This window comes from Corella eumyota, chromosome 6 (assembly GCF_963082875.1).
Source record: "Corella eumyota chromosome 6, kaCorEumy4.1, whole genome shotgun sequence".
In the NCBI taxonomy this organism is placed as follows: Eukaryota; Metazoa; Chordata; class Ascidiacea; order Phlebobranchia; family Corellidae; genus Corella; species Corella eumyota.
The window spans coordinates 2798877-3021761 of NC_137495.1; the positions used below are offsets into that span (position 1 = coordinate 2798877).

The following is a 222885-nucleotide window of genomic DNA, read 5'->3' on the forward strand; positions in this document are numbered from 1 at the left end:
TTTTAAATGTTGGGCAAGAAATTGTAATAGTTCTTCGTTTAATTAAATTACAGTTTATAATTTAAATTTTATTAAACATTGTCACTTTTTATTCTTACGACAATGCAGTATCTTCCATCTTTGTCTTTCTTGCAACATCTTTCATGAACATTTTGTTGTCCCTTTATTTTTTCTTTTACTTCCCGCATCATCTGTAAGATTCAGAAAGCTTTTAAACTTGATCTATTTTTGAAAATAATTTTTTATTAATCTTGAAATTAACAATATTTTAACATAGTGTCACAGTATTAAGATATGACAAAATAAGTTATAAGGTATAAAAGTTTATTTATGTAGGGACAAATAATTATGGCAATATTGTAAAACTTATCTTGGGCATAGTTAGTTTAACTATAACTCAATAGTTTATAAATATGACCAATTATGTTTCTAAAAATGTTACGTAACGAGAAAAAAAATTTTCTATTAGTTTAAAGACATAATAATATGTTGTTGGACCAGTTGATTTTGTACCTAAATAAAAAATAAATTTGTTAGATTGGAATTTTAAAGATTATTTTAAATATTGCTGGGCAACAAACTATGATATGTCAAAAATTTAAATTTTTAGACAGTTTAAGATGATGGGCAAAAATTTCAATAGTTCTTCGTTTAATTAAATTACAGTTTATCGTTTAATTTTTATTAAACATTGTCATTTTTTATTCTTACGACAATGCAATGTCTTCCATCTTTGTCTTTCTTGCATCATCCTTCATGAACTTTTTTTGTCCCGCTGATTTCCTTCGTACGTCTTTCCATCCTCTGTAAGATTCAGAAAGCTTTTAAACTTGGTTTATTTTAAAAAACAATTTTTCATTAATCTTACATTTAACAATGTTTTAAAATAGGGTCGGGGAATTAAGATATGACAAAATAAGTTTTAAGGTATAAAAGTTTGATTAGGGACAAATAATTATGGCATTATTGTAAAACTTACTTGGGACATTATTTTAATTATATCTCAATAGTTTGTGAATATGACCAATTATGTTTCTAAAAATGTTACGTAATAAAGAAAAAAAACTTTCTAGTAGTTTAATGACATAATAATATGTTGTTGGACCAGTTGATTTTGTACCTAAATAAAAAATAAATTTATTAAATTGGAATTTTAAACATTATTTTAAATATTGCTAGGCAACAAACTATGATATGTCAAAAATTTAAATTTTCAGACAGTTTTAAGATGTTGGGCAAAAAATTTAATAAATCATTAGTTTACTTAAAATGCAGTTAATTTTTTTCAATTTTTATGAAACATTGTCACTTTACATTCTTTCCACAATGTCAGTGGGTTCCATCTTTGTCTTTCTTGCAACATCTTTTATGAACTTTTCATTGTCCCGTAGTTTTCCGCTTTACTTCTCCCATCTTCTGTAAGATTCAGAAAGCTTTTAAACTTGATCTAATTTTGAAAACAATTTTTTATTAATCTTAGATTTTACAATGTTTTAAAATAGGGTCACAGAATTAAGATATGACAAAAGTTTTAAGCTATAAAAGTTTGATTATTTAGGGACAAATAATTATGGCAATATTGTAAGACTTATTTGGGACATAATTAGTTTAATTATCACTCAATAGTTTATAAATATGACCAATTTTGATTCTAAAAATGTTACGTAATAAAGAAAAAAAACTTTCTAGTAGTTTAATGACATAATAATATGTTGTTGGACCAGTTGATTTTGTACCTAAATAAAAAAAGAATTTATTAAATTGGAATTTTAAACATTATTTTAAATATTGCTAGGCAACAAACTATGATATGTCAAAAATTTAAATTTTTAGACAGTTTAAGATGTTGGGCAAAAAATGTAATAAATCATTAGTTTAATTAAAATGCAGTTAATTTTTTTCAATTTTTATAAAACATTGTCACTTTACATTCTTTCCACAATGTCAGTGGGTTCCATCTTTGTGTTTCTTGCAACATCTTTTATGAACTTTTCGTTGTCCTGTTGTTTTCCCCTTTACTTCTCCCATCTTCTGTAAGATTCAGAAAGCTTTTAAACTTGATCTATTTTAAAAAACAATTTTTCATTAATCTTAGATTTATTTTACAATGTTTTAAAATAGGGTCAGAGAATTAAGATATGACAAAATAAGTTTTAGTGTATAAAAATTTGTTTAAGTAGGGACAAATAATTATGGCATTATTGTAAAACTTATTTGGGACATAGTTAGTTTAACAATGTTTTAAAATAGGGTTAGAAAATTAAGATATGACAAAATAAGTTTTAAGGTATAAAAATTTGTTTAAGTAGGGACAAATAATTATGGCATTATTGTAAAACTTATTTGGGACATAGTTATTTTAATTTTAACTCAATAGTTTATAAATATGACCAATCATGTTTCTAAAAATGTTAGGTAACGAGAAAAAAACTTTCTATTAGTTTAATGACATAATAATATGTTGTTGGAGCAGTTGATTTTGTACCTAAATAAAAAATAAATTTGTTAGATTGAAATTTTAAACATTTTTTAAATATTGCTAGGCAACAAACTATGATATGTCAAAAATTTAAATTTTTAGACAGTTTAAGATGTTGGACAAAACATTTTAATAGTTCTTCGTTTAATTGATTTACAGTTTATCATTTAATTTTTATTAAACACTTGTCACTTTTTATTCTAACGACAATGCAATGTCTTCCATCTTTGTCTTTCTTGCATCATCCTTCATGAATTTTTTTTGTCCCACTGATTTTTTCCTAACGTCTTTCCATCCTCTGTAAGATTCAGAAATCTTTTAAACTTGATCTATTTAAAAAAGCAATTTTTCATTAATCTTAGATTTTACAATGTTTTAAAATAGGGTCAAAGAATTAAGATATGACAAAATAAGTTTTAAGGTATAAAAGTTTGATTTATGTAAGGACAAATAATTATGGCACTATTGTTAGACTTGGATGGTTAAAGAGTTGTAGTTTAATAAGTTAAATATTTGGCAGCTTAATCTTGAAATTAACAGTATTTTAAAACTGGGTGAGAGAATTATGATATGACAAAATAAGTTGTAAGGTATAAAAGTTATGTAGGGACAAACAGTTATGACATTGTTGTAAGACTTAGCTAGGACATAAATAGTAAAAGAGTTACGATTTATTAAGTTTAATATTTGGCAGCTTAGAGCCATAAAGGGATTCTATGATGTTTATTCAATGTTTTAAACATTGAAATTGATGTTTATTTCATTAGTTGATTTTCTAAATAAAAAATATATATAATGTCAGATTTGTACAGATTATTTTTTTAAATATTATTTGCTTTAAAGAACATAATATGATAGGCTAAACAGTTTAAAATCTTTAAAAAAATTGGACAAAAAATTGTACAAAAACAAAATAAATTTAAATTAAATATAATAAATAGCAAAAGTGTTATGAATAACAATAACATTGTAAAATTAAAAACAATTCCAACTGCTAGTTATACTTAGTTTAATACCAACTTTACATCAATTGTTCTTGTTTGTCATTACTATTGGTATAACAATCATCATTGTGTTTCCATTGTTTCTCCCTATTTTTCTTCCATCAGGTTAAGTACCATAAAAAAATTAAAAAAATAGTTTAAGTGATATTTTATACATGACATTAAGTTGATAAATCTATTTACCTGTTTTTTTGCTTGGATTTTTATATATTGCAAAAATAATATATAATAAATTAAAAAGGTTTTTTCATTTAAAATTTCCAACAAAAAATCACCAATAACTACAACAATCAACAAAAAGACACCAGCAAAAACAACCATCAATAAAATTCATCACCAAAACATCTAACAAACAAGCAACCAGCAAAAACACCAACAATAAAAACCACCAGCAAAAACAACCAACAATAAAGCCAACCATCAAAAGACTAAACCATCAAAAACACCACCAGCAAAAACAACCAACAATAAAGCCAACCATCAAAAGACTAAACCATCAAAAAGACCACCAGCAAAAACAACCAACAATAAAGCCAACCATCAAAAGACTAAAAACCTTAATAACCAACAACAAAAGCAACCAGCAAAAACAACCAACCACAAAAAGACCAACAACCAACAAAAAAACACCAGCAAAAACAACCAACAAAAAAATAACTCCAGCAGAAACAACAAACAATAAAAAACACCAGCAAAAACAACCAACAGTAAAAGCCTTCAGCAGAAACAACCAACAATAAATGCAACCAGCAAAAACAACCAACAAAAAACAACCAGCACCAACAGAAAATCAAGAACGGCAAAGCCGGAACACACTTTAAATTTACAATATATTAAAAATTGCAATATGTCCAGAACTAATGGAATAAAAATGTAACAGAATCATTGTTTTAAGTAAAAAATTGGACGTGAGGCCTATAAATATATTAACAAAACTTACGTGATGACGTTTATAATCAGGAACTAGATAAGAGACGTCATCACTCGTTGCAATGCTCTCCACTTTTAACGTGATCACTCGTTGCAAGCCTTTCCACTTTTGACGTCATCACTCGTTGCAGGCTTTCCCGCCTTTTCCCTTTTTTGGTGCAAGTGCAAGTTGTGTTCAGATTTCTATTAATCAAACTTATCAGATTCTGTAAGAAAATTGTAATTTTCAATGCTTCTCTTACTTTTAAATTATTAAAACAACTCCTGTATTTACTTAACTTACTTACGAACAGGTTAAACTATTAACATTGTTTTTTTTATAAATTTGAAACCTTTTCTATTATCATTATTAGTAACTTACCTTTTCTAGACTTATCTGTGGCAATGGCTTAACAAAATCTAAAAAAGAAACTGTAACATTTTAATCTTATAATAATCACTCTTATGTTTAATAAAGTCTTTAGTAAAAATTTTAAACTATTACATAGCTTTATCAGCAACTGTTTATGACGTTATTATAAGTTATAATGCCTGAACTTTAAATTACCTTTCTAGTGCGGGGTGAACTTTTGACATCAAGATATATTTTATTTTAACCAAAAACAAGTTAGTTTACAATTTTCAATAGTATGTATATTTATTAGGACTTGATTGCTACCTAATCTTAAAAATAAAAAAAGATCGAGGCTCTAACTACAACTTCATCAGTTGAAAAAACATTGATAAAAAAGATTGTCTTTAGCCTAGTACTAAATAAAAACAGTACACTACCCAGCCTTAATAATGTTAATATACCCAAAATTAGTCGAATTCAGCCTAAAGTTAAGTTAAAAATTGTATTTTTAACGATGCAATCGCCATTTTGAGAATGCCGAAATTTAGCCTAACAAAAATTGTGTTTTATTGCAACCTACAGCCTAAGAAACTAATTACTTTTAAGAAGCTTTGTTACATTTTAGCTAATTATAAATTAAATAACATATTTCTTGCCTAAAACTAACCTTTAAGTCCTTTCAAACGATCTGTAAGACTTGTATAAATCTCCGCAGCAAAATTCCGACCGGTTCTCGACGAAAGTTTTAGCGAAAGGCAGGAATTTAGTCTCAAGCGCAGCCCGATGATTTGACGTCAATCAATCCTATTGGTCGAAAAGTGTCGTCTGATTTTCGCGGCGGGAATTTCCATAGAAATGTTATTTTAATTAATTTTTTATACAATTTTAGTTCTGGTATCTTTTTTTTATCCCATTTTAAGTATAATATATTAAATTATTTGAAAATAATGCTAAGTTTTTGAAATTGTTTCTAATTGCCTAGCAAAACAAGTAAAATATAACTAATTTATAATAAAATAGGAATGTTCTTTTAATGATTCTTATATTAAGATACGGTTATAACGTTCTTGATCATGTATTTGTGTCTTTTAACTCTGGTTCGTTAGTAATAAGCGTGCCATTGCACCACGTCAAGGTCAACAAAAAAGCAACAGGTTATTTTACCTAATAGAAAGGCAAATGATGGGATTTTAAAAGTATCTTGGAAAAGTAAGACACCTAAAAAATCCCAACCAAAAGCCCTTAATTTAGTTCTCAGCCTATTTTTTCTCCCCGAAATGTAAATAATCACAATAAATATAAATTTATATTTTTATAATGCATGCATCATGTCAAAAAATTGAAACGATTATTACTAAGCTATGCTTTTAAATAAAATAATTTTTTAAATTATGTGACCTTACAACAAAGAATTAAAGGTTTTAAAGAATTTGCATAATCCTGATTATTTTTACCAAAATAGATTTTTAAACAATGCAACAGGTTTTCATGTATTAACCAACATCCTAAATGTCCTTTAAATCATGACGTCACTATCATTAAATATTAATGACATCACTGCGGCGCGCAATTCGACAGAGTAGCACGGAATGATATTATGAAAGTTTATTAGAAAGAGAACATAAATATCTTAACAATTTTTTGGGCTTGTAAATAAGCATTAACTTATAATAAAGCATTCGACAAGGGATTGGAAATGCTTTAAACAGAAAATTGGACAATTTATCGACTAAGTTTTAAGAAATTTTTTAATTGACCTCTTTGCCAGTATGAGAAAAAGGGCAATCACTATTGTTGAGGTATTTAAAAGCCAGTCGTTACTAATAGTTGTAACATATAAACTAAATTTACTGAGACGATTTAAATTAGCAAAACCAGTCTAGGGTCCTCACGGTTTAAATATAATACTTTATATGTGATGGCAGAAGTTATAGCAGTGATATTTTGGATGTTATTTATAAGTAAAATTAAATAAATATATATAGATTACCTTACCTCAAATACATGCATTTATTGTTTTTTTTAAGTATTTTTATATACACTTAAAAATACATAAGATTAGTAAGCATTATGTCTTAAAGACTATGATATAAACTTGTGTCATTAAGGGTCGACAGTTTTTCTGCTTGAGATCGATATAAACTGCACATTAGGCTCGTTATTGACATTTAGTAAAGTTTTTTATTTATTAGTTTGCACTAGTAGACATTATATTGACAATAGTGGCAAATTTGAGTTTTAAAACTAACAGAAATATTGAGAATACCATTTAGAAGCTGTAGTAAAAGGTGCCAACTTTTATCTATGAAAATAGTGCAGCAATTTCAGCAGCAATTTTAGGTGAATAGGTTGTTATGTATTTAAATACTTTTTTTTTAGATTATGTTAAAACAAAATATAAGCTTTATGACTTTTTTAATTTTGTTTCAAATTTTCTGGTTAGCCACTACAATTAAAGGGGGAGGCTTGCAAATTTTAAAAGGCGGAAAAAATGCAGAAATCGGAGAATATAGTAAGTTTAAATAGTCCTTTAAATTAATGCTATGTCTAAATTGCATATATTTTTTAAAAGTTGCCCGTTAGACAAGACCATATATTCTTAATTATTTTAAATTCCCATAAAATAATATTTTTTTAAAGATCAAATTTAACTCAAAACTGTAACCCCGCAAAATAATTTTAAATTAAATTAAACAACCAAAGTTCGGGTTTACTAAACCATAAAAAGCAAAAAAATCCCCAAAATTAAATTAAGAAAATCTTCTCCCATTAACGACATTGATTTTTGGGACTGCTTCGAATTTTCGGCCGTGTTTTATGTTCTTAGTTTTCCGTCTTCGCCTTTTAGCGTCCCAACAGGCCTTAAGACCTCATGTATTATGTATATGGCTTAAGGTACCTGGTTTTACTTGTCAATCAACTGAAGACATAATTGAAACGACTCAAATTTCAGCGCTGAATTTTGTAAAAAAATTTCAAGACAAAAAAATTGTAAATAATTTCGAAATTCTAATTTTTAAGGCTACAAAATGTACAGGAGAAATATTTAATTCTCACTCTTTCCTACATAACATTCAACGTAACTTGTTAGATTAGTAACGTTAAAAAATTTGACCCCATTACAATTTGCTAATAGAATTTTAATGATTTTTGAACTAAAAATATCCAAAAACAGCAAACTCAAAATGAATTACATAAAAGAAAAAATTATTATTTTAGTGCCTTAAACTATGTAAATATATCCCAGTTTTTACATAATAAAATATTAATTCATTTTTAATTTTAAAATAAAAATGCCCTTGAACAGTTTCAAAGCAAACAAAATTTAAGATTTTTTTATATCAATCTAGAATCGCCAACAGCAAGAATCGAACCTGACGGCGTGGACAACATCTACGTTCGAGAATTTGACACACTGTCAATCAACTGTGTGGCAAACGGGCACCCTAAACCACAAATTAAATGGACATTAACCGGGGGAACACAGTCAAGGTAACACAGTAAAATAACAAAAGCCACAAACTTAAATAGTTAATCTAATGTATTTTACAATATAAAAATACCCATTTTTTAATTTTAAAAACCATTGAATCATAAACAAACTAAAAGTTGAATCGAATATAATTAATGGCACCAATTTGCTATACATCTTTCAATACCTATTTACTTCATTTTATATTACACTTATCTAATATTTAAATAATATTTAAACATACCAATACATTATTTAAGGCAAGACATTGATATTTACAACCCAACGTTGCGAATAAACTCAATAAGAAGAGACGAAGGGGGGAGAGTTACTTGTAGGGCTATTAATGGGATTGGAAATCCAGCTTTTACAACAAAGCGAATCAATGTTCTATGTAATCTATATAAATATTTAAATGTGGTTGAAATTGGTACAATAACTATGCAAATGTTATAATATATGACATAAAAAAAAGATTTTACATTTTTTTACATATTATATCATGACATTTCATTAAGGCCAAAATTTAAAAAAATCTAAACTTTTAAATTTGATTTTCAGCTTATACAGCTATAAAATTGGTTTATGATTTATTTTTTTGGAAAATACATTCAATAGATAAAAGTTTTTAATTAAAATCGACAAAATAATTGATTAATCATTGTAGTACATGGTCTTTAAATACTAATCATTATTTAAATTGAAATTTAAAGCCAGTCAATATTTATAGAGCTTAATTACCCATCTGATATAAACCGTGGTACATCGTTAACGGCCATTGATTTTTAATTATTTATCGAAATTCGTTGGCAGATGTTGACAAGCCGAGCTTAGAAACGCAAACGATAGATACCGGTACAACTCCAAGCACGAGTATCTGGTTCGAGAAAACAATGTTCTTGTATTGCGAAGTTTGGAGTAATCCGCTAGCTACATTTACCCTTACTTTAAATGGGTCGGAGATAAGACCAACAGCTATAAACGGTAACAGTAACATCGTTCACAAATACAAAACTTCATTATATCATATTTATAATTTGGGTTTTTGGTTAACAGGTTTGTTACAACGTAAAGTTGATCCATACCGTCCAGGTCTATCTTCAATAACTTATAGGATCAAAAATACAAAGGACTCAGATCTTGGAAACTACAACTGCAAAGCATTTATAGGTCGACTCGGAAGAGTTTATAATGTAAAGGATCAGTACGCAAACTTTACTTATACGAGAAACATCAGTAAGAGAAATATACTCACAATATTTTATATTAAAAATAATTATCCAATATTAAAAAGTTATTTAAATTGACAACAAATATTAAAACATTCATCAGGCTAAGATTCAATATTAAATAATTTCTAAAATAAAAAATTATTAAAAATTTTAAATTAAATTATATCGAAATTAGAACTTCCATATTGTAAAAAAAAATGTCACTACACAATTTAACTTTTGTTACGTCATTAGCTCCTCCACAGATCAGGTTAAAGCATAACAAGACAGTAGTTGTGCTTAATCGCGGGGAAAACCTTAAACTTGAATGTTCGGCTACCGGAGTCCCTCAACCAAAGATCACTTGGGTGCGGGAAAATGACGGATTTTCTGAAAGGGTTGTCATTCAAAAGAAAGGGTAAGCGATTGAAACTATACACTACAGTTTCGCTGGTCTGGTAAATGGGAAAGTAATTTAACATTTTTTACTTAAGATTAACTATCAGATCAACTATTTATTATTTAAAATTTAGATCCGGTTTATCAATCCGAAGAATCACTACAAAAGATACTGGAAATTATTATTGCATTGCAAGTAATAAAGTTGGTCTTCCTGTTAGGAAAATGACAACTGTTGTGGTTAGAGGTAAGAGCTAGAAAGCAAGGGAAATTAAAAGAAAAATTTAGATACAAAATTTTATATAAGTTTGAGAATTCGGAAATTTTTTTTCTCAACTGTTTTTTTGCGTTTAAATTATAGCATATCTTAAAGCACGTTACTTAAATTGCTTTTCTACATTCGATAAAGTATACCCAGCATATACTTATACTTGTAACGTATTACATACTGTAAAGTGCGTGGATGTTAGCTTGCTTGTTTATGTACAGTATTTAGTTTTATTATCCTTATCTTTCCGGCTTAACGCCCTTTCGTCTACGTCACTAACACCTTGAGTTTCGCCGCGATTTCTAAGCCAGTTTAACAAGTTCTAGCTTTAGATATAACGTTGGTTATTCTCAGTTTAATTATATTATTGTAATTCGTCGTTTTATGTTTATATTAATGTGTGATATTATTTAAATAAGATATTAAGTTGTATAATTGAATTGTATAAACTGTAAAAAGTGTGTTCAATAAAAGGAAAACAAGCAACAATACATTGGCGAAAGTAAAGCTTAAGAATCAGTATGTATGCTTCTTTTGGATCCCATTTCACATTAATTTATTACTTTATACATTATATTTCCTTTTAGACTTATCTCCTATGGTATATTGGATAACACCTGATCACTTACAAGATGATAGAAGATTAGCTGAAGGAACGCAAATCAAACTTACTTGCCATGCTGACGCAGCACCTTATAATGAGATTAGATATTCCTGGTTTAAACTCGTAAGTTTTGATATTTTAACATTGAATTTGATATATAAATTGCAAAGCTTATTTATTTATATGCATTATCTAATGCAGTGCTATATAAATCGTTATATAATACATGCTGTTTTGTATACGCCCTCATTAATGATTCATTACCAACAATAATTTTGAATAAATATAGAAACAGATAAGGTATATACAAAACATACAATTCTCCTATAAGATATGTAACGTCTTAGTATGTATATGTATATGTAATTTAAATGTTTAGAATAATCGAGGCGTGAGGGTGAAAATTACTGAAGGAAATTTGGCAAAAAATATGAAAATTAAAAGTTTGTCGAGGGAAGAATTAAAACGTGGATTCGTTTTTCCCGCATTTTCAAGGTAAATAGACTAAATTTATATCCATTAAAATAAAGAATACAAATTGAAAATAATATGTTACAAATTAGACAAATTTTAGCCACAATTTAAAGCCAAAAATGCTTGTTTAATAAACTATACTATAACAACAACCTTTCTTAACGTTATTTTCAATGTTCTTTAAAAAATAAACTAAATATTATTCCAACTTATACAAAACATACCAAATAACAACAAAATTTACATTTCAGTCGATTATCGATAAACAATCTTGCACCAGATGATTACGGTGTATATGTTTGTGCTGCAAGGTTAATGGGGGCACCAAGCAACACAACAGAGGTATCTGCAAAGATTGCCATCGGACGTTCATCAGGTTGATTTAATCTTAAATTGCAATAAACAAATGCCGATGTTTCTTTGTATGCATATAACACTTAGACATATCTATATGTAAATTTTAATGCCAAGGAAATTATCGCTTTACAGTTTTTTTTTATTTGAATTTAGATAACAACAAGGCTAAGCGTTTTGACATTAATAAAACGTTAATATGAAGTCCATTACAAATGAGGTTTAAATTTAACAGTAACTGTGATATTTTAACAGCGCCCGCTCGAATCCAATCTGTTGAGCCATATGTTGTTGTACGCGAGGGTGACCAAGCGACATTATCATGTAAAACATTTGGAAGACCAACACCATTAGTTGAGTGGTACCGCGATGAAAATACGACCATGCCGAGTGGAAATAGCGAAGATATCGTGGAGGTAAGCAGTTTGATAAATCCAACAATATGTAAAAATCCTTAGACAAAATCTTAAAAAATGACTACAAGCTAATAACAGAGATTTACACAAAAAATGTTGTTAAGTTGTATAAATTGTAACACTACTCAACAATATTGTAATAAATCCGCCATTTTCTTGTTCACGTCAAGTGTTATCTGTTCCTAGTCATGCGTTTACACCTCAAGTCACGTGTTTACACCGTTATCTCTTTTACACAAAAGACTATCAGGCAAATAAACGTTACAGTATGTAACTTACTTATTTTTAGGACGGAAATCTAGTTATACCAGGTGTAAGCAGAGATGCAGGTGGGATATATACATGCACTACTGCAAGATTTAACGGGTTTAGTAAACTATCAAGAACCCAACCAAGAGACCAAATTGTACTTGAAGTACAATGTAAGTATTTAACCAAAATTTTGGAAGTTTTTGTTTAGTCTATTTGTAAAGTTTTTAGACTTATTTTCCAACGTTTGAATGTGGTGTTGTATGATAATGTATTGGTTGGTAAATTTTTTTAAATTGTATCTAACTTTGTTAGCTAATTTACACTTTTATTCATCTTTAATTAATTCATGAATTTTAATTAAAAACTGTAACAAAGTTGCAATTTTGTTGGTTACTCTTAGATTGTTATCTATTACGCGCTTTGTAAATAGTAAATTTATCTTTACGCGGATCTTGCATAAACCTTTATTAAAAACTTTTTATTAAAAACTTAGATGCTCCAAGTGTGGAACCAGTATACGAAGAAAAACGACAACCCTTAGGATCAACCGTTGTTTTAGATTGCTACCTCAGAGATGCAAATCCATACGAGTAAGTTAATAACAAATTTTAACTTGATTACATTATGTTAAGGCAATTAGGGCTACAATATTTATCATCATTAAACAAATACAAATGTATTCAATAACTTTATCATTACAACTATCATCAATTCATTGTAGTTTATATTCCAACGCTTTGTTTTGTTTAGTTCGCTTACTTACACTTGGCGTAAAGACAACAAAATCGTGGCAACCACTTACGCCAACAAGAGGCTAGAACTTCAGCCAATCACTGAAGCCGATTACGGAGTATACGTTTGTAACGTTACGAACGAAATAGGATGGGACACTTGCGTGATAAACGTCACTGGGTTTGCTTTTGCACCAGAGTTTGTTTATAACGCAGTGTCCACGTTAAGAGTGGATGATGCAGATACCGGCAACTCGGAGTTGGCGACAAATTCTTTTGTTTATTTACTTTCATGGACGCAAAAATTGCCGAACAAAGTAGACGCTATCGACCAATACAGGTATACATATATTGTCAAGTTAAACGTATCTTAACTATTTATTTCACAAAATTCTAATCCATTTAACTAACATAAAGCAATGAGTAATTTTGTTTAAGTAAGATTTATAGTTACAATTTTTCAAATTACAAATATGTTTATTAAATAAACAAATCTTAAAGAAAACACATCAACGAACCCTTTCATACAACTATACATCTTTCAGACAGATATATATTAAACAACAATTAGTCCATACCACATTAAACAATAATATTTATTTAAGAATACGTTGGAGACCAAGTAACAGACGAACAAACGAGATATCTAGCCTAACAACCACTCCAATACCTTGGTTAGAAGATTTATGGGATATTAAAGGTAGAAAATTATTGTAAATCTTTAGCATTATATTTAGAAAAATTCATTTTGGGGTAAGCAACGTTTATATGATAAAAACTCGTAATTTTAATATTAGGTAACGTAGAGTACGGCAAGCTGTTAACTTACAGTATAAAGGATTTAACTGAAGGAACGTACGAGGTTGAAGTAACTCCTAAAACAAGGTTTGGGTATGGAGATTCGGGCGCAAGACTTATTGTCGCAAGATCAAGAAGTTAGTATACTGATTAAAGTATTTTATTTGTGAGAAAATTTTTTATAAATAATGTTAAATTGGGGTTATTTTTATAGGATCGGCAAGCGGAGTTACACCAACACTACGTAGCATAGGTAAGATTTGAATAATAAATAAATATAAAAGCATGAGCTTTGACTCTAGTTAAAAACAAAGTTTAAAATATCAATGATAGTTTTTGTCTGACTATATTTATGAAATAAGTTTGAACATTTTTATTTAATTTTAGCGAGTTCTTCATTTTTTTGCCGATTTCAAAAATCAAGTATATGCGACTACATTCAAGATACCTCACCCAAAGACGATTTTGATTGGACGTGGAATTATGAAGGCAACCAAGTGAAACGAACGCAGGGAACTGGACCTTATTTCGACCACACAAATTTAAGCAAAGAAGGTAATCAAGGGGCTACATTACTGTTTACCAAAATTTCCGCAAATTAAACATACATAATGCTAATATTTTGCATTTAAGTATAAGTATGCAACTGGCAAACCTTTGTAAAATGCTTGCTTAAATGTTATTTTACAATTTTTGTACAAGAAAATTTTTATCTCGGATAGCGACCATACTAAGGCAATTAACAAGCAGGCTATGTGATAGTAATCAAATAGTAACTTTAAATGCATCTAAGATGTCTATATACATCTTTATACACTATACCTAATAGTTGGTTAAATTTAAGTATTTATACATTCTAAATGAAAACATTACAAAGAATGACTTACATGTTTTTCCATTCAGGAGGTTATATGTTTATTGAAGCTTCTCCTACTGAGATTGGACAAAAAGCAAGGCTTATGACTCCAGTGTTTTACGATGAGTTATCCACCCAACAATGTTTAAAGTTTTTTTATCACATGAGAGGTCGACATATTGGTACGAGAAACTGAAATCAACTTTCACTATTTTAATTTTAAATTAAATTTGTGGTTTTAAATTAAAGCTGTGGCAAATTTTACGCTTGATATTTACCCTTTGAAAACATTAGGCAATATTCACATTTAATTTGAAGTAACAAAGTTTCTTTTTTAAAGAAAAAGTTTTAAATTTAATTACCATTTCAAAATTGAAGGTATATTGAGGGTGCTCACAAGGACATCTACCGGTAACGAAACTTTGATTTGGATCCGGATGGGGGAGCAAGGGAGAACGTGGATGACAGGGTTGTCGACGATCAAATTATCAGCTCCTTATCAGGTAAAAACAATAATTTAAAATTCGCTAGAAACTGTTGGAAAAAAAACAGATCGAAAGGAAACAAATAAAAAGGAAACAAATGGAAACGAAATAAATGGAAACGAAACAAATGGAAACGAAACAAATGGAACGGATTTTAATAAAGCGAATTTCTTTGACGGATAACTTTTGGCGGAAAAAAATTAACGAAACGAATGGAAAAAAACTAACGAACCTGAAACAAATGGAACGGATTTCAATCAAGCGGAATTTTTTAACAGATAACTTTTTGGCGGAAAAATATTAACGGAAACAAATGGAACAGATCTTATTTAAGCGGATTTTTTCGACGAATAGTAGTTTAACGGAAAAAAAGAAAGCAAATGGTAAAAAGCTAATGGAACGGATCCCAATTAACCAAAACAATTATAATTTAAGCTATAATTCTTATTACTTTAAATTATACCCTAATTTTATAATAAACTTTTTATATTATCCTACTTGTCTGTCAAACAACTTAACTGAAATACCTTTAGTTATTTATGTTCAGTTTAAATTCGCTTTATTTGTTTTCATTCTTTATTTAATTAACTTTCTTAAAATCATTTCACTTGTTTTCACTTTTAAAAAAATCCGCTTTAAATTCATTATTCGTTTAAAATCCGCTTTCAAAAATTCTTTCCATTTGTTTCCACTTTTTAAAAGTCCGCCTTAAAAGTTAATCCGTCAAAATTTGCTTTTATGAAATCCGTTCCAATTGTTTCCGTTCCATTTGTTTCCGTTCCATTTATTTCTTTTCCATTTGTTTTTGTTCCATTTTTTTCTTTTCCATTTGTTTCTTTTCCATTTGTTTATTTTTCCATTTGTTTATTTTTCCATTTGTTTCCGTTCCATTTATTTCCTTTCCATTTATATCCGTTCCAACAATTTTTTTCCAACAGATTCGGCGTCCCCAGTTTAGGCAATTATATTCCAAAAAAGTAACAATTTCAAAGCAAAATTTATTCAAATTTAAAAACCAATTTAGGACCCTCAACTTTTCAACCTCATCACGTTAACTAAAATATGCCCTCAACTTTACTTTTCTAATGTCTTTACTTTATTTATTAAGATAATATTCGAAGCGGAAATGACGCAGATGAATGGTTTCCAGAGCGATATTGCGATCGATGATGTTTTATTAGAGGATGGGCCTTGTAAGCTACCTCCAACTACCACTATTACACGTAAGTTAAAAATTATTATAAGTTTGATTTCTTAGAGATTTGCGTTCCTTAACTTGTATAACTGCTGCCACGAATCCGCCATTCCTCAGATCACGTGTTTACCCTTATCTCTATCACGTGTTTTTAATCACGTGATGTATTGGTTTAACTGTTTCAAATTTAATTGTAAATAGTATTCGTGATGCGAGATTTTAAACGGTTGTAAGTGTATCTTTTCGCAATAATAGACTCTAAGTTATAATACAGATTTTTTTACGAAAGACAATAAGATTCGATCGTTACACTGCTACTTGGCCTTGGGTTGTTATTGCTTAATTCGCATTTTGTTAAATTTTTGTTTTTAACCCATTAATTTAAAGTGGATTTTTTCCATTTATTTATTCTTGGCGTAAATGAACGTTCGTTAAGTGACATTTGTTACCCTGACCCTATTTACTTTTTTGTCAAACTTAAACGCGAGATTGGTTTTGACTTAAAATAAGCCGTTTTATAATTGGTTGTTTAAAAATGTTTTTGATTTATTTTACAGCTCCAAGTTTTTCTAAATCACAAGGTCGTGGTTCAGCTTCTACAATTAGATCAACAAATATAAAACTTTTCTCAACTTTCTTGTGCTCACTCAATCCATTTATGACGTCACTTAGTTCAAGTGCTTTTATAATCAGTGTTATTAATTTATTATTACTTAAATAAAATGTTTGTGAAAAATATGGAAGGGGTTAGATATGATTAAATGCAATGGAAATGGATTAGCATTTATTTTTGTTTTTTATTGTATCTTACACTAGATACAAGGTACGCTTTGGGCCTACTTAAACACTTCAAAAAAATTAAACACCAGTCTTACCATTACATAAATTATAATTTTAAAGTTGTTTTTATTTGTTTTATACCATAGCATTTAATTTTTCCAAATTGATTCCACAAGCATAAATTGATAGCTTACTAATTTTTTATATATCTTGAAGTGTTTTTTGACTTTTGTATATAGAATTGTAACTGTGATTTTTTTTTATTATTTTAAGTTATTTTGCAATCAGTTGCATAATAAAAACAAAATTTTAATACAAGATCGTTCACTGATAAAGGAATACCGAATACTTATGTAAAAAAGTAAGAGTTTTCAATAAAACACTGTATTTATTAACCGCCAGAGAACAGCAAAGAGCAGAATAATTATTACTAAAACAAACCTAAGTTTACCACGACGTCGCAAATAGATGTCGCAGGAGAGTAATTCTTATTAAATTACGCATAAGCCAAAATAAAACCTACCAAAACTTTTTTAATTATTACCATACCACGTAAAACATTTACAATTACAAAAAATTTGTAAGATTATGGAAGGATTTTCTGCGAACTTATACAAGGCCTTAAACCATTGCGTATTACTAACAACATATCGTTATTCTTTAGTCAACGAAAAATCGTTCTAACCTTGCGTTATTTCAACAAAGTCAGACATAAACAAACATTAATGCTGTTATGTCTATGTTCTACTTCCTACGAATTTCGGCCGCGAAAATTCACGGTACTCTAAACACTTTTGTTTTACAAGTAATTCACCTTCGCAGCTGGCAGCGTGGATTGAGTAAAGCCCTTAAAAGACTTCACAAACAAAACAGGTATCTTATATCATAAGACATTGCAGAGACCGTGGCAAGAGAAATACGATCTTGACCCTCGATACTTAATCTTGCGAGTTTAACCAGTTAATTGATTTGTTTTGTTACACTAGAGTTGCCGTAACACCCTTTTACGGTGGTTTTTAAACAAGTAAATGATACCCGGTAAGGTTGCGGCATTGAAATGTAAAATAAGGGTTTAAAATTTTAATAAATTCCTTATGATATGAATCATATTTGTTTTTTTTATGGTCTTAGCGCATTAGAGTCACATGATTTATCACCAAAGAAAATTAAACAAAAAATTCCATTAAAACCCCGCAAAAAATCCTAATATTTTAAATTCTAAAAATAAAGAAATAATTAATATTTTCGAATTAACAATCTGAAAATTTTAATAGTTGGTAATTAAACTCACGGAAATCCTACAGCACGCGTTCGCCTTACAACATAACTTTCAATTATGACGTTTCAGTTGTTCGAATGTGACGTCACCGATCTTGCACGTGACTAATAAGCCTGGGAAAATGGGTAGGTTTTAGTCAGATAGGTAAATTATGTGGTTAAGTCGGTTTTAATATTTAATAGCCTCCCACGATCGTTTAGCTTATGTTTAAACGCGGCAAGGTGGGGATTAAATTTTAATGTCTTTGTACGAGCCGTACTTTCACCATTAAGCAGCAGTTTATCAGGTTTAACTGTTAGGTGCATGAGACGATTACCTCATAAACTGTGACCTTTTTTCGGCTAACGCGTTTTAATTTTTAATGAACAAATATCTTTATATATTTATGTTGAAATTGCACGTGTAAGACTAACTCATTGGTTTAATTGAGTAAGAATTTTTAGAATCACTTAATGAATTAAATTGGTAAGAAATATATTTTTAAATCTATTCCGAAATTCAAATTTAAAAATTATTTACCATTTTTGGTGAAACTTTAAAGGCATTTTTGAGTACAAATTTTCACATAAATTTAAATTTACAACTTCAGAAATGTCACTCATCACACCTTTTTATTCGAAACCCATATTTGGTCAAACAAGAACAAGTAGCAATCCAAAATTACAACATAATCCCGAATTAAACGGATCAAGCACGCTTAAGTTAAAATGACGTAATAAGTTAATCTAGTACGCAGCCTCACCTTTGTAATAACCGCCTACCTGATCACGTGACCAGTACGACTTAACCAACACCTTAATATGACATGTACTCGAAACTTAACTAAATTTTGATTGTAATTAAAATCTAATTTTAAAAAAAGACGACTCGGGCAAAGATAAAAAAAGGGTTTAGCAAAAATAAAATGCTCTTCAGTAATTTAGGCTCTGTTCTTACGATATTAAAATAAGGTGAAGAATAAAAAACTAAATTTAGATATTGCAAAAATAATTAATCATAGCCAGTTAAGCGATTTTTTGTTTTTTTGTCATTTTTAATTTGACTTAACCCAAGTCAATTACGAATTTACACAAAAAACACAACAGGAATCAATCGCAAATTAGTTTTTAAGATAACAAGTTACAACCGGTTGGCGTTTGTCTAAAGTCCAGTTACCCGCCGACCTTTAAGACCCTGGGTTTGTACATTAAACAGAACTCATTATTTTTATTGTTTCAACAATATAAAGATCGATGAGAGATGTATGCCAAGCCTTTGCTGACAGAAAACAAGGAATTAAATCGAGCTTAAGTTGCAAGCCGAACGCTAGTTCATAGGTGTCAAGTGTTAACAAAAATAGGGGGGCAAAATTTAATTTAAAATCCTAACCCAACAATTTTTTAAAGTTTTTAATATTTGAAGATTTCGGACCACCAATGTTTTTTGGAAATTGCTGCCTGTGGTTTTCTAAAGCTTAGATCCCGGGCAAAAGCACAGGGAAAGCGGGCTAGATTGGTTACGCTCTACGTCTTTACTGACAGATGTTATGATAATAAAAACCAACAGGCATGCGCCTGCTTGTTGTGAACCGGTTAAGAGCCGCGTTCCCACGCTTCCCAGTCGACCACGCGTTCCAGGCGACGGAGTTTGCTTTTATTTAAGGCTCAGTAGGCCTTTTATGAAGATCGTCCTTTAGAACACACGAGCCCAGGCTTTATTATTGTAAAAGGGTAATTTCAGCAGCGGGTATTACTCGGACTTTGCGAAACAGCGCACTTCGCTCGTTTTACGCCTCTTTAACTTCATTCAAGGACTTTATTCTATTGTGTTTTGGCCTCGCAGGGTTGCAAGGCGCTCCGGTAATAAGGGTTTTTATGTTTTGTGAACACAGGAAAAGGCGGTCGAGATTACAGGGGATTTAATGTCAAAATTTTAACGAGATTTTTCGGGTAATGAACTAAACTAAAGTTCAGCGAAAACAACTCCAATTTAAATGTAACTCTGCTAAGTTTTCCTTTAAAACAACAAATTCATATTTAAATAAACATTTTATAACTTCCCTAAAATATTTTGTCCGAAATCGAATTTATGACGTCACTTGAAATGTCAACAAGGGTATAAACAAATCCCGAATACTAGTAATTTATTAACAAAAGAACCCAAATTCGCTAATATCCGGTGGCACTTGACAAAAACAAACAAATTTAACAACGAAACCTCGGCAGACATGTACCGAAAATCTGTTTACAAATTTCCTTTTCAGAAAATTGCCCTTTCTCCAAAAAAGTTTTATTTTTACCCCCCTGACACATAAATAAACAACCTCAAAACATAGAGATTGTGACGTCACAGTGACTCATTGATCACGCTTGAGTGGGCTTGTAAATAGCCGCGACAATGGACAACGCGGAAGTGAAATAATAGCGTCCACACGCGCCTGAGCAAGTGTATTCTTCCGCTTTCTTAATTATTCACGGCGGAAGGATAATCTTTTAATGGCATTGAGAAGTGCGGTTGCGTGAAATTAAATCCGGGAGCAGATAATACTGGGTTCGATTCCGGACACGGGTAATTTTGTGATTAGTTTTTGTTCGGGTTATTTTGCTTTCTGATTAAAAAGTTATTCTAGATGTCGATGTATAATAGATACAAGTATGTTGTATGAAGTTAATTTAAATTAAAAATTAATTTCTCGATGTTAATTTCAAACCAAAACAGAAACTTGTTTTAATCAATTTTATAGAAGTCTATTGAACATCCTGTTCTTACAAATAAAATGAAAATAAACTAATCAAATATATAAAATGGGGAATCTATTTTTGGGAGCAATAAAAATATTTTTGATTTAGATTGTTGGAAATCAATAATTTTTTGGAATATTTTATAAAATAACTGTAAACTTACCTATCTTTGTATACTATATCAATGCTTTAAACTTGCGTTCGCCATTATTTCTTTATTGAAAAGTCTATAAAATAAATTTTATTATAAAAAAATTTTAACATAAAAAGCATGAAGGGTTGCACAAAACATTACACAATTGTTTAGACCGCGTTGCTACGCACATATAGTTTATGACGTCATAATTGCACAACGCCATCGAGTCACGTGTCACATGTTGATGTCGCAAATCGGAGGACTTTAAAGGATCGTTCGTTTCAACAAAGAAGAGGTTTGATGTATTTGGTTTAATCGTCGCAATAATAACCGAGCCCCGCTCTCGATTGCACTTGAGCGATTCACCGCGTGTGACAAACGAAACAGAATACGTCACAATCCAAACACACTACGTCATAATTCATTAGAGCGACGCGGCGAGTTGGAAACGCGCTGCGACAACATGTTTGTTTCGTCACAATGGGGTAGCTTTGAAGTGCTTCGATCAGCTGCTAAGTCGAACACTTGATTTGGCAATGTCACGTGACCGAACATAATTTTTGGTTTTGGTGACATCAATTTTCAATTAACTTTTTTCTAAGCTTTTAATTTTCTTCGATTTTAATTTTTTTATAACTGGTTTTTAGTAAAATTAATAACTTCTATGAAAAGGATTTAAATAAAACCACGCCAAACCGTTTTTATTAGAGAAATGATAAATATAGTTATGATAATATACAAACAATAATAGCGGCATTTACATAGGCTAAAATAACTTGACACCATCGACTAACTTATATTTAGATTCAATTCGGGTTCTAGTTTGAAAACGGGTCTAAAAATATATAACGCCCATCAGACTACAATACTTAATCCATTTATAAAGCTCTACACCCAACAAAGTAAATTCTCTGGTACGGATATAACAATAAACATATTACATCAAAGCAGTATAAGTTAACCTTCAGACTGCTAAATAACAAAACTCTATATAGAGGGGTGTGATAGGGTAAGGCTGTTGCCAAGCAACCAAGTTAAAAAAATGCCTTTTAATTTAACACAACGCCTTTTAATTTAACACGAAAATGTGAGTTTTATATTAAGATAATTTTTGTAAAGATCTCGTATATTTATAATTATGAAATAATTGACAAGGTATATTATAACGTAGCCTAGATACTGGTTGTTTTTATAAACTGAAATGTCGTAACTATAATCAAATAAAAACAAATTACGTAACGCATTCCTATAAAGGTACAACTAGCTATTTTGTTGAATATTAACTCTGTGAATATAAATGATAAGAATTCCTGTAAAATGGTAATTATATTAAAAAATTTATAAACAAAACCGTTTTAAATGTTTACCGAAACCTTAGAATATTTTTTCGAAATAGATCACGTGACAAAATGAAGTTAACCGACAATGATTTAAAATCCCTTTTAAATACTGTTTTTTATTGGTAAATTAAATTTATTTGTGGTTTTAAATCTTTAATAAAAAAGTAATAAAAGGGCGGCTTAATATAGAACTAATATAACCACTTATAAGTTAGATTGACGCATTATTCAACATTCGCTGTCTAGTTTACTACACCACCAGATCAAATATTTAATCAAAATTTCGGCAAGAAGCCGACTTGTGACGTCATTTCTTGTCGCATGGGTATCGACTTATGTGTTTTTGTCCATACGTAAGCTCCCATATGTATATAATATTACAACTATTAAGCCTACAGAAAAGTTTGCCGTATTCTGAGACCGTTTGTTCTGCCGCATTTTAATTACTTTAGGCGTCTATTGTCTTATTCTTCTGTGACGTCACGCCGACTAAAGACAATGGAAAGCGACATTAATTTCTCAGGCTTAAACAATGGCAACACGCGTTCGCGACACGTTATTTGACACTCTGCAAAAGACGGTCACACACCCCTGTGGCCTTCTGTGTCCTCATATTGTCGTTCTGGGTACATATGTTTCGACAATATGCCAAGATCCTTTTTTAAAACAAACTCTTATCCAACAAAAGCGCAATTTGACGGAAATGCAACTCTATACCTATCCGAGGCAACCGTCTTAACCAAAATTTCAGAAACTTTGGAGGTTGAAGGGTGAGTTTAGTCGGGGAAGTCGCCGTTCTGTTCTAGATTAAAAACGGATTGAGTTCTTAAAAAAATAACCACGTCGTAAAGATAAAATACTTAGTGTTTTCATGATGTAATCTAATAGCTTTTTCGATTGGCTTTTGGCACCTGGCTGCCTGGCTATTATCATGCCAATAAACAACTCACTTTGTCGTTTTATCCCTTTCCCTAATTGATAGGATCAAATATTTTACTAGTGCCAAGTGGCGACAAAAATCACTAATACTTGGCTAATGACATTTAAATTAAATTGATAACGAAATGTGAAATTAACCGGTTTGATAAAACAAGATTAAAAAACTAAAACCGACTTAATCTGACTAATTTTTTTACCTCCATTTTGCTATTTAATAATTTAAAAGTTTTTGTAATATTTATTTTTTTTATTAATATTAATAAATCAATTTTTTTTGAAACAAATGGCATGAACTGAAGCAAAAACAAAACAACAAACAAAATAAAATAGAACAAAAATATTTTTAAATATATTTATAATAATCGAAGGCACAAATGGCGGGTAGTGCCCGCAGTTAAAACAAATTATTAAAATTTCTAAGAAAAAACTTAAAAAAATCGCGAAAAAAGTAGAGTCAAAAACTGACGATGTACTTTGGTCAAAAGGTAAACAAAAGGAGTCAAAATGCTCCTGGTCAATTTCAAAATTGTAATTGTAAACGAAGACAGCAGCGTTGTGTATAATATAAAAAAAACAGAAGTAAAGTTGTTGGTTAAAATTTCGAACAACTTTCGTTGGGTTAAATGCAGCAAAATAAAAGTAAAACAATATATTTAAAATAATAAACGAATAACATAAAGGGGGCAGTAAATAACAAACGTTGAATCGTGGGGTCAAAATATCAAGAAATGAAGGAATTGGGTAAATTGCTCGGGCAAGAGAATTACCAAGGTCGCCAGACTGGATCGGAATCGCTACCACTTGGTGACGCTGGTGTTGCAATTGATGACGTCATCATAGGGGTGGGCGTAGAAACCGGGGTAACGGGCGACACGCTAGGCGTGGGATACGACCCAGAAGTGGGGATTTCTGTTTTCTTGGGTGACGTACTTGGGGAAAGGGAAAGTCCGGGTGACGCAAAACCCGATGACGTGTACGAAGATTCGCTGTTGCGCCTCATGTGGCAGGTTTTTCGCTCAAAATTGGTGTTAACTTGAGCGGCGGGGTGGGACGGCGAATGGGGGGGAGACGGGGTATGGTCACGTTGGGTATCCATAGCAACGTTAAACTGCGACATCCGTTGACGCATGCCACGGTTTTGTGCCATGGCAGCTGCCACCGCCATCGCTTGTTGAATTTGAGTGTTCGGGGACATTTGAATTTGGAGGGGAGATATCGTAGAAACGACGGGGACTGGGGGCCCACTTGTTAAAAGTTGGGCGTTTCTAGCTTGTTGGTTGATAATCTGATGGGGGGCAATAAGGGGTTGGTGGGGGACATTGTTGCCAAGGTGATTGATAAGCCTCGCTTTAACTTCTGGGTGAACGTTCTCGGTCGAGTTGTCGAAGAAATGCGAGACTTCGTTCTTACATTCAACATACCCGTTCCTGTACTTTCCAACCACGGTAGGATCCATTGTCATAGCTGCACTTAAACGTTGTCGTTGAATCCCACGTAAATAACGAACTGTCATCTCAAGGATGTCGGCTTTTTCAAGCTTGGAATGACAAGTACTCTGCTATAAAAGAAAATATTACTGTTTGAAAAATGTTATTTTGTGGAAAAATTTAAATTAAAGTTGACAAAAAGATTTAAATGTAGAAAAAAAGTTGTGAAATAATTATTTTTTTTAATGAATAAAAAGTGCGTTTGGTTTAAACTTACGTCTTTTCGAAGAGCGTTTAGCAGGATCGACTTCAATTCATTTAAACTTTTGTTAATTCTTTCACGACGACGTTTTTCCATCAATGGTTTAGAAGCCTAAAAAAAAATCAAAATTTAAAATATAAAACATAAAAAAAAATTTTTTGAAAATAAAAAAAAAATTACAAACAAATTAATTTTTAATTTTTAGATCGTGAAATTAATTCTTACCCGGCGGTCGTTTTTCATAACAGCGCCGGAAGAAACCATTTGAATTGATCCGGTATGTGGTGACATAATGGTCTTCATTGAGTTGAAATAATAAATTCCAAAATAAATCGATAAAAAAGTTGAAAGCAGCAAATAATCCGATTTTATTAGGAAGCAGTTGAATCTTGTTTCGCGGAAATACGCGATTTGTCAAAGTTTTTTAATGTTTAGATAAAAATATCTACGATAAAAAATAAAATAATTAAAATCTTGATTTATTTTTGTCTATATTTTTAGTAATAAATATTGCTAATGATCAAGTATTCTAAACAACTATGTATGTACAATCTAAATAATTTTTAGAATATTTCTGAAGCCTAAGAAACTTTTCAATAAATGCAACTAATATTTTATTTTTCATTATCTGCGCTGACTTTTTCTTGTTTTAAAATTTATTTTTCTAAAATATACGATTGAAAAAATTGAAGTCGACCTCTTCATAGCAGGACAATATGAAATGACTAAACATCCCGTCCTTGCTGATCGCTTTATACTCGCCTGTCGCGTGTACGACACAAGTCTATTTCTTTGTGCTTCCGCTAAGTCCAATATCTCGCCACTTTCGCCCTTTTTTCTCTGCTCGGCCGCCGAGACAATCTGTAGCTCGCGCCGCGGACAAAAGCGCCAATAATACGGACTGGCAATAAATAAACAACGGGCCGCGGTGCTTCTCGCTTTGGTGATTGAATGAGCGAACTGTGCGAACCCAGTAACAGGCCCGTTCCCACGCTCCTCGACCAGCGAACAAGTCGGGTGTAAACACGCTAGTACGTGTCGGCGCGTGCAGCTTAACTCCTCTCTCTTACTCTCTTCACTTTCTCTCACTCCTCCCACTCCCTCATCCTTTTCAGCCAGGGCTCTAAAGGCGGTTAATCCGAGGCCAGGCCGACTCGCCTTCCGAATTATTAACGTTCACGGCACTCTAAGCGCGTGTTATTGCTGAGCGCTCGTTTAGGCTCGACTGCTAATCAATGAAAAGCGCGCGGGAGGGGGCGTTTGTGACGTCACAAGGACGTGCGCGCGATGCTCCGCGACGAACCCTATTTGCTTAAAGTGGTTACGTCATGGTAGTTTCTAAGTGGGTATTTTGGGACGCGATAAAAACCACGTTTAGGGACATTTTGGTCACGTGGTTAATTTCAATAATATTTTAGTTTCGCTTTTAAAAATATTTTCGGTTTCAAAAACAAAAATAATTGCAAAAATATTACAATAGTCCAATCCTTACTGCAAATATTTAAACAGGCTATATATAGGCACTGATAAAAGTCAATTACCATGTTGTTGTGCTTTGTAACTTCACACACCTCAACTTATTTTCCATGTTCACATCGCATGCTTTTACTTTGCTTTTACGAAGTAAATGTGTGCAGGAAAACATCGCAAATGAAAAGATTTCGATTCATGTACGATCAAGTTTCAAGCATTTCTAAATTTAAAAAATAATTTAGTTAAACGATTTAAAAATATTAAATTTATTTTAAATTTGTTAAAAATTCGAAAAAAATAAGTTAGTTAAAAAAGTAACATTTTTGTTACGATTTATCAAACGAAAATCGTTCTTTGAGATTATCCGAAAATCGCGACATTTCTAACAAGGCCCATTGTTACGTCACACCGTGCCATTGTGACGTCATACAAGCATTCTTTGTTGACCTTTCGCACGTTCACGGCGGGTCCGAAATTTGTTTGTTCCTAGATTGATTAAATTCGAGATTTTTTCGCGATTTCAAGTGATTAGGTTTGAGTCTCGATTAATTGGCTTGAAATTATTTTTAATGCGATTAAAAACAATGAGAAAATAAAAGTTGATCGCATTAGAATAATTAAAGGACCAATAAAAAAATCAAAATATTTTTGAGCAACCATTAAAAAAGAATTGTCTGCAAATCAATTAAAATATTTATTTTAAAACATTTGAAAGTTCTTCTAAATAAATAAAAAATTTTAAACATTTGCCTTTATAAAAATATAAATTTAAAATAGTAATAAAAATCTAGCTTTTATATTTCTAATAATTTTATTATGCAAATTTATATTTAATTATAACGTATCCAAATACATTATTGCACCGTAAAAGCATTTAGATTATGTGTTGTTAGATTTTCTTGCCAATAAATTCATTAAAAGTCAATTCAAAATAAGCACAAGTGTTTTATAAGGTTATAAAATTAAGTTTAGTGTGTTTTACAAATTGTTTTATTATTTTATGAACTCAATAAATACGATGTTTTATAGAGTGTAGTTTTTTGATCGGGCAATTTGTAAAACTTACTCTATTTTATGATGCTTTTAATATTGGGTTTGGTGACCATGCCATAACATACTTAAAATCTTTGTGTAAACATTAATACTTTTGGCTTGTTTTAAATCATTAAATTGATTTTGTCATTTTTTTCCGTCGCATTGTTGTAATCTTAATTGGAGATCGTATTTATCATTTACTTTTATCAATGTGCGAAAAACCAAAAAACAAACAAAGATAAAAAATGAAATTACTTTCAAAACTTGGTATTTTTAAAAAAATTCTTGAAAAGTTACATAAAATAAATTTAAGATTTTTATTTTAAGACCTTGGTTTGTTAAATCTTTAAATATTTAAACTGTTAAAGACAAAAAATAGGTTTCTCAATCTAAAAATAGGATAGGTGTGGGAAGGTTTAAGCTGCCAAAACTTGGGTACTTGTCAGAACACTTTGGCACACAGACCTACATTTTGCGTCAACAATTTTACGTTTTAAATCACATTTAAGGCAAGTTAAACCACGAGCAACACACCGACGCCCAGGACACCTTAAAAACGTCGTCAGAAAGCGATCAAAACAAACTAATCAGAACAAGCATTAGTGAGTGCGCGACACACATTTCTTAAATGTTCACGTGACATTAAATATTAATATGTTGTTTTTTTCTCACGGTTTGGATCTTGTTATCGTTAAATATGGGCAGCCAATCCGCCTCCCTTCATATAGTATTGTTAGGCTGTTGTTATTGTAAAGCAAATTGAACAAATTTGATAAAAAATTAATGAGTAGGATTGCGGTATTCACACGCCTATACCTTGTTAACTGTCACTTTTTTTATTCTAAATGCTTGGCAGAAGGGGTTGGGTTGTTCTAGAAATGTTTGAAGTCTTTTTAAGGAAATAAAAGATTATAAATAATGCCGAGTAATAGTTTGTAAGTAGTGTCCAAAATAATACATAACAAATGTAATTTATTTTATTTATAAACTATTGTTACAAATAATGTGTTCAAATTGTATCTTACAGGGTTAATTTCAACAAATTTTGCAAATTATAAAATTTTAAAAATTATATAAATTTTCACACCCAAAATTTAAAAAATTAATTTTCAAAAACCTGTTTGTTTATTTATAAACAAGAAACTAAATTTTAACAAGTAATATTATAAACAAGTGGTTGGAATAAATATACAAACAAACGGCCTGCAATGTTTGACAAGACATAGTTTTTTACACGTGTAAGTATTATTTGTTTATAAATCTTTTTAAAGAATACTTAAGACCTATACTTTTTGCAAACCTATTGCCTTATATTTGCAGCAAGAAAAAATGTTAAATATTTATCAAGAATTCCAATTTTATCATCAACGTTTCATTTTTACACAACTCGTTTATCCAAATAATTAAAAACTACGTTCGAATATGTTTCGATAATTTTAACTCCCTAAACAAGATATTAAAGAGTTGTTTCCCATGATTGTGACGTCATAACTAAAATTCAACAAATTCCCGAATTCCGACAGGGTCATGTGACCTCGTAATTTTCTCAAGAATTTATGTGAAAGTTGCAATAAGCGATGACACCGTCGGGAATTGAACGCACGGCCACCCGCACGGAGATTCGGGTCGTTAAATTTTGTTAAATTTATTTGATTTTCCGTCTTTGTTAAGTATGAGAAACTTAATATCGATCGGTCATTAGTCTGCTTAACCCTTATTGTAACCCTTTAAAAGGAGTTTGTAAATTAAACTCAGTAACCCGCAGTCGCCATTTTTGTTTAAAAAGGTTATTTTTTTCTTAAATAAACCTTAATAACTGTAGTTGTGGAAATTAAACAATTTTAAATAAAATATTGACACCATAAAAATTTAAATCCCCTTTTTTCAAAGAAGTTTAGAAATAAATATCTTGCCACTCTGTTTGTTTAAAAATAAAAATCCTTTTTTTACTACCCAATAAAATATCGTAAACCTTCGTTCAAAATTACCCCAATCTTCAAACCATTTGTTTCTAATTTGTTTATACAATTATGACGTCACAAGACAAGTCATAAATTAACGAAAGTGGCAACTTTCGATACGTGTTTAAAACGTCACAGTTTTTTTACTGTGACATAATAATAGTTTTAGAAGAGTTAGGTCAATCGAATTCGAGTTTTATTGTTCATTTCGTGTCTATTGCCGAGCGCTGATTGGTACTTTGAAATGACGTAACGTCGTGCTCGCTATTCTTTGTTTATGACGTCATACAGTGAAATCGAAAAGAAAAGACTGTGACGTAACAAATGGGTTTGTTAATTGTCGACAAATTTTGCATCGTGAGAAGCTGCTAATCGAATTAAACTGTGACGTAATAACCAAGTGACGTCATAACTAGTTTGTTTCAACTTTCAGATTAAAAATAAAATTAATTTCACGCTGGACAATTAACGTTTTGACAAGTTAAGGTTAATTCGTGTAAATCAAAAAAAAATTAAAAATTAAATCAAAATAAAATTAAAAATTATAACGACTTATGATATTTTTATTTTTAACTGACTTTTTACAGATATCGTGATTTTTGTCAGTTAGTTGTATGACACATAAGGTTTTGGTATTTACAATAAATAACTGAAAGGGCTTACCTGTAAACGTTGAAAATTACACGATTTTTTGGGGTTATTTCCATTTTCTTTAAGTGTTGTGTAACTCTGTAACAAGAAAAAAAAGGGAAAAATTAAAATCATTTAATCACACTTTAAAAATACAAGAATAATTTAGATAAGCTAGTTCGAAATAATATTTAAAATGAGGTTGTAAAAATCAGAATTGTGATTCAAAATTTCACTGGGTCAATAAAAAATGTGTCAATTATAAAAACTGTGCATTGACTACTGACTCTAAGTCACGTAGAATCAAAAAATTCATGGAATTACTTTGACAATTTTTTACAATTTCAGGGTTTAAACCCATAAAAACCAACAAAAAAACAAACCATTTTAATTAAGCATCATGACAAGCATATCCCGAAACATGTAAGACCCTAAAATTGAAATTTATTTTACGAATTAAACTATAAAGAGAAACCGCTTCGTCTAACAAAAATAAATTTCCAAATTTAAAAACCAAAATTTTATTTAGCTGCCGTTTATTTTTCTTAGAAATTGGTTTAATTCAGTTTCCGGTTTTAGGTTGATTCTAAATCGTGTGCCAATGTTAATAAACAAGCCCGGTTGAATAAATAAATTTCCAAATGACGAAATAGTGAATAAAAAATAAATATTTGGGTTAAAAATAACAAAATCAAATTTAAATTCGAATTACGTAAAATGTAACGTAATAATTTGAACTCTCAAAGAAAAAGTATAAGTTCATAAAATATTATTTAAAAAAATATCTAAAATTTTATGATAAAATTTTATAAAAATAATACAAATTAGTTTCTTCGTAACAAAAAAAAGTCTTCAAATAAAGAATCTTTAAAAATTCAAAATTATTTTACAACATGACTCATAATATTTAAATTGACTAATTCAATAAATATTTTGAAGACAAAAAAGTCAAGTCTTACTTTGAGGACCTTATCCAAGTGATAATCCAATTGATTATTCACAAATTTTGGTAAAGGTCATGACATACAAAAAAGACTGGAGTACAGTCGAGGACATGCTTTCATTTCCTATGTCGCGATTTCAACAAAAACCGTTCAAAATCATGATCAAAATCCACCAAATAAGGCCTGATTTAAATTGAGAGGTGATCAGTTCAACCACACACTTTACATACCATTTCTCATAACTGTTTCAACGACAGTGTCCTCTTAAATAACCCATAAGTAATACAAATTAACACAACGATTTTTAAAGGGTTGATGAACTTAGAATGAGTAATATGCACCCTCTGCGCGCTTATATTGTTGTATATATGATTCATGAGCTAACTCAAGACTAAAATAAAACTTAAAAATCGTTATCGCAATTTCACCATCAAATCTCAAGCTATGTCTGGTAAATAAACCAATGGAAGTTTATCATAAATTTGTTACAATAACAGGGATAATAATCGTGGTCTAACCCACTTATTGTGTATATAAGTATCGACCAATATGACGTAACCACTATGATGGTAAATTCTGATAACCTTCCGATTTTAAATCTTGATAAATTTGCGACAGATTTGTTCACATGTGTTTTGTGATGCTTATCATATCTAAGACCAGCGTTAAATTTATCATTTTTTAGTTTTTAAAGCATTTGAACAAACAAAAATCTTAAGCAAGTTTTTTATTTAAAACATTATTTATTTTATTTTTATATATGTGAAAAATTGCATATCACGTGATGCAGGAAACTGAAAATAATCTTAGTTTAAAAATAAAAAACGTGTTTATTTTTGTCGCCAATTATTGAGCTTTCTATATTTGTAACCTTTTGATGCCGACACAATCACACTGTGACGTCACGGAGTCACTTTATTGATGTTGATCGCGTTTAATCGATCGCTAATTAGCATTTCCCCCTTTCCCACGGCGTTATCGAATCGCTGCAACCCTATTGTGAGGTAATAATAAAAAGAACAATAAGGACCAGACGCGCGTGTAATCGGGGAAAAATAGGAAATTTGCGAAATCTGATTGGTTTATGATTAAGAGAAAAACATCAAACGATAAAAACAAAATCTTACAGTGATGATTGAGCGCCCGAACGTCGCAGACTTTTGTGACCCAAATACCTCGTGTTCTATTCCCACTGCTGGCATGTGGTAGCACTATAGAGCATGTACTAACGATGTAAATATGTGTAAACTTTGGTTATGGACACGTAATATCGCAAAGTTTGTTATATACAATAAAGCTAAAGAGTAAATACGGGCATTCAGCCTTACCAATTCAGTGATAAATAAATACACAAGAAACTAAAATTAACTCAACTTTAAAGTTAAAAAAAAAGGTTAATTTTAGCTGACTGTTTAACTGTAAATTTCTTGCAAAGCATTTTTAATTTATAAATCATTTGAACACTGAAAAAATTTTAAAATTTTAGAATAACAAATTAAATTCTTTTATCTTTAATCAGATACATTTGTGGATTGATCCAATGCGGATGTATATTTAAAATATCCGATCGACCCACATTATATTGGATCTGGGAGAAATATATATTTTGTCAAATGACGTAATCTTATTAAGAATTGTGTTTATATAAAGCTTATATTTAGTAACAGATTGATACAATAATGTGTATTAGTTGTATACTAAATGGTTTATTGCTAATACTTGCTAATTCAACATGGCATATTTCGTAAAAATTTTCTACATTTCTTGAACATATATTCGAACCATTTCAAAGTGGAAAAAATATTAATGCCTTTGATTTTTTGATAATTTTTACTTAATTTTTTCCTGTGGGAAAACACAAGTTATTACATTTTATTAAGGCTGAAGTTATCCGTTATAATTATGTCAATAACAACCCATCGATCACTAATATAAATCTGTTTTTAACTAATTTTCGTTTCATGTTACATGCTTATAATTAGCTTTATTAATATTAATGATTTTCTAAAAGGAACAATTTTAACTAAAATAGGATATTAGTGTATTGATATTAATTACCATCTTTATTATGTAACTGCGCGACGGTATAATAAGTAAAATATTTATTTTTTTGATGTATATTCTGTAAAATGTATTTTATTTATCGCATTTATTATTAATATAATCTATACTGGGTTTGGTGACCATGCCATAAAATACTATAACATTTTTGTATAAACATTATTACTTTTGGCATGTTTTAAATCATTAAATTGATTTTGTCCTTTTTTCCGTCGCATTGTTGTAATATTAATTGTATATCGTATTTATTATTTACTTTTATCAATGCGCAAAAAAAACAAAATAAATAAAAAAAATTAAAAAAAAACATTTAAGTATTATATTCAATTTAATATACACTTTTTGCCAAAAATTTAGTATTCAAAAAAATTTAATTTAAGTAAAAATGAAGTCACTTTTTAATATTACTAATTTAAATTAAATCAAAAATAAACATATTTAAAAAAATTTCCAAGATTAATTCAAGTACTTATAACCATCGGATGTTATACAAATTCAACCATCAAACAATACTAAAAATCTTTCAAACTTTGTGTTTATTAATTTTTAAACAAATTTCGTCAAAAATAATTTTATTTAGGTCCGAAATAAACAAATCTTATTATCGGGTATACAAAACATGATGTAAAGTGGTTTGCTTACTTGTTCTATAAACAAATATAATTGCGGCAACTTTTGATCATTTTCCGTTAGTTAAAATATTTATTCGAAAAATTTTATGCATAATTGATGACAACTATTTAAAATAAATAAAAATAATTTAAATAACTTCTAATGGTTTCAAAAAAAAACTGAAAAAATTAAAGGCAAAAGCATTGAATAGGAAAATTAAAGCAAAAACACCTTTAAAAATTTTCCAATATTTGTTATTATTTTATCCACTTAAAAGATTTTCTATTTAGGTTTTGTATTAACCAACTTTAAATATTTTATTCCTGAATCATTACCGGCCACCATTGCTTATTAGTTTAACAGTTAGACCGGTATTTTAATGCTTTGTTCAATACAATATATCGGGTAAGGACTCTAAATAACTAAGCGTTACGTCATCTCAATTCACGACCAGCAAGCGAAGAGAGCGAGCGATATAATCAACTACAAAGTGCAGCCTACGTAATCCGATACCTGGTCGCGGCACGCGCACTCTTCGGAAAACCTCGTCGCGGACTGAAATTCGATCAGGCGTAAATACGCGGGCCACTTTCCCACACTACGTCACGCGCGTGCAAAATCACGCACGGCGTGCACGCGCTCATACACGCACCCCGCGTGAAACTAAACCCCGACGTGCGCGTGTTTGGCCGACAGTTTTAGCCCTTAAGCATAAACAAGGATGCTAGTTTTTCGTGCACTTGTTAAGGGGTATGTTGTGTTACGGTTGAACTTGGTTTTAAAAACAGAGCAACCGCGGCCCGAAAGTTGTTGCTCAAAACCTGTTAACACTCACAATTACAGCGTTTTAACGAACACGTTGTTGAACTTAGAAATCATTAGCGAAAATACAGGTCACGTGGATTTCAACTAAATGATGTATTTTCGAAGGTTTAAACCACTTGAAAAAGAGGGTGTAACAGCCTAAATTACACTCACTCACTCAGAGTAAAACCGCGACCAGACCGAAAATAAAGTTCACCTAAGAAGTGTGCAAGTTTTATCTCTCTGATGCTGATTTCAAACAATGATTTCTTTATATGTTGCGACATTGAGATCCACACCACTTAGCGTCTTAACTAACGCCTACATTTTAACAGAACTGTGATCACATGAAAGTATTTAAATCAACAACAATGTTTATATTTATAAATCTAAAACCCAAAAAAATTTAAATCCTAATTCCCCGAAAAATAATCTGTTGAAGAAAAAACAATTTTTAAAACTCTGGGTTTAAGATTTTAAGGCAAACGAAATTTGAAACCATGTTTATATATTACTCAAGTATTGTCAATTAAGTTTTGAGCACGTTTAAAAACAGGTGCAAGATCTCACTACCTAAATATTTAACCATTACCCCAACACGTTATGGATATAAGGTTACCCGATACCAATTTATCTTTAGTAAAAGTTCAAGATTTTAAACAAGCTTTAACCTTGTCTAACCAGCTTAAATTTTTAAAAAATAAATAAAAGAAAGAAAAACGTAAGCTACATCTAAAAGTTAACAACACCACAAAATATATTTTTCTTGGCTTTGTAAAATAATGGTAAAGACCGTCATATTTTAAAACGACTTATTATTAAAAAATTAATTTAATTTTTCGATATATATTTAGGTTATTTATTTATCGTATAAGGTATTTTTAGAAATTTTAACAAAAAACGAATAAATCATTGCCTTGATACAAATTCCTAAGCAGTAGTTATAGTGTTTATTTTTCTAAAACAAAACAATTTCCAGCGGGCAAGGGTCAAAACAAACTAATGCAAAACAATTTGAAGTCTAATCTTAAAAGAATGCGACCTGCAGACAATCGCTAAAGACAAGGATTAAGAGTTTTAAATCGTTCAAACAACAAGGGCTAAAAATAAGGCAGGTTTTCGATCTTTTCATGCAAACATTAGGCTAGTTTCAGCTGTCGTCACTTTACCAGGACACGGGAGAAAGCCACGCGGGCCGATTAGTGTCACGACCCCGCCTCTTCATTGCAACTTCCCATAACCGATTTGGCCAATCGGAGCCGTGGCACGAGGTTCGGTCATGCTTGGGTTACAAACGCTGTCATTACTCGGTTAAAACTCGCTTGCTTTTTGCTTAAAATTGAGGCCACCCATCTATAAGTAAGCACAACGAAAGGAAATTAACTATTAAGGGCTTCGGTCACGGACGGTTGGAACCGGATCGTTCCGGTGACAGACAGCCCTGCTATCATATTCAGTAATGTCGACGACCCCAAACGCTCAACGCCGTGTTAAACTTGGAACAATACCGATATCATAACACTATCGCAATACAGTTGGCTTTGAACTAGCGTAATATAGCCCAAACGAACACGTTTTCTCGGTAAAACGAAAGGCCTTGGTGCGATAACCTCATAAGGATAAGGTAAAAGTGATCGCGAGTTGTTGTGTTTTTGAAATCGAGCGCCAAATTAGACACTTCTTGTTGCGGGAAGGAACGTGTTTATTATTTAGACTAGCACAGCACATTTCCCACGCCGGCAAAGGCTCAAGTTTCATATTTTAATTAAAGAATATTAGCCTGTTCTCGACGCGGCTCGGATTAGATTTCATAAACTTATTTAACAGGACGAAGTGAAATGATTTTTGCGGCTTTTTCGTTCCCAGACTATTAGAGTTCTCAAGCATGTTTAGTCGCAGCTTAGAGTTTACAAAACAAGGCCCAATACCTTAGATGTATTTACCGATTACAATACACTAAAAAATGTTATATTTTAACCCACTTACATTTTTTTAACCCACTTACATTTCTTCAAAGATTTGTCAAAAATTTGTCACGTGACTTCTAGCGTTTTTACACGTGATCTGCCAGACAAAACTTACGTCACAAAGTTTATGTTCGAACAACGATCCGGACACATTGTTTAATGTTCGACGACAAAACAGCCTCGTTTGTGATGTCAAAGCGTCAGTTTATGACGTCATAGGGCATGTTAGAAGGCGTGGAGGCGTCAATGTCAGCAGAAAGAAGCGTGTGAATTGGAAAAGTATTCCAACCATAAGGAGGCCACAGTACTCCTTGTTTATGGTGCCTTGCTTGTTATCTCACACCTTTTAAAAACATCCAGGCACAAATTAAGGCCCAAACCAACGTTGTTGCTGTGATCAATAAGTGAAAAGGTTTTTAATGACTCTTTTCGCACGACCTTTCGCTTACACAACAATGAAAAGATATCAAGATGTGATGAGATATTTCTGGTGTATTAAATAAGAAAAACATGGAAATATTTCTAAGTTCTCACACTATATAATAAAACATTGACGCAGATTGTGGACTAGGTTTAACAAAACAAAGTTTTTTGAATTGTATAAACTACGTACGTTAGGAATTTTGGTAAAGTAACTAATAAAAGGCAAAAATAACTTTTTTGTCAACACATTGAAATTGTAATGGTTATAGCTTTAACATTGTTAAAATTAAAGGCTGATCTCTATCAGTAAATGCCGTCAAAAATTTTTTAAACGCAGGTGCATACCGCCCTCATGCGTTAATTTCGTTGTCTATTTTCAACATTGTAGAATACAAACTGCTCACAACAAAACGTCGTGTAGACAAATGCTGCAAACTGTAACTCTCTATTACCACCAAAAGGACAATAATTTAACACCATCATTTACAAACCCAACTCTCTATCATAACCTAGGGGACAATAGTTTGGAATCAGTATTCACCTAGATTGCAGTAAAGGTTCTATACACTTCTCAAAATTTTTACAGCTTTTTAAGACATGTTTTAGTTATTTGTAAACGCCGGTCTTAAGAGCGAATAATGTCTCAATAATGCACACTTTCTTAAATATATAAAACTTGTAATACAAATTAAAATTCCCCCTCTTAAACAACAATAAATTTTATTTTTATTTTTTGGGGATATATCTTTATCCTCGATGTGGGGAAGTCGAATGCGCGACTTAAACATAGAGTAATATCAGTTACTCCGACCCAGTCTCGAGTTGCCTGTGGCAGTTTGGGATATTATAGAGAGTATAATTGCCCGATAATTCTACTGCTGATTAAGTGCTGACTCAGCAGGAGTTCATACCGTTTATAGCGCCTTACTCAAGGGCGCTACAACATGAGATCAGTGGAGATTGAACCAAACACATCATGTGTGGTGTAGCAAGTGTTCTTACCACTACACCACGCTGCCGGTAAGTGTTTTAACTTGGTCCAATCAAAAAATAAATCTTGTGGTTTTAAATATTCTACACGATTTTATAGTAGATTTTGACACAGTTATCAATCTCTTATGTTTACACCAATATTACTGTTTACAATACAAGTAGTTGAGGTAATCCTACAAACACAAACAATAACACCAGTTCACGTCATTTGCTACAAAAAACACAAACTAAACAAAACAGTCGGCTCATGACGTCATATTATTTATTGAGAAAAGCAATGTAGCATAAACAGTCAGCTGTTACCCGAATGAGAATCGATTTAAATTTTCAATTACTTCCGCTTCTCAATTTTGACAAAGTGAAATTTTTGTTTGTTTATATTTCTCGACAAATGATTTGTTTAATTTTAAATAACATCAACAGTAGAACGTACAGTAAATAGAAGTTTGCAAATGTAGCTTTTATAAATTTGCAATTGTGTTTGAATGGCCAAATGGGAGAAACTTACATTAAAATAAAGTAAAAACTGTAACTATAATCAAGAAAATGTAAACTCTGTGAAAATGTGTATTGAATATAGGATTTATTTAAACTGCGCAAGTCAGAACAAAAGAACAACTAAAACATGCTGTTCGACACTCTCTCATTATTTAAACCTAAGAAACTTAATTGTTACGAGTAGAAGTAACTCTTAATTAGTAACTCAAAATAGGAGATATTTAACTTTGTTTATTCGTATGTGTATTAGGATTAACCACATACAAATTATTACATTCCTAAAGGTCGAAGGTCATTTGTTCATCACAATTACCATCTGATATTAATCTGTTTTTGCAAGTTTTCGCTCGCCGCTCTTACTAAACAAGTTAATATGTAATCCCAAGCAAGTTAAGGTTGGGCCAGAACAAAGAACTAGGGTGAGGCTGCAACGAGGCTATTGGGCTTGTTTTTGACAAACACAGAATTTTGCAATCGTCGCGATATTGCGAAACGTTGTATTGACTCGCCTACGTTGCAAAGCAATACGCAATCGGCATTCACACGTAGCTCAGTGTGTTAGGTTCACCGGTTTATGATTGAACAATTTCTATTCCGCTTACGACTGAGATAAAACACGTTGGTCTTGCGAAAATTGGTTGAATTTAGTGTCATCAGATCATTTTAAACTCAGCTTAGAAACTAAGAAATTAAAAAAAAAATTGCAAATTAAAGTATTTAGAAAACTGTTTAAATAAGGACGATTTTACAGAAATAAATAGATATCGCAAGTAGTCGTTTTTAGCAAATTTCTAGATACCATAAACATGATGATTTAATGGAAACAAACATAAAGCAAATAAGTTTTACTTGGGTTTTACAACATTGTTGTTGTTGTTACGGTTTTTACAGTTTGTCTGTAAACTGGTATTTTTAGTTTTGTTTTGTTTTTCGTAGGCAGAGCAGTTAGTGGTACTGGTTAAGGTTATTTTGTAAGATTTCAAAATCATCAAGAAAAATGGGACACGATTTAGAAATGGAAGGAGACAACGTCTTCGTTGAACCCAACAAGTAAGATTTAAGACCATAAATTAAATGTGGGATTTGCGTATAAAAGTAAAAGTAGGCTCATGCCAACTCATTTCAATATTTGTTACAATTTAAGTTTTTTTTACCAAGTTTTTAGGCCAGTATAAAGTTAAAACAACAATTTAAATTTTACAATAAAGATAGCACAAGTAAGATAATATGTTTAACCGATGTCTTAAGTTGTTGTTTTTTGAAATGTAATATTGACCACGTTTTTTTAGTAATTACAGCAAATTTCATGACCCTTGGACTCGAACTGGATCAAAAATGAAAGAAACCGATCTTTTTATTACTAATACTGATGGTTACAAAATAACAAGAAACTCCTCAACCGCGGTAAGCATAGTTACCATGACAATATTTCAAAATTATTCATTTTTTTAATATTAAAAGGGTTGCATAGCAAAAACCAACGAGTCTCTAAAAATTGGGCATTTTGTTTAATTTTTTATATTCCTGATATTAGGAAAATAATTTATTTAAAAAAAAATTGTCTTAAAAAATTTTTCGTCTCTTCGATTTAACTAACCCAAAAAAAAATCGATTGAGAGTCGGTCAAATTAAAATAACTATAATTTCAATCGATTGAAAATTAGATTAAGAAATCAACGTCAATACTATCTTGACATATGTCAATTTATTCTAATTTTGATTGGTTTACGACCAATAAACAAAAACAATACCCAATTTGGTCTTTTGATTGTCCAGCAATTGTTATTGTTTCGAAATAAAACAATAACATTACAATATTCAATTAATAAAATAATATTTTTAAAAAGGAAACTAATTGTTTACAATAATTCAAAATTAAACATACATTAAATAAATATCTTTATTAACATTAATATACACCCATTGCTTATTGATTTATTATATATACTATTTTAAACATACTATTTTACCGGCAGCGTGGTGTAGTGATAAGAACACTTGCTACACCACATGAGGTCGTGGGTTCAATCCCCACTGCTCTCATGCTGTAGCGCCCTTGAGTAAGGCGCTATAAACGGTATAAACTCCTGCTGAGCCAGCACTTAATCAGCAGCATAATACCGGGCAATTATAGTCTCTATAAGCATTCGACTTTCCCACATCGAGGATAAAGATATATCCAAAAAAAAAACGTAATACACTGTATATATAGTTGTAATATTGTTTCAGTCAGTACAGAGCTATAACTTTGGCCTAATTAACGTTAAGACAGCTTTTAATTACAACAAACCCAATTTAAAATTCACAATATGGTTAAATCCATCAATAATTTACAAGCCTGTCACATTTTAAGTAGCCTTTAAACAGTATAGGTAATTAGAATAACCACAACGCAGGATTTAACAACAAAACATAAAATTACGTCAGTTTTCCTTAACACACATTAAAGGTATATTACGTAACTTTAAAAAATAATTTACTACCTATGACGTCAGCTTTTTCAAAAAACAAACAAACTTTGTTTGACCTGTTAAAGTTAAGGTTATTACCGCATAGTTCTCGTGCAAGATTTTTACGATTTAATTTCAGGAACTCAAAATTCGGAACCGAAAATAATTAAACAGAACACACCTACTTTTACAATATTATATATTTCACCCTTTTAAAATTGCTTTAACAAATAGTAAGAACAAACAAACTTTAAAAGCTTACAATAAACACGCAAAAATTAATCAGAGTATCACGACCAAATTTAATACAAACTTATAAAATCTCTTTCTCTTAACAGCCATTGACCGACAGCCAACGTAAACTTAGTGTTTACCATCATGAACCACAGAGTGGATCCGCATCATTTTCCATCAGCGTTTTTAACCTTATGAACGCTATTCTGGGATCAGGGATTCTTGGTCTTGCTTATGCTATGGCCCAGCTTGGAATCGTACTTTTTTTGTAAGTATTTTGCAGGGTTAATATGATGTGAAAGTAAGTGTCCGATATACGATTTTTTTTTAACAAAAAAAATTTTAAACATCTTACTATAAAATATGAACTCAAGAAATACTTCTACAACTAGGAGCATTAATAAACAACCATAAAACCTACAAACTAACAATTAAACACGCTCTTAAATTTAAATTTAATCATTTTAATTTGTTTTTAGTGTAAGTGAAGTTATCGTTGCTTTCTTTGCGATCTATGCAATCCACTTACTCCTAATTTTGTGCGATCAAACCGGGGTTAAAGCTTACGAAAAACTTGGATTTCGAGCATTTGGGTTACCAGGACGAGTAAGTATCAATACATTTAGCTTGCATATTATTTAAACCCTTCTTGTTGCCGATCTTAACACACAAACAACGGTACAAAGTTCTTCTAAAAGCATTTTAATGCAGGCTCTTGTGGTAGTTATTTTCAAGGGCGGTTTTAAATTAATTTGATACTTTACCAAGGCAGTTTTGGACTTTATTTAACAATAAGCAATACCCAAATTTAACACGTGTTGATTACTCAAGTTTAAAAAATGAATCATTTCATAAATCGCTGGTCTTAAAAATTAGGAAACCAAAAAATGACGTCATCTCATTTCTGCACATTCAAGTCGTAAACGTTGACATAAAGTTAGCGACAACACGTGGTTTAAAAAGTCGGTTAAACATTAAACCTAATTGAATTAAAATGACAGTGACCTGAAGTAAAAACAACAACAAAAACAGCTTTAAAATTATCATAAAGTCACAAGATTTTTCAAGTAAAATCAACAGTCCGTATATATATCCAATGGCCATAAAGTTTTACGAGGCAGATAATTAAATTAAAAAAGCAAATATTTTTCGGTAAGGTGTTTGGATACCGGGCAATTAAAACAATTTCAACGAATTGCGTTCTGTTGTTCGCATTGTTATTTTCCTCGTTAGTATTTATCGCCAATCGGCACACGATAAACTTAGCAAATGTTAATGTTTATGCATGGCATCAAAAATTGGCAATTTTCATTAATACCAACTCGGGATAAGGTTGGGGTAATTTGATTGGGTAATCATATTGTGGCGCTTTTTAAGTTCAAACTTCATTATTAGGCGCTTACAACTAAACCCAATATACCTAAGAACATAAGGACAATTTCACAAGAAATTAGTTAAAAAAATAAATATTTTCTATCTAAGGTAAAAGTATTTCAAATTTGTGATTTGAAATAAAATAAAACCAAATGATGTGTTACAAAAACACATATTAAAATCTTATTAAATAAGGGGGCTTATACAAATTACTTAAAAAAGAAAATTTTTTTTGATAAATTCTTTGTTTTAAATTTAAATGTAACTCAATTGAAAAAAAGGAACCTTAACAGATGTTGACTACATTAAGACACACCAAAAGTACATGTTGATTTTGCATAAAATAACGACACGTTTTTTGCACTTTGCACCAAACAAAACAAACATAACACCTCGTTCTTGTTTGCACATCTTATTTCAAAGTTGTTTACTACATTTAACTGTAATTGCGTAAGAGTAAAACGGACTACAGCGTTATATAAGGTTATGGCGCTCATATTTGATTGACTGTTTAACCGATATTTTATCAGGCCATATAATATTATAAGAGGCAATAAAACCCTTATTTTAAGTTTTAATAACTTCTTGAAGGTGGTTTTGGTATTCACACTTGAATCAATATCAAAAACTTAAACTCACACCTTTCAAAAACATAAAAATATAAGTTTTTCAAATCGTATTAGTACAACTACCAACAGTTTATTAAAACTATATTTATTTATTTTTCAACAGATCACAGCGGCCATTTGTATTTTGTTGCAAAATATCGGTGCCATGAGCAGCTACCTCTTTATAGTTAAATACGAGCTTCCTAATGTTTTGATGACACTCCTAGGCATGAACGAAAGTGACGGGTAAGCATTAATAAATGATGACGTCACTACTGATGACGTCAACATGTCAAGCGACAATGTTTAAATTAAAAAACAAATTTGCCATTAGTTGGGTGTAATTTTGTTTTAAATTTTTTTCTAGGTCTTGGTACTTAAATGGAGACTACTTAGTATTATTGGTGACCTTCTGTATTATCATGCCGCTTGCAACGCTTAAAAACATCGGATTTCTTGGTTATACGAGCGGGTTTTCAATCTCATGCATGTTCTTTTTTACTGGAGTCGTAAGTTTTAGTTAAAACAAAAAAGTAAAAAAAAAAAATATTTCAGATTTAAAAACTATATGTATTTTCAAAAAAACAACTATTTTAATCTTTAGGTTATAGCCAAAAAATTCTCAGTTGAATGCCCATTATTTGACCAATCAATATTCGAACATCACGACAACAGCACTAACGTCACAATGGATCATGGCGACGACGATTCATACGTTACAAATTCGTTCAACGATACAATAAACTCTCTAGCGACCACTGCCGGCAACGCAATAGCTGACATAGCGAAAACGACCATGGTAGTGGTGCACCAAAATACAACAATCATGGAGATATCAAAGGAGGATTTGTACCAAAAATCTTTGGAGGAAAAAGCGTTTGAAATGTACGAGAACTTTGGCCCTCAAGTCTGCGAAGCAAAACCGTTTGCTTTGACCGATCGTGTAAGTTAATCAGTAATTGCTATTTACTTTGAACTATTTTAAACTTAATGTTAAGCGTACAAACATATCTAAACTCTTATCAGGTTATTTAAACATACTTACACATTCAGTATTACAGATGGCACGAACATATTTCAAAAAATATTTGAAAAACCCTAACAAAATATTCTTTAACAAATTTTGAACATCTACAAAGTATTTTAACCTATGTCTTCCAAATTAACCAACCCACAAACTTAAAATATAGCTAACTAACATTTTGACTATTTAAACAGTGGGCTTACAGCATTCCTACGATGACATTTTCGTTCGTATGCCACACAGCAGTTTTACCAATTTACGCCGAGTTAAAAAAGTAAGTAAACTCAAATTTTTATAACACGTTATATATTAACTAATTTTTATAAAACTACAGTCTTTGTATTACACACCAAATATGTGTTCATATACCTTAATATAACACAAGAAAGCCTAAAATTAAAAATTAAAATTACCTTACTTAAAATTTTGTAAAATAATCCATTTTCAATCATGCACATAATGTTGATAAGATGCTAATATCCAAGTATATTATATTACTTGACGATACAAATTTTTAAATATACTACATTAAACCTAAACAAATGCTTTATTATTAATTCAAGTGAAAGCCTTAGTACAGTTTCCACGCTTTTAATTTTCCGACACTTTCGCTGAAAAAAAAACGTTTAAAGAAATTCCGCAGGCAAACTACGAATTTTGCTATGCTTGGCTTGCACAAGCTTCACGTTACTAATACATTCTACTAATGTATTTCTTTTTTTTGTTTTTAGTCCTAGTGCGGCACATATGCAGAAAGTTGCAAATACTTCAATTTCTTTATGTTTCATCCTTTATTCATTGGCTGCCTTGTTTGGATATCTTACTTTCTACAGTAAGTTTATAACAGCCTTTTACAATGTACATATATAAGTACATCCTTCAAGATTTAATATAAAAACCTACCTACCAATTTTTACACCTAGACTTTCACCAAATTTTTAATTGCCTTTTTTGCCTAATGCTTTATTTTAAACTGAACTAACTCATGTACAATTGTTGTAGCCTTAACGTTGCCTAAATCTAATTTCTCTACTAAGATTGGATGGAGGCCGAAATGTTGCTGATGTACAGTTACACCAACGCTGCTGACATTCTTACTTTGATAGTGCGACTAACCGTCCTGTTTGCCGTAGTATTAACCGTTCCACTTACCCACTTTCCTGTAAGTTAAACAAGTCACAAGTTACACAACCCTTTTATCCGTATATAAACGACACCGTATAGTCTGTACTTATCTATATAAGATCATATAAACAGTATAAACCAATCAATTGCTCACTCTAAGAGCAGCAACTTTACCATAGTAATATAGTTTAACATCCCTCTATGTGATTTTTTCCGCACTGCAAACATATTTTTTTATTCCAAAGGCCTCTTAATTAGGCATATATATAACCTAGCAACATTTTAACTAAAAAGAAAACTTTGAGCAACTTGATTTCGAAAAATTTTAAAGCCTTTTATATTTTTCTTTCAGGCCCGTAAAGCGTTGACTTTCCTCCTTTTCCCGGACCGCGATTTCTCCTGGAAGATTCATCTTGGTATCATGGCCTTCCTTCTCTCCCTGATCAACGTCCTTGTCATCTTTGTTCCCAGCATTCGAGAAGTGTTCGGCATCATCGGTAAGATTATAGGAAGCGTTGATGACGTCATTTAATTATGACGTCATCAATTAATGCCATTTTTTTTACAAAGCATCGCATACTTTCCTTTTAAGTAAATTTTTAGCAGAAGTTTTTTAAATGAAATAAATTTATTAAATCTTTAGGAGCAACTGCATCTACCATGCTTGTGTTTATTCTTCCTTGTATTTTCTTCATCAAACTTGATCCACGTCCTTTTAAATCGTTCAAAAAGTTATCCGCGCTCGCGATGTGCATCTGTGGATTAGTTCTAATGATCGAAAGCTTGACCGTGATCGTAGTTGGATATTTCAACTAAAGCTCTTTCACGCCACCATGTGGCAAACTTTGAACTCGTGACGTCATCAACTTGAATATCATCGCCTATTGGCTGTCATTAAGTTTTTTCTTTTCCTGGATTATGATTTCGTTCAAGAGATTATTTGGAATTTTTCGAATATTAATTCAGTAACAATTTAGAAGTTTATTGACCTATACAAAAGAAATGCAATTGTTCCTAGATTTCTTATATTGTTTGTGTTGTATAAAAGTACTTGTGATCTAATTAAGCCAATTACCCAATTACCTCCGCACATTTTAATGTGTTTTAGTTTAATTCCCTTTTTATACTGTGCATAAATTTAATCGAATCCAAGTTTAATTCAAAATAAATTTGTTTAAAATAAAAAAAACTGCAAATTATTCGACATTAAGAATATAATCAAATATTAGTAACAAACTTTAGGTCTTAAATTCGAATTTTACAACACACTTTGTCATCTAAAGATTTTTATAACCGACAATATAACTTTATAAACAAAATCGAAACTTGCTAAATTAACATTTTTAATCAAAAACTGATTTTTTTTACAAATATTTTACCAAAAACATCCAAAATTTTATATTTATACAAAACATCTAATGATATTATTGCAATACCCTTATCTGACAATTAGAAGTTTTAATATATATAACAAATGTAGAAGAACATCACGTGATTAAGTTACGCAAAAAACAAAAATTTATACTCCATACAAACTTATAAAACAAATCAATACAAAAATTTAATTACATAAACTCCTTCTCGTGTTTAAAGGCACCAGTGAATTTATTAGTTCCCAACATATTAACAAAATCAAATAATAATTAATATCAGGTAGTAACATCATCATTCAAAATACCCTAATACAATAATAGTTAGACTTTCAAGCATGAGGACGACTCCACACACAATAGTTATAACTGCAAATATTTTCTTTGGTGTCTTGATTGGTGCTTCGTCGAGTTTAAGGTAGAAAACAGAAGGTAGAATAAATACAAGCATAGTGGAAGATGTAGCACCTTGAATAAAGCAAAAATGACTTTATTAAATATATTTTTTTACACCAACTAACGATATTGCGCAGTGGCTAAGATTTTAAAAAGTCACTACTACAGGAGGCCCTGGTTTAGTTCTCAATGTGGTGTTATTGTAACAAATCCGCCATTTAATTGTTTACTGTAACTTGTTATCTGTTCCTAGTAACGTGTTTACACCTTTAGTCACGTGGGCACATCTTATATCTGTTGTCTGTATCACGTTACTTACAAGTTAAAAGTGTAAGAAATGAATAGTATGAGGGTGTCGTAGTGAACAGCCTGATGAACGGTTGTAATTGGTTGCTTTATAGTGTTGATTATCGTTTTGTAAATACATTGTGTTTTATACTGAACTTGTACGAGATTTGAAATTAACGAATTAGGTAAACGTAGAACCGACAGGGAGACTTATTTACGTTGCAATATGTTAACAGCCCTATGTTAACTCCTATGTTAGAGCCCAGAATTTATTTGCCGTATTGTAATTTGCTAACTTAAGACTAAATTAAAGTCATAAAAACCCTACTATTAGGATGTGATACAGAAATGGAACTGTAGTTAATTGAAAAAAAGCAAGTATATTTGTATTAGGAAATCCAATACCTACGACACCGAAGACCTCTCTAATATCTGGAACAAACACGACAAATATGTTGATTAAAACCATAAAACACAACATGATCCCAAGATGGCTTATCCACGAAAATGGACGATTTCGAAACAATAGAAATGTAACAGCTTTTCGAGCCTAAACCAAGAAGAAAATGTAATAATTCTAACTCAATAATGTTAAAAACAATCTCTTTTATAAAAAAGTATTTTAACAAAACATTTAACCTACTTAATGGATTTTAAAAGGTAGTTGTTGCGATAATGAATATATTAACAAACAACTATGGAGCACTTACAGGAAAATGAATTAGAGGAACAGTTAGCACCACAGCGATAAGAACGGTAAGACGAACAATCAAAGTTAAGATATCTCCAGGATTGGTGTAGTTGTACATCAATAACATTTCAGAATTTACCCAATCTATCAAACAATAAACAGATATTTACTTGTTTTAAAATGTCAGGTATTAGTAACTATTTAATAAACATAGTTTACGAAATTTTATTTTATTTTTATTTATTTACAAAATTTCACATAAGTTTATTTTACTTTAATAAATTTAACCCCCCTTACAATAACCAACATATTTATAAACTGTTCTAATAACCTTTTTTTAGGTTTATCTTAATATACTTACTGTAAAAGGTAAGATATCCAAACAACGATGCGAGAGAATATAAAGTATAACATAAACCCAATGACGTATTCGCTACTTTTTGCATCCGATCCGCACTTGGTCTAAAAGGCAATTATATTTTAACACAATATTTGATACTAAAACGTATTTTAGAGCAAAAAATGTAAAAATTTACCTTTTTAACTCGGCGTAAATTGGCAATACTGCTGTATGACATACAAAGGAAAACATCATCATTGGAATACTGTAAGCCCACTACAATAAAGACAATCTCTAATTAAAAATATTTGAAATATTTTTTTGAAAGATTTATCTTATTTTAAGCAACACTTACTCTGTTTGTCAACGCAACTGCTTTAGCTTTGCACTGCTGAGGTCCATTCAAATGATAAAATTCCTCGAATTCGCCATATCCATGAGATAGATCTGTAATATTTGGACCGGTAGTGTTCGCTAAAGAGTCCATCGAGGAGTTTGTTGTTATATTTTCAAACGTTCTGGTATCCAACGGGCATGGTACTGTAAACTTTTTCGCTATAACCTAAATAAAAATCAGGAATTGTTCAGAATAAGTAACTACAAATAACATGATATTTAAGAATGCAATAATCAACTAATTTTTTACTCACAACTCCAGTAAAAAAGAACATGCAAAAGATTGAAAATCCACTGGTATATCCAAGAAACCCGATGTTTTTAAACGTTGCAAGTGGAATTATTACCAAAACAGTCACCAGCACTACTAAGTAATCTCCGTTTAAATACCAGGACCTAATAAAAATATAAAATATTGGTAAGCAAAAATAAATTGGACCTTTGAAAGCTGATAACAAAACCATGACAATTATGACGTAGTCATTTAATGCTAAATGAATAATTTAGGCATAATCTTCTGTAAAAACAGGATTAGTAAATAATATCGTTGCGGTATTGGGCACGTTATATTAAGTGGTTTTTAATTTATAAAAATAAAGTCATCAATATCAGATCAAAAAATATTTAAAAGGTCAGATGTTAATTAATTTGTAAAAACACTTTTACTTAATTTTAAATCTAGTCACTTAAGATAAAACCAACAAAAAACAATTTAAATGGCAAACACTTGAAAAATATTATTAGTTTTTTTTTATAAATCTAACAAAAAAGTTGTTACCCATCTGACTCGTGCATTCCCAATAATGTCATCAGAACATTTGGTAACTCATACTTAATAATAAACATGTACGAACACATGGCTCCTGTGTTTTGTAATACGATACAACATGCTGCAACGACCTTGAAATAATAACAAATTAATTATTAAATTAAAATAAAATAAAATCATCTTGCAGTGATATAAGAAAATGTAAATGCTAAAGAAATTGTTGTCTTTTATACTATGCCAAGCTTTATGACTTTTTCGAATTTCTTTAAATCAACTGATTTTTGGTACGTTTTACACTTAAATTTTTATTTGATTTCTTGGAGTTAGTATACTAACCATTCCAGGAAGACCATAAGCCTCTCTGCCAAGTTTTTCGTAAGCTTTAACTCCGGTTTTATCACACATTATAAGAAGAAGGTGGATTGCAAATAAAGCAAATGCAGCAACGAATGTCAAGAAAAAACTAAAAACAAAAAATAAAAATTGATTTATATCATATAAGAATGTCATAAATATGTTGTGCACAATATAACATAATTTATGGTGTCGGCGTATTGTGCTTAATTAATGAATGCTATGTTATACGAGTTCATATTCAAGGGTAATTAAAATACATTCAATATAGAGGAGTTTATTATCACATAGTTTACATACAAATACAAATATATACCAATTTTGGGTAAAACAAAACTCAATTAAATCCTAATTGAATGTGGTTATGTCAAAATGTTTTTTACGTAACATTTTACAATCTGTGCGCACAAGATGAGCAAATGTCATGGTTTAAATGTAAGGAATGTGAATCTACTACATCGAGTTAAAACATAACAAAAATTTTTTGAATTAAAAAAGTTGATTCAAGACTTCCATACATGACCAAATTGGTATAGAAAACCATACATGACCAATTGGTATATAAAGTTTAAGCAATTTAAATGCAAAAAATAAATATTTTTTAAATAGTTTTGTAGTTGTAAGCATTTATATTTTATATATATATAAAGATCACTAACTTATTACATTATTTTCATTTTAAATTATTTTTTTATTAATTTTTTTTGTTTAACTTAGTATGTCATTTAATTACTAATTCTTAAAAAAACGTATTCTAGTGATTGATAAACCGGTTAAACTTATCGACCTACAAAAAATACGTAAAATATGCCCACAATATTACCGCTATGGTGTTTGGGTTTTTGTGGGCGGGAACCTATTGTAGATTTCTATTGGTTTAAACTACTACGGTACGATGGTTAACACGTTAAACGCATATGTTCCCACTTAATTAAGTCATCCGTAGTAAAATTGATAAAAGCGACTTTGTAGTCAATGTGTTAAGCTTCAGTTAGGATGTAATACAAGAATTTTTACGGTATTGAAAAAGTCTATATTGATATTTGTAAAAAACAGTTATTTCATTGCATTCTATAGTTCCAAGCCTACATATTCTTTTAATCAAAACTTTTAAATATTTGTAATACTATTGTACAATACATATTGTAACTTTGTAGTATTTAGGAATTAAATGTAACATTTAAAAGTTAGTAATTAAGTTTTGTTAAACTTTTCAATACATTTTTAAGGACATTCACTTTTGTTTAAGGTAAAATACACAGAAGATCTTATATTCTATACCTATTATGACCATACCATTTCCACAGAGATATAATACATTAAATTAAACGTTTACTTACAAGAACAAAACATATCCAAGCTGGGCCATAGCATAAGCAAGCCCAAGAATTCCTGATCCCAAGACTGCGTTCATCAGATTAAAAACACTCAACGGAAATGAAGCTGTTCCTTTCTGTAGATCCTGATGGTAAACACTTGCTTTGCTGGGTTTGTGCTTAAGCATAGCCTAAAACAAATAAGTCATAATTAAAAAGTCATATAGTTTTTTACATTGTGCAAGAAGAGTTGTTTTTGTAAAGGCAAGTCACATATTTATTTAGTTTTTTTGTGAATGTTACATGCACATTTATTTTTAAACTTTTTAAAGAAAGTTTTGTTTTATACTATATTATTTTAGCCCAGATATTTAAACATTTATTCAAGGATTTATATTTCAGGGGACAACAAGCTTTATATTGACATTTCACCATATTTTTATGGAATATAACACAAAGCTTTTTGTGTGTATAAGCCAACTATTGTCCGAAACATCTAAAAATAACTTCATTGTTGTAGTCATATGCTACCGTATGTAAGATTTACGAAGCAACAGAATAATACTATAAGCAGGATAAGATGCGCAAACGTTAAACTAATTCAAAATATTCGCCAAATTGATAATAAGGTTTTAGGTTACAATATTATTATAAGGTTTTAAGTTACAATATTATCTCGTAGTAATTTCATATTGCTACGGAAGTTTTCATATGAAAATGTTGCAAATTTAAGTTTGCAATAGCCATACGTTTTTAATATTTTTCTTGCGAAAATGCGCTGTAATGTCCGACATATAATAAGAAGGAAATATGTAAATATGGACAATTAGCAATTAACTGCTCTAAAAAAAGTTTTTATAAAACAATTTTAATGTTTCAATTTTGATGATATTTCGCCAATAAAGCAACTCTTATTTTATAACTTGATTAACCGATAGCAAAGTGAAACTAGTTTATAAATGGTGTAATTTATAAATCAACATTTTTATATTAAGTCTAAATTTTTAATTACAAACCTTTGTTGAGTTTCCTCTAAAAATAGGAGAGTTATCATCCTCCAAAAACACATCATTTTCATTATTTCTTTTCCTCGATTCTCTTCTAGTGTATGGGTCAGCAGTTCTAGAACCATGCCGACTGTAAAGAATTTCATTTGATATCATAATTAATTCAATATTAAAAAGTTTAATTTTCTTGCAATATTTTTTTCAATGTCAGTTTAAAATGATTTTGGTACTAAATAATTTAAAAGATTGAAATTTTTCAGGTACTTTAATGTTTCTTGTATACATAACAAGTATGTTCGTTGTATGTGATTCATTGTTTTAAAATAATATAAACACAGAAGCGTTAAGTCATAGTATTGTGTTCATATGTTTATGGTGTTATTATATTTTTAGAGTGTTTAAACCGAATTAATTTTGAATGAAACTTACCCGTTTTCAACCAATTCAATTGAATCCATTTTCTTGCAAGAAATTAGACAGAAAATGATATTCCTAAACTGTTAAAATATTCTACTTAACTTCAAATAAAATAAAAAATTATTTTATAACTTTTTATTAGTCACTATTCAGAGAAAACTACTGATTTACTAACTCAACTGCCTGGTAAAAGGGTTAAATGTTTAAGTTTTCCGCATCAGGAACTAAGCATTTCTACTCAAACTTTCCTGAATTTATTCACAATAAAACGCCCCCACACTTTCCGTAACGTTGCTCAGCGAAATAAGAGAATGATTCGTGCAACGATTCGAAAAATGTGCGTCACTTACTATAGCAAAGGCGAGACTGTACGAGAGAGAGTGCATGAAGCGGAAATAGTTCGCTCTCAAGAATAAATCAGGTCGTGTCACATCTCTGGCGTTTCCGTTCATATTTTTCATTTATCTAAACATTCGCGGTCGATAATCTGGTATGATCAAACTCTAATTGTTGTTATGTTTAGAGCAAGGACATGATTGTAATGGCGATGGAATGTAACGTTTAGTTGCATGTTAAAATGTCTCTTCCTTACGGGACATAAAAAAATTATTATTTTCAAAATTAATTTAAAGAAAAAAAAATTTGATTTAAGAAAAAACTTAAATTACAGAATTTAAAACAATTTACGCTAAAACCAATGAATTTAAATATTTTATATTTATTTATTTTTTAAATATAAATGACTTACTAAACCCTTAAGCCCATGTAGGGGTTAAACGGTACGCTCTCTTTTTCTTATTCTTAATAAAATTGTATCTTGAGAAAAAAAGGGGCCTGTGAAAGTTTCTACTATCAGGTCATGAATGTAAACAAATCACATTTTTGCCAGGCCTAAATTTTATTTCAAACGAACCGAGACATTGCATACAAAATATAAGATTTCCTGTGTAAGTAAATGCAAGTAAAACCGGTTCTTCCAAGTGCCGTAGGTCGTTACACCAATTAAGCTGATCTAACTACGAATAAAATATCGTTTAAACATGTTTTAAAGATCACTTTAAGCCAACTAGGTGGTCTGCAGAGAGCTTTGTACATCGTGACATAGCTCATTTAACCACGCATACTTTACCATGTTAACATAAACAACAGGGTTGCATAAACAATTCTATCTAGCCTATTTCTAAATTAAAAAATAATTTAACATTTTCGGCTATCTGGGCTTGCAAAATAGCGACCTGCAAAAATAACTGGCCTTCAAAAAAGGGCAGTTACATAATTTTATTACCGACTTTTATAGTCTTAGCCTTAACAAATTAATTTTTAACTAGGTTTAGTATTATGATATGTTTATCAATAAACGTATATCCCATTTACGTAAATGCACGATCGATAGGTTATCAACATTCATTGAATTTGCCTGTCATATCATATATCCTATCTTGTCCAACTCGACATTTAAAACGCCTTTCTATTTAAAGCCTTGTCTGTATATATACATTAGCCTATCTATACGGAATCGCAATACCACGAGCTTTTAAGCCCAGATTTGAACCAGCCGAATAGTTTAAGAATAATCCAGCTTGCAATCGACAAGGGGTTGTTAAAATCTGTGCGAGTCAGTTCATTCAATTCGCCTTTATACGCGAAAACGTTTACAAAGCAATTTCGATATGTGGATTTTGCAATAAAGCAACGTCCATAGGAATTTCCACATTGATTTGCAAAAAATGTTTATATTTTGCTTTGTGGCTGAAAAATAAATTTTGCAATGTAATGACGTCAGAAATTGATTTCCCAACCTCTTTTATATTATTACTCAGTTATAACCTCGTTTGAACTGTTGAAATGTGTAATTTTATCTCAAAGTTGCATTTTAACACAACAAGAATTTTGCAACGAACGGTAATTTTTGAAGTGTATCTTATGCTTTATTGCGTAAATAAATGTGTTTTGTTGTAGAAATAGTGGAATCGAATATATTCACATTCTATTTGCCAAATATTTTTCATTCCTTTGGGTCAGGAAAATTAACCAAAGCTTAAACGGTGGTTCATGATTGAAACCCAAAAACCAAACATTTAAAAGGATTACACTGCGTTTAACCAGTAATTTTTCAAGTTAAAATGACGTAGATTTCAAGGTTTAGTTTCCAGTGGAGCTCACACTTTTAACTCTCTTTCTCTTGTGGTTAACATCTAATATTTTCTCGATGGTTATGCCAGGGTTGGATAGTGCGGTTGCTAGTATTGAAGCCCCTTCTTCGTTCGGAATTTTACCTTAAAAACACAAATATTTACTCTTGATATGATATTACTGATTCAAAAAAAAGAGAATTAACCGTTCTTAATATTATCAATTTAGTATTCATACAGTTAACAGTTATTCTAGATTAATTGTTTATTTAGAAACAATATTTATTGACTTGTCATTTTTTTGTCCTTGTGTAGAAAATTAATTCGATTTGACCGCAAAAATAAGTAAACAATTATTATTAATTGTTCGCCAAAACATATTTAAAAAACTCTACTTTATTAGAGCAACCAAAAATTTAAAAAAAAAATGTTTAAAGTTGTATTAAAACAGAAATTGTTTTAACAGAATTTATAGAAACAAAATATTCCTATTGTTTATGTTTCATTATTGTATCCTAAAAATTTGTTTTTCATAAACTTTGTGTTAGTAAATTTTTACCTTATTATTTAACGCACTATAAATAACACCCAAAAAACAGACAAAAAAATAAACCTGTTTTTCCTTTCAACACCACCTCACCCATCCATGCACTCTGTGGAAATTTATTTTCTCGAATTTCCAAAACAATCGACCGTGAGGTTAACTGTGAGGTGGCAAAACCACGAAATACGAACGTGTGGTTCCATCTAAACAAAACAAACCAAAAATATTTACGAGAAATTTTGGCAAGCCGAACAACAGGCACTTACATTTAGAAAAAATAAATAAAATTGTTTACGAGAAATGTCGGTAAAAACAAAACGAGGAAATGTCAATATTAATATTGGTTTGTGTATTGTGAATCACAATAAATGCTATCCTGTAACTGCTACATAATTAATATCGGTTTATGTATAATAAATTAACAATATTGACCTAAAGGTTAAAAAGGCATATTATATAATAAATATCTAAATAATATACATTTCCTTGTGTTTTTGTAATCATGTTGAATTATACCGGCAGCGTAGTGTAGTGGTAAGAACACTTGCTACACCATACATGAGGTCGTGGGTTTAATCCCCACTGATCTCATGCTGTAGCGCCCTTGAGTAAGGCGCTATAAACGGTATGAACTTTTGCTGAGCCAGCACTTAATCAGCAGCATAATTATTGGGCAATTATATTCCATACTATCCCAAACGAAAACAGGCAACTCGAGACTGGGTCGGAGTAACTGATGTTACTCTATGTTAAGCCGCGCATTCGACTTTCCCACATCGAGGATAAAGAAATATACAAAAAAAAGAAAATAAACACACAATTAAAGTACTGCTAAGCTGTTTTTAATTAAAATATGAAATAAATTTTAATCTTAAGTCATCTTTACATGCCTGTGTTTTTCGTATGCGTTTTGTATAATAAACGCAGTCTGCATGTTTCTCCCTCTTGGCTGTGTTTCCGGGGGTACTAAATTAACTCTCACGCAGCACTTTGTCGCCCTGTGGCGGGCAACATGCAATCCTTCGATGACGTCGACAACCAGTTCAGGTTTACAGCTGGTCTCGTTTACCAATTCCCTTACTGTTTCGTAGGCATTGTACTGATTCGCAGTGTATACGCTTTGCCTTGAATTAAAATAGAAGACTTTTATTCATTTAAAATTTAAAAAAAACGAAGGTTATTAAAATCATTCATTTTTTTTAATTTTACATACAATTAGATATTTGCAAAACTAGAATTTAATGTTTGTTTTTGTAATTTACTTTTTCTTTTTTCGACTTTCCCTTCTCTGCTTTTTAGTGAATAACACAACTGCTTCCAACGGGCTGTAAGTTACTCTAAGTTTAATCTGAGGATTGGTCTAAAAATACAATTTGTTTTTATAAAAAAAAATTGAAGTCTAAATTGTAATTAATATTTACATTTCAAACTAGAGCAAAAACATTAAAAAGAAATTTGGAATTTAATTTGTTTTACCTTTGTTTCCTCTTCAGATGAAATCTCTCCTGCTCTGATAGCATCCAACTTCTTGTAATATTCAACTAGAAACGGACTCGGCTGATATTTACCCAACGAGGCAAGAAAAGCTTGCCTCATTTCCCGCTTTCTTTTTTCCCATTTCTGCGGGTAACAACGACGATATCTCTCGGCTTTTTCCAGCAAAGTTTCGATAGATTGGTCACGTGGCAAAGATACTCGATATTGGTAACGATATATTTTGGACATTCCGAAGACTTTTCTTTGTTTTCTTACATTTTAAAACAAAAGGCTGACAGTAAACTTTATAAACTATTTGGCTAATCTTGGAAAACAAGTTTAATGAAAGTTTTTTGTTTAATTCATATTTCAACTTGATATAATTGTGCCTAAACTCGATCTACTTTAATGTTGAGTTATAATCAATTTCCTATGGTAAGTTTCTACTGTTAGTCTAAAGTCAAGGCTGTTAAGCATATTCAAACATAATCTATACACATTTACATACACTAAACTGATCAAAAACAATCTTTTGCTAATATCAAATTCACCTGAATTGTTAAGTGTTATCAAAATTGAAAAGGAACATAAATGTTAACATGTCAACTACACCGAAACTTCCTTTTTATTGAACGATATTTGACGAATGCATAAGGAGGGTTATATTTCTTATAAACTTATTCATTTGTTGTATAGATTTGGAATATAAATTTTGCACAAATATTAAATTTATTCATTCTGAATGTCGCCTTTAGAAAGGCTGGTATTTGACATACAAAACTAACCAGTAGGTTTCAAATGCGTAAAATTATTTGTGTTAGGTCCAAGATAGTAATAAAAAATACCAAAGTACAAAAATGCCATGTTTTATTTGCTGTATGTGTTAAACAACCTACTTTTACTTAAATTTCATTTTTTATTAAAGATTAAATATTTAAATAAAATTTTATTATGCTATGTGCGCATAATAAATAAAAACCAATTAATCCAACTTAATTACCCTAGGCTGTCAAAATCAATGAAAATTCTTCATTTTCTAAATTGATTTTGGTTGATATGCCAATTTTTTTTAACAATGTAATGGAAATTAAATGCCAATAATATTTTTTAAATGTCACTATACATAAGGCAAGGGTAAGTAAAAAGTTTTAATCCCAAAAACGTTACAACTTTCGACTAAAATAAACGCTTTCGCATTTAAAGCGGAAACGAATGCCACGAGAAATCGAAAAACTTTTCAATTCGTGATAAATGATCAGATGTTTTGGAAAATCCAGTTAATGTTATATTGCAGGCTTGACAAAAACGTAAACAAATCATTGAAATCTAAGTTTTTATTCAGGCTTTCAATGGCTATGTTACATTGTACTGATATCTATAATAGTTAAGAGCAGAATTAAGAATCCATAAATATTTACTATTTAAATCAGCATATTAAATATGGTTTAATTAAAAGAAAAAAAATATGCATAACTTGGTTAATTACTTTTATTTATAAAATGGCGATCTTTGTTTTTAAATTTTATAAATAAAACCGTTTTATTTAGAGCAAAATATGTAAGCATGTCTGTACTACGGGCCTCTGCTATTACTGAAGTAACAACTAAAAGTTAGTTTTAAACTTGAAAAAAACATTTCGATAAAATGAGTTTAATAACTGGTAAAAAGTCCAGAAAAAGTTCGAAAAAGGTTAGTTTTTCCGATAGTTTAACCGATTCTGAAGGTTTAAATTTAAACGAAAATAACTCTGGTTCCGAAACTGATCAGTTAATAACAAATAAAAACACAAAAATAACAAAGAGAAACCCAAGCCTAAGCGATGAAGCATTTGACGACATTTTTATCGAAGAAGAAGAAGAAAAGAAAAACGAATCAAGGCCAAGTTTTTCCGAGCGATTTTTCTCCAAAAAATCCAATTTTATCAAACGAATATCGAAAAAATTTCCCAAATCAAAGCAAGCAAAACAGCCGAAAACCTTGCTGGCAAAAGCAAAGTTATATCGCAAAACCTTCCCGAATGAATGGAAAGAAAGGCAAAACGAAATAAATGAAAAATACCAAGTTTCTTTGGGCCATGTTACACAAAGTGAATTTATGAAACAATATCACGATGAGTTGGATAAAATAAAAGATTTGCAAGATTCGAAAAAGCAAAAAGAAAGAAGAAGTGTAAGTTAAATGCCATTTATTAAAGAATTAATAGACAAATAATTTCAATATAATAAGGCTAATGAAAAGTTAACCAAATACCTTAAAATATAATTCACATTTACTTTAATTTAAAAAACGATCAATAAAAAACAAAATTCCCTTTTTTTAGCCTCCAACCTGCTCACTGTCAATTGAATTTATTCCAGTTCAACCAAAAATCAAAGGAAAAGAAAGAGATACTTATAAAAGGTGAAGTATTTCAGATATGCAAACTATATATTACTTAACGTAAATGTTAAAACATTGGACATTTAAAATACTTTATCACCAATGTACGATTAAGATCAAGTTATATATTGGTCTTTACCAAACACTTTTACACCACATTCTATCCCCGAATAAGGTCACAATATACATCGGTCTTTAACACAAACTTTTACACCACAGCCTTAGCCCGAATGAGGTCACGATATACCGACAAAAAGACGAGAACCTCCTAGACAAACTACAACCGGACTTGGACGAAGAACGAGGAGATTTACCTGAGCTAGTAATAACTATCGGGGAGACCAAGTTTCTGAAAAGCGGAGAAAATCAAAAAGTTCAGGTAAAGGCTTATATTTATCCTGATTACGACGAGAGAAAAAGATCGTTGAAAACTCATAAGAAAGCAACAACATGGAAAATGACTTGCAAGTATATATAAAAAAAACTTATAGTTTTAGGCATTGTTTTAAATTTACTCTAAAAACATAGCATAGAAATATTTATATGCTGTTCAATACTTTAATATTCTTATTACAAACCTTTAACTAAATAAAAATTAAATTTGTTTTTATTTTAGTTTTCAACAATGCTTCGTGTTAAAAGGATTTACAATTGAAGAGTTATCAATAAAATTTATTGAATTTCGCTTATTAAGAAAGAATGACAATACTAAAACTGTTGTGGGTTCATTTAACCTGGCTGGTCACAACGGTAAATAAATTCAAATTTTTAAGGTTTGCCAAAAAACATAAGTAATATTGTGGTAATAAATTAAAGAGATAGTGTGATCGCAGAGTTTCTTTTTAAATTATGTTAGAATTTTTCCAACTTGCACGACGATACCATTATTTTAAAAATTGGTCAAGTAGTTTTTGAGATATCGGGTTTTAAAGATAAATATTGTAAATAGGGAAAAGCCCTACGCTCGCGAGTCACGTGACGCACGACGTCATCGTCGAAGTTCATATGCTGCAGACATAGGAAAATAACCTTATTTTGCCCTTTCTGAGCCGTTTGTTGTACCTTTTTTTTTAATTTTTTGCAGAAAACAAACTTAGCATAAAAGGCAAAATTTAGCCATAATATATAAGACAGTTGTTACTTTTTAATTGGGTAGGCTGTATTTAACAAATTATGAGTACGCTGTTAATTTTTAAAATTTACAAGGCAGAAACCCTTTTTTTATTTTGATACTTCAAGAACAGAACTATCAGAAAAGTGTTTGCTTATATACATCAATACTAAAACCACATATCAATTTTTCTTAGCCCTTATACCATGGAATGATACTCGCAGAGAACCGAACGACAAAGAAAAAGGAGTTATGGAAGTTGCATTTGCGAGACCGAGGCAGAAAATTCAATTTGAAAGAGAGTTCATTTTATCAGAAGAATAAAATGATTTTAAAATTCACCAAATATGTATTCATCTTAATTATATTTATCTGCAATTAACAAAATTCATATAAAAATAATGTATACAAATAAAATTTACAAAGCTGTCAATTTAAATGTAACTATATCAATATGGTTTTAGTATGTAAAGGTTTATTGAAAACAGCTTTTAAAACAACCACTAGGTAATGCCAAAAAGCTATTTGAGTTACGCTCAAGGAGTCTAGTGTTCGAGCCTCCTTATCGGCAACTCAAAGTTTACAGTTAGATCACAAACGTATTTTTTTACAATTAAAAATGACCTTAAAAATTATCAAAAACACAGAACGAATAAATATAAACAAATCAAATATATAAACAATTACTTTAAGAATAAATATATCTTTAACACTTCTTTATACCTTTAACAACGTTATAACTTTCAAAGAAGCTTTTACATAAATTAACAACCACTGTACCACCTTTGGTTAACCCAGACTTAGACTTTAAACTCGCAAAGACAAACACCATCAACCTAAGATAATAATAATAAAAACAATAACCTTATATCGGGGTAACTTAAACATAGTACGGATGTAATTTTGTTTATTCATTCGCACCGATGTTTGCCAACAACCGATTATATGTCATTGTGGGTAGTGATTAATGTTAAATTTACCGCTAAATTGTGCTAGGTTGTAAGATTGTTTTACTATTCATTAAACGTGTTTAAGTTCAAGGAATAGTTAAATAATTAACCTAGGTTTTTACGCAATCATTTTTTTTCGAATGCAAAGGAACGAAAATTAAAAAAAGCCTAATATAGATTAGATCCTCTTTTACATAATGCCAGAAAATAATTAAAAAACTAATTAACAATAACCATATTTAAACGTAAAGAATATTTCTTTAAAACTTTTTGAAATGTAGTAAAAATTAGCGACAGAGTTTAGATCAGAAATTAATTTTATCTCAACTAGTTGGTGGTAAATAAGAAGTCAAGTGGAGAATATCGGAAGTTATTAGATGTGGTTTTCCAGCACTTAACTTACAATAGAGACAGTGTATGACTCATTCTATACTACAACAAGCAAGTCGTTATCCTTTTTTGATTAACTTTATATTAACAGATAAGAATATTTCTATTATCAGTAATACCATAAGATGATAGTAATACGTATTTTTTGTGACCTACATTATATTAACCATAAATCAATTGTGTGTAAAGAGGTTTATGAGGGAGATAACCTTGGCTCATAAACTTTACTCAAGTTCAGCCTCCCTTTGATTTAGCAGAACACGAGTATATAAAAGTAATAAAAAGTTTTAAACGACTATAACCAAGTTATTGTAGAATCACGGAAGTTAATTAATTTTATCTTTAAACCTAAAACATTTCAATTTTGTAATTCCAAAGAAATTTGAACAAGGATACTTTTTCAAAAATAAACCAAATTTTGTTAGTTCCGTAATGTTATTCAATTTAAGGAGAAATTTATTTTTCCACGCCGATTCTCACTTATTAAAGAACCCTTTACACAACCTAATCCATAAGTATTTATTAAGATCCTTTTCTTTACTTTTACCCAAACATTTAACCCAACTACATAAGCTGGTCTTAGCCGAAGGATGCCCCTTCAACCCTTAGTTCAAGTTTCATAGAATTTTAAAGGCTAGAGTATACGGAAAAATTGACATTCGTTGCTAAAGAGTCTCAAGTATAAATCCAAGTACGATTTGTAATGATTTTCTGAACGGCATTTTAAGAAGCGGTTAAATTTTCGTTTACACGTCATCACTCATGTATTGTCGAAAAATCAGACGTTTTGACAAGCATGTAGATTTTTAAAGCCGTCGCTCGTTCAAGCGTGACGTAATAATACAACATTTGTGACGTCACCACAGCAGGTGGAATGACTCAAACCGAGCGATTCGTGGGAAACTTTCGTCCAAAAAATCAAACTGTTTTTATGTCGATGCTTTACCGCAGCAAAATTACGTAAATTTTATATTTAAAAAAATTCGGTCAACGTTATCGGCGACCGCGTATTGCGAACAACAATAACCGCAGCGAACGTAGGAGTTAAATCCACTTGAAGTGAACTTACGATGTTGTAATGATTTAAAGGTTATGCAAACTAGAACGCCTTTAAAACAGTTATAGGCTGAACTTTGGGCTGTGACACTGCAGAAGTCGGTCAATCTATATACAAAACCTTTACTTAATGGGAAAACGTTCATATTGTTCTCTCATAGCGTAATAAATGAACTCTTGACCAGTAGTTATCGGTCTATAGAGTAGTGCAAATGTCAGTCTGTGGTTTTTTTCTGTTTTCAACTTTTCACTGGCAAGAATAAACAACAAAAATTCTAAAACAAACTTACGTGCGAACGAAGCGGCACACCTCCTTGCTCTACCGACAAACTTTGTTTTTTAAATATACACGAGAAGACATCAAATAAAAATTGTCTTTGGACCCTGTCCCAACGAACAATACCATTCTTTTGGGTTTAGTAAGCGCTTACAGTAGAGCGTAATCGACTTACAGTCAGTAGGGAAAGTTAACTAGAGGTTACACTTCAAAAATAAGTCTGTTTTAGTCAGAATTGAGAAGAAAATGAAAGGGATTTTTTTAATACTCTGTAGGTGTACTAGGCTGACTTTGGCAGAGTATTTAGCAAAATTTACTCTTACTTTATAGGTTTATATCTATATTAAATTTAGTGAAACATTATGTAATTCCTTCCTCACACTATCACAAACAGCGAAGCACGTGACCTTTCACCTTTGAACCCTGGGCGTCTGTGTGTAGATGTAAGCAAGCGTGACGCACTTTGATGTCACGTGACCATCGAATTATGGGTTGTTGTTGATTGACAGGAGGAGAGCAGAAAAAAGTTTGGTTATCGAAATACTCCCACTCAAAAAAATCATTTGATCAACGAGCCCAGAGGAAAAGTTAAAAAAATTTAAAAGTCTGAGTGAGAATTAAATTCACGAACAAATAAATGAGCAATAACTGGATTTGGAATAATTTTTAAAACTTTCCACTTAAGATAGATCGCGCCTGGACAAATAGACAACTTAAGAAAATAAGACAACATGAGATTTTATGTGTTTACTTTTCTGATTACAATGATCGAAGCATCAAAGACAAAAAGCGAAGGTAAGCACAAAGTTTATCAATCAGCAATGGTTAATATTCGTTTATACTAAGGCTGTAAACATAACTACAACAACAACAACAGGACAATTAACAAATATTTAAAAAACTACAAAGTTTAAAAAATTTTAGGATTATAATGTTAGTATTTATATACATATATCTTTAGACGTTACTAAGAATCTCAAAAAGTCGTGTTAAGTCCATGGTACAACGGTTAACAAAAGCATATTTTTAGGGAGATTATACTCTTTAAGCTCTTTTTGTTCGCAAGTCAGCCAAGTGAAATGCACATCAAAATAATCATTTTGTCTAAAGGAATAACTAGGCAAAATATTTAATCAAAAACGAAACATCAAAATACTAATTCTAAACATCATTACCAGAAAATTACAAATATTATTAAATCTGTTTCTAAAAATATTAATATATTAAAATAATGTTTGGTATTTATGAATCTAAGGTCTATAGACTATATTCTATATAAAGATAGGAATATAGAAATTAACTCGTGCGAAACTAAATCATTTTCTCTCCTAAAAATTGTTTAATTTCGGTATTAGAGTTAAGTTAAATAGGATAAGTGTTGAAACTTTATACGGTCCTAATCCGCCCCGTTTCCTTTTCATAAGAACCTGGACTTAAACTTAAATTTAGTCTAATTTTTGACCTAAAAAGGTACACAACTTACGACTGTTTATAACAAATAATAAATCTAACTACATGAACGCTTTGGTGGGACAAATTCTTTAAAAATGTATCATGAATATAAAATAAACATGTTTAAAAATAAAAAAATATTAAAATTAATTTTTAGACAAATTGTTTTGTTTTATTGTTAATACAACAATTAAACAAGTAACAATTACTGTAACAATAGAAATCAATAGACAATCGCATATTGTCTAATGTTTATATTGGAAGAATAATAAGTTAATTGTAAAATTCACAATGCTTAAAATTCCTTAAACAACTGTGATACTTATATGCTTTGCAGCGCAAGTGCGTCGCACGCGTTTTTCGTAAAAGCGCTTTCCTAAAAATGTACGTTTTGCGTAAGCTAGAAGCATAAGCTAAAAAGAAGCTGAGCAAAATTTTGAACAAGCCAATAAATTATAACTTTTTAAGTTAGGCTTATAACCACTCAACTACTTCAATGCCCATATTTTACACAAAACATATTTATATATATTTTTATATATAAGACGCTAATGTTGTATTTATACCAAATATATTTTATGCAATAAAAAACAGTGTCATACAACGTAATGTAAGTATTTCAGGACATTTATATCACTTACCTTATGTTAAACAATCCATAACTTTTGTTATTCTTTCTTAGACATTTCGCCGACAATACAGCAAACTTGTGGTTGGCAAAACGGGGGTTGTGCACAATTATGTAACAGTGAACAAAACGGGCAAATTCGTTGTTCTTGTTTTACTGGATTCCAAATTTCACATCGAACTAGAGAATGCCAAGGTTCGTATCCGGGTGCTTTTGGGCTCGATTAAACGGTGCCCGAGCCATTATTTGGGAACCACAAAATTTGACCATGAAATATTTTGTATTCGAATTATTCTATTAAGTATTTTTCAATGATTTTTTTTAAGAGTTTTTAACTAATAAATATATAATAGCAAGCCAAGCGACTTTACGTTTTAAACTTCCTTTTTTAACATAGATGTAAACGAATGTACCACACAAGAAGGTATTTGCGATCATGATTGTACCAATATTCAAGGCTCCTTTATTTGCTCTTGTAGATCTGGGTTTCAATTACAACCAGATGGAAGATCGTGTCAAAGAAAAGGTAATCTTGTTCTTTAAAATATTTATTTTTAAACCAATATATGGGTGAAGTTGGTGATATTTATTAGACGTAAAATGTAAAGTCAGTAATTTTACAATAGAAATAAAATACAAACGTATATGGGTGATCAGACGACTAGACTTGTAAAATAAAGTTAACCATCACATTTGTCATCACAGTCGCTTGCTTATAGGGTACAGAAAGGGCGAAACCAGACAAATTTGCAATGTATATTTAACATAACATATAAAAGATAAATAACTCACTATTAAATTTATATTACATGTTTACCCAATATGACTAATATACTTTCCATGTCACGCTATATTCGGATTAAGTCTTCCGTTAAGCGTTCTCCATTTAAACTTAATAATCCACATCAAACCGTGTTCATTTGTGTATTCAGTAATCCCAGCGGTCTAGACCTCGAACTATGACGTCAGAATTTATGACGTAGTTAGTATTCACCCTCAAAGCAAATTAGGTGGGGCTGTTAAATACACACAAAACTCTAATCACTGTGCACACTTGTAAGAATGCCAATGTAAATAACAGAAGTAGACGGCGGCAGGTAGGAAACTACTGCTTCTAAATCCACAATAAAACCACTTATCCCAGACTGACGTCATAAAGCACACTTTTATGACGCGTGGCTTTGGATTTGGACCTTGAGAAACTTTAATAAGTTTGTTTTGACCTATATTCCCATAACTTATGGCGCCTGCTTCAAGACTTTACATTAAACGTTGATTATTTTGTAATTATTTGTGTTGCAAAAACATAAGAAAACCATTAACAAAATCAAGGTAAATATGTGAACGTTGACTGACGTTTGTTTTACATTAAATCTCAATAAATTCTTATGTATAAAGGAGTTCTGATTTTACAGGCTTCTTAAAATTTTAAAACTTGTAACGATATTAAAATGTATTAAAAGTTTGTGGGAAAAAATTGGTAGGTTTACAAAAATTAAGTCAATGATTACGCTGATCCCTCTTTTAAAATAATTACCTTTACCACAAATATGCATAGAACTTAAATACCTAGAACTTTATGTTCCCCTATAGCCTTGAACAACCTGTCAGTCAAAAGTAAAAAAACACATTAAAAACGCCGTTGTTTTGGAACCAAACACGTTTTGGACACGCTTTTAAGCGAGGTTTTCTAATTATTTATAGCGTTAAAACACACAACACAAACTTCCTTTCAATTTTCGACATATTATCTTTAAAGGGTGAACTTTACGGCTTGACTTTGTGGACAAAATAAGTTAGCACATCGTGTTTTGCATGCTTACACATAAGCAGTGATTTTTAGAAACTCAGTGCTATTTTTAAATACAAAGACAATCGACAAAAAGTGGAAAAAAATATCTAATTTACAATGTCATGATTTGGCATTATCAAACAAGCTAAGTCATGTCAAAAGTGATATTAACATACTTAAAAATATTTTGATTAAATTTTGCATATAGATAGAAGTATTTATGTATAAATTTAAAATAATTTGGTTTTAAACAAATTACAAATTGGAACTTAAACAAATTAAGTTGATGTCAAAGTCCCAAGGTTCGTTATCAAGTTAAATCTGTTTCTTGTCAACATATTGAATTACCTCAACTTTATACTTTCAATCCGTTAATTGAATTAAGAAGTTGTTGATGCCTGGGGCTTAAATAAATCTTGTTGGGAAAATTATAAATTTGCATTTTCTTGTTTCTCCTGACTTTTTTAAATTGGAAAATTTCTGAGAATTAAACAGTTTTTTTGAATGTCATTGCGGTCTGATATTCTTTCAAAACATCTGTTACAAGTAAACGTCAAAACCAATCAATCCAAATAAAACCACAATATAAAAAAACTTTCCAAACAGAAAATAGAAATCCAATTTATAGTAATTTTAAACATTTATAAAACCTTATGTTTTGTTAATATTTTTAGATCCAAATCATGCCAGAATATGTTCATCAAACTGCCAACATTTTTGCAATTCTTCGACAAGGACATGTGAGTGCTTTAACGGATATAGATTACACTCTGACGGCCGAAGTTGCATAAGTAAGTTACTAATGATTTTAACAAATTTGACATTTTCATTTACAGTAAAGTTAGTTTTTATTTACCAAATTCTGCAAATTGTAACGAATAACTGTGTAGTGCAAACCATTTATAGAAAGGTATTAATTTCTAAGTTCTTGTGGTTATATTTTTGGCACATTTTATAAAGTAGTTTGAATTCATAATTGACAATATTGGTTATTGGGTTTACGGAATGCATAAACGCATTAAAAAAAGCGCAAATAAGAACACGTGCAGCGCTAATTGACCGCGGAGAGATCTTGACAGATGTACTTGAAAACGTCAAAATAGATCTCAACCCTTGTTCGCTCGTGTCAAATTAGTGCCGTGTTATGTTTCCTATAGCAAGCTAGCCAGCTACAATTACCCTTCTAATCGTTAAACCCGTTTACAAAAAACGATTTAAGGCGCTGTCATGCGGATAGGCTTAAAGTGTTGAAATGTTACGAGCCAAAATAAGGGTAAATTTTGCATCCGTTGACAGATATGTGTACAGATGATTGATATACTTGGTTAGATAATGTTTACATTCCTTACGCGGTGCTTAACCTTAAAATCCATCATAACTTTACAGTATTATCACTTAAAATAGAATTTTATTTGCAAAACAAATTTTGGATAGTTTACGAAACTATTTATACTTAATAACGCTTTTCTTTATATTAGTAGCTTTTAATTAGCGAGCAATCATAATCAAGGTAACTGGTGTTACTCTATGTTTTGGTCGTTAAGTCGATCTTCCTACATCAAGGATAAATAAATGGAATAAAAACATATTTTTTACCAATAATTTATCCTATAAATCAATTGCAGGATTGTGTTCAGACGGTAATGGAGGTTGTGATCACATTTGTCAAGAAACTTCAGAATTTTCGTTCTGTTCATGCAGAAGCAGCTACGTTCTACAGTCTGATATGACCAGCTGTGCAGGTAAAGCTAAAATATTTCATATATCTGCATCAGGCTAATAGAAATAACGATTAAGGCTTTTTAAATGCTTGCCTTGCTTTTAATAATTGCTGTTTTTAATGCATTAACTAGCAAGCAATATAATAAACAAGTTTTATTATAACAACTAAGCCTATAGTAGTGATATTGATGTATATTTCGTAATATAGGATATACGTATGACGTCATGAAAGTTGTGCAATTTTACAATAAATTTCGGCATCGAAGATCAGCAGGTAAAAACTATATACAGTAGATTAAAGTAAAGTGTTGAATTTTAACCAAAGCATGACTTGGCGCAAACTAACATAACATTTGCTTCTTACAAATTGTATATGGTAATTTTACCCACCCGAAACGTCTTGAATTTATTAGATTACATTCTTTTATACAACAAATCCTGTTTACCTAAACAATAGACAGAGTACTAACGAGTTTAATTGCTCTGCAGCGACATCTTGCGCTAACGCAAATACTGTTTAATATATATAATTATGTTTCAGTGTCGTGTGCAGTTAATAACGGTGGATGTATTGCGGATTGCGAGGATACTCCAATAGGCGGACAATGTTCATGTGCCCAAGGGTTTGTGCTACAAAGTGATCACCGATCTTGTGAAGGTAAAAATATAACAAAGACAAAAAAAGACCTTAAGTCTAACTCTAGTACAAGGGTCTGAAATAATACTTTTGCCATATTTTAATGCTTGAACATTACAGATATCGATGAATGTACGACAGATAATGGTGGTTGTGAGGTTGAATGTAGAAACAATCAGGGAAGCTTCATTTGCTCATGTCCAGAAGGTTACAAGGTTGCTTCTGACCGTACCTCATGTGTTGGTAAGAAATTTGCTTTAATTAAAATCATTGTTACCAAAAACAGCGAAAAATTAAGTCAACTGGTTAAGGGTTAGAGTAGAGCATTACAACATCGAAAAATGCACGAAAGTTTATACGAAATTAAACCAAAATTTTTATCGCAATAAATAAAAAAATAAAATAAAAAACTACAACTTGATGACGTTTCATACAGATATAAACGAGTGTTTATTAAACGACACTTGTCAAGGAAGTTGTACAAACACAATCGGTGGATTTACTTGCAGTTGTCCAAGTGGTTACCAACTATTCTCACAAGTAAGATGTGGAGGTAAGAATAAGAATATTCAAAATGGTTTTTAAGGGCTACTACTGTACTGTAACGAAACCGCCATTTTCTTGTTTACGCTAAGTGTTATCTGTTCCTAGTCACGTGTTTACACCACAAGTCACGTGTTTACACTGTTATCTATATCACGTGATTTATTAGTTAAACGTTGCAATGGATGATATTTAGTATTCGTGGTACAAGCTTGTGAACGGTTGTTTGTGAACCTTTCGCAATAAAATAATATAAGATTAAAAACGGCTTTCATACAAAAGACTATCAGGCAAATAAACGTTACAGTACTTATGAGAGGGGATTTACTCAATTATTATACATTGCCAAGTGTGAAAAATATTTGATATTTTATATAAGATTGTTCTACCCACAAGTATTAAACTATTAAATTCTTCTATGTATTTAGATATAAACGAATGTGCTGTTAATAATGGAGGTTGTGCTCATTACTGTAACAACTTGAAAGGCGATTATTTTTGCTCATGTAAAACTGGATTTAAACTCCTCTGGAATCAAAGAGATTGTATTCGTAAGTACAAGTTTGTTTCAAAAAAAACGCTGAAAACCTATTTTTTTAATATTAACCAAACTTTTTTTTCCAGCTAATACGAGATGCCACAATCGCTTTAAAAAGAAACTTTACGCGGGGTTTGCGGCGTGCAAGGGGAAAAAGTGCATCTTTAAATGCATGATCGGGCAGAAATTTCAAATACTAAGTCCCGCGATACCAACCTATGAGCTCACTTGCGGTACGTTATTAACACAGCCCCCGAAAAAGATGTCAAAAAAATCATCGAAAAAAAGAAAAAAGGGAAAAGTAGAAAAGGAAAGACGGTCAGAACCACCTGGTTTCCCATGGCAACCACCTACATTGAACAGAAACACAACACTACCTATATGCTACGGTACAACTTTTTTTTAAATCCAAATAACAAAAAAATAATTTTTTGCTTATTTATTTTAAGTTGTTTCAATTCGTTTCAGATAATAATTTAAAGCTCATCTCGTTTAAAATGTCTACGGATTCCTGTCGGTTACTCCCCGGCCGCATCGAACTAATTGGAGATGCAAGTAAGATTTTTTTTATGTATATCTTTATTTTCGATGTGGGAAAGTCGAATGCGCGTCTTAAACATATAGTAACATCAGTTACTCCGATCCAGTCTCGAGTTGCCTGTGGCAGTTTGGGATATTATAGAGATTATAATTGCCCGGTAATTATGCTGCTGTTTAAGAGCTGGCTATGCGTAGTTTATACCGTTTATATCGCCTTACTCAAGGGCGCTACAGCATGAGAGCAGTGGGGATTAAACCCACGACCTTATGGTGGTGTAGAAAGTGTTCTTACCACTACACCACGCTGCCGTTTGTTTTAAGATTTAAACTTAATTTACAAGGAAGAAAAATGCCAAATAACTTTTTTTGTTTAGGTCTTATAAATTTCACCTACTTCGCACTAAAATGCAGAGCTTTGAAGAAAAAAAAAAGATCGAAACCAAGATTGAAGTTGTTTGTCGAAATGCAAATCTACTTACCTAGTAAGAATATCTTAAAATAAAAAAGCTGAAACCATAAGAGTCTCACAAAATGGAGTTATTAAAAACATTAAAAATTAAACGACAGGCTTCTTTTGTAACGCCGTGATTTATAGAATGCTTTTAAAGTGTGGTGTAGTGGTAAGAACACTTGCTACACCACACATGAGGTCGTATGTTCAATCCCTACTGCTCTCATGCTGTAGCGCTCTTGAGTAAGGCGCTATAAACAGTATAAACTCCTGCTGAGCCAGCACTTAATCAGCAGCATAATTATCGGGCAATTATATTCTAAAATATCCCAAACTGCCACAGGTAACTCGAGACTGGGTCGGAGTAACTCATGTTACTCCATTTTTAAGTCGCGCATTCGACTTTCCCACATCGAGGATAAATTTATATACAAAAAAAAAAGGTTTATTTTTTGCATGTGTATATCTTTTTAATTTATAAAGTTATCTTTTTACTGCAGAAAACTGCAGAAAAAAATGCATTCGTAAAGTTGTGAAAGGCAGAATCAGGATGATTAAAAACTCGATACAAAGGCAACAATTTCAACTAAGAACACCAACCGGTAACCTTAGGGTACGCTCAAGATCACCACCTAGCGAACGAGCAAGACCTCTGGCCTCGGGGAATGGATGTATATTGGGGAGAACGCCTAACCCGGGCCACAGGATGTGCAGTAGGTGTATTTACTTAACATAAAATAATTTTAAACGCACTATTACATTACTTTACTGTCATTTTAAATCGCAAAATAGTATCCTATTTTACTAGTCTACCATTTGTGCTTTAGGTCCTTGTAACCGTGGACATTTCTTCAATATTTCGTCGTCAGGTTGCTCAATATGCCCTCCTAAAACTTATCAGGACAAACCCGGTCAATTCTCATGCGAAAACTGCCCGATGAAAATGGCCCACTTTCCTCCTGACCCCAATTTGGGGCCAAAAACGAGTGTGCAAGAATGTCAAGGTAGTTGCTTATGTAACGTATTGAGTTTTGGGTTCAATCTTTATTTATACAATAACAATCTTATGTAAGCTTATTCAAATAAAATTAAATAAATACACAAAAAATAAGAATATGCATTCAACACTTAAAAAGAACTAGTCCAAAAAAGCTTACATACAAAAAACACAACTCGCAAACAATAAAGATAACAGTAGGCGTAAACACGTGACTAGAAGAAATAGAAGGTGTACGAACATGACTAAAAAAAGTAGATAATGCCAGTCCAATATCGTTACACTTATAACAGAAATAGGATCACTTGTTGATAATAGCCTTTAAAAATAAGACTGTTAAAGTAATAATTTGCGCGTACCGTAAAAGTTACATAAAACAATTTGTGTTAAGTACTACCACTGCAAAACAGTATCATTGGAAACATGTTGATTATAAAGTAAAGGAGGCATTAAAAGAACTAAAGTATAGTCTTTAAAGTACTAAAAGTATTTAAGCTTTAGCGTTACAAAGCTTAGCACCATTTACTTACTACAAAGTTATAATTTTCAATATTTAGGACAATGTCTTCCTGGACATTACTCAGTAGACGGTCTACACCCTCCTAATGGTAACCCATGTACGTCTTGTCCTAGAGGAAGCTATCAACCCTATAAGGGCCGAATCAGCTGCTATTCCTGCCCTGAAACGTCGACAACTCGAAGAATTGGCTCAACGGATTTTACGGACTGTATTATCGGAGCTAGATGCACCAGAGGTAGACATCCTTGTACTAATATTTACAAAGGGCAACTTAAGCCCCGACAGACCAATCTAACAGCACCTTTTTGTTCATTAATTTTAGTTAATTAAACTCTTGAGCGATAATTTTTTAAGTTTAATTTCACCATCACAACGACGAAGATACGTAACCCCGCAAAACAAATATTAAAACTGCTATAAAATGTATTTTTAGGTCATTTTCAAAACGGAAATTCTTGTAGAAGATGCCCTAAAGGTTTTTACCAGCCCAGTCCTAGCAAAACCTATTGTTACTCGTGCCCTGGCGACACAAGTACGGATTACGATGCCTCATCCTTGCTATCAGATTGCAAACGTAAGTTAATAAACGTATTCCATTAACTAGTTTTAAATGTTATTGTTGGATCTACTACCCTTCAACTTTTTTAGAGCAAAAATGTGGAGGGGTGATCGGAGAAAAATCAGGTTTCATCGAGTCCCCAAACTACCCCGGGAATTACCCCATAAACTCCCGGTGTGAGTGGGAGCTTAGAGCCCCCAGCAAGAGGAAGTTTTTGTTTATTATCCCGGAGGTGTATCTTCCTTTCGGGGATAATTGTGGAGATATTTTTACAATGAGAAAAAGAAAAACATCAGGTTCATTTCGGTTTTTAAAAGTCTTTTTTTAAATTTATCTTTATTCGGGATATGAAAATCCCATTTCACGGATCAAACATGGTAAAACTTAATTTACCTCCAGTTCACAGATAGCTTATACTGTTATAAATAAACTACCTCTCAACAAAGTGTAAAGCTTTTTGTCTTTGGTAACATAAAACAATGACCTCACGTAGAAAACGTTTTTACCAATATATTCAAGCAAAATATTATTGATAATATTTAAATATGATTAATTATTCAGGATCACGTGGCACCGGTATCATATTTAACACTTGCCAAACCTTAACTAACCCTGACCCATTACCTGTAAGATCTAGACGGGTTTTTATCGAATTTAAATCAAATCAACAAAATTGTTCAAAAGGATTTCAGATACCTTACGTCACGTATGATGGTAAGTTGAATATACAAGTGTTTAGAACATTATTTGAAATAGCATCACCACCAAAATCATCAAGAGTCCTAAGATTACAACTTGGCCTTTTTTTAGAAAATTACGACGAAATAATTCAAAGTATTGTCAAAGATGGAAGACTTTCAGCACTTAATCATTTTCATGATATCTTAAAGGTAAATACTATTACAGTTACCAACCCAATCTAACCATATGTTAATTATATTTATACTTACCTTTATTAGAACAAGAGGTTACGGAGGACTCTGTTAACAGTTCTCGCAGAGCCAGAGGAATATTTTGAAGTGATCAATCAACATAAAGAAGAGCTTTTTCCCGAAGATTTTATGATATTTTTAAGGAGAAAAGTGTATGATGCTTTTAGTTATCCAAATCCGTGAACTTACCATTGAAAGTTTATATAGTATAACAGAAAGAGTGGTTTTCATATTTTTGATGTAGTTTTTATACATTTTATTTGTATTAAAAATGCCAAAATTTTGTATTTTTTAACTTTTTTCTGCCAAAGTACTTAACTGCTTGCCTTAACATAAAGTTCCCCTTTATTATTATATAAATATATCACCAAAATATAGATATATAAGTTTCAAAATACATCCAGGTTTCTTACACTATTAAAGATATTTTTTAAACTATGAAGATCAAACTTTTTATAGCTCCAAAAAAATTTTGTTCCTTTTTATATTAAAATTGCTTGTTTTTTTGCAAAACTATTTGCCATGTATTATTATTACTTCATTTTTTTCAATAAAACAAAAAAGATACTTAAATAAATATGTTTTAATTTGAATATATCAATTAATAAAAATAAATATTTCAGGTTTTGGCAGGGGGAGAACATGTGCAAATAATACACATCTATAATCTATTTTCATTTAATAGTCTATAAAGTATTACAAACAAATTTTAACAAATTAAAATTTAATGTATAGCCTATAGTTTAAATCCTATATCCTTGGAACAAAATGTAAATATGCTCTAAAAATTAGATATTATATTAAATAAATTATAAATTTTTGAATAATAAAAACAATAACAAGTTAAAAATGTAAACAAACCTGCGGACAGTGTCAAAAGCAAAAATACCCAAATTATGTTAAGTTATTAGAGTAAGCCAAGATACATTGGATCTTCCATATTTCTTTTAAACAAAGTTAGAAATTGTGAGGCTAATTGGTCATCAACAACTCTTGCATCACTGCTTAAAGTAACCGTCATCACATTCTCAAAATTATTGTCCATGGTCACTTCTGAATTAATGTCATCCAAATTTACTAGCTTCTGATTGGCTAACACTGATCGGGTTCCACCAATCGCCATGATGCAGACTTGTGGTGGGTTAATAACTGCTGTGAATTCTTTGATTCCAAACATCCCTAAATTGGAAATACTGCAAAAAAACTTAAAGTAGAATCAACATAGAAAAAGTAATAAATAAAAACAAAATTTTAATAGAGTTTTACGTAAATGTCCCGCCTTGAAATTCTTGCGGCTTCAACCTTCCTAATTTAGCTCTTTCAGCTAATTCCCTTACCTCTGTACCAATCGACATTAACCCTTTGTTGTTTGCGCTCTAAACAATACAAACAGTTAATAAATGTTGAACAGTCTATTTGCTCAAAATAAAACTATGGTTACCTTGATAATAGGGGTGATTAAACCCCCTTCTGTTGCTACGGCAACAGAAACATCAATATTTTCAACCTGTTTGGGGGAATTTTCATCCCAAATCATATTCACTTCAGGCATTTGTTTAAGAGTCATGGCAACAGCTTTTATTATAAAATCATTGACAGATAGTTTGATTCCATCTAAACAACAATATAAAATTAAGGAAGTAAAATTTAAATGATATGTCATTTGTTCTACTTAAAAAAAAACTTTAATAACTCAACTATACTCTATTAGTATAACATGTTAATAGTTGTATTATTTTGTTTTATATAAAACACGTAAATGAAATAACCTTGAAACAAAGTAAGTATTTATATTTAAAAAAAGATAGAATCTTAAACCTAATATAATAATTTTAGAATAATTATTGACAACATTATTGTTAATTACCTGTTTTTAACTGCCTTCTTAGATTTAATATTTTATCGATCGTACAATTAATTGATGAGTAAGCATGAGGAATGGTTTGTTTCGATTCTGTTAAACGCTTTGCTATCACCTTTCTTACTCCAGATAAAGGAACATCTTCAAAGTCACCTTGCTCAGTCTTTAAAGCAGGTTTTATATAAAAGTTTTTTTTATCATGAACAAAAAAAATTGAACAAACATGTGGTAAGTTTACATTTATACGAAAAAAACACTATCAAATACACTAAATAAACTAAATTAAACGCAGCGTATTCTTTTTTAAGTTAAGTTTAACATTTTTTAAAATGTTGAAAATATTTATTTATTTAAAGGTTGATAAAAAAATTCTCTGTCTCAGCTGACCTGGAAAGTTTTTTGATTTTTTTCCGGTTCAGAAACTTTCTTCTCAGGTGTCTTTGAAATAACAGTCGCAACCTTCAAGTTATTTTCATTCACATACTTAAGCACATCTCTAAAAAAAGGTTAACATTGGTGTTACAATTTAGTAGTTTATAAAATTAAAATAATTTGGCAGTATTATTTTATCAAACACAAAAGTAAATGTTCTAAATTTAACTTTTAAGGTAACACTCATAAAAATTTGTACGAGTACTTTGACGTCAAAGGTTAAAGAGATAGTCTCAGTAAATATTTAAACTGTTAGCAACATAAAAGAGAATTAAAAAGCAAACAGAGTTGGCTTTTGAGACATTTAACATAGTAAATAAACTTACAGTTTATACAAATACCTAAAGTTAATTTCATTATATCTTACAATATTGACAATATTAACGGCAATTATTACAAAACTGTAAAATTTTACAATAGTTAGATTGAAATCAAGTTTAGCAAACTTAAAATAAAGAAGTAATATAAAGTTTTTATTAATAAAGAATGGCAAATACACGCCTTCAAACATTTGAGGCAGCCAATTTGCTAACAAGTTGGAATAAAGATGATTACTTAGGAGCTGGTGGGTTTGGCAGTGTTAGAATTTGTACACATCCACAAAAAGGAGATGTAGCAGTCAAATGTTTTTATATAACTGGATCTGAAGAACATTATAAAAATGAAGAGAAAAGGTAACTTACATTAAATTATGTAACATTTTTTCTGTATTAAAAAAAGTAATAGTTTAAAGAAGAAAAGAAAATGTAACAGTTTAAAGGAATCTAACTGTTATTATTTATAGGAAAACATATTTGGGATTAACATAGTTCAAAGCTTGTTTAATAATCAAATGTGGACCTATTTTGCTAGAAAATTTGACCCTTTTTTATGCAACGTTTATTTTTATTGATACAGTGTTGCAAGAGAAGCAAATTTTATGTGCAGAATTAATGACCAAAACCTTGCAAAAATTTATGGTACAACAACGTGGTCAAATAACATTGGTCTGGTGATGGAATATATAAATGGTGGAGATTTACATGGGCACATCATGAACAAAAAGCTGCTGATTGGTTGGATGATACGTCTTGATTGGGCTGCTCAAATCGCAAGTGCTTTAGGCTACTTGCATAATTATGATCATAAAAGAAAAATAGTTCATGGCGACCTGAAACTTCAAAATATTCTAATCACAAACAAGATGGTTGTAAAAGTAATAGATTTTGGTGGAGCAAACATTAAGAAAATAACAGGTTCCATGAATTTGTCTTCCTTTGATCCAACAACAACGTATCAGCGCACATTATGGTATACTGCACCTGAATTACTTGTGAATATTAACGAACGTCACACAACAGCAAATGATGTTTATAGGTTAGATATTTTTTTAGTCTAGCTAGTAGTTTTACAAACTTTTTGTTAAAAATAAATTACAACAGGACTAAACTACAACCACTTAGTTTAATATAAAAAACAGTACTTCAAGTACAGACTTAACCAAATAAATTACAATTTAATGCAAAATTTATTGTTTAAGCTATGGGATGTGCTTATTCGAGATGACTTCTCGTGATGAGGTCTACAAAAAATATCATTACTTTCAACAAGATCTCGTTCTAGAGAAAATAAAGAGAGGGGAATTAAGACCAGATCTTAATGAAGTTAGTGAAATTAGAGATCAAACAAATGAAGATGATCAACAACTTGTGGACTTATTACAAGAGATGATGACTAAATGCTGGAGTCATAATAAGAGAGAGAGGCCAGATATACGAGAAAGTAAATAAATAATTTAAAGCTTCATGCATAACACTATTTACACACCTTTGGTATTCTAGAAATATACTTGCACCTTAAAAATAGCAAAAAATTTGTTGATTTTGATTGTGTTTTGTAAGATTGTTTTTAGCAAGTTAAAATTATCGATTTACATTACTTTTTAGTTAGAAACACTCTTGGTAGAAGACTTGCACACCAAAAAAATAGTTTTGGTGATGAAAAATATGAGGATGAAAAAAAAAGATTTTTAACAAAAGTCAAGAAGTCAAGAAAACGAGGAAAGCTGGTTCCACTAAGAAATTTCAAATCCCCGTTTGATGTAACGGACAAACCTTCCTTTTTTCCTCGAGGAACAAAAAGATCCCTATTAGTTATTTTTATAGTTATTCTGTTGATCTTTATTGCTGTTATTGTTCTTGAGGTACATTACAAAGGTAAAATTTTTTTTTGATTCAGTTAATTCACTTAAATAAAAGATAAAAGTCCTTAAACCATACTAAAATGTTAAACTATAAGTTAATTAATAAAAATTATTTTCCATTTTTTTAGAAAGAGAAGATCTACTGAATGAATTATATGACAAGGTTCAAGAAACAGCAGAAAATACCAAATCAATACTGGATCGCATAACAGAATTTTATAATGATTTCAAAAAAAACTGCTAATTTAGAATTTAAGAAATAGCATACTGCATGCTTAAAAATTCTCATACTTAATTTAACACAAGTAGGTTAAAAAATAACAACCTGAGGTTCATGGTGTACACTTGAAAACAACCTTTTCCAGGGTTACTCACTTATACACATTCAAACTAATTTTTTCTAGTAACTGATCAAATGTTCAAAAATATCTTTAACAAAATTTTGTATATTTTCTGCCTTAGTAGCTTATTGTAGTGCATATAAAATATTAATATTTGCAAAAACTTTTTGGTTGTCTAAATAGTGTTAACTTTTTTCCTCTTATGCTGGTACTAAATGAATTATATAAAAGTTCTGCTTACCCTTTTAGTAGAATTCCCTTAGGTCCAGTTGGTTTAACTAGTTCTGATTTCAAGTCATATAGGTTAAGGGCTTGCCTTACAGCAGGTGATATCATAGAACTAAGTTAAAAGCATAAATTTAATGACCTAATTTAACTAAAATGGCCAACATAATTTAAAAATAAAGTATAGAGTCAGTTTACAATTACTAAAACTTTTACACTTAACAGTAAATTGAGTGATCTTTATTTTTTATTATATTTTTTAAGTGTTATAAAAAATATAATCTTACTATATAAAACTGTCTTACTTGGTTTGAGTGACTTTTTTAATTGGACTTGAAGAAAAAGAAGAAGCAGAAACTTCCACACTAGAGGGTGGATGGGAAAGTGGTGTTATAGTTTCTGGTGCAGTTGGAGCAGGAGGTGGTGTTAAAGTTGAAATATCATCAATATTTTCACCTTCCTCAGCTAGTATCGCAATTGGAACATTGATCTTCACATTTGGGGTTCCCTCTTGTACCTTAATTTATACAAGCTTTAACTCTAGTTAAGGCTATATCAATGAGAACTTAATGTAGTAATTAAGATGCTGAGTATAGATACAAAATTACCAAAATTTTGGCCAGAATTCCATCCTCATTTGCTTCCATGGTAACCACTGCTTTGTCTGTTTCAACCTCACACAAAGCATCTCCTACTTCCACCTCATCTCCTGTAATAATTAAGTTGTTTGTGTATATATGTATATATTAAGATATCAATATTTGAATACAATCTTACAATAAATCTGAAAACCAACATTTTTGATAGGTTACCATTTATAAAAAAATTTGCACCCAATTAAACCACAGCTATTATTTAGCGACAAAAAATGTTATGTAAATCAACATTAAATTACAAGTAGTCTACAGATTAGTTTTTTACCTTCATTAACGAGCCATTTAACTAATTTTCCTTCTTCCATAGTAGGAGATAGAGCCGGCATTTGAACCTGAATTGGTGCTGAAAAATAAGAGAAATATTTAATAAAGTGAAAAACTAAAAGAAATATTTAATAAAGTGAAAATTTTTTTTAATAACTTACAGTAAGCAAAAATTAAAACTTATTTTTTATTTTAAGTATAAGAAATAATCCTTTTTACAACATACCTAACACTCTTGATCTCAAGTGGATAGTTCTTCGTAAAGTTGAACATTTTATACAAGTCTTTAAAAACCTTGAAGCTGACATTCTTTGTAACAACCATTAACCAATTTTACATAAATTATTAAATTAAATTTTGATTCTGTAACATAAATGGCAGTGAGTTAAATTTTTACTCGAGGTAGAATTGAAAAGATGGCAAGGCAATCTGGTTAAAAAAATTACTAATAACATTTTATACAAAAAGAAGCTACAAAAATTTGCAATAAAAAAATAGTAAATGAAAACATATTTGTGTGTAAACAGATACATGTAGAACTTTAAGCACACTTTATTAACAATATTTTGATATCATCACTTCTATATACTGGGTCCATATCATTTTCATCAACATAAGAGAGTTTTAGGCTAATGTTGGAGCCATTTAGTAGTTTTAAAAAAACTTTTAAAAGTTTAGGCTTGTTGCCAATGGTACGAAGTTCATAGCAACACAGTATTATGTTTAGTTCTTGCCAGGAAAGCTGCTATGCCAACAGCTCCAATACCAGAGGCTAGTTCCAAGACGTTTTCACCTTTAACATACTGACGTATTTTTTCGGTAAAGATGAACTGTAACAACACAACAAAACTTAATTTAAATATATTAGGTAAAGACAAACTTTAAATAAAAAATATAAACCTGCAATTACTGATGGGTTGATAGAGCTTTTATCTGGTTTCATACATTATAACCATACTTTTCTTTTACATGATTCAGTTATTCTCTAAAAAGCACAAAAGGTTTACATTTAGTTTTAAATTAATCAGTTTTAAAATAAAATATATATTAGGAAATATATTTGCACAAAAAATATTGAGTAAAAAAATTCTTTAACACAGTTTTGCTACAACCCTGAAACATTAAACAAAAATTTTGTACCAGGGACTTTTATACAAAAGGTTGGAAGTACAAATATGGTGTAAATACATGTTGGCAGTGAGAATCGTTTTGAAGTTAACAGAGCAGAACACTTTGATTAAAATAATACTAGCGCAACACAAAGCACACCAAATTGTAATAAAAAGTTGTGTTTATTTAAAAATTGTTTTTGTTAGTTCAATACATAGCCTAGCAAACTTTTTATATGTTTAGAGAAATCTAGGTGTGATACTTAATAAAAACTCGTTTTAGGTAAAAAATAGTTTTTAGGTTGATTTTAAGAGTAAAAATGACTACTACCCGTCTACATACATATGAGGCAGCAAATTTGCTAACAAGTTGGAATAAAGATGATTACTTAGGAGCTGGTGGGTTTGGCAGTGTTAGAGTTTGTACATATCTAAATAAGGGAGATGTTGCAGTCAAATGTTTTTACATAACTGGATCTGAAGAACAATATAGAAAAGAAGAAAAAAAGTAACTAAAATTATAAACTCTACTATACATTGGCATTTATACTAAAAGATTACCTTGTTACATTTTTTGATAACAGCAAATGTTTAATTTTTGCTTTTTTAAGTGTCACAAGGGAAGCAAACTTCATGTGCCGAATTAACGACAAAAACCTTGCAAAGATTTATGGTACAACAACATGGTCAAATAACATTGGTTTGGTGATGGAATATGTAAATGGTGGAGATTTACATGGCCACATCATAAACAAAAAGCTGCATATTGGGTGGATGATACGTCTTGATTGGGCTGCTCAAATTGCGAGTGCTTTGGGATATTTGCACAATTATGATCATAAAAGAAACATAGTTCATGGCGACCTGAAACTTCAAAATATTTTAATCACAAACCAATTAGTCGTAAAGGTGATAGATTTTGGTGGAGCTAACATAAGAAGAATAACTGGTTCCATGAATTTGTCCACCTTTGATCCAACAACAACGTATCAACGCACCATGTTGTATACTGCACCTGAGCTACTTGAAAATATCGAGCGGCACACGCCAGCAAACGACGTTTATAGGTAAGTTATATATCATTTTAAGGTTATAGACCAGAGTTTAGTTAGCAAACAAATGTGCCTACAATAAACAAATTTTGACTAGATGTTTAATTGGACATTAAACTTTCTAAGCACAGTTGGGTAAATTAAATTAATATGTTACTTTTTAGTTATGCGATGTGCTTATTTGAGATGACTTCACATAATGAGGTCTACAAGAATCATCATCATGTTCAACAAAGTCTTCTTTTAGAGAAAATAAAGAGGGGAGAGTTAAGACCAGATCTTAATGAAGTTAGTAAAGTTAGAGATCAAGCGAATGAAGATGATCAACAACTTGTGGACTTATTCCAAGAAATGATGACTAAATGCTGGAGACAAAACGAAAGAGAGAGACCAGACATAAGAGAAGGTAACTTCAACTTTTTCAATTTCTTAACAAAAATACTCTTTATATTTTTTTTACAACATTATTTAATATGTCTTATTATGTATGTTAACCACCAAGTTTAACTTTTAAGTCCTTTTGAACTTTTACATGCTTGAAATAATACAAATTTTGTTATTTGGCGTAGTGAAAAACATTCTGGATAGAAAACTTGCGCAACAAAAAAACAGTTTCGGAATAGAAAAATATGAGGAGGAAAAAATGAGCGTATCAACAAAACTAGTGAAGCCAAGAAAAAGAGAAAAACTGGTTTCCCTTAAAAACTTCAAATCCCCATTCGATATAGCAGATCAACCTCCTTTTTTTCCTAGATGGGTGAACCTTACATTTTTAGTTCTTTTTGTTGCTGTTTCTGTGGGTAGTCTTGTGTGGTACTTTCAAAAAGGTACGGGTATCAATTTTACTGAATCAAATACGCAATTAAAAAATTTGAATGAACAAACTTATAAACAATCTGCCACAATAAAACCTTCTGGGAAGAACAATTAAGAGTTATTTTTTAAAAACTATATTATTCTGTGAAGTTAAAAAAATAGACAAAAAAATATCTTTTGCATTATTCAGATAAATTACAAATAATACAAGATGGAGTGACAAGTGTTAACCAATTAATTCAGGCACCTAATGCAAATTTGGAACAAATTTTAAAGCTTACAAATTCTTTTTTACATGATCAGTTTACTTATGCGCCACCAGAAAAAACTGCTGATGAATTAAGAGCTTTAGCAATTAACTTGATAAGCAAAAACAAAATGCTGTTAGGATATTCTGTTTACAAAATTGGAGTATATTTGGCTTTACATTTTAAAAACTACACTAAAACTATGCAGTATTTTAAAAACATAGGTGTAGATGACCTTAATTTAAAAAAGGGAGGTTACCTTTCTATTGAAGAAATTGAAAAATATGCAATACCATTTATGACATATGTACTTCATCAAATTGACTTTTTAGAAATAAAGAATCACGCAAGTTATGCAGAAGCAAAAGTAAAATGCATTCTTTCTGCTGTATGTAGCTATGAATCTATTAATGACTGGCACAAAGTGGTTGAACTATCGCTAGAAGGTATAGAAGTTGTTAAAACAGGTGGACAGGAAATTATCCGATCCCCCGATAATGTTAAATTACATTTAGAAATTGCACTGGCATTCCGGTTTTATTTCACAAATGATAATTGGCAGTGGTATTTAGAAAAAGCAAGAAGATTAAATAAATTGGCAAACTGGAGTTCTATGGAAAAAACTGGGATAAATGATTTGTCTAAAGCTATTGAAGAAGGAGACTTGGATAAATTTATAAGAATATCTCAGAAAGCTCAAACCACATTTGAACAAATAATTCAAAAACTTTCCCTAAAAAATAACTAGAAAATTTTTACTTGTACATTTTCTTTTTTTGTTGTTTATTTTTGCAATATAATTATCTTTTGTGTTGTAGTATTTTCTATAGTCTATATATTTTTGATTTCAAATATTAGTAGTAAACAATTTAATAGTTGCTTACCCATTCAGTAAGATTTCCATTGATCCAGTGGGTTTATGTAGTTCTAATTTGGACTTGCCTTACAGCAGGTGATATCAAGTACTCTTTATTGTAAAATTTTTGTACATATTTTTTTGTGCTTATGTTATATAAATAAAAATTTACATAAATAAAAAACTGTCTTACTTGGTTTGAGTAGCTTTTTTAATGGGACTTGAAGAAAGAGAAGAAGCAGAAACTTCCACACTAGAGGGTGAAGGAGAATGTGGTGTTATAGTTTCCGATGCAGTTGGAGCAGGAGGTGGTGTTAAAGTTGAAATATCAGCAATATTTTCACCTTCCTCAGCTAGTATTGCAATTGGAACGTTGATCTTCACATTTGGGGTTCCCTCTTGTACCTTAATTTAAACAAACTTTTACTCTAGTTAGGCTTTAACAATAACAACCTGGTGTAAAAATTAAGATGTTGAGCATAAATAAAAAATTACCAAAATTTTGGCCAGAATTCCATCCTCATTTGCTTCCATGGTAACCACTGCTTTGTCTGTTTCAACTTCACACAAAGCATCTCCTACTTCCACCTCATCTCCTGTAATAATTAAGTTGTTTGTGTATATATTAAGACATTAATATTCGAATACAATCTTAGAATAAATCTGAAAACCAACATTTTTGATGGGTTACCATCTATAAAATAATTTGCACCCAATTAAACCACAGCTATTATAAGGTGACAAACAATGTCATGTAAATCAACATTAAATTACAAGTAGTCTACAGATTAGTTTTTTACCTTCATTAACGAGCCATTTAACTAATTTTCCTTTTTCCATAGTGGGAGATAGAGCCGGCATTTGAACCTAAATTGGAGCTGAAAAATATTTTAAAAAAATTAATAAAGTTTAAAATAAGGAATTCGATCACATTCTTTAATAAATTACAGTAAACAAAAATTAAAAACTTATTTTTTATTTTAAGTATATATAAGAAAATAATCCTTTTTACAACATACCTAACACTCTTGATCTCAAGTGGATAGTTCTTCGTAAAGTTGAACATTTTATACAAGTCTTTAAAAACCTTGAAGCTGACATTCTTTGTAACAACCATTAACCAATTTTACATAAATTATTAAATTAAATTTTGATTCTGTAACATAAATGGCAGTGAGTTAAATTTTTACTCGAGGTAGAATTGAAAAGATGGCAAGGCAATTTGGTTATAAAAAATTACTAATAAACATAACATTTTATACAAAAAGAAGCTACAAAAATTTGCAATAAAAAAATAGTAAATGAAAACATATTTGTGTGTAAACAGATACAGGTAGAACTTTAAGCACACTTTATTAACAATATTTTGATATCATCACTTCTATATACTGGGTCCATATCATTTTCATCAACATAAGAGAGTTTTAGGCTAATGTTGGAGCCATTTAGTAGTTTTAAAAAAACTTTTAAAAGTTTAGGCTTGTTGCCAATGGTACGAAGTTCATAGCAACACAGTATTATGTTTAGTTCTTGCCAGGAAAGTTGCTATGCCAACAGCTCCAATACCAGAGGCTAGTTCCAAGACGTTTTCACCTTTAACATACTGACGTATTTTTTCGGTAAAGATGAACTGTAACAACACAACAAAACTTAATTTAAATATATTAGGTAAAGACAAACTTTAAATAAAAAATATAAACCTGCAATTACTGATGGGTTGATAGAGCTTTTATCTGGTTTCATACATCATAACCATACTTTTCTTTTACATAATTCAGTTATTATCTAAAAAGCACAAAAGGTTTACATTTAGTTTTAAATTATTTAGTTTTAAAATATATATTAAGAAATATATTTGAACAAAAAATATTGAGTACAAAAATTCTTTAACACAGTTTTGCTACAACCCTGAAACATTAAACAAAAATTTTGAACTAGGGAATTTTATACAAAAGGTTGGAAGTACAAATATGGTGTAAATACATGTTGGCAGTGAGAATCGTTTTGAGGTTAACAGAGCAAAACACTTTGATTAAAATAATACTAGCGCAACACAAAGCACACGAAATTGTAATAAAAAGTTGTGTTTATTTAAAAATTGTTTTTGTTAGTTCAATACATAGCCTAGCAAAACTTTTTATATGTTTAGAGAAATCTGGGTGTGATACTTAATAAAGACTTGTTTAAGTTAAAAAATAGTTTTTAGGTTGATTTTAAGAGTAAAAATGACTACTACCCGTCTACATACATATGAGGCAGCAAATTTGCTAACAAGTTGGAATAAAGATGATTACTTAGGAGCTGGTGGGTTTGGCAGTGTTAGAGTTTGTACATATCTAAATAAGGGAGATGTTGCAGTCAAATGTTTTTACATAACTGGATCTGAAGAACAATATAGAAAAGAAGAAAAAAAGTAACTAAAATTATAAACTCTACTATACATTGGCATTTATACTAAAAGATTACCTTGTTACATTTTTTGATAACAGCAAATGTTTAATTTTTGCTTTTTTAAGTGTCACAAGGGAAGCAAACTTCATGTGCCGAATTAACGACAAAAACCTTGCAAAGATTTATGGTACAACAACATGGTCAAATAACATTGGTTTGGTGATGGAATATGTAAATGGTGGAGATTTACATGGCCACATCATAAACAAAAAGCTGCATATTGGGTGGATGATACGTCTTGATTGGGCTGCTCAAATTGCGAGTGCTTTGGGATATTTGCACAATTATGATCATAAAAGAAACATAGTTCATGGCGATCTGAAACTTCAAAATATTTTAATCACAAACCAATTAGTCGTAAAGGTGATAGATTTTGGTGGAGCTAACATTAAGAAAATAACTGGTTCCATGAATTTGTCCACCTTTGATCCAACAACAACGTATCAACGCACCATGTTGTATACTGCACCTGAGCTACTTGAAAATATCGAGCGGCACACACCAGCAAATGACGTTTATAGGTATGTTATATATCATTTTAAAGGTATAGGCCAGACAGTTTGGTTAGCACCCAAATGTGCCTATAATAAACAAATTTTGACTAGATGTTTAATTGGACATTAAACTTTCTAAGCACAGTTAGGTAAATTAAATTAATATGTTACTTTTTAGTTATGCGATGTGCTTATTTGAGATGACTTCACGTAATGAGGTCTACAAGAATTATGGTCATGTTCAACAAGGTCTTCTTTTAGAGAAAATAAAGAGAGGAGAGTTAAGACCAGATCTCAATGAAGTTAGTAAAGTTAGAGATCAAGCCAATGAAGATGATCAACAACTTGTGGACTTATTCCAAGAAATGATGACTAAATGTTGGAGACAAAACAAGAGAGAGAGACCAGACATAAGAGAAGGTAACTTCAACTTTTTCAATTTCTTAACAAAAATACTCTTTATATTTTTTTTACAACATTATTTAATATGTCTTATTATGTATGTTAACTACCAAGTTTAAATTTTATGTCCCTTTGAATTTTTACATGCTTAAAATAATACAAATCTTGTTATTTGGCGTAGTGAAAAACAATCTGGATAGAAAACTTGCGCAACAAAAAAACAGTTTCGGAATAGAAAAATATGAGGAGAAAAAAATGAAACTATCAACAAAACTAGTGAAGCCAAGAAAAAGAGGAAAACTGGTTTCCCTTAAAAACTTCAAATCCCCATTCGATATAGCAGATCAACCTCCTCTTTTTCCTAGATGGGTGAACCTTACATTTTTAGTTCTTTTTGTTGCTGTTTCTGTGGGTGGTCTTGTGTGGTACTTTCAAAAAGGTACGGCTATCAATTTTACTGAGCTAAGTACGCAATCAAAAAATTTGAAGAAACAAACTTATAAACAATCTGCCACAATAAAACCTTCTGGGAAGAACAATTAAGAGTTATTTTTTAAAAACTATATTATTCTGTGAAGTTAAAAAAATAGACAAAAAAATATCTTTTGCATTATTCAGATAAATTACAAATAATACAAGATGGAGTGACAAGTGTTAACCAAATAATTCAGGCACCTAATGCAAATTTGGAACAAATTTTAAAGCTTACAAACTCTTTTTTACATGATCAGTTTACTTATGCGCCACCAGAAAAAACTGCTGATGAATTAAGAGCTTTAGCAATTAACTTGATAAGCAAAAACGAAACGCTGTTAGGATATTCTGTTTACAAAATTGGAGTATATTTGGCTTTACATTTTAAAAACTACACTAAAACTATGCAGTATTTTAAAAACATAGGTGTAGATGACCTTAATTTAAAAAAAGGCGGTAACCTTACTATTAAAGAAATTGAAAAATATGGAATACCATTTATGACCTATGTACTTCATCAAATTGACTTTTTAGAAATAAAGAATCATGCAAGTTATGCAGAAGCAAAAGTAAAATGCATTCTTTCTGCTGTATGTAGCTATGAATCTATTAATGACTGGCACAAAGTGGTTGACATATCGCTAGAAGGTATAGAAGTTGTTAAAACAGGTGGACAGGAAATTATCCGATCCCCCGATAATGTAAAATTACATTTAGAAATTGCATTGGCATTCCGGTTTTATTTCACAATTGGTAATTGGCAGTGGTATTTAGATAAAGCAAGAAGATTAAATAAATTAGCAAACTGGAGTTCTATGGAAAAAACTGTGATAAATCATTTGTCTAAAGCTATTGAAGAAGGAGACTTCTATAAATTTATAAGAATATCTCAGAAAGCTCAAACCACATTTGAACAAATACTTTCCCCAAAAATTAACTAAAAAAATTTTACTTGTACATTTTCTTGTTTTTTTGTTGTTTATTTTTGCAATATAATTATCTTTTGTGTTGTAGTATTTTCTATAGCCTATATATTTTTGATTTCAAATATTAGTAGTCAACAATTTAATAGTTGCTTACCCATTCAGTAAGATTTCCATTGATCCAGTGGGTTTATGTAGTGCTGATTTCAAGTCATATGAGTTAAGGGCTTGCCTTACAGCAGGTGATATCATAGAACTAAGTAAAAATTAAAATGTTCAAGCTATATTTTTAACAAAAAGACCTCCGTAATTTAAACACAAAATTAAAAGGCTTTTTACAATCTATTAACAAAAACAATAACTTAAATTAAATTCAAGTATTCTTTATTGTAAAAAAATTGTACATATTTTTTTTGTGCTTATGTTATATAAATAAAAATTTACATAAATAAAAAAACTGTCTCACTTGGTTTGAGTGGCTTTTTTAATTGGACTTGAAGAAAAAGAAGAAGCAGAAACTTCCATAGTAGAGGGTGGATGGGAAAGTGGTGTTATAGTTTCTGATGCAGTTGGAGCAGGAGGTGGTGTTAAAGTTGAAATATCATCAATATTTTCACCTTCCTCAGCTAGTATCGCAATTGGAACATTGATCTTTACATTTGGGGTTCCCTCTTGTACCTTAATTTATACAAACTTTAACTCTAGTGAAGGCTATATCAATGAGAACTTAATGTAGTAATCAAAACGTTAAACATAAATTTAAATTTACCAAAATTTTGGCCAGAATTCCATCCTCATTTGCTTCCATGGTAACCACTGCTTTGTCTGTTTCAACCTCACACAAAGCATCTCCTACTTCCACTTCATCTCCTGTAATAATTAGGTTGTTCGTGTATATATGTATATATTAAGACATTAATATTTAAATATAAACTTACAATAAATCTGAAAACCAACATTTTTAATAGGTTACCATCTATAAAATAATTTGCACCCAATTAGCTATTATTTAGCGACAAAAAATGTTATGTAAATCAACATTAAATTACAAGTAGTCTACAGAATAGTTTTTTACCTTCATTAACAAGCCATTTAACTAATTTTCCTTCTTCCATAGTAGGAGATAAAGCTGGCATTTGAACTTGAATAGGAGCTGAAAAATATTTTAAAAAAATTAATAAAGTGAAAAAAAAGGAATTCGATCACATTCTTTAATAACTTACAGTAAACAAAAATTAAAACTTGTTTTTTATTTCAAGTATATATAAGAAAAAAAATCTTTTTTACAACATACCTGACACTCTTGATCTTAAGTGGATAGTTCTTCGTAAAGTTGAACATTTTATACAAGTCTTTAAAAACCTTGAAGCTGACATTCTTTGTAACAACCAATTTTACATAAATTATTAAAATAAATTTCGATTCTGTAACATAAATGGCAGTGAGTTAAATTTTTACTCGAGGTAGAATTGAAAATATGGCAAGGCAATTTGGTTAAAAAAAATTACTAATAAACATAACATTTTATACAAAAAGAAGCTACAAAAATTTGCAATAAAAAAATAGTAAATGAAAACATATTTGTGTGTAAACAGATACAGGTAGAACTTTAAGCACACTTTATTAACAATATTTTGATATCATCACTTCTATATACTGGGTCCATATCATTTTCATCAACATAAGAGAGTTTTAGGCTAATGTTGGAGCCATTTAGTAGTTTTAAAAAAACTTTTAAAAGTTTAGGCTTGTTGCCAATGGTACGAAGTTCATAGCAACATAGTATTATGTTTAGTTCTTGCCAGGAAAGCTGCTATGCCAACAGCTCCAATACCAGAGCCTAGTTCCAAGACGTTTTTACCTTTAACATACTGACGTCTTTTTTCGGTAAAGATGAACTGTAACAACACAACAAAACTTAATTTAAATATATTAGGTAAAGACAAACTTTAAATAAAAAATATAAACCTGCAATTACTGATGGGTTGATAGAGCTTTTATCTGGTTTCATACATCATAACCATATTTTTCTTTTACATAATTCAGTTATTATCTAAAAAGCACAAAAGATTTACATTTAGTTTTAAATTAATCAGTTTTAAAATAAACTATATATTAGGAAATATATAAGCCAAGATACATTGGATCTTCCATATTTCTTTTAAACAAAGTTAGAAATTGTAAAGCTAATTGGTCATCAACAACTCTTGCATCACTGCTTAAAGTAACCGTCATCACATTCTCGAAATTATTGTCCATGGTCACTTCTGAATTAATGTCATCCAAATTGACTGTCTTCTGATTGGCTAACACTGATCGGGTTCCACCAATCACCATGATGCAGACTTGAGGTGGGTTAATAACTGCTGTGAATTCTTTAATTCCAAACATTCCTAAATTGGAAATACTGCAAAAAAAATTAAAGTAGAATCAACATAGAAAAAGTAATAAACAAAAACAAAATTTTAATAGAGTTTTACGTGAATGTCCCCCCTTGAAATTCTTGTGGTTTTAACCTTCCTAATTTAGCTCTTTCAGCTAATTCCCTTACCTCTGTACCAATCGACATTAACCCTTTGTTGTTTGCCCTCTAAACAATACAAACAGTTAAAAAATGTTGAACAGTCTATTTACTCAAAATAAAACCATGCTTACCTTAATAATAGGGGTGATTAACCCCCCTTCTGTTGCTACGGCAACAGAAACATCAATATTTTCAACCTGTTTGGGGGAATTTTCATCCCAAATCATATTCACTTCAGGCATTTGTTTAAGAGTCATGGCAACAGCTTTTATTATAAAATCATTGACAGATAGTTTGATTCCATCTAAACAACAATATAAAATTAAGGAAGTAAAATTTAAATGATATGTCATTTGTTCTACTTAAAAAAAAACTTTAATAACTCAACTATACTCTATTAGTATAACATGTTAATAGTTGTATTGTTTTTTGTTTTATATAAAACGCGTAAATGAAAGAACCTTGAAAAACAAAGTAAGTATTTATATTTTAAAAAAGATATGACCTTAAACCTAATATAATAATTTTAGAATAATTATTGACAACATTATTGTTAATTATCTGTTTTTAACTGCCTTCTTAGATTTAATATTTTATCGATCGTACAATTAATTGATGAGTAAGCATGAGGAATGGTTTGTTTCGATTCTGTTAAACGCTTTGCTATCACCTTTCTTACTCCAGATAAAGGAACATCTTCAAAGTCACCTTGCTCAGTCTTTAAAGCAGGTTTTATATAAAAGTTTTTTTTATCATGAACAAAAAAAATTGAACAAACATGTGGTAAGTTTACATTTATACGAAAAAAACACTATCAAATACACTAAATAAACTAAATTAAACGCAGCGTATTCTTTTTTAAGTTAAGTTTAACATTTTTTAAAATGTTGAAAATATTTATTTATTTAAAGGTTGATAAAAAAATTCTCTGTCTCAGCTGACCTGGAAAGTTTTTTGATTTTTTTCCGGTTCAGAAACTTTCTTCTCAGGTGTCTTTGAAATAACAGTCGCAACCTTCAAGTTATTTTCATTCACATACTTAAGCACATCTCTAAAAAAAGGTTAACTTTGGTGTTACAATTTAGTAGTTTATAAAATTAAAATAATTTGGCAGTATTATTTTATCAAACACAAAAGTAAATGTTCTAAATTTAACTTTTAAGGTAACACTCATAAAAATTTGTACGAGTACTTTGACGTCAAAGGTTAAAGAGATGGTCTCAGTAAATATTTAAACTGTTAGCAACATAAAAGAGAATTAAAAAGCAAACAGAGTTGGCTTTTGAGACATTTAACATAGTAAATAAACTTACAGTTTATACAAATACCTAAAGTTAATTTCATTATATCTTACAATATTGACAATATTAACGGCAATTATTACAAAACTGTAAAATTTTACAATAGTTAGATTGAAATCAAGTTTAGCAAACTTAAAATAAAGAAGTAATATAAAGTTTTTATTAATAAAGAATGGCAAATACACGCCTTCAAACATTTGAGGCAGCCAATTTGCTAACAAGTTGGAATAAAGATGATTACTTAGGAGCTGGTGGGTTTGGCAGTGTTAGAATTTGTACACATCCACAAAAAGGAGATGTAGCAGTCAAATGTTTTTATATAACTGGATCTGAAGAACATTATAAAAATGAAGAGAAAAGGTAACTTACATTAAATTATGTAACATTTTTTCTGTATTAAAAAAAGTAATAGTTTAAAGAAGAAAAGAAAATGTAACAGTTTAAAGGAATCTAACTGTTATTATTTATAGGAAAACATATTTGGGATTAACATAGTTCAAAGCTTGTTTAATAATCAAATGTGGACCTATTTTGCTAGAAAATTTGACCCTTTTTTATGCAACGTTTATTTTTATTGATACAGTGTTGCAAGAGAAGCAAATTTTATGTGCAGAATTAATGACCAAAACCTTGCAAAAATTTATGGTACAACAACGTGGTCAAATAACATTGGTCTGGTGATGGAATATATAAATGGTGGAGATTTACATGGGCACATCATGAACAAAAAGCTGCTGATTGGTTGGATGATACGTCTTGATTGGGCTGCTCAAATCGCAAGTGCTTTAGGCTACTTGCATAATTATGATCATAAAAGAAAAATAGTTTATGGCGACCTGAAACTTCAAAATATTCTAATCACAAACAAGATGGTTGTAAAAGTAATAGATTTTGGTGGAGCAAACATTAAGAAAATAACAGGTTCCATGAATTTGTCTTCCTTTGATCCAACAACAACGTATCAGCGCACATTATGGTATACTGCACCTGAATTACTTGTGAATATTAACGAACGTCACACAACAGCAAATGATGTTTATAGGTTAGATATTTTTTTAGTCTAGCTAGTAGTTTTACAAACTTTTTGTTAAAAATAAATTACAACAGGACTAAACTACAACCACTTAGTTTAATATAAGAAACAGTACTTCAAGTACAGACTTAACCAAATAAATTACAATTTAATACAAAATTTATTGTTTAAGCTATGGGATGTGCTTATTCGAGATGACTTCTCGTAATGAGGTCTACAAAAAATATCATTACTTTCAACAAGATCTCGTTCTAGAGAAAATAAAGAGAGGGGAGTTAAGACCAGATCTTAATGAAGTTAGTGAAATTAGAGATCAAACAAATGAAGATGATCAACAACTTCTGGACTTATTACAAGAGATGATGACTAAATGCTGGAGTCATAATAAGAGAGAGGCCAGATATACGAGAAAGTAAATAAATAATTTAAAGCTTCATGCATAACACTATTTACACACCTTTGGTATTCTAGAAATATACTTGCACCTTAAAAATAGCAAAAAATTTGTTGATTTTGATTGTGTTTTGTAAGATTATTTTTAGCAAGTTAAAATTATCGATTTACATTACTTTTTAGTTAGAAACACTCTTGGTAGAAGACTTGCACACCAAAAAAATAGTTTTGGTGATGAAAAATATGAGGATGAAAAAAAAAGATTTTAAACAAAAGTCAAGAAGTCAAGAAAACGAGGAAAGCTGGTTCCACTAAGAAATTTCAAATCCCCGTTTGATGTAACGGACAAACCTTCCTTTTTTCCTCGAGGAACAAAAAGATCCCTATTAGTTATTTTTATAGTTATTCTGTTGATCTTTATTGCTGTTATTGTTCTTGAGGTACATTACAAAGGTAAAATTTTTTTTTGATTCAGTTAATTCACTTAAATAAAAGATAAAAGTCCTTAAACCATACTAAAATGTTAAACTATAAGTTAATTAATAAAAATTATTTTCCATTTTTTTAGAAAGAGAAGATCTACTGAATGAATTATATGACAAGGTTCAAGAAACAGCAGAAAATACCAAATCAATACTGGATCGCATAACAGAATTTTATAATGATTTCAAAAAAAACTGCTAATTTAGAATTTAAGAAATAGCATACTGCATGCTTAAAAATTCTCATACTTAATTTAACACAAGTAGGTTAAAAAATAACAACCTGAGGTTCATGGTGTACACTTGAAAACAACCTTTTCCAGGGTTACTCACTTATACACATTCAAACTAATTTTTTCTAGTAACTGATCAAATGTTCAAAAATATCTTTAACAAAATTTTGTATATTTTCTGCCTTAGTAGCTTATTGTAGTGCATATAAAATATTAATATTTGCAAAAACTTTTTGGTTGTCTAAATAGTGTTAACTTTTTTCCTCTTATGCTGGTACTAAATGAATTATATAAAAGTTCTGCTTACCCTTTTAGTAGAATTCCCTTAGGTCCAGTTGGTTTAACTAGTTCTGATTTCAAGTCATATAGGTTAAGGGCTTGCCTTACAGCAGGTGATATCATAGAACTAAGTTAAAAGCATAAATTTAATGACCTAATTTAACTAAAATGGCCAACATAATTTAAAAATAAAGTATAGAGTCAGTTTACAATTACTAAAACTTTTACACTTAACAGTAAATTGAGTGATCTTTATTTTTTATTATATTTTTTAAGTGTTATAAAAAATATAATCTTACTATATAAAACTGTCTTACTTGGTTTGAGTGACTTTTTTAATTGGACTTGAAGAAAAAGAAGAAGCAGAAACTTCCACACTAGAGGGTGGATGGGAAAGTGGTGTTATAGTTTCTGGTGCAGTTGGAGCAGGAGGTGGTGTTAAAGTTGAAATATCATCAATATTTTCACCTTCCTCAGCTAGTATCGCAATTGGAACATTGATCTTCACATTTGGGGTTCCCTCTTGTACCTTAATTTATACAAGCTTTAACTCTAGTTAAGGCTATATCAATGAGAACTTAATGTAGTAATTAAGATGCTGAGTATAGATACAAAATTACCAAAATTTTGGCCAGAATTCCATCCTCATTTGCTTCCATGGTAACCACTGCTTTGTCTGTTTCAACCTCACGCAAAGCATCTCCTACTTCCACCTCATCTCCTGTAATAATTAGGTTGTTCGTGTATATATGTATATATTAAGACATTAATATTCGAATACAATCTTACAATAAATCTGAAAACCAACATTTTTGATAGGTTACCATCTATAAAATAATTTGCACCCAATTAGCTATTATTTAGCGACAAAAAATGTTATGTAAATCAACAATAAATTACAAGTAGTCTACAGATTAGTTTTTTTACCTTCATTAACAAGCCATTTAACTAATTTTCCTTCTTCCATAGTAGGAGATAGAGCCGGCATTTGAACCTGAATTGGGGCTGAAAAATAAGAGAAATATTTAATAAAGTGAAAAACTAAAAGAAATATTTAATAAAGTGAAAACTTTTTTTAATAACTTACAGTAAGCAAAAATTAAAACTTATTTTTTATTTCAAGTATATACAAGAAAATAATCCTTTTTATAACATACCTAACACTCTTGATCTCAAGTGGATAGTTCTTCGTAAAGTTGAAGATTTTATACAAGTCTTTAAAAACCTTGAAGCTGACATTCTTTGTAACAACCAATTTTACATAAATTACTAAAAATAAATTTCGATTCTGTAACATAAATGGCAGTGTGTTAAAGTTTTTTCATGTAGGTAGAATTGAAAAGATGGCAATGCAATATGGATAAGAAAATTACTATAATACATAATACTTAAAAAGAAAGTAGCTACAAAAATTTGCACTAAAAATATTGCGATTGTAAATAAGATTGTGTATAAACAGATACAAGCAGAACGTTAGGCACACTTTATTAACAAAATTTTGATATCATCACTTCTATATACTGGGTCCATATCATTTTCATCAACATAAGAGAGGTTTAGGCTGATGTCGGAGCCATTTAATAGTTTTATAAAATCCTTTAGAAGTTTCGGTTTGTTGCCAGTGGTACGAAATTCATAGCAACACAGTATTATTGCACTTGGATATTGTGTAAGTATGTTAGTTATTTCCTCGTGTAATTTTAAAACACCTTCTTCATAATAAATACAATCCGCAATTAAAACACAATCGATCTCTTGTGAATTTGTTTTAAAATAGTTAAAAATTTTTGTTTTGTCTTCTGAATTACCCCATTTATAAACAGCAGCATTTAAACAACATTCCTTGGAGAAAGTTGATCCATAAATTACTTTATCCATATCATGATGAAGCAGTTTATTTTCATTTATAAACGGTATATTCTTTTTAATATTAGTTTCCATAAGTGGTACAAACTCTGGCAAATCTGTTACCATCACATGTTTAGCTCCTGCTGCAGAGGCAGCTATGCCAACAGCTCCAGTGCCAGAACCCAGTTCTAAGACGTTTTTACCTTCAATATACTGACGTCCTTTTTCGGTAAAAATGAACTTTAACAACACAAGGGCAGCGTCCCAGACGACGCAACCCACGTCTCCTACAGTTTTTTGATGAATTTGTAAACACCATTCTTCCCTATCATCCAATTTTATGTCAATTTTACGTACAAATTCATCTTCAAGGTCCATTTAATAGTTACACAACGCGCTGCTTAAACGCAGCTATTCGCGTTATTATTAGTCCGCATTATTGTTCGAGTGCTATCCGCGTTATTATGCCTTGTCCGTTTTATTTACATTCTTACTATCCGTGTTGTGGAATGCTGCTGATTTTGGTGTAGGCAATCAAATTAAATCGTTAAGAAATTAACTTCAATGGTTTAATTAAAATTTTATTAGGTTGATTTGTCCTGGACTAGATATCTTTGAGTTAATTTATCCCTATTATCCGCGTTCTTGAAAGTAGACATTAAGTTAAGTACATAAGTACCATGCCATAAAATAATTAAAATCTTCATGTAAACATTAATACTTTTGGCATGTTTTAAATCATTAAATTGATTTTGTCATTTTTTCCCGTCGCATTGTTGTAATATTAATTGTATATCGTATTTATTATTTACTTTTATCAATGCGCGAAAAAACCCCCAAAAAAAATAAAAAAGTTGAATTCCTACTGTCCGCATTATTTAATGCTATCCGTTTCAAATACATGCCTGCCATTTATTGTGCAATAACATTCAACAAAAAACAACATACTTCTTGGTTTATTTTAATTGCAAGAAGCACAGCAGTAAAGTATAAAGGTGATTACAAATTAAAAAAAAATTTAAATAAAAATCCAGCTATACTATCAAAAAACAAGAATTTTTTAAACAATTGAAGAATCCAATGCAACTTTAAATAATTTTATGAACCTGCCAATAAAAAACAAAAAAATTTTCATGTTAGTACCACAAAAACAAGTAAATATTATCATTTTTATTTTGAAAAGTTTGAAAAAATAGTCAATTAATTATAGAAACATAAAGTTTACTATATACAGTCACATAAATATCTTTTAAAAGTAATACACATAACATTTACTGCAATTCCAAAACAAAAAGTGTAATTTTTATACAGTTATTTAAATCTAAATAAGCTTCATTTAAAATTGTTTTTTTGTACACAGCTTATTGAAACAGTGTGACGTTGTTTTTGATTTTTATAAATTTTTCAATATTCAATCCACTTGCTTCAATTATTTAAGACAAATACATTTTGTTAATTATTTTTTTGCTTGACTTTTTAATATGTAACAAGTACATAAATCATTCTAAAAAAGTAATAATATTGATGCATTATTATTCACAATTTTTGTATTTGAGGTTAATATGTTATAAAGATATATCACTTTGCTATTTATTTATTCCCCCAAAATTTTTTTTATTTGTAAAAAATATATTGGACTTACCTGTACAAGTAGAAAAAGAATGAAAGAAGATAAAAGGCAAGTTTAATCCAACCTTCCTTCATTGCATATGATAAAATATCAGCATTCATTATTGTGGTTGGGTCATACAACCCAGGACCACTCATAACCGGTCTTTTGCTGTACCTGAAAAAAGATTGACAATTATTTTAAAGAAGTTAAATAATTAAGTTTTAACCAAGTCCATTAAATTTAACCTGTAAACATTGTACAGCATAAGTGGAATGTTCAAGAGAACTGTGATCCATTCCCACGCCCACAAAAACAACAAGTTGTAAAAAATAAGGATTCCATATTCTGGTAATACAAGCTAAAAATATAAATGCATTTCATTATTAAAAACATGTTTAAATAGCTTTATATTCTAGAAAATAACTTACCGGATTTAAGCTGTTACATTGGTCTATTGGGTTTTTGTAATCTGTTTTTAATTCATCAAATGCAATTATCTGTAAAATACATAAATTTACTAGTACAGAAACATTTTTTTAAATTTATTTGTTCTTTATAAAAAAAAGATTTACCTGCCAAATTGCAAAGAATATCAGAAACGCTGTAAGAATTAACGCCAATATATAACAAAACGCAGCAAATGTAAAGGCCATTTTTAATTCTTTAAAGTTTCTTTGTTTTACAAAGTTAATTTAACAGTGTACAGGTGTATAAGTGTAATGTAGGTGGGTAAGGTCCTAAAAACAAAAAAATAAATAATCCAACATATAAACAAGCTACACAAACTGACTGACTGACGAACACATTCAACAGTTCAATTCAGACCATTTTTTAAACTCCATTTTTACATATAATAGACAATTTGGTAGCTGTGCGTTTAAATAATATGAAGCTACACTTAAACCTTTTTAATCTAAATCTTACCATAACCACGTAAATTAATTAAAATAACAATTTCAACAACTTAAAAGCAACAAAATAAAATCGAAAATAAAATTTTCCAAAATAAAATCGAAATTTTTTGCAAGTCAAAAATGACGAAAAATCACCTGGTCATGCGTGACTACCATAGAAATATAATAATTAATTTTTAGAATTTAATAATTATCCCCAAAGTTTTACTATTTAAATTATTATTTTGTCGTTTATTGGAAGCTTTCTATAATGTTTTAATACTTAACCATTATTTTTAATGCTACTGCGTTTTTATTAGGAAATGTATTAACAGTTTTTTTTTAAAAAAACTTCAATGTTATTCAAAGTATGATTGCTCAGAAATAAAAACATAGAACATACTTTTATATTATTAAATTTTTATGAAAGATTTAAGATCTGTATACAAGCTTGTTACATAATCATAGAACTTACATACTGTATACCTTTAAAGAAATCAAATTATTGACTACAAAATATAAAGGTTCCATGTTACAACAGAAGTGACCACTTTCAAAGTAAGGGGTAAAAAATTACCCAATTTCCAAAAAAATTTAGTAAATATGTGACGAACTATACTAATAATGTGTCAACTTTAGTGTCGTGTTTCTTTTAAAAAAAGAATCAAATGACTTATAAGTAAGTTTTTAATATTCGTATTTTTAAAATGTCGTTTAAAAAATTCAACTTTCTTGAGCGACCTCCATCGACTCATCACCAGGTGATGTCTGTTCCTCTTTATCCTCACTCTTCTCATATGCTCGGTCACAAGGTGTCACCACAATGCCATCCCAGACTGACACTTTAGTAGCAATACTCCCATCTCCTTCAAATCCCAAGATATGTTTAAAACCACCATGGGATAGAACTCTAAGTAAGGTTTGAGCAGTGTAGCATACCTGGATTAAATGACAAAAATCAAAAAAAATAAACTTTAAATTTTACAAATTTGTTTACAGCATCAAGGCAAAATTTAATTTACTTTGTCCTGTTGTTCAAGGGTCATAACAGTGTGGACCCTAACATTCCCACTTTCACAAGGGTCGACAATTCCAGCTGATCCAGGGAGAAAAAATCCAGAAGAGAGTAAACGTAAACATCGCCTTAAACATTTTTAATTAAGTAAGTTACAGCACAAAGATAATTTACGATCGCTAATAAAGCAAAACATATTTTATATGTAAAATCAAAAATCTAAAAAAAATTTTTAAGGGTAAAGAATCTTATTTTTGATTTTTAGTTTTTTTTTTACCTGAATGCTTCATTGATGGGTAAGGGTTGTCGATTGGGGTTATTCATGACAGCATGATGCGCTAAAAGATCAATTATCCATGGAGTTAAGGGTTGAAACCCTTCAAATCTTCTTGACAAATCCTTAAGCAATCTTACTAACATTTTTACACTAAAAAAATAAAGAATTATCTTAAATGTAAAACTTCCATCAAAAAGTCAAACAATTTCTTTAAATGTGAGTATTAGTGTTTTAATCTTCTTACCTGGTATGAAAAGCATTTTCTTCAAACCATCTCACATGTCTAATAGCAGCGAGGGCAGCTTGCAATAATTTTTGTTCCATGTGAACATTAGGTTGCAATTTACGCAAATTTAGCGGCACTGTTGCAATTAAAACATTGATGGTTGCATTTGTTGTTTTAAACTCAAACCCGGGACCTGTTTCTTCAATAACTACTTCATCTGATGGATCATTCTTTTTCATTTGTTCTACAATCTTTAAAAAATACGTGAAAATAAGTAAGACACAAAGTATTTTGACTTCTGTATATGAAAAAGAAATATAATAATGTAAGACTACTGTATACCACTTCTGCTAGCTTCTTAACAGATTCTTTAGTTGGTAAAGTTTTAAGAATAATAGCAACATCAGCAACAATGCTGCCAATCATCATAGTCCCTTTCTTGAAGGAACCAACCTATATAAATATAATGTGTTAAAATATTATTCAATGGTAAAATATAGTTTACTTGTAACAAAAATTCGTTTCGAAGTAACATAAAACAACGAATTAAAGAATAAAACTTTGATAGTTAACACAAATAATTGAGTATACTTGTCTGTATTCTTCAATCTGTGCATCAAATTCTGTTGAAGGAGCAACCACTAGAGAATCAAGTGCATTGGTAACCTTGGTAACAAGACTTAAAATCAAACTCTGGTCCTGTGCTGACGCTGTTAATTCCTGACTTCTTTTAACCAGTGCCTAAAGAGATTTAAATCACAATGTATACAAAATATTGCATATATATATATATATACACACTAATTTACCACACCACATAATATTATTTAACTGTTTAGTGATAGCTCAAAAAAGGTATAAAAATACAGTAAGGGTTTACGCTAATGATACTGTTTTAATTTAACCTTTAGACCGAACTATACTATCAATAAATGACCATGATGTATATATATATATAGTTAATTGAGATGTCTCAAATATATTTTTTAACACATACCAAACAAATAAACTAACCTGGGTTAATTCGTCGTCGTTCGGAGCTGGCTTAACTCTTGGAAAAGCTTGTTCGCACATAACAGAATCAAACGGAATGTGGGGAACAAAAACACGAGTTGCTCCACCGCCAGCGCCGCCTCTTCCCATTCCTCCGCCTCTTCCTCTACCTCCACGTCCTCTCATTATAGTATTAGGTTAACTTTAGGTATAAAATAATAAAACTTGTAACTTTTTCTGAACTGGCGTGTATACAAATTTCGATCCGTGCCGGTTTGACATTTGACCTACTTCACGCTCCAGTTGTTGTGATGTATATCTTTTATCCTCAACATTTGACAAGTTTATTTTTTTCAAACTCTACTTTAGAAGGTCATGACTTTAAAGCAGTACCTTAAAACTAATGTGAAGGTAAACAATAACTTTACCATAATAAATGTCGTTTGAAATAAGTTTATTTAGAATTTTACATTGTTATAATATACCTTTTTTTTTTTTTAAATTTTAAATTTAGAAATGACAAACCAACATGTGATTAGTTTATTTAATCAAGAACAAAAACGTATGATAGCAACATAATAATACTAAGTTTGTATAAATGAAAAGGTTTTAAAACAACTTGGGAAGAACGTAATACTGGTAACAAAACAAGAAAATCATGTGCATAAAGTGTTCACCTAAACAAACTTGTGTTTTCCATTTCAGTAGACATCAAACGCAAACTAATTCGCTTTTTATATAATTCCAAATTTATTATCTTAACAACCACTACATCATTTGGGCCTAAAATATGTTTAAGTCTTTCCCATCGACCATTCATTTGACTTAAATGAATAAGACCATCCTAAAAGAAAACAAAACCTTATGAAAATAATATTACCTGGTGGCTTTGGAACAAGAAAATCATGTGTACCGGTAGCATGGTGTAGTGGTAAGAACACTTGCTACACCACACATGAGGTCGTGGGTTCAACCACTGATCTCATGCTGTAGCGCCCTTGAGTAAGGCGCTATAAACAATATGAACTTCTGCTGAGCCAGCACTTAATTAGCAGTATATTTATCGGGCAATTATGATCTATAACATTCTAAACTGCCACAGGCATCTTAAGACTGGGTCAGGGTAACAGTTGTTACTCTATGTTTAGGTCCCGCATTCGACCTTCCCACATTGAGAATAAAAAGATATACAAAAAAAAATTATTTGGTGGTTTTGGAACCAACCAAGTTGTAGAAAAACCTAATTACTTACCATACCAACACCAATATCCACAAAAACACCAAACCCCGCCAGGTTGGTCACTTTACCCCTAATCACCTCACCACATTTTAAGTCCTGGGGGGACCTAAGTCCCTGTCTAAAAAGGGGCTTAGAAGATTCCTCCCTAATATCCCGATAACCCATTGGTTGGGTAAGACCATCAGTTATAAATTGAAAAGTAAACTTGCCAATGCCAAGTTCCTGAGCGTATTGTAAGCCAGCTTTAAAAAATAGAAAAAAGAATAAGAAAAATAAAATAGCGTTCCAACTTAGATTTGTATTTAAGGTACTTACATCTTCTGGTCAGAGCTTGTTTAATTTTGGCTATGAATGATTTTGTCCCGATTTCATTTACATCACAGTTAATTAATTGAAGAAATCTAAAAAAAGTATATTGTATTACTATTAAAAATTTACAATTTAAGTTACAAACGCTTTACTTTAAAGTTGGGTCATAAGCTTCAGGATGTATTTGTGTTTGATCCAGTGCATTTGGAACATGATCAACCATTTTCTTTTTCTTGCTGTCTTTGCTTGAAGTTGCTTGCTTACGCTTTCGACCTGCTTTGTTACTAGATGGCAAATCATATGAAGGATCATCTATTTCTTCTTTAATATATGGAACGTAGTTTACTTGGGTATTATCTAAAGCAATTTCCCTCATTGTATAAGGAATATTCTCTTCATTTTCTTGTTTAATATAGGCCGTGTTTTTGTTGTTGTTAGTATCACTTGGGTTGGTATTGTCTTTGGAAATCCTAACAAAACCTAAAACAATTAAAAAAGGTATACAAATTCGAAAAAAATAATTGGCAATAGAAAAGTGCAAAATGTATATAACAATAATATTTAACCCTTTTTATAATTTATCTTAAAAAATACAAAAAGCTCTTGATATTAAATATTTAACTACCTGAACATTGTTGGAAAGTTTTTTCTCCAATTCCAGGCACATCCAACAACTGCTGTCGACAAATAAATCTGCCGTTCCTTTTCCTCCATTCGATTATTTTTTTTACATGGTTGGTTTTTAATCCAGCTACACGACTAAACAATAAACAATTTGTTTCCTAGTATAATATATAATTTAAGAACCAAGCAATACACTGGTGCTACCAGTTTTAGAGTTGCTATACAACCCATCAACTATGATATTAAATCAAAATTAAATTGAGGATTACCTTAAAAGTGAAGGGCCAGCAACATTGAGATCAACACCAACAAAAGTTACACAATCCTCAACAACACTGTTCAATGCTGATTTCATCATAGTAGATGGTATATCATGCTACAACAAAATTTCAAGTTATTAAGTCCCAGAAATGTGACCTGAAAACCCTAACCACAAATATAACCATTTCATTAACCTGATACATGCCAACCCCTAAATGTTTCGGTTCTATTTTTACAAGCTCCACCAGGGGGTCTTGAAGCCTTCGAGCAATGGATACAGCACTTCTAAGATTAGGGTCAAGGTCTGGTAGTTCCTTGGCTGCTTCATCAGTCACACTGTAGATAGAAGCCCCGTTTTCGTTAACTATACTGTGCAAAAAATTAAAAAATATTTGTAATTTCTTTTTAAGACCATACATACAAATATGCTGGTACAATTGTACTAAAATGGTGATTAAAACAAACAAAAATATGCATTATACTTTACCAGTAAGCTAATTCTGAATACTTTTTATCTCGAATAAAATTTGAAATAAAATTTTCGGTTTCTCTGCAAGCTGTTCCATTACCAATTCCAATAATTTCAAACTTGCATTTTCGATATAAGTCACTTATCTGAAACCAGTTTACAAAAAAATGATTAAATGATAAACACAATGGAAATAGGACACTGAGAAAACAAGTTTAGGTAAAAGGGTTTACTTAGAAAAATTTTCAACTAACAAAAGAATAAATTATTTTTGCCTACCTTTCTTGCAGCTTCATTTTTATATTTTAAGTTAAAGACATCAGTGGCCATCACTTCACCTCCAGTTGATGAAACTACAGCACATTTACAGCCATTTGTAAACCCAGGATCTACCCCTAACACTACAAAACATAAGCTCATATCATTTAGTACAGTTCTATGCTTGATTATATAAAACTTAACCCTTTTTTATATATTTAATAAATTGTTACCAGTCTTTCCTCTTACAGGAGCAGTCAAAAGTAACTTCTTTAAATTATGGCAGAATATTTCGACAGAAGCTGATTGTGCTTTTTTTGTTAATTCAATTCTAAAAACTACAAAAGTAAGTATAACAAGTCAATTCAAATTAAAAAAAAATTAGATTAATTAACACAACTACACTTACCTTGCATGTCTCAATACCAAAGGCAAAATAAGTCTTTTATAAGCTTCTTCAACACATCTACTTAACATATTCTGCAACAAATGTATAAAAACTACATTATCAACCATAAGTGTAGGATACAGAACTAAAATGATTAATTATACAAAAGTTGGTAAATTTAAATTTTTTTTAAAATGCTTCTTTATCTAATAAAAACAAAATAATAAAAGAACCTGTGAATCATTGTCTTTGTAAATTTGCACCCAATTTTCCTGGCACCATTTAAGAAATGATTTTTTATGATGTTCACTCACTTCAACCTTGACTGTCAAATGTTTTCGTGCCTCTCCTCTGTTAATTGCCAAAATCTACAAAAAAAATTAATAAACTTAGTTTAATTATTTAGAATTTGTAAGTCAATTTTTATACTCATATTTTTAAAATTTATTTACAAAGTCATTGAGAAATTGGCTCTTTCATTTTTACAACCAGACACAATCTTTCTTTAAAAATATGTTTTTTTGAAAAACAAATATGATTAAACCTGATAAGGTTTAAGTTGAAACAATGACACATGAAAATCAAAATATATTTGATATTTTTCTGCTTCATTTTGTTTTGTGTCTTCTTGTTTTTCAGACTTCTTTTTTGAGGTTGTAGATAACTTGGAATGCAAGGTCATTCTTGAAGTACTTAAACTAAAAAAAGGGCAATTCATGTTAAATATTAGGATCATTTTTGATAGATGAAAAAGTAATATATCCACTACCTATTAAACCAACAAAGACTGGTCTATTACTTTAAACTATAACCTGTAAAAAATTCCGCATAAGTATAATTTATTTTAACACTTATACTTAATAAACAATATTGACTAACAACAATTTCAATTAATTACGAAATCAATACTTTGAAAAATTATCTGATGACCTACATTTTTCTAGTAGCTTCTAAAGTCAACTTATGCTTCGAGATATGATCGCAAATAATATCACGAACACCCGATTCTACTTCAGATAATGTCCCCAAACCTTTTTGTTTAACAACCCATCTTCTTAGGTTTGGTTTATTTTCTCTATTCTCAAGCACGCTGTCTGCAGCTTCCTGAAGACCCAAGTTCCGAGCTCTATCAGCTAATGAACGTTTCTTATCACCTTTAAAAGGTGCATTCTATAAAAACACAAAATTAAATTAACAAATACCTTTAGTTTATTACTAAAGTCAATATCTTGTTGTACTGTCACACAGTCAAGTTAAAAACATAGTTAAAAAGTTGTCATAACTTACCATAAGGTTAAGTTCTTCAGTAGTTTGGCAAGCTTTTATTGACTTCCTAAGAATAGGTGTAAGTTTGCCCTGCTTTTCAATATTTGCTATAATTGTGTCAGCCTTTTTCTGGACATTTCTAAAAGTTAAAAAAAATGTTAAATTGTCATGAAGAATATCAAACAAAGCTTAGAAAATCGAACAAAAATTTACAAACCTTAATTCACTAAAACTATCAACAAACTTTCGAAGTTGATTAGCTTCCATTCCATTGGTTTGTTCCTTTCTGTAGCGAGCCAGAAATGGAATTGTACATTCTTGTTTTTCCACCATGTATATTAAGTTCTTTGCAACATTAAAACTAAAAAAAGGCAAAGAATCGATATCACATATTTATATACATGATAATAAATCATGAATAGGCATAAGTTATAATATATCATTTCTCCAAGTAGAACTGTTAATGCATGTATACTTACTTTATAGCCGTATCAGCTATGGTAAAAAGTGAACTTTTTTGTAATTTTTTAATATTTAAATATTCTCAAAAGGTTATGAAATATATAAATTAACCTTATGTCCAGATCATTAGCCAATACCTCCACAATATTCCATTCTTCATCTGCATGATGATTCACATCCATAATTAACTTATTAATACCAACTAAAAAATTGCAAAGTATATATAATACACCAAAATAACAATAAACTAAATGTTACAATAATGGGTTACTATTTAATAAAACGAAATATTAAAAGAAGTATTTAGAGTGTAAGTTTAGACAATTGGTTTTTATATTTATGTTACATATTAAAAAGACCTAAAAAAAAACAATTAAACACAAGAGCTAAAAAAATAGTCAACATGATTTTAACAAAACATTAAAAATGAAAAAGAAATAAACATCAAGGTTTTGAGACTTTTCCTAACAACTGTGGAATATTTATAATTTCGTCGTTATCTGATGAGTCTGTTTCAGAATCACTTGATAGTTCAGTTAAAAAATTATTTAAAGCCGTTTCTTTTAAGTCTTTTACAAATGAAAGGTCCATTTCAATAACTTTGGTGCAATCGTCAACATTTTCGATATCAAGTTGACTTAATTCATCTGGACTTTGCTCAACTTTTTGTTTAAGTTCATGGTTTGCAGTTTTAATTTGGGGCAGAAACCCTTTGACTTTGCTTAAAAGTTCAGTGTTATTTGAAACTCTACAAATCTGAGGTTTAGTTGATGTTGATTTTTGTGTTGAGTTTTTGGAAAAAGATTTCTTTGATCCAATAAAGTTCAGTTTTTCAGAGATTGAATTTTCTTTTAGATTTTTATCCAACAATTCTGATGAATGTGATTTATTATCGTTAGTAGCCGTGGCTGACATTTTACGAACAACTTTTTGGTTTCAAAACCAACAAACGTTGACAATTAAATAAAATAGAAACTCTGTATAAATAAAAAAGCGAATTTCTTATAAATTTTAAGATGCGATGATCAAAAACTCTAAACTTTGCTCACTGAGTTAATGTAACTGCAAACTTACACGCAATGTTGTATTTTAACAAGAATGGGTCCAGTACTTTCTTAATAACAAGCAGACAGAATGTACTTTCTTCTTAATAAGCAGAAAGTAAAGTTAAAGATACCACGTGTGTGCAAAAGCCTGCGCAGAAACAGCATTTTTGATATAGCTTCGGTGATTTCCCTTCCATGTTTCCGTTAAAAATTGCAACTTTTAATAAAACAATTTATACAGTGTTTTTTTACAAATTGCTGTGCGTTCAATTAAAAAACCTTTTAAGATTTTTAATCTACATTGATTTATATTCCAGCCTAATAATAAAACAAAAAAACAACAGCAGCGTAATGTAGGGGTAAGAACAATTGCTACACCACCATAAGGTCCTGGGTTCAATCCGTACTGCTTTTACGCTGTAGCGCCCTTGAGTAAGGCGCCATAAACTCCTGCTGAGCCAGAACTTAATCAGCAGCATAATTACCAGGCAATTATAATCTCTATAATATCCCAAACTGCTAAAGGCAACTTAAGACTGGGTTGGAGTTTCTATGTTTAGGTCGATTTTCACTTTATTAAATCAATTTTCACTTCATTAAACAATATATATTTTCATGTACAATCTTTATACAAATTTTATACAAACAACAATGTTTAAAATTTCGAAAGAACTATAATTTTTTTATATTGGTCTAATTTATAATATATACAATTTAATCAAACATAGCAACAAGTCTGTCTAATAGTGAATAAAACACAAGGTTTATATTAATAAAACTTCAACAAATTGACTTATTATAAGCGTCTTGTTTCAGAGTGAATTAAAATGTTGTTTTTCCAGTATGAATTTCAGTGACAGAATCCTCTTTAGGTTTGCGTCTACAACAGTCACATTTTCTAACTATTGCAGTCCACCAAATATCTCGAACAGCTTTGTTTCTTACACAATTCATGTAAAAAATAGACACCCCCTGTAGAAAATAGGTTTAAAATGAGCTGTATTTAACAAAAGGGAAATATATACATAAAGTGTATTAGTTAAAGTGGTTCCATGTCAAACCAACCCAAAAACAACTTAACCCAATGATAACTTAGTCATAGACAAGCAAACCTAACAACTTCTTTCTGTTTAATTATTTTTATAAAATAAACCCTGAATAGTTCATTTGTTATTGGGTTCAGTAATTCAATGTAAATTTTTCTTTTTTTAACCAGTCACTGGTTAAAGTCCATATATATCATTTGACATTTTGTTTTTTAAATTATCTTAAAGTTAAATAATGGCTGCAATAAAATGTTATGCCTGTGTTGCATTGAGTAGTGTAAAAAGCCATGAGAAGATTGCATTGTATGTTTGGTTGCCAGGAGCTAGTAACAAGAAACCAAAAAGCCAAGTAAAACCCATCATTGATGCCATAATAATTGCAACAATCAGTCCATCTTTTACTACATTTCTACTTTTTGTAGATTTGACCTTAAATATGAAAAGTAACAACATAACAATAAAAGATATAACTAGAATAATTTTCTTTTCATTTGCTTTATAAGTTCCTAATGTTAATTTTAATTATTAACACTTTTTAGTACCTACTGAGATTAGGTTTGCAATAAAATAATATACAAGATATCTTAAAAATAAATTAGTATAAATGTAAGCTAATAAATCTTACTTCCACATGTCCCACTGTAAGTTTAAGTATCACTTGCGTAAACATAACTATATTGAACAGCAAAGCCAAAGCCATCGGAAGTATAAATCCATAATAAAAAGAATAAGATCGAAGCCAACAAATTGATTGAGAGCGATAATTGGAGACAAAGTTGATGTCTTAAAAAAAACAATTTGATAATTTAATTACTCTAAAAATATTTTCAATGTGTTACTTTAATTAAATAATAAAAGCATAGTAATAAAGAGTAAATAAAGATAACAATAAAAAACCCTTTATTTTATTTTTTTAAATAATAAAAAACTACACATCTTACTTTCATATGGGATCTCCTTGTCAGTAGAAAATACTGTAGCACTAACATTAACAAGTACAATAATAGCCGGAACCAAATATGCCAACAAAGACAAAGAGAGAGGTGAGAGTCCACCATCTCCTTCAAATACCTGCAATAAATGTCAACAGTGAACAAGTCATTTATTTAGTATTTTTGAAGCAATTGTACATAATGTTCCAAAATATTAATATTACCTTCACTGTCAGTCTATATACATTGTAAGCATTAGCACAAGACCACGCCCAAAATACAAGTAGAAAATATTGCAAGAAAGCTGTAGCAATTGTACATTCAGTTCTTTTTGTAACAGCAGGCAAGCCAAGTAAAAATGTCATATAAATTCCAAACAGCGATGTGCAAATGTTTAAAAGGTAAAATGCAATAGGTCTTTTTGACAGTTCCCTACACAAAAAAACAATAAATAATGCAAGTTTTTAAGCCAAAAAAAGAAATTACTTAATCTATTGTTTAATTACAAAAAGTTGTATTGGTCGGCAGTTAAATGTGTTACGTGGCAACTAACTTATTAATGGCATAGATCAAGAATGTGAGAATGGCACCAATTAGAGACAGAATACAACCAATTGTGCTGACTACACCCAATACTTCAGTTGATGGGAACCAAACTGTACTCTACAAAGTAAGTAATGTACAATAAGTTTTAAAAAATATATATTTTATTTTGTATATCTCAATTTATTATCGACGTGGGAAGAACGAATGCGTCTAAACATAGAGTAACATCAGTTACTCCAAACCAGTCTCGAGTAACCTTTAGCAGTTTGGGATATTATAAAGATTATAATTGCCCAGTAAGTATGCTGCTGATTAAGTCCTGGCTCAGCAGGAGTTTATACCATTTATAGCAGCTTACTTAAGGGCGCTGCAGCATGAGAGCAGTGGAGATTGAACCCACGACCTCATGGTGGTGTAGCAAGTGTTCTTACCACTACAATTTAAAAGTCCAGTAACAGCCAGTAACTAAGTTTTAAAGTCTTTATAATTCAAATGATAACTTATTAAACTTTGTTTTTACAACAATAAATTTGTGCCAAAAAACTTGGTTCAATGTCAAATCATGTATCTTACCACTAAACATGAAAAAGTACGAAGAGTAAGACAACTGCATTGTGGGGGGAAGGAGTCAGGAATTAAACTACAGGCATCAGCGCTCTCATGAAATCCAATGTTATCAGTATATACTGCACAAGTTATTAGTCTTTGGATTGTTTTCTAAATAGAAAAATTCAATATCAAATTAATTTAGCATAAATTTTAGGTATGATAAAATGATTTACAATAGTCAGCTAAAAGCTACACAATGAAAAGGCTTAGTCATATTAAAAAAATTTAACACATTTTATTGCTTAAAAAGTAAAAAAAAATAGTTAGTTTTTAATTACTATAAATTCTAAACGAAAAAAAAGAGTTCAAAATAAATTTATTTTTAATTTTCTTATTGTTAGTTTTTTAACATTTTATATGACACAGAAATCACCTCCGCTCTAGTAACATTTGGTACTATTTCTCCATTCCTTAATCCAATGTTATTGTAAGTGGTAACTATGCTACTGGATAACCGATGTAAGTTACTTAAGCTTGATATACTAACTACCACAACCTAATTTATAATTTAAAAAAAATTGCGTTATTAGTAGTTGTTTTTTTTGTAAATATCTTTATCCTTGATGTGGGATGGTCGAATGCGCGACCTAAACATAGACATAGACCCAGTCTCGAGTTGCCTTTATCAGTTTGGGATATAACATAGATTATAATTGCCAGGTAATTATGCTGCTGATTAAGTGCTGGCTCAGCAGGAGTTTATACCGTTCATAGCACCTTACTCAAAGGCACTACAGCATCAGATCGGTGGGGATTGAACCCACAACCTCATGTGTGGTGTAGCAAGTGTTCTTATCCTTACACCATGCTGCCAGTTATTACCCTATTCCAAGTACACCTTTACATTAGCATATATCTACAAATCAGTTGACATAATTTAATATTTCAACTAACTATCTAAAAAAATATAGCTTTAATAAATCTATAAAAAAGCACAGTTAAACAATTCATGTAAATTGTAATATTTCTTACCTGTGAAGAATTAGTATTGGATGGAAAAAGAGCAGGGTTGTTGTACACGATCACAGTTATTCTTACAGGCTGTTGTTCAGGTGCACTGTTAGCTGCAGTTGCTATAATTTCAGAAGGAATAAACACAGATGCTGGAGATGGGATGACCTTATTTGTGGATGTTAATTGTGGTGGAACCTATTTATAGTTAAAAGTAAACACCTTATTAGTACTTCTATTTAAAGAAGTTAATAGATCATCAATGTGTGTTTAGGTTCATTTAAAAATTTAAAAAAAATGTAAAACCTCAAATGAAAAATAAAGTTCTGTGTTAATAATTATTTAAAAAATATTAAAAAAATTTAGTTTGTTTTTTAACAACAAAAATTAAAACATTAGGTAAAAAATAAATGCTTAAATAAGTTTAAAATATATTGACATCGTAGTTGTAATTTTCGTAGACAGGTTTAACATGAGCAATTTTTGTGCTGGATCTGGGTTGTATATCTGTGATCTAATATAAAAAATTTAATGTAAGAAGACGATATATTAAGATATAAATATGTAGTCAATGGCTTTCTAAAAACTTACAAATGAATTTGTAAAGTAAAATTCAACTTACTTTTGCATTAAAGTTGGGTGTTTGAATTTCTTTAGATGTCTGATTTTCAGGCAATTCAATATTGTTTAATATATTATTAGTACTATCAGCCAGATTTGCCTTAGCACTAACAATATTAAGATATACTTTATAAATTCTATATATCACATAATGTAGAAATTTATTAGAAACAGTGTATATAAATCATTTTCAAAAATACTCCAGCAAAAGATTAATTTTTAACACATGTAAAAGTTTTATAATTTTTTTCGTATATATTTTTATTCTTGATGTGGGTAGGTCGAATGCGCGACCTAAACATAGAGCAACAACCGTTATCCCGACCCAGTCTCGAGTTGCCTTCAGCAGTTTGAGATATTATATTAATTATAATTGCCCGATAATTATGCTGCTGATTATGTGCTGGCTCAGCAAGTGTTCATACCAATTTTAGCGCCTTACTCAAGGGTGCTACAGCATGAGAGCAGTGGGGATTAAACCCACGACCTCATGGTGTGTAGCAAGTGATCTTACCACTACACCACGCCGCCGGTTATTACATACTAACTATCATTAAAAAAATTATGCCAAATGATAAATAGAATTAGTTACCTTGGTGATATATCTGTACTATTTCCAATATGTGAAATAAGAGAACTTATTCCTGCCAGAACATTTATCGCTGGCTGGACAGAAATCTAAAAATAAAAAATCTAAGTTGGCATGATTCTTTATTTATAAACCCTTAATTGCAAGATAATTTTTAACAAGTATGATCAATAATATCTTTAACTTATTGTCAACTTCAGATTCTATTATCATAACCAATGTTATTCTATGTTTAGGCTGCAAAGGCTACTTATTTACATCAAAGAAAAATTAACCACAATAAAAGAAATACCACTACTGTGTCATTTTGTTTAAGTTGTTGGCTAATTCTTGACAAAACATTAACAGCATCTTGGATAGAAACAACTGGTAATGATTCTGTTTTTGTAAGAGTCCCAACTAAGTTAGCAACTTCATTTAAAGTGAGATTTTTATTGTCAACCTTAAAAAACAAAAAAATTAACAAAACAGAAAATGCCAAAAAATCAGTTTTTTTAATTCACTTATAGTTTATTAAAAATATATATTTTAAAAAAGTAAAAATTTTACATAATTTACTTAATAAAAATTACTACTATTTACAATGTTTGTAAAACCAAAAAATTTAAATATTAAGCTTACGTGGTAACTATGATTTAATTTGGCAAGGGTCAGGTTACAAGAGACTACAGTTAATGTATTTATATTATAACTTGCACCAGTTTCTGGACTCTCATTTAGTTCACATAATGCACTTGCTTTTGGTGTACCTAAAGCATGAAAAAAAATGGACTTAAACAAAATTCAGAAACAAAAAAATTAACAAAATTGATAAAACAACCTAAGGAATATTAAAAAATCTAGTTAAAAAAAAATTCAAAGATTGATTTACCAAGTTTAAAAAATTATATTGAACAAAATTAATTAATAAAGCTCTAAAATTGTTTTTTTTAAGGCAACAAACTTTTTATTTGAAAATTTAAAATACAAATTATTATCGACCTAAAATGCAGGTTTCCTTTGAATAAACCAAACTATTTTCTGTGCTTCTTGAGAAAGTATATTCCTCTTCTTTATCTTGTAATGTTGCAGGATAACAAACACCTGCAACAGGAATTGCATTAATTTTTTAAGTTAAAATTATTCAACATAAAATCTTGAAATTATAAAATAAGTTTATAAACAAGTTATTTTACTAAACCAATGACCCCAAAACTTACATAGAAAGCTTAAATTTGTAATGGTTATCAAAACTTATGTTTTGTTTAGTCTGCCATCTTGACTATTTAACATAAAAAAATCAATACAACCCATAGATACAAAAACACAATAAAACTAAGATAACAGAAGTTTTTAATAAAAAAATGATTGGTTTACCCAAACAAATTACACCGTTGCCTTGGTAACCAGGCAAACAACTGCATGTGCCACCATCTCCTGCTGCCAGACATTCTGCATTTTTGGAACAGTTCTTGTCTATGCAACCTATTACAAAAATACAATTACAAAATTATGTTTGCTGGGTATGGTATTTACATGTTCTATTAACTCAGTTTAATTCTTAAACATTGAAATATACAAAAAACTGCTAATAACAACATCTAATTTATATATTTAAAGTAAAATAAAGAAATGAACCTTCTGTGCAGTTTTCTCCACCATATCCTTTCATGCAAGTACAGTTATAACTGTTTCCAATATTCACACAAGTTCCATTGTTTTTGCATGGATTTTCATTGCACTTATTTTCTAAAAATGTAATTTTTAGTTTTATATTAACAAGTTTTAATAACATCAGTTAGGGTTATACACATACTCTAACAGACCACAGCAAAAAAATTAAATTAGATCTATTACTTTAACTAGGAATTTAAATTTTATTTTTAAAATAATTTAATGTAATAATGTTACTAACTATCTGTATCACAGTCTTTTACTGTGTAATCTTAAATACCTGCACTAAAAGAAATTGATATCCTGTTACTAGTAATTCAATAGTATGATATTTCGTATTATAGTTCAGCGTGTATATTTGTAAATGAAATTAATATAAACATTGTTACTAACCGTTGGAATTACAATTTCTTCCAGTGTAATCTTGAGTACATGCACAAGTATAATTTGATATTGTGCTTATGCAGGTCCCACTATTGAGACAAGGTTGAGAACCACACTGCTTATTTTCTAATAAACAATATAAATATAAAAATTCAAAAAAAAATTTAAGACACTACTCCACCACTTAAGGTGGCTTAGAAAAATATAGGTAAAAAAATTGTTACCATTATCTAATACAATTGCAAATAAAGAACTCTTTGTGAATGAAGGGGAACTGTTGTTTTGTTGAAGAACTATTGTGTCTTCGTGGCTCATAAAATAACCTTCCATTGCAACAGGTTCAATAAATGAATATTTCTAAAATATGTTAAAAATATTTTATGAAAAAACTGTTTTATTTAAGTTAATAAAAGTACTAAAGAAAAGTGGTCCTTAGTATATATAACATTAAAAAAAAGTGTTAAATATTGTATTTTATTTTTAAAGCAAAATTATTGCTAGTCTAAAACAAAAAAAGAGAATAAAAAACAACACCAGACCATAAAATTTACTCTAAAAAATATCTGTAAAATAAAAAAAAAGGGGGGGGGGCATAAAATTTCAAATAACAGTATATGAAAGAAGAATGTAGTTATAACTTACTGTTGTTTCTGAAACTTCCAACTGAAATGTAGTTTGTTTTTTAAATAATTCTGTATCTTCGTAACTTCTTAAACTAAATTGTGGTGCAGCATATAAATATGAATTTGTGTTGGCATAATAAAAAGAATACGATGTGTTGCCGTTGCTTGCTTGCCAGTAAAGTCCAGGGTTTTTAATAAACCAGGTAATATTTCCAAATTGAACAATCTTTATTTGACTATTATTAACCACTCCCACCTTATAGGTTGGTTTATCATAAGAGTAAATGGTTGTTGGTCCTATGGTGTTTTGTTCTAAATGTAAAAAATATTCAAACCAACGCTTTAAACATATTTAAGACTGTAGTTGTATCATTTAAAATCTTTAATTCTAATAAAATGGATATAATTATATGGTAGAAAAAAATAGAAAAAAAACAAGCTAAAAATAGATTTATATTGAAGCCCAAAATAATGCATGTTATACAACTATATTCTTATACTCACCTAATGAACAATCTTTTCCGTAATAATCACTTGGACACTTACAGTTAAAGTCGACCCCTGAAGTTGTGCAAGTTGCATTATTCTTACATGGACTACTAGCACATGCGTCAACTAAAAAAAAAACTTTATTTGTTATAATTTATGCTGCTTGATTAAATGTTATCTTGCATAAAAACATACAGAGGTTATTTAATTTCGCTGACAATTAAAATTTGTTTTCCAAATTTTTAAAAAACCTATTCATACATTTAGTTTCACAATTTCTTCCAGTGTAAACTTGAGTACATGCACAAGTATAATTTGATTTATTATTTGTACAAGTTCCATTGTTTTTACATGGATCGCTGGCACAAAAATCAACTAAGATAAAAAGGTAATTAGTTTTATATATATTTCACAAAAAAAAATTGATATAACAATGTTACTAACCCTTAGAATTACAATTTTTTCCAGTATAATCTTGAGTACATGCACAAGCATAACTTGATTCGTTATTTGTACAAATTCCATTATTTTGACAAGGATCGCTGGCACAAAAATCAACTATAAAAAGTTTGTTTAATTTAACATATACAATTCCAAAAAAAATTATTATAAAAATTGTTACTAACCCTTAGAATTACAATTTTTTCCACTAAAATCTTGTGTACATGCACAAGTATAATTTGAAATGTTATTTGTACAAGTTCCATTATTTTGGCAAGGATCGCTGGCACAAAAATCAACTATAAAAACAGTTTGTTTAATTGAACATATGTAATACAAGAGAATTTAATATGATCATTGTTACCGACCCTTAGATTCACAATTTCTTCCAGTATAATCTTGAGTACATGCACAAGTATAATTTGATTCAATATTTGTACAGGTTCCATTATTTTGACAAGGATCGCTGGCACAAAAGTCAACTATCATAAAAAGTAGTTTAATTTAACATATCTTTTCAAATAAAATTAATATCAATATTGTTTACTAACCCTTGGAATCACAATTTTCTCCAGTAAAATCTTGAGTACATGCACAAGTATAATTTGATTCATTATTTGTACAAATTCCATTATTTTGACAAGGATCGCTGGCACAAAAATCAACTATAAAAAAGGTGTTTAATTTAACATAAATAATACAAGAGAAATTACCATAAACATTGTTACTAACCCTTAAAATCACAATTTCTTCCAGTATAATCTTGAGTACAAGCACAAGCATAACTTGATTCGTTATTTGTACAAATTCCATTATTTTGACAAGGATCGCTGGCACAAAAATCAACTATAAAAAAAGTTTTTTATTGAACATACATAGTACAAAAGAAATTAATAATAAGATTGTTACTAACCCCTAGAATCACAATTTTTTCCAGTGTAATCTTGAGTACATGCACAAGTATAATTTGATTCATTATTTATACAGGTCCCATTATTTTGACAAGGATCGCTGGCACAAAAGTCAACTATCATTAGAAGTAGTTTAATTTAACATATCTTTTCAAATAAAATTAATATCAATATTGTTTACCAACCCTTGGAATCACAATTTTTTCCAGTAAAATCCTGAGTACATGCACAAGTATAATTTGATTCGTTATTTGTACAAATTCCATTATTTTGACAAGGATCGCTGGCACAAAAATCAACTATAAAAAAGTTGTTTAATTTAACATATAAATCCAAATAAAATGTATATAAACATGGTTACCAACCCTTAGATTCACAATTTATTCCAGTATATTCTAGAGTACATGCACAAGTATAATTTGATTCATTATTCGTACAAATTCCATTATTTTGACAAGGATCGCTGGCACAAAAATCAACTATAAAAAAGGTGTTTAATTTAACATAAATAATACAAGAGAAATTACCATAAACATTGTTACTAACCCTTAGAATCACAATTTCTTCCAGTATAATCTTGAGTACAAGCACAAGCATAACTTGATTCGTTATTTGTACAAATTCCATTATTTTGACAAGGATTGCTGGCACAAAAATCAACTATAAAAAAAGTTTTTTATTGAACATACATAGTACAAAAGAAATTAATAATAAGATTGTTACCAACCCTTAGAATCACAATTTCTTCCAGTATAATCTTGAGTACATGCACAAGTATAATTTGATTCATTATTTATACAAATTCCATTATTTTGACAAGGATCGCTGGCACAAAAGTCAACTATCATAAGAAGTAGTTTAATTTAACATATCTTTTCAAATAAAATGTATATAAACATTGTTACCAACCCTTAGATTCACAATTTCTTCCAGTATATTCTGGAGTACATGCACAAGTATAATTTGATTCATTATTTGTACAAATTCCATTATTTTGACAAGGATCGCTGGCACAAAAATCAACTGTAAAAAAGAGTTTTTAATTTAACATAAAAAATACAAGAGAAATTACCATAAACATTGTTACCAACCGTTAGAATCACAATTTCTTCCAGTATAATCTTGAGTACATGCACAAGTATAATTTGATTCAATATAAATACAGGTTCCATTATTTTGACAAGGATCGCTGGCACAAAAATCAACTATAAAAAAAGTTTTTTATTGAACATACATAGTACAAAAGAAATTAATAATAAGATTGTTACCAACCCTTAGAATCACAATTTCTTCCAGTATAATCTTGAGTACATGCACAAGTATAACTTGATTCGTTATTTGTACAAATTCCATTATTTTGACAAGGATCGCTGGCACAAAAGTCAACTATCATAAAAAGTAGTTTAATTTAACATATAATTCCAAATAAAGTTAATATCAATATTGTTTACTAACCCTTGGAATCACAATTTTCTCCAGTAAAATCTTGAGTACATGCACAAGTATAATTTGATTCATTATTTGTACAAATTCCATTATTTTGACAGGGATCGCTGGCACAAAAATCAACTATAAAAAAGGTGTTTAATTTAACATAAATAATACAAGAGAAATAACCATAAACATTGTTACCAACCCTTAGAATCACAATTTTCTCCAGTAAAATCTTGAGTACAAGCACAAGCATAACTTGATTTGTTATTTGTACAAATTCCATTATTTTGACAAGGATCGCTGGCACAAAAATCAACTATCATAAAAAGTAGTTTAATTTAACATATAATTCCAAATAAAGTTAATATCAATAATGTTTACTAACCCTTAGAATCACAATTTCTTCCAGTATAATCTTGAGTACAAGCACAAGTATAATTTGATTCATTATTTGTACAAATTCCATTATTTTGACAAGGTTCGCTGCCACAAAAATCAACTATAAAAAAGGTGTTTAATTTAAAATAAAATATACAAGAGAAATTACCATAAACATTGTTACTAACCCTTAAAATCACAATTTCTTCCAGTATAATCTTGAGTACATGCACAAGTATAATTTGATTCATTATTTGTACAGGTCCCATTATTTTGACAAGGATCGCTGGCACAAAAGTCAACTATCATAAAAAGTAATTTAATTTAACAAATCTTTTCAAATAAAATTAATATCAATATTGTTTACTAACCCTTGGAATCACAATTTTCCCCAGTAAAATCTTGAGTACATGCACAAGTATAATTTGATTCATTATTTGTACAAATTCCATTATTTTGACAAGGATCGCTGGTACAAAAATTAACTGTAAAAAAAAATTAATTAATGTTAAATATTTATCAAATAAATAAGATGATATAAAGGTTGTTACTAACCCTTGGAATCACAATTTTCTCCAGTAAAATCTTGAGTACATGCACAAGCATAACTTAATTCGTTATTTGTACAAATTCCATTATTTTTACATGGATCGCTGGCACAAAAATCAGCTATAAAAAAAGTTGTTTAATTTAACATATTATATATATATATATATATATATATATTACAAGAGAAATTAATATAAACATTGTTACTAACCCGTTAAATCACAGTTTTTTCCAGTGTAATCTTGAGTACATGCACAAGTATAATTTGATTCCGTACTTATACAAGTTCCATCATTTAGACAAGGAAAAGAATTACATTGGTTTTTAGACACTAAAGAAAAAAAATGAAACTTATAATATTACATACTGAAAACTGTTTACAAAACTTTTCAAATAAATAAAATTTTTAAAAGAATTTCTGTAGAATAAATGATTTAAATATAATTCAGCATATTAAATCAATTTATAAAAAAATATTGCTAAATATTTACTTGGGGTTATTGCAAATAAAGAAGAGTCCTCAAACAAAGAGGAGCTGTCATTTTGTCGAAGTATTATTATGTTATCTTCATGGCTCATAAAATAACCTTTCATTTCAGCAGGTCCAACAAATTTGTAAGTCTGTAAACGCATAAAATATATAATTTAAATAATCATTTCTCTTAGTTATGTAGCAGTGTCATAGATGATATATGTTGCACTGTTTCAAAAACACTGCTTTATGTTTTATTTTTAAATTCAAGTTAACATATAAATTTACCATTACAAAAAAATTGCAAAATGAATAAAGTTTAGTCTATAAATAATCTGTAAAATTGAATTTTTAAACAACAAAAATAATTTTAAATACAACAGTTTTACTACAAATTTATACAGTAATTTAGAATTCCAATTTTTAATATTAAGTAAGTGATAACTCACTGGATTGCTGGTTGAAATCGATGTGAATGTAGTTTGCTGTTTAAATAATTCTGTATCCTCATAATTTCTTAAACTAAATTCTGGTCCAGCATATAAATATGAGGTTGTGTTGGCATAACGCAAAGAAAATGAAATGTTGCTTACATGCCAGTAGAAACCAGGCACAACCGCATTCCAGGATGTATTACCAAATTGAACAAGTTTTATTTGAGTGTCGTTAACCACACCTATCTTATAAGTTGGTTTGTTGTAAGCATAAATAGTAAATGGTCCCGTAATACCATGTCCTGGATGTAAAAAAAATACTTAAAACTAATGCTTTAACTATGTTAAAATATGCTGTTGTTTCATTTTAAATAAATTCAAATTTATTAAAGTCATAACAAAAAATAAAAAATTCTACACCATTAAATAAAAGATATGTAGATAACTATATATTTATTTTAGATTTAACTTAGATTTTATAACTTTACAGTTATACATTTAATTTAAATATGATTTGGAACTTACTTTTTGAGCAATCTTTGTCATAATAGTCAACCGAACAATTACAGTTAAAGTCATCTTCTAAAGTTGTACAAGTTGCATTGTTCTTACATGGATTACTAGCACATGCATCCACTAAAAAAATATTTGGTTGCTTTTTCTTATTAAAAATTAAAAAATGATGACACATAGAAAATTTTGAACACAAATAATTTGACATTTTAACTATATAATTTTATTATATATATATAAAATGATTGTAAAAATAAAAAATAATTTGATTGAAATACTTACATATAGTTTCACAATGTCGTCCTGTAAATCCTTTAGTACAAGCACATGTATAATTAAATTGCGTATTTATACAAGTTCCATTATTCGTACAAAGCGAGGTTGTACATAATAAATCTTCAGCTGCCAAATAATAAAAAAATATAAAATTAATTTATTTCTGACCTACACCAGATATATTAAACACTTATTTACAAATTATTTTACTGATCTTAAATTTTTTAGAAAAAGTTTAACATACATTAGAATGGTTAAAAAAATCTATTTAAAAAAATTTATGCATAAATATTACCTACAACTAAAGAAAACATTGCATTAACAAAAAAGGATGAAGAATTGTCATTTTTCTGAAGTTTTATAATGTTATCTTCATGTCTCATGTAATAACCTGCCCTCCCAACAGATTGGTATATTTTACCTTGCTAAATGTAAATGCAAAATTTATTTTAACATAAATAAATGTAGTTTCATATAACAACACTTAGTTTAAAAAAAATTTCATAAAACTACTACTTTTTTATATATATATATCTTTATCCTCGATGTGGGAAGGTCGAATGCGCAACCTAATCATAAAGTAACATCAGTTACCCAGACCTCTCGAGTTTGCCTGTGGCAGCTTGGGATATTATAGAAATTATAATTGTCTGGTAACTATGCTGCTGATTAAGTGTTAGCTCGGCAGGAGTTCATACTGTTCATAGCGCCTTACTCAAGGGCGCTACAGCTTGAGAGCAGTGGGTATTGAACCCAGGACGTCATGGTGGTGTAGCAAGTGTTCTTACCACTACACAACGCTGCCAGTGAATTTATAACATGTATTTACACTATTCCATATTTTTCAAAAAATGTTTACCCCAGGAGATGTTGTAAATGTAGTTTGTTTTTTGAACAATTCCGTATCTTCATAACTTCTTAAACTAAACTCAGGGCCAGCATATAAGAATGAGTTAGTGCCAGCATATTGTAAAGAACGTGGTTCATTGTTCAATTGCCAGTCAAGTCCAGGCATGCGTAAAGTCCATGTAGTATTTCCAAAGAGCACAAGTTCTATTTGATTATCATTAACTACACCAATCTTGTAAGTGGGCTTGTTGCTTGCAAAAATAGTTATGTTTAAAAGTTGTACACCTACAAAAATTGGTTTCAAATTAAAAAAATTTTTTACTTATAAATATCTTGACTGCTACATTCTTTATTTGTGTATAATTTTATAAAATATATTATTTCTTTTAAGTATATAAAGATACGGTATAAACACGTGATTTGAAGTGTGATCGCGTGATTAGGAACAGTAACACTTAGCGTAAACAAGAAAATGGCGGTTTCGTTACAGTACTCAACAAATAAAATTATCAACATTTAAAAATACCTCGTGAACAATCTTTTTCAAATTGATTAATAGAACAATTACAGGTGTAATCATCTCCTAAATTTGTGCAAATTCCATTGTTCTTACATGGATTGCTTGCACATGCATCCACTAAATAAATGTTTATCATTTTAGTTTCTGTAAATTAATTACATTAACTTTATTTGACTTTTTAAAATAAACAATAAAGTATTATTATATTTATAAAGTCAAAACAAAATAATTAATTTTTTTTTAAAACTAATACATAAAATTATTTGATGTATTTAAAGAATAAATAAATAAGAACCTTACATACAGATCTCTTAATAATTAACCTAAAAACTAAACTATACATATAATTATACCAGTATGTTTTCGTTGACAAACGAACTTATTGTATGATGAATTGCACCGAACCCCGCTCCAACTTAAATCTAACGCTCCAATCATATTCACACAACCTAGCTTTACAGCCAGTCGCTCCGTATTATTGCACGCCCAATTTGAATACACAATATTACTCATATCTGCCCAAATAAAAGCTCCTTCATCTGGCATTGCTCCAATCAAAAAGCGCTCGTTTTCTAGGAAAGATTTCCAATAAATTGTAAAAATTCGTAATATTGGAAAAGTTTAATTTAGAGTGTTATTTATTAGCAGTAAGCTGTTATTAAAAGAGTCCCATTACAGCTTTAACTTTATTCTAAACTAGTTTAAGTCCGTATCAAGCCTAAAAGAAGTTAACATTTTTTCTATAGGCCTTTGTAGGCAAACCTTTAGCTAAGGCATACTAAAACGTTATATATATTAAACAAGCTATCTACCTAGTCCAGTTTGGTTAACCAGATCCAGTATATGGTCCGAAATATTCTGAGAAGATATAACAGCTAAGATCCCGCCCATCGCACTGCAACTTTCATCAGCCGACGAGAAGTTATAATTTCCAGTTTTTTGAATGTAATATTCGATTTCATTTTGCGTGACTTCAGGTGCATACGACCATTGACTTTTGGAAGATTTGATTGCAAAAGCCAGTATTGCAAAGCAAATAAATTGTTTAATCAACATAGTTTGTTTAACTTTTTAATTTATTTTACAATGATAAAATCTCGCCAAAACAAAAGTCTTAAACGTTGGCATCGGTGAAATTTCTTTTTTCTAAAACATATATTCGAAATTTATTAAATTTTTCTACATAACTTGATAAGACATTAAAATTCTGTTTAATTCTTTTTTATGTTTTACCCTAACGAACTAATATTTTTTTTAAATGCAACTTCAACTTTCATGTTTGTTTTCCCCAAGGTTAAATAATTGTTTATCGCATATTACTCTCATAAATTTCACCTCGACAAACTAACCATATGACAGGAAGTATATAAAAGCAGAAATTAGGCTTGATGAGTAATGTTACAATATTAATTATCGTATACAAATTTCCGATTTACTTATCGTATACAAATTTCCGATTAAGTTTATAGACAAATAAACGCTTTTGAAAAGCTCTATTAACGTATTGTTTAAAATCTAAACGACAAGTTAAACGATCGGGTATTATAATTACTGAATAACAACAATATCTTACTAATAAACCATGCTTTAACTATAGGTTTATTAAAATATAGAAGCTAATATACAACAGACAACAATATTTTTCTTTCTTTTTTTCCCCCAAAATAACATAATCTACCACCAGAAACATATACTGTCATATAAAACTAATGAACAAATTTTTATGTTTATACCCCCAATCTTTTAAGGTACTATGATTCACTTGTACTACCAAGCACATACAAAACCTAGAATAATAAAATGCTGTTTGTTTGAATATATATTTTATACGGAACATGTCATATTAAGACATAATTAATGACATCATTTCGTAAGCGAATATGTTTTTTGTTCCGCGACTTCGACATTAAAGGTAGCGTGTATTTGTAATTTTTATATTAAAACAAATAACACGAAAAACTTGTGTATTTATTAAATCATTATATTCAGCATCCTTAAAAAAGCTTACATTGCCTTATCCTTTTTTTAATATCAACCTATGAACAGGATACTAAACTAGTTAATTACAAATGTCGTTTAATGAATATATAGTTTTTTTTAATTCAGCACACTTTAAATTTATTAACACAAAAAGTACGCGCTAAGTTGAACAAATACGACCAGCCCAGTCAGGAATAGTGAATAAGCAACGTTATTCCCCGCACAAGAGCAGGTTTTTCCTGCATAGGTAGGCAGACAAGTGCAGTTAAAGTCATTAATTAGGTCAACGCCCGTTCCGTTATTCTGGCATGGCATCGAATTACAATCATCAATATCTAAACAAAAATGTATAATAGCGTTAATACACATATAGTTGTCTAAGCTTAGATTATACCACATAATGCCTAAACTAGTTTGAAATGTTTATATCCTTTTTTTAAACTAAGCAATTCTTTAATTTCTTATATGTTTTGCTAAGATCTACCTATTTCACATGATTTTCCAGTAAAGCCAGGCAAGCAGTTACATTGGTAGGATTGAACTCTATCAACGCATGTTCCATTTGATTTGCAAGGGTTTGAAACACATCCATCTACGTAAAAAGAATAAAATAAAAAGTTTAAAATTGCATTGATTCCAACAAAAATACGTAAATATAAAGTATTGATTTTAACAACATTTACAGTGACAGCAAACCTAAAAAAAGATTCTTGATTTCTTTAACCAAAGGTTTTACATTGTCCACAAGATCGGTAAAGTTCTTTAGAAAGAATAATCTTTTGCTTAAATCAGTGTTAGCGGTGATCATCTAGTAAAAATTCCAACATAACGAATTTAATTTCTGTTTAAAAACTATTTTATAATTTAGCTTTAAAATAACCCTGTTTTGAAGCAAATGTTAACTAAATATAAAACTACTAATTCGTTTTGATAGCAGTAAATAATTTTATAGGATAATTGTGATGTTTGTAAAACATTAACACCGTAATGACGCAGTTATTGGTAACTTTTTTTTCTTTAATGTGACATAAATTGTAATGAAGTTAATCGAATAAATACCTTAAGTTGTGAACGCTTTGCATTCATGATCCCAATCACAAATATTTGAATATTCATTGACTTGACATAAGCAGAAGTTTTTTTCAAATATTCGGCGTCATCAGCGCTATAAAAGATGTATAAATTATAACACTACTTATATATTAGCATATAGTATACCTAAAAATAAAATATTTTATAAATATCAAAATAGATTTAAACGAAGAATCTTTACAAAAAACATTTAAAACCAAAAGTCTTTTAAAAGATTATTATTATTTATTTAAAACAAAATACTTACGCTCCATCAGTTAGCAAAACCAGAACTTTGATCGTCAAATTCGAGGTAAATCGATCAGATGACATAAAGTCATTCACCGTCTTGTTCAGCGCATGCGCAGTATAGGTTGTATACTTGGACCATTCTATCAAGTCAATTTCGTGCTAAAATGAAAAAAATATTTTGAAGTATATACAATTAACTTTTATATTTATTCAAGTAAAAAATTATTTAGAAATATTCTAATGTTATTACTGGAGTTTCTTTGTGGGTTGATAAATTAATTAAAATTTTTACCTTAAGTACAGCTTGGTTTCTAGTACTTCCCAATTCAATTTCAGTTTTCATGTAATTCTGATCATCACTGGCTCTTAAAAATGATTTTTAAAATTTTAAACCAAATTAAAGACAAAAATTTTCAAATAACGTAAAACTTAAAAAAAAACGTTAAGATTACCTATTTATGTAGTAATGTGAATACTGAACAACTCCAATTCTTGTCACATCGTTGCTGATATTAAAATGACTTGACACTTGTTTGGCCCATGATTTTACCAACTCAAAGTTGTCACGAGTCACCGATGTTGAACCATCCAAAACAAATACCAAATCCAAATATTTTTCACCTACAAAAAAATTGGTTTATATACGTGAATGTGTGATAATTTTATATATAAATCGAAATCAGACTTACCTGAAGAATAACTGAAGAAAAACAAAGACAATAGTGCCAACAAGACGATTCCATATTTGATGCCCATATCTTAAAATTGTATTTCTAATCTAAATGTCCTTTTAACTAACACAAAAAAACTGTCCAAAGCTTAAGTTATTTAGACTCAATTGACATTCTTAAAACAATTTCAAAAATCTGACACCTAATCCTCAAGTGAATAATAATTATTTATTCCTTTGAGAGCTTATTTAAAACATCTAAGCAGATTTTAATGCAATTTCCCTTCCGACCTTTAGAGCGTTAATGTCACATTTAACTTATGTCATTAAGTTGATATGCTATTGACAGGACTTACTGTATCAAGTTAAGTATTTGCATCTATTGCAAGAAAGAACAATCTCTTGCACACCAATTCATCTATATTTGTTTTAAATACCTTAATTTTATTTTGAACTTACTATCAAAATTAATGCTTAAAGCAAATTTATTTTGACATTATATGTCTTCCAAAAAATAAAACTAGAACAAAGTTTAATTTGAACGAAAAAATAAAATGTACACATAAAATAGCTAAGAAGCTTATATATGTTTATTTGTTTTGCTTTGCAATATGTGTCATCCAAACAAAATCCAAGACACTGTGATCATATTCAACATGGCCAAGGATTTCTCTCTCACGTCGAACAAACTGAGACCAAGAGGAAGTCGGAGAGTAAAGAAAAGCAATCGCTTCACTGCAAATCGCCATTTCAACGGTCGACAAAACGTCCTCCCAGTTCTTTTTTATGACATTGCATGCAAAGAATTGACTTAACTTCTTTTTAAGATCCTGGTGGGTGTAAATCTTAAGATTGTGAATGTTTTGTTTTTCACAAAGCGTTTTGAATGCAACCTTTACTTCAGATATAAAGTCTTGAATAGTCAAGGGTGCTGACAAGTATACCGCATGGACAGGACTTTTGGAAAATTCCGTTACGTTTTGAACGTAAACGAATAAACTTTCAGCAATGTCCTGAGCTGTGATATTGTTTATTTTTTCACACATATTCAAGATCACTTTTTTACCTCCAGGAAGGAGTTGTTTAGAGCAACGTCGCATCCAATCAGCAGCGTCATAGCGCCACTGAGCGGCCACAACGCTTCCGCCATTCGGAGCAATCTTTTCATAAAACTGAGATTGAATTTCTCGAATAAATGTTGGCTTGTTACAGCTAAGCTCTCCAAGCGCATAGAGTTCATTATTTTGTAAGCTCTCTAAATTAATCATAGCATTGCTTTTTAATAAATCTGCAGCCGCTTTTAAAGCTGTTTTTTTGGACTTGCAGTGCGCACTGTTAAACGGAAACATATACAAGGCACATTTTCGTTCGCTTCTATAGGCTTGTTGCACAACCTCTTTATCGCCAGAGTTCACATCTTTCTTGTTTATTGGCAGAACTTGAAGTCGGTTAGTCCCTTCTTGGTTTTTGATTTGAAGAATCGAAACGTTGTTCCTTCTTTCTATACCAATTAAACTAAAACTGTTATACAAATGTGTAGCTCTGTTGGAAAGTAGTAGAACATCGAAGGTTTTGCAAACACTGTGATGGTCTCTAACAATCGAAATAAATCGAGACAAGTGCTCAACGTCGATTCGTATATCAGCAGGAACGTGCTCATTCGCTTCTTTCTCGGTTCTGTGTTTGTAAAAATTAGGTAGAATTAAAGTTCGGTTTAACCGTATAGCCATATAAATTGAATCCATGAAACCACGCAGTTGATTGTTTGGTCCATTGACCAACGATGGCATCAGAAATTTATTTGGGTCAAGGTAAATAAGCGGCTTGTTAGATAATTTCGTGCTAAATTTAAGCTTGCACGATTCATTGTCTTCGTTTACATTTTCGGAAAAACTTGCTGATGTTTTTTTGATACTTTTGGTTTGAATGTTAACATTAAATTTTTTTGGATAATAAAAAGTTACTTTTTGGTTGTCAAAATTCCTCAACAATTTCACAGTTAAAATAATAAACAGAAAAAACAGTCCCTGTTTTAAATAACGCAGTGATGTACATTTGTAGCGCATAACCTATTAGATTCTGAAACAAATAACACATCTAACTTTGTATTCAGATATTAAAATCACATGTATGCCCTTTACCTTATAATTTAGCTTCTAATTTCATAAATTATATATATTCATATTTCTTTATGATAATCTTCTTTAAAATCTAACAGTAACCATAATCTCATTTTGTCAGTATACATACGTAAACCAATGACAATAAATTGCGAAAAACAATACTCGTTAATGTTGATACTTCATGTATAAAATGCCTAAGGCGGTTACTAAACGTGATTTTTTACATCCAATGTTGTCAAGTGAATTTACCGTATAGCGTAGGTTTTAACCTCAAACTAATCTTACATACTAAATTTGTAGATTCGTTATATATATGACTAGCTTTTAAAATATTTACAAATATTGTTTATTAACCAGATCTTTTAATAAATAGTAAACGTATATAATTAAAACTTAATTTAAATTTGTTTATTTTACAAAAGTGATGCTTGTTTAACCTTAAATTATACAAAAAAATAGTGAAGTCAATACTACATAAATCCAGTGTTAAGTGTTTAAATGCTTCGTAATATCCGTAGGCAAAAAGTTTTATGAAAATATTTACTTACAACATCATAATTCTTTTTGTTACATCACATTAAGTTACTTGTTGAGTTTCACATTAAGTTGAACATGTCTTGAGTAACTTGTGGCTCGAACCTCCAGATCTTTGCCGAATTTTTGTTTTGCGCTCCCTCCAACTCCCAATACCCGAACAACTGTTCCCCTCTTCATGGTCTTGTCAGCTCCCTTGTCTATAATTTTAAAATTTTTAATTAAAATGACGATGCTTGTAGGTTAAGTACAACAACTGCCAACAGTTAAGTTTAAATATATAGGATAAACACTTTTCGTGTGACTTTTTAAATGCACATAAAAACACCCAAAAAAAATCTATTACATAAACAGTAATAATACATAAAGCAGAACGTATTTAAAAAACGCTTAAAAATATTTCAACATTTTTAAATAGCATCATTACACATCGCAAATATTCTACCAAATATGTTTTTGTTTTTGCCAAGATCAAGAGTTTCGGTTTGAACTTTAACGCTAGACGTTGGAGGCGGTTGTAAGATGGTCAACAAAGTTAAGTGCTTGTCTGAGTCAATTATTTGTTGTTGTTTCTTCTCCTTACTTTCGACCTCGATTTTTGAGATATCAACCTTTAATAAAAATCGACAATGTTTGTAAGTTCTAACATTATAACATTAGGAAAATGTATAAAAAGTGTTTGAGATATATTAAAATAATGCCTGAAATTATAACATACACATTTAACGCATTAAAAGGTAGATATGAGTACTATTACCTCTAACTTATGGCAGATGTTTTCGTTTTCTTTGATTTTTTGCGACATTTCTGAAATCTGTTGTTTAATTTTTTCTGTTTCATTTTCCAAAATCTTATTGTTTTCTGCAATATTTTGAGATTCAATTTGACGAGCCTTATTACGTGCTTGCAGCTTCTCACAATCCGATAAAATTCTTTAAAAAATAATAATACATAGTGGATAAATCAAGTGATTGTGTAGGCCTAAAAATAATATATTAATTAGTCCCAGATAATTAAACTTACTTTTGATTTGCAGATTCAATTTCTTTTCTTAACCCAATCTCATCTTCCTGTTGTATGTTTAGGTCTTTGCTTTCGTCTAAGTATTGCTGAATATTTTCTTTGATTTGAGTGATTTCTTTTTGCAGAATCTCATCCGATTTTGCCATCTCTTCTTTCTTCGTTTGGACGTCTAAAATACAATATATTTATATGAACAACAATGCAACAAAGGTAGCAATTATAAATCTTGCAGTTATTTACATAAACAAGCAAAGCAGAATATGCATAGCGATTTTGTGAACAATTTTACAAAATTGAAATAGTTAACTTCCTACATTTAAAAGTCAAATATTTAGATAAATGTATATTTTTATACCTTTAATTTTTGTATTAATTCTGTCCAGCTGCATCTCAGCTTCGTTTATTTCTCTCTGCTTCCCTCTTGCGACATGTTCTCTGGCTTCAGCTTGTCGGGTGGTGACGCTGATGTTGTCTCTCAACGCAACAATTTCCCGTTGAACCCGAAAGTTTTCGGATCTTAATGAATTTACTTCCCGCTGGGCTTGGTGCTTAGCCACATATCTAAAAACAAATAAAACAATATTGCAAATAGTTATTAACTTTACTAAAGTTAAAGAAATTATAAACCATAATAAATGCTTTATCAAATAAACTATACAAAAATATCCTTAAATAATTTAAAACAAGCCTAAAAAAGCGGTTTGCTATTTTACAAAATTTATAATTTGAAAAATAAAAGTGTTGTAATGACAAATATTTATCTAAACAACCGAATAGCTAAATTATTTTAAATTAATAACAAATCAAATTTTTTACTTGTCGTTGTGAAGTTGTCTTGCGAGTTCTTTGTTCGAAAGTCTTAAACTACTAACTTCGTGACGTATATCTTCCAATGCTGTTGCCTGAAGAACACAAATCTTAATCAATACTAAAAAATATACATCTATTTATTTTATATAAAAGTTAAAATTTTTTACCATTGAAACTTGCAACTTATTTTGTTCATTAAAACGTTTATTAAAATGCGCCATATTTTTCCTAGACAACTAAAACAGACTTCCGAAACGTTAGAAAATTATGTTTCAAATACTAGTTTTCCTATGCGTCAGTTTTAAAAATATCTTGTATGTACAAATTCTATTGCAATATAAAGTTGCAGTAGATTAATAATTCAAGTTTTGTCAATTTGAAATTACTAGAAATTGACTTTAATAATTTATAAAGCATTTAATCCATAGATGTTATGCATTAACTTATGTTAAAAAACGATTAAATTTAAAACGTTATACCACTATCTTGAAGATCTTGAGTTAAACACAGTTTAAATTATAATTATTTAGTTTTTATGCAAAATAGGAATTTACTAAATTTTGTTACGTTCTTAAATTTTTTAAAGCCCAGAATATTTTAGTTTAAAAAAAATTTTTGTTTTGTTTGGTCAAATAACATCAAAATTTATTACTATCATAGTATCAACTTTCAACAGGTGGCCCAAATTTGCTATAGTTAACGTTACAAACCTATTAGCATTTGTCAATCAGTGATAGTTTGTTTATACAATAATATAAAATAAAATTTCAGAATTACAAAAAAAATCAGTCTGTTATTTTTTTAAAGTTTAAATAAAAGTTTTTTTTTCAACATTTAAGTGAGTTCATTAAGTAGTTTTCAACTGCTGGTTTATAGAAAAAAATATTGAAAAACCAATCGCAAGTCCAGCAGCAAAGCTAGTGGCTTAACGAACAACGATTTTACTAAACCCGGTCGTCTGTAGACTTCTAGCCGTAGCTTTCATTTGTTGATGAAATCGAAAAAACTGATTTCCGACCAAGTAAAGCGAAGTCTAATTTCCAACTACCAGGCTCGCCTACGCAAACAAACGATAGCCTCACGGTAAAAGCCAGCACGATAAGTTGTTGCCGTAAGTTAAATCGGTTCTCGTTTTGCTTGCTAACCAAACATTAGTTGCAATAAAAGTTTTGGTGGAGAATTGAACAAAAATTACAGGTGTTCAGAGAGATGAAAATTGTATAACAACAAAATAGCCACTTACCTTTTACAGCCTTTATTATATTGGTCAATAGAACTTAATTAAGTCTGAATTTTTTAAATTATAGCGACCCTGTTAAAACAATAAAAATTAGGGTTTGGTCTAATTTATAGAAATGAACCTGTCCGTGAAATTTCAAAGAGCAAATACAAGATAAAAGAGCAAATACATTTAGTTAACCACGTTTAATAATAATGGCAAAACCAATATCCCAATATTAAGTGCTTCGGTAAAACTCGCTTTGCTTTTTTCTTTGTAAATAAAGCAGCTAAGACGGTTGACTGCGCTGCAAAATAGCAGTTTCATCAAGACCTGTAGCGTAGTGAAAACATGAATGGTGTACAGAACTGTTTCGGTCCGTCAATATAACACTTATGTTATTGCAGTTGCAGTGTAGGCCTATTTAAATCAGTACATAAGTGCAATTGCTTGTAGTATACGTTTATATGAAAGTACAGGAGTTTACATTTTACCTAGCAAGGCAGTTAAAGTGTTTGCTATTTTACGTGATAATAATTCGCTTTTACAAACTTTTCTGATACGTGTTAGTGTAGAATCTTATACAGAACAAAAAAGTGATATTTCAGTAAGGTTACCTGTCACAAATATCTATATTTTTGTACATTAAAAAAAATATGATAGACTATTTTAAATATCGTTACTTTCGTAGTATTAATAAAAAAAGCAAATATTTAATCGTACGACCATTATTTACATAGGCCCGATATTCTATGATAGCTGTAAAATTTTATTGAAAATTTATTTGTTTTTGGGTTATATAAAACCAGGAAAATTTTATGATAAAATAATTGTGTTTATTATTTTGTGATAGGTTTATCTAAGTTAAACTGGATATCAACTTCGGAGAATGTCTCAGTAGTTGTTTCCTTATCAATAATAGTGTTTTAGATGTTAGATAACACAGGAGTTAGAAATTACTATTTTGTTTGGGATTAACATTTGACAAACGTGTTTATAAACTAAGGCATAGTAAAGGAAAAAAATGTAATGGTGACGATAGACCGATATAGCAACGAAATAAATTCGTAGCAAATTTATTTGGCCCAAATTAAATTACAAAAAATAAGAATTTTAAATTTAAAATTCACCTGCGTTATGATATATGTACCAACTTTATATTAATAATGCTTAAAGAGCAGCAGGAATGCTTAAATTTAAATGTGATTTAATATCACAAACCAGCTTCTCGAAAACAAAATTTTTCGTTGAAAGTGTCTTTAGAAGGTCTCGTTAAAAACGCGGCGGGTGATCAAAATAAGCTCTCATTTCCGGCTTAGAATTCTCATGAAAGTTGAAGTAGCCTGCGTTTAACTTTAATGAAACCAAAAGAGGGCTAAGCCTTTGAACAGCGGTCGTTATTGCATTTGATTTGTAACACAAGCCAAGCGTACATGACAGCCAAGTCCTAACAATAATGGGGCTTAAGAATGCATATAATAATGTAACCGATACCCAATATTAAGTACATTGACCAAATTCTACGTCAAATATGTAATTTAGGGATTTTAAAGACATTTGTTAAAAAGTATGATGAACTCTTTGCAGTCTTATAGGTTTAATAAGGTACATATACCAGAGTCCTAATACGAGTATTTTATATATTATATGAAAGCAAAAATCTTACATCACAGTTTATAGCCACGTGCTATTTTATAAACACTTAATTTTATACATCCTTTGCTTAAAAGAGCGTAACGACGAAAACAACCCTTAGAAAATAAATTTAACAAAAACACAGAAGTTGTATGAATAGTATGCCACTTACTTTTCTGTTGTACGGTTCGATTGCTACGGATAACAAGGATAAGGTTCATTACTGTAAATTTATTTATCCGTGACGTTAAAAACATCGTTTATCAAAATAAAAAATCTCATGAGTTTTAATTTATCTTATTTCAAAGCTAAGCCTAGTTTATAATCTGCTAAACAAATATATCGTAATTAGAATCTTAAAGTTTAAAAAATGATGATTTAAACAATGTTTTAACTGTTGCTTCATACACTACAGCCTTTACTAAAACTACTAACTGTTGTTTGCGCTGCAAAAACGACGTTAGGCAAAATTCGTTGACCTGCGTAAAACGTCGCCTGCGCTTTTTAATTAGGTGTAGAAGGCGCATTTTTAATTAAGTTTTACATTCCAATGTGTTGTAATATTAAAAGTGAATAAAATGACGTTTTTGCAACACAAATTTGATGTAAATTATGACAATTTAAAGCTATGCAATCTACTAAGTAACACATCCAAAAAAATACAAAATCATCAAGGAAATTATTTACTATGTTCACAAATGTTTTTTAATTTTTGCGTTTTTAAGGATGTAGGTAAACTATAGACAGTGCAAAATGAAAAGCGCTTTGTATATAGTTTTATTGCTGATCGGGCTTTTAATCAACTTAAACAATGGAGCTATGACACCAGATGAAGACCCAGTGGAAATCGTCCCCCGAGTATTGCCCCCGTATATTCCTTACAAACACATGATCACAAACACTATCTTAACCATCACGGCGTCGTATTTGAGCGACAACCCGACCTCGGAACAACCCCCAATCGGTCCCGGGCAAATCGTGCCCTTTACCCCTGGTGGTCTTTTCAAAGCCTACTACGGGAAGCACGCGTCGCCGGTTAACTACGAGCAAGCGATTTTAAGTCTCGTTTACGCACCGAAAATCACAGCTCTCCAAAAAGAAGATCGTATCTCGATGCGACGGAACTTGTACTTGTACGCAAACGCTGGAAGCTTCGATTTGGCGAGACAGACCATGGGTAAAATACTACTCCACGTTATGGGTGATTTTTCGGGCGGAGACCCTGCTTGGGACGCGAACCGTACCCTCCCGAGTACGTTTTATCACCTTGCCGTGTCAGCAATTCAAGTCGAGTTTGCAAAGTAAGTTTACTTGGTAAAAATACAAGCAAAAATCCCCGAACGTTAAAAAGATAAAATCTAATATCACCACCTTGATATATGATATATGTAAGGTGGATATTACCTAAAACCCCTTGTTTAAAGACATGTTATCAATATAACACCTTGTATGTAAACAGCAAATGATATAAAATACTTGTCCTATAAGCATAGGAGAAACGTTGTCCCCAATTTAAAACATTAAACACACTACTTGTGAAGTAGTCCATCTTTTATCACATCTAAGTTTTTGTTTTGATGTTTGCTTAATCAGGTTGTTTAAATATTACTGAAACAAAACACCTACAAAGGGCAATAGGAAATGTAAATTGAATTAATGTATATCGCAAACAGTTGACGTAACTATAGACTTGACACATTTTTTGTGATAAAACAACTCTATTTGCCTTAACAATATTTTTATATTAACCCAATGAGATGGTGAGATGACATTTTTCTTAAAACTTAATATGTTAAAACTCGTTTGTAGGCTCAGGAACGAAATTGGGGAAAATAAATTCGGTCAATACTTGGATGTTGGAGCTGGTGCGACTTTAACTTTTGTCATTGACGACACGGGAAGCATGAGCGGAGAAATTGCTGCAGCAACCAAGCGAGCTAAGGTTAGATTTAAAATGGCAAAAATATATTTAAGAAAACCGTGATTTAGGAAAAAAAAACTATAAAATTTAATTTAAAATGTATTTTTAAATGGTTGTAATTGAAAAAAAAGCATTTAAATTATCCGTAACTAAATTTGAAAACAATGTAGTTATATTTACTTTATTGTTATTAATTTTTAGACAATTCTTAACCACGTACAACACTCGTTAGATCGTCCGAAGGATTTTGTCCTGGTTCCTTTTAACGACCCGGGAGTTGGGCCCGTAACTGTGACCACTGATCCCAAGAATTTTAAACAAGCTCTTGATAAGTTCGTAATTTTGCATAAATTTATTGTGTATATTTTTCCTAAAAGACAATTTATAAATATAACAAAGCCAACATTGACATTAGTATACAGTTGGTTGGTTCTTATTTAACGATTCAACGTTGCCAATTTAAATGTATTAATTTCCCAATTTTCTAAAATGCGATATCCAACAATTTTCCGACCCAACGAACAACCTAAATAAACAACAACTTATCAAGTCGACTGAAATCTTATACGTTTATATTTATGTGTAATCTAAACAACAGTACAATAAGCATGTTTATACAACATAGTTACAGTAATCTAAGATAAGGGCTTTGCAAAAACACATACTTTTGTAAACCACTTAAGAGACCCGCTTTATTTTAAAACAAATATACAAAAATGGCAAACACACAGAAATAACGGTACTAGATTATGGTCCTTACGGTTTTAGGTTTAAATCTCACCAAAGCAATAGACATTTGTCTTTGTATATATTATTTGACGTATCGCTTACAAATTTTCTCATTCGCTACATGTTTAATTTTTTACACCAACATCTGTTTAGTTTAAGTGCGCATGGAGGAGGGGATTTGTCTGAGTTGTGTTTACGAGGAATCCAACTTGGTGTTGAGAACAGTCGTCCTGGCTCCACTGTATATGTCATAACCGATGCTCAAGCTAAAGATGCTGCCATACAAGACTCTGTGATCGCCCAAGCAAGTCAGAAAAACGTCAAAGTCGTGTTTATGTTAACGAACCGACTGTCACATTGTGGCCATGGAGGATCTACTAAGCTGCTACATTGCTATGAGTTGTACGAGCATATAGCAAACGTTACAGGAGGAAAGGTAAAAATATAGAATAAAAGTTGCATAAGTTTTACTGAACATCACATCAAAATTTAATTAAATATGATTACATGTTTTTAACGAACATATATGTTTACATGTATATAATCACGTGGTATAGAGAGATTAAATTTTGACACTTTCTAAGCAACTTTATTACCTAAACGATTTCCGCTGTAGACTTATACAGTTGCTTACAAGTAAAAATAAATCAATTATTTTATATGTAACAAGGTCAGCACATATACATCCAACTATTTTTGCACTTCCGAAAGTTTTACATGTATGTATCTACATTTGGCATACTTTGCTAAATGTTAGAAATACATATTTAAATTACATTGATATTATAAAGTCATAGAACCTGTCAGGTCTATTGGGAATCGTGGTTTTACGTTTTTTCTTAACTTGGTTTAGGTTTTCTTATTTTTGTTTGTTAAACAACATGTGACCACGTGAAAACAAACTTGGATAGTTAGACTCTTGGGAACATTTTAAAACAATTTTCAAATTTTTAAATGAAATTAAATATTTTTGGTTTAACGAAAACTTGGCCTCATTTCTGTAATGAGATACAAAAATCTTTACAAACAACGGGAATGAGAATTGTGCTTAATAAACTTATGCAAATATTTGGTTAGTTTATGGCATCAATACAAGTTAGATTTTGTGTGAAGCTAAATATTGACACTGTTTTAATTTAAACCTTTTTTAGACCCACAAGATAAAATTTAAAAAAATTTTGGTAAATAATAATTTTCTATATTGATTTTTAAATCTTATGAATGACAACAAATTCTTTAGAAACTATTGTTAAATTATGTTATTAACCAAACTTTTTATAGCTACCAAATATGCAAACAACACTTTGCATACATGTTTATTTAAATATTGTGGTAAAAACACAAAAACATCCACAACCATCTACAATTCTTAATTTTTTAAATTGCTTTGTTTTATTTTTTAAATGTCTTAGAATATTTAAATCCGAACTGATTTAAACTTTTACGTTACAGATAGTTGTAGTAAACAAACGGGAGATTTTTAAGGCCACCCACATCGTTCAAACAGGAATTAAACAAGGTTTAGTGACGATCAAGAAAATTAAAGTCTTGCAAGGTAAAACGTGAAAAGATAAATAAACTTATCGTGTTTATATAAACATTTCTTTAACTAAAATTTGTACAATATTAGATAATTAAATTTTGCGCACATTTAAAAAAAATACAAGTATAACCAAGTGTCTTTAAGAGACAAAGCCTAGCTATTACTACCGATAAGTTAATGCTATATGTAAAATCCTAAACTGATTTTACCACAGGACCCAACGTCACGATAAATTACCCTGTCGACAATCGTGTATCTCAAGTTATCATAGAAGCACAGGGTGCCTGCAATACATTGGTGCCTAAACTTAACCTTACAAAAGTCAGAAAGTAAGTAAAAATCGAAATACTCGCATCTAAAAGTTGGTTTTCTATTCTATCAATGTAAATAATTAACAAAAGATATTTTTTTGCTTTAAAGGATTGGAAACTTGCAATCTGAGACCGTCACTGTAAACAGAACAAGCGGTGAATGGACGAGCGAAATCCGGGGAGTAAACGAAGTAGTTTGCGATGTTACCATCCAAGGAAGATCTACCATGGGATTTATTTTGACTTTAATGACAAAGCAAATAGGAGAATCAAACGACCAATACAAAGTAAATGACTGAATTTTAACTTAATTGTTGTTGCAGTCTTAGTAAATGTATATCAACTTAGGTGGTTATATATAAGACAAAGCACATTTTTTGTATCCACTTACAGCAGTAATAAGAATAGCACTTTTAGTATAACTATGTGTTTAATTTATTTTACAACACTGCTTTATCTTTAACAAATGAACCCTAAAACCATAACGACCTTAATTTCCTGACTTCTGACATCAGCATTTGTCACATCAGGTTCATAACCCCGTTTTATTGTCACAACAAAATAACAACCCTTAGTTTTGTCACGCTAGGGTTATTTAATACTGTAACGAAATATTGCTTCAATAGGTAGCTGCAAACGCAAGCAAAGATAAGGGTTATCCAAATCCGCATGACCTTTTTAAACGTCGACACAAATTGATCTAAACAAATAAATAAGCATTTCTGTCTTCCTTTATTACAAATCCATATTTGCCACAATATAATTCTAGTATTCTTGTTAATTTAAAGGTTTTAGACGGGCTACCCTCTCCAGCAATGTCGGTTGCTTTCAATGTGGATGGATACGGTCTTCAGACTCTTCCGGACGGTGCAAAAGACTTCGTGTCCGCGCTACGTTTTGTCGACGTATACGGAAATGACGTCATTACTTCGGTAAAGGTCCCGAGTGACCTAAGTTTGGTGGAAAGTACGTTGAAGCATTACTTGGAAGGTGGAATTGGAGATATGCCGCCTTTTTATGTCATGGTGGAAGGAGAAGATACAAACGGTAATATATTTTAATTTTTAAAGATTTTTTTTAACGCCAATTTGTTATAAAATATATATTTTTGTTCATTTTATTTCTATAAAAAAATTAAATAGACTTCTTGTAGTAAAATTATTACTCTCTGTCGCCCACATACTTTATCTACTTTTCCATTTTTAGGTCTTATGTTTAACCGGATTATCTCTCGTCTTATTACGTCATCGAGCGTCGAAATGACGTGTAATTTGGATGACGTCATATTCATTCCAGGATTTCCCACCATGGCTAACATCACAGTCCGAAATAACGTCGAAAACGTAAAAAAAATACTTTCAACTTACTGATTTTGATGTGAAAGTTAATTTAATTTGTGACACCTTTAATATTTACCCAGCAATACAATAACTATGTCAGAGTATTGTACGTAATAAATAGACTGTTTTACAACTTTTTAGGATACTTTCATCTTCCGCGTCTCGGATACAAAAGGATTTGCATCCACCCGAGGTCCCACCTCAGTTGTGTTAGATCATGATCAGACTCACGTGTTCTCTGTTAGATTATCAGCACCTGAGAATACTAAAGATGGAACAGCAAGCGAAGTGACTTTTACTGGTTCGTAGAACTTACGAATACTACAACATTACAAACTGAAATAAATTAAGTGTATTGAATAAAATGCAGATATTATGTTTGAAAATTACCTCAATTGAAGTGGTGTATTAGCGAAAACTTTAACTCATTTATATAGCTAAGTTAAAATATCTAACTACTTCATACTTTTTATTTAATAGTTAAAGGAAGGACTACAGGCTCGTTACAATATTCAGCTTGTACAATTGTGGTCGGTCAGAAGCAAAGACCAAGAGTGGATAGTTTGAATATAGTGTCAACTATTAATTCAAGGTTGGTAATCTAATACCCTTTAGTTATCTTTAACGTTACTTGAGAATATTAATAACAAACAAATACACTTAAATTAAAAAACAAATTCACCAAATGACGAAACGCAATTGTTTTTAAAATGTTTAAATTGTTCTTTCGTTAAACACACTTGTTTCTGCATTAAAAATCTCCTTGTTTTTTTTTAAAGACCAACATAGTACCACACATGTATATAACACAGCAATATTTTAGGTTTGCAGAAACAGTGGTGACGTCACTGGTAAAAAACAACGCAAAAGTCGGAAGGGAGGCTCAGTTTCAAATGATTTTACCACGTGACGCTTTTATCGTTGGATTGACGATGACCCTAGCGAACGAAACAATAGTTGGAGAAGTCGTGGAAAAGAAAAAGGCAAAGAAAATCTACGACGAGGTAGGAGAAAGACGTTCTTTAAAAAATAGTGACGTCATTAAGTTTGTGACGTCATAAATATTTTTAAATCTACTAATTTGTTTTCTCTAGGCTAAGAAATCTGGAACAGCAGCAGGTCACGTTGCATCACGTGATCAATCGACACGTGTTTACAAAACCAGTTTGTTTTTGGCTCCACATGAACACGTGACTTTCAGGTTGACATATCAGGAGTTGTTGCACAGGGTAAGCACTTTTTAAGGCCTGTTTTAAAATTTAAAGTATTTACTGACAAACTTGCCAATTTAGAGTATTACTTAACACATAAAGGTCTATTTTACCATTTTAAAATGATTGAAAAATTAACATAATTAAACATTTAGGTTCGTGGAAGGTATCACTACCAAGTCGCAATCACTCCAGACCAACCAGTCAAACGTTTACAACTTGATGTTTACATCAACGAAGAAAGTCGATTAACTTTTGTCGAAGTTCTTCCATTTAAAACTGAACAAATTAATTTGTTGGATGTGGAACAAACTGCACCAGCAGGAACAAATATTTCAATAAGGTAAACTACTTGACCTATTTAAAGATGCAATTTATTATATTTAAATAAGATATCCCATTGGTTTTTTGATTGATATTCATTTTAATTTTATAGCCACAATCGCCACACTTCTCACGTTCGGTTTTCCCCCTCTATTACCCAACAAACTGAGTTTTCACCCCTGGGTATGGCTGGGGCTTTCACAGTAGAATATGACGTCGAAAGATTGCAACTTTACGGGCAAATTACAGTCTCGAATGGGTAAGCTTATTTAAAACATGTTTTAGTTAGATTGTACATGTATTGGTAACCTTGGATTTTAAAAGTTTTGCTAAAATAACATAATATTTTTGACAACTATTCCTTACTATCAAGTTTTTTATATTCTTTGTTTAAATCTCAGTTATTTTGCCCATTTTATTGCCCCACCCTCTCTTCCTCTTTTACCCAAGATTGTTGTGTTTGCAATCGACATTTCTGGATCAATGTTTGGCCACAAAATGAAGCAAGTTAGACAAGCAATTGGACGAGCATTGGAGGGCTTAAAACAAAACGTAACTAACTTTAAATCAACTGATTTTATTTAAGTACTTATAAAAGTAGTGAAAGCTGCACAATTTAAGGCTATAAAAATATCAACATAAATCTTTATTCAATTGGTAAAATAAGATTCAAATTTTAAGCAAGACATATTTTTCAGGACTACTTTAATCTTGTTCTATTTTCGAACACTGCTGAACCGTGGGTTCATCACATAATGGTTCCAGCATCAAGAGCAAGTATTGCCAACGCAATAGGATTCATCAACGAAACTACTCCACAAGGTGGAACTAACATGCTTGCCGCTTTCCAAGCATCTTTTAATCTGTTAGCACCGTATCTTCCTCCAGCAGGTAAAAGCGACTAAGGAAATTTAGTCTGATAGGTTTGGAGCTGGAACACATAGAATAAGTCTTAGTAATAACTTGAACCAAACCAAGCAGCAATTAAGTTTGAAATTGCTGGGGTTTAAAATACACGTAGGTTAAAAATGCATGTGTTTTTACACATTGAACCCAATTATAAAGTTAGTAAAAACACCTTAAACTTGATGTACTTTTTGTTTAATTGTACATAGGTTATGTGCCCCCTGTTACAACACCATATTATGTGAATAAGCCTGAAGAAAAACAGCAAAGGTTACGCAAAAGGGCTGCACAAAGCGTCGATGATTTGTCAAATTATGCCAAAATAATAATTTTTCTTACGGACGGAAAGTAAGCTTTTTTGGTTGTACTTTAGTAAACCAATAACTTGGTTGCTCATCTTTTTAAAGGGTGTATTCATGTAACAGTAAACTGTTATAGTGATGGGTTAAATTTGTATAAATGTGGATAATTGAAATATATTCACATGGCGTAACTTGATCAATAATCTTTCAATATTCCAATTTATTATATCAGTTTCTTGTAAAAGCATGGTAAACTTTACAGACCGTCAGTTGGTGAAACAAATCCTACCACCCTAGCTGAGCAAATAGAACAACTAAACCAAGGCCGAGTTAACATTCACACTTTAGGATTTGGATCATTGGTTGATATGAAATTTCTGACCAAAGTTGCAGCACAGAATGGTGGTGAATCGAGAAGAATATTCGAGAGTTTGGATTCAGCAACCCAGGTTAACTTAGTTAACATTTTAAGTATCGGTAGAAAGACCTATTTACCCTGGATTTATACTTTTACAAAGGTTCATTTTCAATCTAAATCAAATAACACAAACATCACACATAAATCTACTTTTATTATTCTTATTCTCGAGACAGCATTGTTTATTTTAATTCAAAACATGCTTTAACCTAATAATAAACTTATTCCAGATCGCAAACTATTTGGAGGAAGTTGCTAGCCCCGTTATGACTGACGTGTCAATCACCTACCCACCCAACCTTGTCGATGACGTCATAGGAAACTCAATGAGCGTGTACAGTGCCGGGCAGGAGATCGTTGTATCGGGGAGGTTAGTAAAGGGTGACTGGGACTTGGATGAAAAGGAAGAGGATTTATTAGACAGCGATAGTGACATGCAAGAAAGCTCTGGAAGGTATCCTCGAAACATCCATGGCCGGGTTTGTAATAATTTAATGACGTCATTTTAAAATTCAACTATATGACAAAATTTTAATAGTAGTACCATGGTTTTAACTTAAGGTATAACAATTAGGTATTTTATTGTATTGCCTTTGTTGCCACTGTTATGCCTTATGACTTTTAAAGTGTTTGTCGCAACATTTTTTAACGGGCGGCATTTTTAAGCAAAGTTTTAGATACTTAAATTCCAATAACTTATTATATTTGGTTAGGTTCGTGGTCGATCTTACGGAGCTGACTTGGAACTTGATTTTGATATCTCGACCGAGGAACCGGCAGCCACACAAGTGAGCCGACCACAACACGAGGTAGGAATATCGGTTAGTTATGACTTGGTGATACATCAACCGAGTTGTGAACTAAATGGGCACTATCCTGTTTTAATTTATTTATCCTCAAAGGCTGACTTTACAACATAAATATAGCTTTAAAAATGCCTTGTTTTAGATGCCATTAAATTTATTTTTAATATTAAAACCACGTGTTTTAACCGCTGCATCATAATATAAGGTCTTAAAACGATGCTTGTAAAAAACAAGTCATGCAAACTTAATGTAAATACATTACACCATACACCCACTTTAATATTAATGTTTTTTTGAATCGTAGATTGGTAACTTTACTGAACGTCTGTGGGCTTTCCTTAGAATCAAGGAACTACTCAGGCAAGCTGCAATCACTGACAATGTCGACTTACAAAACAGTTTAAAGGAGCAGGCTCTCAATGCTTCTATAAGGTAAGTTGGGTTTTATTTATATCAGATAAAAAATTCTAAACTTAACATCTTAAAATTCGTTATTCTTTAACAAAAACTAAAAAAGTGTTAATTTAAATAAATATTTTGCAGATATCACTTTGTCAGTCCGTTAGCTTCTTTGCTTGTAATAAGACCCGAGGATCGAAAACGGATCGAAGACAAGTTAAAACGAGAAGAAGAGAAACTAAGAATAAAGGCGGAGGAAGAAGAGAAAAAGAGACTCGAAGAAGAAAGAAGGCGCGAGGAGGCTGAAAAACTTCTTCTCGCAAAAGAGAAGCTGTCCAGTTCTCTTGCTTCGCCTGAGAGACATTCTTCAAAGATCGTTTACGATTCACCCGCTAGGTATGGGGGTAGCCGTGGCGGGGGCGGTTTCTATGGCGACCCACACTTCCTGATCGCAATCAGTGATGACGTCAACCTTTGTTTCAATTGGAACGGAGGAGCAGGAGAAGTAAATTACATTTTTTAAATCTTTTGACAAAAAGTTTTAAATAAATAAAAAAATAACAATGGTTGAATTTTAGATTCACAATCTGTTGTTTGATGACGTCACAAAAACAACTGTCAACGGGAAAATGGCAACGTCTTCAGCTCCAGAGGCGGCGAAGTCTTCTTACCGAACTTATATTTCTCAATTAGCTGTTATCATTCCAGGGAAGAAACTTCGACTTATCGTATGTCAATATTTAAAAAAATAATTTTTAAACAGTTTGGAATTTAAATATTTTTCCACCATTTTCCACCAAGGAAATATTCCACCATTTTCCCCCTAAAAAAGTTCCACCATTTTCCACTGGGTTTATAGTCTGTTAAATATTAAAAAAAATCTCAAAGAATTTATTCAATTTCAGATAAATCCCACGAATATCACTTTTGTTTCGTTGTACGACGACGACTCCTACACTATTCCAATTACGTCATCGCTTATTTACAACAAGAATGACGTCACAGTCCGCGTGTATGACGTCAGAAAAGTCGCGGCAAAGATTTTTATTGGTTTTGACAACGTGGCTTATCAGGTAAAAAAATATTTATTAAATTTATTTTTATTTATTTTTTTTAAGCTTGAGGCAAAAATAAAAATTTGTGATTTTTCAAAGGTTGTTGTTCACAAAAACTTGCGCCACACTCACCAAGTCGATCATCTTGATTTCTCTGCAAACCACAACGGGGATAAAACCATTCAAAACCTGGACGGTGTGATCGGACAATTTCTTAACACGGAATTTATAAACTTAGAAGGCAAGGAGGAGAATGAAAGATATTTTATATTTGGGTAAAATTTTTACTCTTTTGTTTAAGTTAATTTTATTCTTTATGAATTCTTTATGTATTCTTTATGAGGATGAATGAGTTAGCTTTTTTTAATAATTTTATATTTTAAAGCTTTTTTATAAATTTCTTGATATACCTTATACCTTAAACAAACATTTTTTCTTGAGTTCAAGTAATTAGAATATTGCTGTTATCTTGTAGCATTTACTTTGACTTATTCATATTTTTTTATTTAATTTTGTAATATTTGCAGAGACCGAATGAGTAGAGTGACCAAACAATTGAAAAAGGATCCAGTGTCGTCAGATAAGGTCACGTGTTGGTATGCCCATGGCAACGCAAAATCACTTATGCGTGGCGAAAACGATCGATATCTTCTCAAGAATATGTTAGACTCGCCAGTTTACTAAAAGTCCGTCCGCAAGATGATGACAAAGAGCACCCTAGACATTTTCTAACTTAATCTTCTTATTTAAATGGCTTGCTTGCAAAGTTTATCAACTTGTATCAAAATTGCTTTAAAGCATTAAAAACTTCTTAGTTTTTTCAGCATAATATTCCTCTTCTAGGTCGAGATGTAGTTTTTAGGAATCAGGAAATTTGTTGTCGTTTAGCCTTTATCGCCATTTTTGGATTAAAGTTCGATATGTGTATTTTTTATAACTTTTTTGTATTTTTTATGACATCACTTAAATGTAAATATGTAAATAAAGAAAAAAAACATAAAATTTAATGTTGAAATCCATTTAAGACTAGAAAAAATCCATTTAAGACTAGAAAAAGACCAATAAAAAACAAACACATCTAATAAACAACGACAATTTGAAACATAACCTTAAAACACAAATAATACAAACTTTTGACAACCCAAACAATATCCAAATTAACAATTATCTTAAAAAAGGACAGATGAAATTTTATTCAGTCACCCGTACTGTAAGCTTATAATTTATTCATGATTGAGCACGATAAAATGAATTAGGGTCAGAAGAGAAAAAACGCATGCAGCAGAGAACAGATGGTCAATACCGAAATCGATAAAAACAAAAGTAATCTACATTCTGGCGTTTAGTGTTTAATTTAAAGGCAGGTGATGGTATGTATTGTTTTATTCTAAAAGGTTTTATCTAGTATAGAGTTGTGTTATATCAGTTCTTTAACTTCAGCTACATTAAATATACTGCATAAAATTGGAAAGTTATATCGAACTTAAGAAACCTGCTGTTTTTAAATTTATATCTAATAGAACTTAATTTTTTTGTCCTATACAGAAAAATTTTAACCAATATTATTACTTAAACAGTGGTAACTTAATAAAGTAGTGTAATGACAAGTTTCCCAGAAAATAGCAAATGTTGTAAAAGTTGCAGAAAAAGAAGAGAGGTAACCTTTTTTTAATAACAAATATATAAAAAAAATTATATGTATGAACATGCATTGCTTCAGTATAAGTGTGAGTTTATGTTTAGCAATGCTTTAGTATATGTTTATAAATGTCAAAATCTTTTAAATAGAAAAGAATGCGACGTAAAACTGAAAGATCTTCGAGATCAACTAGCCGAAAATCAACAAAGAGTCGAAGTCGTGAAAGGTAGGTATTTACTATCTTTAAAATAAACTATTTGGGATATTACACTTCATCTACGTGACGTAACTAAACGTATATATGACGTCACTAAATACTATTATGACGTTGCAGGTCGCGTTCAAGTTCGTGGGATCGAAGTTGTCGAAGTGATCGCGGGAATTCGATTCCGATCGATCCTTACAGAACTTCACCCTCGCATTTGGAACTTCGTAGAATTACAAGGTGGGTTTAACAAGAAATGGTAAAAGCCCTATTGTACAGTATGGCCTTCACCTTTTACTTAAAGCTTAAGGTTAGATAAAGGAAATTTAAGTCATAAAAATGGCGGTTTTTCTTATGGGTCCTTATGGTAAAATTAAGTAAATGGCGTTCTGAAATACCCATCCAACATGTAGTTATATATAAAAGGGTCTACAGATCGTTAAATAAAACCGCTTTTAAATAAATGAACATGAAATATTTATATTCTCGAATATATTCATTTTTCTAATAAATAATTAATTTACTTTTTAGCGCAAGAAAGGTGCCGATACCTTACAATAGAAAATGGTACAGTGATGACGATACGGATAATTCTGAAGACGAGTATTATTACAAAAGAAGGCGTTAACCAAAAACATCTTAACTACTTGTGTTTAATTTAATAATTACTCAAAAATTTCACGAATATATAAGGTTATAACTGTGAAATATTTTGCTGCCATTTCTATGATAATCATATTTATTTCCATACTTGTATTTAAATTGTAATACTATTCGTAATTTTATTTTCCAAAGTATGCGATTCTAACCAAAAAATTGTATTGGGTTTTTAGTCAAAACATTTTTGTAACTGTGAATTTTTACCCAACTTGCACAACTACTTACCTGCTATCTTCAATACAGTATTGCTTATTACTAGTTCCATGCTTTTTCTGCGTATATTTGTTGTATTACTGCCAACTGTCCATTTTTTTGTAAATAAACCAAAAATCTAACTGTGAAAATTCATTCTTTTCTTTATAGAATTTGTCGTTTAATTTATATAATCTCATATGTATATTAGTCTTAATAATAAAACTATCAATTAACAAAATATCCAAATATTAAAACAAACACCATATTATAACAATAAATAAAAATATCATTATATAAATAATACAACAAATACATCACAAGTAACTTTAAAATTATATACAAAATATTAAAACCAAATTTTGTTACATCATATTGCCTCTAGTAGTTTAAAACCATAAATGTATATGCATGTGTAATAACTTATTCTTTCTGCATATATTATACGTGGTATTGGACACAAGAACTTTTTGCCAAGCACAAATTAAGTTAAAAATAAAAAAGGGGGTAGTTCAATAATTTGCAAGCAGTTGATTCGACTTCAAAACTGTAGCTTCAAAAAATTAGGCTTATTATATGCAGTGTGGGATCATTAAAGAATAAAAGATCCTTGGCTCCAAAAGAAGTACAAGAGTGCATTAGTAGGGCATCAGTCAATAGCAAATCAAGCTAATTTTCTTACCATAGTAATAACAAAACCAAGAATAAAGAATCAACTTTAAAAAAAAAACTAAAATCATCCACCGCCTGCAGGGCCTTGCAATTTTTGCAACGGGTCTTCTATTGCTTCATAATTACCATATACAGCACCGTCGCGTTTATGCCGAGCCACGTGAATATTGGGGTTAAAAAGGGGGTCAAACTTAGGGTCGTTTGATGTCGACCCTCTACCGACTTTAGTGGCGAACACAATAAAGGTTAGAAGCGCGAGAAGTCCGATAAAGAGTAAGATAATAGTGCGACGCGGTAAAAAACGTGAATCGGTATACCCACGTCTTGGTAACGATCTAGACCTAAAATAATAAAATTATTAATAAAAATTTAAAAGTAAAATGATATTAAAAATCTGAAATTTCTTTAATCCAAATCAAAAGTGTAATTACAAAAGAAGGCGTTTTTTTGATAAAAAAAGGAGTTAAGTCAGTTTTACTAAAATCTAAAAAACCTTAAAGAATACTAAAACCTTAAATTTCTGTAATACAAATCAAATGTGTTAAAATTAAATAAAAATTTACTTTAGCCATCTTCGAAACCATGACAATGCCGATCTTCTTTGATATTTATTAGCACCATCGACGTCCTCGTGTCCTAACGATATTCTGCCAACTGGCAGATCTCTGCCACCTTTACGTGCCACCGTCACCATGTCACCAGAGTCAAGTGGTGCCACCTGGTCAATATTTAGCACAGTAGAATGGTTTAAAGATGGAGTATGGGTGGTGGCTGTTATATGGTTGTGTTGGTTCTAATAAAAAAATATTACATTGGTGAAATATTTAAATAGTCAATAACCACTATGTGTACAGGCCTATAGTAGAAAAAATTTTTTTTTCATTGGTGTAATTTGTTAAGTACCATACAAAAAATATCTTACCATAGAGTTATTCCATGTTTCAGTATTATTTGAGTAAGCATTATCAAGGCTTGTGTTCAAATTGGAGTCTGACATAAACGAATCTTTAGAAGTATTGTAGGGTATCGTTAAATCATTTAAATTGCTATTATCAAATTTATCTTCATCAGATATGAATGGTTCAGCATCAATATCTGTTTGGCTGTCCGCAGGCTCATCTATCTAAATAGTGTAAGAATATATTAGTTAAACAGGCATAGGGTAACAATATTAGTTTATTTCATAAATTTATTTAACCATAATGTGGAAAGGTCGACTTTATTTTTATAAACATGGAGAAATATTAGTTACTCCAAACCAGTCTCAAGTTGCCTTTGGTAGGTTGAGATATTATAAAATATAATTGCTAGATAATTAAGCTGCTAATTAAGTCCTGGCTCAGCAGGAGTTATATTATTTTTATAGTGCCTTACTGAAGGAAACTACAGCATGAGAGCAGTTGGGATTGAACCCAGGACCTCATGTAGTGATTAGTAAAGCCAAGGGTTTCGACTACAACTACACCATGCTGTCGAATCATTATATTAATTAGAAAAATAATAATCAGAGACATATTACTTACCAAGGGTAAACATAAACCAACCCTAGCCCAGTTATATTTCGATAGCACCTCTCTTAAGTTGTCTGTTACCAAACCAGCTTGATTTGGGGGTGGAAAAATAGCTGCGTTGCAAGTATAACATCTGTAACCCGCTGGTGCTGTGTTCGAAGGCAAAGCACGGAAATGTTTCTCCAAGCAAGCAGTGTGAAAAACATCTAAAAAATTGGAAAATGGAAACTATTAAAACCCTATAAAAAATTGCCTATAAAAACACTTTTTGGAAGGGTTCGTAGGTCTAATCATTTTGAGCTTCAATATAGCATTACTAGTTAAAAATAATATAAACAATCGTCTTTTAAATATATCTAACAATAAAAAATTAATTGCAATATATTTTCATAAAAAAAAAACACTTTTTAGAAGGTAGGTCTAATTATTTTGAGTTTTAACAAGCATTACTAGTTTAAAAATATTACATAACAAAAGTCTTTAAACAAATCTAACAATATAAGCAAAAGTATTACAATTTTTATTTTTACAAATTAGTTGCAAACTTGTTTTTTTATATACCATAACAAAGCAATCTAACTACATCTCCCTCAGAAATTGTAATATTACAAAGTGCACAGTTTGGGTTGTAATCACTGTCCTTTAACCATTGTAAATAAGATTGCACAATACACTAAAATAAAAAAATAATGTTAATTTTTTTTATATATTTATTTATCCCTGATGTAGGAAGGTCTACTTTACAACCTGGAGATAGAGTAACATCAGTTACTCAATCTCAAATTACCAGTGTCAGTTTGGAATATTATGGATAATAATTTTCTGATTTTTAGGCTGCTGATTATGTATAGGGTCTGCAAAAGTTTAAACTATTATAGCGCCTTACTGAAGGGCACGATGTCATTAGAGAAATAGAGATCAAAACCAGGACTTGAATAACTTTTACAAACACAAAGTAAAGAAATATAAGCAAAAAAACATCATATTTTAATACCAATTTCATGTAGTAACAACGAACTGGTTTTTAAACTTAAAAAACAAAAACTTACTCTCGGATGATTTTCTATAAGACAATGCTCACAAACATTTACACGATGTTCAAAGCAAAATAAATTTGTTACTTTTCGTTTGGGACATTTACAAAGCCCCATTTTTTAATATATTACCCACTTTTTGCTTATTAAACAACAATGAAACTTTTAATTAACTAAACCTACACGTTAAAAGCTAAAAATTTACAACAACACGTACGTTATGGATAGGTATCATATTCTGTTATGCACCGTTGATTATATTTTTAAGTTTATCCCCATGTAATATATTTAAAACATTTTTTCCCTAATATAAATATTAACAGAAAAAACAAGTAGTTTCTTTAATAAAAATTCAAATACTTCTAAACTACGTTACAGTAAATATAAATTTAACATATTTACTTTCTTTATAAGTTGTTAAATTTATAAAGTTTACTGTATAAAAGAAGCTTTTTGTCTTGGTCTAAGGCTGTAAAATAAACCACAAGTAGTTTTGATTTGTATGCAGTGCTCAAATATAATGAAAAACTTAAGAAAAAATGAAGTCTTGAATCGAACGTTGTGAAAATAACGAGAGAAATACATCACAAAAACCATAAACATTCAGGCATCACAAAAAGCGGCGAATAATGCGGAAGAATACACGACACATGAACTATTTACAGCACACACCGAACAATAACGATTTAACACGAAATGCGACAAAGTATTAGGCACTGTATATACAAGTTTTTTGGAAATTTTGGTTTGGGGTAAATTATGGTAAATTAATTTTAATCTGGAGTTAAATATTAGTGTTTAGGGGTCTAAGGCAAAACCAATACAATTCCAACCGTTAAAGGTATTAGTTCTTACCATTGACACCCCGTTTTACTCTTTACGTTCATCTGTTTAATATCCACAATATAATATTCAGCTAAAACAGTGTGAGCAATGTGTAGAAATTAAAGTGTACCATCAACAAAAAAACTTTAAAATATGCCTGGGTTAGGGTTAAAAACTTTTGCATTGATTAAGCTTTGGTCATAAATATTCTGCCAAATTTTAAAGGCAACTTAGTACCTTGGCATTTTTATAATAATAATAAAGGTAAGAATATATTAATATCTGTATAACCAAGCAATTGTGTTAAAATATAAAAATAAGCAGCAAAGACTTAGAACTGTATCGGAATAAAATAGCAAACAAACTAAAGGCACCTTGTCTAAAAATAGAGTTAAAATAGTCATTAATAATCAAACAAACAAAACAAATATTAATTCGACTAGAAAATAATATAAGAAGCCGTCTAAAAATATGGTTACAACTTTTAAAAAATACTAGTAAATTTAGAATGCCAATAGTAAGAATTAAACCCGACTACATTATTCAAAGTTCTTTTTTTTGTCATAGTCTAACGGCGAAAAAGTATTGGCTAAGCCTTAGACCAGGGTTCAAAATTACTTTTATGTTAAATTACCGGGGGTTAATACGACATATTTTCTAACTACGCGTTTTTGTACAACAAATTTTACGAGTGCGTTCGCAAAATTTTTCAACAAATAAAAAATCAAACAAAAAATAAATAAGAATCAACTGAAAGGCTAAGAAAGCAATACCACAACTAAAGTGAGTATAATAAGAAATAATAATGAAAAACAAGATATGGAAATAAAACGTCAAAATCTCATTGAAAATCAAAAATTAAATCACAGCCAACGACCAAAAAATTAATTTAAAATGAAATATTATTTTAAGGCGCTGGTGGCAAAGGCTTAAACAAAAACAAACAAAGAATTTAACTAAAAAGAATATACAATTTGAAATGATCTAAGACGACAATCAAACAAGCAACTATTCAAAGAAAAATAACCCAAAAAAAGCCGCACAACATGAACCAACTAAAAAAGACAATTTTGCCCGTTTCGGCAAGAATAAATACTAAAAAAATTGAACTTTAGAGAAAAACACACAAAATCAAAAACCAAACCACTTTCCTTGTCGTTATGACGTCATAGTTTAGAATCGACGACGTTGGTTGCGCATTAATGGTCGGTGGTTTCGAAATTCCCCGATCGAGTGTTGCCATTCCCAGCATTGTCGACAATAATACTTGAAACAATCCTAAAACAATAAAAATTCGATTAAAAAAGTTAAAAAAAATTCTCTTAAAAAAAGTTTTTACATAGCACGGATTGGCCTTATTTAAGAACAATCAACATGGAAGCAGTGGGGATCGAACCTACGACCTTACAAGAATTGTTTAGTTTATAAAAATATCAACCTACCGGTAGCTCTCTGCAGAAGTAGGGGCCTTGCTGGGCTTGACACATATTACACAACGCTGAGTCTTCCAAGTAAGGATCGACTTGGATCTTTTTCGAGAACTTGGGGGTTCGAATCTCGACGAAGGCAGCTCGTACAGCTTTCATGTAGCTTGAGTGTGTACTGAAAGTGACACGACCAGATCCTGTATAATTCAAACACAATGATAGTAACTTAATTTTGCACAAAATTTACAATTGCCTTTTTCTCATTTTTATTAACACAAAACATTATATTTTTCAATAAATATTAACTTACCGATTGGATATTTGTACTTATCAGTATCTATACCAGAGTAGACCACATTATCAAACAAATCGTTCATGACCTTGGCCAGTGCTTCAGCAGTGATCATACCATGCAGGGCACCTACAAATATTGTCTTGTTTGCATCTAATCTCACCGATGGTAAGCGCATGTAGTTGCTGTCAGTTAGAACCCATGGGATAATCTATATAAAAAGGAATTATAAAAAATGCATCTAAACATAAACATTGTCAAATAACAGCTTTAATAAAATATAAAAATTTGTAATTTGTCATTTAAATACACTAAGTTTACAAAATTAAATGTTGTGTACCCCATATTTATTATATTGCAATGTAGGAAATCTCTTAATTAATTCATTGACCTTACCTGTACTTCCTTACTGCGCATGCGTCGACTTGAAAGTCGAAAGAAACACTCGTTAGTAGTAACATCTTGTGTGCAGTTTAACATCAAACTCTTGATTGCTTTGTCGCTCTCAAACAACAAGTAAACATAACCAGCTGGAATACAAAATTGAAAGGTTTAAAATGGCTGTAGTAAATACCCTGTGTATAGCTTGATAAATTGCTCGATATACTGTTCAGATACTTTACCTCTTAATGGATATCTTGGTCCCTTCATGTCTTTGCCTGGCCATTCCACTCGTACCAAACCGTATGGTTTAAACGTCAAATGTAGGGCAGCTAAAGAAATTTCATATATTTTAAATTACAAAAAATATATATTATTTCCTAAAATATGTAGGCAAATATTTTACCTTCTGTGATATCCCATGGCACACCACCGACAAAGACTTTGGGTGAATAAGTTTGATTTGTGTAATGTCTCAGTGGAAGTTGACCGCTCCATGTGTAAGTTGCTTCACAGGTTGCTAAAAGAATTAGTCGGTTTATTATAAAAGCCTTTATGTCCTAAAAAATAAACACAACGGTTTAGTTAAGGGGCTCATTAAATGTATTTTAAACCTGCAGCTGATCTATGTAACCTGGCATCGTATTCCATCTTATCCGACACTCCGTAAATTGATGCCACATCCAGCAACTGATCCGCAAACGGACTCATCCCTGGCGACAATTGGTGGACACCGTTCGCAACATATTGACGTGGTGTTGAAGCTATGTTAATTTCCTGGCTACGGTGAGATGGCATTCCCATTATATTTGGGCCCATGAACAAGTCAGGGTTGGTGCTAAGGTGTAAGCCTTGTAAACCATTCTACAATTTAAACAACATTTAGGCACACTTATTATTAAGTATATAAGACATTTATAGGAAATTGTAAGAAACCTTAACTAATTTTAAGTAATTTACCACTAGTTCTGATATAGAAGCAGGGTCTGATCCGGAACTAAGGTAACTGCTGTTGTTGCTAAGCGACGAAAGGTCACATGGGTCAGGTGATGACCTTGTACTCCTGCCATCACTTCGGGCTGAAGCCATACTGGAGTTCATAGGGTGATGGCTTGGTCCTTAATTCGAAATTATAATTACATATGAGAATAAAAAGTTGGGCATGTATTGGTGGTTACTATATGCTGAGTCCAAAATTTTCAAGGAAAATTTACTTTCAAAAGTTATTAAATGACTACCATACCTCGCATATTGAATACGTCTGACGAAATGCTTCGACGTGGCACTTGAAGATGATCTACTAGTGTTTGAAAGTCTAAACCAGATACAAAAAATGTAAACAAATGTTACATGTATATTATTGCGCAACTTGTTTTTGCCATTATGATTACAGTTAGATTATTACGCAATATTTAACACAATAAAATTACACTTTATTGACCTTTAAATAGAGAAAAAAAATTCATAATTTTGGTTACCTGGTCGCCCTTGTCTGCTGACCATTTGCCGAATCTTTGTGTCAAATTCCAATTTTGCCTGGTCAGCGTAATAGTCGTTTAAGGCCTGTAATTCGGATTGCGTGTAGGCCTTCTGTTGACCCAAGTTTTGTGAACTACCCTCCGACAAAGTACGTCTGATGGCTGACATCGGATTTTGTAGATCTTTCAGCCGCTGCTGTACCTCGGTGTTGGCTTTGTGTCCGCCGGTGGTAGCCGTTTTTTCGTGTGTCTGCTGCTGTTTTAACAGCTTGTTAAACGAAGTCTGCTGTCCGGCGTCTTTTGAGTTATTTATTTCACTAAACTGGTTCAGAAGGTCGGCTATTTCCTTTTTAATTTCTTTTTTAGGCTCTGCAAAATAAAATACCGTTTTGGTACATCTTATTTTAATTAGTAACAGATGACAATTTTTAACCAATCAAATGTATTGCCTATGGGTTTAGTCATGCGTAATGTTATGACGCAATCAACATATTTAATTACATAAAAATTATACCTAAAGGATATTTTTATAGTAAAAATACCTGGCAATGCTGTGCTTTGTTGAGTTTTTGAGACTGGTGAATTGCTGTGTGGTGACCATGTCGTATATGGAACAGAGTTTTGCAATATTTCTGCAAAAAATAGTTTTTAGTTAAACAATGTCCATACCTACAACACATTGCCATAATAAACCAAACTTAATAGACTGTTTTAATGCCTTATAACAGTGTACAACTTAAACAGTTAATAAATTTACCCGTTGCATTTGATGGTTTAACTGAACTGTCGATGCCTCTCAGATCCAAAGTATTTCCAAGTAAGTTATTCATGTTACGAAAAAGATCGTTATTAGGGCAGCCGATATCTGAGGTCATTTTCAATCTCAAGTTTCTTTCATATAAAAATCAAACCGTTGGACAGTGTTATGCTAGATTGTGACTGAAACAAAGAACAGCGCTTTTAAAAGAGGTTTGGCGCAGCATTTTTAGAGCGCCGTGCGATTTGCGCTCCAGGAAAACGAGTAAATTTCTCAGTCAGTTTTTGTGCGTGTTTTGAAACGATTAAATTGGCTAAACACGGCCACAATGCTTCAATACATTGTCCAGACAATAAATCAAACTTAAATCAACTATAATATTAGTAGACTAACTTTTTATTTAAAGATTTGTCTTTTCCAATGACTTCATAATTATTTTCATGGTCGAACCCATGGGCAAAACTTTAGCTTTTATAGCCTAGCAACTTCGAATCAAAAACAAATTCCTGAAATAATGATCGTTTGAATTTGCTTTTAGGGAGTTAAAGAAAAGACAAGAAATGGAGGTCAGATGATCGAACCGTGTTTTAAATAAGGCAATAAAAAAGAATTAAGAAAAAATAAAAAAAAATGTCAAGAAAACAATTTTAAATAAAAAAGGTGTTTAACAATAAAACTTATTAAAAAATAGGTTTTCTATTTATTTAAAATAATTTTATGTGACTTTAACTTAAAATAATCACTATTTTTTCTATTATTTAACGGGTTGTACCTGAGGTAAGGTTCTCTAGCAACACCTGCCGATCATAATTTTATAAAGATTTACACCATATAAATTTCTTTTTTGTTTATTTTTAACAAAAAAAACAAGATTTTTAAACAATTCCGTTGTAAAATAAATGATTAAAATTTTGTGTATATTTATTAACAATATTAGACTGTATTTGTCTTTGAATATTCAACTACTCTTGGATTGTCATAAGACAATGTCACAGCAAGTGTTTGTCTTTTAAACAAAACCAAAACAATCTATTAACATAACTTATTGAATTTAAATTTAATCCACATTATTTTAATATAAAAAATATTAAGAACCGGCACAAAGTTGCGTGATACTGATTATAATGCAAGTAATTCGACCGGACGCATTCTCACAACACCCCTGGGTTAATTTTCGATAATTAGTAGTTGTACTGCAGAAGCACGTGTTCATCAAAATACAGGTGCAGTTTATGCATGTACATGTAGAAGGTGGTAGTTCAGTCTTAGAGTAAGTTTACGAGCGTGTCATTGCATATAATAGGCCGTTTGTTGGTATAATAAAACGCTTTATAGCATGTTATTATACTCGTTATGGAAATGAAAGTGAAGTGGTTTATAGCTTTGATGTAATAGGGAAAGGCAGGTGTTAATTTCAACTCACTTCTAATGTAATTTCATGGTTGTAACTCGATTCTATTTCGGATATATTATTATCGTTAAAAATAAGAGAGTGTGTAATTTTGGTAATTTATAGATAGTAATTAGGAAATGTAATAATAAACATTAAACAAGATAGAAAACAAAAAAATATATCTAAAAATTAAGCCAACAAAATTAAAAAGAGTTTGCTATAATAAAGTTATTTTTAAATAAAAATCATTTTAATTTTTTAGATTTTTAATTTATTTTTAATACCAAATAACTTTGTAAAATTTCCTTTATTTCCTAAAACAACAAATTCTAAATTTAATTGTGCCGAATTTCAACAAATCCTTAAAGTTATTTTAGTCAGTCCCTGCCGGGTATTCGAACAAAAAGAACCTAAACCATGGACTAAAACGGAACAAATTTATCACGCTCTGTTCATTGTATATATACTCCATTCAATACCATGTACTAAGTTAACAATGAAAATTGCACTTGTACGAGTTAAAATTTAACACGTCCAAAATAACAAGTCGTCTCTTGGTTACTAAAATGTTTTGTTATGATTTAATAAACCGACAGGTGTATTTATAAAGTGGTAATTATCATTATAGTTCAATCAATGTTATTGGCTGAGTTATCAGACTATGTGTTGCCTTATTTAATGACAAAGTTGTATTAAGAATTATGTTCAATTATATTTTAAACAGGTTCAATTTAAAAGTCTTTTTGTGTTGCATTTAAAAATATAATAACAGCAGATACGATACTAGAAAATAATTTTATTTTTTAATTATATAAGTAATATTTGTAGACAAAGGAATAAATTGAAATACTACATACAGAATTTCGAAAATAAAATTGTTATTTGTTAAATAAATCTATTAACAAAACCAACATGAAAATAAGACTTATAGAGACTGGTATTGTTCCGTATGAACTTGGACAGTGCGGCCTTATCTCCGAACAATAACCTGAATCGGAAGGACTATAGACAACAGCAAGATTTGCATTGTAACTTGCATTCCTACGTAGCTTGAACATGCATTGAAATTGTAGCAGTCTACAGCGAGTCTTATCTATCGTATATATAGCCTTATCTCAAACTGTTACATTCAGGTACAAATTTTTTTCCAATATTAAACAAACATTTGAGGTATATATTGCCAGTAGAATGTAAAAACAGAAATAGATGTATTATAGTTGTTTTGTAGCAACAGCTTTAGAAAATAGGATAAAGTTTTAGGACTAAATTAATAACTGACTTTACATATAATTTTTCTTAATCAATATACTTGTATATAGACAACTTAAAATGTTTAAAAATTATCTAATTTATTAAAAAAAAATTAGAAACTTAGGATTTTAGGAACAAAAATATGACTAGGAATTTAAATAAAAACAATGAAAACTTGGAATTAATAAATTATCCTTCATACCACGAAATTTTGCTTCAAAAATCAATGAAATCGAAAAACCTGACATCGTATTCTTCCAGCGACGGCTACAGCTCGGGCGAGTTTTGCTCCAAGTCACGTGACTCTGTGAACGATAGTGACGTCACTGAACCGGATTATGACGTCACGCGACATGTAATATGTGGATTACGACAAAGCGCAGCAACAAAAAGATGTAAGTTAATGGTAAATGTATTGAGTCTAAATTTTAAACTTAAAAAGGCATAAAAAGTTAGGATATAATTTAAAACGAAGTTTTGGGAATTAATTTTCGCAAATATCGATTTTTCTGCGACTGAAAACTTGACATCTGCTTCTAGTGTGAAGTTTAAACAACAATGACCTTTAAAAAATCGTGTCGTGAGTTCAAAGTTAAATGCGACTCAAATGTCCACATGGTCGGGTATTGTTCTTTTGTTTGCCAAGTTTTTTGTGCTTTGTGTATATGGAAATAGGTCGGTCGTATGTTTGAGAAAACTTCCTAGTTTTATTTAATTTTCAACCTATTGATTTTAAATAATAATTTAATAAAAATAAACGGTAATAGATTTAGTTAATTAAAAAGCACCGTTTAATTTTTATTTTTGGTTTAAATACAATTTTAAATTTATTTTGTATATTTGCATGCAAAAATTAGCAATAAATATTTATTTTTAGCTCTAAATTTAATTAAATTGCAATTGAAAAACCAGCAATCGATCTATAATCTTATTTTTATAATGAGATTGTGGTTTTTAACTCAATTTTGAACTATTCAATTTACTTTAAATTGACTCCTGATTTGGTAATCAATCAAATCTTAGTACAAAAAGCGAAAAAGTTGGCGCTTAACTGGATTGTGGGCGTTTAATTCCTTTAACTTTTACTTGTTAACCAACTGAGTTAATTAATCCCAATTAGTTTGTGTTATTTTTGCAGCTGACCGACTTGCTCTGAGTTGATTTTTTAACACGCACATTTTTAAGCACAAACCGCGAAATTTTATATTGATTGAGATGACGTACTTCGTTCCGATTGGTTAAGTACTTTCTAAAATTGTTTTGACCTGACCGACATAGAGCGTTTATTTCGAAAATACATATTAACCTATAAAGACTGAGAAACGGGTACTTAAACGTAACAAAACCACCATGATGACGCAACAATCGAGACCACTTAAAAACGCGAAAGTTGAGTTAAAAGCATATAGGTTACCAAGGGAATATCTTTTTTCGAAAAAAGGCGGTAATTTCTCCGATTTCAAAACATCGTCTAATACGTATATACAGACGTGGTCTGCACGTAAATGCTAAATAGTCTGCGTCTGGGTTATTGTTTTTGGTTATAACAGGCCGTATTACCATATAGACAGTCTATTGTGCGAGACTAGGTATCAGCAACAAAATCTTGAGCCAAAGTTCAAGTTTATTTTTAGAATCGTGTTTAAAAGCATTAACTTGTCGGGTGTTAGTCATAGCATAAATATCCAAACTTAGTAAAGCGTAGAAAATTGATAAGGATGTTATAATAATAACTACCGTATTTTATTACCGTTGAACTTAAGTAAATAAAGAAATAATCTAATCGCGGATTTACGCAGTTCGGAGTTAAGTTGGTTTGAATTAAAGTACATTTGAATAATAGTTATAAAAGGGAAATAAACCCACTTTTCTTTTGTGTTGATTTTTTCGCAAGGATGCCCAATGTCCCCACTTTCCAGCTGAGCTTTTGTTTGTTCCGATTTTGCTCCATTTTCTCTTTCGTCATTTTTTCTTCCCAGCGAAAAAAGAGTTCTCGTTTTTCGAATAGCGAGCAGTTTAAATAGGCGGTAGTTAGACCTCCACGAGAATTTCGACAGCTCGGTCTATTCAATTAGTGATCACAGCGGGCAAACAGGGATTAAGTAGCGGTGGTTAAATTGCCGATATAAAACTATTCGTTCTGTGCAGATATTTAGTTGTTTAAGTTTAGTATTTGTATGCAAAAAGTTAAGTAATATAATAGTGGAGATAATATATTAGCAGCAATGAGAGGTAAGTAATACAAAATAACAAATGCTATCACTTTGTTGTAATAAGATAAAGTCATTTTATATGGGCATATTTTACATGGTAATAGCCCTAAAAATAAGTTAAATTTTGTATGATTTATATACATTATAAATGTATGAGAAAATTAAAAAATTAAAAGTTGTGTTATTTTATTTGCAGGCCAAATGAAACTGGTTGTTTGCGCGAGCGCCAAGAAATTAACAGTCACGATACTTGGGGTTCGATCCTTACCTTCCTACCATACCTCATCTGATGGTAGACCTACTTTCATCTACCTCAAGGTATAATATTCAGTTTTGCTTATTAATTATTAAAATTCTAATCTAATTAGTAATTTTAGAAGTTCCTAATTTTCTTTATAAATTTTTAATAATTTGCCGGAAATTGAAATTAAACGTGAATTATTTATAACATGATTTTGCACTCTAAAATGAACAAAAGTATATGTAAATATAAATCTGTTTTTAACATTATTTTTTCTAACACTATTTAATGATGCAAATATGTAATCCCTTTAAAACATGTGTAGTCGTATTTAGGAAATAGTTTTATGGTTTACAAGATTGCGTACGAGATTAAAATGTAATTTGAAAGTGTTATAAGGGCGATTAAGGTTAGCTTGGATATATTATGACCCAGACTTCACGTCCGTACTTTGATCAATTATTGTACACACATACTCGCCTTATAATTAATACAACGTGTTTGCTTAATACCAGCATACTTACCTTTGTACCAGTTCTAGTAATAAGTATAGGGTTGTATTTGCCAAAGGAGCTAGAATTTCATTTTTGAACTTCAATTTATTTTTAATAATTTTTTTGTGTTTTTTTTAGTTGTCGCTGTCGCCCGATCATGAATCTCGGGTCAGGCACAAAACAACGCCGCAAGAAATCATCTCGAATGCCGCCAACATGCACGACACATTCCCCTTGTACGTCATAAATCTGTTTTTTATTCATAATGGTTACGTGACTTAATCTGACTTTTTTAAATATAAAATAAAATATAAGTGTTACATATTATTTTGAAATGAATTAAAATATATATTTTTCTTAACAGCGACATCTCCCGGCGAGACGCAAACAAACGATTACTAATATCAGCCTGGAGTATTCGAGATTATAAAGACCGATCTTCTTTCATCGGTTGCATGAGTTTTGGAATCAAAAACATCGCCAACGCTCAACAGGTAAGTTTATTTAACCTTGTACAGTTAATAGTAAAACATGGTTTGTTGAACGTTAGGGTTGTTGAACGTAATATTAAGGGTTCGAATATTACCAAAAGCATTTGAAAACCTTTTTAAATTAAAATTTTAGTTTTTGTTATACTTAATAAATTCTAAAGAAAGTTGAAGATTGTAACCCGTTAACTTATTTATTGTATTTAATATTTGGTTACATCATACCAAAACCATTTTCACAATTTTAAAAATCTTTACAATATTGTTAACCTAACACGATTTCAATCAAGATTATCATAATTCCAAATTTAAGCAATTTGGCCCCTATTTAAATGGGCTAGCATCACGTTTTCAAATCTAAGTCCTGATTACTATATTTAACTCGCAATTTCGGCTTTGTGTTTACATTACCAAGCGTTTAAAGTGCGCTTCTAATCTGCTTAAATGTTATTTTTACCTTGGATATTAAAGCGTTTTTGTAGCTGAATAGGCACGTATATAAAAATTTACAAAGAAAAGAAAATAATTTTTCTTTATAGCGGTTTTATTTATTAGAAAATTAAATTAATATGATTTGAATACAGTTTAGTATTTCAAGTTCTCCAATTACTGAAATTGCAAATTAGTAGTGATGTAATTAACATTACGTTATTGTATAACAATTATTTTGCACGTTGTTAATAACGTTATTTAATGTTACAGATAATACAGGGTTGGTATTACTTTTTGGGTGAGTCCTTGGGAAGAAAAAAACATTTGACAGTCAAGACTTTTGTCGAATCAAGTAAGTTTACAAATTTATTCAATTTTGACATAAAAAATATTATTTAAAAAAAAATGTGATTTTAATTATATAACACTTTTGTTTAACCAATTGCAGACTCGCCACGTAAGTCACGTGACCAAACCACATGTACCTTACGGCCGAGGCCAAACCACGTGATACAATCATACAACGACCACCAACAACAAGAACCTTTTTCCCGCAGCAATAACGGTTACCACACGATGTCACATCAGCCCAGGCGACATAAATGTGACATCCAATCACAAAGCAGCTCAAGTTCGTTGTCTAGCAGCGTTCTAGTTAAAGCAATTAAGGTAATAAAATCATTTTTGGGCATTTTTTAACTAGACTATTAAGAGCAATATACAGAATACATAAGCAGAATTGTTACCAATAAATGTATTTTAGGATTTTAATCTTTTAGCCAAATTTGCTTTCTTAGAAAATAAGATTACACAACACTTACCTATTATTTTTAAGCGCGTGTGAAATTGGCGTTGAGGTGTGAAATCAGATCATAAATCTTAATGTAATCCCTCTCTTTAATATAAAAGGTAAACCGCTTTTATTGAAACGTAAATACGGGAGACCAGTAATTAAATATAAAGCTGGGATTAGGTTATTTTTTAAACCCGTTTCTCACGTTTCTACGAGAGACTTTCTAATTTTAAACATAAACCGTTTGAAGTAAATAAATATTGTACGAAAGTAGATTTATTATGTAACGTATTGGTGGACCTATTGTTGGAACCTTGTCAAAAAAGCGTAACTAGGTTAGAGCGGGATGCAATTAAATTCTAAAAAAAACAAATTTTAAATTATAAATATTAATATGGGCGGAATTTCCTTGTAATATAAATATTATCAATAATTAAAATATTTTTCAAGATTAATTTAAACTGAAACTGTAAAAATTTTACGACTGTTTGTTTACCTTACTCGCGCGCATACAAAGAACTGTTTTTATGACGTAATAATCAACCTACGTCAGAACTGTCATATTCTAACGCCAACTTGGAAATTCTCCTTCCCAGATTTGTTTGTTAGCTATTAACTTTTTAAATCAGTGACGTAACAAATTAATGTTTTACCCAATTTACGGGTTACTACTATTTCAAGAAAACTTTTGTTATGACAACTTTGTATAAATATTTTTTTAAATGAAAAACTTTTTTCTTGGTCATTAAACAAGTTGTGTTTAAAACTCAATACACAAAATCCTATTCTTTATTTTAGAACACCAGGGCACAAAAACGACAACACGAAAGCACGTGCTCGCAAAAACGACCCACAACTATGACGTCATTACCAAAAAACAACAATCATGTTCAAGACGACGAGTATTTCGTTACAGCGACCAAATCGATTTCAGAAGACAGAGCGCAGGTTCGAAACACGGGAGCTCTGCGCCAACTAGCGAGTGGAAACAAATCAATGAAAAAAGCCGGGAGGACTCCAACTGGACGACGACATTTACGAAGGAAGAGTTACTCATCGACTGATCTTTTGTTGTTCCGAATGAGTTACCTTGGCAAAAATGCTGATGACGTCAACTATGACGACGACGAATATTCTGATTGCTATGACAACACAATCGAACGCGAATCAAAAGCGAGACAACTTAAGGTTCGAACTGTTCTTCGCGACTCTGACGACTCGGACGATGACGTCACATCTGAGAGTGACGTCACCACAACCGACAGCGAGAGCGACGATGATTGTGATGTCACTGTAAGAGAAACCACTCCTTTTAAAAAACCAATCGTGCAACGAAACGAAACAAAGAAAGCCAGCATTGTGACATCACAAGAATCACGTGATTTTGTAACTGCCTCGGTTGTGACGTCACGATTTGGCGAAATGGCAAAAAGGCGTCAGCTTACCAACAAACGGCAAACCCGAAGTCGAAGTTGTTATGGTTTCCCGAAGCCAGATGATATTCGATTACCAAACCCTCACCGCATTCTAGAAAAATCAAACAATAAAAAAATCTCAGAATCATCTTCTATCGACGATAAGGGATACCATAGTGCAACCCAGTTCGCTCTAAGTTCTTCGTCTTCTGAAACAGACTTTTCAAGTTGCGACGAGTCGAAAACCCCGCCCTCTAACGGCGATCTGGACTCGGATTACGTGTTTCTATCTAGCGCAGCTGAGTCAAAATACTCGAAACACACTCTGCAAGAGAGTAAAAGTGCATATGTTGTAAGCTGTGATTTGGCGATGAAAAACAAGTTTGTAAAACCCGGAAAACCAGCAAGTCTGGACTCAAAAAACAAATCTAGTTCAATGTAAGTAAAAACAAAAAAAATCTTAATTTAAAAGCCAGAAAAAAACTATTTAAGTCGTATTGCTATTGGTTTAAACATTACAAATATACTCTAATTCAGTACTTTATTTATACAATAGTTTAGGATATTTGATATTAACGTATTTCTTTGCAGAAATTCACTTAAAACCTGGATACAAAGAAAAGCATCTGAATCCAACATAAACAGTCCTAGTAAAATGCGACCTCCCAAGTCTTTATCGACCGGTTGGTTGTTAAGATATAAAAACGCAAGCAACGAAACATTTAAACAGTTAAAACGAACAAACAGTTTAAGAAAATCAAGCGCAAGGTAAATAAACAAACACTATATCAACTTTAAATGAAACAAGTCTTGCTTGAACTGGATTAACAACATCCCGAATTTAAACGAGTATTAATTAGCTTTTTTATCTACAGAAATTGTGAGCATTGTATATTTTCCAGCCAAAATTTACAAGAAGTTATCAAAAAGAAAGGTAAAAGATAGTTCAATTTACTTTTTTTTTATTTGCAGTATATGAATATAATGTTGTTATATGTAACAAGCTAGACCAGAATTAAATTTGATTTTTAATAAATATTTATTTTTAGGTCACATTGCTCCATTCCGACAATTTCTAATCAGCGAATTTAGTGAAGAAAATTTAGATTTCTGGTTAGAATGCGAAAATTACAAGCAAGCTAAATCAAACAAACGAACTAAAATTGCTGCCAAGATCTTCCAACGATACTTAGCCGAAGACAGTCCAAACGAAGTAAGTACAACAAGACAACTAAAATCCCTTTTCCTTTCATATTAAGCACTTTTAGTGATCAAAAATAAATAAATATAGTCAAAAAGTATAAGGACACAATTTCAAAATCATAAAATTAACAAAACATTTTCTTTTTTAGATAAATATTGACGCTAAAACGCGAAGTTCTACAAAACAGAAAATGTCATGTTTAGAACCTGAGGCATTTGTAGAAGCCCAAAATCGAATTTTTGTTTTGATGGAAAAAGATTCCTATCGACGATTTCAAATTTCGCAGCTTCAAAAATGTCAATGTCGTTAACAAATTTTTGTGGTGTTTTAATAATAAGTGCAATTACCTCCTTTTATTTTCCTATTCGACTTGACATTCATAAGTTAAATGAACTAACAATGTATACTATATGAATACTATTGTTGTATGGTATATTATATTTCAAATAATTCGTACATTTTTATGTTACATTACCGACAACAGATTGACCTTACAATTGTGCTCTTTTATATTCCTTCATTGAACTTCCTTATTTTCCAATGCTGCTTTCGCCTTTTTAGTTTTTTTAAGTACTTGCAAAAACGACGGTCGCCTTTTGCCCGGACTCATACTCTGAGACCGAACTTGAGATTTAGTTGGAGTCAAATTTTGAGTTAAACTCGGAGTCGAGTCGGTGATTGGCGAACTTTGATTCGAACTGTCCACCAAACTTTCCTTCCTCCTGACGACATATTTGATTTGTTAGTGTTATTTTTATAAAGTTCCTTATTGTTTTGTATATTTTGTTTATTAAAGAACAAAACAAAGAAACTAATGTGTTTTCATTTATAAAAAATGTTGTTTTACTAGATTGGAAACCTAAGTATATATAATAGTTCACATGCTGTTATATAGAATATAGAGAATTTATTACCCTTTCCTATTTGCTAAAATGCCCGTTAAAAACAAGATTGAAACTAAAGATTCTCCTGGATAGTTTAAAGCAAAACACATGGCATCATTTTCTTGATGGTTTGGTGGTGTCAACGAACCATTATCACGTTGTATCAAAGCTTTATTTGTAATTTAATAAGAAGTATTATAAAAGCAAGATTTTTAAACTTTTTGAGTTACCTTTCTCTCCCGCAATTATCACTCTTCCAACATTAACTTTAATTTTTGATAAATTGAATCCCAAAACCTCCTTGTTTCCAACTACTTTAATTTCAATGTATTTAAGCCTTAAGTCTTCAGGAGTAAATCCCTTGTAGATAAAGGTGCTGTTAAATCTACAAAATGTATTAAGTTGTAATGTGTATTTAGATCAAGTATATCCAACTCTATCAGAGGAAACTTAAGACTGGTCAAGGTAACGCGTTACGCTATATGTTAACACCATGAAAAAGATGACGAAATGACAAGAAAATACAAACCGACAACCTCCCTTCCAGTTTAAACTGTGAGGTTTTGATTTGATTTTTTTCCCGAACATGTGAGATCCTTTTTGTTTAAGCAAACAATCTGGATAGAGAGTCATTTTTAAAGAAACATAATTTATTTTGTGGTCATATTTCAAGTCTTTAAGTATATGAAACGAGGAGTTGACCTGTAGAAAATAAAAAGTTTAAATCAAAGTTAAAATATCAGTAAACTACATAAAAATCCAAGGTATTTAAAAACGCTTTCAAAAAGGCAATATTTGCCATAAAAATCTACAAATGAAGCATTTTAGAATTACATGTATGATCAGTTCAGGAAGATCGCCTCTTTTTTCAGTGTGCCCATCGTGAGCATGAATAACAGTTCCGTTTTGATGATGACATATATACAAAGTTCAAATTTTTTTAAAACTTTTTATATTGATTTAAAAATATTATTTTTGACCTGGTATAATCTGGTAACTTTACAGCTCTGTACAAAATATCGGTATTAAGAAATGAAACATCAACTTGAAGACTGGGTGGCTAAATAAAATTATGCTAAATTGAATTCATGTAAAACCTAATGTATATAACATTCCCATTGAATATGTAAACATACGTTTTAAAGGTAACGTGACATGTCCAAATAAGCGAAGCAAAACTTTCGATCTTAAATGGACGGGCGGGCAATATGTCATCTGGTTATCATTTTTTTTCCTCGATGTGGGAAAGTCGAGTGCGCGACTTAAACATAAAGTAACATCAGTTACTCCGACCCAGTTTCGAGTTGCCTGTGGAAGTTTGGGATATTTTAGAGATTATAATTGCCCGATAATTATACTGCTGATTAAGTGCTGGCTCAGCAGGAGTTCATGCCGTTTATATCGCCTTACTCAAGGGTGCTACAGCATGAGATCAGTGGGGATTGAACCCACGACCTCATGTGTGGTGTAACAGGTGTTCTTACCACTACACCACGCTGCCGATATGCCGGTACATTATATCAACTAACAAAGACTAAACTTGGGCGAATGATTCAATCAACAATTATGCAATAAAGTCGCTTCTACGAAATAAGTGAATAAAGTAAAATAACATTTTTACCAATGTTGAATGTTTTTCTTCAAGTTGGTGTTTTAGTTTTAATTTAACATCACACTCAGCATGATATTCCAACAAAAAGTCGCAATTAAATCTGCTGCAACAAGGTTCTTCCAATTCCAATTGCCTTTTCTTCCATTTTTCGGGATTATTATTTCTGTATATAGTTGCTAATTCAAGAAGTGTAGGTTTCGTTGTTTGATCTTTATCATCTTTTACTTGAACTTCATCTTTGGCGACAATTTTACTGATATTTGTATGTACGAGAGGTTCAACAAAATTGATTGATTTCTTACTTGAATTCAGACTACTTGTATCCGAATAAGTTTCGCTTAAATAACTATCTTCATTGTCGGTTTTAGAATAACCTTGCATTTCAGTATTACCCATATTAAAGTATATAAAAACAAGAATTCTGTTCCAAACCCAAGCGTGGACACTATATACCTATTGTACTGTCTACATTAGCGTCCAATTATTTTAACTAAAAATTTCTGAGTCATTTTGTTCTATGAATAATATTCGTACCAATAAAATATCGTTTATATTTAAATAGAATAACTATAATATAGAAGGTTATATGAACAATAAATAAGAATAAAAAAAAGTCAAAAAACTAAGAAAAACGTTATATAAAAATCATGTAATTTTTTTTAACACTACAGTGGTTCGGGCAGTTGTCTTAATTTGTAGAAATAGTAACAATATAAATAAAAAAATGTTAAGAATTGACATAACTATATTCCGAATAGGTATATTATAGGACTTACTATAATGACTATATTATATTAATTTAAATGCCATCTTTTAGGTCAAATTCGTGATTAAAAGTAAATCCTTTAGAGGGCTGTTTTAGAGCAGAAGTCAATGTTCTTTTTTCAACATCAGTGGCCTGCCTTCCAATTTTGTTTTCTATGTAAATATGGGCTGTAAAATTAAAAATAATAAATTTGTTGGTATTAAAATTTAGTGTATTTTTTTATATAAATGACAATGCTATAACCGAGCAAATAACCAGTAGAGTCAGTCATTATTTAAAAAGTTGACACAGGTTTAAATGCTTTGCAAAGCAAGCTATTAATTAACCTTTTGGTACAATAAGGTTTAAAGCAGGTATTAAAAACACAGAATTTTGCTGACCTTTTTCTCCAGCAATCATACACGAGCCTAATGTGACCTTAGCGTGAAAACTTCGACCAACCAATTTTAAGTGAATAAACTTTGTTGCTATTTCGTTAATTGTGAACCCCTTGAACACAAAGCTATGTGCAAACCTGTAACAATAACTCTTTAAATACAAAACTTTTGTTGTTCCTATATAAAACGTAGAATGCATTTTAGCTGTTCAAGTTAAAATTTATTTTTACATGCAATTTCCTTTCCATGTTACTTCCGCGTATTTGGTTTTCAACTTTGTCTTTCTCTGCGTACAATCTGGGTACATGCTTGCCTTGATACAAACCCTTTTGATGGTTTTATCGAGACTCTTAACAGCGTTAAACAACTGGTTTCCACTCTTCACAGACACTACCAACTCCGGAAGATCTCCCCTAGTCTCGTCCACATCACTTTGAAGCTTCTCTAACAAGTTGGTGTCCTTGCTTCGAAAGATTGTGACGTCATTCGGTTGTAAACTGAACACAAAAAATACCTTTTTCAATTTGCAAAAATAGATTTTATGTAAATTGTATTTACCTTCTATAAGTTGTCTTCCTTTTTGTTCTGTCATTGTATAGGTTGTATTCAAAATGAATATCCACATTTGGATGCTAAAAATAAAGATCAAATAAACTTTAAATAAGATTTAATATAAAAAATATTCAAAAATAGTTACCTTGTTTCCAAATTTAATGTCCAACTCCTTTTTTGCCTTATTAAAAACATCAAACTGTTCGTGGTACTCTAATAGAAAGGGATACGATGTTATTTTGCCAAGACTTTTTTGTAGATCATTTTCCATTTCAGCCAAGCGTTTTTGCCATAATTCTGGGTGTGTTGTACGATATAACATTGCTTTAGTCAGCAGTGTGTCGGAGTTAGTTATCGACTTCGTATCCTCTACGATTTGTGATATTGCACCACTTACAATATTAGACCAACATAAATTGCTCTCATTTTCTACAGACTCTAAATCTTCTGCTTTAAAACCTTGATTAAATTCAGTTTCTTGTGCTAAGGATTCTAATTCATATTCATTATCAGTGGCAATACTTAGAGTACTTTTATTTAAGCTAATTCCACTCATTTCTTACCAAATACTTGGTAAAATATTCCTTTTTACTATGAACGCCTATACCGAATTTAGGCAATAGTATAGAGCGGGGCATAAAACTAACAATGAGTTGTAAAAGTGACGTGTGGGTCTCCTATGTATCATCAATTTTACATTTCCGGGGAATCAAGTGTTTATAAGTTGACCGCATCATTTCCTTAGGTTTAGGCTACCAAAGTCTAAATACGACGTTGTCATAAGGTGATTAGGGTTGTAAACAAAATTACTGTAAAGGTAAATAAAAAAAAGCACTGAATTAACACATTTCTTCGTATTTAGTTATATTAATAAGGATTCGCTATTGCGTATTAGCCTATAGTGTATCGCGTATGCCTTTTTATGTATTTGCTAAATCTCACAAAAAGGGCTTTGTAATAAGTCACCTTATGCTATATCACGTGATTTTCACGCGTTTAAAAGAAATTGTTATGATGGTATTATGGTAAACGGTAAAGCAAGGTTTGGGTTCAAGTTGCACTAATAAACATTAACAAAAATTTTCAACATGTTTCATTAACATATCTTTACCCCTTCCCGAAAAAATAAAAAACTACCCAGTTGTATTTGTTACTATATCAGCGGGAAGGCAAACATTACAGTGTACATGTACACGATACCTTCTTTTACAAATGTTAATATGGCTTACCCTTCCAGTTAGTCAGTCCAGTTAGTCATAATACCTTCATTTAAAAATACAAGGCACCGGGAAAAAATTTAAAGCCTAGTACACCTTTAAGGCTGTAAATAACTTTAATTACAATAAAGTACCGCAAAATGATAAATATTTAAAGTCACGAGTTTTGGACCAAATTTAACCAGTTTTATTGTGTGGTTTGGGTTTAAAAATCGAAACAAATCCAATGCCAAAATTTTAAAAAAATGTTATCTAAAAGCAAAACAAAATAGATCACAATTATTCAAACAAATAATATGATTAAAAATTTAACAAAAAATATTTGAAGAACTACACGGAAAGTAAAAACAACTGCTAAAATGGTTAGTAAAATTTAAAACATAAAAGAAGAAATGGAAAATTTAAAAGTCAAAAAATAAGATCAATAGGGCAGTGTAAGAATCAGAAACAGATATGAAAAATTTAAATAAACTTACCCATAAAGCAATTCAACTTTTTATAATTTTATATGTTAATTTAATGAAGATTTTAATAAATATTTTCTTACCAAAAATAAACATGATTGCAAGCACAGTTTTTGCATATATATTTGGTGTGATTTAAAAAGAATTAAGGCCCTTTTTAAATGAAAATAACACAGTGTTGCCAAAACTAATTATTGGTATTAATTCAAGAATTTTACATCCAAATTTTGTTAATAGGCCAATTTGTTTAAATTTTAGTGGGGGTAATTACGGTTAAGTCTCCTCCTTGATCGACTTCGTGTCCGTGGTCTAATCTCTTCAGCATTCTCATCCTGAACACGTCGTTCTGCCAATCTTTCTCCCTCCCCTTAAATTTATATACACAATGTTTATTCAAATTTGTAACTTCAAATAACTGATCCACAATTTTACCAAAATAACAAAATACCAGAAAAAAAATTTAATTATTCTTATAGTAATTAATTTAAAGTTTTTAAACCTACTTTCCCTGGCATGAGCATTAGTGGTACTTCTTGTATTAGGACGGAGTCTGTCAGTATTAGGATAATGATGGTGGTGGTGGTGGGTATGGTAATGATGATGCTGATGTTTTTGTTTCAATACCGTACCAACAACTTTTGCATTATGCCCATAGAATGTGTTAGAATGAATTGGTGTGAGGGGGATGCTTCCTAATTGAGAATTTGGATTTCTTGGAGGAGAACCAGGAGCTTGTCGAGATGCATTTACATTTTCAGTATCAGTCATATCATGGGTTGATTGTTGAATGTTTCCAGTATTTAAAGTTTGAACATTTTGGTTGTCTTCCTGAAGAGATGGGGTTGGTAGATTCTCAAGTTGGGGGTTTTCAAGTGGGGGGTTATCAGTAAAGAGGGTTCTAGGTGGTAAGTTTCTTTCAGGTGTGGTATTAGCTAAAATAGGCTCTGCTGCTTCCTCCGGAGCTGGGTTTTGAACTGGTGAGTTATTAGAGAACAGAGATGCAGAGATTAAATTTTCAACTGGTCGTTGACTAGTTGAAGGGGTTCTAGATGGTTGGTTGCCAGGAGGTTCTGCCATTTCCTGGCCATCATTATCGGTGATGGCCATTCAGGTATTTAAAACCACAGATTAGCCTAGTTTAGGTATTTTATGATTTTTCATACAAACCTAAACCAATATAAAAATACAATTTTAATCCAAATTTCTTTAGGACCGAAAATATTTTTAAATAAATAACTCAGCAGACAAATAACATTTCAGTTTCATTAACTTAGCAGACAAATACCATTCCAGTTTCCTAAACAGACAGACGTCCGCATGTCGTCTGGACTGTAAGACTACCAGTTTTCTAGCATATTACCTATTCTTAATTAAAAAATAAAATGTCAGACTGGGATTATCCATAGAGATACTAATATACACAATATATGTCAATGTCAGTATGTGTATATATTGATATTTCTCTGGGACTATCCATGTATGGCAGAAATTTATTGACTGAATGACGTATTAACCCAACCACAAAAGGTACTTTCCCCAAAATATTTACCTTTAAAATCTTTCGCGCCGAAATTTTTTCTAGTTTATCCCCAATCAATTTAAGGACCACGCTCCAAAATAACACATATTTATCAATAGACAATCCCATCGGTTGAAAAATTGTCTTAATAATTATATCAATATTGTAAAATAGTCCTACACATTGAAGTCAAGTCCATTTAATCGCCACACGAAAAACCATGACCCAACTGTTCAGTTTCTTTACAGAGTAAGATTACTGCAGTCTTATCAATTGTAAAATTTGTACTAAAATGATCATAGGATATAATTTTTTTAATACATAATATGTGTAGTATGTATTGCAACCATTTTTTTTAATATTAATAAAATTATTGTTGAGGAACAAAGTAAGACAGCATAACTTTTATGCAACATGACTTACAAAAAAATCAAAAAATTACTTTAGCATTACTGCTAAAAATCAAACACACAAAGAATCCAAAGTAAAAATGAAATATAAGTATTATTGCACATTAGTTAATACAGTAGATAATCAAATAAAATTATAAATAATCAAAATTTTTAAACACATTTTAGATATTTCCCCGAAATTCGTCTAACAAGTAAGTAGGTATATGTGTTTCTAGGGCCTAAAACAAATAAAAATTTTTAAAATAATCGTTAAATTTATTTAAGTTAAAATATTGAATAACAAACCTCTTTCTTGATGTTTCCATAAAAAGCAAAGTCCTCAAGAAAAGCACAAACGTTGATAACTTCAGTTGGAAGGTCAATACCCCTAGCACTAAAAAGACTAATCACTTAAAAAAATACCCTAAAAGAATATAAATCCAATGCACTTACCCAGTGCCAGCAATAAATGAGCAAGCATACTGTCCTAATAAAGCAAGAAAAACTTCCCTTTCATTGCAGTGGAATTGTTTGAGTAAAGTTAACATTCCAATGATAAATGGGGGAGCATCAACTGAATCATTCACCTTCTTATACACCAGTCCACCTAAACAATCAAATTCTTAACAACACTTAGAAATACCATATAACTTAAAAGACCATTGGGTAAAAAAACTTACAAATTGGTTTGTGGTATTGTAGTTTCTGAAGTTGGGTGATTGTCAACAGAAAACAAAGCAAAGCAAAATGGGGAAGGGGCCTACAAATATATTAAATTGCTTTACTTTACTAAGTGCTAATAAAAAAATTAATAAAAAAAAAGTAGTTACTTACTTGGTGGTGATGTAGATTTTATTTAGTGGATCACACATTCCAGCTGCATCCAGAAATCCACATAACTCCATCAAGACAGGGTTTCCCTCGCTTGGATAAGGTTTGCTTGGATCCTCATAATGAGCCTCCACTGCTGTCAACATTGCCCTATTAATTGGAAACACTGTTTTTTAGTAATCAATAAAACATATAATTGCTGTTGAAATTTTTTTATTTATGAACCAAAGAAACTAATTTTTTAAATTTTAATATCTTACTTGTTCATTGAGCTTAGCCCAGATGCCAGAAATTTAGAATGAAATTTGCAAGAGAAATTTAATTCATTTCCAATTTGTCTTCTTAGTATTTGAAGTTGTCCAACTCTCATCACAACTTCAATGAAATTTGGCCAAGATTTGTTTCCTCTTTGGATAGGCAACATGTAAACCTTACTTGGATTGTCTAAACAGAAAAATTATAAACATAAGTTCGCTAATGTTCTTAAAATGTTAATCCTTATTAAAGATGCAATACAAAAAAATACATTGCCAAAGTAATATACATAAAAAAATTAGGCCTTAAATCTAACTTTAACTTACCAATCAGTTTTTCATGAGGTTTTAGTTGTTCAGAGAAAGAGTTGAATAGATCAATTAATGCTCTTTCTTTAGTGACACTATGCCTCACACCAGCAGTAAATTGTTGTAGTTCACGAACAATCATGAAACTAAACAACCTGTCCAATCCTGCTAAACCATAAGTGCCAAGACTGCCCAAAATACTAAAAGCATATACAATTTCATTTAAATGTAATAGACTAAAAAATGTATAAATTTATAAGGTGGGGTTTTAACCTGAAGACAGTTCAACCCGATGGCAATTTGACCTTAAAAGTGTAATTAAAGAAATAAATAAACAAAAAGAAAGTTTCATTAGGTTAATTTGTCCAGAGATGAGTTAATATCGAGTTAAAGTGGCATTAAATATTCAGAGCAATACCTTAAGACTTACATTGCAAATATTTTGTGATCTAAAACTTGTTGTCTTGTTTTGATATCATACCAAGTTCCGAGCAAGTCAACGTAAGATGTGGTTCTAAAAATAATAAAGCAATATTAATCAACAATAAAAACTAAAGCAAAAAAGATGTAAAAATAAAGATTGTAATAATAAATATACTTAAATTTCCTAAAGATTAGTTAAAAAAATTATCTAAATTTTTAGAGTAACTACTTTATTTAAAAGATATAAAGTGCTTACTTTCCATCAGTTATCCTTAGTATCTCTCGCCCCAATCTTCCAATAAAGTTGATCGAGCCATCAACTCTCGGAAACTGAGGAATTGGAATATCCTTGGACTGATAAACACTTTCAAAATCATGAACCTGGTAAAATTGAAAAACAAATTAAATTTTTAATAGTTTGTAAAAATTACATATGATTTTGTTGATTTTTTTCTCATTGCCCATGGGGGCCATTTAATAAATGTTATCCTTACTTTAATTAATACAAATTGGATTTGCATTAAAATTGCAACTACCTTGTGTCTAAGAAAACTGTTGCATTCTTGTTCAACATTGTAGTTGATAATTCTCATCATTTCACGTTGCCAGATCTTCAACCCATAAATATCAACATAATCCTGCAAGAAAGTAAACAAAATCAAGAATATAGGCTAAATGCTATAGCACTTAACTTCGATTCTTAATGCACTGAGTTACTGGCATTGCATTACAATTAAATTTTTAATGTTATCTACCTGTATGTATTCAAATGATCGTTTATACCCTTCCATAATTTGGGTCATAATCTTCAACTTGGGGATTATTTCATTTGTCTAAATCAAAAATTAAATTTTATATCTAAAAAAAATAAAAACTCTAAAATAACTATAAAAAATTTTACCTTAGCTTTTGGGTTAAAGGTCAGGGTCTGATGCATCGCTGTAGCAACCTTCATCACCAACTCTTTAGTGATCCCATCCTCCAGTAACTGTTTAGGATCAATTTGGATGATCCCAACCAAGGTCGTCTTCATTTGGAGGACTCCCTCCGTGAAGACTGAGATCCCATGAGTCAGCTTTGCAACCTTAAAGATTTTTTAAAAATTAAAAATTTTTGTTGTAATTTTTTTAAATAAATAAATATAAATAATGGTCTACTACCTCGTATCTGTAGTCAAGTTGGGCAAATTCCTTCATCTTATCTTTCTCTAATCTTGTGGGCAACTCTTTAATCTGCGAGGTTTGAATCTTAACTATACGAGCCAGAAGGCCAAACATAGTTTGCGGAATAATTTGCAGGACCTGAAAATTTAGGTTAAGATATTTAAACAAACAAGTTTTTTTTACATTAGAAAATAAAATATCAAATACAATATTTTTACTTTTCTGACATAGGTGACCAACTCTCCAGAATAATATTGCGACACACTCAATAGATCCTTGCTGTTTGCTTGGTTTATCCTCAATAGAGGGAGCTCAAGAGCTGACGATAGTTTGAGAAATGTTGCTCGAAGTTTGATCACCAAAACTGGGTTAGTCTTAATTCTTTCCTGCATCATTCTTGTGTAACTAAAACGAAAATAAAAACAGTCAATAAATTTATTCAATCAAGTTTATGTTTAAATTACTAATAGTCCTATTTTAAGGCCATATAAATTATATCTTAACATAGTTCTAGTTTTGAGACAGTATATTTTTATAGAAAGCTTACTTTTGATCCATGATAACCCATGCATAAGACAGATCAGCAATAATTTCAACTGTGATCAAAACCTCTTCTTTAATGTTGACAGTTCTTATCATTTGGTGCAAAAACTGACGAGTGTCAGCTAAAAATTGGCGCACCTAGAGAGCAGTATAATTACTTTTATGAAAACTAAAGGGTGTTACAACTCCAAAAATACTACGAAAAGTTATCTAACTCTTACTGTATTTTACAAAAAGATAAACAAAAATAATTCAAATTAACCTGAAGATTGTTATCTAGTTGGTGAAACTCCTGGACTTCCTCCAGAGCTTGGATCAACTGTACCATCTTCCTTCCCGCAGAGGTAGAGTCAGAGTAATCCAATGATGAGATTTGTTTCGCCATCTGCTGAAACCAAGCTGTCAGTTGATCTAAACAAAAACATTTTTTAGTAAAAGTTGTTTTTTAGTGTTAAAGATATATGTTTAAACAATTTCTGTTTGAAGCATATTCGGATTTTTTTAATAGACCAAAGAATTTTTAGAGTTTTAAGTGACTTACCATTCTTTTCAATCCTGGTCAAAGGTTTAGTTCCAGAGAAGACCTCAGCCAGCTCCTCCATTCTTTCTTTCCCTTCATTTTTGTATTTCTCCCACTTCTCCTCCTTCTCTTTCAACATTTTTTTGAACATCTTAAAAAAAATCAAAAGAAACACTTTTTATGTTAAGTACTAGGCTGACTTTGTAAACTTATAAATACCCATTATTTTAAAAGTAAGGTTAACAAACTCTACTTTAAAACCTTTATTTTGAGATATTTTCTATAACTTACATCTTGCACATTAAGTTCAAGTTGTGAAGTGTTGAGCAGAAGTTGAAAAATATTTTCCGGTTTAACGTCGCTTGTCATTAAAACCAATTCCTTCGATTGCCTGCATTTCTTTATATGATCACAACCTAAAATAATGCAAAATTAATAACTAATTTAAATTAAGGATTGTTCAACATCACAACTTAAAAAAAATGGGCTATTTTACCTTTGAAATATACCATTATTTTATGTATGGTGTTTTGTAAAATTTAAGTCAGACCATTTTAGTCTTTTTTTAATAATAAAACTATACCAGTGTTAACAGTATGTAACATAAGCCATCTTAGTGCCACATTTGCCTCTCTCAAACAATTCATAAGTTTTGGAATATTATCCAATACATAATCTTCAGTTAAAACTCCTTGCTTGAGGAAGTGGACGATGTTTTGGTAAGTCTGCTTCATCTGTTTGCTGTATTTTAATGCCTAAAAAATGATATAATAGGATTTTAAACGAGACTTCAAAGTGGTTAGAATAATATCTGTTTTATAATGATATATGTCAGTTTTGTGATATACAATACCGTTAAAGAATACCTTTATAAGTATGATATAAATTGTATACTAACAAACTTTCAACCCTATATATTCCCACACTTATTATACATAAACTTAAACACATTAATATTTAAAGTCTATAAACAACATAAGTATTATTTAAGACTAAAACAAACAAACACAAACGTGTGAATAACTAAATAGGTTCACATGGAAATGTTAAATTGAGGTCATTATATTTTTGTATTAATTTTTAATATGGCATTTATATAACCTTGTATAGGTATATAAACTTACGTATTTTTACATAACACTTTGATTTTCATCAACTCAAAAAAGAAAGTAAATTTAGTGTTGTATTACAATGCAGATATAGTTTTTGTATTAAATTCACAGAATTGAAAGATTTTCAATATTTGATAGAAATAATATATATTAAAGTAACTTAAAATTTAATTTTTAACAGATCATTTAACTTTTTAATATGTGCAAAAGAGTAACAAAACCGTTCTATGGTTGGGTACCACATTACTTTAAAACAGTGTTGGGAGGATACATTAGCCATACTAAAAAACATTCTGGCTATTTTCTTCCATTTTTTGTAATATGTTTAATGCTCGGTAATATGGGGTTTAATATTTATCATGCTTATGTTTATTATGAAGGAGAATTCTTTTATCTATCGGATACAGGTAACTAACTAACACTTACTTGTTAAAAAAAGGGCTAATTTGTTTGCATACATAACTTACCATATTACTAACTTACATACATATCAGTTTATTATGCTATTTGTTTAAATATAATTTTTTTTCTTTTAGATAGCACAGTGTCTTTCTTTCTTATAATATTTACTGGACTTGGAATGGGAAGCCTTATTCCTGGATTCTGGACAATTGGAAATTGTAAGAGAAATGTTTTAAGTAATGTTATGCTGTATCCTATAAAAACAATAATTCCTTAATTCTAATTTTATTTTGAAGACCTTTTAAATGTGGAAGAAAATGCTAAGATAATAAAGCCCGAAGAAGAAGATATGGATCGATTAAGAGCTGTCACTCCAACAAAAAATGTTGTTTCTACGTCAACTTCAGTAAGGAAAGAAAAAAATATTAACACCGTGTTTTCAACTTTTAATTCTCAAAAATTACTTTTTTTACAGACTTCTTCGACAAACAATATGAGTAACGTGGCTGATATTCTGGTTACAGTTTTTGTTCTTATATTCGAAGCTATCTGTCTTGGTTTAATTTCTTCTGTTCATATCCATATACTTCACTATGAAATTATTGACTGTCTGATTTCTACTTCTTATACCATACTAGCATCACTTATATTAGGAGGTAAGAAAATATCTAAAACTGTTAATTTAACTAAAATCTATAACAGTTTAACTCCATGTTATAGTATGTAAGTTAAGTTTTAATGCACTTTTACATAAAACTTAATAAAATTTCTTATTTTAGGTTTTCTCTTGCCACTTGCAATACAATATTTAACCATCACCAATATGCATGCAACTGTAGTAAAAAGAACATTCTCCTTCTGTATAAAATTGGTAGCTGTTATGTTAACAGTATGTGTACTGGCCATAGGGGGATACAGTGTATGGCTTGGCAGCTTCGCAACTTATAAACTGATAAGCGCAACTCAGTTTGAGACTCAAGAATGTGGAGTAAGAAATAAAATCCAGGTAAGTGTTACAGCCAAAAAGTTTCTATTTTCAAAGTTCTAAAGCCCAGATTTATGAATTGAATTTAAAAGTTAAGCAAACAAACTGTTACATCATGTGGATTGTGTTTTTTTGTAGTTTGAAAGCAATATACCACCCAGACTTTCCATTACAATCCCAGATTTTGATGAAGAAATAGCAACTAAGTTAATTCATCTGAATCTTCTAATTCAAACAGAAGATAGAATGCATAAACATTTTCCAATAAGATGTGATCAACTTAACCCAAGCATTTTTCCTTATCTTAAAAACTGCAACAACCTCTTTATATCAGCCATGTATAACTCCACTATAAAGACAGTTCTGTATAAGGTGAAGATTGAGAATAAGAATCTATCCCTTGAAGCAATAAATGAGCAATGGTACAATGACACTGTGATCCAGTACAGTTGTGGTTCTTGTCTTATGAGACAGGCACTACGAGAAGGCCAGTTGCTAAGTAATCGAACAATACCAAAGACAATATTGGAGCCTTGTGTTAAAGCATACCCAACTTGGCTAATGTATATATTGTATGGATATACCGGTGTGTTGTTTATCGCGTTTATAACAACCCTTGTCACTGGTGGTAGTGATATGAGATCATATTTGAATAAGAAAAAGTTAAAAAGAAGAGTTGTCCCAAAGGTTAGGATTGTGGTAGATGAACATGGAAACAGAAAAGTTTTGAAGAAGAAGAAAACAAAAGTTATGAAAGTTGGAAGAAGGCGATAGTAAAATAATAACTTGATTCGCACAAAGTTGATATATTTTTAACTTATTTATATTGTAAATATATAAAATAAATTTACCTGTTGCTTACAATTTGTTACATCCAGAGTATTGAGTAAAGCCGTTTTTGCTGCTTTGTAAGGCTCCCAGGCATCTATTAAGTTGATCACATTACCCAAGTACACACTTGTTACCTAAAATAAAAGAATTTACAAAAAAATTATCAAAAAAAATTCATATTTTTTTAGGAAAGCATAATTCTATAGCTATACAAAAAAGCTCTTAATGTCCCTTTAGTACTCACCCAATTATCAGGAAAGTATTTGTCAACAATTTCCCTCATTTTAGCTTGTTGATTGTGCAAAATGTCAGGTTGAAAGTACAGGCAAACATAAAGCATTGAAGCTTGTGTGGCTAATGCTGTACTGCGATGTTCAGGCAGTGGGTAGGCAGAAATCTTTTAAAAAGAAAAATATTTAATAACCAAATAAAATTTATTATTGAAACTTTAGTTTTTAATTTAAATGCAAGCCTTTTAAAAAAATATATACCTAATAAAAATACTTAACTTCGCAATTAGGCACAAGCATAAAACCCCATATCAACTTTAAATTTTATTGATCATTAAAACTTTTTAAATGCAAAAAATAAGCATAACTGTTTTTCCAAACCTGGCTATAAATATCATCCGATCTCATTCTGCCCAGCACCATGCTGATAAAATCCTCGCTTATTTTCACTCGGGCAAAATAACTCTCCGGGTAATTTTGGGGTTTTTTAGCTCCTGGTACTGAAGAGAACCCAGTGCTTCTTAGCAGTTTGCAAACATCGTCAATATTACTATCAGACCCTGCACCTCTAGCAGCACCACTATAAACAATACATTTATAAAGTAATACAGACTATATTTACGGTATGGGAGATTAATCTAAGTCAATTTTAAGGTTTATTATAGAGTTACATTAATATGAACATGAACAAAATCTAACCTGTATCTATAGTATGATACCAGCATTCTTTCCCTGATAATTCCATCTATTTTGGAATCCACCAACAGCAACATTACACCATAAATAAACAATGCTTCACACTATGCAAAAATATAAGAAAAGATTTAAAACAGCCTCTAGTATATAAGACAAAGTTTGATATAACTTATTCAGAAAAGTTATATTTACCAAAAGTTGTTTTCCATCCTGGTTAATTAAAACAGACTCCAAAGTTTGTTGAATGTAAACTCCTTCATTTAGTTCTTCTAAAAACCTACATTAAGAATAGAATAACTTTTTATCCAGTTTAACATTATGCAAACATATATATTAACACATACATACAGCTATTTTATACAACACTAATAAGTAATGTTGTTACACAGTCTTTGCCGCTTTAAAAGATTAATTAACTACCTGGTAAGATCTAAGACATATTTGTGAACACTTTCGAAAGCCAGGTAAAATCGAGTTAAAATTTGAATGTGATTTTCGCGAAATTCTTCATCCAAATCTTGTAACTGATCACTTTGCTCAATTCTATTTTCATAATAATCAGTGCTCTTAAAGTAGCTAAAATCACAGATAATGTTGCCTAAAAAAAATGTGTTAAAACACAATTAAATTTTGGTAGAGTTTAATTTATAATTTATAAACATAACTTTACCAGTTTTTATGAAATTTTACTAGTTTGTTTATGTATTTAAAGACCACAAATGTTTACATAATGTTTAATAATTAACTGCAACAAGTTACAACCTGAATCTTACTCCACATGAACTAACAAACGTTTTTAACAAATATATTAAATTACCATATTTAACTTGATCGTTTTTATTCTCCAATTTGAACACATTTGGTACAAAGTCTGATAACCTCATTAGTTCAGCAATTGAAGCATTTCCTCTACTTACAATCCTCAATAAAGTTTGCCCACATAGTGAGTTTTCAGCTAGAAAATCCTGCGCCATTTTTGTTACAAAAGTTTTGTGCCACCTTTAACTAAACATCTAAGAAAGAGAACATACATAGTAGAAAGAAAAGAAATATATTAAACGGCATATGGGAAATAAAAAATTAATAAACAGAATATTGTAAAATTCTTATTACTATTGTACTAGTGGTAGTTGATCTATTAACAAAAAAAATAGTAAATTTACATGATAAAAAAACATAAAAATAATTGGCAAATGGCCTACATTTAAAAATAGGAATTTCAAAATTTAACAAAAAAGTTGCCACCATATAAAAATAAATAATTTAACTACTAAGAATTATTTACAAAGTTGAAAAAAAAGTTAAATTTCAAGTTAAAATTATATATATTTTTAACAAAAAAATTAAAGCTACAAAATATTGAAGAACCTCAATCACAAATTGAACTGCACTAAAAGTCACCTCAATGATTTAAAACCACTACCCAGTGAAGCTGATCTTGTTTTTTCCACTTTTTTATGATTTGTATCTGCTGAGATATCTAATGCAGTTCTTCTCCTTAGCCGACTCCTAAATTTCTTGTATTTTGAATTACATCCCTGCATTTCTACATTGGGTTTACCCTTGAAAGTCTCACGGCTTGTCATTTGATTTGTTAAAATCCCTAGCATGTCATTAACCACTTTGTACAAATGCTCCTTTTCAACTAAAACTTGATCCTTTTTTGCTGAACAATGTAAACTTTTATTGATAATAGATAATAATTCTTGGGAGCTAGTATTATGCTGCATACCTTGCTGAATATTACTATTTCTAACCTCTGTTGTAAAATTCAGACCCTGCTTATCATCTGCTAACAAAGTTGGTAGTTCGTGGTCTTGTATTGGATTTGTATTCTCACTTTCATTTGTCCTTAAAACTGGTTGCTGCTCTTTCTGTGACTCTGTATGTAAACTAGACTTTTGTTGTGTCGATTTCCGGTTATCTGACACTTTATTATTGTTTTCATGGTTAGCACAGGACTTAAGAAATGGTTTAAAACAAAAATTTATGCCGGTAAGAGTTTTATTCGAGTCAATGATGACAAGTTTGTTCTTGACCATAGTTCGCCATCTATCCTTAATCTTTACTCCAGTGAAGCGATTTGGTTGGAAAATAGGAAACTTTTTAATTTTTCTCCATTGTCCTACACCATAACTTTGAACACCGCAAATAATATTCCAATCTTGCCTTAAAGTCCATTTTCGGCGACACATTTTTTTGATTACTAATACACAAACCTAATCTTCATCCTATTACCTGTAAGAAAGTAGAAATAATTGTGAAAAAACAAACACAAGACATGTACATTACATTAAACAATATATAAAAACTTAAGTTACATTAGGTTTTGTGTTATTAACCATGTTAATTATAATGCTTTTATAAGCGTCAATACACTAAAAATTTAAAAGCATAATGCACATTTCACATACAAAAGATTCTTTTAAACACAGTCAGTTAAAACATAGAAATATGTTTAAAAATAAACACATATAACAGTGTAAAAAGTTTTAAAATTAACACATATACACAAACACTTTTCACAAAATTTGGCTTAAAACAAATACAATAATAAGAAACCGCAAAATCTTATATATACAAAAAATAACAAAAAGTTGTTAGTCCGAATTGTCACTAGAAAAGATAATTGGCCTTCGATAATGTTGTTTACCAGAACATGAATACTCTGGAAAGTCGGTAGCCTTTTTCTGTTTTTTTAAAAGTTTTTCATAACCTTCTGTGACCTCTAAATTATCAAATTGTGGTGGGGGTTGCTTTGATATTGGTAGTGGAGATAATAACTGCTTGTGAGGGATATTGTGACTAGATTTATTAGGACTTTCAGCATTTAAAGGTAAAATCCTTTCTCTATTTGCTTTAGGTTTTTTAGGACTTGACTTAAATTGAGTTTTTGGATTTAACAGACTGGATTGCTGTGGTACAGGGTTCTTCTTTACATGTAAAGATTTGTCAACTTCAGTGACTTTCTTAGGTAAACCTACAAACTTTAACGGAGATTTTCGATTTTTTCTTTGTGGCGCAAAATTATCTGAATCAGAAGACAGTGGTGTAATTGGTTTGTTCTTATTTCCTTCAGTTTCAGCAGCAAATCTTTTAAAACACGAATCAAGAGACAGAATTTGACCATAAGAATCAACAGTTACAAGTTTGTTTTTTACCATTGTTCGCCACCGATCTTTAACATTGACACCAGTTATATTGGAGTCATTAAATATTGGGTGTTTTCTTACTAGTTCCCATTTTCCCATACCGAACTGGTCTACACCTAAAATAATGGCAAAATCCTGGTGTAAAGACCACTTTCTTCGTGATCGGCCTTTAGTTGTGTCTGTTGATTTATAGCTCATACCACTTATTGTCCCAATGCTTTCTAGGTCATAGTTATCATGAGGTTTGGAGCTGACAGTTTTTCTAGCTGTTGGTTTGGTCTTGACTTGAGTGAAATTAACTTTTATTAGCTTTTTTATTGGAGGAATTTCAAATACAACTTTTTCATTGACTTTTGGTGGGGAATCTTTTGTAATAACGCTTTTCTGAACAGATTGGATGCTCGCATCAGCTAGAAGAGGTTTAGAAATCACTTTTATGATTTTATTAGATTTTAATAAAGTTGGGGTAGTTTTATTTTTTAATATGATATCATTGCTTTTATTTTGGTTTGGTGATACAGGTTTTTTTGTCTTTTGATTAGTTGAACCTGCAGAAGTTTTAGACTGCACAGGCTTTTGATTTAATTTACTAACTTTTTGTGAAGCAGTTTGTTCAGAATTCTCTTTATGAATAATTTTTTGTTTTTTTCCTTGTGTTGGTGTTTTTGTATAATCCTGTTGAATTTTAAATGGAGCTTCTGTATTATTATTTTGAACTTTTAGTGTTGGTGTTTTTGCATTAGAACGATGAATATCCACCAGTGGCACTGTACTTCTAATTGTTAAAGCCTTCAATTTGTTATCTGTATGAAATAATTTACTCCTCTTAGATTTATTATCTGGACCTGAAGTTTTTACCATGTCCGTTTTACTTTTTTGATTTAAAGATATCATGGCAGGTTCATTATTTGTGTTTAAAGATATTCTGTTGTTTAATATCTTGCTTGCTTTATTCTTTGAATTTAAAGATACATCCATTTTATTTTTGTTTTTCATATTTGAAGAAAACTCAGTGTCTGTTTCAATTTTTTCAACAACATTTAAAATAAAATTTTCACTACAATGTATTCCATCAGAGTTATTGCTTGTTACAGAATTGCTTGCTTTAGTTGAATAAAAACTTTGTGTTTCTATTGTATGTTTAGGTGATATTGGTTTACTGATTTCAGTACACCTTTCTAAGGTGTTATTTACACTTTCAAATCCTTTAAAAGTGCTAGAGTCACCAAAAACATAAGGTTCTGACTTTATGGAGTTATCTGATTTAGATGATTCATCTTGAGATGGTAGAGTAGAAACATCTGACAAAATTTTTTTCTTGTCATATTTTTGTACATTTTCTTTTGACAAAGTTTGAGTGGAGATAGTTTTTTTAACAAATAGTTTAGGTGACGAAGGTTTGGAAAATTTTCGTAGCGGAAAAGTTTTTCTTGCTGTGTTTTTTCGTTTTCGATTTAAAGGCATAAAACTAGTAGTAGGAGGAACCGATTTCTGTCCAAGATATTTTTCTTTGATCCTCTGCATATTTTCGATATCTTTGTGAGCCTTATCTTCATGTACATTTTTTTCATTTGACTTTGATGCCTCCGGTTCTATTGTTATTTCATTATCTGGCTCTGGTACAACAATATTATTAACAAGCGAAGAGTTAGTTAGGACAGGGGGAATTACAATGACTTCCTCTTCATCATTTTCCAATGTAGATTCCCTTGTTTCTTTCACGTTTTTTATTCTATTACCACATAACTCCTTTACCACTACAGATTTTTGAGAAACAGAAACAAGAAAAGGTTTCTTTAAATCAGAATGCAAAGCATCTATACAATTAAACATTGTAGAAGTGTATTCAAAAATATTAAATGAATTATTTTCAATAGCTTCTTGGTAACTAATTCTATTCAAAGAAAATTCTGGAATCATTTTAAGAGCTGCTTCTTTTCCTTGTTTTCTAGACTTATCGACAACATACGCCCTAAATGTAAGATGCCACATATAGTCCAATAGTTTTAAATAACATGTATAATCTCCAAAGAGATGTTCCAGCTTCCTGACAATCACTAATACAGCTTCAAACGTACTAAATTTTTTATCGTCAATAAACTCAAAGTTCTCCTCACTGCACAAGCAGACTTTTGTAGTTAAGCAATAAAGCATACTCCGCTGATAATAGCATTGATTAATTTCAAAAGCAAATTTTAATTTTTCGATGTTACAATTTTCGTCTAAAAGCTCAGTGGAAAAATTTATGAACTCCTTATCTTGTGTAATCCAATTAGATGCCAAAATAAGTCCATTGTTTAATTTTCTGGTGTCATTGGACTTATAATGCTTCAAGTTCCTTAGGGCAAAATAACACATTGCATCGGTAATCCAACTAAACAAATTGGATTCCTTCTCACAAAAAAAATCAGTTGTCATCTTAAATTTTCAGACTAGCCCTATGTTTAAAATTACATTATCTATAAAACAAGCATTACTAGATGTACATTACTTTTTTAAAAAAAAAATTTAAAACGAAAATTTAAAACAAAAGTCAGAAAGTTGTTACGGCAATAATTTTGTAAACATTCATTTGCAATAAAACAACACAAATACTTATTTTCAACGTCCAACAGCCTAACCTATCTGCTCATTATTAAACAAAGCTAAAACAACAATAACACAAACCTCTACAACTAATTAAAAACATGTAAAACCAGACGATCTACCTTTCTGCAAGGTTTTACGCAAAAGAACCCGCTTAAATGAATCATTTCGCTGGCGTTCGACTTTGCAAATGTCGTCTGCTGGAATATTTTAAATGAAAAGTTGTTCTTATTTTGCATAAACTACACAAACTTAAAATATTATATCCAGCTAAAAATTTTATTAACTGTAGGAAAAATATGAATACTAATGAACAAGGCACAATCGCATAAGGATCACAACATATACTGCTTATCCGCTTATCCTCCAAATACATTTACATAGCAATAATGGTTAATAGATTTTAATAGAATATAGTAGTTAATAGATCATATTTTTATTTCACTACTATGTTAACTTAAAGTTTCACATTAGAAAAATAAACAATATTTCGTACAAAAACATCGGCAAACAAATACCGCCATTACGATTTACGGCTGAGTGATTTAGAATATAAACAAAGATGGCGGCTTCTAAATAACGTGGTTTCTTACGCTTCTAAAACAGAATGTATGTGATGGTGTTTACCAATCAAGAAGATTTGTTAAGAGGGCAAAAGTTGTTTGAATTATTAGGTAGATTGTATTTAAAATAAAACCCGAGTGCTATCAATAATGTCAACCATTGTTTATTTAGCAATATAGTTTTTTGTGCTAAATAATTCACGTAAATCACTAATATATAGTCGCCTAATAAAATGGTTAAAAAGTGGATTGCATATCTTATGTAAAAGGTATTTTAAAGAAGCCGGCTTGAAGAGAGACCCACGTGACTAAAATCAATTCGTGAGCGATTGGTTCACGTTTTAAGTAATGAGAATTGCTAGACTTGTGAACATTTATTCACGATCTATATGTAGTTCAATACTTTGCTTGGTATTCTTATTAAAATTTCATGTAACTCTTTTTTTTGTAATGTTTTTTGAAGAAAGATCGTAAGGAATAACGTACACTTAAGATTATGTTAAAACGATGTAAGTTAAAAATCTATTTTTAATATTGTGCAAAAAAAACAATATGGACGATTGCCCTACACAGGTCAGTTCAATGACCACTTTAAACACTGAAAGCGAACTTGCGATTCCCGTTCAAGAAGAGTCGGATATTTTAAATGTCGAAGCATTAAACTCATTAGAAAATTCCGATTTAAATTGCCCTGGCAATAAGGACGATGTTGATTTGCCCAACGATAATGCTGATCAAACCGAACGAGCACAACGCGACGAAAGACCGAAAAGAACGGTCAAGAAAAACTATCGCTTAGACATGAGCGCGAAAAAGGCGAAAAAATGGAAGCAAACCAAAGTTCAAATCAAAACATTAGAGGGAGAGTTTTTAGTTACAATGTGGTCTGGTAAGAATTAAATTTAAACTCAAATTTTAATCACTTCAGCAAAAAAATAATTTTGTATTTCAATTATGAAAGTATTTGAAAGTATTCATCCATAAACATACGAATATGCGCGCAACAGCATTACGTGTCAGTCGCTTTCGATTTTAAAATATTCAAGATGGCCGCCGTCTGTCTCTCGCTTTATGTGGTGACGTAGTTAGCCGTTCAATATGGCGACCGCTATATACAGCACTTTCCTCTTTAAATAGTAATGGATTAACTGCCATTTTGGCTACAATTTTTACTAAAGTAATATGGCGAATATTAAATTTTACACTAACAATAGATTGCAGAATTACAGTGGTAGAAGGTGAATGTTATTAACGTTATACTAGATGACTGGTGACTGAATTAGCGCTATTAATAATAATCTGGCGTTAAATCCAAAACATTTGTTAAATAAATAATGCATTAATGCCCCCCTGTTAAGTAAAATCTTTATAGAATAATTTAGATAATAGTAAAAGAAGTTAGAGTTGTCTATGTAATTGCAGAGACAGAGGTTATCTTTTATTCTTTAAATGTTGTTATTATGTTGTAAGATATTATACATTTCATATTTTTTTGTGTATTAGCAAAGGATAAAAAGAATTCACAAAGTGAGTTACCTAACCCGGAGTACTCTGATTTAACTAATGTTCAAATACCAAACTGTGGAACAGAAGAAAATATCACTAAATTAGAAGTGTCATATCAGGTAAAAAAGTATTCATAATTGTTAATATTTTTATTTAGTAACAATTATCATGAAATGAAATTTGATGATCTATTTTACAGGTGCAAAAAGAAGATCCATCGGAAAGTGAATATATATCTCCATTAGATGTTAACACTGAACCTCAAGCTGATTTAGTTATTGAACAAACTGACTTGGAACCAGTAGCAGATTTTCCAAAGTATGCTTTACATTATTAACTGTTTTAAAGCAATTCTGTTTAAGCCATTTCTTAACACTATAGGGCCTGAATATCGGCATTAAAAATAGTTAATAAATAAATATTTGTGTTTTTAGCTCTACAGGTGCAATGAAAACTAAGAAACAGAAAGTAGATGAGACAAGGACCGTCGCTTGTCCCCATAAGGTAAGTTTAGTAAATCATCTTTGTTTGGCTATATAGTCACTCTTTATCTTTAAAAATCAACTACAATACCCAACACAAAAACTGTTTCGGTTCGTATCAAAAAACTATAGCATCACCTAACAAACCTTTTTAATCATAGGGTTGTAACAAGAAATTTCGTGACAATGCTGCCATGCGAAAACACCTTCATACCCATGGACCTCGGGTTCATGTTTGTGCAGAGTGTGGAAAAGCTTTTGTTGAGAGCTCAAAACTAAAACGTCATATGCTGGTGCATACTGGAGAAAAGCCTTTTCAGGTAAGTTATCATATAAAATTTATGATAATATAAGATATATTTTAATATGAAAACACATGTAATGTTTTTGAATGTGGCCCAACTTTATTTGTTATTGTTTTGAGGTTTGGTTATGTAACATATTGTATTTTTTTATTTCAGTGCCCCTTTGACAGCTGTGGGAAACGCTTTTCACTTGATTTTAATCTTCGGACGCACATGCGCATTCACACTGGTGACCGACCATACGTTTGCCCATTCGGAAATTGTGACAAAAAATTCGCACAGTCCACAAACCTAAAATCCCATATTTTAACCCACGCAAAAGCAAGGAAAAACTCATCTGGGTCTTCGTCAGCTACATCCCCTCCTCCGTCATCGTGGTCATGAGGTTGCAACTCTTGCTGGTTTTTTTGCTGTAGCAATTTGTCAGTTCAAAAATTAATTATATAATTTACATAATACATGATGCAAGGTTAATTTCGTACAGTTGTATGATCAGCAATATTAATAATTTGTATATCAATATAAGGTGGTGAAATCCAAGTAGCATTTTTAAATGGAATTGTATTAGTTCTTCAATATTTTCACTATGTTAATTAGGTTTTTTCTTATTTTTCAATTACCTTGGCTACTTGTATTAGCCCATATTGTAATTTTTCATTATCATGTTTATTTACCAAAGCAAACTGCTGGCTGTTAATAGTTTTGTATATGCTGAAACATTATGTTTTGTTGAACTGCATTTTTAAGTTCAAGGAATCATGAAACAGTTTAATGAGCTTAAATGGTGATGTTGCTTTTGTAAAATATTGTTCAGCGCCAATTTACGTGCATGTGCTTTTTAATAAAGTTTATTTCTAACCAAAATGGTGTGTAAAAAGTAAAAAATTTTCTCTAAGCTTAACATGTACAAAACACAAGTGTTGTTTTTATATTTAAGAATAATTAATTTCTCAAATTTTCTGTGAGTTAAGTTTTCACTGATTCACTTAAATAGTAAATTAAACCACCAACTTACCATAATTCGAAGCAAACATATTACCAACATCACTTTAAAACAGGATGCAGCTTACTAATCAATAAATTACTTGATCAATAAATTAAAGAGTGTGCAGAACAATGTATTACCAATATTTTTTGTAGTTTTACTTTAAAATAGATTTTAAGACGTAAAAAGTAGAACAAAAAGAACTAAACATGCACAATAATAAGGATTGTTGAAGCAAACCAATATGAATTTTATAACATAACCCACTTCTGCATACGTATAAATAAACATTTTTGCAATAATTTAGAAATGTTTTTAGAAAAGCAAAATGCAATGTAGATTTGTAATTAAGGTTAAGAAATTAATATAAAATATTTAATAAATCATTAGTTAATCGTAACAATACATTATAAATTTAATAAATAATTTTTTGTGAAAAAATAGATCAATCTAATTTATGTGCATCTATAATACATAAAACTGTAAAAAACATTTATTTACAACCAGCTAGACTTTAGTTCAATTTTATAGCAAGGAAATGATGTAAAATAACGGTTATTATTTTTAAGATGCACTTTATAACATGCCAAGTTTTTGAAATTTTGCTTATATATATGTTCTTCTTATGTTTAACATGTAATACAGTGTTCTTTAGAAAATAACATCAAACAAATTAAGTTACTTATTTTTTTTAAATTAAGCTTCAAAATTTAAAAATCGCATACAAAAGCCCTGGCAAGAATTTTAAACAAATTTTATACAAAATATATTAAATAATATTCAACCCAAGAATAAATGAGGCAGTGTAGTCAATAAAATGTGTAATAATTTAAAAGCAATTTTTAATAAAATATAATTTATCAACATAACCAAAAAAATGTAATTAAAATTGTAAAAATATATATATTTAAAATGAAACTAATAGAGATTTTTAGAAGGTAAATATAAAATTGTGTATATTGATATTAGGCAGTTTTGAATGCTTTTTCATTTAGGTAAAGTGTTAAACTGAAAACAAATAAGCAATAAAGATGAGGGCAATAAAATTGTCGAAAATTTGAGCCTGCTTCACAATGAAGTTGTGTTAAAAACGAAGTAAAATGATAATTTATACAAATAAAAAACAAATGTGAAACTTAGTTAATAACAACAGAATAAAATCTACAAGAAAAAAAATCGCAAACTTAAGCAAATGCTGTTTTTACATGTTTGCTATAAAAATAAAATATTTTTTTTAAAACTGAATAAAGTTAACAACCTTATAGCAAAAAAATACTATGAAAAATAGAAGTGCACTTAGAAGTTAAATAACCCATTTTCAAGTATGTGAAATTTCAAAATTTTTAAAGATGGGCAAAAAATACATTGAAAGTTTTATATTACATACAAACCTGTAGAAATTTTAATAGAACAAATACTGATTGTTTAAGTTTTTTTCGTTACCGGGACGATAAATATTGACTCATAATATGAACTACCGCAAAGGTTGCTGCATTAACTGGAAAGGCCCTCAACAAGGAAGAATTTAGTCCCCTAAAAATCGAAAGATCACCTTTAATATTAGACAACTTTAATTTAAAAAACATTTAAAAATCTCAAACAAAATTTGACCACCAAACTCCTATCAATTTAAAGTCTGGTTGAATTTCTTTGAAAAGCGACATTGGTAAACATATGTTTTGATTAATTGAAAAAAAGGCATTTACATTTTGCATGTAATTAATCTTGTGTACTGGTAAAGGAAATGCCACTTTTTTTTTTTTTTCTTTTACATATTTATTTACCTTCAGTAATGAGTAAAAATAACATTTGTTAAGTTTTATACCAGTACAAATAATACAAAAACTAAATGTAAGTACAAAATTACTATATATACTTAAGTTAGACATGACCTAGTTTAAATATAACAAATATTAAGGCCACACCAAATGTATAACCGTACTAAGAACAACATATTTAATGTCTTTGAATTTAACTAATGGAGGTCTACTTACCTTACAAAAGCTTGATAACCTTCCTTTCTATAAATCTGTTCACAACAATCTACGATCCCCTTATACTTGTGTGCTTTACCCCCAGATCCATCTGCTTGAAGGTGAGACTTAACAACATCAACCGGGTAGGTAACCATCCACGATGACATACCAGCAAAACCACCAGCCAATAACATGTTGCAAATTAACTTGGCGTCGTATGGGTCGTTTTTGCCGACCTACAACAAAAAATATTGATTATTTATTGCTTCAACAATTATTTTACCATGCTGTCAACTGAATGCCAGACGCTTCGGCCCCCGGAAAAAATTTTTGGCCGAAGTGTCTTGGCTGAGGTGTCCGGGGGCCGAAGTGTCTGGTTACCCTGTCAACTTATTAAATTTACAAGACCTAAAAATGGATAAAAATACCAATTTTAAAAAATTGGTATATATACCTTAAAAATTGTTGAGGTTAAAATATCATAGGAAGCGAAATAGGTAGCAAAAGCTGGTGTTTCTCGCATAAGAGTAATAATCATTCCTCGGTAGACACCTTTTAAGCCATTTTTCTGGTAAATTTTTAATAGAACGTCAACCGAATTTCGATATACAATCTGAAAAAAAAATTATAAATAATTGAGAATGTCTTGCAATAATTTGTAAATTTAAACAACATTATAAATAGCCTATTAGATTATTTGGTAAATAAATAATAAAGCAAGGTTTAAAAAAAAAACAGAATTAAGTTATTAGAATTTTGTCAAGCAAACATTACCAAAAAATGAACTTTGAAAACAACAATTAACAGGAATTATTACAGATAAAATTTCAAGTTTGTATTTATTTATTTTATGACTCATCAGAATAACTTAAAAAACAACCTAAGGCTGGGTATTGCGCATGACTCCTTGTCCATTTAAACAACAAGTGACATAAGAAGCATGGTTGAATTACATCTTATATTTCGTGGAACTATTTTTCACCTCGACACCACAACAACATGAACAACGAACAAAACATTCTTTTGATTTCAAAGTGTAACAACAATACTCCTACATTCTTTGGTATTTAAAATTTAATAAACTACTTTATAATTAAATTTAATTATTTGACAGAATAAAACAATTCTTAATACGTTAAGATATTTTATAATCTGATTAAGAATAAACTATAAACAAATAACATCTTAATTAATTACTCAACTTCCTAGTCATTATAATTAATATATTTAAACTAATTGGAAGGGTAAAATTAATTACTATGCCTAAGCAGTAATATTTTCATATAACAATTTTTGATTTACTTTAGATGAAGATTTTTTTGATCCGATTCCCTGAACTTGCATCTGCGTTTTGGCGAGTTCCATCGGAGATGCAACAACAGACTGTACAGCACCCGCAAAAGCCCCACTTATCAGGTGGGTGGATGGGGTATCTTTGCCCAGGTATTTAATAGATTGGGCCTCGACTCCAAATACAATTGCATTGATAAGGCTTAAACCTAATAATGGGGAGGACATGCCTTTAAACAAGCCATTTACCTAAAATTAAAAAACAATTATTATATACCCTATACAATTTTATATTAAAAATTTAATTGTTTGAAAAACGTTTAATTTATTTAAATAATGGAAAAAAATGGTAAAGTATTTACAGATTCTTTTTTAATAATTGAAGAGAAGCAATGTCTGATTCCTGTGTACCTTCCACCTTGCGTTTGTAAACGAACCTAAATTAAAAATTAATTAAAATCTTATTAGTATTTTCTCTTTGGTTATGCTATTTCGTCAATTCTTTATTAATTTAAAGCGCAGTTTGTATTATATATAAACAAAAAATGTTAAGTTTTTACCTTGACAGTGTCAAATGGCTGACCTACTAACACACCTGCAATACCTTAAAAAAATAAAAATAAATATAAAACTATTAAAATCAAATCAAGTTAAAAAAATTCTAAAAAATTTCACATAAAAAAAATGTATAACTTTGCAAATAGGTCTAAGTTTTTTATATATATATTACCTCCACAACAACCAGATACATATTCAATCATAAAATGTCCCATATTCCAATTTGTAAAATCTCAATTACTATTTACATGATTACAAATTTGGATTACAGAAAAAACAGCACACTATATAATAATCTAAAAACGTAAGTATTATGTAAATTATACAAAACATAACAACGTCATTTCCTGCAATTTTTCTATCACTACTTAACCTAAAAAAAAACTACTTCAAACACGTGTTTGTACAGATGTGCACTAATGGCAGTTTACAAAAAAAATATTAATCATAGGTACATGAATTTAATTTAAATTACTTGTAAATATACCACATACTTAAAGCGCCAACGAGCTGTTTATTTCAAAGAACATACGTTTTTTTGATTTCGTTTCTGAATATTGTTTTTAAATAATTCTACCTGTGTATATCGATATAGCTGGTCATAATAAAGCTAAGGACTTGTCTCTTAACTTGATGGTGTAATAGTAATACGAAATACTAAAAAACTTCTTTATTAAACACGTGCTTATAAAATCCAACGCTTTCATAGATTTATTTTACGTTCTGTTTATAATATAATACGACATACTGCAACTCCCATACGTTTGACAATTTTATAATAGTATTATGATACGAAGCACGAACCAGACTATTTACGGAAGCCAAGTATAAAAAGGAAGTAAAATCGTTGAGTTGGTCGCAGTTTACCTAAACGTACCCTTAAATATATGACGATAAATGGGCGTATAAATAAAAATGAATTTGATTGGAAAGGGTAGGGGTGTGTATTTTTGTAACCGAAAGTGACCTACACGTTGGAAAATTTTTAAAAGTGTACTGGCTCTTATAACAAGTACGTTTTTAACTAAATTAGATATCGATTCACATCAAATACACCATTAAAAAACTAATAATTTACAACCTTAAACATTCAGCTAATATTTAAAAATAGACCGCTGTAACTAACTAATTAATGGTTTGTCCCCAAAAGTCACAACATTTAATCAGCTGCTGCTTACACATCTAACACGCTACGTAAACAAAGTCTAATAACTTTGGTACTTGAACAAATTTATGTCAGTAATTATATGTTTGGCACTTAACATTGCCATTATCGAATGACCTTGAGAATTTATGAATGAACTAATTTAGAAAAAAGGCACAGTCTTAACGCATCAGCAACCCAAGTTTTTTTCTTTTTGTCGTAGAGAAAGCACATGGCGGAAAGTGCGGGCTTCTAAAATTAGAAACTCTTAGGTCTGTTGAGTGTAGGTTAAAAATTTGCCGAGTCTTTGTGTTTAGTTTGTAAAGTAACATGATACTTTTCAATTTCCTTTTAACTAGGTTTGCAGTTATTTATAATTTATATGAGTTCGTAATATACTGTTATATAACTATTGCTATTAACCAATCGTCTTCTGAACGTATATTTATTTTAACTTTTTAGAAACTTGTAGCATCATGTCTGCAACGGTAAACAGTGTTTCAAATAATATTAGTGTTGAAAATGGATGTGATGAGCCACTTGCTAAAATTCAACGCAGGGAAATAGAAAACAAGGTTACTGTTGTTCTTGGGGCACAATGGGGTGATGAGGGTAAAGGAAAAGTTGTTGATTTGTTGGCAACAAAAGCTGACGTCGTTTGCCGAGTTCAAGTCAGTTTTACCTTATTTTAAATTCAATAATTTTTGTTTAAGTTTCTATTTAACTACTGTTTATCATATGTGCTCTAAAGTTGCATTTAGTTTATGCCTATAATTTAAGAGTTATAATTATTTAATGAATTTATTAGGGTGGCAATAATGCTGGCCATACCGTGGTGATCGGAGATAAAATGTTTGATTTTCACCTTCTACCAAGCGGGATTGTTAATGAAAACTGTAAAGCTGTCATTGGAAATGGAGTTGTTGTCAACTTACCGGAGTTATTTTCAGAAGCTTTAAAAAATGAAAAGAAAGGTAAAAAAATATTTTATGTATATACCTTACAATTAATTTACATAATAAACTTTTTCAGCATTTTTAACTTTTTAAGAAAATGTTATGATTTATAATACCCTATGCTTATGAAATGCTAATATGTTAGGCCTAACATGGTGGAGAGAGAATCTAATTGTTTCGGATCGAGCTCATATTGTGTTTCGATTTCATCAGCAAGTTGACGGCCTCCTGGAATCAATGAAGGGAAAACAAATGTATTAGTTTGTAACGTTGTGAGAGAAAAACATATTTTAATTATAACATTGTTTGTTTAAAAGAAAGCTCTGTTATTTTAGAATTAAAATGTCTTTTATGGTTGCATTTTTATTTGGTTATATTACTTTTCTTCTTGTATTTAAAACAACTGAATTTTGTATTATTTTTTTTTTAAATGTTGGTTATTTTTATTTTTTGAATTGATTGGTTTTGATAAGCTTAAGCAATTTACAATGTTTGAATTATTTATGAAGGTTGGGTACAACGAAGAAGGGAATTGGTCCAACTTATTCAAGCAAAGCTGGCAGAATGAGTTTAAGAGTTCACGATTTATTGGGAAGTGAAGAAATATTTAGAGAAAAGTAAATATGAAATTGAAATTATTTTTATTGTCTCATACAGTTTTGAAAGATTTATTATTACCATTTCCAATATTGCAATCAACATCTTTGTAAATCTGTTCATTTTACTTTATTAGTTTTGTGTTAGTCAATTTTTTTATAACTTAAATCTTATTTATTGTAGATTTATGGCTTTAGCAAATCTGTACCAACAACAGTTTGAGAATTTAGAAATTGACATAAACGCTGAAATCGAGAATTCTCTTAAACTTAGAGATGAACTTCGGCCAATGGTAAATATTTATACTACACAATTTAAGCACGTTTTAAAAAGCAAAAACGTGTAGATAATTTAGTTTACAAAACACAATGATTTTGCCTTGATGAAGTTACCTATTCACTTTATTTGATGTTATCATGCTTAACCGTGTAACAAGCATAAAATTATTCGTTATGTATTAAGCAAAGGGAAATGAATCATTCTATTGTTATGCTATACTCATGTTGACTTATTAACCTTTAGTGCTTATTAAAAACAGCATCACAACAATACATTGTTGTACTAGTACAAAATTTAATCAAGTTTGAACTTCCTTGATTACGATATTGATAAAAAGATAATTTTTTGTGTGATTAGGTTAAAGATGTCGTACATTACATGAACCAGGAGATTTTCTCGAGCAAAAAAAGAAATATTTTGGTGGAAGGAGCAAATGCTACAATGCTGGATATTGACTTTGGTATGTAAATAACTTTATTTAAAACTGTATATTAATTGTCATTTTTGGTTATTTTCTGCATTTTTTAATTTATGTTTTTCTATTTTATTGTTAAGTTACTGAAATTTTGTGATTGTTTTTAAGGCACTTACCCTTTCGTGACGTCATCCAACTGCACGATTGGCGGCGTGTGTACTGGTTTAGGGATTCCACCTAACTGCATTGGGGAAGTAGTGGGAATAGTTAAAGCGTATACCTCTCGAGTTGGCACCGGACCTTTTCCAACCGAACAACTCAACGTAAGATTATAAAATTCAATTAAAACTGATATAGGTTACGCATGCAGCGTTGATTTTTGATTGACGTATTACGTTTACGTGCAGCTGTTACGTTTAATTCTAAAGGTGAAAATCTGACCTTAACCTATTTACCTGTGGTTCAGATTAACAAATTGTTTTAAATTTAAAAATAAAGAAGCGTCTTATTAAAATTGTGAAAAAACACTGAATTGTAATAAATTATTATTAAAGTGTATTTTTTGTAAATATAAAACGATCATTGTACAATTTACGTTAAAACAGGTATTGTAATTGTGGTTTAGAGTATGTTTATGACATTATTGCACGTTTTTACTACACTGATGTTATCCATCAAACCGATTAAAGTTAAAACGCGGAAATGAGTTTAATCCGACGTGTGTTTATTGTTTGCGTTTAAACCGGGTATTTGTTTGTTGTTAATTGAATTATAAGTTAATAAAACCAAATTTAAAACATATACCAATATTAGGTGTGTAACAACAATGAATTACTTTCATTTTAAAATGTATTAAGCCATACAAAACAAGAGCAAAACTTGAACGATTTACGTAGGTTTGAAATCGCACACTACTTTACTTTAAAATTTAAAAATATTTTTCTTTTTCCTTATAGGAGGTAGGTGAGAGTCTACAGACTATTGGTAAAGAGTTTGGAGTGACCACAGGTAGAAAGAGACGATGTGGTTGGCTTGATCTTGCTATAGTCAAATATTCTCACGTTATTAACAACTACACTTGGTATGTATGACAACATCTGTATTTATAAACTACAAAACTTCAACTGATAACATTTGTATTAAAACAGAAATTGTATTCAGTCATTTCTCACTAGGGTTATTAGGTTAAGTTGTATATAGATATATGCAAAGGAAAACTAATAAAAATAGCTTGGTCTAAGTTTTAATTTAAATTTGATGTACAATTTTTGTTTTCCTAGCATTGCTATTACTAAACTTGATATCTTGGATTCATTCAAGGAACTAAAGATCGGGGTTGCTTATAAACACAACGGGAAATCTCTGCCTCTTTTTCCGGGTAAATAACTACCTATTTTCAATAAAAAACGAAACCCTTTTTGTGATGTTCTGACTTTATAACTTATTTTTGTTTACGTCGCTATAGCATCGTTAGAGATTTTAGAGAACGTAGAGGTCGAATACATTACAGTGCCAGGCTGGATGTCAAGCACCTCATCTTGTCGCACCTTTGGGGAATTACCCACGAACGCGAAAAATTACATAAAGAAAATTCAAGAAATTTTGCATGTGCCAAGTAAGTATAAGTTTAATTTTATTACATTTGTAAGTTGGCGCCATTAATTATAACTTTTCGGTTTTTAGTTCGTTATATTGGAGTTGGCCAGGCCAGATCTGCCATTATTCAAGTTAACTGATGTCAACATTGTTTGTTTCTGCCTACGTCATCGCCCTTCAATGACGTCATTTGCTATGGCGTCACCGTAATCTCGTTCTTGCACTTTTTGACTGAGTGGTGTTTTTAGTGCCTTTTTTAGTTTTCAATGACGTCACTCTTGAAATTATTTTACCAGAACGTCATTGTTTTATGTTTAGTAGTCGTTCTTTTATCTTCTTTCTTACCTAATTAGTTTTATTAGTTTTAAATATTATACACAAGTCTGATGATACACATTTAGTAATATAGTAAATCATGCAAAATTGTAAAAAGAACTTGGCGTTCGTAGTAAAATGGGATTTGCTTTTTATTTTTACCCTAACAACATTGTAAACTTTGCTTTTATTTTGTTAAGTATTTTAATGTATGGATTTAACTAATAAGTCCCCACTTATAATTGTTTTTAGGACTTTAAATATTGCTTGTTTATTGCGAAATAAAATTAACTATGTTATTTTGTGTAAAATATAAAGGTTAAGTAATATATAAAGGTTAAACTTGGTCATGGGTATTAAAAACAGCGCTCTGGTTGGGACTTAGACTTAACTAACAACTTATGCTGTCTTGGGTTCGCTTCCTAATGCTACTCCTATAGATCACGGTTGGCTAAAACATTATAAACAAGCCAAAAACCAAATAAAAAACTAGATTTATTTGATTAATAAAATATGGTTCGAAATGATTTGATCATTTTTTAAATTATTCTCTTTTAATAAATAAATGTATGTATAAACATTACTTAATTATGAATATTAACTGAATTAATATATTAAATATTACGTATTTAGTTATACTAAAAATATTCACAATAACAATACGTTTTGGAATCTAAGGTTTCGAACCATAATAATTATTACAACAAAAATAAACCCGACTAGTAACGTCGTGAAAGTTTTTGAAATGTTACCGAAGAAAAGCGTTATTTGTTTCAGGCTATCAGCGCCGAATTTGAGCGAAGCGCAGAATTTAAGAGAAACGCTTTTAGGTTTTGTGTAAAAACATGTGATATATATACAGTTTAGTAGTAAGTTTATAGAGCAAATATTTAATTAAATATTTAAAATTAATGAAGGTTTGTATTTTAAATTGTTTCGTAAGATAACGACGTTGTTAGTTTTTTATAAATTTGATTAGTTAAGAAACTAATTCTTTATACGCCTTTGGTATAATGCGTTGCGGATGAATACAACTGACGTCACAACTGACGTCACAACTTGACTTCTTGGATCGGCTTGTCCGCCATTAAGTTTAAGCTAGACAGTGTTCAGGGTAGCTAAGTTTTAGCTAAGTTGAGAGTATAAGCCAGGTCAAAAGCGTCCGTAGGACGAAAATATCGTTTATTCAACAAATCAAGTTAAGTAGATTATTTTATTATTATTACTATTTTAAAATTTTATAGTGTATATGGTGTTGTTGATCTGGTTATGCAGTGCGTTAGGGGTAGGATCGTGCGCGTATCGATACATTCGTTGTTTTAATGTCTGGCGAATTGCATATAACAGTCCGAGTATTTAGTAAACAACACTATTTAAAAGCGTATAAATAAATAATACCTAACTAGACATATTATCTGCTCCCCAGTTTTTATTTGCAGTTGTAGATGACAATCTCGCAGAAAAGGAGTGTTTGATGATGATCTGACGAGGAATAGGTACTAATTAGGCAATTCTACGGTGATTTAAAGAGAAATTCAAGAGTTGGATGTGGGCCTCAGGTAGTTGTAAATTTAGGCTTTGATGAGCTGTGAGGAAAAGACCAAAAAGGTGATTTCGTAAGCATACCGGTGAGATACTTGTTTTTCGAAAAATATATATATTAAATAGATAATAAATTTATTTATCATTATAAAACTTTTACACGTTTTCCTCCTAATAAAAGGCTTACACCCTAGCTTTTAAGGCTTGTTTTAAATTGAATTCGTGCGCGTGTTGCAACACATTGCTCCGTCGCTTTAGTTTGCGGCGTTTTCGATGTTTGTCGCTTTCGTTGTTTGTCGTATTCGTCGCTTTCACCGATCGCTTTAGTTATTACGTCAGTTTGCGTCGATTTCGTTGTTCGTCGCTTTCGTCGGACGCTTTAATTGCAACATTGTCAGTTTGCGTGCGTCAGTTTGCGTCGCTTTGGTTGTAAAATTGTCAGTTTGCGTCGGTTTAGTTTGTTTCTTTTTAAGATTTTAGATGACACTGATGATGATGATGATGATAAAATGAGGAATAGAGAAAATAGGTAACGTATAGTCCACCGACCAATCAGATAAAATGTTAATTAATTTTTTTTTCTATTAAGACATAGATAACTGCTTTTCAGCTTTCTTTTTAAGAATTCAGATGACAATTTCGTGAACCTGTAGGATCTGATGAGGAATAAAAGAACATCTGGAGGATTTGATGATGATTTAATGAACAATGGAGGAACTCCTGGTGAATCTGATGAGGAATCGAGAAAGATAGGTAACATGTAGTCTTCTGAACGACAAGGTAAAAAGTTAACTAAATTTTTTTTTAATTAGACATTGATAACTGCTTTTTAGCTTTCTTTTTAAGGTTTCAGATGACGATCTCGAGAACCTGGAGGATCTGGTGATCAATAGAACAACATCTGGAGGATTTGATGATGATCTGACGAAGAATGGATAATCTGATGAGGAATCGAGAAAGATAGGTAACATATAGTCTTCTGAACGACAAGGTAAAAAGTTGACTAATTTTTTATTTAATTAGACATAGATAACTGCTTTTCAGCTTTTTTTTAAGGTTTCAGATGACGACCTCGTGAACCTGGAGGATTAGGTGATCAATAGAAGAACATTTGGAGGATCTGATGATGATCTAACAAAGAATGGATAATCTGATGAGGAATCGAGAAACATAGGTAACATATAGTCTTCTGAACGACAAGGTAAATGTGTTCACTAAATTTTTTTTTAATTAGACATTGATAACTGCTTTTCAGCTTTCTTTTTCTAAGGTTTTAGATGGCAATCTTGTGAACCTGGGGGATCTGATGAGGAATAAAGAAAACATCTGGAGGATTTGATGATGATTTAATGAACAATGGAGGAACTCCTGGAGAATCTGATGAGGAATTGAGAAAGATAGGTAACATGTAGTCTTCTGAACGACAAGGTAAAAAGTTAACTAAATTTTTTTTTAATTAGACGTTGATAACTGCTTTTTAGCTTTCTTTTTAAGGTTTCAGATGACAATCTCGAGAACCTGGAGGATCTGGTGATCAATAGAAGAACATCTGGAGGATTTGATGATGATCTGACGAAGAATGGATGATCTGGTAAGGAATCGAGAAAGATAGGTAACATATAGTCTTCTGAACGACAAGGTAAAAAGTTGACTAATTTTTTATTTAATTAGACATAGATAACTGCTTTTCAGCTTTTTTTAAGGTTTCAGATGACGACCTCGTGAACCTGGAGGATCAGGTGATCAATAGAAGAACATTTGGAGGATCTGATGATGATCTAACAAAGAATGGATAATCTGATGAGGAATCGAGAAACATAGGTAACATATAGTCTTCTGAACGACAAGGTAAATGTGTTCACTAAATTTTTTTTTAATTAGACATTGATAACTGCTTTTTAGCTTTCTTTTTCTAAGGTTTTAGATGGCGATCTTGTGAACCTGGGGGATCTGATGAGGAGTAAAGAAAACATCTGGAGGATTTGATGATGATTTAATGAACAATGGAGGAACTCCTGGAGAATCTGATGAGGAATCGAGAAAGATAGGTAACATGTAGTCTTCTGAACGACAAGGTAAAAAGTTAACTAAATTTTTTTTTAATTAGACATTGATAACTGCTTTTTAGCTTTCTTTTTAAGGTTTCAGATGACGATCTCGAGAACCTGGAGGATCTGGTGATCAATAGAAGAACATCTGGAGGATTTGATGATGATCTGACAAAGAATGGATGATCTGATAAGGAATCGAGAAAGATAGGTAACATATGGTCTTCTGAACGACAAGGTAAAAAGTTAACTAAATTTTTTTCTTAATTAGACATAAAAAACTGCTTTCCAGCTTTTTTTAAGGTTTCAGATGACGATCTCGTAAACTTGAATGATTTGATAAAAAATAAAGAAACATCTGAAGGATCTGATAATGATTTAATGAAGAATGGAGGAACACCTGGAGGATCTGATGAGGAATCGAGAAAGATAGGTAACATATAGTCTTCTGAACGACAAGGTAAATATGTTAACTAAATTTTTTTTTAGTTAGAAATAAATAACTGCTTTTTAGCTTTTTTTAAGGTTTCAGATGATGATCTCGTGAACTTGGATGATCTGATGAGGAATAAAGACATTATCTAAAGGATCTGATGATATTTAATGAAAATGGAGCAACAACTGGAGGATCTAATTAGGAATCGAGAAACATAGGTAACATATAGTCTTCTGAACGACAAGGTAAATGTGTTAACTAAATTTTTTTTAATTAGACATTGATAACTGCTTTTCAGCTTTCTTTTTCTAAGGTTTCAGATGGCGATCTTGTGAACCTGGGGGATCTGATAAGGAGTAAAGAAAACATCTGGAGGATTTGATGATGATTTATTGAAGAATGGAGGAACACTTGGAGGATCTGATGAGGAATCGAGAAACATAGGTAACATGTAGTCTTATGAACGACAAGGTAAATGTGTTAACTAAATTTTTTTTAATTAGACATACATAACTGTTTTTTAGCTTTCTTTTTGAGGTTTCAGATGACGATCTCGAGAACCTGAAGGATCTGGTGATCAACAGAAGAACATCTGGAGGATTTGATGATAATCTGACGAAGAATGGATGATCTGATAAGGAATCAAGAAAGATAGGTAACATATAGTCTTCTGAACGACAAGGTAAAAAGTTAACTAAATTTTTTTCTTAATTAGGCATAAAAAACTGCTTTCCAGCTTTTTTTAAGGTTTCAGATGACGATCTCGTAAGCTTGAATGATTTGATGAAAAATAAAGAAACATCTGAAGGATCTGATAATGATTTAATGAAGAATGGAGGAACACCTGTAGGATCTGATGAGGAATCGAGAAAGATAGGTAACATATAGTCTTCTGAACGACAAGGTAAATATGTTAACTAAATTTTTTTTTAGTTAGAAATAAATAACTGTTTTTTAGCTTTTTTTAAGGTTTCAGATGACGATCTCGTGAACTTGGATGATCTGATGAGGAATAAAGAAATTATCTAAAGGATCTGATGATGATTTAATGAAGAATGGAGGAACACCTGGAGGATCTAATTAGGAATCGAGAAACATAGGTAACATGTAGTCTTCTGAACGACAAGGTAAAAAGTTAACTAAATTTTTTTTTTAATTAGACATAGGTAACTGCTTTTTAGCTTTCTTTTTAAGGTTTAAGATGACGATCTTGTGAACCTGGAGGATCTGGTGATCAATAAAAGAACATTTAAAGGATCTGATGATGATCTGACGAAGAATGGATGATCTGATGAGGAATCGTAAAAGATAGGTAACATATAGTCTTCAGAGCGACAAGGTAAATGTGTTAACTAAATTTTTTTTTTAATTAGACATAGTTAACTGCTTTTTAGCTTTCTTTTTAAGGTTTCAGATGACGATCTCTTGAACGTGGAAGATCTGATGAGGAGTAAAGAAACATCTGAAGGATCTGATCATGATTTAATGAAAAATAAAGAACATGTAGAGAATATGATGATGATCTGAATGGAAATGTAGGAATATAGGTAACATATAGGCTTCCAAAAGACAAGGTAAAATATTTTTATTGTGATTTTTTTTTTTTTTATAATTTTAAATATATTTTAATTTTGTTTTTTTTTATAATGTTAACAACTAATTTTAATGACTGCTTTTTCATTAATGTTTGTGTGGTAGAACATGTACTAATTAAATTTATATGCTTCCACCTAATAAAAGGCCTACCCTTAAGGCAATGGCCGAAACTTGTCATGTTTAAGATACTGTTTATTACAGATATTATACTCAATTGACCTAATACTAGGATCAGCCTAGTTAAATAAGGAGGGTCGTCAGTCTTACGTTGCCTTTAGCTCGTGCGCGTGTTGCAACACATCGCTCCGTTCGTCGCTTTGGTTTGCGTCGCTTTCGTCGTTCGTCGCTTACGTCGTTCGTCGTTTACGTTGTTCGTCGCTTACGTCGTTCGTCGCTTACGTCGTTCGTCGCTTACGTCGTTCGTCGCTTACGTCGTTCGTCGCTTTCGTTTCGTTCGTCGCTTTAGTCGGTTCGCTTCAGCTGTAACGTAACGTCAGTTTGCGTCACTTCAGTTTTTACACGTCAGTTTGCGTCGCTTTCGTTGTTACGTCAGTTGTGTCGCTTCAGTTGCCGTCGCTACATTACCATCCGCTAGATGGAGCTCTGTAGACGTTAAAGTCAACCGCTAGTAAGCGCACTAGAGTGCGATCAGCTGGAATCTACACGCCTCCTATTTGATTTGTTAGCTATTTGTTAGTTGACTAATAATTATCAAACCACTAATTATCAGTTACCTACTATTAATAAGTAGGCTACTCTTCGTGTTTTGTATTTGTTTAATAAATTGTTGTTTAGTGTTTTAATTTATTTTAATTACCTTACAATTAGTTTATTTGATTAAATATTAAATTAATATTAATTTAATTTGTTTATTTTAATAATTTTTCTTAATTATTTCCTAATATTATCCCTTTTTTAATGGTATTCATGCAATAAATAGGTATAACTAAATATTCAATTTTATATATTTTTAATTAGATTAAACAATTGTACCAAATAACATATTAAATTCTTTTCAATTTTTCCGAGGTCACTTTGTCTACATTGTGCTTAATGCAATCCGGTGTTGCGGGTTAGGTTACACTTTGATAATGTCACTATCCAGTATATGTCACTCTTTGATGATGTCACCCTCTGATGATGTCACCCTTTGAATCGAGAAGAATAGGTAACATAAAGTCTTCTGAACGACAAGGTAATATGTTAACTAAATTTTTTTTTTGTAATTAGAATTGATAACTGCTTTCCAGCTTTCTTTTTAAGGTTTCAGATGACGATCTCATGAAACTGGAGAATCTAATGAAGAACATCTGGAGAATCTGATGAAGAATGGAGGAACACCTGGAGGATCTGTTAGAAATAAATAACTGCTTTTTAGCTTTTTTTAAGGTTTCAGATGACGATCTCGTAAACTTGGATGATCTGATGAGGAATAAGGAAATTATCTAAAGGATCTGATAATGATTTAATGAAAATGGAGGAACAACTGGAGGATCTAATTAGGAATCGAGAAACATAGGTAACATATAGTCTTCTGAACGACAAGGTAAATGTGTTAACTAAATTTTTTTTTAATTAGACATTGATAACTGCTTTTCAGCTTTCTTTTTCTAAGGTTTCAGATGGCGATCTTGTGAACCTGGGGGGTCTGATAAGGAGTAAAGAAAACATCTGGAGGATTTGATGATGATTTAATGAAAAATAGAGGAACACTTGGAGGATCTGATGGGGAATCGAGAAACATAGGTAACATGTGGTCTTCTGAACAACAAGGTAAATGTGTTAACTAAATTTTTTTTAATTAGACATTGATAACTGCTTTTCAGCTTTCTTTTTCTAAGGTTTCAGATGGCGATCTTGTGAACCTGGGGGATCTGATGGGGAGTAAAGAAAACATCTGGAGGATTTGATGATGATTTAATGAAGAATGGAGGAACACCTGGAGGATCTGATGAGGAATCGAGAAACATAGGTAACATGTAGTCTTCTTAATGACAAGGTAAATGTGTTAACTAAATTTTTTTTTTAATTAGACATACATAACTGCTTTTTAGCTTTCTTTTTGAGGTTTCAGATGACGATCTCAAGAACCTGAAGGATCTGGTGATCAACAGAAAAACATCTGGAGGATTTGATGATAATCTGACGAAGAATGAATGATCTGATAAGGAATCAAGAAAGATAGGTAACATATAGTCTTCTGAACGACAAGGTAAAAAGTTAACTAAATTTTTTGTTCTTAATTAGACATAAATAACTGCTTTCCAGCTTTTTTTAAGGTTTCAGATGACGATCTCGTAAACTTGAATGATCTGATGAAAAATAAAGAAACATCTGAAGGATCTGATGATGATTTAATGAAGAATGGAGGAACACCTGGAGGATCTGATGAGGAATCGAGAAAGATAGGTAACATATAGTCTTCTGAACGACAAGGTAAATATGTTAACTAAATTTTTTTTTAGTTAGAAATAATTAACTGCTTTTTAGCTTTTTTTAAAGTTTCAGATGACGATCTCGTGAACTTGGATGATCTGATGAGGAATGAAGAAATTATTTAAAGGATCTGATGATGATTTAATGAAGAATGGAGGAACACCTGGAGGATCTAATTAGGAATCGAAAAATATAGGTAACATGTAGTCTTCTGAACGACAAGGTAAAAAGTTAACTAAATTTTTTTTTTAATTAGACATAGGTAACTGCTTTTTAGCTTTCTTTTTAAGGTTTAAGATGACGATCTTGTGAACCTGGAGGATCTGGTGATCAATAAAAGAACATTTAAAGGATCTGATGATGATCTGACGAAGAATGGATGATCTGATGAGAAATCGTAAAAGATAGGTAACATATAGTCTTCAGAGCGACAAGGTAAATGTGTTAACTAAATTTTTTTTTTAATTAGACATAGTTAACTGCTTTTTAGCTTTCTTTTTAAGGTTTCAGATGACGATCTCGTGAACCTGGAAGATCTGATGAGGAGTAAAGAAACATCTGAAGGATCTGATCATGATTTAATGAAAAATAAAGAACATGTAGAGAATATGATGATGATCCGAATGGAAATGTAGGAATATAGGTAACATATAGGCTTCCAAAAGACAAGGTAAAATATTTTTGATGTGATTTTTTTTTTTTTATAATTTTAAATATATTTTAATTTTGCTTTTTTTTATAATGTTAACAACTAATTTTAATGACTGCTTTTTCATTAATGTTTGTGTGGTAGAACATGTACTAATTAAATTTATATGCTTCCACCTAATAAAAGGCCTACCCTTAAGGCAATGGCCGAAACTTGTCATGTTTAAGATACTGTTTATTACAGATATTATACTCAATTGACCTAATACTAGGATCAGCCTAGTTAAATAAGGAGGGTCGTCAGTCTTACGTTGCCTTTAGCTCGTGCGCGTGTTGCAACACATCGCTCCGTTCGTCGCTTTGGTTTGCGTCGCTTTCGTTGTTCGTCGCTTACGTTGTTCGTCGCTTACGTCGTTCGTCGCTTACGTCGTTCGTCGCTTACGTCGTTCGTCGCTTACGTCGTTCGTCGCTTTCGTTTCGTTCGTCGCTTTAGTCGGCTCGCTTCAGCTGTAACGTAACGTCAGTTTGCGTCACTTTAGTTTTTACACGTCAGTTTGCGTCGCTTTCGTTGTTACGTCAGTTGTGTCGCTTCAGTTGCCGTCGCTACATTACCATCCGCTAGATGGAGCTCTGTAGACGTTAAAGCCAACCGCTAGTAAGCGCACTAGAGTGCGATCAGCTGGAATCTACACGCCTGCTATTTGATTTGTTAGCTATTTGTTAGTTGACTAATAATTATCAAACCACTAATTATCAGTTACCTACTATTAATAAGTAGGCTACTCTTCGTGTTTTGTATTTGTTTAATAAATTGTTGTTTAGTGTTTTAATTTATTTTAATTACCTTACAATTTGTTTATTTGATCAAATATTTAATTAATATTAATTTAATTTGTTTATTTTAATAATTTTTCTTAATTATTTTTTAATGGTATTCATGCAATAAATAGGTATAACTAAATATTTAATTTTATATATTTTTAATTAGATTAAACAATTGTACCAAATAACATATTAAATTCTTTTCAATTTTTCCGAGGTCACTTTGTCTACATTGTGCTTAATGCAATCCGGTGTTGCGGGTTAGGTTACACTTTGATAATGTCACTATCCAGTATATGTCACTCTCTGATGATGTCAATCTTTGAATCGAGAAGAATAGGTAACATAAAGTCTTCTGAACGACAAGGTAATATGTTAACTAAATTTTTTTTTTGTAATTAGAATTGATAACTGCTTTCCAGCTTTCTTTTTAAGGTTTCAGATGACGATCTCATGAACCTGGAGAATCTAATGAGGAACATCTGGAGGATCTAATGAAGAATAGAGGAACACCTGGAGGATCTGATGAGGAATCGAGAAAGATAGGTAACATATAGTCTTCTGAACGACAAGGTAAAAAGTTATTTAATTTTTTTTTTTAATTAGACATTGATAACTGCTTTTTAGCTTTTTTTTTAAGGTTTCAGATGACGATCTCGAGAACCTGGAGGATCTGGTGATCAATAAAAGAACATCTGGAAGATTTGATGATGATCTGACGAAGAATGGATGATCTGATGAGGAATCGAGAAAGATAGGTTACATATAGTCTTCTGAACGACAAGGTAAAAAGTTATTAATTTTTTTTTTTATTTAGACATTGGTAACTGCTTTTCAGCTTTTTTAAGGTTTCAGATGGCGATTTCGTGAACCTGGAGGATCTTGATGAGGAAAAAAGAAACATCTGAACAATCTGATGATGATTTAATGAAGAATGGAAAAACTCCTGGAGGATCTGATGAGGAATCGAGAAACATAGGTAACATGTAGTATTCTGAACAACAAGGTAAATGTGTTATCTAAATTTTTTTTAATTAGAGTTGGATAACTGCTTTTTAGCTTTTTTTTAAGGTTTCAGATGACAATCTCGTGAACCTGGAGGACCTGGTGATCATTGGAAGAACCTTTGAAGGATCTGATGATGATCTGACCAAGATTGGATGATCTGATGAGGAATCGAGAAAAATAGGTAACATGTAGTCTTCAGAACGACAAGGTAAATGTGTTAACTAAATTATTTTTGTATTAGACATAGATAACTGCTTTTTAGATTTCTTTTTAAGGTTTCAGATGACGATCTCGTGAACCTGGAGGATCTGGTAATTAATAGCAGAACATTTGGAGGATCTGATGATGATCTAACAAAGAATGGATGATCTGATGAGGAATCGAGAAAGATAGGTATCATATAGTCTTCTAAACGACAAGGTAAAGTGTTAACTAATTTTTTTTTTAATTAGACATTGATAACTGCTTTTCAGCTTTTTCTAAGGTTTCAGATGGCGATCTCGTGAACCTGGGGAATCTGATGAGGATTAAGGAAACATCTGAAGGATTTGATTTGATGATGATTTAATGAAGAATGGAGGAACACCTGGAGGATCTGATGAAGAATCGAGAAACATAGGTAACATGTAGTCTTCTGAACGACAAGGTAAATGTGTTAACTAAATTTTTTTTTAATTAGACATGCATAACTGCTTTTTAGCTTTTATTTTGAGGTTTCAGATGACGATCTCGAGAACCTGGAGGATCTGGTGATCAATAGAAGAACATATGGAGGATTTGATGATGATTTAATGAAGAATGGATGATCTGATGAGGAATCGAGAAAGATAGGTAACATGTAGTCTTCTAAACGACAAGGTAAAAAGTTAACTAATTTTTTTTCAATTAGACATAGGTAACTGCTTTTTAGCTTTTTTTTAAGGTTTCAGATGACGATCTCGAGAACCTGGAGGATCTGGTGATCAATAGAAGAACATCTGGAGGATTTGATGATGATCTGACGAAGAATGGATGATCTGATAAGGAATCGAGAAAGATAGGTAACATATAGTCTTCTGAACGACAAGGTAAAAAGTTAATTATTTTTTTTATAATTAGACATTGATAACTGCTTTTCAGCTTTTTTAAGGTTTCAGATGGCGATCTCGTGAACCTGGAGGATCTGATAAGGAATTAAGAAACATCTGAACGATTTGATGATGATTTAATGAAGAATGGAAGAACTCCTGGAGGATCTGATGAGGAATCGAGAAACATAGGTAACTTGTAGTCTTCTGAACAACAAGGTAAATGTGTTATCTAAAACGACAAGGTAAATGTGTTAACTAAACTTTTTTTAATTAGACATACATAACTGCTTTTTAGCTTTTTTTTTTGAGGTTTCAGATGACGATCTCGAGAACCTGGAGGATCTGGTGATCAACAGAAGAACATCTGGAGGATTTGATGATGATCTGACGAAGAATGGAGGATCTGATGAGGAATCGAGAAAGATAAGTAACATATAGTCCTCTGAACGACAAGGTAAAAAGTTAACTAAAATTTTTTTCTTAATTAGACATAGTTAACTGTTTTCCAGCTTTTTTTAAGGTTTCTGATGACGATCTCGTGAACTTGGATGATCTGATAAGGAATAAAAAAACATCTGAACGATCTGATGATAATTTAATGAAGAATGGAGGAACTCCTGGAGGATCTGATGAGGAATCGAGAAACATAGGTAACATGTAGTCTTCTGAACGACAAGGTAAAAAGTTAACTAAATTTTTTTCTTAATTAGACATAAATAACTGCTTTCCAGCTTTTTTTAAGATTTCAAATGACGATATGGTAAACTTGAATGATCTGATGAAAAATAAAGAAACATCTGAAGAATCTGATGATGATTTAATGAAAAATAAAGAACATCTAGAGAAGATGATGATGATCTGAATGGAAATGTAGGAATATAGGTAACATATAGGCTTCCAAAAGACAAGGTAAAATATTTTTATTGTGATTTTTTTTTTTTGTAATTTTAAATATATTTTAATTTTTTTTTTTTTTATAATATTAACAATTAATTTTAATGACTGCTTTTTCATTAATGTTTGTGTGGTACCCTTAAGGCAATGGCCGAAACTTGTCATGTTTAAGATCCTGTTTATTACAGATATTATACTCAATTGACCTAATACTAGGATCAGCCTAGTTAAATAAGGAGGGTCGTCAGTCTTACGTTGCCTTTAGCCCGTGCGCGTGTTGCAACACATCGCTCCGTTCGTCGCTTTGGTTTGCGTCGCTCTCGTCGTTCGTCGTTTACGTCGTTCGTCGCTTTCGTCGCTTACGTCGTTCGTCGCTTACGTCGTTCGTCGCTTACGTCGTTCGTCGCCTTCGTTTCGTTCGTCGCTTTCGTTTCGTTCGTCGCTTTAGTCGGTTCGCTTCAGCTGTAACGTAACGTCAGTTTGCGTCACTTCAGTTTTTACACGTCAGTTTGCGTCGCTTTCGTTGTTACGTCAGTTGTGTCGCTTCAGTTGTCGTGGCTACATTACCATCTGCTAGATAGAGCTCTGTAGACGTTAAAGTCAACCGCTAGTTAGCGCACTAGAGTGCGATCAGCTGGAATCTACACGCCTGCTATTTGATTTGTTAGCTATTTGTTAGTTGACTAATAATTATCAAACCACTAATTATCAGTTACCTACTATTAATAAGTAGGCTACTCTTCGTGTTTTGTATTTGTTTAATAACTTGTTGGTTAGTGTTTTAATTTATTTTAATTACCTTACAATTTGTTTATTTGATCAAATATTTAATTAATATTAATTTAATTTGTTTATTTTAATAATTTTTCTTAATTATTTCCTAATATTATCCCTTTTTTTTAATGGTATTCATGCAGTAAATAGGTATAACTAAATATTTAATTTTATATATTTTTAATTAAATTAAACAATTGTACCAAATAACAATTAAATTCTTTTCAATTTTTCCGAGGTCACTTTGTCTACATTGTGCTTAATGCAATCCGGTGTTGCGGGTTAGGTTACACTTTGATAATGTCACTATCCAGTGATGTCACTCTTTGATGATGTCACCCTCTGATGATGTCACCCTTCGAATTAAGAAGAATAGGTAACATAAAGTCTTCTGAACGACAAGGTAATATGTTAACTAATTTTTTTTTTTGTAATTAGAATTGATAACTGCTTTCCAGCTTTCTTTTTAAGGTTTCAGATGACGATCTCATAAACCTGGAGGATCTGATGGGGAACAAAGGAACATCTGGAGAATCTAATGCTGATTTGATGAAGAAATATCTGGAGGATCTGATGAGGAATCGAGAAATAGGTAACATATAGCCTGCAGAACGACAAGGTAAAATTGTTAACTAAATTTTTTTTTAGTTAGACATGGATAACTGCTTTTCAGCTTTCTTTTTAAGGTTTCAGATGACGATCTCATGAACCTGGAGGATCTAATGGGGAACAAAGGAACACCTGGTGAATCTAATGCTGATTTAATGAAGAAACATCTGGAGGATCTGATGAGGAATCGAGAAATAGGTAACATATAGCCTTCTGAACGACAAGGTAAAATTGTTAACTAAATTTTTTTTTAGTTAGACATGGATAACTGCTTTTCAGCTTTCTTTTTTAGGTTTGAGATAACAATCTCATGAACCTGGAGGATCTAATGAGGTTTAGAGGAATATTTGGAGGATTTGATGATGATTTAATAAAGAATGGAGGAACATCTGGACGATCTGATCATGATCTGACGAAGAAGGGATGATCTGATAAGGAATCTAGAAAGATAGGTAACAAGTAGTCTTCTGAACAACAAGGTAAATATGTTAACTAAATTTTTTTTTAATTAGACATAGATAACTGCTTTTCAGCTTTCTTTTTTAGGTTTCAGATGACGGTCTCTCGTGAACCTGGAGAATCTAATGAGGAACATCTTGAGGATCTGAAGAAGAATGGAGGAACACCTGGAGGATCTGATGAGGAATCAAGAAAGATAGGTAACATATAGTCTTCTGAACAACAAGGTAAAATGTTAACTATTTTTTTTGGAGACCAAAAAGGTGATTCCTTTTGGCTACTATTTTTGTTTTGTATTTGTTTAATAAATTGTTGGTTAGTGTTTTAATTTGTTTTTATTACCTTACAATTTGTTTGTTTGATTAAATATTTAATTAATATTAATTTAATTCGTTTGTTTTAATAATTTTTTTTAATTATTTCCTAATATTATCCCTTTTTTAATGGTATTAATGCAATAAATAGGTATAACTAAATAATTAATTTTTAATTAAATTAAACCATTGTACCAAATAACATATTAAATTCTTTTCAATTTTTTAGGTAATTTTGTCTACAAAGTGTTTAATGCAATCCAGTGTTGCGTATTACGTTACACTTTTGATGATGTTACTCTTTGATGATGTCACTCTCTGATGATGTCACTCTTTGTGTAGATGATACTCTCTAATAAAATAACTATTTGATATTGTTGCTTACTATGATGTTGCTACCAGTTTCCAATGGTGTTGCTACCCCCAATGGTGTTACTACCTCTAAATACTGTTGCTACAACTTTCCGATGATGTTGCTACCCCCGATAATTTTTCTTCTACCTTCCTATGATGTTGTTGCCCCCTCATGATGTCGCTCCCCCCTCATGATGTTGCTCCCCCCTCATGATGTCGCTACCCCCCAAAAATGTTGTTACCACCTTATGGTTATGTTGCTTCTACACGATATTGTTGCTACCCCTAATGATGTCGCATCTACCTTCTGATGATGTTGCTACCCCAGATGATGTTGTTGCCTTCCGATGATGTTGTTGCTCCCGATGATGTTGCTATTCCTTTCCAATGATGTTGTTACCTCTAATGATGTTGCTACTACCTTCGATGATGTTGCTATCCCCCTGTGTTCCAATGATGTTGCTACCACTTTCTGATGATGTTGCTTCCCCTTCCTGAAGATGTTGTTACCCCCAATGATGCCGCTACCCCCCCAATACTGTTGCTACCACTTTTCGATGATGTTGCTACCCCCCGATAATTTTTTTTTACCAACTTCTGGTGATGTTGCTACCCCACGATATTGTTGCTACCTCTATTGATGTTGCTACTACCTTCCGATGATGTTGCTAACCCAGATGATGTTGTTGCCTCCCAATGATGTTGCTACCCTCTATGATGTTGTTGCCTCCCGATAATGTTGCTACCACTTTCCAATTATGTTGCTCCCCTTGATGATGTTGTTGTCTTCCGATGATGTTGTTGCTCCCGATGCTGTTGTTATTACTTTCCGATGAAGTTGCTTTCCCCCCCCGATGATGTTGTTACCCCTTTCGATTATAATGAAGTTGTAACCTTCCCCCTCTGATGATGTTGTTACCCTCCCATGTTCTGATAATGTTGTTACCCCCCGATAATTTTTCTTCCACCTTCCGATGATGTTGCTACCCCATATGATGTTGTTGCTTCCCGATAATTTTGCTACCCTCGATGATGTTGTTGCCTTTCGATGATGTTGTATATGATGATGTTGTTACCCTCCAGATAATTTTTCTTTTACTTTTTAATGATGTTGCTACCCCCGCGCGTCCCGATGATGTTGCTACCACTTTCTGATGATGTTGCTACTCCCTTTTGATGATGCTGCTACCCCTGTTGATGTTGTTACCCCACCGATGACGTTGTTACCCTCCCGATAATTTTCTTCCACTTTCCAATGATGTCGCTACCCCCTGTAAATGTTGTTATCACCTTCTGGTGAGGTTGCTACCCCTACCCCTCTACATGATAATGTTGTTACCCCCAATGATGTTGCTACCCCTCAAAACTGTTGCTACCACTTTCCGGTGATGTTGATGTTGCTTTCCCCCTGCATCCCAATAATGTTGCTACCACTTTCTGATGATGTTTCTACCCCTCTATGATGATGTTACCCCCAATGATGTCGCTATCCCCAAATACTGTTGCTACCCCCCAAAATGTTTCTTCCACTTTCCAATCATGTTGTTGCCCTCGCATAATGTGGCTACCCCCTAAAAATGTTGTTACCACCTTATGGTTATGTTGCTACCCCACGATATTGTTGCTACCTCTAATGATGTTGCTACTATCTTTCGATGATGTTGTTATCCCAGATGATGTTGTTGCCTCCCGATGATGTTGCTACCACTTTCCAATAATGTTGCTACCCCCAATGATGTTGTTGCCTTCTGATGATGTTGTTGCTCCTGATGATGTTGTTGCTCTCAATAATGTTGCTACCCCCAATGATCTTGTTGCCTTCTGATGATGTTGTTCCTCCCGATGATGTTGTTGCTTCCGATGATGTTGTTGCTCCCGATGATGTTGTTGCTCCCGATGATGTTGTTGCTCCCGATGATGTTGTTGCTCCCGATGATGTTGTTGCTCTCGATGATGTTGCTATTACTTTCCGATGATGTTGCTAGCCCCTCCCCTCCGATGATGTTGTTACCCCTTTCAATTTTATTGTTAACTCCTGATGAGGTTGTAACCTTCCCCCCCCTGATGATGTTGTTACCCTCCAGATAATTTTTTTTCACTTTCCAATGATGTTGCTACCCTCCGTGTCCCGATGATGTTGCTACCATTTGCTGATGATGTTGCTACTTCCTTTCGATGATGATGCTACCCTGATGATGTTGTTACCCCCAATAATGTTGCTACCCTCCGATAATGTTGCTACCCTCCCAAAATTTTTCTTCCACTCTCCAATGATGTTGTTCCCCCCTTATGATACCGCTACCCCCCTGAAAATGTTAATACCACCTTATGGTGATGTTGCTACCCCACGATATTGTTGCTACTACCTTCTGATAATGTCACTACCATCACCTTCCAATGATTCCATTTTCCAATATTGCCGCTTTTACTCTCTAATGATGCCCTATTACTTTTCAATGATTTTACTTTCCGATAATGTTGCTGCCACTTTCCGACGATGTGCTTTTACTTTTCGATTATTGCTATCACTTTTCGATGATGTTGCTACCACTTTTCGATGATATTGCTTCCACTTTTCAATGATATTGCTTCCACTTTCCAACGATGTTGCTACCACTATTCAATGATGTTGCTACCACTAGTCAATGATGTTGCTACCACTTTTTGATAATGTTGCTACCACTTTACAATGATAATGCTACCACCTTTTGATGATGTTGCTACCATTTTCTGATGATGTTGCTACCACTTTCCAATTATGTTTGCCAAGTTGAGACATTCGTTCATTCGATAGATTTATTTTCAGTTAGTCCCTTTATCACACACATCTTAATGTGACCAGTTTGTGCTCTTTTACAAAAGCTATACTGGGTTATATTATACATAATATTTATTTAGTAATATTGTTTTTTTGTGTTCTTTTCTGTTGTCAATATTATTTATGTTTTTAGTCTTATTTTTTCATATTCCTTTCTGTTGTCAATATTATTTATGTTTTTAGCCTTATTTTTTCATATTCCTTTCTGTTGTCAATATTATTTATGTTTTTAGCCTTATTTTTTCATATTCTTTTCTGTTGTCAATATTATTTATGTTTTTAGCTTTATTTTCTTTAATTCTTTTTTGTTGTCGATAATATTTATGTTTTAAGCCTATTTTTTTCGTATTTTTTCTGTTGTCGATATTATTTATGTTTTTAGCCTTAATATTTTATATTCTTTTTGTTGTCAATATTATTTATGTTTATAGCTTTATTTTTTCGTATTTCTTTCTATTGTCGATTTTATTTATGTTTTTAGCCTTAATTTCACATATTTTATTCTATTTTTGATATTATTTATGTTTTTTGCCTTATTTTTTCTGTTGTTAATATTATTTATGTTTTAGCCTTATTTTCATGTACTCTTTTCTGTTATCGATATTATTTGTGTTTTTAGTCTTATTTTCTTTAATTCTTTTTTGTTGTCAATAAAATTTATGTTTTTAGCCTTATTTTTTTCGTATTTTTTTTTTGTTATTGATAATTTTTATGTTTTTAGCCTTATTTTCTTAAATTCTTTTTTGTTGTCAATAATATTTCTGTTTTTAGCCTTATTTTCTTTAATTCTTTTTTGTTGTCAATAATATTTATGTTTTTAGCCTTATTTTTTTCGTATTTTTTTTTTGTTGTCGATAATTTTTATGTTTTTAGCCTTATTTTCTTAAATTCTTTTTTGTTGTCAATAATATTTATGTTTTTTGCCTTATTTTCACGTACTCTTTTCTGTTATCGATATTATTTGTGTTCTCAGCCTTATTTTTTTCGTATTTCTTTCTGTTGTCGATATTATAATTATGTTTTTAGCCTTCATTTCACATACTCTTTTTTGTTATCGATATTATTTGTGTTCTCAGCCTTTTTTTTCGTATTTCTTTCTGTTGTCGACATTTTTTATGTTTTTATCCTTATTTTCACGTACTCTTTTCTGTTATCGATATTATTTGTGTTCTCAGCCTTATTTTTTTCGTAATTTTTTCAGTTGTCGATATTATTTGTGTTCTCAGCCTTATTTTTTTCGTATTCTGTTCTGTTGCCAATATGATTTATGTTTTTAGCCTTATTTTCATGTACTCTTTTCTGTTATCGATATTATTTGTGTTCTTAGCCTTATTTTTTTCGTATTTCTTTCTGTTGTCGATATTATTTATGTTTTTAGCCTTAATTTTACATATTCTTTTCTGTTGTCGATATTATTTATGTTCTCAGCCTTATTTTAATCAAATTTCTTTCTGTTGTCGATATTATTTATGTTTTTAGCCTTATTTTTTCGTATTTCTTTCTGTTGTCGATATTATTTATGTTTTTAGCCTTATTTTTTTCGTATTTCTTTCTGTTGTCGATATTATTTATGTTTTTAGCCTTAATTTTTTCGTATTTCTTTCTGTTGTCGATATTATTTATGTTTTTAGCCTTATTTTTTTCGTATTTCTTTCTGTTGTCGATATTATTTATGTTTTTAGCCTTATTTTTTCGTATTTCTTTCTGTTGTCGATATTATTTATGTTTTTAGCCTTAATTTCATGTATTCTTTTTTGTTGTCGATATTATTTATGTTTTTACCAACATCTTTTCATATTCCTTTCTGTTGTCAATATTATTTATGTTTTTACCAATATTTTCCCGTATTCTTTTCTGTTGTCGATATTATTTGTGTTTTTAGCTTTATTTTTTCGTATTCTTTTCTGTTGTTGATATTATTTATGTTTTTAGACTTATTTTTTTTCCTTATTTTGATATTATTAATCGTTTTTAATAAATTTTGATTAACAAAATTTCATATGCTGTTTTTTAATGACATAAACCTATTTAGTGACGTAATCGGGTTGTAACGTTACTGCTTTTATAGTATTAGTACAGTAGAATAGTGGGGATAAATTTAGTATTCCTCTTTTATTTACACCACTGGTTGTTTAAGCTCAAAGAATTATTGTGTGTGAACTTTTTTTATTTTTCACAACAGCTTTGTGTAATTTATTATTATGTGAATTTCCTCTTTTTTAAACCTTTTATATTTCAGTTGGGTTTTGCCTTGATGCTTTAGTTTATCTTGGAATACATGAATACACTTCAGCATTAAGGAAATTATTTAGATATAACGTTTCAATAGTTTAACTTGCTCACAATTTTATTCCTTGTTTTATGCATTACGTCCTTTACCCAAAAATGAGCTCTTGCAGTTTGTTAGTTTTAAATTAAAGATTATCTACATGAGTAAGATTTTTTTTTTCACAAGATTTTTTTATTTGTCTAATATAAGGATTTGTAGATAGATAAAATTCCTTCACTAGTCCAATGTTACTAGTGGCTAAAGACGGCTTTACTACATAAGGTTTTGGGTTCGATTTTTAATGCTGTAACGCTCTTGAGTAGGGCACCATAAACGGTAACTTCTGCAAGCCAACACCTAACCACCAGTTTAATTATTGCCAATTAGAATCAATATTATTCCAAACTGTGAAAGTCAACTTGAGACTGGGTTAGGGTAACATATGTTACTCTATGTTTAGGCCGTAAAGTTGTCCATTGAGAATGGTTAAACACGAAAAAATGATTTATTAAATTTGTATTGTTTACAGTTCTATTTGTTTTATCTGCGTGGTTGAAAAATTAATTTAAAATTAAAATATTTAAAATTAAAATAGTTTTCAGGTTATGTAAAAAATATTTATACAATAATTTTTCATCATTTAAAATGTTTTT

The 222885-nt window shown here is 30.7% G+C and overlaps 32 protein-coding genes across 39 annotated transcripts; 12 read left to right on the forward strand and 20 right to left on the reverse strand.

The window, feature by feature from the left end:
* The first annotated feature begins 5780 nt into the window (after positions 1–5780).
* Positions 5781–17012, forward strand: LOC145755381 (MAM domain-containing glycosylphosphatidylinositol anchor protein 2-like). The gene is made up of 23 exons (XM_082571605.1): positions 5781–5901; positions 7191–7259; positions 8098–8239; positions 8480–8613; positions 9033–9203; positions 9276–9455; positions 9686–9848; positions 9964–10076; positions 10685–10824; positions 11081–11196; positions 11427–11551; positions 11785–11945; positions 12235–12367; positions 12691–12787; positions 12948–13268; positions 13534–13628; positions 13726–13863; positions 13941–13979; positions 14114–14281; positions 14630–14764; positions 14961–15085; positions 16176–16290; positions 16820–17012. Exons 1-23 carry the CDS (start codon positions 5781–5783, stop codon positions 16981–16983), a joined length of 3165 nt encoding a protein of 1054 aa, XP_082427731.1. The 3' UTR covers positions 16984–17012.
* Positions 17013–23706: 6694 nt separating this feature from the next.
* On the reverse strand, positions 23707–25838 carry LOC145754795 (uncharacterized). Of its 2 annotated transcripts, none has more exons than XM_082570916.1 (3): positions 25371–25838; positions 25161–25256; positions 23707–25011 (listed from the first exon to the last, which is right to left on the reverse strand). In XM_082570916.1, the coding sequence occupies exons 1-3, from the start codon at positions 25446–25448 to the stop codon at positions 24220–24222; spliced, it is 966 nt and encodes a 321-aa protein (XP_082427042.1). In that variant the 5' UTR covers positions 25449–25838; the 3' UTR covers positions 23707–24219. The 2 variants fall into 2 exon arrangements, with proteins under 2 accessions (XP_082427042.1, XP_082427041.1); XM_082570915.1 differs by having other exon boundaries at positions 23708–25014; positions 25371–25829.
* A 13371-nt stretch (positions 25839–39209) lies between these two features.
* Positions 39210–46532, forward strand: LOC145754618 (putative sodium-coupled neutral amino acid transporter 6). The gene is made up of 12 exons (XM_082570698.1): positions 39210–39596; positions 39836–39950; positions 41335–41498; positions 41710–41836; positions 43337–43458; positions 43580–43721; positions 43817–44155; positions 44431–44510; positions 44968–45068; positions 45274–45398; positions 45714–45858; positions 46005–46532. The coding sequence occupies exons 1-12, from the start codon at positions 39544–39546 to the stop codon at positions 46175–46177; spliced, it is 1686 nt and encodes a 561-aa protein (XP_082426824.1). The 5' UTR covers positions 39210–39543; the 3' UTR covers positions 46178–46532.
* Positions 46486–52809, reverse strand: LOC145754619 (putative sodium-coupled neutral amino acid transporter 6). The gene is made up of 12 exons (XM_082570699.1): positions 52718–52809; positions 52298–52418; positions 51306–51472; positions 49948–50074; positions 49621–49742; positions 49097–49238; positions 48802–49008; positions 48643–48722; positions 48468–48568; positions 48126–48250; positions 47821–47965; positions 46486–47199 (listed from the first exon to the last, which is right to left on the reverse strand). The coding sequence occupies exons 1-12, from the start codon at positions 52744–52746 to the stop codon at positions 47027–47029; spliced, it is 1539 nt and encodes a 512-aa protein (XP_082426825.1). The 5' UTR covers positions 52747–52809; the 3' UTR covers positions 46486–47026.
* Positions 52810–54530: 1721 nt separating this feature from the next.
* On the reverse strand, positions 54531–57164 carry LOC145755454 (uncharacterized). Its single transcript, XM_082571694.1, has 5 exons — positions 56858–57164; positions 56644–56741; positions 56272–56505; positions 55451–55584; positions 54531–54981 (listed from the first exon to the last, which is right to left on the reverse strand). The coding sequence occupies exons 1-5, from the start codon at positions 57104–57106 to the stop codon at positions 54848–54850; spliced, it is 849 nt and encodes a 282-aa protein (XP_082427820.1). The 5' UTR covers positions 57107–57164; the 3' UTR covers positions 54531–54847.
* Positions 57165–63381: 6217 nt separating this feature from the next.
* On the forward strand, positions 63382–74875 carry LOC145755146 (signal peptide, CUB and EGF-like domain-containing protein 2). 2 transcript variants are annotated; one of them, XM_082571362.1, is made up of 21 exons: positions 63382–63815; positions 65155–65295; positions 65498–65626; positions 67567–67683; positions 68518–68634; positions 68823–68888; positions 69156–69272; positions 69372–69494; positions 69688–69804; positions 70223–70345; positions 70419–70721; positions 70801–70887; positions 71247–71354; positions 71824–72036; positions 72151–72327; positions 72878–73075; positions 73274–73414; positions 73489–73695; positions 73961–74113; positions 74210–74289; positions 74359–74875. In XM_082571362.1, the coding sequence occupies exons 1-21, from the start codon at positions 63752–63754 to the stop codon at positions 74512–74514; spliced, it is 2937 nt and encodes a 978-aa protein (XP_082427488.1). In that variant the 5' UTR covers positions 63382–63751; the 3' UTR covers positions 74515–74875. The 2 variants fall into 2 exon arrangements, with proteins under 2 accessions (XP_082427488.1, XP_082427489.1); XM_082571363.1 differs by lacking the exon at positions 68823–68888.
* A 41-nt stretch (positions 74876–74916) lies between these two features.
* On the reverse strand, positions 74917–80657 carry LOC145755150 (pyruvate dehydrogenase protein X component, mitochondrial-like). Of its 2 annotated transcripts, none has more exons than XM_082571369.1 (10): positions 80519–80657; positions 80294–80371; positions 79981–80081; positions 79678–79889; positions 79389–79487; positions 76580–76688; positions 76244–76355; positions 75773–75945; positions 75598–75707; positions 74917–75524 (listed from the first exon to the last, which is right to left on the reverse strand). In XM_082571369.1, exons 1-10 carry the CDS (start codon positions 80598–80600, stop codon positions 75239–75241), a joined length of 1362 nt encoding a protein of 453 aa, XP_082427495.1. In that variant the 5' UTR covers positions 80601–80657; the 3' UTR covers positions 74917–75238. The 2 variants fall into 2 exon arrangements, with proteins under 2 accessions (XP_082427495.1, XP_082427494.1); XM_082571368.1 differs by having other exon boundaries at positions 74920–75524; positions 76199–76355.
* LOC145755152 (putative mitogen-activated protein kinase kinase kinase 7-like) lies at positions 76929–79595 on the forward strand. Its single transcript, XM_082571371.1, has 5 exons — positions 76929–77298; positions 77522–77980; positions 78144–78385; positions 78550–78819; positions 78935–79595. The coding sequence occupies exons 1-5, from the start codon at positions 77111–77113 to the stop codon at positions 79048–79050; spliced, it is 1275 nt and encodes a 424-aa protein (XP_082427497.1). The 5' UTR covers positions 76929–77110; the 3' UTR covers positions 79051–79595.
* On the reverse strand, positions 80651–85531 carry LOC145755155 (pyruvate dehydrogenase protein X component-like). 2 transcript variants are annotated; one of them, XM_082571375.1, is made up of 7 exons: positions 85393–85531; positions 85174–85251; positions 84869–84969; positions 84567–84778; positions 84402–84484; positions 81193–81277; positions 80651–81122 (listed from the first exon to the last, which is right to left on the reverse strand). In XM_082571375.1, the coding sequence occupies exons 2-5, from the start codon at positions 85232–85234 to the stop codon at positions 84445–84447; spliced, it is 414 nt and encodes a 137-aa protein (XP_082427501.1). In that variant the 5' UTR covers positions 85235–85251; positions 85393–85531; the 3' UTR covers positions 80651–81122; positions 81193–81277; positions 84402–84444. The 2 variants fall into 2 exon arrangements, with proteins under 2 accessions (XP_082427501.1, XP_082427503.1); XM_082571377.1 differs by lacking the exon at positions 84402–84484.
* Positions 81600–84550, forward strand: LOC145755148 (uncharacterized). Of its 2 annotated transcripts, XM_082571365.1 has the most exons (6): positions 81600–81909; positions 82013–82468; positions 82618–82859; positions 83023–83280; positions 83460–83963; positions 84033–84550. In XM_082571365.1, exons 1-6 carry the CDS (start codon positions 81722–81724, stop codon positions 84263–84265), a joined length of 1881 nt encoding a protein of 626 aa, XP_082427491.1. In that variant the 5' UTR covers positions 81600–81721; the 3' UTR covers positions 84266–84550. The 2 variants fall into 2 exon arrangements, with proteins under 2 accessions (XP_082427491.1, XP_082427490.1); XM_082571364.1 differs by having other exon boundaries at positions 81602–81909; positions 83460–84550.
* A 911-nt stretch (positions 85532–86442) lies between the features above and the next one.
* LOC145755149 (uncharacterized) lies at positions 86443–89592 on the forward strand. Its single transcript, XM_082571366.1, has 5 exons — positions 86443–86786; positions 86890–87345; positions 87497–87738; positions 87902–88159; positions 88339–89592. The coding sequence occupies exons 1-5, from the start codon at positions 86599–86601 to the stop codon at positions 89133–89135; spliced, it is 1941 nt and encodes a 646-aa protein (XP_082427492.1). The 5' UTR covers positions 86443–86598; the 3' UTR covers positions 89136–89592.
* Positions 89271–90493, reverse strand: LOC145755383 (pyruvate dehydrogenase protein X component-like). The gene is made up of 5 exons (XM_082571608.1): positions 90412–90493; positions 90193–90270; positions 89887–89987; positions 89584–89795; positions 89271–89373 (listed from the first exon to the last, which is right to left on the reverse strand). The coding sequence occupies exons 1-5, from the start codon at positions 90491–90493 to the stop codon at positions 89271–89273; spliced, it is 576 nt and encodes a 191-aa protein (XP_082427734.1).
* A 46-nt stretch (positions 90494–90539) lies between these two features.
* On the reverse strand, positions 90540–96652 carry LOC145755151 (pyruvate dehydrogenase protein X component, mitochondrial-like). Its single transcript, XM_082571370.1, has 11 exons — positions 96520–96652; positions 96290–96367; positions 95983–96083; positions 95680–95891; positions 95391–95489; positions 92584–92692; positions 92248–92359; positions 91773–91945; positions 91598–91707; positions 91086–91524; positions 90540–91015 (listed from the first exon to the last, which is right to left on the reverse strand). The coding sequence occupies exons 1-10, from the start codon at positions 96599–96601 to the stop codon at positions 91233–91235; spliced, it is 1368 nt and encodes a 455-aa protein (XP_082427496.1). The 5' UTR covers positions 96602–96652; the 3' UTR covers positions 90540–91015; positions 91086–91232.
* Positions 92806–95597, forward strand: LOC145755153 (receptor-interacting serine/threonine-protein kinase 1-like). Of its 2 annotated transcripts, XM_082571373.1 has the most exons (6): positions 92806–92940; positions 93114–93302; positions 93526–93984; positions 94148–94387; positions 94552–94821; positions 94937–95597. In XM_082571373.1, the coding sequence occupies exons 2-5, from the start codon at positions 93115–93117 to the stop codon at positions 94553–94555; spliced, it is 891 nt and encodes a 296-aa protein (XP_082427499.1). In that variant the 5' UTR covers positions 92806–92940; position 93114; the 3' UTR covers positions 94556–94821; positions 94937–95597. The 2 variants fall into 2 exon arrangements, with proteins under 2 accessions (XP_082427499.1, XP_082427498.1); XM_082571372.1 differs by lacking the exon at positions 92806–92940 and having other exon boundaries at positions 92969–93302.
* Positions 96653–96654: 2 nt separating the features above from the next.
* LOC145755154 (protein N-lysine methyltransferase METTL21D-like) lies at positions 96655–97632 on the reverse strand. The gene has a single exon (XM_082571374.1). It carries the CDS (start codon positions 97586–97588, stop codon positions 96836–96838), a length of 753 nt encoding a protein of 250 aa, XP_082427500.1. The 5' UTR covers positions 97589–97632; the 3' UTR covers positions 96655–96835.
* Positions 97633–98229: 597 nt separating this feature from the next.
* LOC145754949 (protein cornichon homolog 1-like) lies at positions 98230–99733 on the reverse strand. The gene is made up of 5 exons (XM_082571125.1): positions 99395–99733; positions 99251–99319; positions 99068–99180; positions 98853–98996; positions 98230–98714 (listed from the first exon to the last, which is right to left on the reverse strand). The coding sequence occupies exons 1-5, from the start codon at positions 99473–99475 to the stop codon at positions 98687–98689; spliced, it is 435 nt and encodes a 144-aa protein (XP_082427251.1). The 5' UTR covers positions 99476–99733; the 3' UTR covers positions 98230–98686.
* A 298-nt stretch (positions 99734–100031) lies between these two features.
* On the reverse strand, positions 100032–102470 carry LOC145754950 (interleukin enhancer-binding factor 2-like). Its single transcript, XM_082571126.1, has 7 exons — positions 102248–102470; positions 101825–101974; positions 101576–101686; positions 101252–101484; positions 101008–101157; positions 100738–100858; positions 100032–100654 (listed from the first exon to the last, which is right to left on the reverse strand). The coding sequence occupies exons 1-7, from the start codon at positions 102410–102412 to the stop codon at positions 100439–100441; spliced, it is 1146 nt and encodes a 381-aa protein (XP_082427252.1). The 5' UTR covers positions 102413–102470; the 3' UTR covers positions 100032–100438.
* Positions 102471–102751: 281 nt separating this feature from the next.
* LOC145754624 (S1 RNA-binding domain-containing protein 1-like) lies at positions 102752–107692 on the reverse strand. The gene is made up of 17 exons (XM_082570706.1): positions 107615–107692; positions 107259–107402; positions 107063–107180; positions 106710–106945; positions 106320–106473; positions 106009–106143; positions 105797–105867; positions 105621–105718; positions 105409–105530; positions 105148–105275; positions 104855–105029; positions 104669–104775; positions 104401–104534; positions 103928–104255; positions 103782–103867; positions 103479–103708; positions 102752–103070 (listed from the first exon to the last, which is right to left on the reverse strand). Exons 1-17 carry the CDS (start codon positions 107683–107685, stop codon positions 102900–102902), a joined length of 2508 nt encoding a protein of 835 aa, XP_082426832.1. The 5' UTR covers positions 107686–107692; the 3' UTR covers positions 102752–102899.
* A 255-nt stretch (positions 107693–107947) lies between these two features.
* On the reverse strand, positions 107948–108472 carry LOC145755384 (uncharacterized). Its single transcript, XM_082571609.1, has one exon. The coding sequence runs from the start codon at positions 108416–108418 to the stop codon at positions 107948–107950; it is 471 nt and encodes a 156-aa protein (XP_082427735.1). The 5' UTR covers positions 108419–108472.
* Positions 108473–109147: 675 nt separating this feature from the next.
* On the reverse strand, positions 109148–127867 carry LOC145755385 (uncharacterized). Its single transcript, XM_082571610.1, has 59 exons — positions 127762–127867; positions 127525–127693; positions 127365–127437; positions 127089–127231; positions 126809–126914; positions 126446–126557; positions 126234–126341; positions 125907–126084; positions 124582–124763; positions 124123–124341; positions 123776–123886; positions 123260–123534; positions 122696–122825; positions 122407–122526; positions 122137–122247; positions 121627–121913; positions 121197–121326; positions 120917–121036; positions 120712–120825; positions 120528–120641; positions 120345–120458; positions 120164–120277; positions 119981–120094; positions 119800–119913; positions 119617–119730; positions 119436–119549; positions 119254–119367; positions 119072–119185; positions 118891–119004; positions 118710–118823; positions 118530–118643; positions 118347–118460; positions 118166–118279; positions 117985–118101; positions 117802–117915; positions 117619–117732; positions 117437–117550; positions 117254–117367; positions 117008–117118; positions 116523–116815; positions 116105–116237; positions 115890–116006; positions 115461–115571; positions 115200–115307; positions 114825–114926; positions 114465–114592; positions 114136–114285; positions 113847–113932; positions 113256–113361; positions 113073–113147; positions 112655–112831; positions 112056–112178; positions 111647–111790; positions 111081–111190; positions 110752–110959; positions 110537–110666; positions 110221–110378; positions 109854–110024; positions 109148–109521 (listed from the first exon to the last, which is right to left on the reverse strand). Exons 1-59 carry the CDS (start codon positions 127826–127828, stop codon positions 109372–109374), a joined length of 7815 nt encoding a protein of 2604 aa, XP_082427736.1. The 5' UTR covers positions 127829–127867; the 3' UTR covers positions 109148–109371.
* A 342-nt stretch (positions 127868–128209) lies between these two features.
* LOC145754874 (uncharacterized) lies at positions 128210–129975 on the reverse strand. Its single transcript, XM_082571030.1, has one exon. The coding sequence runs from the start codon at positions 129806–129808 to the stop codon at positions 128333–128335; it is 1476 nt and encodes a 491-aa protein (XP_082427156.1). The 5' UTR covers positions 129809–129975; the 3' UTR covers positions 128210–128332.
* A 4977-nt stretch (positions 129976–134952) lies between these two features.
* LOC145755041 (inter-alpha-trypsin inhibitor heavy chain H3-like) lies at positions 134953–147353 on the forward strand. Its single transcript, XM_082571240.1, has 27 exons — positions 134953–136387; positions 136896–137028; positions 137209–137339; positions 137890–138172; positions 139189–139291; positions 139494–139608; positions 139700–139877; positions 140379–140637; positions 140797–140933; positions 141072–141231; positions 141411–141522; positions 141754–141934; positions 142025–142159; positions 142297–142484; positions 142578–142724; positions 142867–143017; positions 143164–143356; positions 143581–143719; positions 143936–144122; positions 144322–144570; positions 144805–144900; positions 145202–145329; positions 145441–145801; positions 145875–146024; positions 146202–146369; positions 146451–146626; positions 146879–147353. Exons 1-27 carry the CDS (start codon positions 135840–135842, stop codon positions 147033–147035), a joined length of 4965 nt encoding a protein of 1654 aa, XP_082427366.1. The 5' UTR covers positions 134953–135839; the 3' UTR covers positions 147036–147353.
* A 792-nt stretch (positions 147354–148145) lies between these two features.
* LOC145755386 (uncharacterized) lies at positions 148146–148823 on the forward strand. Its single transcript, XM_082571611.1, has 3 exons — positions 148146–148216; positions 148325–148435; positions 148727–148823. Exons 1-3 carry the CDS (start codon positions 148146–148148, stop codon positions 148821–148823), a joined length of 279 nt encoding a protein of 92 aa, XP_082427737.1.
* Positions 148824–149238: 415 nt separating this feature from the next.
* Positions 149239–152443, reverse strand: LOC145755047 (zinc finger protein-like 1 homolog). The gene is made up of 6 exons (XM_082571247.1): positions 152280–152443; positions 151792–151903; positions 151243–151436; positions 150642–150842; positions 150283–150512; positions 149239–150060 (listed from the first exon to the last, which is right to left on the reverse strand). The coding sequence occupies exons 1-6, from the start codon at positions 152379–152381 to the stop codon at positions 149784–149786; spliced, it is 1116 nt and encodes a 371-aa protein (XP_082427373.1). The 5' UTR covers positions 152382–152443; the 3' UTR covers positions 149239–149783.
* Positions 152444–154262: 1819 nt separating this feature from the next.
* On the reverse strand, positions 154263–157542 carry LOC145754665 (cytoplasmic polyadenylation element-binding protein 1-B-like). Its single transcript, XM_082570766.1, has 12 exons — positions 157425–157542; positions 157225–157299; positions 156668–157036; positions 156433–156504; positions 156150–156307; positions 155804–156053; positions 155596–155709; positions 155432–155521; positions 155205–155338; positions 154827–155019; positions 154532–154713; positions 154263–154367 (listed from the first exon to the last, which is right to left on the reverse strand). The coding sequence occupies exons 1-12, from the start codon at positions 157540–157542 to the stop codon at positions 154263–154265; spliced, it is 1860 nt and encodes a 619-aa protein (XP_082426892.1).
* A 4534-nt stretch (positions 157543–162076) lies between these two features.
* Positions 162077–168130, forward strand: LOC145754939 (uncharacterized). Its single transcript, XM_082571114.1, has 11 exons — positions 162077–162300; positions 162478–162599; positions 163155–163252; positions 163381–163510; positions 164207–164288; positions 164385–164605; positions 165528–166582; positions 166736–166912; positions 167020–167078; positions 167194–167357; positions 167497–168130. The coding sequence occupies exons 1-11, from the start codon at positions 162294–162296 to the stop codon at positions 167656–167658; spliced, it is 2277 nt and encodes a 758-aa protein (XP_082427240.1). The 5' UTR covers positions 162077–162293; the 3' UTR covers positions 167659–168130.
* A 2268-nt stretch (positions 168131–170398) lies between these two features.
* On the reverse strand, positions 170399–172135 carry LOC145755422 (uncharacterized). The gene is made up of 5 exons (XM_082571656.1): positions 171685–172135; positions 171546–171619; positions 171218–171484; positions 170991–171124; positions 170399–170777 (listed from the first exon to the last, which is right to left on the reverse strand). Exons 1-5 carry the CDS (start codon positions 172093–172095, stop codon positions 170644–170646), a joined length of 1020 nt encoding a protein of 339 aa, XP_082427782.1. The 5' UTR covers positions 172096–172135; the 3' UTR covers positions 170399–170643.
* A 795-nt stretch (positions 172136–172930) lies between these two features.
* On the reverse strand, positions 172931–174383 carry LOC145755417 (uncharacterized). Its single transcript, XM_082571652.1, has 2 exons — positions 173724–174383; positions 172931–173587 (listed from the first exon to the last, which is right to left on the reverse strand). Exons 1-2 carry the CDS (start codon positions 174325–174327, stop codon positions 173475–173477), a joined length of 717 nt encoding a protein of 238 aa, XP_082427778.1. The 5' UTR covers positions 174328–174383; the 3' UTR covers positions 172931–173474.
* Positions 174384–175070: 687 nt separating this feature from the next.
* On the reverse strand, positions 175071–184435 carry LOC145755497 (WASH complex subunit 5-like). Its single transcript, XM_082571735.1, has 26 exons — positions 184248–184435; positions 183851–184028; positions 183623–183707; positions 183434–183534; positions 183116–183314; positions 182749–182901; positions 182525–182638; positions 179758–179929; positions 179466–179590; positions 179196–179325; positions 178917–179065; positions 178659–178792; positions 178330–178516; positions 178109–178249; positions 177850–178032; positions 177704–177781; positions 177485–177586; positions 177205–177329; positions 176956–177039; positions 176544–176725; positions 176223–176406; positions 175966–176112; positions 175812–175891; positions 175585–175738; positions 175438–175525; positions 175071–175370 (listed from the first exon to the last, which is right to left on the reverse strand). The coding sequence occupies exons 1-26, from the start codon at positions 184402–184404 to the stop codon at positions 175314–175316; spliced, it is 3489 nt and encodes a 1162-aa protein (XP_082427861.1). The 5' UTR covers positions 184405–184435; the 3' UTR covers positions 175071–175313.
* Positions 184436–190199: 5764 nt separating this feature from the next.
* On the forward strand, positions 190200–193215 carry LOC145754903 (uncharacterized). Its single transcript, XM_082571068.1, has 6 exons — positions 190200–190620; positions 191235–191356; positions 191437–191555; positions 191672–191741; positions 191881–192039; positions 192181–193215. The coding sequence occupies exons 1-6, from the start codon at positions 190284–190286 to the stop codon at positions 192406–192408; spliced, it is 1035 nt and encodes a 344-aa protein (XP_082427194.1). The 5' UTR covers positions 190200–190283; the 3' UTR covers positions 192409–193215.
* On the reverse strand, positions 192940–197672 carry LOC145754904 (mitochondrial basic amino acids transporter-like). Its single transcript, XM_082571069.1, has 7 exons — positions 197006–197672; positions 196836–196879; positions 196638–196712; positions 196288–196524; positions 195440–195598; positions 195004–195221; positions 192940–194542 (listed from the first exon to the last, which is right to left on the reverse strand). Exons 1-7 carry the CDS (start codon positions 197046–197048, stop codon positions 194449–194451), a joined length of 870 nt encoding a protein of 289 aa, XP_082427195.1. The 5' UTR covers positions 197049–197672; the 3' UTR covers positions 192940–194448.
* A 439-nt stretch (positions 197673–198111) lies between these two features.
* LOC145755644 (adenylosuccinate synthetase isozyme 1 B-like) lies at positions 198112–202434 on the forward strand. Of its 2 annotated transcripts, none has more exons than XM_082571892.1 (12): positions 198112–198249; positions 198440–198648; positions 198786–198951; positions 199079–199187; positions 199443–199550; positions 199714–199822; positions 200167–200269; positions 200393–200547; positions 201181–201305; positions 201505–201602; positions 201690–201839; positions 201908–202434. In XM_082571892.1, the coding sequence occupies exons 2-12, from the start codon at positions 198454–198456 to the stop codon at positions 201958–201960; spliced, it is 1371 nt and encodes a 456-aa protein (XP_082428018.1). In that variant the 5' UTR covers positions 198112–198249; positions 198440–198453; the 3' UTR covers positions 201961–202434. The 2 variants fall into 2 exon arrangements, with proteins under 2 accessions (XP_082428018.1, XP_082428019.1); XM_082571893.1 differs by lacking the exon at positions 198112–198249 and adding an exon at positions 198317–198336.
* Positions 202435–222885: the final 20451 nt, after the last annotated feature.

Excerpts from the sequence above, each read along its gene's own strand:
- LOC145755381 (XM_082571605.1), top strand. The coding sequence starts at position 5,781 with ATGATTCTTATATTAAGATACGGTTATAACGTTCTTGATCATGTATTT. Across the intron at positions 13,629-13,725 it reads AGATTTATGGGATATTAAAG|GTAACGTAGAGTACGGCAAG; the intron begins GTAGAAAATTAT and ends TTTTAATATTAG. Across the intron at positions 14,282-14,629 it reads CACAAATTTAAGCAAAGAAG|GAGGTTATATGTTTATTGAA; the intron begins GTAATCAAGGGG and ends TTTTCCATTCAG.
- LOC145754795 (XM_082570915.1), bottom strand. The coding sequence starts at position 25,448 with ATGAAGACCATTATGTCACCACATACCGGATCAATTCAAATGGTTTCT. Across the intron at positions 25,257-25,370 it reads TTATGAAAAACGACCGCCGG|GCTTCTAAACCATTGATGGA; the intron begins GTAAGAATTAAT and ends ATTTTTTTTTAG. Across the intron at positions 25,015-25,160 it reads TAAACGCTCTTCGAAAAGAC|CAGAGTACTTGTCATTCCAA; the intron begins GTAAGTTTAAAC and ends TTTCTTTTATAG.
- LOC145754618 (XM_082570698.1), top strand. The coding sequence starts at position 39,544 with ATGGGACACGATTTAGAAATGGAAGGAGACAACGTCTTCGTTGAACCC. Across the intron at positions 41,499-41,709 it reads CTTGGAATCGTACTTTTTTT|TGTAAGTGAAGTTATCGTTG; the intron begins GTAAGTATTTTG and ends ATTTGTTTTTAG. Across the intron at positions 41,837-43,336 it reads CATTTGGGTTACCAGGACGA|ATCACAGCGGCCATTTGTAT; the intron begins GTAAGTATCAAT and ends ATTTTTCAACAG.
- LOC145754619 (XM_082570699.1), bottom strand. The coding sequence starts at position 52,746 with ATGGATTCAATTGAATTGGTTGAAAACGG. Across the intron at positions 51,473-52,297 it reads TTAGAGGAAACTCAACAAAG|GCTATGCTTAAGCACAAACC; the intron begins GTTTGTAATTAA and ends TATTTGTTTTAG. Across the intron at positions 48,569-48,642 it reads ATTTACGCCGAGTTAAAAAG|ACCAAGTGCGGATCGGATGC; the intron begins GTAAATTTTTAC and ends ATTGCCTTTTAG.
- LOC145755454 (XM_082571694.1), bottom strand. The coding sequence starts at position 57,106 with ATGTCCAAAATATATCGTTACCAATATCGAGTATCTTTGCCACGTGAC. Across the intron at positions 56,506-56,643 it reads GAAAGTCGAAAAAAGAAAAA|GCAAAGCGTATACACTGCGA; the intron begins GTAAATTACAAA and ends TTTTAATTCAAG. Across the intron at positions 54,982-55,450 it reads GGTGTTGAAAGGAAAAACAG|GTAAAATTCCGAACGAAGAA; the intron begins GTTTATTTTTTT and ends TGTGTTTTTAAG.
- LOC145755146 (XM_082571362.1), top strand. The coding sequence starts at position 63,752 with ATGAGATTTTATGTGTTTACTTTTCTGATTACAATGATCGAAGCATCA. Across the intron at positions 69,273-69,371 it reads TGATCACCGATCTTGTGAAG|ATATCGATGAATGTACGACA; the intron begins GTAAAAATATAA and ends TGAACATTACAG. Across the intron at positions 74,290-74,358 it reads ATTTTCATGATATCTTAAAG|AACAAGAGGTTACGGAGGAC; the intron begins GTAAATACTATT and ends TACCTTTATTAG.
- LOC145755152 (XM_082571371.1), top strand. The coding sequence starts at position 77,111 with ATGGCAAATACACGCCTTCAAACATTTGAGGCAGCCAATTTGCTAACA. Across the intron at positions 77,981-78,143 it reads ACAGCAAATGATGTTTATAG|CTATGGGATGTGCTTATTCG; the intron begins GTTAGATATTTT and ends TTATTGTTTAAG. Across the intron at positions 78,386-78,549 it reads GAGGCCAGATATACGAGAAA|TTAGAAACACTCTTGGTAGA; the intron begins GTAAATAAATAA and ends ATTACTTTTTAG.
- LOC145755150 (XM_082571368.1), bottom strand. The coding sequence starts at position 80,600 with ATGTCAGCTTCAAGGTTTTTAAAGACTTGTATAAAATGTTCAACTTTA. Across the intron at positions 79,488-79,677 it reads AAAAAAGTCACTCAAACCAA|TTCTATGATATCACCTGCTG; the intron begins GTAAGACAGTTT and ends CTTTTAACTTAG. Across the intron at positions 76,689-79,388 it reads AAGGGAATTCTACTAAAAGG|AGATGTGCTTAAGTATGTGA; the intron begins GTAAGCAGAACT and ends ACCTTTTTTTAG.
- LOC145755148 (XM_082571364.1), top strand. The coding sequence starts at position 81,722 with ATGACTACTACCCGTCTACATACATATGAGGCAGCAAATTTGCTAACA. Across the intron at positions 82,860-83,022 it reads GAGACCAGACATAAGAGAAG|TGAAAAACATTCTGGATAGA; the intron begins GTAACTTCAACT and ends TATTTGGCGTAG. Across the intron at positions 83,281-83,459 it reads TGTGTGGTACTTTCAAAAAG|ATAAATTACAAATAATACAA; the intron begins GTACGGGTATCA and ends TGCATTATTCAG.
- LOC145755155 (XM_082571375.1), bottom strand. The coding sequence starts at position 85,234 with ATGCCGGCTCTATCTCCCACTATGGAAAAAGGAAAATTAGTTAAATGG. Across the intron at positions 84,779-84,868 it reads GAATTCTGGCCAAAATTTTG|GTACAAGAGGGAACCCCAAA; the intron begins GTAATTTTTTAT and ends GTTTAAATTAAG. Across the intron at positions 84,485-84,566 it reads AAAAAAGCTACTCAAACCAA|AGTACTTGATATCACCTGCT; the intron begins GTAAGACAGTTT and ends TTTACAATAAAG.
- LOC145755149 (XM_082571366.1), top strand. The coding sequence starts at position 86,599 with ATGACTACTACCCGTCTACATACATATGAGGCAGCAAATTTGCTAACA. Across the intron at positions 87,739-87,901 it reads GAGACCAGACATAAGAGAAG|TGAAAAACAATCTGGATAGA; the intron begins GTAACTTCAACT and ends TATTTGGCGTAG. Across the intron at positions 88,160-88,338 it reads TGTGTGGTACTTTCAAAAAG|ATAAATTACAAATAATACAA; the intron begins GTACGGCTATCA and ends TGCATTATTCAG.
- LOC145755383 (XM_082571608.1), bottom strand. The coding sequence starts at position 90,493 with ATGTCAGCTTCAAGGTTTTTAAAGACTTGTATAAAATGTTCAACTTTA. Across the intron at positions 89,988-90,192 it reads TAAATGGCTTGTTAATGAAG|GAGATGAAGTGGAAGTAGGA; the intron begins GTAAAAAACTAT and ends TAATTATTACAG. Across the intron at positions 89,374-89,583 it reads AAAAAAGCCACTCAAACCAA|TTCTATGATATCACCTGCTG; the intron begins GTGAGACAGTTT and ends ATTTTTACTTAG.
- LOC145755153 (XM_082571373.1), top strand. The coding sequence starts at position 93,115 with ATGGCAAATACACGCCTTCAAACATTTGAGGCAGCCAATTTGCTAACA. Across the intron at positions 93,303-93,525 it reads TATAAAAATGAAGAGAAAAG|TGTTGCAAGAGAAGCAAATT; the intron begins GTAACTTACATT and ends TTATTGATACAG. Across the intron at positions 93,985-94,147 it reads ACAGCAAATGATGTTTATAG|CTATGGGATGTGCTTATTCG; the intron begins GTTAGATATTTT and ends TTATTGTTTAAG.
- LOC145755151 (XM_082571370.1), bottom strand. The coding sequence starts at position 96,601 with ATGTCAGCTTCAAGGTTTTTAAAGACTTGTATAAAATCTTCAACTTTA. Across the intron at positions 96,084-96,289 it reads TAAATGGCTTGTTAATGAAG|GAGATGAGGTGGAAGTAGGA; the intron begins GTAAAAAAACTA and ends TAATTATTACAG. Across the intron at positions 95,892-95,982 it reads GAATTCTGGCCAAAATTTTG|GTACAAGAGGGAACCCCAAA; the intron begins GTAATTTTGTAT and ends GTATAAATTAAG.
- LOC145755154 (XM_082571374.1), bottom strand. The coding sequence starts at position 97,588 with ATGGACCTTGAAGATGAATTTGTACGTAAAATTGACATAAAATTGGAT.
- LOC145754949 (XM_082571125.1), bottom strand. The coding sequence starts at position 99,475 with ATGGCCTTTACATTTGCTGCGTTTTGTTATATATTGGCGTTAATTCTT. Across the intron at positions 99,181-99,250 it reads AATGTAACAGCTTAAATCCG|CTTGTATTACCAGAATATGG; the intron begins GTAAGTTATTTT and ends TTATATTTTTAG. Across the intron at positions 98,715-98,852 it reads TTCTTTTTCTACTTGTACAG|AATGATTTATGTACTTGTTA; the intron begins GTAAGTCCAATA and ends TTACTTTTTTAG.
- LOC145754950 (XM_082571126.1), bottom strand. The coding sequence starts at position 102,412 with ATGAGAGGACGTGGAGGTAGAGGAAGAGGCGGAGGAATGGGAAGAGGC. Across the intron at positions 101,975-102,247 it reads ACGACGACGAATTAACCCAG|GCACTGGTTAAAAGAAGTCA; the intron begins GTTAGTTTATTT and ends AAATCTCTTTAG. Across the intron at positions 101,687-101,824 it reads AGATTGAAGAATACAGACAA|GTTGGTTCCTTCAAGAAAGG; the intron begins GTATACTCAATT and ends ATATTTATATAG.
- LOC145754624 (XM_082570706.1), bottom strand. The coding sequence starts at position 107,685 with ATGGATGTGAATCATCATGCAGATGAAGAATGGAATATTGTGGAGGTA. Across the intron at positions 106,946-107,062 it reads CTGAAGAACTTAACCTTATG|AATGCACCTTTTAAAGGTGA; the intron begins GTAAGTTATGAC and ends GTGTTTTTATAG. Across the intron at positions 105,030-105,147 it reads TATTCAGAATTAGCTTACTG|TATAGTTAACGAAAACGGGG; the intron begins GTAAAGTATAAT and ends TTTTTTGCACAG.
- LOC145755384 (XM_082571609.1), bottom strand. The coding sequence starts at position 108,418 with ATGTCAGCCACGGCTACTAACGATAATAAATCACATTCATCAGAATTG.
- LOC145755385 (XM_082571610.1), bottom strand. The coding sequence starts at position 127,828 with ATGGGCATCAAATATGGAATCGTCTTGTTGGCACTATTGTCTTTGTTT. Across the intron at positions 124,764-125,906 it reads GTATTTGTTCAACTTAGCGC|TCAATGGTCGTATGCACCTG; the intron begins GTACTTTTTGTG and ends ATCTTCCAAAAG. Across the intron at positions 114,927-115,199 it reads CAACGGTGTAATTTGTTTGG|GTGTTTGTTATCCTGCAACA; the intron begins GTAAACCAATCA and ends TTCCTGTTGCAG.
- LOC145754874 (XM_082571030.1), bottom strand. The coding sequence starts at position 129,808 with ATGCGCTACAAATGTACATCACTGCGTTATTTAAAACAGGGACTGTTT.
- LOC145755041 (XM_082571240.1), top strand. The coding sequence starts at position 135,840 with ATGAAAAGCGCTTTGTATATAGTTTTATTGCTGATCGGGCTTTTAATC. Across the intron at positions 143,018-143,163 it reads TGGAGGGCTTAAAACAAAAC|GACTACTTTAATCTTGTTCT; the intron begins GTAACTAACTTT and ends CATATTTTTCAG. Across the intron at positions 143,720-143,935 it reads ATTTTTCTTACGGACGGAAA|ACCGTCAGTTGGTGAAACAA; the intron begins GTAAGCTTTTTT and ends TAAACTTTACAG.
- LOC145755386 (XM_082571611.1), top strand. The coding sequence starts at position 148,146 with ATGCGACGTAAAACTGAAAGATCTTCGAGATCAACTAGCCGAAAATCA. Across the intron at positions 148,217-148,324 it reads AAGAGTCGAAGTCGTGAAAG|GTCGCGTTCAAGTTCGTGGG; the intron begins GTAGGTATTTAC and ends ATGACGTTGCAG. Across the intron at positions 148,436-148,726 it reads GAACTTCGTAGAATTACAAG|CGCAAGAAAGGTGCCGATAC; the intron begins GTGGGTTTAACA and ends TTTACTTTTTAG.
- LOC145755047 (XM_082571247.1), bottom strand. The coding sequence starts at position 152,381 with ATGGGGCTTTGTAAATGTCCCAAACGAAAAGTAACAAATTTATTTTGC. Across the intron at positions 151,437-151,791 it reads AGTTAGATTGCTTTGTTATG|ATGTTTTTCACACTGCTTGC; the intron begins GTATATAAAAAA and ends CCAATTTTTTAG. Across the intron at positions 150,513-150,641 it reads AAACATGGAATAACTCTATG|AACCAACACAACCATATAAC; the intron begins GTAAGATATTTT and ends TTTTTTTATTAG.
- LOC145754665 (XM_082570766.1), bottom strand. The coding sequence starts at position 157,542 with ATGACCTCAGATATCGGCTGCCCTAATAACGATCTTTTTCGTAACATG. Across the intron at positions 156,308-156,432 it reads AGACGTATTCAATATGCGAG|GACCAAGCCATCACCCTATG; the intron begins GTATGGTAGTCA and ends TTTCGAATTAAG. Across the intron at positions 154,714-154,826 it reads TAAGTACAAATATCCAATCG|GATCTGGTCGTGTCACTTTC; the intron begins GTAAGTTAATAT and ends TGAATTATACAG.
- LOC145754939 (XM_082571114.1), top strand. Across the intron at positions 163,253-163,380 it reads ATGCACGACACATTCCCCTT|CGACATCTCCCGGCGAGACG; the intron begins GTACGTCATAAA and ends TTTTCTTAACAG. Across the intron at positions 164,606-165,527 it reads TTCTAGTTAAAGCAATTAAG|AACACCAGGGCACAAAAACG; the intron begins GTAATAAAATCA and ends TCTTTATTTTAG.
- LOC145755422 (XM_082571656.1), bottom strand. The coding sequence starts at position 172,095 with ATGAGTGGAATTAGCTTAAATAAAAGTACTCTAAGTATTGCCACTGAT. Across the intron at positions 171,620-171,684 it reads ACATTAAATTTGGAAACAAG|CATCCAAATGTGGATATTCA; the intron begins GTAACTATTTTT and ends CTTTATTTTTAG. Across the intron at positions 170,778-170,990 it reads TATGATTGCTGGAGAAAAAG|CCCATATTTACATAGAAAAC; the intron begins GTCAGCAAAATT and ends TTAATTTTACAG.
- LOC145755417 (XM_082571652.1), bottom strand. The coding sequence starts at position 174,327 with ATGGCCATCACCGATAATGATGGCCAGGAAATGGCAGAACCTCCTGGC. Across the intron at positions 173,588-173,723 it reads TAATGCTCATGCCAGGGAAA|GGGAGGGAGAAAGATTGGCA; the intron begins GTAGGTTTAAAA and ends TATAAATTTAAG.
- LOC145755497 (XM_082571735.1), bottom strand. The coding sequence starts at position 184,404 with ATGGCGCAGGATTTTCTAGCTGAAAACTCACTATGTGGGCAAACTTTA. Across the intron at positions 183,535-183,622 it reads AGGATGGAAAACAACTTTTG|TGTGAAGCATTGTTTATTTA; the intron begins GTAAATATAACT and ends ATTTTTGCATAG. Across the intron at positions 179,326-179,465 it reads TTGAACTTAATGTGCAAGAT|ATGTTCAAAAAAATGTTGAA; the intron begins GTAAGTTATAGA and ends ATTTTTTTTAAG.
- LOC145754903 (XM_082571068.1), top strand. The coding sequence starts at position 190,284 with ATGGACGATTGCCCTACACAGGTCAGTTCAATGACCACTTTAAACACT. Across the intron at positions 190,621-191,234 it reads TTTAGTTACAATGTGGTCTG|CAAAGGATAAAAAGAATTCA; the intron begins GTAAGAATTAAA and ends TTTGTGTATTAG. Across the intron at positions 192,040-192,180 it reads CTGGAGAAAAGCCTTTTCAG|TGCCCCTTTGACAGCTGTGG; the intron begins GTAAGTTATCAT and ends TTTTTATTTCAG.
- LOC145754904 (XM_082571069.1), bottom strand. The coding sequence starts at position 197,048 with ATGGGACATTTTATGATTGAATATGTATCTGGTTGTTGTGGAG. Across the intron at positions 196,880-197,005 it reads TGTATCTGGTTGTTGTGGAG|GTATTGCAGGTGTGTTAGTA; the intron begins GTAATATATATA and ends TATTTTTTTAAG. Across the intron at positions 196,525-196,637 it reads CAATTATTAAAAAAGAATCT|GTAAATGGCTTGTTTAAAGG; the intron begins GTAAATACTTTA and ends TTTTAATTTTAG.
- LOC145755644 (XM_082571892.1), top strand. The coding sequence starts at position 198,454 with ATGTCTGCAACGGTAAACAGTGTTTCAAATAATATTAGTGTTGAAAAT. Across the intron at positions 198,952-199,078 it reads TTTAAAAAATGAAAAGAAAG|GCCTAACATGGTGGAGAGAG; the intron begins GTAAAAAAATAT and ends CTAATATGTTAG. Across the intron at positions 199,823-200,166 it reads GAGATGAACTTCGGCCAATG|GTTAAAGATGTCGTACATTA; the intron begins GTAAATATTTAT and ends TTGTGTGATTAG.